This window comes from Schistocerca americana, chromosome 8 (assembly GCF_021461395.2).
Source record: "Schistocerca americana isolate TAMUIC-IGC-003095 chromosome 8, iqSchAmer2.1, whole genome shotgun sequence".
In the NCBI taxonomy this organism is placed as follows: Eukaryota; Metazoa; Arthropoda; class Insecta; order Orthoptera; family Acrididae; genus Schistocerca; species Schistocerca americana.
In genome coordinates, this window is record NC_060126.1 from 486,314,485 (window position 1) to 486,602,842 (window position 288,358).

The 288,358-nt window shown below is 41.2% G+C and overlaps 1 protein-coding gene and 1 pseudogene across 1 annotated transcript; one reads left to right on the forward strand and one right to left on the reverse strand.

Annotated features, from left to right (window-relative positions):
• Nucleotides 1-33,332: 33,332 nt before the first annotated feature.
• LOC124544999 (2-oxoglutarate dehydrogenase, mitochondrial-like) lies at nt 33,333-215,237 on the reverse strand. The gene is made up of 19 exons (XM_047123755.1): nt 215,065-215,237; nt 214,580-214,837; nt 182,299-182,514; nt 141,495-141,597; nt 132,549-132,804; nt 124,497-124,731; nt 106,148-106,327; nt 105,745-105,925; nt 105,531-105,658; nt 97,159-97,311; nt 95,931-96,159; nt 85,312-85,462; nt 80,077-80,204; nt 77,897-78,075; nt 60,174-60,296; nt 56,372-56,535; nt 42,737-42,884; nt 42,483-42,637; nt 33,333-34,814 (listed from the first exon to the last, which is right to left on the reverse strand). Exons 2-19 carry the CDS (start codon nt 214,826-214,828, stop codon nt 34,715-34,717), a joined length of 3,078 nt encoding a protein of 1,025 aa, XP_046979711.1. The 5' UTR covers nt 214,829-214,837; nt 215,065-215,237; the 3' UTR covers nt 33,333-34,714.
• Nucleotides 215,238-245,733: 30,496 nt separating this feature from the next.
• LOC124546185 lies at nt 245,734-245,851 on the forward strand (annotated as a pseudogene).
• Nucleotides 245,852-288,358: the final 42,507 nt, after the last annotated feature.

Consider the following 288,358-nt stretch of genomic DNA (forward strand, 5'->3'; position numbering starts at 1 on the left):
ACTGTTTCTTGTGAGTATATCTTTCAGAACATAATGTTCATTAAGAAAAATCTTAACGTGTACAACACAAACAGCCTAATACATGACCATGAAACAAGAGTTTGTCACCACATCCATCTAGATAGAAAGAACAAGACAAAGACACAAAAAAGTATATTTTACAATGGGATAAAACTGTACAACAAAGTACCACAAGAAATTAAAGAAATAAATGAGCCCCTCACTTTCAGACAAAAGCTTAAAACCTTTTTAGTAAGTAAAAGTTTTTATACTGTTAAAGAATATTTAACATAGATGTAGATTATTAGCAACATATGACATTATCACCAAAATATTATGTAAATCATAAATATGTGTATGACTAGTTATAAAAACAACACAAAATATGAGAAACCTGTTTAATTGTAAATGTAAATGTGTGCTCATGTTTTGTAATCTGACGACATCCATACAATATTTATTGTTCCACGGATGAATAAATAAATAAATAAATAAATAAAATAAACATGGGGTTAGTATCACTTTATTGATGCGATGTTTACCATGTCTTACACATTTTAACACCTTTTTTTCAGGATGTAATTGAGGAGCGTGGACATTTACAACTGTGTCAACAAACACTATGATTTTATAGCTCCAGTATACTAATATTTGCAAATAAATAAAAAGTAATATGATCTAGTATTGCTAGATTTTTTGTTTTACAATTGTCAGTATTCAAGGCTCAGAGACCAACAAGGGTTTAGGTTATTGAATACACCGCAATGAAAACTGTTGGGCAGTACCGAAGTATTTCAAACATACTGCTTTAATTTCTACGGTATCAATGTAACATGCAAGTTACCTCAAGTACTATTCTCTCCCGCGGGCACTGTCTCTTCTACAGGAACTACAAGGCTGGTTTGTTTGTTTTGTTTTAGAGCGCAAAAACAACTGTGGTCATACGCACCCATGTCAAACTGTAGAACACAAATACAAAGCGAGGAGTTAAAGACGACTATCGTTAGTCCCAATCGACGGAAGAGATGGCTGCTAAAAGCAGTGATATGGAGAAAAGTCTATAAAATACGCCATAAAGAACCGGAGGTCCTGAATTAAAAATTATATGACCTCCGCCATATCGCTACGTCGCATAAAAAGTAAAATGCGATCGACAGCTTGCACGTCGTTTGCTATAACGGCTGATAACTCACACGGCAAACATAAACGAGAACTGAAGTCGCTAAAAAAAAAAAAAAAAAGGGGGCATTCCGTCAGGAAATGTCGGAGCGTCAAAAGTTGAGCGCCATGAGCACAAAGTGGTAGGGGAGCACCACTTAACAAATGGCGATAGCTAGAAAGACAGTACCCGATATGCAACCTAGCTAAAATGATCTCACGGCGAGATGGCTGAGAGGAGGTCGTCCAAGCCACTGGGAGAGGCTTAATAACGTGGAGCTTGTCCCCTTGAAGGGAGCATCAGTGGCGATGCCAAAGTAACACCAACTGCTGACAGACGCAATACAAATATCATTGGAGGGAATGTAAGAACTAGTGGGCTGAAGTGTGAGGACTGCAGCCTTCACAGCACAGTCAGCGGCCTCGTTTCCTGTCAGACTGATGTGAACAAGAATCCACATAAATATCACAGTGGCTCCTTTAAGAGTGCGCAAGTGACTGTTTTCTTGGACCCATTGCACTAAGGGATGGACAGTGTACAGCACACAGGGGTTTTCAGGGACACTGAGAGACTTGGAGCAGATGACAAAATTGAAAAGCCTGTGTTACCAGATGTACTGCATGGCCTGATATAGAGCGAAGAGCTCTGCTGTAAATACTGGGCAGTATTCCACAAGCTGATACCGAAAAACATCGGTGCCAATGACAAAGGCACAACTCAACATCACAGTCAATCTGAGCGCCATCAGTATCAAGGTATTATCGCGAAGTTGCATGCAAAGATCATGAACCTGAAGGTGTTGGAACGAGGCTGGAGTAGTGTCCTCAGGAAGTGAATGAGGCCAAGGTGAACAAGAGCCACCACATGAAGCCAAAATGGTTCACACCCACTGGAAAAGTTGCAGGTAGCGTGAAGTTAACTTGCTGGAGCAAGAGCCGAAAGCGAACTCCAGGAGATAACAGAGAAGAGGGACTTGCCCCATAGTGGCGTTCAAAGGAGTCATTGAAGAAGGAACCATATGATGGAAGGCCACACATGGTAGACAAAAAGCGTGCATATCTACTGAGGAGAAAGTCATGGTGGTAGGACAGCGGTAGTTTGGCAGCTTCTGCATGCAGACTTGCAAGTGGGCTAGTGTAAAAGGCGCCAGTGGCCAAATGGATGCCACAGTGGTGGATAGTATTGAGACAGCATAAGAGGGACAGATGGTCAGATGCATAAATAAAACACCCATAGTCTAATTTCGAACGGAGCAGTGTAGTTTGAGCTGCTGCCCAGGAAATACCACTGAGGACACCTAGGACATTGATGGACCACTTACAGCAGGCTGCCTGGTAAGACATGTGGGAGGATCACGAAAGTTTCCCATCGAGATGAGCCCCAGGAATTTTGTAGTTTCAATGAATGGAAGAGCAACAGGCCCAAGATGTGAAGATGGTGGAAGAAACCAGCTGCACTGCCAGAAATTCATACAAACTGTTTTGTCAGTGGAAAAATGAAAGCCACTGTTGATGCTCCATGAGTGATGACAATGGAGACATCACTGAAGATGGAAGGAGACAAGTCCATGGAGAACTGTAATAGATGGCAAAATAGTCAACAAAAAGGGAGTTGGAGATGCCTCATGGGAGACAAGGTTAATGGCGATAGCAAAAAGGACGACTCTCAGGACGGAACACTGAGGCACACCGTTTTCGTGGATAAAGGTGTCTGGCAAGGCAGAACCCACACTTACCTTGGAAACTCGGTCTTTTAAAAAGTCCTGAAGGAAATGGGACATGCGGCCATGGAAGCCCCAGGGGTAGAGAGTATGGAGGATTCCATTCCTCTAGCAGGTGTCATAGGCTATCTCTAAATCGAAAAACACCGCCAGTCTGGGATTTCCGCAGAAAACCATTCAAGACATGGGTGGACAAAGTGACGTGATGGTCAACTGCAGAACACTGTGCTCGAAATCCACATTGTGCAGTGATTAGTAAACTGCGAGGCTCGATCCACCATACCAGTTGGACATGAATCATGCATTCTGTCAACTTGTAAACACAGCTGATGAGAGAAATGGGGTGGTAGCTAGAAGTAAGATGTTTGTGATTACCAGGCTTTGGTATGGGTATGACAGTGGCTTCATATCAGTGTCTGGTAAATGTGCCATCCGCCCAGATGCGGTTGTATGTATGAAGCAGATAGTGCTTATCCGCAAGAGTAAGGTGGTGCAACATCTAAATACACTCCTGGAAATTGAAATAAGAACACCGTGAATTCATTGTCCCAGGAAGGGGAAACTTTATTGACACATTCCTGGGGTCAGATACATCACATGATCACACTGACAGAACCACAGGCACATAGACACAGGCAACAGAGCATGCACAATGTCGGCACTAGTACAGTGTATATCCACCTTTCGCAGCAATGCAGGCTGCTATTCTCCCATGGAGACGATCGTAGAGATGCTGGATGTAGTCCTGTGGAACGGCTTGCCATGCCATTTCCACCTGGCGCCTCAGTTGGACCAGCGTTCGTGCTGGACGTGCAGACCGCGTGAGACGACGCTTCATCCAGTCCCAAACATGCTCAATGGGGGACAGATCCGGAGATCTTGCTGGCCAGGGTAGTTGACTTACACCTTCTAGAGCACGTTGGGTGGCACGGGATACATGCGGACGTGCATTGTCCTGTTGGAACAGCAAGTTCCCTTGCCGGTCTAGGAATGGTAGAACGATGGGTTCGATGACGGTTTGGATGTACCGTGCACTATTCAGTGTCCCCTCGACAATCACCAGTGGTGTACGACCAGTGTAGGAGATCGCTCCCCACACCATGATGCCAGGTGTTGGCCCTGTGTGCCTCGGTCGTATGCAGTCCTGATTGTGGCGCTCACCTGCACGGCGCCAAACACGCATACGACCATCATTGGCACCAAGGCAGAAGCGACTCTCATCGCTGAAGACGACACGTCTCCATTCGTCCCTCCATTCACGCCTGTCGTGACACCACTGGAGGCGGGCTGCACGATGTTGGGGCGTGAGCGGAAGACGGCCTAACGGTGTGCGGGACCGTAGCCCAGCTTCATGGAGACGGTTGCGAATGGTCCTCGCCGATACCCCAGGAGCAACAGTGTCCCTAATTTGCTGGGAAGTGGCGGTGCGGTCCCCTACGGCACTGCGTAGGATCCTACGGTCTTGGCGTGCATCCGTGTGTCGCTGCGGTCCGGTCCCAGGTCGACGGGCACGTGCACCTTCCGCCGACCACTGGCGACAACATCGATGTACTGTGGAGACCTCACGCCCCACGTGTTGAGCAATTCGGCGGTACGTCCACCCGGCCTCCCACATGCCCACTATACGCCCTCGCTCAAAGTCCATCAACTGCACATACGGTTCACGTCGACGCTGTCGCGGCATGCTACCAGTGTTAAAGACTGCGATGGAGCTCCGTATGCCACGGCAAACTGGCTGACACACGGCGGCGGTGCACAAATGCTGCGCAGCTAGCGCCATTCGATGGCCAACACCGCGGTTCCTGGTGTGTCCGCTGTGCCGTGCGTGTGATCATTGCTTGTACAGCCCTCTCGCAGTGTCCGGAGCAAGTATGGTGGGTCTGACACACCGGTGTCAATGTGTTCTTTTTTCCATTTCCAGGAGTGTATGAAGATCGTCTGGCCCTGGAGTGGAGGATTGGGATTAAGTGAGAGCATGATCTAGCTCCCTCATAGTAAAGGCGGCATTGTGACACTCACAATTCTGAGAAGAGAAGGGTATCACCTGAGCCTCCTCCACTCGTTTCTGATGGAGGAAGGCAGTGTGATAATGGGAGGAGCTCAAAATCTCTGCAAAATGGGTGGCCAAGGTGTTGAAGCAATAGGGTCCACTATGACATTGTCTGCTACTGTCAGGCCAGAAATTGGGGAATGGATCTTGGTCCCAAAGAGCCATTGGAGGTTGCCCCACATGACGGAAGTGGGACTGGAACTGTTAAAAGAACTAGTGAAGGAAATCCAGCTAGCTTTTTTGCTATCCCAAAGAACGCGATGACACTGTGGACACAACTGTTTATAATGAATGCAGTTTTTCACTGTAGAATGATGGTTAAAAATGTGGAGAGCACATCTTCACATGTGAATTACATCACAGCATGCCTTAGTCTACAAAGTGACTGGGACATGGGGTGGTATAGAGGAAGTGCAAGGGATGGAACTTTCTGCAGCAATAAGGATAACGTTTGCAAGATATTCTACCTGGTCATCACAAATGGGGAAATGTTTGTCGAAGATCATCAGGGAGACGTAAAGCCTCCAGTCAGCCTTAGTAAGCTGCCGTTTGGGTGAGCACGTACGTGGGGTAGGAATCAGCAAATGGATAGCACCAGGGAAATGGTCACTCGAGTATGTGCCAGAGAGAATGGATCATTCAAGACGATGGGCAAACTGGGCTGTGCAGAAGGATAGGTCCAGATGGGAATAGGTGTGCGTGGATTCTGAAAGGAACATGGGTTCTCCCATCCTGTGCTGTTTCTTCGAACACTTGCATAAAAATGTCTGCTGTGGCAGGTGAAAGAGGGGAACTCATAGCTATACCGTCTGTCTGCTTTGGGAGCTAATGGCTACAACATGAGGATGATACGAAAACTATGTAGCCGAAGGAGGAGGGCAACAGGGAAATCCAGAACGAAGCTCAGAACACCATCTTCCTACCATATGTACAAGATGTTACTGAATGTCTGTGCAAAACTCTCCATCGAGCAGGTATTAAGCCAATTTTGTGTAGCAACAACAAAATAAAAGACATTCTCGGCTCAATGAAAGATACAATTGACAAATTTCATGCCGCCGGAGTTAATGAAATTGAGTGTGAATGTGGACTGGTGTATGTAGGTGAGACTGGGCATCCATTAAGCACAAGGCATGTGGTAGGCCACAGCGGCGGGGGGTACACAGAGTGCTGATGCGCCCTAGTCGATACTAGGCAGTTAGTAAACAATGCAATGTTGCAGTTGCTGCTCAGTTTCCTATTCACCAATTTCCACCAATGGCAAGCAATAAAGGAAACTCCAATGGAAAATGCCGGTTTCCACCAATGACAACACACAATGCAAAGACCAATAAATTGAACTCCTAATATCCTTCCTCCTCACCTTCACATCCAATGACAGCACTCCTCCATAGTATATAAGTAACCAAACTAGTGCTCATTCAGCAGTTAGCAATACACCCTGAGGTGTAGGTCTCTAGAAGAGCGTAGCATTCCAAAGGATTGGAAAAGGGCACAGGTCATCCCCGTTTTCAAAAAGAGGCGTCGAACAGATGTGCAGAACTATAGACCTATATCTCTAACGTCGAGCAGTTGCAGAATTTTGTAACACATATTATGTTCGAGTATAATGACTTTTCTGGAGACTAGAAATCTACTCTGTAGGAATCAGCATGGGTTTCGAAAAAGGCGGTCGTGTGAAGCCCAGCTCGCGCTATTCGTCCATGAGACTCAGAGGGCCATAAACACGGGTTCACGGGTAGATGCCGTGTTTCTTGACTTCCGCAAGGCATTCGATACAGTTCCCCACAGTCATTTAATGAACAAAGTAAGGGCATATGGACTATCAGACCAACTGTGTGATTGGATTGAAGAGTTCCTAGATAACAGAACGCACCATGTCATTCTCAATAGAGAGAAGTCTTCCGAAGTAAGAGTGATTTCAGGTGTGCCGCAGGGGAGTGTCATAGGACCGTTGCTGTTCACAATATACATAAATGACCTTGTGGATGACATCGGAAGTTCACTGAGGCTTTTTGCAGATGATGCTGTGGTGTATCGAGAGGTCGTAACAATGGAAAATTGTACTGAAATGCAAGAGGATCTGCAGCGAATTGACGCATGGTGCAGGGAATGGCAATTGAATCTCAATGTAGACAAGTGTAAAGTGCTGTGAATACATAGAAAGATAGATCCCTTATCATTTAGCTACAAAATAGCAGGGCAGCATCTGGAAGCAGTTAATTCCATAAATTATCTGGGAGTACACATTAGGAGTGATTTAAAATGGAATGATCATATAAAGTTGATCATTGGTAAAGTAGATGCCAGACTGAGACTCATTGGAAGAATCCTAAGGAAATGCAATCCGAAAACAAAGGAAGTAGGTTACAGTACGCTTGTTCGCCCACTGCTTGAATACTGCTCAGCAGTGTGGGATCTGTACCAGATAGGGTTGATAGAAGAGATAGAGAAGATCCAATGGAGAGCAGTGCACTTCATTACAGGATCATTTAGTAATCGCGAAAGCATTACAGAGATGATAGGTAAACTCCAGTGGAAGACTCTGCAGGAGAGACGCTCAGTAGCTCGGTATGGGCTTTTGTTAAAGTTTCAAGAACATACCTTCACCGAAGAGTCAAGCAGTATATTGCTCCCTCCTACGTATATCTCGCAAAGAGACCATGAGGATAAAATCAGAGAGATAAGAGCCCACACAGAAGCATACCGACAATCCTTCTTTCCACGAACAATACGAGACTGGAATAGAAGGGAAAACCGATAGAGGTACTCAGGGTACCCTCCACCACACACCGTCAGGTGGCTTGTGGAGTATGGATGTAGATGTAGATGTAGGAAGGTGCCTTGCAACAGTCACCGAAAAGTCAGAATTTTATAGTTGACAATTTGGTCTCAAACCCAGAATTATACTGACTGTGACAACGGCAGTGGTAGCCTACGTTTACAGAAAATGGGAAACTTAATTATTTCCTAAAAATATTCTTACAGCATTATGAAGCCAGCTTTGCTTTACAAAGGTCAGGGGCATTTACAATGGAAACAGAAAAAAATGTCGGCTAACATCTGGGATCAAAATATCTTGTACGAGGAAGCGAGAGTGGTTTGTATAATGCAAAGGACTAGTCCTAACCAAGACTTAAAAAGGAACAATGCACAATATTGGAAAATTTGTCAATGTGTTATCAAAAAAAGTAAAAATCATATAGGTACTACGGACAAAAATTCAAAATTCCAGGAACAAGTCATGACTATTTTAGATATTATTAAACATGAAACAAAAAAAAAGGTCAAGGCAAATGATATTCATCTTCCAGATGAGCATAACAGCAAGTTAGATTATATGAAACTCAAATGATTTCTTCCTAACAGTGGCTGTGAACATGGGAACAAAAAATGGTCTATTTACAGCCAATCCAACAAACTTACTTAGACAGGCATTTGCATAGTCCACCACTAGACATCAGTTTTGCCATCTCATCTATTAGTAAGATCACAATAACCATAAAGTCACCAAAAAATAGTAATGCTTCTGGCTATACTGGCATCCCAGCCAAAGTAATTATATCTTGTCCTGCCTTTGTGCCCCCCTCCCCTTGTGTTACCTCCATAACCAATGAATGAGACATGACATGTTGCCTGAAACACTCACATATGCTGTAGTAACACCAATATGCAGCCGGCCGGAGTGGCCGAGCGGTTCTGGGTGCTACAATCTGGAACCGCACGACCGCTACGGTCGCAGGTTCGAATCCAGCCTTGGGCATGGATGTGTGTGATGTTCTTAGGTTAGTTAGGTTTAAGTAGTTCTAAGTTCTAGGGGACTAATGACCTCAGAAGTTAAGTCCCATAGTGCTCAGAGCCATTTGAACCAATCTGCAAAATTGGAACTAAGCAACTGACCTCTAATTACAGACCATATTCCCTCTGCCCTGTGTTCTCAAAATTGACATGGTAGCTTACAACAGAATACTGAACCATATTTCTGAGAAAATAGTTTAACAACAGCTCAGTTCAGCTTCCATAATAATTTTTCCACCGAGAAGACAATATATGATTTCACAAACTCCATTCTAGTATAATCAAACAATAAAAATTCAACCTGTTAGCATTGTCTGTGATCTTACCAAGTTGTTGATTGTGTAAGGAAACTAAAACTATGTAGCATTAAAGGTCTTCCCCTTGCTTGGATAGGGTCTGTTTGAACAATAGGAAATGCAGTATCACATTAGCAAATGATACATTGGGAATAAGATTAAATTCAGAATGGGAAGCATTAAATATGGTGTGGCACAAGGTTCGGTTCTTGTTGAATCAAGTATATTGATAAAGGGTCCAAACATATCTCTACCAGAAACAACCTGGAGCATAATGGAACTGGCTTATAACTGGTCAACAGCGAACAATTTAACCTTTTATTTCAAAACACTCATATTATACAGTTGCACACAAATAAAGACAACCTATACACAAGATCAAACTACATAGGTGATGTTTCTGGGCATCCAGATGTATAATAAATTGAAGTGACACTAGTTAACCAAAAAGCTAAATTCTGACTGCTTTACACTGAGAAATCTCTCTCAGTGTGTTGATTAGCAGAAAAGATTGCTAACATGGTTTGCTTACTTTCACTCAGTTCTGTTATATGGCTTGATATTCTGGTGGATTGCAGTGAAGGTGAAATGGGTATTTATTCTACAGTAGCATGCAGTTAGAACACTGTAAGGTTGATAACCAAACATCTTGCAGAAACCTCTTCAGGGATCTAGGGAGTCCTACATTTACATGCCAATCCACATACTTCTTAATGGTATTTTTAGTTAACAACAAGAGAGAACTGAAGATCGATCTGACAATTCACAACCTCTATATTAGAAGTAGAAATAATTTCCATATGGACTATACATCCATCTCATTGTTTCAGAATGGTGTTTTATATTCTGGTGCAAAAGTCTATAACATAACAGGTTGCCTTTGGGCATGTGGCAGGAAACTTAAAATCCCCAAATATTTAAAGAAAATGAAAAAGAATACCTTATTAGATTCAATGCAATGCAGAAAGGAATTATGGATGAACACTAAATTTTTAAAGTTTTTTTTTTTTTTTTTTTTTTCCTGGCAAGTGCAGAGCTGAGCCAAGACAGGACTGAGTGCAACCAGGAAGGAAAGCCAATGTAGCAAATAGTGAGGCACACAACGGGGGCATTTCTACACCACACTTAGGCAGAGAGTACAGAATGTGACTGCAGCAGAATCATAGCATTACAACGTTATTCTGGCAGTACTACAAAGTACTGTACTATGTCAGTCATATGCAAGAATGGCTTCCACCCCATTGGCATGGCAGAAAGTGCCATGCTGAAGAGCTGAATGTCACAGTTGGGACACCACAGTATGGTGTAAAGTGCTGACAAACTTAGCAAATGGGGCCACATTTGCTCATTGCTACAGCTTGATAACAAAGCCAACCAGTTTAAATACTGGGACTTCTGAAGAACACATTCTATTCTATCCAGTTGCCAGCAATCAGTCGTAAGGAGTGTGAAATGAAAGTCTTGTAAGTTCCATGATGTGCTGCCTAATATTTGTCTAATGACTTCAACTACAAGACACCAGCCAGCCTGATGCACTCCACAGTTGTGGAATGCTGTGACTGCCACTGATTTGAAGATGTGAGTGTCTTCGACCAGCATCCACTGGGGGTCAATCGAGGGTGACCTGCTAACTGTCGGCCACACACTCTGGGAGAGGCATATTCCTGCTGCTCCCCTGACTGTACATGTGAGCAGCTACTGGACTCTTGGCTGTCTTTTGTTGGGAGGCCAGGGCATAATTCTGCATGGCTATTGCCATTCTGAGCAAAACGGTTGGCTGCTGAACTGGGCACGAACTCTGATATCTATGAGAGCATGTTGGCAAAGCAGTGCACCATGCCGCTGGAATCCTGGCTGGGTTGGCAGCACCTGGAGACCTCCAGATCTGCATCCTGCATGACACTGACCCTTCTGAGGGGGCTGTTTCTGACCTCCAACGTACAACACAGATGCTGCTGAACTGGAAGCAACTTGTGTCCACATGAGCCACTCTGCCCCCTTCAGTCAGTGCCACAGAGAAGCTATTTGCATGATATAAAGCCTGAAAATAAATGTATTTACAACGAACACTGTATCACTTGTATCACTCAGTATCACTCATGCCCTCGGGTGTGTCACTGAACCACAGTCCCACACTCTGAGCTCAGCATCTTGCACCTGTAGAGATTGGTTTCCTGGGTCTCCACAGCTGCCACTCCTACAATTTATCAGAATACTGGGACTCTGGAATACAAATTCTGTGTAACTAATATTTTTCTTTTAGGAAGAGCCTAACATTGTCAGTATATGGACAGCTGACAGTGGTCTGCATCAAGTTACATAAATGCTTTGTTTAAAGCAAAGCATTAAACAAGAACAGAAGCTGAGCAGTATAGCAGGGGCAGCTGCTTTTTTCTGAGTAGCTATTTTTCTTCTAATGGATACTTGTAGTGGTGCTAAAATTAAAGTACAGAGAGAAATAAATTTACAATAAATAAATATTTCAGATTCATTTCTTTACAATAAATAACAATGTAGGATTATAATATACAACTATTCATCTTTTTATTGTATTTTGTCAACAGGAAAAATATGGACATTCTTCAGGGCAAATGACTTTATTCAATTTCAGACAAAGCTGAAAGGTCATTCTTTGGAGAATAAATTGCTTATCTACAAGAGTTAAATGTTGTTGAGTTCACATGAATATCATGTGTCCATAGTTCCACTTTCTTGTATGTGTGTTAGCTTGTACATTTCATGTGGTCAAATATGTGCATTGCACAGAAGTCTAGTGACAAATTTAGCTGCAGGCGCACCACAGCTTAGTCCAGTTACAACTGTTGGACGCAGCACACTGTGTTTATGTGATGTGGAATGTTTTCAGTGAGGATTGTTGTTGCAGATGCATTTTGAGTTCCTGTGCATGGGAATCCACTGACACTCTTTTGGTAGTACACCTTCTAGCATAGGTGGAAGTGGCTTCATTTTATTCCTGAGATAAGGGTACACTTTATATCTGACAGGAATACTGTTTACTAGTCCTAATGTTTATTTAACACCCCACCAGGGATCGAGATTACCCGTGATGCACTCACTCTCTACTCCAACACATGATTGGTCACTGTTTATCAGTCACACAACTCTAGTACATTTTTCACAATGAACAAAATAATTTCATATTTACTGTGGGATTTTATATTTACAGTTTTCATGTCCACATAATTTTTATATTATATTATTATTTTAACAATTAGTCACACATTTTTACAAAGTTGTAACATATTTTCAGCCTTTTAAAGTATACTTTAGAATCTGAGTTTAGTATTCAAATATCATGAAATTAGTAATTCAAGTAATTATAGCCACATAAAAGGCAGGTAAGAAAAAAGTCATTGCCGCACACCAGCACCCAAAGCACGTGAGTGCAAAATAGCACAGTACCTGCTATGAAAAACAATTCAATTACAAGACAAATAAAGCTCATAAAGAAAGAAGCTGATGAAGGAATAAGTTTTGCACCAGCAGTGCTCAGCTGTGTTTTGTGTAAGTGTACTACCAACATTTACTTTGTGTATAGTCCAATACATTATGTATGCATGTGTGATTGTGTTGTGTTTAGATGATTCATGTCACGGTGCAGTGTCTCTGCATAAAGGTTTTCATTTATTGACAGGACGACATTCTCAGGCTTTTTTCTGTTTGCGCAGTTTTATATCAGTTCATGACCATTCTTTACGCTCTCCACAAAATGACTGTTTGAGCATTAAAAGGGGGTGCATTAAGCATATGAAGTATGCAGCAATTTGTAAGTCTGAGGTGCACTTTTGCTCACAGAGAGAACAATCTTACACCTATACAGGTGAAAAATACTTAACATGACAACAAACATAGGAAATCATAGATAAATGTGAGTTGGTGCTACAGCATATCTTTTTCAAGTCACTATATGCATCACGAACAGATAAATACAGTACCAATTAATGTAGCTTTCGCATTACTGATACGTAAGCGTTGCAAATTTAGTGCAAGTCAGGATATGTGTCATTTCATGCTTTTCAGTTTATTCAACATTCAGCACAATGAATATTATTATAGCTAGTATTTATCTTTTATATTGTTTGTTTACTGGATTTGTTTACATTGAAATTTCTTCAAATCTTTGTGTGTAGATCTCTCCAGTCTTTTCCTTCACCCCTCTTCTTTCCCCTTCAGCCCTTCTGTTTGAAGGAGCCACTGGCTCCAAAAGCTTGCCAATTACAACCATCTTTTATGTGCGTGTTCTGCCGCCGTAGCTTTTTATACATCCAATTAAATTATTTTGTCAGTAATTGATTCTTTTCATAATATTGTCAGTATTTCATTCTAGATTTTTCCAATGTAGCACATTACTTATTCTCTTGGGCTCAATTTTTCTATGTATATTTTGTATAATTATTGGCATGAGATTGTTGTTTTATATATTCCTTTATTTTTTGACACCAGATGTCTGTAACAGATTTCTTTATTATTCAATTAACATCTGTAACAACAGAGAGATACAGAGAGTAGACACCTTACCAGTTTCACACCCAGTTACATTATATCAGATGGCTTAGTGTAAGCCTTGTTGACAGTCCCGTCACACATAATTTTTTTATTCCCCTACTAAAATATAAATTCAAAATTAAAAGATAAGATAGTGAATCTTAAACTGTTGCCAAATGATGGTAGGAGGGTAACAACTGGAACAAAATCATTTTAATAATTATTTTGTAAATAAACTATTGCATGAACACCGCAAAGAACATGTCCAAATCTCCACACAGTGCTTGTTGGGGGAATGAAGTATCTAGGTGACTGATGTGAATGTGGTGGAGGCATGGAACAATGATATGAGAACAAAGGGAACTACATAAACCACCTGTAGATGTTTCTGAGAGGCAGCTATTAATACTGAACCATAATGTAGACAGTTTTTGTATTGTATTCTTTCTGGACTAACCTGTTTACAATTTCAACAGGCAGAGTGATTTAACTATCACTGACTATTATTCAAGTCATTGGGGCAGTAAGTTCTATGTGGCCCAGTGCTTGTAGTGTTATTGCAAGAATGTATTGCATTTCAAATTAGTGATGGATGGCTTAATTTACCAGGTGAATTAATATGAAAGTGTGCCCTTTTATTTTTGGTAGTTCTGTGTAGTGTGCAGTTTCTAAACCACTGTTTTAAGCTTTTAACTTTTTAGAAAGTGTATTGGGCCAGAGTGTATATGCATACAGGGAAAAAACTTCTGAGTTTCTGGTTAAAAATACACTTTTTCCTTGATTAAAATACAGTGAACCCCAAGTGAAAGCACATTTTTCCATGTTAAGCAACAATATACTTTCCCTTTGAGCTGTAAAACTTATCAACCCTTTGAATGCTAAAGGTTTTATACACTGTCTTAGAATTTCCCAACACACGTGAAACAAAAACCAGCAAAAAACAATGCATTTTGGAAAGATCTTTGATATGCAGTAACACATTCTTCGTGTATTTTCGTATTATGAAAGTATAAATATGAATTCAACCAAATATTACATGGTAGCTCCTGAAGCACTGAAATCAAGATTGGGATGCACTTTTATTAGTCAATCGTAGCTCATGTCATGTGATCTCACCAGCCAATGATACCAGATATTCATAGCGTGGGACATTTGATGCAGTCAGCCAATAGCAACATCACTGTTAAGTATCATGAACACCGACGTAGGAAAAGTTAATGGTTTAAGTTAATATATGCACACTACAGCAACAAGAAAAGCTAAGCTTTCACATATAATATTGGTCATCAGAAATGTTTTGCTGTTTTTTCTGAGGGTGTGGTTAGGCAGGATTCTGAGGGCACAGCTTAAGTTGCAGCAGCTGAATATGTCTGACAATTATTAATTTTAGTGCTATGTACCAAAAATTTCATAGGTTATCTGGCTGAATAAATGTTCTGTCGAGCATTTCAACTTTTCCACAGAAAAATTAATTATGTCTGAAATTGCCCAATAACTCACCTCACACTTTTTTTCAAGGATAATTATACTTCTTGCTATCATTATTGCATAACTTGTATTCTATGAAAGAACTAAAATAAATATGAAAAACTAACCTTGACACTTGGTCTCTTTTAGTCTATATTTCCCTTTAAGCTATATCATCAACACATATGTGCCTGTAAAATTTAAAAAAAAATGGCCTAAATGGTTGGTCTTCAGGGCCCAAAATTTTTCTATGCGGCTGGTCCTCAAAGTGTTTAGTTTTGAATTAGATTAAAATGATTTGTGATGTAAGAAATTCATCACATATTCTCACACATAACATCATTCATATTGGATAAAATGAAATTTACCTTGAAAGTAAGATTAGATGGGTAGATCATATAACTAATGAGGAGGTATTGAATAGGATTGGGGAGAATGGAAGTTTGTGGCACAACTTGACTAGAAGAAGGGACTGGTTGGTAGGACATGTTCTGAGGCATCAAGGGATCACCAGTTTAGTATTGGAGGGAAGCATGGAGGGTAAAAATCGTAGAGGGAGACCAAGAGATGAATACACTAAACAGATTCAGAAGGTTGTAGGTTGCAGTAGGTACTGGGAGATGTAGAAGCTTGCACAGGATAGAGTAGCATGGAGAGCTGCATCAAACCAGTCTCAGGACTGAAGACCACAACAACAACAACAACACCAAAAACAACAACAGTCTATTAGAAATGTAAACAGTTGTGATGTCATGCTCACTGAAAGTAGTTTGTTGTTACGAAGTATTGCATGGTTTTCATTGTAAAGCCTTTGACAGATTTTGCTGTTCATAGACACCTGTATGAGTGCTGTGTTTTGTTGTTGTAAATGGTGCATTGTCTTTGCAACTGAAGTTTTATTTTAGTGTTAATCTCTCTTTTATGTTTTATTGCTGCAGTAGTAATCTGCAGTAGTGGACTAAAGTAAAAGTCTTTGTTAGAGTATCAGTTCTTACCAGTCAAAATGACAAAAATTCATGGAATTCTAAAAAAATTCCCAGGATTTTTTCCAAATTTCCCAGGTTGTGTACACTCTGTGGGCACTTTAATACTGAATCAAGTTGTGTATCAAATAGTTCAACACCTTTTGCTGTGGATCAGAGTCTTCACTAAAAGTTTGCAAACACAGTTGTTGACATATAAAGCCTATAAATTACATAATGTACATTGGGATACAATCTTGTATTAAAAATATAGATAATACTTAATTTGCTCTGATCATTTCCAAAACTTGTGTAAGAAATCAAAAAACCATCTAATCTCTAAGTTATTATTTAATGCAGATTGCTACATAATCTAATGAACTGTTTAACTCTGAGTGCAGACAGCCTTCAGGGTAAGTGGTGGGGAGATGGAGAGGGGGGCACCAGTGACACATTGCTGATTGAGAGAAATGTTTAATTCAACTTCAAATACATGTCACACATCATTAGCAATGTGAGGCAGACATGCCACCCTCAGAAAATGTTGGCCAGTGTCAGCTTGCAGGCAGCTGACTTGTATCCTGGTGAGGAGAGGCACACATAGGCACTCTGTGTTGAAAACATCAGGCTGAGCAATGGCCAGCTGCTTGGTAGTAGGTCATGGCCTTGACATCACAGGCACTCTGCTACTTTTGCTGTGACGCTGTTACTCTGTGGAATGGCTGCTGACATTGACTCAGACCAGTGCGCATTCACTGTAGAGGCGGGTGGAGATTGCCACGCACAAGACACAACCTGCTGCCCTCTGACAGGAGTTTGGTGATGGCATTTGCAGTTGGCTGGTCAGTGGCACTGCAGCATCAAGTCCTGCAAGGAGACTCAGTGCTGATGGTGACAGAGTAGGTCTAGCTCATCTTGTAATCCTTTTGCGGATGTGTTATTCTAACCCACACGTCACCACACTGCGTTTACCAGCCCGCAGTTGCTACTGCAATTCTTCATGGCAGCTTACTTACATCTTCTTACTAATCTCACTAAAAACTACGAAGCAACAATACAGTGCTCCCCTGCACAGGGAAGGCCAAACTTCTCATGTCTTGCTCAGGGCTCCTTCTCCACTGTTACTACTTCTGCCCTTGATCTATAAAATTAATATACACTCCCATGCCTATACTAGGTGGCAATTCTTAAATGCCACACACTTTCTACATTAAACTTCATGGCTATTTCTCATTATCTTTAAGCCCAACATATTCAGTTTTCTCTGATTCTTACAGTACAATATTCCTCACACACTTTCTATGGCTGTCATCCCCTTGGTACCTCTCCATGTATTGCTTAATCTCACAAAATCTCTCATTGCCCTACTCATTATCTCCAGTACTACAAAACACATTTCACTGCTAGGCCCCTTGCCGCACTTCTGCACAAACAACTTCTAACTCTCCATTCCGTACTTACAAACTAAAACTGCACTCTTTCTTTCTTGATACATTAGCATATCAACTTGAACAAGACATAGTCTTGCTCCATTTAGCTCTTATGCTTGGCATCTCATCTGTCTATCCAGCGATTTTTAACCCTTTGTTTTGGAACAATTCTTGGAACTTTGTCTTTGCAACAACAGTTCCCCCTGCACTTTACAAGAAAACATACTCCCAAAACTACCCTCATGAGAGAATCACATCCACACTACCATTCACAACACTTCGACAGGTAGCCCCAGTTATTCCTCCCACCGATGTGCTCATTACAGATTGAATTCCCCTTAAAATGCTTGGTTTTCCAGAACTCCTGCTCACCCAAAACAGTTTCTTGAAGGCTTGTTGTTGTGGCACTACACCAAGTGAATTACACCTTAGTGTATTTGTACACCATTTAACTGGTTTGTCTTGTACAACGGACACTTCTCATGACAGCTCCACACTTGCCACAGCTTTCTGTCACTGAAGGTTTACATTGCCATGATATTCAGTTACAACATTTACTATCATGCTCCTACTGTATCCTTCACCCACTTCATAATCATCATATACATCAGACTGTGGCTGCGCTGTAAACAGTTTGCTGCGCACATTAGCTGCTTGCCATGCAAGGCTGTGTCCCAGTACTTGCACTTGTGCTACATTCTGAACCTCTGATGCACACTCTTCAAACATATTCAACCCTATTGACTTGATCATCCACTCAACAGCTCCGTCTCCTCTTCCTTTACCTCTGTTCTCTGCTTCTGAGAAAGTATATGTGTTTGTACAGTTTCTACCTTAACATCTACAACACAAGGTTCAACAACTTCTTGTGTACTCCATGCAGTATCCTTAACTTCAACAATGTTTTTATTCTGTGCGTTGCTTACAGTCTCAGGAACTTGTATTATGCCACCATTTACAATTACTTTGGTCTCCCTAGTCAAATGATTGTCCACCACCCAGTGATGTTCTTCCCTACTCTTCACAGGATCGACAGGTTTATCTAAGGGGTGGTTATAATTAAACTGACAGTGTTCTGAGTGCTGCAATGCAGGCTGTATACACCAGCAAGATGCTGAAAAATGGTAGATATATTCATTAATTGGTGTGCTCTCAGAGTATGCTGGAAAAAAAAAAAACTGTTCCACTTTTTGCCACCAGGGAAAATATGGCGCTGTGAGCAGTCAGAATGTAATGTGGGTGCAGGAAATGGGGAGGAATGATCAAATACATGCTAACAGCGGTTCTGGTACATTTATTAGGACATGATCACAAGTTATGTGTTCAGTATGGTTTCAGCAGCATGCTGCAACCATAACATGCCATTGTTAACAGTTTCTCACAGCATATGTTGTGTAGTCACAGTGATATGTTGCCATATGCTGTCCTTCAGATCAGGAAGAGTCCAGATACATTCCTGATAGACACAAAATTTCAGATGTCCCCACAACCAGAAGTCACATGGATTTAGCTTGGGGGTCTGGAAGGCCACTCATCTTGAAATTGCCTAGAGATGATGCAGTTGTAACTGAAGGTTCCTTGAAGCAATTCTTTCACCTGGCAAGTGATATGTGGTGTTGTCCCATCTCGCATGAAAATAGTGATGTGGATACAGCTGTGTTCTAACAAAGCTGCATTCATGTGTTGAACAAATGTTGCTGTACACATGACAAATCTGGGAGGTGTCATCTCCTCAAAGAGAAACTGATCGAGAATGAAGGAGCTTGAGAAATCACACCACCAGTCACATAAGCTAAGTGCCTTGGATGTTCCTGCACAATATGTGGCAGAGTAGAACCCCATATGTGACAGTTCTGAGCATTCATAGTGCCCTGAAGAGTAAAATGTGCCTCATCCGTCCAAAGAATATTCTCTGGCTATACATCATCCATTTCTGTGCGTCCCAGTATCAAAGGTCAAAGTCACGGCATTGTAGCTTACCCTGGGGCTTCATTTTGTGCATGTTCGTAATACTTTAGGGATATCAGTGTAAAATGTGTCACAAAATTTTTGAATTGTTGACCAGGGAAGAGGGAATTCCCATTACACAGCTCTAGCACTGGCTACAGAATCTGAGATGTGCACTGCATCATCAGCTATAGCTACAACAATTTCATGAACAACTGCAATGAAAATGGGCCACCTCCCTCTCCCTACTGCATCACCATTCACCTGCTTCTTTGAATTTCTTGATCATACTCTTTATCCCATTTATTTATACGGGGACTCTTTGCAGCTCTTTCTGTCAGCAATATTCCCGCAACAAAGTGCTGCTATTGCTGGTGCTCTGATAGAATATCTTTATCAGTTGTATAAGGTCTTTAGTCTTAATAGCCATACAGGAAACTTTAACCTTCTTATATTGATATCAAAAGAAACATTTCACATTCTAACTGCTTACAGTGCCATATTTTCACCTGGTGGCAGAAAGTGGAACTATTATTTTTTCAGTATACACTTTGAGCACACTGATTAATGAGATTACATACAATGTTTCTGCACCTTATGATGTATACAATCAGCACTGCAACACTCAGAACACTGTCAGTAGAATTTTAGCCTCCTGGTACATTAAAGGTAGTCAGACAGCCTGCAAGAAGGGGTGAACTATCCACAAGCTTGCTCCTCTCCCTTTCCATTTCCCTTTCCTGTCAGCTTCCTCCTCTTCTCTCCTCTCTGCTGAATCCCTTTCCCTCCTTTCCATCCTCCATATGATCACCATATTTCTCACATTTCAAAAGCTACTGTTACCTTCTTTTCAATTTGAATCACTTCACATCTCTTGGACAGCTTTGCATTGTCTGCTTGCTCCTTACCTACTTCATCTCTCAAAATTCTCGATATATCCTCCGTGGTAGCCCCTTGTGGTATTGAAAACCCTATTCCCAGCGACACTGACAATGACCTGATTACTTCTTATCAATTACACATGTTCAAATGTAAAACATTTAAACATACAACTATCCTAAAACTTCTCACTGCTTAAATACTGAGCCAAATTCCTTGCTCAGCATGAAACAAAATCAAATTAAGAAAACATCTTAGCCACAACACTATCATATTAGTTCTTATTTTAACTTACTTACTCTCAATAAATTGCTGCTCATAATTACTACTATGCATCAAAACAATGACTAAACTTAGCTTCATCTCCCGACTTACTGCTCATGGTTCACAGCTTATGACATCCATATTTCCCATACCACTGAGGTGAAAATTAATGCTTATGTTTACACCTCAAGATACTCTATGCATTCACCTGTCACATACTGAACTTACCAGCACAACTTAACCTCTGACTTGCCATGACCACATAGTCAAACAAAAATGATACAAGAAACTACACTCACCCCACCACATGTTGATGAAACTGCACCCTTGCAGTAGTTAAGTCATCTTCTCCATCCATGGATTGTGGTTGTAAGCGCTATCTGCTGTTACGAGCCCATGTGTATAAGATCCCCTGATGACGCAACCTGTTCAGTTCAGGTGGCACTTGGTGAGTAAGTGGTGGAGTGATGGGCCAGTGGGGTCCAGTGGCACACTGGGGATCAAGATAAATGTTTCATTCAACTTTAAATACACCTCACATTGTTAGCAATGTGAGGCAGAAATGCCCCACTCCTGCAGCCCTGGACAGTGTCAGCTCTAGGGTCAACTGTGGAGGCATGTGAAGGCTGCCGTGCATGGGGCACAACCTGCTGCTCTCTGGCAGGAGTCTGGTGATGGCTGGTATTGATGGCCAATCAGCAACAACGTGGCACCAACTCCTCAAGGACACTCAGTGCAGACAAATACTGGCCCAAAGCATTCTTGAATCCATCTGTATAAGGGCCGCAACGTTGTTGGCTTGGGGTCAATTCACTTTGCGACTTCAGCAGTTAAGGATATTCACTGGTGAGCAGTGTGTTTGTCATGACTAAAGTGTTTAAAAATTTTCAGGCAATAAGTCTAAAAACTTGTAGAATTTCTGCAAGAATACAGGAATGCAGAGAACTTTTCAATAACTGCACTAGTGGACTTTAACTCTGAACAGCAGAGCAGTATTAGACCCATATAATTTCTAAATATGTTTGTGAACTTTGAAAAGTTATTCACAACCAATTGTTTGAACTTTTAAACCAGGCAATGGAAAACCCGGGATGGAATAAGGACATTATTATAAAAAAGGGTAGATTGCTACCCACCATATAGAGATGTCACAGACAGGCACAACAAAAAGACTTAACCACAATGTGTGCCTCAAGGCACCAATCCTGTTTGCATTATACATAAATGACTTACCCATACATATAAATTTCACATCAGTTCTGTTTGTAAATAATACTTCTGTTTTAATTGAAGATGACAATGCAGAAAAACATTCAGAGCTACATTGTAAGCACACTGGATACCCTAGAAAGCTGATTCTAGTTAAACAATTTGAAACTGAGCATTGTAAAAACCCATATGGTACATTTCAAAACCAAACATTTGAAATGTGTGGAACTTACAATACAACATAACAATCAACCTATGAAAGCAGCTGACATGATAAAATTCCTAGGACTACATGTGGACAAGAACTTAAACTGGAATAAATATATTGATTTCCTATCATAAACTAAGCAGTTTTGCATTTGCAGTGCAAATACTAGCAAATTCCACTGACTTGAATACACAAAAAATTGCATATCATTGTTATTTTGAACTAGTCATTAGATATGGTATAATTTTCAAATAGTGTATCTCAAATACTGAAACTGCAGAAGAAAATTGTCAGACATGTGCACTGCACAGCAAAACAGAGTCTTGTTGCCCATTATTTCAGAAACTACAAATCCTAACTATTCCCTCCATATACATTTATGAAATTACAATTTTCCTACATAACGGACAAAAATTATTTGAGGAGAATCATTTTAACCACACGTCTAACATGAGAAATAAAAATTTTATGTTACCTACACACCATTGAAATTATATGCACAGACTCCACAGTATATGGGGATGACAATATGAGACCTTAATGGGCAAAAACATATTTAATATGAAGTCAGAGATCTTAAAAACAAGGCTACAGCAAATTCTGTTGGAGAAATGCAACAATTCAATAGAAGAATTCATAGAGGATGAAATGATAACTTGAGCAAGGGGAAATTAAGTGTTAATTTTATTTTTTATTATAGGTTATCTGTCTTGAACTGACTGCAATCTAATTAAAAATTAATTATTTACATTGCAGTCAGCTCAAGACAGATAACCTATAATAAATTATATTATCAGCTGCTGCGGAAGGTGACCACACAAACAAATGTTAATTTTATTGTAAGTATATATAACAAAACTGTGTTGTTATGCTGCTGTTTGTTAACATCGGCTGTTATATTTTTACACTGAAATTTCACCACAATTTTGACACATCTCCTGTACCTGAATCAAATGATTTAGATTATGTATGTTACAAGACTAATAAACCACAATTCACTAAACATGTGAGCTTGTGGTCAAAAGGCCTTCTTCTTAAATAGACAGAGAGAGTGAGTGAGAGAGAGAGAGAGAGAGAGAGAGAGAGAGAGAGAGAGAGAGAGAGTGAGAGTGAGAGAGTGAGAGAGTGAGGGGGGGAGGGGTGTCCACTTCAGGAGGCCTTTTGCCCAAAGACTCCCATGCTCACATGGGTTGGTTTGGGTTGTTTGGGAGAAGAGACCAAACTGCGAGGTCATCAGTCTCATGGGGTTAGGGAAGGACGGGGAAGGAAGTCGGCCATGCCCTTTCAAAGGAACCATCCTGATGCTCACATGTTTAGCAGTCTTTTTGTTGTGCCGGTCAGCAGTTCAACATCTCTATAAGGTGAGTACCAATCTATCCTTTTCATAATATTTTTGAACTTTAACTTTGAACAGCAATGTGGTATGCCAGTTTTTGTACATTCTTTGTTGAGTTCACAAACTGATCTGTCACACTCCAGTATTAAATAAGGGTTGCAAAACATTTTCATTGCTGAACAGTGCCCAGCTAGTGTTAAGAACAGTTATTCATTTCATCTCACCAACCATAATCCTGGCAGCAATTTATTACTTTATTACTATATCTTCGTCGTTTACCAGCCATGGCTGGACAGACTGCATCACAAGTACAATGTTCATCAACTAACATTTATACAACACCATATACAAACTTTATATTACAAATAAAAGAAAATATTTATGCAGTGCACAAAAACACATGAACATAGAGAAAATGAAATATAACTAACAGGAAAGTAAAACTTGATAGCAGCAAATGAAAATACCATAAAGCAAAATGTTTACAAAACCATGTAGATCACACACATAAAGTTTTGTTTTGGCAAAATATGTACTTTAAGTAAAATACAAAATTAAATGTGCAGTTAACTGAGAACATAAAAAGAAGATTAAATTTATGCAAAATTATATTTAAAACATAACAATATTTATTATTTTGTCCATTCACTAGAACCACTGTTGAAAAACTCTTCCAAAGAATATACTGGATGTTGTTTCAAGTCCTGAGCAATTTTTTTCCGAAATAATTCAGGTGGCAGGGATTTCACTTCTGGGGGCAGTTGATTGCACATTTTTAGGGCGACTGTGAGAAAGCTATCTGGTGTGCTTGATAGGTGACACCTTGGCACTTCAATGTTCCTCTTACAGCGAGTGTCATGATTATGTATTTCTTGTCTTATGCCAAATTTCCTTTGATTTTATTTTATATAAATGAGGCAGAAAAACACATACTGGCTAAAAACAGTCATTATGCCTAGCCTGGTGAAAATAGGCTTACAGTGGTCCAGTCTTTTGCTATAGAATATGATCCTGATGGCTTTTTTTTTTTTTTTTTTTTTTTTTTTTTTGTAATAGCAACACATCTTTGCAGCCTGAGGAGTGTCCCCACAACAACAGTCCATAGCTAATGTGGCTGTGGAAGAGTGCATGGTAGACTAATGTGAGAAACTGGTCAGTTATTACCCTCTTCAGCTTCCTCAGGAGGTATATCACATGAGAAAGTTTGGTGCATATCATAATCACATGATTTGTAATAATTCACAATGTATGTATGTAGAAGATGACCACAAACCTGACACATTACCTTGACAGCATTCTGTCAGCTTTCTATAACTTCTCTTGAACAAAAACTGGAACATGGAGTGCCCCAAGGATCAGTCTTAGGACCTCTCCTATTCCTCATATATGTCAATGATACGAGCTGTAATAGTCAAATGTTGCAGTTTGCAGATGACACTACCCTTGTTGCCAAAGGACATACAGCCACAGAAGCTCTTGGTGCATCAAATTTGATGTTTGAAGAAATAAAAGAATGGTTCATCATAAATAAAATGAAGATCAATGAAGAAAAAACCCAACATTTGATATGCAGTCTAACCAACATTGAAGAGCAAGAAAACATGGAGACTGTCAGACTACTGGGCTTCAAGATTGACAGCAAACTCTCCATGAATGATCACACTGTGTGCCCGATCGAGACTCGAACTCTGGACCTTTGCCTTTCGTGGGCAAGTGCTCTACCAACTGAGCTACTGAAGCACGACTCACGCCCGGTACTCACAGCTTTACTTCTGCCAGTACCTCGTCTCCTACCTTCCAAAGTTTTAATCTGCCAGGAAGTTTCATATCAGCACACACTCCGCTGCAGAGTGAAAATCTCATTCTGGAAACATCCCCCAGGCTGTGGCTAAGCCATGTCTCCACAATATCCTTTCTTTCAGGGGTGCTAGTTCTGCAAGGTTTGCAGGAGAGCTTCTGTAAAGTTTGGAAGGTAGGAGACGAGGTACTGGCAGAAGTAAAGCTGTGAGTACCGGGCGTGAGTCGTGCTTCGGTAGCTCAGTTGGTAGAGCACTTGCCCGCGAAAGGCAAAGGTCCCGAGTTCAAGTCTCGGTCGGGCACACAGTTTTAATCTGCCAGGAAGTTTCATATCAGCGCACACTCCACTGCAGAGTGAAAATCTCATTCTGGAAACATCCCCCAGGCTGTGGCTAAGCCATGTCTCCACAATATCCTTTCTTTCAGGGGTGCTAGTTCTGCAAGGTTCGCAGGAGAGCTTCTGTAAAGTTTGGAAGGTAGGAGACGAGGTACTGGCAGAAGTAAAGCTGTGAGTACCGGGCGTGAGTCGTGCTTCGGTAGCTCAGTTGGTAGAGCACTTGCCCGCGAAAGGCAAAGGTCCCGAGTTCAAGTCTTGGTCGGGCACACAGTTTTAATCTGCCAGGAAGTTTCATATCAGCGCACACTCCACTGCAGAGTGAAAATCTCATTCTGAAAACATCCCCCAGGCTGTGGCTTAGCCATGTCTCCGCTATATCCTTTCTTTCAGGAGTGCTAGTTCTGCAAGGTTCGCAGGAGAGCTTCTGTAAAGTTTGGAAGGTAGGAGACGAGGTACCGGCAGAAGTAAAGCTGTGAGTACCGGGCGTGAGTTGTGCTTCGGTAGCTCAGTTGGTAGAGCACTTGCCCGCGAAAGTCAAAGGTACCGAGTTCGAGTCTCAGTCGGGCACACAGTTTTAATCTGCCAGGAAGTTTCATATCAGCGCACACTCCGCTGCAGAGTGAAAATCTCATTCTGGAAGCATAAAATTATCTTTATTCCTTGTACTGTATGGATGATCAAATTGGTTTCTAATGAACAATTCCGGTTTGTTGTGTAAAAATACCATTAGCTCGTATATGTATAGGGAGGGGACAGTCAAACTTTTTAGTTTGTGTAATAATGGATGACATGATTCTCTTCGCTGTGCAGTGCACATATTTCTGATAATTTTCTTCTGGAGCTTCAGTACACAAGATATATTATTGGAGCTCCCCCAGAAAATAATGCCATATGTTATCACTGATTCAAAGTAACTTATATATGCTACTTTGCGGATGGACATATTAGTAGCACTTGATAAAACTACCCAGTTTGCTGCACAGGTACTCAATATGTGTGTTCCAGTTTAAATTCTTATCGAGGTGTAGACCTAGAAATTTGGCAGAATGCACTTCTGTTAATTTCTCACTTTTATGATTTATACTAATTTCCTGGTCTCTTGACTGTTTGGTTCTGAATTCAATCAAGTTTGTTTTTGATATGTTAAGCTTCATTCCATTTAACTGGAACCATGACTCTAGCCTATCTAATGTACCAGTGACTCTATAAGGAATCATTTCTGTTTCTTCGCTTTCTATCAAGACAGACGTGTCATCAGCAAACAGAACAGATGGTGAATTTATGTTTAATGGTAAGTCGTTGATATACAATAGAAAGAGAGTTGGACAGAGGATCAAACCTTGCGGGACACCCCGTGTTGTTGTTTTCCAGTCTGAATGGTAATTTACACCATCTGAAGAGATGATTGTTCTTTGTTTTCTATTAGATATGTAAGAAGTAAGCCATTGAAATACTGCACCCTTAAGCCCATATTTTTCTAGTTTGTGGATTAGCAAGGAATGATTTAAGGAATCGAAAGCCTTTGTCAGGTCGCAGAAAATTCCGGCTACTTTACTTTTTTGTCTAGAGCTGCACTAATTTTTTCTTTGAAATTATTTATGGCATCTGTTATTTTTTCCCTTGTTGGAAGCCAAACTGATTGCACAAAATAATCCCCTGTGATACAATAAAGTTTTGGATTTGGATAGCAACCACTTTCTCGAAAATTTTTGACAGCACTGGAAGGAGGCAGATAGGACAATAATTCCCCATATCTTCTCTTGACCCTTTCTTGAACTTTCAAACCAGTTACACACTTAGTAATCCTATTTGACACACAAGATACAGTGTGAGGAAAGACTTTAGTATGTTACATCTTCGTCAGCGAAGCGTGTAGGTATATATAGTGTTACTACAGCTGTTGGCCTCAGCTTAGTGTCTGTCTTGGCTATGATATTTTCACTATGTTGTTCATAGTAGTTCACTTGCATGCATATTTCCAGAGTCCTTATTACATCTACTCCTACACTCCCCTTATTTTGATTTTTATTGTTGACCCTGTTTTCAGTTAAACATAAATCTTTTTTTTTTTTTGCTGCAGTATAATTAAATCTCACTATATTTAACTCCAGCCTATTGATTTCTGTTTTTGAGTTCCCTGACCTACTTAACTGCTTAATGGATCTAATATTCCATGCACCAACTGTGACATCTCCTGGAAAGCCCAATAAAAACTAAACTAAACCTATACCAGACTTGTAAATTTGAAGTATAATAAAAAAAGTACAAAACTAAATATATTTCTGTTGATAAAAACCATAGCTGATACAACTGATAGGTATACAACCTACAACTCATCAATATGATATATTTTTGTGTTAAATATGTAATGAAATATGTATTTTAGTATCAGAGAACAAGTACACAATGTAAAGACATTCTTTGTAACAATGGACATCTTATCTCATAGAGGTTAAAAAAAACTTGGTTGAAAGACCGAGGACTGCTTTTGTCTCTGCTGTTGAAGAATTAAGTCACTTAGCTGTTCTGATGCACTAGTATTCATTTTATAATTTGCAGTAAAAAGTGAATTTCCCTGTTCTTATTCAAAACCTCTCCCTCCCTGTGGAAATACTTAAGTGAAGGATAATTATTTAAAATGAGTTATGTAGAAGATTGCCCACCCAGCTTTCTTTTGCCACAATGGCACACAGGTGGCCATAATGTTGAGCCTCACCCTCAACTTAGCATTATAAATACTTTCAATATTGATATAACAATGAAAATAATCAATTACTGAAATGTAAATGGACAGATAAAAAAATCTACTCACCACGTGGTGGCAAGGGAACACACACATAAAGAATTTAACTTTTATAAGCTTTTGTAGCAAGTGGCTCCTCCTTCTGGTGGAAGAGTTGAAGGGGAATGAAGAGGGGTAGAAAGAAGGACTGGAGAGATTTAGGGAACGGTGTGCAGTTTAGAAAAGTCACCGAGAACCCCGGGTCAGGGAAGACTTTCCGGATGGGACAATAAGGAAAGGAAATAACTGATTATTTTCATTGTTATATCAGTATTCAAAGTATTTATAATGTTAACTTGAGGGCGAAATCCAACATTTAGTATTTAATTAAATGTTAAGTAATGGCCACCTGTGTGCCATAATGACAAAAGAAAGCCGGGTGGGCAGTCTTCTACATAACTCACCTTAAATACATTCCTGCAGGAAACTCCTCCAAGAGCTCACAACAGTATCTCAGTACATTTTCTCTTTCATTTGATTCTTCTGTAAAAACCATTCCCTTTTTGGAATGAACAGCATGTATCATAACTATGACACTAGGGTAAAAAATTGTCTACATCTTGAACAAAAGAATCTAAGTATAGTACAAAAAGGAGTACACTACTCTTGCATAAAAATATTTAATGCTCTCCCTCAGGCAATAAAAATGTCAGTTACTGATCCACCTACTTTTAAAGATAAACTTAAACAATATCTTCTAAGTAAAACCATTTACTCATTGGACGAATTTATGTATGAGAATATGTGAATTGACTTTGATCTATTGTAAGTCTGTTCAATGTAATTTTTTTTACAAAAACAATTCTTGTAAACATTTTTTCTATGTAATATATTATTCATTGTACAACCTATTATTATAAACAAATGTCTATAAATCTATGTAAATGACACCTTCTACACCCAAGCAATTAATCGCTAATGGGTCTACAGAGCACGAATGAAATAAATAAATAAATAAATAAAATAAATAAGACTTCAAATTTACAAGTCTGGTGTAGGTTTAATTTAATTTTTATTGGGTTTTCCAGGAGATGTCACAGTTGGTGCATGGAATATTAGATCCATTAAGCAGTTTCCTTCACATCCCGTCTGGTAAGTCTCCCCTGACCTGGGGTTTGTAAAAGTTAAATCCTTTTGTGTGTGTGTGTGTGTGTGTTTTCCCCTGGCACTGCTTGGTGAGTAGGATTTTTTAATCCATCCATTTATATTATATTTGGATATTGATAGTAATTTAGAAGTATTAATATTTTCAAGTTGATTTTATCAGAATTTTTACAGAATTGCATATGTAGATTTAACTGCAATAGACAACAAGCCTTATGCTTGCCTTACAATACCTTTGAGTTTGCAATTAAATTTATTTCTGTCATGGAAATGCTTATCCTAAAGTGGAGCCAACTTGAAACTTCCTGGCAGATTAAAACTGTGTGCCCGATCGAGATTCGAACTCGGGACCTATGCCTTTTGCGGGCAAGTGCTCTACCATCTGAGCTACCGAAGCACGACTCACGCCCGGTACACAGCCCAGGCTGTGGCTAAGCCATGTCTCCGCAATATCCTTTCTTTCAGGAGTGCTGGTTCTTCAAGGTTCGCAGGAGAGCTTCTGTAAAGTTTGGAAGGTAGGAGATGAGGTACTGGCAGAAGTAAAGCTGTGAGTACCGGGCGTGAGTTGTGCTTCTGTAGCTCAGATGGTAGAGTACTTGCCCGCGAAAGGCAAAGGTCCCGAGTTCGAATCTCGGTTGGGCACACAGTTTTAATCTGCCAGGAAGTTTCATATCGGCGCACACTCCACTGCAGAGTGAAAATCTCGTTCTGGAGCCAACTTATTCTCAATGAAAATTATGTATCACAAGTAAAAATCGTTATGCTACATAGGTGGTTACATCGTCTCTCTCTTCAGAACAATTAATTTGATGGGCAAAAGCAGTAACAGTTGCATGCTACTTCTGACTATCTTTGAGCTAAATGCGAGTTTAAATAGTATAATTCAACCATTAAAAACAAAACTGTACCCACTTCTATCAACATTTGTGCCTGTGTTCCAACCTTGATTATCATTGGCGTATATGTAAGCAGCAGTTACGAGCTTGCAGAATATATGCGACACCAACAATATATTAAATATATTCCTGACCACATCTTACATTTAAAAAATCAAAGAATTTTCATGCCGGAGAGAGAGAGAGAGAGAGAGAGAGAGAGAGAGAGAGAGAGAGAGAGAGAGAGAGAGAGAGACAACCCATAGGATGGTGGGTTTTGTTTCTCTGATGGTAATATCCTCCTAGGTATTCCCCATTCAGAAATACATATGGGGTACTATTCTATCTCCAGAATATTTAATCCAAGAGGATGCCATAAAGTAGAGTTTCATGTCCTCAGGAAATATAATGGCTGTAGTCTCCCCTTTCTTTCAGCTGTGCACAGAACCTAACTGCAGGCCACACCAGTGCTTTGCGAGCATCAGCTGGCACCAGAAAAAGCACCGGTGCTCTGCTGTAGCAACTGTGGTGAGGGGGAAGGTGAGGGAGGCAGACACACTGTTGTGGCAGTGGTAGGAGAGGAACATAATGTGGCAGTGCTTAGCGAGGCAAGAATCTTCTTCTTGTTTGATGAATGGGCGCACATCAGGTGGAGTACCGGTATTTAAAAATAAATAATAAATAAAAAAATAAATATAATAATTGTAATAATAATAATAATAACAATAATAATGCCAATTTTGTGTACAGACTAAAAGAATAGTTTTATTGTGCTCCTTATTTTTCAAATTTACAACATTCTTTGTTTATCTTTGACATTGCTTTGAAGCCACTAATTTTAAGATATTTGGAACAATTGTTCTGGCAGTTGCATTTTGAAGGATAGCTTCCAACAAAGCATCAGACAAACTAAAGCTTTTTTTTTTTTTTTTTTTTTTTTTTTTTTTTTTTGTTAAATTCATAGTTGCAAACATTTCTTCAGAAACTAACATAGTTCCAAACATAGTAACACATTTCAGGGCAAGGGCATGCATCCTCGGTAATTGTTGATCAATGCCTTTATAAAATGAAATCAGATCACCATTGTAATGGTAATAGCAGTCTATCAAAATTGAATCACACTGTAATTTTATCAGCTCAACTTTGAGACTCAGTGCGGCACCCTCTGGGCGCACCGAAAAAGGAATCATAAAAACTTTGAGTGCAGGTTTTACTTGCTTTAATTCTTCAAATTCTTCATACAATGACTAACGCTTTTGTGTACTCACTGATATGCTCATAGGTACCTAAATTCAAAGATTTTAGAGAGGGCAAATTGTCCAAATTTCCTCCCTGAAGCTGACTTTTAAAAAGCAAAAGCTGCAATTTGAAACTTTCAATATAGTCACAAATAGTACCAATTAATTTATTTTTACCTTACAACGAGATATTTAAATCACATAAACGCACCGTGATGTCTTTCCTGAAAGCTAGGTCAGAGATCCGTTGTTCATCATCCAAGTCTGACTGTGGAGAACCTTTCATATATGTGAATAGAGCTATTTCTTGTCTCAAATCGAAAAATATTGAGAATACTCTTGAGCAACTTAACCATCATGTGGCATAATAAAAAGGAGTGTCTTTGTGAATTGATTCAAGAGCCTTCAAAAACTCCTTTAAATTCACAAGGATTCAAGCCTTGCTTTCTACAAAAATTCACAATTTTTGTAACTTTATCCATGATGGACCTAAACTTGTGGAAAATTTTTGCACCTAGATGTTCTTGATGTAAAAGGAATAGTATTGCCAAGATTGAAGGAAGCCCAGCTTCACACACTTTTTTTTTTCATACTCCCTACAAAATCTACCCATTCTGACAACTCTGCAGGGCCCCCATCAGTTGCAACATTGTACAGGCAATGCTTAAGTAACAGCTGCATATTGTTCAAAACCACCTCTACAGCCAGGAAAATATCTTCCCTGGTTTTGATACTTTTCAGAGAAATAACATCCACAAGTCCCTTAGTAACAGTGAACTCTTTTTTTGACACCTCTTATAAAAATTGCAAGTTGAGCTATGCTGTAACTGCCAGTGCTTTCATCAAGGGAAATTGAGTACTCTAGGGAGTTACATTTATCACGCAACTGCTCCTTTCATTCTGCGCCAATTTATTGTATGTTCAGACAAGCTTTACAGCTCAAATTTGGCCACTACAGATGGGCATATTACCTCTGAATACACTACAGAACACTCTTTTTACAAACTGGTCATCTGTAAAAGGTCTTCCACTTTTCACAATTTTAAGGGTAACAGTGTAGTTTGCCTCAAATGCACTTTCCAATGTGCAGTTCAGCTCAGATGTCTGCGGGACAGCAACAGCAATTTAACTTTAAAATCTTACCACACAAAACAATCTCTTAATTTAGTTATCTAAAGAGAAATAGCACAAGTTTCTACAGATATGAGTACAATTACAAAAGGGTATATTTTTGTTTTCCTTTTAAAATGAACAGTATAAAGAGTCTCACCTCTTCAGATTGTGGCAATTCTGTTTTTAATTTAGTAATCAGTTCACTCCTCTTCAGTCCAACAATACCCTCATGTGTTGAGGAATGTTTTATCTTTGTAGTGACGGCGCACTGTCACTGCTTTGATACTTACGACAGAGTGGCATATTAAGCACAATTTCCCATCAGACTTTACAAGCAAATACGAATCTTCCCATTGGGCATTAAAAAATGGCACACCTACATCTGAACGTTTTCTGCTCATGCTGAATGCTCGCAAGACAGATTAACAGTGTCCCATTTGATAATATTCTGAAAATATACTTCTGTGCACCAAAGACGACACCAGAGAGAGCGTTATGTGTCACACTCATGCTGCTACAGCCACTATACAGGAGGGAAGATGGGAGGGAGGGAAAAAGCACTGGTCCTGCTCGACGTGGCACAGGGGCACGCAAGCACTAAGTCCTCGAGGTCTAGCACCTACAGAAAAACCTGTCACCCCTCTTCAGGAACTGTGTGTTAGTCTGGCCCCTCCACAGAGACCCCTTCCATGTGGCTACACCGATATTATAGCTATCTGCATCATTGAGATACACAAGCCACTCCACCATGGCAAGACTCATGGTTCATGAGGGAGGGGTTGGGGGAAGAGGCAAGTGTGTGACATGTTGTATTCATAAAATTACTGGATGAATAAATGCAGTACATTTCACACTTCAAAACAGTAATTTATTCATTTATTTAAAAACTAAATTAATCACGAGCTTACATTTATCAACAGTCACAACAATCTGGCACTGAAACAAATCCTCATCAATGATCTGCAGTTCACAAATTAATATTGTGGTTCATATTGTGTCATACAATCCATATAAAACAACAAAATAAATATCTGACAACGCATGTGTATTATTGGTCCTTTCTAAGAAGTTTCAACAATTAACAGCAGTTTTTATTTAAGTAGAACTAAAGCAGGTGAAACTATGAGTTGCAAACCAAATTTCTACAGAAACAGTCCAGTTACATGCAAAGCATATTGCAGAACATAACAGATCAGCTTTGACATGATATTTCTTTATAGATGTATGTTAATTAGCTACACTATTATGGTAAGATGCACTTAAGATGGACTGTGCAGTGCAATGACATATCACATCAAAACATGCAACATTTATTAAACTGTAGGAAAATATGAAATCCATACATAATAATATTTTACAGAGTTCCATGGAAAATCAACAGCAGTACCTTGGGAACTTTTACATTAAAGACATCTGGCAAACATATGAAACTGCAAAATATATTTTAAACAAAGCTAAAGCTAATCAATATAGTTGATTAAGTCACTTCAACATCAAGCACTCAACATCAGACAAATTATCTGCCGGATAGTTAATTTCTTATAATGGAAAATGTTTCTGGCTGTTGCATGCAGAACCTCAATCCAAAAAGGTGACAATTTTGATTGCCAACATATTTATAGAAATATGCCAGAAAGTAACACAGACTTTAAGACATAAGTAAAAGCGAAAAGCACAGCATGTACTTTAAAACACTAACTCATGGACAGAATTAAACAAATATTTAGAGCACATAATGGAAAAAGAAAAAGTATCAACTATTTCTCAGCACACATTACTTCTGCAACAAAATACACAGTCAATAAGAAGTTTTAATTCTTACATGCATAAAACACTGTACACACAATGCACATATCAGTTCATTTCACATGGCACAACCACTACTGGGTGGAATTCTCTCTCTCTCTCTCTCTCTCTCTCTCTCTCTCTCTCTCTCTCTCTCACACACACACACACACACACACACACACACACACACACACACACACACAAAGCTGACAAAGTCAGTCACATGAAACACACTGGTTAACAACTGGGCAAATATGATTAATTGCACACTGCTAAAACTAAGACAATAGCTCCAGTCTAATGAGATAGTGCATGTGCTTAACATCTGGTGGAAATCTTCAAACATTTGCTGGTAAAAAAGTGTACAGGTGATACGAGCCTTCTAACCATTGGCATGTGCAATATGAAATGCCAATAACTGAAATGGAAACATGAACTAGGATGACTGTTCAAATTGACATCGCCTCATCAAGAAAAGCAGCAAGTTCCCTAAGGTGAAGGACTCTACTACCAGTTGCTGAAGATGCAGAAGGAGGCCGCCCAGCATAACTGAAACAGACATATCAAACACATTGTTTTAAATACATAAAAACCAATGCATAATGGCCAGTTCCTGCAATATGTGGGAAGAGGACACACAGAAACCAGTAAAGGGAAGGCAATTGCAAAAAGTTAAAACTGTTAATTCAAACATCTTTTAATACCAAAACACTTACTAATTTCAATATAACCTTTTATCTATTTTTTTCCAAATATTTTAAATGCTACAGGAAAATTGAACCTTTTATCACTTTTAATCACATTTTTCTAACAAGTGTTTAGTGCAGGTAGTAGACACATCACTGCAACAGTATCACCAATATATCGAGTAAAATAGAGAAAGGGAACCACTAACATATAGCTGAGTGTGGGGGAACAGAAACATACAACAGGTGTTTATACTAGCTTTAGAGCTCTTGTTCTTTCTCTAGCAGAAGTACACAAATCTGCATACACAGCCACACAGACACCCAGATACCCAAATGTACACACCTGCAGTTGTAGCAGGTAAAATAAAGTATGCCACTTATTTGCAAATAAGACTAAAGTCCCTAACTGTATTAATCTGCACTTTTGAGATGAAGATTAAACCTAACTTTCCACTGCACCTCTTTGCCAAGGAAATTCTGAGACTGATAACACCATTTATGTGCTCTGACTCATCACATCACTAAAATAGTTGACATAAATCACACATTCAGGTTCAAAATGCATTAAATATCAACAGCAACCACAAATACAGTTGTTCTCAGGACAGATGTAACAGCTTTGCCAATTCATAATTAAACTGTCACCTTCATCACAGGGAACTATTTGTCACATCTGTGCAAAAGGTCTCTGATTATTGCCTTTCAGTGAAGCTCAAGAACATGTCTGCTCATGCGTTCCCATTTAGTAGATCAGTTGTAATGAAACTTACACATATAACAAGAAACTCTGTAAAACACACACCATCAGAATGCAAGCTGGCTCATTTCATTGCTGTCTGGTCTGACATGTCACTGCATCAGAAATTACAGACATTACCCATGTAATCCCTGGTAAGTTTACAACAAATTACTTCTATGAACACCTACACCTACATAATACTCTGTGCACTATATAGTGCTTGGTGTATGGTACCTAGTACCACCACTAGTCATTTCCTTTCCTGTTCCATACACAAATAGAGCTATGGGCAAATGCCTGTCTATATGAGTCCTATTTTTTCTTAACGTCTGGTCCATATGCAAAAAGTATGTTAGCATTAGTGGAACTGTTCTGCAATCAGCTTCAAATGCCAGTTCTCCAAATTTTTTCAATAGTGTTTCACAAACTTTACATTGTCTTTCATCCAGGGATTGACTTTACAAAGCATCCCCTAAATACTCACACATTGATCAAACTAATTGGTAACAAATCTAGCTCCCCGCCTCTGTATTGCTTTGATATCTTCCTTCAATCTGACCTGTTGCAGATCCCAAACACTCAAGCAGTACTCAAGACCAGGTTTTATTAGTGTTCTGTACGCATTCACCTCCTCATATGAACCACACTTTCATCAAATTCTCCCACTAAATCAAAGTTGAACATTCACCTTCCCTACAACCATCCTTATGTACTCATTCCATTTCGTATCTTTTGCAATGTTAATTGACCTGACTGCATGAAGCATCACACTATTAAAGCTATATTCAAATATTATGGGAATGTTTTTTCCTACTCATATGCATTACCTCGAATTTTTCTACAGTTAGAGCAAGCCGCCATTCATGATACCAACCAGAAATTAAGTCTAAGTCATTGTGTGTGCTCCTACAGTCACTCCCAATGACACCTTCCAGCTGCAGATTGCTGCACACACTATCTGCCAAATCATTTATGTAGAGAGGTAACAACAACAGTCTTATTACAGTTCCCTGGGACACTCCTGATGATACCCTTGCCTCTGATGAACACTTGTCTCCGATGAATACTTGATGTCAAGGGCAATGTAATGGTTTCTATTACTTATGAAGTCTTCTAGTCATTAACAGCTCTGAGAACCTACTCTGTAAGCTTGTACCTTCCTTCACAGTTTGCAGTGGGGCTCTGTGTTGAACAATTTTTGTAAATCCAGGAATATGGAATCTGCCTGTTGACCTTCACGTAAGTTTCACAGGATATTGCGCGAGAAGAGAGCAAGCCAAGCTCTGCATGACCAAAGCTTTGTAAAACCGTGTTCATATGTGGACAGAATCTATTCCACTGGAAGGAAATTTATTATATTCAAACTCATAATATGTTAAAGAATTCTGCAACAAGTACATGTTAGGGGTACAGGTCTGTAATTTTGTTGGTCCTTTCTTTTACCCTTCTTATAAACAAGAGTGACCTGCACATTTTTTTCCAGTGGCTTGTGACTTTAGGATGGGTGAGACTCTCATGATAAATGCAAGGGAAGTAAGGGGCCAATGCTGCACAGTACTCTCTGTAAAACTGAACTGAGATTCCATTTGGACCTGGCTCTTTTGTTTTAAACTCTTTCAGTTGCTTCTAAATGGCAGGGATCCTATTACTTTGTCGTCCCCATGGGAGTTGGTGTGATGGTCAAGCAATGGTATGTTTGTACAATCGTACTGTGCATGAATGATTTCTTAAACATGAAATTTAAAACTTCAGCTTTCCTTTTGCTGTCTTCTACTGCCACACCAGACTCGTCAATGAGTGGCTTGATTGAAGCCTTCAACCTACTTAGCAGTTCAACATAGGTCTAGAATTTTCTTGGGTTCCTGGCAAGATATTTTGCTAAGTTATGATGCTGGTAGTTCTAAGCTTCACTCCAATAGCTGAAAATATTCCTTCTTCTCCCCCTTTTGATACTTTCTACATTATATTGTGGTATTTGGATGGGGATTTTAAAGGTTTTTCCACAAATGAGGTAAGTGATGCACCATAGAAGCAAATATTGCAGAGTAGTTTTGTGTGTGCATGGAGAAACTATGTGCACAGAGAAAACATGAGTTGGATTGATCTGTTCTTGTGTTACTTTGTTTTGCACATTGTTTGAGTTTCTAACAGTGTAAGTAATAAATAATTTACATGAACTCAAACCTAGTTTTTCCAACAAATTTTAGTGACTTGGTTGCAATCAAATGAATGAGTGACAATGCAGTTTTGGCTGTCTATTTATATTAAGATGGACTATTCTGAGTGTTGCTTTGCTGCCAGTGGTACTGTGATGTCTGACTGAGTGGATTTTGAATCTATGTCAAGAATTCACATTTTAAAATTGATTAGCAGTAGCAAAAAACACAAAAAGAAATTTTATATGTTGTAATGAAAGGAGAAGTATCCAGTGTAATGAAGACTACTAGACAAAACAGGTTTGAATGTGGGGTACTGAGCTTTAATTCACAATGGATGGTTTATCTATGCATCAATTCTGATACATTATAACAGATTTGTTTGGTCTATTTTGGAATCCTGTGAAAAGCAAAACAAGGTGATAAAATATCTAGAAATGACAGCTTTAGATAAAATCAAAGTAGCAAGTAAAAATATAACCACTGCACCATTTAAAGCCATTAAATTTTTACACAAGATAATTTTGAAATCAGCTCCAAATGACAAAAAGAAAATGGAAACATTTGAGGGAATTTCTGGCTTTACTTTTCAATGAACAGCTGTCAAAATTGGATCTAGGAAGTCATTTATTGAAGCATCATTTTCAAAAGCGAGTTGGGAGCGATCTAATATATTATGTATTGATAACAGGATGTAAAATGGAATGGCTACATAAATTCATTATTATGCAATGGAAAGTGCAAGTTAGAATATCAACAATATTATGAAAAGGATAGATTGCAATTCACTGTTAAGATGACATACAGAGTTGCAGACAAGCACAACAAAAAGATTGTTATACAATGAGCTGTGCTAATGCTAATAACAACTCACAATTCCAGTATGTGGCTGACAGGATAAAAGACAAATTGGGCACAAAACTTCTACTTTATGGTACTGGAAATGTAACAGGGTTTATGGAAAAAAAGGAAGCTTTACAAAAGAGCTGTGAAGTCACTGCCATTAAGAGTAACAAACATTACAGCAACGAAAAATCCAGAAACCCCATAACAAAGTAGCTGAAGACTCAAATAACAAAAACATGAAGTGCAGCTTGGGATCTAAACAGAACATATTTCAACTGTGGTTCCAGCAGCCCCATATCAACTGATAATTACAAAAGCGAGGGAAGGAGATGCTTTAACTGCACCAAGTTTGGCCATATCTCATCTGAATGCCCGAAGGAGAAGAATAGTCTAAAGATGGCAATGAAGGCATACACTGCTAAGTAGGGCAGCCTATTAATAACTTAAATTAAAAAATGTCTGAGGAAGTAACTAAAAGCTGACAGCATTAATTGACTGTACTATTCAATTTCTTACACAGTGTTTCTCACAAAAAGGATGCTCCAAGATTGCTAGATACAGAATTGTTTTTGATATGATTTGGGAAAAGCTCCCTTTCCACAAGGTTATTTTACAAATCCTGTTGAGATTGATGATGTGAAAATTGAAACATGGATTTATGTTTTCTCTAGAGACATTGTGAATTTAGAAATGGTAGCTGGTGAAGATTTTCTAGACCAAACTGAAATTTCAATAAACAAGGATGGAGTTACTATTAGGAAGTCAGAAGGCAAATCTCATCTCATGTGTATCAATACAGGAGATAAACCAGAATTTTATAACAAAAGCTCCTTTAGTGATGATGTGAAGGAACATACTGCAGATTTAATGAGTAATTACACTCAACAATGACCAGGTCTACTGCTGTTAGAATGATGACTGTTAAGAGAGAAAAGTAACCAATACATAGTGTATTTAAAAAAGAATGACCTGATTTTGGATTGTGGTAATTATGAAACATGGGACCTGCCGGAAAGGAAATGTGTGTTGTTTGAATGGTCATGCCCTAGAATTTCAGAAAATAAATGTTAGATGTCAGTCAATGTATCTTCTCAGTTTGCAGTCAATCAGAAGTAATATGAGGTCTGCTCAACAGAAGGCATTTTGTGTGACACAGTTTGCAAAGAGTGAGTTAGTGATTTTGGTGCAGGGTACTTTTCATTGGCAGTTTGGCACTAATCTACCTGCACCCAAAAACATTCGTTGTTGGTGTCATCAATTTGGAGAGACAGGATATTTGTGCAAAGGTAAATGTCCACAGTGACCTTGAACTTCTGATGACTTGGTGGAAAGAAATCAGCAAACATTTAGTTTTTACCACAACTTCAGGAGTGCTCCAGTGATGTCATTTTCCAACAGGACCAAGCTGCATCTCACTCACAGAATAACATATGTCAGTTTCTAAATTACACTCTGTGTCAATTTTGGGTAGGGAACACGGGACACCAAGACACTGCCCTGCATTCCTGGTCCCCAACATTACCAGGCACAACCCCATGCAATATTTCTTTTTCTTGTGGACATATTGAAGGAAAGTGTGTTCATCTCCCCTTTATCTTGTGACAAAAAAAGTGAAGAACAGAACAGAACAACAGCCACCATAACTTCTGTAAAGGCAGATACACTGTGTAAAGTTTATGACAAATTTAGCTATTGTGCTGCTACTGCTGCTGCTGCTGCAGGACCAACAGAGCATTTGTAAAAGCATAACTAAAATTAAGATTTTCTGAGTATATTTCAATGTATTCCATGTTTGTAGTATGTTTTTCTCAATAAACATGGAATTTTGAAATCGGGCCTTTCTTTTTAAAACACACTGTATAATAGACTGAGCAGATTGCCACCAGGACCAAGAGACCCTTTTGATAACTACCCCCAGGTGTGGCTTGATCAAGGAACAATAGAACCTAGTTCATCTGAATATGATAGCCAGGTCATTGCTGTAAAAAAGAAAAATGCAGAGTATTTCCTCTGTATAGATCATAGTAAATTAAATAAAATTACAGTGAATGATTGTTACCCATTGCCTCTTATAGAAGAACCGCAGATGAAGTACAAGATGCCTGCGTATTTTGCACACTGGACTCAATTTTTATGTTTATGATGAAGTGGAAGGCAACAGTATACTTCATTTGAGACAGTCAAAGCAAATCCAGTTCAAGAAAGTTCCATCTGTATTATCAATTATCACATTCACCTGCAGTTATCCATCTTTTTTTTTTTTTACATGGACGATATTCTAATACCAGGAAAGAATGAGGATGAGGCACTGTGGGGGCTTGGTGTAGTGTCAAAAATTGCAGCAGATATGGCTTGGAAATTAATTTTTCAAAATGCCAATTCTTGTATGTGTTTATACAGTATGAACAAATCTGACCTTCTCCTGAAAAGACAAAAGCTCTCTACAGCTTTCCAGCACTGAAATCTATTGCAGCAGTACAAAGTTTCCTGAGGCTAACAGGATCTTTTAAGAAGTTTCTCTCTAATTACTCTACAACTGCCAAATCTCTGAATGATTTACTGAGCAATGTTCAGTAATATAAGTTTGAAGAAAAACAGAGACATCCTTTCATTGGATCCAGTTTTAAAAGTCTGGAAACTAAAATATGAAACTGAACAACACACATGCAAGCAAAGAACATTTTGGAGCTGCGTTATTACAAAAATCTCCAGATGATAAGTTCCATCCAGTCTGTTACATGGGTAAAAAAACACCTCAAGAGGAAATATATATTTATGAACTTAAAACCTTAGCTACTGTTAATATCTCAAGGGAATTTTGATGTTTTTACTAGGAATACATTTTAAAATTTAACAGACTGTGTCGCATTCTGAAATATCATGGATGAGGACAACTTGTCACCAAGAATAGCAAGATGGACTTCAGTGTTAGAAAAGTATTCCTAACACCATGGAATCTGGGTCTAGCATGACACATTTAAAAAATCTTAGAAATGTTCTAAATGTAACCACATGTACAAATTAATTTGTGATGTGAATGTAAAATGACTTGTTCCACATCATCACGATCTATCGTGCAGAATGATCCATGGAACATATAACTAGCTAAATCACTGTGTAAATGCACTGTTTGGTTTTGCAGATAGGTTAGTAGCTAGAATCCAGAAAGTTCAAGAGAAGAATGACGGTTTGGCAATGATCATGGACAGTCTCGGAGAATACCTTGTAAAAACTTTATTGAGAGAGGGAATTCTTTTCAAGTTCAGTGAGGGAAGAGAGACTTAGAGACTCTAATACACAACATGAAATAATCAAGATTGCACCTGAGAAAGGACATTATGCTGTTAAACTGGAGAGGAAATAAAACATGATTATTATACACCAAAATTGAACGACAAGGTGAAGAGCGACTTCTGATTGTGTAAAATGTTTAATTGTGAATAAGAAATCAAAAAGCAGAAGAGTTTCCTTTAACTCTTGTTCATAGAGATTGAGCCATTACATACTTATCATATGGATCATACTCCACCACTTCAGTTGACTAATGAAAGAGCCAAGCACTTTTTAAGTATTATTGATGGACGAGAGCTATTGAAAAAGTAACTTACATTTTGCCGCTATACTGTGAGATGAGGTGTTGGAGTGGTGTTGGAGTGCCTACTGAATAATTATGCAATGGGTTGTGATAATTTGCAGTGCATGTTGCCTCTGCTTTGTTCACTGCAAATGTTTAAGACGTCTGCTGCAATAGACAGTGTAACAGTATCTGGCACGGGAATTCACTTACACAATATTCCTGGTTCCATTTATTGCTGTGTTGAATCTTGGCTGAACATATGTCCATGGACCTTGGTTCTTGTGTTCCTCTTGAGCCCAGCACAAAAGTGCATTTGGATACTTCACACACTCATTCTTCACCAAGTCATAGGGGAAAGGGCATATCTGTAATTACAATACAAATAAATATTTTGTGATCTGAACTAGCTGTAAAAGTAATAGCCTAAAATACAATTATGTGTAGTATTTATACAATTAAAATACCTGTTCAATCCTTGTAATGGCTATGTCATTGGTCAAAACTCTCTCGTCACGAGCTTTTCGCAAGTCATAGAACACCTTGCCTGTGCAGAATATTAATTTCTTGACAGCATCTGCATTCTTGCTAGGGGCCCCGTTCTCTGGAATGACCCTGAAAATAAAAATAGTTTCAAAAAAGAGGATGAAGAAACAAATGTTAAACTATAATAAATGAAAACCATCTTCCTTGAATTTATAATTAGAGATCAGACTGAGGGAAATGGTTATTCGAAAAATCAGATAGGTAAATATGTAAGTAACACAAAATCTGAACAGCCTGAGTCTCACAGATTGGTGATTGTACGTACTTAACTGACAGTAGTATTCGTTACTTGAATGACAGTGTTATCCCCTCCCTATTTTATATTCTGAGAGGGAAATGATCTAGACACAAGGACAACTTAAATTGTCATTTGAATCACATAAAACCCTTTAATAAATATTAAATGCAGAGCATTTACAGTAATTCTTCACTTAAGTGATTATTCCTAAATTTTAAAACACCTGTGGGTAGATAATATTCTCCAAATGGCCAAATTCATTCAATTTCATCCCTGCTGCCATTTTGCTTCCACCCACCCACCTGCCCATTGAGGCCTAGCAAATGTTCTCAAGGGTGCATGACATCCACAATTATCTACAGTGAAAAGCAGTGGCTGATACAGAAGAACCTCAAGGAGGGGGTGCTAAAGACATCTTGAGCTGCCTTTAATTTTATCATAATAATCAAGTCACATGCAAAGTTTAAGAAAGTATTATTTAAACTGAATATACACATATACAAGACAATGTAATCATATGATATAAAAAAGTTACAAATGTGGTTCTCTTCCTTAAATGATGAATTCTATGCATCTATTCTTCTTGGCAAATTGGTTAATTACATCGTCAATAGGACAATCAAAGTCAGGGTGGGTGTTCAACAGAACTAAGTCATTAAGTCAATCCTCCTCAATCGTCAACCTCAGCCATGTCTTTGTATGCCGCACCGTTAAAAACTTCTTTCTACTGTAGCAATAGATGCAGGTAGACAAGCAAATATTTTGTACAGCGTGTGCAAAGTAGGAAAGTCAGATCTAGGATGAACAGTCAATGCTTGCATAGCAGAATCATGATCATTAAGGGTGTTTATGCTCATTTGCTTGTATTGAAGAATCTCTCCCATTAGTCTCTTTTTAATCACAAAGAGTGATTTTTCTTCAAAGAATAGTAGTTCAATTAAGGACTGATTCAATTCATGTGGCAGATCATTACCATCATGTTTCAGCAGTTATGAGGGCAAAAGTATGTCAAATTTAAATGATAAATATTTTCTTCAACAAAATGTTCTCTCATGTCAGTCGTCCCACGGTCCAGTGTTGGAAGGAAATTCTTCAGTCCTAATATTTCTGCTTCTGAATGTAAATTAGCCTCCTATTCAGCAAATAGTCCTTATTTATAACGCTATGTATCGAAGGTTTTCTGTACAAGAAAACAGTAGAATATTTGTGACTTTTCTTGAACAAGTGCCAGACAGAACAACATACCGAGATCACTAGAATGGCCACGACTTTTCTTGTAAGTATGTATTAGCTATCTATGTGCCAGAAAGAAATGTATAAATATTACGACGTGGATGTGCGTGCTACATAGGAAAGTACAAGTATTCAGTAACTTGATTCAGTTGAGTCAACTGATGAAAGAAGTGAATGAATAGCGTGCGGACTGACTGGTGGGGGCAGCGTGGGTGGCAATGCGGGCGGCCCCACAAGGGGGTCGTGGTGACGACAACTGTAAATATGGAGGGAAGCAACAATGTGGTTGTTAGTCCCTCCGTGTATCTGAATATGCAGGTATGACCCCCTGCCATCCTCCCTCCTTCACCTTCTTCCTCTCTCTGTTAGAGTAAAAAAACTTCTATGTCTTGTACTAGATACATAAATGGATAACTAGCCTAGTAAAAGTCAACTGTCAAAAATTAAACTAAGTACACAGCATAAAAGTTCAAATCACTACCTAACATACATAATTAGTAACATATGTTAGGAGATAGTGATGTCCTAGGTTCATTTGACACTGCAGATATTGGGTAGCTGTACAATCTTCAAGGAAGTGATGAACCACTGTTGTTCCTCCACAGACACACTGAGGATATTTACTGGCATAGTGGAAATTCATGAGTTACTTTGCGATGTGCTATTCTGCTACAGCACAAGGCAATACCTTCTCCCCTTGAGCTTTGTAGCCAAGTCTGCCAGACCTTAGAGGTTTGTTTGATGGTTTCTTCAGGATGTGGCATCTGATGTGAGTCCATAAGTCAGCACTTAGAATATCTATTTCAAGCATTTCTATTCCCATTGCTTCTTTGGCTAGCTTGTCAATCAGCTGATTACTTGGAATGCTGATGTGACTTGGCAGCTAGAGAAAAATAGCTGACATACCTGTACTGCTGAGGGCATACAGTTTGTCATGGATGCAGGGACTAATGGGTGTTCTGGACAGCAACTGTCTATTGTTTGCAGAACACTCAAAGAGTCACTGGATATAATGAAGTTCTGTTGAGGGAAAGTCAATATGTTTTGTGGTGCTCCAAGTATGACTATTAACTTGGCGTATAAATACTGCACTTTCTTTGGTAGAGAATGTTGTTTTAGATTTCAGTTGTGTATTCGTGAATAACCGATTCTTTCATTATCTTTGGTGTCATCTGTGTAAAGAAGATTAAAATGAGTATACTCTTGGATGACTGAATAAAATGCACAACGATAAAAACTGGCAGTTTTTTTGTCTTTGGCATTGACCTTTATGTCCACCCTTCCTACTAGTTGGGAAACATACTGGGGATGCGTTCACGGTCAAGAGTGTTATGTATGGGTACTCAGAGCAAGCTGAAGTTCTGGTCAGAGGTCTTCCAGTCTTACTGCTGTGGCTTACCCTTTTGTAAGACAGTTATTGAGTAATTGGGTCTTTGTATTGTGAAATTTGATTAATTGGGACTGCATAGTTAAATACATTTTTTTGGTGTCATATTTTCAGTGTTGGTACTCCAACATCAACAAAAAGACAATCAGGTGAACTTGTCTGAAAAGCTCCAGTTGCCAACCCGATCTGATTATGATGACCAGGATCTAGTACTGATGGTGCTGCTGATCCATAAACAATACTTCCATAGTCCAAAAGGGATAAAATTAGCACTTTATAAAATGATAATGAAACTGTTAGATATGGCACCCCAGGATCCATCAGCAAGGAAATGAGTACCAAATTTTTCCATGCAGGAAGTCTTGAGTTGGCGCATATGTAGAACCATGTTAAGTATATAACCAAAAAGAAGTTACTTCCAGTAACTGGGTTTCAAGGTATTGTCTGGATGATAATAGGCAGGCCATATTCTACAAAAGTCACAAATATTGATTTAGTTGGTTAGAAACAGGGAAACAGTCTCCACGATTTTGCATTCATTTTTGTGCCTTCTGCATAGCTATCTGTAGCTGGCACTCTGTTGTACATAACACTACTTGCTATAATATAAACAAAGATGACCAACATATAATACCAGTGTGATTATATGTCCCACTGCATTTACTATACCATTTACTGCAGCTGTAAAAAGTGTGGCACTTAAAAGTGATCCTTACTAAAACTGCACCTTCTTGCATGTATTGGTTACTAAGTGTGGAACCAACCTTGATTCTAAACAGTCTAAGAAATAAAAAAAAGCTTTGGATGAAGACTGGTAAATTTCCAAATGCAGAATAAAATGTGACACTATCATGTACATCTTGTGCAAATAAAAAAAAACTCTGTGATCATTTGTTGGTAGTTCACAAAGACCTTTTGCATCGCAACTCCAATCATATGAGATGATCTGTGGTAGTGTAAAATCTTTGGAATCTGCACTGGAATTGAAAAAGAAGATTTCCAGATTCCACACACACCAATGAAGCCACTCATTAACCATTCTTCCTAATAATTTTCCCAAGTTACTTGTTAGGTTGATCAGTTATGTAACTATTTTTAGTTTTGGGGTCTTGTCCTGGTAGGGGTATTGATGTGCCCTCTCCCCATTGCAGGGGAAATTTGCTGCCTTGTCATATCTTGTGAAAAACTCTGTGGGACAGATGTTGAGACATTTAACTATGGATGTTGTCTGCTCCTGGGAACTTATCTCTACATTGCTTTAAAACATTATGTAGTTCCCAGACTGTAAAGTGTGCACTGCAGGTTGTCGAGTTTGTTAACATAAAAGATATAGTATTAAGTTCAGTTGAAAGTTGATGTTGAGTAAAATTAGTACGGTAATAGATGCCAACATTTCTGCATAATATATTGCTAAAATTTCAGGAATTTCACAGAACTTGCATTAATTTGTCCTTCATCAAGGAGTCCGTTAGTGGACATCATGACATTAACCCACTGTAATTGGAACATCATCTGCAAAGCTGTGGTTTGTGCTTCCACAGAAGAAACATATCAATCCCAATATTCTTTCTTCTTTTGCTTTTGCCCTTGACCTTTTAAAATTAAGTTTTAGGTAGAGTGGTGATGCCTATGTCGTCATACAGCCCTTAATCATTCTATGATGGCATCTGCAATCTTCTTCCACCACCATGGAAAAGGTTTCCGTTTTGGAGGATAAGAATAGAATAGTATTATTGTGTTCACAGATTGATTGAATGTGTCTATTGCATCTTGTACTGTTTCTTTGAACCTTTTCTCTGTATTTGTTGTGGTGAAACCAGGGTTGCTAGCTGAAAGAAAAAAAATTGTCTGAAAATAAAAGTTAATACTGTAGTCCATGAAAGTACTGCTTCAAATCTGTGTTTAAAATTTAACTTTAATAGGTGATACTGACATGTAGAAGAACAAATCTAATCTCAATGCTAATTATTTCATGTTGTGCAGGTGGGGTATCAAAACATACTTTCATGCAAATCATAAACAAATATTAATATTTTCTACAGAAAAATTATTGTGTGACGGAGTTACATTCTTGCAAGAAAATATTGACTTCATTCTTCTCTTAGCCTCTTTTTAACAAACAAATTTAAGTGCCTCATGTTCTATTACATATATTTAGGTGCTACTAAACATTGTTCCTGTGTGAGAAATTCTGATTTGATTTGATTGTTTATTGGTCCAGTTTTATCATACAGCACAGATTGTACAATTGATATTGGACAGGTCAAAGATAAGTTACAATAATAAATAGTATTATCAAAATAGTAGACAAATTAAAAATAGGTGCCTATTACAATTAATTTTGTTATGTATTCAGAAATTCTCTGACAGAATAGAAACAGTGCTTTATTAGAAATGCCTTTAGTTTAACTTTAAATATTGGATGAGTAGCATTTATGTTTCCTCTGGTATCTTATTGTGTAGTATTACACCAATGTTAATTATGCTCCTCTGATAGGTGGTTGTTCTGTGATATTTTTGATGTATATTTGATTTCCCTCTGGTACTATAGTTGTGTACATTTTTGTTCTGTAGCAGTTTGCCTGTTTTCAGGAGGTAGTCCCTAGTGAACACGATAGTTTCATAAATGAATAAACTTGGAATATTTAGAACATCAAGCTCAGTAAAATGGGATTTACAGGACTCCATCTTTTTAAGGCCACAAATTATTCTTAGAGATCTTTTTTGCATTCTAAAAACCTTTACACTGTGAGTTGAGTACCCCCAGAAAACGATCCCATATCGGACTAGTGAGTGGAACTGTGTGCAGTATGCCTGCAGTACTGTTGTTTTGCTTGTTGTAGCCTTTAAAATTCTTAGGCCATAGCACACAGATGATAGTTTTCTAGACAAGTTATTTATACGTGTGTCCCATTTTAAGTCTTGCTGAACCCATAGACCCAAAAATTTTGTGACTCTTACATTTTCTAGGGGATCATTTTTTAATTGTGCTTGAATAGACATTTGATTAGGTGGTGGAATTAAATGAAAATCGACACACATAGTTTTTTCAGTATTTATAATGAGTTTGTTTTTTTGTGAATCACTCAGAAAGTCTTTTCATATAACTTTCTGCTGTGGACTGCAAAGTTTCTGGACTGGGTCCAGTGAGCAATATGATGATGTTGAAGGAGATATCAAGGTGGTAAGGTAATGACCACGGTTCTCTCTTCTAATCACCAATACTTTTATTACTTGAACAAACGTACAGGTAGAAGACTAGGCGAGAACTGAGGTCCCGGAAGTATACAAAACAAAGATCAACTTGAAGACATAATACACATATGATGGTCTGGCCTATCAATCCGTGGATCGACGCCACATAGCCCCCAGCCCCCCCCCCCCCCCCCCCCACCCCCCGCTGCAGTATGGAGTACGTACCTGAAGGTGGTGGTTGGGGGGGGGGGGGGTTTGGCGAGAGTTTAAGTGGTTACAGTGAGTTCCTCCGCGTCTTAACAGCACGGGCCGTGTGGGTGTGGGAGGAGAGCGTGGAGAAAATCCTGTAATGCTGATGCTGAAGTCTTGAAGCGACATCAACGGTCGTAGTCGTCGGCAGGTGTGGGAGCGCTTGTGTGGAAGGGTGTCATCGGCAGGGAACCTAATGATCACCTTTCCACTTGGCCTAACGTAAGCACGTAGGTTGCCACAAGTAGCACTTCGAGAGATTTTGAAATGCTTCACTACACATTTTGACACACCACCTAACAAGTCACACGAATCGTCACATGCAAGTAGCACTAATGCGGTATCACCATTAATGACAACAGATAAACCACAGATGTCATTAGGACAAATGTGGGTAGAGAGCTCATAAGTGGCACCTGCTAATGGAGAGGTATCCTGAGCCAGTGGGGTGGGGGAACCATAGCACGGTGAGGACGGTGTGCTGCGAGTAGAGAGGTGAGTGTCAGATGGTGAGGTCTGAGTGGGCATGGCCGGAACCTGCAGGCTGCACCGGTTAGAAGAGCAGCGTGGTGTGCTGTTGCACGAATATGGAACTGTTATATTAGAGCCCTGGGAGCTGGGGCCTCTGCTATGGGAGCCGGGAGGCGGAAAACCCCAGAATGAGTGTGGGCTCGTTGACGGGACCGGTGTAGGCATGAGTTTACGTGAATCATGAGTAGAGAAAGAAGGCCGAGGGTGGCCAGAGAGCATGGTCTCTTCAGCGGTGGGTGAGGTAAGGGAAAACTCGACATGGGCAGGTTTAACCCTGTTGAGGGAGACAGTAGTTACTGAGCCCTTAATTACGATGTCCATTGTGTTACTGGTTCGTTTGACAACTCTGTACAGGCCTGTGTAAGGGAGCTGTAATGGTGCTTTTACAGCGTCGTCGCAAAGGAACACAAATTCGCAAGTGTCGAGTGCCTTGGAAACATACGTGTACGGCAAAGTGTGGCTAGAAGGGGACGGGGTTTGAAGCTTGTTACAGTGTAACCTAACCCGTTCTACCAAGGATGGCAGTTCGGACAGTTTGGCGACTGGAGTAGAAGCAACAAGTTCGCCTGGCAGTGTAAGGGATTGGCCATAGACGAACTTGGCCACTGAGCCTTTAAGGTCTTCCTTGAAAGTGGTCCCCAAACTGAGTAAGGTGAATGGCAGGGCTTCTGTCCAAAGGAGGCCATGGCAATGTAGGGCCATCTTAAGTGTCCTATGCCAACGTTCCATGAGGCTTTGCTTTAGGGGTGGTATGCTGTTGAATGAATGTTCTTGATGTCTTGGAGACACGTTTCAGCATTGCTTGTTTAGCTGTAGCGTACTTCTTGTTCAGAGGAGGTGACTTAACCAGGTCATAAATTAAGTCGACACGGTCGTGGAGGTGGTTCATGAGGCATGTGTTAACGGATGTTGTCATCAAGTGCACAGACACTGAAAGTTTGCTCGACCAGGTTGAACCAGAATTCTGGGTGAGCAGGTTTGAATGCCGGAAGTTTCGGTAGATTCAACGAACTGGCGGTCGAAGAATGCGGGCAGCCACTCGCGGATGCAGGAGTAGGCAAGTCAAAGTTAACTCTGTGTCATGAGGGCAGTAGAGAGGAAGCAGGCGTGCCAGCTGTGTTCATAGTAGCTGGAGGGGAAGCAAAATCCATTAGCAGGAAGCCCAGCGTGGAGTGAAGCGGGACCGGTTGTTGCAGCGGAAGGTCAAAGTGGTCACAACTGTTGCTCGACAGGTTATTATTATTATGCAATTGGTCCTCCACATCTGCAGCGAAATTGTCCATCACAGAGTAAATGATGAGCTTGGTGGAACCTGACGCACTCAAATTACTGCACTGATGAACACTCGGAGTAACAGGCTGGCGAATGCCATTCACATAGTGTGCAACCGGCACGGAGTGATACGCACGTCGAGCTTGCACATTCAAAAAGGCGTCCTGTTAAGGCACGTTATGAAAACTATGCTTCCCACTATTTACAGTACTTGCATTAAAGTTCGGTATCAGTGTGTAGTGGTTTCTTGTACTGCTGTGTGGCGAAAATTGAAGCGCTTCGGGGCTAACAAAGCCGGAGTCAGAGACCGCTGGCGACATGTTCAAGACCACTGCACCTGACGAGGTCCCTGGGTTCTCGAGGCTATATGACTGTGGAAATTCACGTCAGGCACTGACTACAGCTGGCATGCTTGAATTTAGGTGCTGTTGCAGGTGAAAACCGGGCAGCGGTGGCATGTTGTAGAAGGCCATTGTGTAGTAGACAAAGGCCCACGCGGAACGCGGAAGCCGGCGCGGTAGTCACTTTGTACTCAGTTCGACGGATTATTCGAACTTCGGGGTCACCACTGAAGGAGATATCAAGGTGGTAAGTTAATGACCACAGTTCTCTCTTCTAATCATTAATACTTTTATTACATGAAAAAATGTACAGGTCGAAGACTAGGCAGGAACAGAGGTCCCGGAAGTATACAAAACAAAGATCAACTCGAAGACATATTACACATATGATGTTCTGGCCTATCGATCCATGGATCGACGTCACAGTTTCATCGGCAAACAGGATAGTTTTTGTGGGACTCATATATTCAACTATGTCGTCCACATAAATCAAGAAGAGTAGTGAACCTAAGATTGAGCCCTGCGCTACACCATATTTTATTGGTAATTCACTAGAAAAAAAAGGAGTTGTTTCTTGTTTTATTCATTTTGTTGAATTCATACTAAAGTGATACTTTCTGCCTGCAGTTTTTTAGGTGTGAACACAACCAGCTATGTGCTACACCTCTTAATCCTCGTCTTTCTACTTTTTCGAGGAGAATGTTATGGTCCACGACATCAAAGGTTTTTGATAGATGTAGAAAAGTACCTGCAACTAATTTATGTTGATCAAGAGATTTTAAAATTCAGTCTAAGAATTCGAAAATTGCTGTCTGTGTAGATTTAGACTTTCTAAAACCATTTCGTTGTACTGTAAGAGGTGCATATTTATTTATGAAACTTAAAAGCCTGTCATAGAAGAGTTTTTCTAGAATTTTTGAGAAGGAACTTAACTGTGACATGGGTCAGTAGTTTGATATTTTTTCAGAAGAACTTTTTTTGACAGTGGTGAAACTTTTGCTATTTTAAAAATATCTGGAAATACACCAGTTTTTAAAGATAGGTTGAAAATTTATGCCAAGGGGTTTGCTATGTGGTGAGCACATGCTTTTAATATGAAATCAGGTACTTCATCAAGACCACTTGACATTTTATTGCTTAATGATTTAATTTTACTTATAATTTCATTGGGGTTTGTTTCATAAACATACATAGAAGCATTCAAGATCACTGACTTGCTGGAGAAACTTTGTACTGGTCCTTGACAGTGTACTTGAGTGAGGTCTTCAGCTAGTGAAGTGAAGTATTCATTGAATTTTTCCACAACTGAATTTGGGTCTGTGACTTTTGAGCCTTCTAATGTTAATGATACATTCTTATTCTTTGGAGCTGGACTACAAGTTTCTTTCTTTATAACTCTCCATGTGTATCTCATTTTGTTAGATGAGTTTCTTATCAAATTGTCATTCCACGTAATTTTTGCCTCTTTGACTACTCTACCACAGATTCTTGTGAAGGCTTTTGAATAACCTGCGAATTCTCAGGTTACTCTATATTTCTTACAACAGTACTGCAGAAATCTGTTTCTCCCACTGGAAATTTTTATGCCTTTAGTTACCCATTGCTTATTATTGTTAGGTTTTACTGTTTATACTACTTTTGGAAATGCTACATTAAAATAGTGAAGAAAGATGCTCTGAAAACTCATATACATGCTATCAACATTGTTCTGAGTGGCGATGCTTTCCCAGGTTTCCTTCGCCAGTTGTTGTTGTTGTGGTCTTCAGTCCTGAGACTGGTTTGATGCAGCTCTCCATGCTACTCTATCCTGTGCAAGCTTTTTCATCTCCCAGTACCTACTGCAACCTACATCCTTCTGAATCTGCTTAGTGTATTCATCTCTTGGTCTCCCTCTACGATTTTTACCCTCCACGCTGCCCTCCAATACTAAATTGGTGATCCCTTGATGCCTCAGAACATGTCCTACCAACCGATCCCTTCTTCTGGTCAAGTTGTGCCACAAACTTCTCTTCTCCCCAATCCTATTCAATACTTCCTCATTAGTTATGTGATCTACCCATCTAATCTTCAGCATTCTTCTGTAGCACCACATTTCGAAAGCTTCTATTCTCTTCTTGTCCAAACTATTTATCGTCCATGTTTCACTTCCATACATGGCTACACTCCATACGAATACTTTCAGAAATGACTTCCTGACACTTAAATCAATACTGGATGTTAACAAATTTCTCTTCTTCAGAAACGCTTTCCTTGCCATTGCCAGCCTACATTTTATATCCTCTCTACTTCGACCATCATCAGTTATTTTGCTCCCCAAATAGCAAAACTCCTTTACTACTTTAAGTGCCTCATTTCCTAATCTAATTCCCTCAGCATCACCCGACTTAATGAGACTACATTCCATTATCCCCTTCGCCAGTAAGAGATTAAAAATTCTAATGTTATCTTCAGAAAAGGTTCTTTTTTCAACTACTTTTTCGGAACTACTACTACTACTTGTTGGCATTTCTATACACAGCAGCTGCGCCTCATGATCACTATAACACATGCTCAGTACTCTGCTTGTGAAACTGTAATTTGTATCTGATATGAATATTTGCTCAATAATGGAATTTGTGCATTCTGTTAATCTTGTTGGGCAGTGTATTGTGGGGATCATATTGAATGTGTTGGTCATATTTACCAAAGCATCTCTGCTGCTGAGGTCTTTTGAAAAATCAGTATTGAAATCGTCAAAAAGCACTATTTTCATATTTAGTGTACTGATCCTGTTCAGCAGAACCTCTAGTTTATTCATGAAGACTGGCAGGTTTCCATTTGGTGCTCTATATATGGTAATAACTATGAAATTAAGCTCTGACAGTTTAGTAATGGAAAGTTCAAAGTCTTTTTCAATAGGGTCAATATAACTTTTACTGACATCACAGAACTTTATTTGTTCTTTCACAAAGATAGCAAAGCCACCATGTTTGTAAAAATCTCAGCTAAAATGACTTGCTAATCTAAATCCTGAGATTGAGGTTACTTTTACTTTGTCATTTCATAGCCAATGTTCAGTAATGCAAATTATGTCTACATTTACTGCATACTGGAGTGGTGCTTCCAACATGGAAATTTTATTTGTGAGTGACTGAACATTATGGTGTAGTATAGAAAAATCTGGGTATTTAGCAACTTTAGTTGAAACGGTTTCTGATTCTTTATCGAATGGCATTTCTAATACAGCACTTACCCTAAAAAATTTTCAGTATCTTTCATGTGTGTGGCTTCTGTTTGCTGGTGGCAATCAGCAGGCGAGTTAACTTCTGGAGCTTGTATGAGTTTTGCTTCATCCACATCTGTCCTCTTCGGTTTAAACCATTTTGTAATTTTCGTTTGGCTGACAACTTTATTATTTGTTTCTCCCCTAATCGGTTTAAACCACTTGGTAATTTGCGTTTGGTCGATGGAACAGCTTGTAACTCTTCTAAAGCAGTTCGTAATCTCCATGTGTTTGTCACTTATACTTTTTCCTTCACTCTTCTTCGAGATGTGAGTACATATTTTTTCGAAGCGTAATTTCTTTCCCGGCATATTTAAATGAAGTCCATGGACTGTATGGAACCTTCGCTGCAATATGTTTATATCTACAATATCGACATTCTTAAAGTTAGTGCATATTTCAGTGATACACTCGTTTGCAACATTAATTTCGCAGTTCACACACAACCAGGGTGGTAAATCATGACGATGAGGGATGTTCACCACGAGTACATTTGTGTGGGTTAAATTATTTAAACATTTTCTCATTTCTGTAATAACCTTGTATGTCTCGTTTCTATAGATGTCGTATGATGCTCCTATTAAAATAGTGAAATCATCTTTATCAAACTAGCTACGTCAGTTGATGTTGTTAGGTCCATTATTTCACTCAATGGAGCCCCTGGCTTCATGAAACCAGATGCCTTGAAACTACCTGTTCTCGTCAACATTGCAGAAATTTCACAGTCGTGACTATCACCTAACACACAGATTGTTTTGTGTTTCACACTTTTTGTAACCAGAGGATTTAAGGTTCTTCTTCTCACCTGACTAGTGTTGTCTTTTTGCCACACGTGTTCTAAAGGTTCTTCAGTTTGCAGTTTCACTCGAGATACATTTTTCAACGTAGTTTCCTTTGTTGCATTGAAGTCTGTGTTAGTGTAAGTGTTCGCACTTATTTTCGGAGTTTTTACAATATCTCCTGATGCAGTATTTTCACTGTTTGACCTACTTAAAACAAGCAACGGTTTGCATACTTTGTTTTCCAACTTTTCAACCCTTTCCGACATGTTCACTGAATCCATGGCAGAAAGCACTTCAAAAGTGTTTTTTTGCACTAAATTTTCACTGTCTTTCAAATCTTTTACCTTCTGAGTACACCTTCCTTCAGTCATTATCTTCCATTTTTCTGAGACCGAGTCTTCTTTTTTCATTAGCGTCTCACATTTTTCAGATTGTAGTTCACTTATTGCCACCTTTTGAGCATCGACTGTAAACTGTAGACTGGATATCCGTTCGTTCAACTTCAGTACTTCATTCATACAACTTGCACACATTTTCCTTTTACTACCGAAATTTACGTTCGACTTGGCTGCCATCTTTCCTTTCCTTTCCTTTGTTTATTCAAAAATTGTGTGTAATGCAGTAAACTACTGTCATCTTGATGTCCGAACTTCCCCAGAAAATTTCCAAGAAGGAGAAAAAAATTTAAAACACTTTAACAGGTGTTATCATCCAACAGAGCTGTAAATAAATTTAACATCATACTAATTCAGAGCCCTTTCCTGAACACACACTGATTGGCTTTTGATAAATGTGACACACGTTTCTAAAATATAACAAGTAACAAATTTTCAGTTAAAATGTGTATGCCACTTCATTTAAAAAGATGTAAAGTTATCAAATTTTACAAATAACAAAGGTAAACTATTATGAAATTATCTCCCCGCAGCAACAAGGAATACGACATTTTTTTGATCAGCATAAACAATGGATTCAATTACAAAATTCCCTTGCATACTTTTTGTTTATTACAATCAAGAAACTTATTTCCCCTTTTCTAGACCAATAAAATATGTATTTAATATACCTGAGAAATTGCGTTTCTTCAGTCATTTCATCAAAACTTGATCTGGCCTCAGGATGACGCAAAAGTGACTTTGGAGTCATCAAAATGAGGGGCTTGCGAAATGGAAGGGCTATCTGCCGACGGAGAATGTGGAAGTAGTTGGCTGGTGTTGAGCAGTTTGCAACCTGTTATAGGTGAAACAATATCCAGCTTTATATTTAAGGTCTGACACCATATATATAGAGGGAAACATTCCACGTGGGAAAAATATATATAAAAAACAAAGATGCTGTGACTTACCAAACGAGAAAGCGCTGGTAGATAGGCACAATAAAAAATACACAAACACACACACAAATTTCAAGCTTTTGCAACCCACAGTTGCTTCATCAGGAAAGGGGGACAGAGAGAGAAAGATGAAAGGATGTGGGTTTTAAGGGAGAGGGTAAGGAGTCATTCCAATCCCGGGAGCGGAAAGACTTACCTTAGGGGGAAAAAGGGACACACACACACACACACACACACACACACACACACACACACACACACACATGGATGGATATGTGTGTGTGTGTGTGTGTGTGTGTGTGTGTGTGTGTGTGTGTGTGTGTATACCTGTCCCTTTTTCCCCCTTTCCAAAGAAACCACCCCCACACTCACACACAAATTTGAAATAAGGTGAAGCAATGACTATGTGACAAGTTAGCATTGTGTGCTGGTGTGCTGAACTGTGGTCCAAACAAGGATCTTTAACTTTGACAGATAATGTACTATGAACTCTGCAATCCATGTGTTCCTTACAGACAGAATCAAGGTTTTAGCTTGTCATTCATTTATTTATTACGATATGGCACCGAGTCCAGAGTAGCAGGTATTTTTAACTTGTCATGAAATGTTCATCACAACATGTATTACACTAAAGTTAATAAAAATGTCATCTTTGAGGAAGTTAATTTATCTTTGTTAGTCTTGCACACTGGAGCATAAATACGAGGGCTATCCACAAAGTACATTACGTTTTGGAATTGAAAATAAATAAAGTATTTGAATTTTTTTTTTTATTATATACAGATGAAAGCCACACTTAAATACTACTTTTCTACATAGTTGCCATTTAAATTAAGGCACTTATCGTAGCGATGGACGAGCTTGGAAATTCCTTCGTCGTAAAATTCGGCCGCCTGCGCCTTCAACCACGTAATGACTGTCTTTTGGGACAGAAAAGGTGTGATTTTTGTGGATTTCCTGGAAAGAGGCAGTACAATAAACTCTCAAAGGTATTGCCAAACTCTGCACAACCTCAGAAGAGCAATACAAAACAAGCGCAGGGGAAGTTGGGCTCAAAGATCTTGGTGATTCACGACAACGCCCGGGCCCACACGGCAAATTCCACTTGTGAAGTTCTTGAATCTTTTAAGTGGTAGTTGTTTCCTCATCTGCCGTACAGTCCTGACCTGGCACTGAGCGACTTCCACTTATTCCCAGCAATGAAGATGTGGTTGGCTATGCAGCGTTTTGATGACGACGCACAGCTTTAAGAAGAGGTAACCACGTGGTTGAAGGCGCAGGCGGCCGAATTTTACGATGAAGGAATTTCCAAGCTCGTTCATCGCTACGATAAGTGCTTTAATTTAAATGGCAACCATGTAGAAAAGTAGTATTTAAGTGTGGCTTTCATCTGTACATAATAAAAAAAAATTTCAAATACTTTATTTATTTTTAATTCCAAAACGTAATGTACTTTGTGGATAGCCTTCGTAGCAAGAAAGAAAATTAGCAAAATTTTTGCATACTGATCATTGAAAGTGTTTGTTTCATGGTAGCAGCACTGAAGCAGAACGAAGATTACCATTCCTGGACATCATGGTGAAGAGAAGAGCTGATGGTACCCTGAGCCACGGTGTGTACAGGAAGAAAACACACACTGACCTGTACCTGCATGCAGACAGCTGCCACCACCCTTCTCAGAGGAATGGAGTACTAAAAACACTAGAACACAGGGCACGCAGCATCTCATATGCAGAGAATCTGCCCCAGGAATTGGAACACTTCAAAACTGTGTTCCGAAAAAACGGGTACTTGGAATGGCAGATTAGATGCGCTCTCTGTCCCACCACCACAACACAACCTGTGGAGACGCGTGAAGTCACGGAAGAAGAGGTAGCCACTGCCTTTATTCCGTACAATGGCGCACTATTGTGAAAATCGGCCGTATATTAAAGAAACACAGAGTTAAAACGATTTTCGGCTCGTCCAATAAAACACGGGCATTACTGAGAAGTGTGAAAGATGACCTCAAGGAAGGCTGGCATATACCAAATTCCCTGTGAGTGTGGGAAGACTTATATCGGACAAACAGTACGCACCATCGAAGATCGTTTCTGAGAACATCAAAGGCATACTCGACTGAAATATCCAAATAAGTCGGTGGTAGCAGAGCACTGTTTGTCCAAGAAACACGACATGGATTATGAGCGTTCAAGATCCTGGCTCAAATCTCTAAATATTGGGACGGTGTTATAAGGGAGGCTATTGAAATTTGCACCAGGGAAGATCTTATCAACCGAGATTGCGGCCACAATCTCAGCAAGGCTTGGGACCTGGCATTGAATGTAATTAAGAAGACTCTCAGGAAGAAGTATGAACTGGTGACCAGGGCGGACGTAGCAAGCACATCGGCACTATGACAGATTCCGACGCTCATGTCTTTGCGACTGCCGGCGCGTGGGCTTGGACGGTGAAGAGAGCGGCCCGCAGGGGGAGGGGATTTAAATCGGCACCTGCCCTCAGGAGCTCAGTTCATCAGCGCATGTGACGATGGCAACATGCCTGACCGCTGAAATATTGTGCCCGTTGGACACTATGAACCGGCAGTATACCTGTGGACTGTTCGAGCAAGTCTTTAGTTCTCTGTTAGAAAGCTAACAAATCCAAATAAGGTTTTATTCTAGAGAAAATGCGTGATTTTTCATAATTTCAGAAGGAGAAGTTGGTAAGACATTCACATGACTGGAATTTATAAAAGTTACTTTTTCAACCTACTGCTTTGATTTTTCTCTCGAACTGATCATCCCCATATTTTCTACTCCATTTAAGAAACAATTATCTAACTTTGCTGCTACCTGTCACTGATCACCTACAGCTCTTCCACTTAAATCAATAGTGATGTTATGTTCTGTGGCCTGTTGTCCTGTCTACATCCCATACAGACTTAAGTTTTGTGGGCATTACTCATTTCTGATACAGTGTACATTCCTTGATTTTTAATAGCTTTTCTTAGTGATTTTGAGTAGTTTTTGTAGTCCATGCCTACTGTAGGATCTTTATTTGTTCTCACCAACAAATACATCTCTCTTTTCTTTTCTGATTAGCTTATGTGAAAATTATTTTCAAATGATGATATGAATTTATCATGGAACAGATTAAATTTTACATGTGGCTCATTATAAATTTCATCTCAGGTCATCTCTTACAAAATATTCTTAGAAACATCTGCCCTGGAGTCAATTATTATCTCTGATTTCCACTGAGGAGTAGCTATACTGAAAAGCACTAACTTGTTCATCCAAACTAACTGCACCTCATGAGCAGAGACACCAGCTGTTACTGGGTATACATTTATTTTCTTCCTTTGAGCATCATCAAAGGAAACATCATCAACTAGTGTTCTATGGTCTTTATCCACTTGTGTTGGAAAATTAACTACTGAGATCACATTATAGGATGCAAATAAGGTTTCCAGACAATTTTTCATCTCAGAATCCTGTAGAAAATATACATTGAATTCACCGGGAGAATTTATTTTAATTCAGGTTTTACTCACAATCCAGTTGATATCATGTAACTGTCTAACACCAAACTCTTCACTTTCTGGTGGGAAATAATCCGGATCATCAGAAGACATCTGCAGGAACCTCTCAAGGCGAGCACTGGAATGCTCAGGCCCCTGAAACAAATGCAATACATTTAATCAAATAGGATAAATTCCAATGAGTCATATTAAAATTAAAATAACATTTTTTTATCTTCTATGTGACATTCAGCAATAATAATAATAATAATAATAATAATAATTTATTAATAAGGTTAAAATATTCATTACACAGAAATTAATGACACATACAACACAGAACAAAATTATAAATGAAGAACAAAAAGGCTGCTGCAGAGGAGCATGAGGATGTAAAGAGCAACTGATAATAGTTGCAGAGGTGACATATCAAGCTAAAACTAAACAAAGGTCGCTACACTATGCATACATTGTTTACCAAAAAGTTTTTGATAGTGTACCCCCACTCATGGTTACTACAAATATTGGAAATATCCAAAGTAGATCCTAAACTGATACAGTTCCTAAACATAGTAATGAAAAATTGGAAAACCACACTTAATATCCAAACAAATTCAAATAATATCACATCACAGCCAATACAGATTAAGTGTGGAATATATCAAGGAGACTCATGAAGTCCATTCTGGTTCTGCCTTGCTCTGAACCCACTATCCAACATGCTAAATAATACAAATTATGGATATATATGAATATAATAGAGAGAAACATTCCATGTGGGAAAAATATATCTAAAAACACAGATGATGTGACTTACCGAACGAAAGTGCTGGCAGGTCGATAGACACACAAACAAACACAAACATACACATGAAATTCAAGCTTTCGCAACAAACTGTTGCCTCATCAGGAAAGAGGGAAGGAGAGGGAAAGACGAAAGGATGTGGGTTTTAAGGGAGAGGGTAAGGAGTCATTCCAGTCCCGGGAGCGGAAAGACTTACCTTAGGGGGAAAAAAGGGGTATACACTTGCACTCGCACACACACACACATATCCATCCGCACATACACAGACACTTGTAAAGGCAAAGAGTTTGGGCCCAAACTCTTTGCCTTTACAAATGTCTGCTTGTGTCTGTGTATGTGCGGATGGATATGTGTGTGTGTGTGCGAGTGCAAGTGTATACCCCTTTTTTCCCCCTAAGGTAAGTCTTTCCGCTCCCGGGACTGGAATGACTCCTTACCCTCTCCCTTAAAACCCACATCCTTTCGTCTTTCCCTCTCCTTCCCTCTTTCCTGATGAGGCAACAGTTTGTTGCGAAAGCTTGAATTTCATGTGTATGTTTGTGTTTGTTTGTTTGTCTATCGACCTGCCAGCACTTTCGTTCGGTAAGTCACAATATCTGTGTTTTTAGATATAAATTATGGATATAATATTACTGGAACATACCAACACAAAATCACACATTTGCTATACATGGATGATCTAAAACTACTGGCAGCAACAAATCAACAACTCAACCAATTACTAAAGATAATAGAAGTATTCAGTAATGATATAAATACGGCTTTTGGAACAGACAAATGTAAGAAAAATAGCATAGTTAAGGGAAAACATACTAAACAAGAAGATTACATATTGGATAACCACAGCGACTGCATAGAAGCGATGGAAAAAACAGATGCCTATAAATATCTAGGATACAGACAAAAAATAGGAATAGATAATACAAATATTAAAGAAGAACTATAAGAAAAATATAGACAAAGACTAACAAAAATACTGAAAACAGAATTGACAGCAAGAAACAAGACAAAAGTTATAAATACTTATGCTATACCAATATTGACCTACTCATTTGGAGTAGTGAAATGGAATAACACTGACCTAGAAGCACTCAATACACTTACACGATCACAATGCCACAAATATTGAATACATCACATACATTCAGCAACAGAAAGATTCACATTAAGCAGAAAGGAAGGAGGAAGGGGATTTATCGACATAAAAAACCTACATTATGGACAGGTAGACAATTTAAGATAATTATTTATAGAATGAGCAGAAACTAGCAAAATACACAAAGCAATCACTCATATACATCAGCTACACCATTGCAATTTCATAACCACTTCTACAACCCTTTACATCACATAGCATCAACAAATATGAAGAAAGTACATTGGAAAAAGAAAACACTACATGGCAAGCACCTGTATCATCTAACACAGCCACACATCGATCAAGACGCATCCAACACATGGCTAAGAAAAGGCAATATATACAGTGAGTTGGAAGGATTCATGATTGCAATACAGGATCAAACAATAAACACCAGATATTACAGCAAGCATATTATTAAAGATCCCAATACCACAACAGATAAATGCAGACTTTGCAAACAACAAACAGAAACAGCAGATCACATCACAAGTGGATGTACAATACTAGCAAATACAGAATACACCAGAAGACATGACAATGTAGCAAAAATAATACATCAACAACTTGCCATACAACATAAACTAATAAAACAACACGTTCCCACATACAAGCATGCACCACAAAATGTACTGGAGAGTGATGAATACAAATTATACTGGAACAGAACCATTATAACAGATAAAACAACACCACATAACAAACCTGACATCATACTCACCAATAAAAAGAAGAAATTAACACAACTAATCGAAATATCCATACCCAATACAACAAATATACAGAAGAAAACAGGAGAAAAAATTGAAAAATACATCCAACTAGCTGAGGAAGTTAAGGACATGTGGCACCAGGATAAAGTTGACATTATACCAATTATACTATCAAGTACAGGAGTCATACCACACAGTACCACCAATACATCAACGCAATACAGCTACATCCAAACGTATATACAGGATGAGTCACCTAACGTTACCGCTGGATATATTTCATAAACAACATCAAATACTGACGAACTGATTCCACAGACCGAACGGGAGGAGAGGGGGTAGTGTAATTGTTTAATACAAACCATACAAAAATGCACGGAAGTATGTTTTTTAACACAAACCTACATTTTTTTAAATGGAACCCCATTAGTTTTGTTAGCACATCTGAACATATAAACAAATATGCAATCAGCGCCATTTGTTGCATTGTAAAATGTTAATTACATCCGGAGATATTGTAACCTAAAGTCGCCGCTTGAAACCTCCGACGTTCAGTTGCGTGTTGTAACAAACACGGGCCACGGTCGGCGAGCAGCTGCAACATACATCGCATTTCTACAGAATGATCTGCCAATGTTGCTCGAAAATGTCCCACTGGAAACGCGTCGACGTATGTGGTATCAGCATGATGGTGCACCTGCACATTCCACAATTAACATTAGGCTGACCTTTGACAGGATGTTCGACGGGCGTTTCATAGGACGTGGAGGACGCATAAATTGGCCAGCCCATTCTCCTGATCTTACACCTCTGGACTTCTTTCTGTGGGGTACGTTAAAGGAGAATGTGTACCGTGATGTGCCTACAACCCCAGAGGATATGAAACAATGTACTGTGGCAGCCTGCGGCGACATTACACCAGATGTACTGCGGCGTGTATGATGTTCATTACGCCAGAGATTGCAATTGTGTGCAGCAAATGATGGCCACCACATTGAACATCTATTGGCCTGACATGTCGGGACACACTCTATTCCACTCCGTAATTGAAAACAGAAACCACGTGTGTACGTGTACCTCACCCCTCATGGTAATGTACATGTGCGTCAGTGAAAAAGACCAATAAAAAGGTGTTAGCATGTGGTCATAATGTTCTGTTCCAGTCTCTTCTGTACCTAAGGTCCATCACTGTTCCCTTCGGATCCCTACGTAATTCGGTGCTCCCCGATACACACGATCGAACAGCGGAGGAGTGGTACTCAAGCGTCAACTTTAGGTTACAATATCTCCGGATGTAATTAACATTTTACAATGCAACAAACGGCACTGATTACGTATTTGTTTATATGTTCAGATGTGCTAACAAAACTAATGGGGTTCCATTTAAAAAAACGTAGGTTTGTGTTAAAAAACATACTTCTGTGCATCTTTTTATGGTTTGTATTAACCAATTACACTAGCCCCTCTCCTCACATTCGGTCTGTGGAATCGATTCGTCAGTATTTGATGTGGTTTACGAAATATATCCAGCAGTAATGTTAGGTGACTCACCCTGTATACAACTACAGAAATCTGTAATTATTGATACATGTTCAATTACCCGAAAGTTCCTAAATGCAATGTAACATATACCAACAGTTAAAAGGAAGTCACGCTTGATCAAGGTCTGCATCACTTTCCATTTTTAACCAGACATAACGTCTGAGAAAGGAAAGAAGTAATAATAATAATAATATATTTTCAAGCTCAGTCCAGTGACGGAATAAATTTCTACAACAGTTATTAGCAAAGCCCACATTGTTATATAATATGACACAATACAAGTAGACAGGCACACTCAGTGCTGCTTTTAGCCATTTTTGTGCACTTTTCAATAAACATTAATTTTAAGGCTATCAGAAGCAGCCATATTATCTCTGGCACTGTATCTACAGTTAATCTGCCAAATAAATTTACAGTTTCCCATGCAAAGTACTATGTGAAGTTTAAAGAAGTGGTGTTAGAGATAAGTAATGGAGGCAGAACCTTTAAATATGTTCACATTCTCCTAGCCCCTTCAGAGTACTTGGAAAATGTATGTAACAACAAATGAGTTCAAAAAATCCAGATAATCTTCTTGTTATGGTATCAAGAAATATGTACTTTTAATATGGGCATCAGGGCATGGGAGATTTCATGACTATGAACAAGCATATAGTGCACCCAGACACATCACTGAAGTACACATAATGATATTGTGTGGCATTTCATCACACATTATTGCCGCCCTCCTTTGAAGAGCCAAATCTCACTGCAAAATTAGAGAACCAAAAGTTGGACCACACAAAACAAGAATCTACACCAGGTGATGCATAAAAAAAACGCCACTGTGGGCATTATTCAAGTAAAACTGGAGGAAAGAGACTGCACTAACAAGAATAATGAATAGTACACTTCCCTATAGCAGAGGATCACAGCCACACGCTATGGCACAGTGCAGAGATGAAGGTACTTCATATCAATTTATAAACTTTGCACCATTCCATTGACACACGGAGTGAAGGAAAAATTACTTCTGTATGGCTCAGTACACATACTAATCTCTTATCTTATTCTCATGGCCCTTATTAGAGAGATATTGTGGGGCGGCAGGTGGTATAATTGTTAAATGTTCCTATTATTTATTTAATGCTGTTGTTTGCCGTTCTTAACACTGGCTCTCTAACTACAATATTGGCAACCAGAAAGTGAGTAGCAAAACGTGAAGCCTGTAATTAGAATTCCTAGTGCCCACTTCATCTGAGAAATACATTTATAGCTACAGCTTATAGCTCTGAGGAATTAGGAGATTGTCTGGGATTCATAATCTAAAACCATTCCCTCTAAATGTTCACTATATTCTGAAAGGCACAGACCAAAAAGAATCCACACAATCCAACTACCAGAGCAGTTCAGAGTCTAATGCGCTAATGCAACTATAACTGTTCAAATTAAATGTTTAAGTGAATGCTTGCCATAATTTGATCATAATGTTCATCAAACGCCAAGCTAATAATGGTAGAATGTCTGTCCTGTGGCGGCAAGTGAAAGTATGACATACGCAAACTAAAGTTAGATCATTAACGTCATCCCAAAATTAACACTTCACTCGAAAACGATTTCATGGTTATGCGTATCCCGAGTAACTTATTACTGCATCCGAGGCTGTTTATATCAACGATACCAACGCGGCGCGACTCCCGGCACAATATGATGGATGAACAGAACTCTTGCAAGCTGCCTTCTCTGAATTTACTCAAAAAGAGTTCATGAGATCCATGTTAGTTCCCTTCGCATTTCCATTATATTTTTATATGGGCTGTACTGACATATTGTTGTTGTTGTTGACATTATGGTCTTCAGACCAAAGACTGAGTTGCAGGTTCAGTGGTCAAACCTGGGACTCCAGAGAGCGTCAAGGGGCAGTGCACAGTGATACAGCGGTATTCAGTAGCATTACTTTATTTGGATGATTTACAGTATTCGATGAGTGCAGCGTAATGTTGGCGTGTCACACGCAGCTGTGCCTCGAGTCCAGCCAGCTAAGCAGATGCTTGGGATGCCAATGCTGCTGCTCTGTCATCAAGGCTGCTCAGCTGGAAGTCAGCCACGCTCTCCCCGGTCACCACCTGCCAATGCATCGCGTCTAGTGCTGCACTGCTTCCCACAACTCCAGAGACTGCTACAGTCCCTGGTCCTTGCCGCCCTCCGCCCCGTTTGGCCTGGTCTGTCCAACCAGGGGACAAAGATGGATGTTCTGGTCACCCGTGGCCCTCAAGCCGCTGCTGCTCCCAGGACAGAACCAGACTCGAACCCACGCACTCCTGGATGCGGTGCCACAACTTGCCGCTAGTGGTGCTTGCCACATGGCAACACCCGCCACCATCCCTGGCGCTGCTGCAGTGCTGCCGCACCTACCGCAGCATACACCTCACCCGGACCCCGGTACGCCAGGTGGAAAGCGAGCATGGCCCATAGACTGGAGTGAAACTGAGTCCTTCCTGGACCTGCTGAAGACCACTGTCACTGCCCTCTTTCAAGCAGACCACGTTATCTCAAAGTTCCAGGCTGCCGTTCCGTCCCATCCCGGTGTTGTGTCCCCAGAGGCGGAATATAGCCCGAACAAGTACATAGAATCAAAGAACAAGTTTGTGTAGAATACTTATAACATTACTGCCAGACTGGCCCCTATAAGCGTAGACCACCACAGGTCCATCCCAACACTCAACTGACCTGGCACACTATCTCAAGCTAAAATTGCCCATCTATTTATACTGATTTTCTCCTCACTTCCAACATAGTGTCAGAGAGAGACAGAAACTATGACAGGGATAAATTCCCACATATTGGCCACTTATAAATGCCATGTTTACCTTGCCTGGCCTGCTGGCTGTCGTCTGTTACCACATTCTGCCAGCTGCCCCAGATTTCATCGCCCAACTGCATCTTCATTGAACTTTGATAAAATTTCCCTTTCCCTCAACTAGAACTGACACTAGCTCAGCACACCCACCTCCTTTCAACAAGTTTCGTCCCAAATCGAGATAAAACGTATGTGGCCTGTGGCTGCATAAACATACCTTGTCCACAAAACTTACATTCTACAGACTAAAACTAATGAGAACATCAAAACATTAACTCTATACCTATACACTATTTACACTGGTTACCCAAGCCGTAGGTAACTGATGTGTTGGTGCCTCCTCCACTGCTGTATGTTTCCACATTCTCCACAAAGTTATACCCGAGAAAAATAGAAAAATGGCACACGCTGTGGCTGAAATGCTCACTGTCATCATCCTGTTGCTCCGATGCTGTTGTAACGTTTGAACATGTACCAATACTTTATTAAACATAACTGATCCTTCCTGTGCATTAATAAAGGAATGTAATGTTTCCAAAAACTCTGGGTTTAATGTGGAGTTCAAATATGTCAGATTCTGCACTAGTGATATCTCCAGAGCCCCTTCCAGGTAAAACAACATTCCCTGTGACAAGGTTAAAGCTGTTTCACCTGTACATGACACTGGAAGACTGAAATCCTTCCCCACACAATGACAAAACTAAAACAACAAACAAGAAAAACTATTATCAGACCCACCAAAACGTGAGAAAAAGAGAGAGAGAGAAAAGAAAACACACACACAAAAACAAAATGCAAATTATCACTTGATACAAAAACACAAAATGTAAACATGCCATACAATATTACACGTACAATAATTTACTCCCTCCGTGACCATAATGCATACGGAACGTTATGCGCCCACTGTTGTTCTTCCGTCAAGACCTCCTTCTTCCGTTTGCTGTTTGCTTGCCTAGCCACTGCAATCAGGTCACTTCCTTGTAATTGAGGTAATCCATCCACCATTGTTTTAAAAGGCTTTACCCTACTCATGCAGATAATGTATGTTTTTATTGGCAACTGCACTTTAACATTCGCAGGCGAAGTAGTCTCCACGACCTGGTACGGTCTGTGGTACTTTGTCAAGAATTTTTTTCATCTTTCCCTTAGATGTATATGGATTCATGATTAATACCCACTGACCTACCTTGTACTGTGGTAAAGGTCCCAACTGCTTATTCGGTTCTTCCTGCCTCTCTAATGCTTTTGTATTGGCCTTCTGTACCCCCTTCCAGATTTCCCATATCGTTTATGCAAATTCCCTCACTGCATCCCCTTTAGCTCCCGATTTCGGACATAGAATGTCAAATGGCAATGGGATCTTTCTTCCACAGACCACCTCGAATGGTGACATTCCAACACTCGAATGTATTTTAGTGTTATAACTCGATACCACGTATCATTCAACACTGCATGATCTGTCGTGACCTTAAACTTCCTACCATAAAGGTAACAATGAAAATACATTACTCCATGTATTACAGTCAACATCTCCTTTTCTGTTGTGGAATAAATTCGCTCTGCCCTATTTAAATGTCTAGAAGCATACGCCACCGGATGCTCCTGTCCATTCACCATTTGCCCCGAAACACATCCTACCACACCATTTGAAGCATCACATGATAAGATGAAGTCTTCTTCAAATTTTGGAAACATCACCACTGGACCAGAAACTAATCTCATCTTTAATTTATCGATAGCTTCCCGACATTCCTCCATCCACTGAAATTTAACCCCTTTCTTTAAAAGCTTTGTTAATGGCTCGGCTATTTTAGCAAAATCTTTTACAAATTTATGATAATATGAACATAACCTAATATACGATTGTAATTGCTTCATTGTACTTGGTGTCAGAAAATTTTGAACTGCCTCTGTTAACCAAGGATCGGGTTGAACCGCTTGTTCACTGATTACATGACCTAAATATTTGACCTGCGTTTGCGCAAAATCACATTTTTCTAAACTTAATGTCAACTGAGCTGACTGCAATCTTCTAAAGACTTATCTTAAACATGATACATGTTCTGTTATATATTTCAAAAATACTATAATGTCGTCAAGATAAACCATACACAACGTGAACGGCATACATATATACTGATAGTGTCCCCCTGGAACAGTAAAAGCTGCCTTTGCCCTATCCTCTGGCACTACTTTCAACTAATGATATCCACTCCATAAATCCATCATTGTAAAATACTTACATTGTCCCATGTGATCGTGATATTCGGAATTGGATATGCTTTCAAAATATTTTTTGCATTCAGAAACCTATAATCACAGCAAAACCTATATTCTTGTACCATGCACTAACTTCTTAGATACAAGAACTACATTGCTTGAATATGGACTATCGCTATGCTCTATGATTCTATCCTGTAGTAGTTGTTCTATAAACTCCTGTAGCAGCAGTTCCATATGACGTACTATCCTATATGGTTTCCTAAACACTGGTGTATTATCCTCCATTGGTATGTGATGCTTTGTAATCGGTGTTGCCGGTAACCTACCATCTGTTCCAAATAAATCGCTAAATGTCAATAACAATTCCTCCAACGCGACCCTGTCGTCTCCCTGCAAATTCTGTAATTTTCCCCTCAATTGCACTACATCGATGTTTTGCTTATGGCTCACCTCTAAATCCTCCCTATTGAGGTCATCTTCATCAAACACCCCCAACGTGGCCAATAACAACCCTTTCCACAAGCTAAAATACGCTCTGCCAATGTTATCTATACTTACAGGAACCCTATAATCTCCTTCCACACAACATGCGTGAGCTAAACTCCGACGCACAAAACAGTTCACAATTTCCAACTCCTCATTACTCAAGGGTGACTTCACCATGTACGACGTCTCCTTTGGCAACTCCATATTTATCGAAACCCAAACCATCATCCCTGTACTTACCAGTACGTTATCCTTTTGATTGACCTTTAATGAATCCATTTGCAGTTTAGCTGGCATCACCTTCATGTTAAGTGCATCTCACAACATTCATCCATTTCCAACCATTTCCCCCATGTAAAACATTGTTCCACCGAGTTCCACTGTTTGTTCCCAAAGATCTATCTTTGACCGATGTTCGTTAAGGAAGTCCAGTCTGAGTATCACCAAATACCCCTCACCTACACATAGTAACACCTCTGCCTGCTCACTTAACTTAGTTCCTGCAGTCACGAATTGAAGTACTGTCATACCCAATGACCTCACTTTATCACCTCCAACCCCATGTAACCTTTAAAGTGGTGGCTCAAGCCTTCTCCTGCTAACCAGGTCTAGATAATACCAGACACGTGTGCCCCCATGTCAACCAGAAACCTTTGTCCCCTTCTGTTCACCAAGCCTAATAAGCAGCATTCCATCTCTGCACCTACAAGCGCATTACCTAATGTCACTGGGACTGCTCTCCGATGGTTGCAGCAATCCCGTTCTCGTTTAACGGCTGCTGTCACTGAGGTTCCCCCCTACTTTTACTCCTGTAGTTCACTGCTCGGTGACCTGTTTTCCCACATGAGTAACACCACAACTGACACTGACATTGCCGCCTAATGTGCCCTACCTGGCCACAACCAAAACACTTAATTTCCGCTGCCAAGACACTATGCTCCACCCTTTGCTTCGTCACATAATCTACCTCCTCTAAGTATGTGGCAATCCTTAGAGCCGCCGCAAGATCACTGGAATTCTCCATTCTCACCCGATGTGATATCTCCAGCGGTACTCCCCACAAAAACACATCAATGCCCTGCTCTCGACCTCTTGTAACAGCACCCTATTAGTCTCCCCATTCTGTGACAGTTTGAACGTTTGTGCATTCAGTTTTCCAATCCTGTCTGAGAAAACCTCCACAGTCTCATTTCTCCTCATAACTAACACACTTAACTTTTCACAAAAGAACCTGGTACTATTCTGTTTTTGGTACCTCTGGCATAACCCAGCCTCAAGCTCTGAGTATGTCCCCACATTGTTCAACGTTTCATGGTACAATATGTATGACTTGGCATCCCCTATTAAGTGTAACTTCACCACCTTCAACATTACAACATGCGACCAACCATTAGCCTCGGCCATTGTGATAATGTCATTAAGGTATACTGACACATCCTCCATTGATTTACTCGGAAAGGGGTTAATCAATGCCGCGTCAAATGGTCTATGACACTCCACGACCTGTAATTTACTTTCACCCAACATCCCTTCCCCTATTCGCAATGCCTCAAATCTCCCTGCTAATTTCTCATAATTTTCTTTGTCACTTATCCTCATCTTTGACAATACCCGAATTTGCTCAGTTAGAATGGCTACAACTTCCACTGTAGTTACTGCTGCAGCCTCTGCTGCTTGCCATGTTTCCACCATTTTTGCTTATAGCTCCACTGTTTCCATTAATTTCACTCTGCTACTCCTCAACTTAGTTTTTGCGGCGAATCATCGTCCATCTACATTCTGAACAGCTGTGTGCCAAATGACTAAATCTCTTACAAATAAAACAATTCTTTGGCACCCACTTTGTACACGGTGATCTGTGGCCTGACAGGTTACAAATATTACAATGCTTAGGCGCTATGTCATCATGTCTCCCATTTCCCCTGAATCCACATAAATCTACAGGCTCCTCCGGCATTACAAAAGACACCTTTAAAAAGTCCATCCTAATTCATACTTAACCATTCAAAACTCAAAAGAATTACACAAACAATAAATCAAGTGTCACTCACCCATCCACATCGTGCTTGTGTGCAGGTGAACAGTCCTACTTTCCTCCCTATACTGGTATGGACGAACACCTCCCGAATGACAAGACGTAACAAGAAGTGCATGACTACCCATCATGAATGCAACCAAACACCTCATCTACCCCTCTACACAGGCACACCTCAATGCTACTTGCTTGACATAAGATGTGGGAGGGAAAATCCGGTACAAGTGTTCTAACCGGCACCATTTCTGACACCACTGTTGCGGGTTCGGTGGTCGAACCCGGGACTCCAGATGGCTGAGCTGAAGCCGGGACCCATCATGCCGTATTTTGTGAGGAGGCTGAGCCAGTTCAAGAGCATCGAGGGGCAGTGCAGAGTGATACAGCGGTATTCGGTAACGTTACTTTATTCAGATAATTTACAGTATTCGATGGGTGCAGTGTACTGTTGGTGTGCCGCCTGCAGCTGTGCAGTGAGTCCAGCCAGCTCAGAAGACTCCTGGTATGAAGACACTGCTGCTCTGTCATCAAGGCCTCTCAGCTGGAAGTCAACCGCACTCTCCCAAGTTGCTGCCCACCAATTAGTCGTGTCTTGTGCTGCGCTGCTGCCTTGATTCCGGAGACTGCTACAGTCCCTAGTCCTTGCCGCCCTCCACCCCGTTTGGCCTGCTCTGTCTGACCATGGGATGATGGTGGATGTACTGGTCACCCGTGGCCCTCAGGCCCCCACTGCTCCCAGGACAGGACCGGACTTGAACCCGCGCCCTCCTGGATGCGGTGCCACAACTTGCCGCTAGTGGTGCTTGCCACATGGCAACACCCGCCATCGTCCCTGGCGCTGCTGTGCCTCCCACAGCGTATGCTGCACCCGGACTCCAGTACGCCAGGTGGAATGCGAATGTGGCCCATAGACTGGAGTGGAACTGAGCCCCTCCTGGACCCGCTGCACTCTGCTGTCACTGCTCTCTTTCAGGCAGACCGTGTGTTCTCAAAGTTCCAGGCTGCCATTCCATCCCACCCCGTTGTTGTGTGTCCCCAGAGGCAGAACATAGACCGAAAAAGTACATAGAAGCAAAGCACAACTTTATGTAGAATACTTATAACATTGCTGCCAGACTGGCCCTTATAAGCGTAGACCAGCACAGGCCCGGCCCAACACTCAACTGATCTGGCACACACTATCTCAAGCTAAAATTGCTCATCTATTTATACTGGTTTTCCCCTCACTTCTGACAGAGTATCAGAGAGAGACAGAAATTTTGGCAGGGATAAATTCCCACACGTCAGCCACTTACAAACAGCCCTCCTGGCTCTGGCCTATTGCCCCATCTTATACATCGCAATATTTCAAGCAATGCTGTGGTTTCCTGCCTCATTGTTGCACCACTCAAAACAAATCGTGCATGCAATACCGCCGTCGCAGCCCCGCGCCCACGAGTGCCATGTTTACTTTGCCTGACCTGCTGGCTGTCATGTGTTACCACACTCTGCAGTGGCCCCAGATTTCATCGCCCAACCGTGCTTTCATTGAATTCTGATAAAATTTCCCTTTCCCTCGACTAGGTCTGACACTAGTGCAGCAACTGGTTTGATGTACCTCTCCATGCTACTCTGTCCTGCGCAAACTTCTTCATCTCCAAATAACTACTGCAACCTACATTCATATGAATCTCCATATTGTATTCATCTCTCTGTCTCTCTCTACAATTTTTACTCCCAACACTTTCCTCCACCATCAATTGATGATCCCTCAATGTTGCAGCATGTGTCCTGTCAAGGTATCACTTCTTTTAGTCAAGCTATGAAGCTGTGCCACAAATTTCTTTTTCCCCCATTATATTCAATACCACCTCATTAGTTACACAATCTACCAACCTAAATCTTCAGGATTCTTCTGTTGCAAGGCATTTCAAAAGCTATTCCCTTCTTGAATTAGATTTTCACTCTGCAGAGGAGTTTGCGCTGATATGAAACTTCCTGGCAGATTAAAACTGTGTGCTGGACCGAGACTCGAACTCGGGACCTTTGCCCTTCACGGTCTCGAGTTCGAGTCTCGGTCTGGCACACAGTTTTAATCTGCCAGGAAGTTTCATATCAGCACACACTCTACTGCAGAGTGAAAATATCATTCTGGAAACATCCCCTAGGCTGTGGCATAGCCATGTCTCTGCAATATCCTTTCTTTCAGGAGTGCTAGTCCTGCATGGTTCACAGGAGAGCTTCTGTAAAGTTTGGAAGGTAGGAGATGAGGTACTGGTGGAAGTAAGGCTGTGAGGATGAGACGTGAGTCATGCTTGGGTAGCTCAGTTGGTAGAGCACTTGCTCGTGAAAGGCAAAGGTCCCGAATTCAAGTCTCGGCCCAGCACACAGTTTTAATTTGCCAGGAAGTTTCTTATTCCCTTCTTGTCTGAATTGTTTATCATCCACATTTAACTTCCCTACAATGCTACACTCTTGGCAAATACCTTCAGAATACACTTTGTAATAAATCTCTAGCTAAAAATCTGATACAATTAATTAATTTCTTCAGCTGCTTTGTTGTTAATCTCCATTTGCTATTAACAAATTTCTCTTCTTAGAAATACTTTATTTTTCCATTGCTAGTCTACATTTTATATCCTCCCTACTTTTTCCATTATCAGTTATTTTACTACCCAAATAGTACAACCCATCTATTACTTTTAGTGTCTCATTTCCTACTCTAATTCCAATAGCAATATCTTCTGGTAAACCTTCCGGGATGTAAGGTCGTGGTCCATGAAACTCTTCAGCTCCTTCATGGACCACGACCTTACATCCCGGAAGGTTTACCAGAAGATATGTCATCCAGTCGTGAAAGCCTTCATACAATGCCTGATTTAATTCAATCACATTCCAGTACCTTTGTTTGGCTTTTCTTGGTGTCCATCTCTTATCCTGCTTTCAAGACACAGCCTATTCTTTTCAACCGCTCTTACATTCACTTTGCTGTCTCTGACAGAATTGTGTCATTGGCAAACCCTAATGTTTTTATTTCTTCCCCCTTTGTCTTTAATTCATTCTACAACATTTTCTTTGATTTCCTTTAATGCTTGTGCTATGAACAGATTGAACAACATTGGAGACAGGCTAAAACCCTGTCTCACTCTTCTCAACCAGTGCTTCCCTTTAATTTCTCCTGACTATTCTAACTGCCGTCTGGTCTTGCACCCTGTATTTTACCCCTACCACCTTCAGACTGTCAACTTTGTCAAAAGCTTTCAACTAGTCTACAAAACCTCCTTTCCTTAACCTATATTAAGAGAACTCATATCATCAGTACTGCCTCATGTTTTTCTACATTTCTCCAGAATCCAAACTGATCTTCCCTGATGTCAGCTTCAAGTTTATCCGTCTTCCATACATAACTCATGTCAGCTTTCTACAATCATGACTTGTTAAACTGATGGTTCAGTAATATTCATTCCCACCAGCACCTGCTTTTTTTGAATTGGGTTACTGCATTCTTGTTGAAGTTGAGGGAATTTCGCCTGTCTCATACATCTTGCACACCAGATGGAATAGTTTTATCATGCTGACTCTCTAAAAGATACCAGTAGCTCTGTTAGAATGTTGGGTACTCCCTTTACTAGGAACTATCACTAGGAACCTAAAAATTGGCATTTGTGATAAAATTAACTGAAGCTTGTATTCTGTCTCAAAATGTGAAAAAGCAAATTTACGTAATAAATGCTGAAACTTCCTGGCAGATTAAAACTGTGTTCCGGGCCGAGACTCGAACTCGCGACCTTCGCCTTTCACAGGCAAGTGCTCTACCATTTGAGCTGCCCAAGCTCAACTCATGACCTTTTCTCACAGCTTCTGTGAAGTTTGGAAGGTAGGAGATGAGGTACTGGGAGAATTAAGGCTGTGAGGACGGGTTGTAAGTCGTGCTTGGGCAGCTCAGATGGTAGATCTGCCAGGAAGTTTTATATCAGCGTACACTCTGCTGCAGAGTCACAATTTCATTCTGGAAACATCCCCCAGGCTGTGGCAAAGCCATGTCTTCACATATCCTTTCTTCCAGGAGTGCTAGTTCTGCAAGATTCGCAGGAGAGCTTCTGTGAAGTTTGGAAGGTAGGAGATGAGGTACTAGCAGAATTAACGCCATGAGGATGGCTCATTAGTTGTGCTTGGGTGGCTCAGATAGTAGAGCACTTGCCCGCGAAAGGCAAAGGTTCCGAGTTCGAGTCTCGGTCCGGCACACAATTTTAATCTGCCAGGAAGTTTCAAATCAGCATACACTCCACTGCAGAGTGAAAATTTCATTCTGGTAATAAATGCATTTCACAGTTAATTGTATCCATCTGAACTATTTTACCACTGATAGGTTGAAACAACTTTATCTTCTGCATATAAGTATCAAAACAGTAACCAATTTTTGGTTTGGTGAAGCCCCATCAGATAAGATAATATGTGTAAAAATGCATTTGCAAAATAAACAGCATGTCTCTATACAAACAAAGTGATGTACCAGTGCCCTCATAAGTTACTCTCTGAAGCCAAGTCAAGCAGTGTGTAGTTGATGATCTCTACGAGATACACACCGAGTATGGCTATGTACGACTCGTACAACAAAGAAATGCTTTAGTCTGTCTCCTAGGTAAAATTTATATTATGTGCAATTGCAGACACTTTAACGAGGAAATTTTGGATGTTACAGTTGTGTAACATACTGCAGAAGTTGGCCTGAACTACCTTGTCTACAATACTACCAACTTTGGCAAGCAATCATGCAATAGCTATTACCAAATGCATTATATATACTCAATTTTGATTTGCATTTGCACAGCTTCTTGCTTCTTTTCTTACTTTAAAATGAGTGAAGAGATTAATCCCCTCTTCATCACAGAGTTCAACTCTCATAACACCAGAAAGGACTGGCAATCCACATGACCATGTGGAACACAGAATGTGGGTGAAGGCTGGCAGCCCTGTGAGACGGAGGTGGGAACTGTTCCCCCACACTACTCCACACCCTTTGAGCATTCCAAGTTGTCATCGTTCATGCTCGTGGCCACCTGTCACCTGTTTGTAGTTTCTACACTACAGTGACCAGAAAACAAAACCAGTCAATATATTTCGACCACACAGTCATCCTGAAGAACACAAGTAGAGTGACTTTCGGTTCTATTTCCCCTTTAGTTACCCTGTCAATTCTATCCATTTCATTGTCAATTGTGGTAATATGGGTCATGAAAGGGCATTGTAATTACATGCTACATGTTTCAAATAAGTGTTTGGCATGTTCTGCATTTACTGATCTGGGTGGCAAAATAAAAATAATGGCAAAAAAAGTTTAAATCAGAGTAGCACTCGGTTTACTAGTGATAAAATGTTGCTGTCTCTCAACAGAAAAGCCTCTTGTTGAAAGCTTAAGTAGAGCCAAAAGAAGAAAACAAAAGACTACTCAAGAAAAAATACTGAAAGTTTTTGCAAAAGATATATTCCACTGAAAAGCTGTTTTCACAGAGAATAAAATCTATTTATTCCTTTTATTATTAATTTATTTTTAACGACTGTTTTTTAAATTTTTTTCATATCACTACTGAGGGGGACTAGCAATCCCGCACATCTATTTCTAAGGAGTATAAATGCTAATGGCTAAAACACCTGTGATGCACCTAAAACCATAACATCATTCATGCAAATGTTCTGAATTCCCAAACATTGGTATACAGGAATATTTATCTCTAAAATTCTACTTCGCGGACTGTTAATCCAACTATAGGAATATTTTTGTTTAGTCATTAACCATTTTAAGCATTTATTGCAACAATGAAATGAGTTTTATTCTGAATGTAATAGTTGTCTTTAAAAAAGAACCACACTGATTGAAACAAAACTTTAGTAAGCAAAATGTGTTCTTCACACAATAAGTAGGTTTCTACACTTTGTTTAATTAACTTAGAGCATTTCAGTATTTCATCAAGAAACATAAAATAACTAAAACCTACCATCCCTTCAAAACCGTGAGGTAGCAACATCACTAGTCCAGACTGTCGCACCCATTTTGCCTGACCCGATGATATAAACTGGTCTATGATGCACTGTGCAGTATTGTTGAAATCTCCAAACTGAGCTTCCCAACAAACTAAGGCATTCGGATTTGTCATAGAATATCCCAGTTCAAAGCCTGAAAGTACATTGTTTTAAAGATAAACAGAACAATGACAATTGATAAATTAGGACACAAATTATATTGCCAGCTCTAAGGGGTGATGGGGAAGGGAAGAGGCACAGAGGTGAGGGGTGGGGAGGGAGAGGTGAGGGGTGGGGAGGGAAGGGTGGGGTGTGGGGAGGGTGAGGTGGGGTGTGGGGAGGGAGAGGTGGGGTGTGGGGAGGGAGAGGTGGGGTGTGGGGAAAGAGAGTTGGGGGTGGGGAGGGAGGGGTGGGGGTGGGGGGGCAGGTGGGGGGTTAGGAGGGAGAGGTGGGGGGTTGGGAGGGAGAGGTGGGGGTTGAGAGGGAGAGGTGGGGGTTGGGAGGGAGGGGTGGGGGTTGGGAGGGAGGGGTGGGGGTTGGGAGGGAGAGGTGGGGGTTGGGAGGGAGAGGTGGGGGTTGGGAGGGGTCAGGGAGAAGCAGAGTGGGGGTGGGCAGGGTGCAGGGAGAGGCGGAGGTGGAGAGTGGGGGGGAGGGAGAGGCAGAGGCGACGGCGGAGAGTAGGGGGAGGGAGAGGCAGAGGCGGAGAGGCGGGGGGAGGGAGAGGCAGAGGCGGAGAGGCGGGGGAGGGAGAGGCGGAGGCAGAGAGGCGGGAGGAGGGCGAGGCGGAGAGGTGGGGGGAGGGAGAGGAGGGCGGGAGAGGCGGAGGCGGAGAGGTGGGGGGAGGGAGAGGTGGGAGGGAGAGGCGGAGGCGGAGAGGCGGGAGGGAGAGGCGGGAGGGAGAGGCGGAGAGGCGGGAGGGAGAGGCGGGAGGGAGAGGTGGAGGTGGAGAGGCGGGAGGGAGAGGCAGAGGCTGAGAGGCGGGAGGGAGAGGCGGGAGGGAGAGGTGGAGGCGGAGAGGCGGGAGGGAGAGGCAGAGGCGGAGAGGCGGGAGGGAGAGGTGGAGGCGCGGGAGGGACAGGCATAGTCGGAGAGGTGGGAGGGACAGGCAGAGGCGGAGAGGCGGGAGGGACAGGCGGAGGCGGAGAGGCGGGAGGGACAGGCGGAGGCGGAGAGGCGGGAGGGACAGGCGGATCGGAGAGGCGGGAGGGAGAGGCGGGGAGTGGGGGGTGGGAGAGGTGGGGGAGGGAGAGGCGGGGAGTGGGGGGTGGGAGAGGCGGGGGGAGGGAGAGGCGGAGGTGTAGAGGCAGGGGGAGGGAGAGGTGGAGGCGGGGAGGTGGAGGCGTAGAGGGGGAGGCGGAGAGGGGGAGGGGGAGAGGGGAAGGGAGAGGTGGAGAGGCGGGAGGGACAGGCGGTGGCGGAGAGGCGGGAGGGAGAGGCGGAGTTGGAAGGGAGAGGTGGAGAGTGGGGAGGGAGAGGCGGGAGGGAGAGACAGAGAGTGGGGAGGGAGAGGCGGGAGGGAGAGGCGGAGAGTGGGGAGGGAGAGGCGGAGAGGTAGGAGGGAGAGGCGGGGGGGAGGGGGAGGCGGAGGTGGAGAGGCGGGGGGAGGGAGAGGCGGGGGGAGGGAAAGGCGGGGGGAGGGAGAGGCGGGGGGAAGGAAGAGGCGGGGGGAGGGAGAGGTGGAGGTGGAGAAGCGGTGGCAGAGAGGTGGGGGGAGGGAGAGGCGGGAGGGAGAGGCGGAAGCGGAGAGGCGGAGGCGGAGAGGCGGAGAGGCAGAGAGGTGGAGGCGGAGAGGCAGAGGCGCAGAGGCGGGAGGGAGAGGTGGAGAGTGGGGAGGTAGAGGTGGAGAGTGGGGAGGGAGAGGCAGAGAGTGGGGAGGGAGAGGCGGAGAGAGAGTAGTGAAACAAAAAAATATATAATTAATTATATTTGTTAACTATAGTGTTGCTGAGGGTAAGACTGGTCTACATAGGAGCTTGACACAAAATTTTGTCATGCGTGATAATGTTCACTATGTGTGCTGCACAAATCTTGGTGGAGTTTTCTTTTACTAGAGAGCAGAGTCAGGATTACTGATCCTCTCAAGATTATCATTCACAATTCTATGTGCTAAGAAGATTGATGATGTAACATAAATTTTGAGAAAATTTTAACTTACCTAATACTGCAAACTCTGACAAAGAGCTATTACAAACAACATAAGAACCCTGGTCAGGGTAAAGGTAACATAGAGGCCTGTATGTAGCCTTATCTACTTTCCGGTGATGAAGTACATGGTGCCTGTGACTAAAAATAAAATAAAAAAGAAAAAAAATTAAAAGTACATAGCAATTTTTTAGTATATTTGGTACTACTACTACTGCTACTACTAACAACAACATATCACACACAGCATCCCATAAATACCATTATGAAGGAGAGTTTTTAGGTATGTGGAACAAGAAAAGTTGAGCTGCTATACATTAATAGCCAGAAACAGCCACTGAGAGCAACTTAAATACACTATGAACAAACAACAACTAGTATTGACCTACTAATATTTTAGGAAAAAAGCAGTTGCTCTGAAAATACCATTGATTTTCTGTTATATTATTTCACTATTGTTTTGATGTGCTACATAAAACCATCTGCTACTTCGTATGTCATAGTTAATATGCACACTGTAAAATGGAACTTACTCACAAATGTCCTGATAAATTATAGAAAGCTAATAACGTGCTCTTTTAATTTGTATTTTGATATCTTGTGTTTTTCAATTTCCTGTTGGATATCTATTCGCAATTTGTTAAAGGCTTTTGCATCAGAATATACGAATTCTTTCTGAACCCTAAAAGGGACAAACAGGTTAAATGGAAATTATTTTTATTGCTTGTTTATGGCTGTAAATTATACAGCACATACTAATTTCACTTTTATTATAAGACACACATACTGTTATGAGTAAATGTACTGGCCCACAAGGGTTAAAATCTCTAAATTCCTGGAAGGGCTTCTGCAACATTTTCGGTTATCACCTTTACATGACGTTCTTAGAGCATGTGTTTGTTGCATAAATAATTTTTTTGTCTTAGCTAATTGTTCTGAACGTTAAGCCATGGAAATGAGGCAAGTGAAAGTATTCCAAGTAAGCTAGAAGTCCCATCTGTAGGTCAACTCAGCCACAGATTACTTTGTGCAAAGTAGGTAGGACTGAGCTATTTGATTAGCTTATTTATGTGCTTATGCCATCTCAGTATGTCTAGGTGGCCAGTGCAAAGACCTTGTGTTCTCGCTTCCTGCATTGGCATGTTTCCTACATTGTGCTCTATTTTAAATTGGACAACCAACCTCTTAAAAGTTAAACAGTTTTATCACAAATGGACAAATAATGTGGGTCATCTACTGTTTATCTTCTGGTATAAATTATAAATTTGTACCCCTCATGAAGTGGCTCTAATGCTGCAAAGGTAGATCACAAATAAAGATTTATCACACAGCTGAAGCATCCTTATTCATAATGGGTCAGTTCTACACCTGGTTGCCCACAAAATTTGCTACACTTCAATCTGTTACCCAACTTAATTCCTAGGAACTTCACCCATGGAATTTCATTTATGTATACCCACCAATCTCCCCACTTCTCGTACCTACAAGTCATCTTCTCTTGTCTAAAATTTTGTAGTGTGATTTTGTGTGTTTAAGAGCAAGGCTGCTTGCTGTAAACCACATGCATACCTGTTCCACTAACCTCCCAGCTGTCTGATAAGAATATGTTTGAATCAGTCATCAGAACATTTTTTTCATCACAGCATTTGAAGACGCCTCCGGCAGCTTCCTGTTTTACGAAACATTCTTGAGAAGATTGTCCACAACATTGGGCTGTGTGTCACAAATGCAAAAAAAAAAGGTTCATGTGTCATCCGTTTGCAAACCTGACCGCATACGTGATGTTCATGACCATGATGCTGATTCTAATTCTGTGTTGTCTGTCAACTGTACTTCTTCCCTTTCAGGGAAGTTATTCCTCACTGTCCAAATACTTGGTCGAGATGTTCGCATGCAGGTGGATACTGGTCCTGCTGCCACTATAATCAATTCTCAGAGGTATCTTCAGTTGGGTTCTCCAATCCTGTCACCTGTCACTAGGCAATTACGGACTTAACAATAAACAGAAGGTTTCTCTCTTGGGACAATTTGATGCCAAGGTATCTTACAAATCTGTCGTTCACACTGTTCCCATATTTGTGGTCGACCATAGTAATGCGGAGAATCTTTTTGGTTTCGATGCCTTTCGCGTGTTTGTGTTCTCCATTGATGACTCTGTCAATATCGTCTCTGATGCTATTCCTTATGCTCAACTGGATTCCTTGTCAACGACATTTTTGTTCCCATTTTCTCCTGGGTTAGGCCGTGCAAACGACTCTGAAGCTCATATCACGCTCAAACCCACTGCTTGGCCTAAGTTTTTTAGGGCTCAGCCCATTCCTGTGGCCCTTCATGATCTGGTCAAATGGGAGCTGGATCGCCTCACTGCTTCAGGGGTCTTGCTTCCTGTCACTTACAGTGAGTGGTCCTGTCCTGTCGTTGTCGTTGCTAAGCCAAATGGTGATATTCATGTCTGTGGCGATTTCAAAGCCACTGTAAATGCTCAATGCCTTATCGACACTTACCCTATGCCTCGACCTGAAGAATTGTTCACTAAACTTGCTGGAGGCCAGTATTTTTCTAAACTTGACCTGTCAGCAGCTTATCAACAACTTCCTCTTGATGCTGCTTCCCAGCAGTTTCTGGTCCTTAACATGCCTTTCGGCCCCTATCAATGCCAACGATTGCCATTCAGGGTTGCCAGCGGCCCTGCTCTCTTTCAGCGATTCTTGGAACAATTATTGCTCACTGTCTCTGGGTGTATAAATTACCAGGACGACTTGTTGTCACTGGCTCCACCACTGACAAACATCTTCAAAATCTCCGCACACTTTTTCATGTCTTACAGACTGACGGTATTAAGAGTAATATTCAGAAATCAAAATTTTTGCAGGCATCTATCACATAATTGGGGTTTCAACTCTCTCGGGATGGTATTCGTCCGCTTCAGCAAACTGTCGCTGCGATCGATGCCCTTCCTTGCCCTACATGTGTTAAGGAACTGCAGGCCTTCTTGGGGAAAATAGCATACTATCACAAGTTTTTACCGTATGCTGCCTTGATGGCTCAGCCGTTGCATCGCCTATTGCCTCAAAATGTGCCTTTTCACTGGTCCACGTCATGCGATGCGGCTTTCCAGAAATTAAAGACTATGCTGAAACAGGCCCCATGCCTGGCTACTTATTGACCTGGCCAACATCTTGTTCTTGCCATGGACGCCTCTCAATACGGGGTCGGTGCAGTCCTTGCGCACCATTTTTCTGATGGTTCTGAACAACCCATTGCTTATGCCTCCAAAACGCTCACGGATGCCCAACAAAAGTATTCTCAAACTGAAAAAGAAACTTTGGCCATTATTTATGCTCTTCATAAGTTTGTTGTTTTTCTCTATGAATCCAAATTTCATCTTGTTACGGATCACAAACCACTTGTTTCCTTGTATCATCCATCAACGTCACTTCCCAACAAGGCTACACACCACCTCCAGTGTTGGGCTCTTTACTTGTCTCGTTCCAATTATGAGATTCATGCAAATGCTGATGCACTGTCTTGCCTTCCCATGGGTCCTGATCTGGCATTCGATAGGGACGAACTTTTGTGTTTCCACCTGGATGTTGCCGAGCAGCAGATTGTGGACGGGTTCCCCATCACCGGGGACCGGCTGGCGGCTGCTACGGGTTCTGACCCTACCCTCTCCCGGGTTTTACACTGTATTCAGAAGGGTTGGCCAGATCGTCCGTCCGCTACGATGGAACTACTACGCTTTGCCTCACGGCTAGGGATGGTGTTATCCTCCTTTCCACCGAAAACGCTTTGCCGCATGTTATGGTACCTGTGTCTTTGCGTGCTTCGGTCTTGTGCCTCCTTCACCAAGGGCACTGGGGTGTCTCTCGCACGAAGTTGTCTTTGTCACTGTGACCTTCGCCTTAGAAGCCCTGGGAGCGTTTCCATGCTGACTTCGCGGGACCTTTTTTAGGTACTTATTGGCTTCTCGTTATTGACGCCTACTCTAAGTTTCCTTTCATTGTCCGTTGCACACCACCTACTACTGCGGCAACCACCAATGCTCTAGCTCGCATTTTCTCTTTGGAAGGCCTTCCCTCTACTCTTCTTACTGATAATGGTCCGCAATTTGCCTCTTCCGATTTTGCGGATTTTTGTGCCCGTCACGGCATCATGCATGTCACGGCCCCTCTGTTCCATCCCCAGTCAAATGGTGAGGCTGAATGACTGGTCCACACATTTAAGGCTCAAATGAGGAAACTCCTGACTTCTTCTGCTGCTGATGACGCACTTCTCCAATTTCTGGCTTCTTACCGTTTCACCCCCATGGGCAACCACAGCCCGGCTGAGGTTTTACATGGCCAACAGCCCCGCACGCTACTTCATCTTCTGCGGCCTTCCACCTCACGGCTGCAAGTGCCTTCGCATGGCCGGTTCCTTGCCGGCGACCTTGTATGGGTACGGGGATATGGCAGGCAGCCAAAATGGAGTCCTGGCCACATCTTACGACACCGTGGCCGACTCCTGTATGAAATCCAGACGGACACAGGTGTTGTGTGCGTCATTCGGACCAGCTTCGGCCTCGCTTGTTCCGGATGCCGCTACACCACCTTCGGCTCTACCTGACACTCGGAATACTGGAATCTCTCATTACTCACAATGCAGTCCTCTCACCATCATATCGGTGCCAGCACAAGAACTGACACCACCAGGAGACGTGCCCATGCAGGAACCAGGTGACCATCATCTGTCGGAGCAACTCTACTCGTCTCCTCCTCCTACAGACACGGACACATTGCCCATGTCTCCTGTTATAACAACTGGACTTGCCGCAATGGGCAGATTGGTGCACGGGGCCCCAGCAGATTCGACCCCCAAGTGTCCTGACATCTCGACCCGCTATCATCGGGGACACTTCCATCCGTACGGGAAGCCTCCTCCTCGAGACTTTATGGCCAGTCAAACAACACCTATGGACGTTAGCAATCTACAGGCCACCTCCATCAAGACCTGTGCAAAAAATTCAAAGGAGGGAAAAGTGTTGTGACTCGCCAATCTTTCAAAGTGCCGCCACGCAGTTACGCACGTCCTCTACATGCGGCGCTGTCTGCCAGCCAGCCAACGGCTGCTAGACTTAGACTCAGTTATGATTTGACTGTTAAAGTGTACACACGTCTTACTCTGTATACTTGATCTGTGACTTTCATGTACTGCGTCTTCCTTGAAATATATTTGTTCAACTTGAAGTTATTACAAACTCACATACCTGAATGTGCCCCTCTCTACATCTTGTCCACTTAGGCGCACATGGATTCCTTCCTTCAACAGAGAACCAAAAGCCATTGCTTCACCAAGAGCCCAATCAGCTTTTCTCGCCTTTACCATTTCCATTCGTGCTCTCAATATGCGTTCTAAACCTACAGCAAAAGAACATTAATGCAAAGATTGTGCTGTTTGATGTTTTCCTGATGATGTTTGTCTGCAACAAAAAGTAAAAAATAAAGAAAGAAAGGTAAAAAACTTTACAACAGAATACTGAATATGAAAGGACATAAGCTTCTTGTGCATTATATATGGGAAAAAGTTACTACTACATAACAAAGCCATGGCATAAATATAATAAAATTATTGCACTCTCTCTTTCATGATAAATGTCGACAGTAATATTATATTCCACATAAATGTGTATGAGGAGTGACCTGAATTCATTATATTCTAACAATATTTGTCCATGCAAATAAAAACTGGCTGTATTGAACTAGAGGACGACATACAAAATCAGCACTAATGCCAAGAAACAGAGATTTTTGAAATGCAGAACTGAATGTTATACATAAACATTTTACTGTACCACTGGCTTATATATCTAAAGAGATAACTAAGTACACAACAGCCACAACAGATACAGTCATATGTCATCTACATGGCATCGAGCAGGTTTTGCATCTAGGTCTATTACAATTTTGTAGGCTCCGTGGGTCTTATTATAACACATTTGAATGACTTAATCATTTAATTTTGTATGTTCTGTGACATGTGTATTGGCAATGAGGCATCAGAAAATAGGCAAAAGTCCTAAACTCATCAGGTTAAGTGAATTTAACAAATAAAATGCTTAAAACAAACATATATTTGTTATAAGTGAGCTTTTGCCAGAATGCCTTCTTCTAACACACACACACACACACACACACACACACATGTACACCCACTGTCTCTGGCCACCGAGGCTGGACTTTGAGCAACTACACGTGACGGGAGAAGCAGTCTGGGTGGTAGGGGTTAGGACGAAGCTGCTGTGCAGATGGCGAGGGGGAGCAGGGTAGGGGTGTAATATGGTAAAGTGCTGCTTGTGGGAGCATAAAGGGACAAACACAGATCTCCCATGCCTTCTCTCTCCAGTCACCGTCCACCTCCCAAAGTCCCAACATCCGACCACAAAGGAGCATTTGCCTCATGATTCAGTATCACCCAGGACTGGAGCAACTGAATCATATTCTCCACCAGGGTTTTGACTACCGCTTGTCGTGCCCTAAAATGAGGACCATCCTACCCACTATCCTTCCCAACCCTCCCACAGTGGTATTCTGCTGTCAAATGTGTGAAATCTTATGGGACTTAACTGATAAGGTCATCAGTCCCTAAGCTTACACACTACTTAACCTAAATTATTCTAAGGACAAACACACACGCCCATGGCCGAGGGAGGATTCGAACCTCCGCTGGGACCAGCTGCACAGTCCATGATTGCAGCGCCTTAGACCACTCGGCTAATCCCGCACAGCGGTATTCTGCTGTCCACTGAACCTACATAATATACTCGTCCATCTTTACACAACCCCTGCTCCCAATCCCTTACCTCATGGCTCATACCCCTGTAATAGACCTAGCTGCAACCACTGAGCTGCATTCAATGTAGGCTTGACAACCAACAAGCTGACTGTGCACATTAATGACCACCGACAAACTGGGTCCAATAAACAAGTGGACCACCCTGTTGCTGAACACTCTGCCAAACATGATATCCTTAAAGTCAATGACTGCTTCACAGTCTGTGCCATATGGATCCTTCCCACCAACACCAGCTTTTCTGAATTGTGCAGGTGAGAACTTTCCCTGCAATACATCCTATGTTCACATAACCCTACTGGCCTCAAACTTTGGTAGTCATTGTCCTCACCCATCCAGCCCCTTCCATGTTCCCATTACAGCACTATACAGCCATCATCCCACCACCACCACCACCACCACTGCCGCCACCCACCCAGTCTTTTAATTTCTCTCCTTTTCCGCTCTATGACTTATAGCACGTCAAAACGCTGCTCAGTCTTGCACACTTCTCGCTGAGTACGGGGCTCATTATCGCTGGCACAGGCGCGTGAGGTGGGGATGACTGATGTCAAACTACAAAAATGAGCTTAGGCGAGGATTGTCGAATAGGACATGTGCTGGCCCGAGAGACTCGCTTTATTGTAACATATCGTTAGGCAGTAAGTTGTCATGGGACTAAACTCAGTACGAGTGGTTGCGGAACCAGGACCAGTGCAATAACTACCATCACAAAAGATGTGTTGGAGAAACTTGCTGATGGGACGTACATTCTGATAAATAAAGTGGGAGTAAGGAGTGGTAGTTCCAGCTGGGAAAAATTTAAGGTAATCCCTTCAATTATTACTAAGTAATTACAGAATAGAGCTTCTGAATTCGAGACATGATAGTATTTGATTAATCGAATCACTTCGTTTGTGTAGTATTTTTTAATGAATTGATACATTTGTTGTGTCTGTAAACAAAAAGAAAAATGGTCTTCATGAAACATACATGAAGGTGGTTATTAAGACTGTTTCAAATGGTTGTTGAAAGAGATACACAGCTTCCAGTTGGTTATGTTAAGTGCCAAAATGGAAATTGTGGAGCATTGCTTGCTTACAAAGGAAGCACAACTGGAAGGAACATACATAAATGTAAGGATAATTGATGCTTGTCAAGCATTGCAGCTGCCAGTGCTGATAAAATATCTATTAGGGACAAATGTGTTTTAATGTGTGCAGCAGACCTCCGACCATTTCATATGGTAAGTGATGAAGGTTTCATAAGCTTAGCTCAAGAACTGATAAATACAGGAGCAAAATACGGACAAATCACCACCCAAGACGTGCTACCTTCCCCAAGGTCTGTAGCACGACATATTAAGAAATTGGCTGATCAAGTCAAGAGTGAACTTATTCCAGTAGTGAAAGACACAATTGGTAAAAACCAGTGTTCAATGACATGCAATCTGTGGACACAGCTATCATAAAACCCATTACCTGACTATCACATCCAACTGTATTGATAAGTCGACGGACAAATGGAAACTAGAAAACAGTGTACTCTTAAGTATGAGGTTTCCTGATGTTGCCAAGACTGGTGAACATATCATTACAGAAATATATGAACAAATGTCAGAGTTGCAGAAAACGTCCTTGGAACTAAGACAGGTTACTTTTGTTACAGATCTGGGAGCTAACATCAAGAAAGCATGCAAACGACTCCCATGTGTGATGCACTGTATTAATACAGGATTGAGGCACACATTCAATGAAGGTTTCTTAATGGATGAGATTCCTGCAGTGTATGACTCCATCCTAACTGTACGTAAACTAGTAGGCTTTATGAAACGATCTGGCTTAGTCGTGAGATTAGATAAACCTTACACTATGATGTAGAAACCAGGTGGAACAGTGTGTACATGATGTTAGACTCATTCCATTCACAGAAAGACCAAATAGAGATTGTTTTGAGTGATTAAAACAAATGCAAGATGAAGACATCATATCAGAATGTGACTATGGAAAGCGTTATTCAATTTTTGAAGGTTTTCAAAGAGGCTACGGACGATTTGGAAGGAGACAATGAGCCAACACTACCATTTGTAGTGCCATGGATTTTGAAACTGATAGGTCTCTGCGAAACTGGAGCTGACAATGTGACAGTGTGTAAGCTAAATGAAAGGGCAGAACTGTTTATAAAACAGAAAGTTCTAGATGAACTACATGACATTCATCATGTGGCAACGTTCTTGCATCCCTGTTTCAAGGAACTATTAGTTTTTCCTGAAGAAAGAAGAGAAAAAATTCATCAAGAAGTGCGAAAAATGTTAAATAATGTTGTTGACACAAACATAACCAAAGATGTCGTGCCTTCTCCCACAAAAAAATTTCAAAAGTGGCGAACATCCACCTCAAAGTCGAAAGATGAGGTTGAGAAATATACGAATATGGAGAGTCCAAACGATGAGTTCACAGACCTTCTTTCATGGTGGAAAACAAATTCATGTGCCCTCTCGAAACTCAGCAAAGAGGTTTTCTGCATACCTGCCAGTAGTACCTCGAGTGAAAGATATTTTAGTAAGGCAGGGATGGTACTGGCTCAGAAAAGAAGTTTTCTAGATTCTGATCATGTTAATGATATTATCATCATCCATAACAATAAGAGAACCAAATAAGCTAAATTTGAGGCACCGAAACAAAGGCAACTGACAACTGGTTTTCTGAGGTGTGTATGTAATCAAATATAATATTGAGGGGTGATAAGTAATGACTGCACAATTATGCAGTGGATATTACACACTTCATGCTAAGTAATGTAAATTATTGTATAACTATGGTACTAACAGGAGAACAGACTCAACTGCAGTGCAATATCTTCAGAAATGGGACTGCTGAATTAAGGTTTCAGATTAATTTGCAAAACTATATTGTACATCATTTGTTTTGACTATGTACACTTTCTTTTAATTACATGAATTTGTAATTGTGTACTACGGTCATTTACATAGCTTGAGTAGAAGAAAATTGGTTGTGTATAAGAAACGACTTCTTCACTAAATAACAGATTAATTTCAACGTACTGTTTAGCAGGTGGATCAAATCCTCAGCTGCTGCTTTAAATCATTTTTCTTTTGGGTGCTACTGTACGACTGTCAGTACAACAGTCTTTGGTTGGTCAGTTAGTTAGTTAAATGTTTGATAAATCATTTGAATGTTTCTTTTATGGAAATGATGTGGAAAGAACATCTTTTTTCTCTGGCTACCACCTTTCCAATATACATTCATCAATGGAACAGAAGTTGTCCAGAAGAAGTGATTTTTAAGTTCAATTTAAAACTTACTTTGCTACCTGCTAGACATTTTATGTTATTGGGCAAGTGACCAAAGATATTTGTTGCTGCATACTGAACTCCTTTCTGAGCCACTGACAGCTTTAATAATGGGTAAGATCTTTTTTCCTTCTAGTGTCCTTCTCAAACTGTGATGGGCTGTTTATGACGAATGTCATTAACAAATATATGTATTTGACAGCGCAGTTAAAATGCCAACCCCCTTGAAGATTATTGTGCCTACATGATTTCTGTGAGTGAACATCACATATTATTTTTACTGCTCTCTTTTGTGGAATCAATACTTTCTTTCTAAGTGACGAGTTACCTCAGAACATCATTCCATAACGCATTTCTCTTTGTTGAGTTCAAGCACTGTAATCTTGAGTTTCTTTCAGCTTTAGCAACAGGTGGATCTGGCTTTTTGTAGTTTTTCTTATGTCTGTTGCTGTGATTTGTATATTTTCAGTTAGAAAACACAGCATATAAAAATAAAATTGCAAGGCAGTGATGGTTAACAGAAGGGTATCAAATGATAACAAATGGTAATTACATACTGCAATTAATACATTAAGCACCTATGACCTGAAAAGTGGAACACTTCAAAAGGTGGTCGTTTTCATCAAGTGTTCCAAGTATGTATTTACAGAGCCTGCGAAAAACTGTATATTTTCAGTTAGAAAACACAGCATATAAAAATTAAATTGCAAGGCAGTGATGGTTAACAGAAGGGTATCAAATGATAACAAATGGTAATTACATACAGCGATTAATACATTAAGCACCTATGACCTGAAGAATGGAACACCTCAAAAGGTGGTCGTTTCCTTCAAGCGTTCCAAGCATGTATCTACAGAGCCTGCGAAAGACTGTTCGTAAGTCCAAAGCACTTACTTTCTCGAATATTCTACCTGTACAGCATTGTTGCAAAAGTGGAATATCTTTTATAGAACTAGGGCCTACAATAAAATAAAAATAAAACATAAAAGTTACACAATTAGTTTTGATAGAAAAGTTACAAAATTAACTCAAACAGATAATACGTTAACCACCTTTCCCTAGTTGATGGCAATCTTTAATACTAACTGAGGTCGTAATAAATACAATGAACCTTATTAAGTCATCAAAGAGTGAAGAAACAGTGGAGTAATGAACCTGTAGCTAAGTAAAGAGGAAGAAATAAACACAACCATAAAGGCAATAAACTTCAAAACTAATTCCACGAAAGGAAATCTTGCATACGCGCAGTTACACACAAAATAGGAAACATTTGTAAAATGAAATGTCACTTTAAAAACAACCACAAGTACAAAACACACACACACAAAATTCAACATTAATATCTATGGCAGGCAGGAAAGTGGGTGGCTAGTTTTCCTTGCTATTGCAAGAAATGACTTCGTGTTAATGCTTAGCTTAAACCCCACGATAATCTTATCTTCATGCAGAAAATATTTTACAGTCATCATCTCTTGCTTTATGATAAGGTTTAACAATTTCCCTTGTCGCCATTACATGACAGTTTCTGAGTAACCAGAATGCCGCCACTGATAGCACTTTTACAGGAAACTTTGGCAGCTTTACATTTATAATTACGTGGACTGGATTTGTTCGAATGTCTGTTTAGATTCATTTGACTAAAATTTGTCTTAAATCTCCCAAAATGCATTCATACATACCAGCACAACTGTGACATGTTACACACACATGTTCCTTATTAGTATACTTGTAACTCGGATTGCCGCACACGGTATGACCCACGTTTGGAACAGCCCCATGCGACTGGCGGCACTGCAGGTGGCCAGCCAAGAGTGTCAGGTTGCATCATTATCAAGACTGCACTCCCGGAACATGATAATCTTGCAGGCAGCATTCTCACTGCTCAGTCCCGCTTACAAGAACAAGCGGGAATATGGCGACATCTGACGGCCTCTACTATGACTCAGCATCTCCACTGTATGGCAACAACTTTCCTTCTCATCGTATCATTACATTACATCCTGGATTTTCCATTGTTTTATTTAAATTTTAAGAAGTCTGACTTCAGAAGTCTAATTTCAGAAGCACCCCTCCCACTTCCTGGAAGGTCACTGTACCAGAACTACTACTTTTACAAATCAAGCACTGGCCTTAGGTAATAAGCTTGCTATATATGAACTGTTTTATTCCACAATCTGTCAGCTGGTGTCCAACTGTTATGTTTGATATATTTTAACATTTAATTTCCCATTCATAAATGTCTCAGTTTGCCATGAAAATTCATTATACCTATCTCACTGTCTTAATTTATTTTGAAGCACTCCAACATTCCATTCATATCCATCATTCCTCTATATTAACTATAATCTTCAACTTCTTGTTTATTTCCTTATCTGGTGTCACAAAAAATTCTGTGATGTGATAAGTTGTCTTTTTATTCACAGCATTGCAAAGCAAGGAAGAAGGAAGATTTTGGTTTAACATCCTATCAACAGGGTTAAAAAGACAAAGAAAAAGATCACATTGGAAGGAAATTGGCTATGTCCTTTATGAAGGATCAGTTCTAGCGCTGACTAGGCTCCCATACATTTATCACAATGAAGATGATTGTTGTTTTATAGGAACTAAACTTTGAGATCATCAGGACCTCTATCCTAAGAAAACTCAGCTCTTTTCAATGTTCGAGGTCTGTTTACTATGGCCTGTTGCTGTGGTAAATTACTGGAATAAGGTGATAAAAAGAATGGGAGGTGTCAGTTTATGGAGGCTAAAACAGAAATAGTTTGGGGAGGGAGGATAATCACTGCAGGGAGGTGGAAAACTCGAGGAACAGTGAATTAGTACTTCACAGGTGATAAGTATCACGTCATTTATTTCCGAGTCAGTTCCACAAATTCCCTTCTGATGGTTAATCTTAAACATTACTTTTGCACTGAAGGCTGCCCAGTTAACTTTTCTGTTGAGTGGTGGTTAAGAAAAGAGAGAGAGGGATCAAAGCTGCACAGAGCATTAGGGCTGCTCCAATGGCAAAAGGAGTGGTGGCTGTACTACATATTATAATGTCTATGATGGAATACACCGTGTAGGCTATGTTGAATTGCATTGGAGGTCCAATTTTAAGTAGCCCTAGAGCAAGCTTTGCAATTAATTTTCCAGTCAATAGACCAGTTCTGGACTTGTTTGTAAGGCCACAGAGTGGGTTCTTAGCATTATGATACACCCTGCAATAACGAGGCTAGGAGGAAATTGTTCTACTAGACCAGCTATATGATGGAATGCTAGTTCCCTGTTTTGGGGATTGTAGATATGTATATTATACATACAGGTACCTGAAAGCCAACAACTGCTTGGGTGGTGCTTTACTAAGAGCCTTGTTTTCTTATTCATCACCAAGGCAGACAGGTAGGTCGTTAGCAATTAGAGACAAAATCAGTGTTCATGACAGCCATCAAAATTCCTTTGTAATAATGCCGTGGATGGAATTTTAGTATAATCTTCTGACAACAGTACGAAGAGAGGAAGAGCACAACCTGCAATAGGGATCAGTTTGTCTTGTCTTTCAATGGTATCTTTTAAGGTATGTAATCTCTTTTTCAATGCATCAAATGTAACATTACACACACTTTGAAATGACACTAACTTCTCATTAAATTCAGACTCTATATTGGTACACTTGTCCTCAATATCAAATTCTAATTTCTTGGTCAACCTCTGAAATTGATCATTCTGCTTTTTGTTAAAGTCTGTAAACATTTGATTCATCTGTACAGTTAAAGAATTACTTAATTCATTCATTAAATGTACTTGTAAATTTTCCACTTTATCATTTAACTTCTCAAATTTAGAATTTAAAGCTTCACCCTGTGCTTCTAGTTTCTTAAAAGCTTCACTCTGTGCTTCTATTGAACAGTTGAAATCACACTCTGTGCTTCTAACTTTAAATGAAAAGTAGTACTTACTTCATTTCTCAAAGAGTCAATCTGAGGAGTGGCGGCTACACTTTGCCCACCTATTTTTTCACTTAACGAAGAATTCTGAGCATCTAATTTGGTATTTAACTTAGTATTCACTGAGTCTAACTTCAGATTCAGTCCCTTAATTAAATTTGCTACTTCAGCCCAGTCTGGCATGAACTTAGTCACTGTCATCGTCATAGCTGGTTCTACAGTTTCTGTAGGTTGTTGTTCCTTCTCCATAGTCCTAATTTTCTTTGATCTTGTGATCATTAAAAAAATCACCTCTGTGAATAATGACCACCCTAATTTACATTCAAATAGTTATTATCTTGAGCTCACCCGGCATAGGTTTGTAGGCTGCGTCGGTGAGGTATAGAAACGGCACCAGTGAAACACACGGGCACCGGCAGCATCATATGTTGCTTGCAGCTTTGGTGGGCATGAAGTCAGCAACTCAAACAGCAACCAGCAATGATGGTGGGTTACTGTGACTACGTCAGCTGGTTACTGTGTGTGTGAGGATTGCTTCCTCCCCACAACCAAATCTTCTTAATCGAACCTTGCAGACCAATTTTTTCATCTCATTATTATATGTTGCTATGGCAACTCTCTACTTTTGGTCATCTCAATCTTCTTAAAAAAAAAATTCCTCCTTTTCATATCCTGCTCACTTTGGTCACCATGTTCTGGCGGTTTTAACATGAGGATTTACTTTAGCAGTAAACTGATCAATTACACAACAGCTATTGTACACTTCAAGTGGACAAAAGCAACTATACACACTGAAATTCTCTCAATCCTTTGACACATGAATATTGACATTTAGTAAGTTCCCATATGTCTTCTTAATGCTGGAAACAATAAATTACTTTTTAAATAAATACAGTTTCAAAATTATCTCCAGATTTCACAAGACAACTGTCTGGAACTTACGAAAGTAAGAGAATGAATAAGTAATTGTCTCTTCCGTTCTTTCAACAACATTCAAATGTTCACACAATAATGTCTGACGTTACACAGAGTACGGCGTGTTTATTCTTTGAGTTGGGCATATAACTTCTTAGGCGGGCTCGACGTCTACCTGCTCGCGCCGGTCATCCATCCAATACATGTCTGTCCTGCACACACACATAATTGTGGTGCTGTAGACACAGTTCTACTTTACCACACTCATCTCTAAAATAACATGTGTTCAAGATGGTGGAAATACGAGGGTCTCTAGAATTTACCCCAAAATTCTCATGGCACTACAATATGTCCCCAAGCTTATAAGAAGATTGATGCATCTCTGACTAAGCAGCATTTAACATACTGATCAAAAGGATGAACCTCATCTCTTCTAAGGCCACAACTTCACAAAAGTTTTTCAATGTGTTCAGTGAAGAAAATGGCTTTGTCAAAAAGAATTCTTCTTTGATCACACCAGATACTGGGAAGATTGCTTTTCTTCACCTGTTATCTGTCAACAAGGACAGGATCACCACAGGGACATAATTATCTATATCAAAACTTTTCTGCCTTCTCCTTGCACATATTTCAGCGCTGCCACCACTCTGTGCAAGTCTGAACCACTTCATTCCAGGTCATCTGGTTTGATGTAACTTACTCTTGTCAGAGGCTCTCCCCATCATCGATACCCCATCAAAACAATATCTACTTAACATACTAGCTGTTGAAGAGGACCACATATTATTTAAGTGAAAGTTGGGGGTTTGATGTATGATCTCAGGAATTCTTTGAAGATGCTTAATTGAACAGTCAGATTCAGAGACAAAATATCTTACAAATTAATTTTACTTAACTACAGACCTGGATGAATTTCAAATTCTGCAGCATTTGGTGGTGGAGATGACATTTTCTTGCCAATGTGAATGAGTGTGTCTTCTTTGACACCTGTAGGAGATACTCTCATTGGATCTTTGCCCTCAAAGAACCCAGACCATGGAGAATCAAGCCAGTCCTTAAACTTGATGTGAGTCTCCTTTCTTGCATTTTCCAATGCTTCCTCACATATTTTTTCATACTTGTCATGAACATCCTGAAAGTAGGATTTACCACATTCCAAGTAAATACAACAAAACTAGGTTTATTTTTCAAAGCTACTGGTTATCACATGCTGGATCTTCATTATGTAATTTCACTACTACATTTGTGTAGCAACTCAGTACACATGTTATAAGCAACTTACAAATATAAATTACAAATATAGTGAGAGGAAAATCAACACTGAAATGTTAGCAATAAATGAGATTGTAGACCTTTCAAATTAGACATGGAAAGGGCAGTCAACACAACACAGATTTAAAATGATTATCAATTGTTGCATATCACTGGTATATGACTTGGATCATTTCATACACAGCTGCAAAATGACTGAGATTTAATAACTCACTGATGACAATCATTAGAAATAAAGTACAAGCTTGTATTGTAAAAATATGACTGGATGGGGATTTGAGCCTCTCTCATCCAAAATGAGAGTCTGGTGGCCTATCCACAAGAGCACATCTCTTTGAGACCTTTTACAGAGAGTATTGAAGCTGTCAAGGGTAGTGATACGAGTCTCACAATTTCTTATTCTCAGACTTCAATCTCTCTAACATCATCTTGGCCCTTATTGTCACTGGGGCACAGATGATGGGTGTAAGAAACAATACAGTATTCAAGGTACCTTTCCTAAAACTGCACTGCAAGTTTAGATGAATTCACAAGGAGACTGGAATGTAATTTTATCCAGAGTCTGCTGTACTCACCATCTCATTCAGCATTCTCTTATGTTAAAGTATATTTATTTCATAGTCACCTGCATTCTGCACTTTGTTTCAGCTTTTGTGTGCAGCTCTTATTAGATTTCCAACACATATACCTTATGCTCTCCCTTCCAATATCCGTTAGTTTTTATACATATTGTATTTTTCCACATCTCCTTGAATTCTCACCATAAACCCGAGACATTAGGTTAATTCCTGCTTGTTGCTATTAGCATTTCACTCACCTGGCAGTATTATAACTAATACAGTTTAGAGAAAACACCTACCTTGACCTCTTCTGCTGTAACAACACCTTCATTTATTAGTTTATTTGCATATTTATCCAACACTGGTTTTGTTTTCTTGATCTTCTGGTACATTAGAGGTTGAGTGAACATTGGTTCATCAGCTTCATTGTGACCATTACGTCGGTAGCACACCTATCGCAGAAATGGTAGAACCACACAAGCCCAATAAACAGTTTGATAGAATTAAGGTATTACTAAGACAGAAGTAAAACAAGATTAATGGAATGCAGTCAAATTAAATCAGATAGTAATGAGGGAATTAGCAAATGAGAAACTAAAAGTAGTAGGAGAGTTTTCCTACTTGGGCAACAAAATAAATGATGATGGTTGAAGCAGAGAGGACATAAAATGCAGACTGGCAATAACAAGAAAATATTTTCTTAAGAGGAGACATTTGTTAAAATTTAATATAGATTTAAATGTCAGGATGTCTTTTCTGAAGGTATTTGTCTAAAATGTAGCCTTGCTTGGAAGTGAAATCTGAACAACAAACAGCTCACACAAAAAGAAAATAGAAGCTTCTAAAATGTGATGCTACAGAAGTTTAGATGAGAAGATCAAACAACTAATGAGGAGGTATTGGACTGGATTGGGGAAGAAAAAAATTTATGGTGCAGTTTGACTTAAAGAAGGGATTGGTTAACGGGACACATCCTGAGGCATAAAGAGTTCATCTTTTTGGTAATTTTTTTCTCTTTTATAAAAAGGCCAATAAGCAGGTTCAAATGAATGCAAGTTGTGATTATGACACAAAATAATTAAGGACATTAGCTTCCAGAGGGCAATGACTTGTCTCAATGGGGCGAATTGACAATTTGTGCTGGACTGGAATTTGAATCTGGGTCTCACAATTACTAGACAGATGCACTGACCACTACAACATCTGGACACACTGCAACTGCATGGACATATCTGAAAGAACAGACATAACATATACAAGTTGCAGTAGTTACACAGAGATGAAGAGGCTTTCACTGGATAGACTATGGAATGCAGCATGCTTAATTCAAGTATTTAACAAGCTATAGCTAACTGTCATTACCTTATTATCATGACTGCACCTTAGGTGTACCTGTATTTATCAACTTTTCTGTCTGGCATTCTTATTATTGTAGATATAATTTCTCCAACCCTGAACATTGTGGGGAAATTGTTTTCACTTAAAGTTAAATATTTCAGGAGGTATCATGACTTGAAGACAACAAATTCATTATGATGCTCATGTGTTGAAACCAACAGCCTAGTCAGTTTTTCTGACCAATTGTTTCCGATTCAGAGAAAGTAATTGTTTTATCTTAAATATCCATATTTCAAAAGTTGTTAATGAGAGATGATTTCAAAACACCACCATTCTTATACCCCGTCATGTTTCTAAAATCTGTTTTGATAATACTGAAACCCAAAATTTTATGAACATAGATATGTTCTTAGATGTCCCTTATTTTGGATTTCAAGGTAAATAGTTGAAATGTAAACATCTCTGAAATAATTTTACATGGCATCTCAATTGGAAGCCAGGAAAAGTTTCTCGTGCATTAGTTAATGATATTAAAAAAGTAGCATCTTGTGTTTTTGTAGAACACAAAAGATATAAATAGTCTGAGACGTGAAATCATTAGTTTTAAACATCCACACCACTATGATATTTTCTCTTTCATATTATTAATTGATATATCATTTTCTTGTAATTGACAAAAAACCATGAAGTTATGAGTTGCTACTAAAGGGTAGTCATAAACAGCTGGAATTGAGAGCAGGCAACAGGCATTCACAAAGTGTATTCATGAGAACTACATCTACCTCTATACTCTACAAACCATCATGAGATGCACAGCAGAGGGTACATCCCACTGCACCAGTTATTAGTGTTTCTTCTTATTTAATTTACATATGAAGTGCAGGAAGAATGATTGTTTGAATGCCTCTGTGCATGCAGTAATTATTCCAATCTTATCTTCCCGGTCCCTATGTGAGTGATAAATAGGGGAGTGTAGTATAGTCCTGGAATCATCATTTAAAGCCAGTTCTTGAAACTTTGTTAACAGAATTTCTCAGGACAGTTTATGTCTATCTTCAGGAGTCTTCCTGTCCAGTTCCTTCAGTATCTCTGACATCTCCCACAGATCAAACAAACCTGTGACCATCCGTGCTGCCCTTCTCTGTATATGTTCAATATCCCCCGTTATTCCTATCTCGTACGGTTCCCCCACACTTGATCAATATTCTAAAACCAGTTGCACATTTGATTTGTAAGCAATCTCTTTTGTAGGCTGGCTGTACTTCCCCAGTAATCTACCAAAAAACAAGGTCTACAACCTGCTTTACCCACAATAGAGACTATGTGATCATTCCATTTCATATGCCCACAATGTGTTACACCCAGATATTTGTATAAGCTGGCTAATTCCAGCAGTGACTCATTGCTATCATAGTCATAGGATATTACCATTTTCATTTTGTGAAACGCACAATTTTAGATTTCTGAACATTTATAGCAAGTTGCCAATCTTTGCACCACTTTGAAATCTTATCAACATCCGATAATATTTATGCAGCTTCTTTCAGATAGTATTTCATTATAAGTCACTGCATCACCAGCAAAAAATCTGAGGTTACTATTAATATTAACATGGGCAAGGCCAATTATAAGGGTGAACTTTTATGTGAACATTGTAAAGTGTATTGTGTAGAGATATTATAGAAGTTATTGATGGCTGTGTTAATGTAAAGACAACAGTGGGTGAGAATTAAATACTTTCCAGCATTATTTTATGTGCATGTATCAACCAGGGAACAATTACCATATTTGGCTATTCAATATTATATATGTTGTGGGAATAAACTGCAAATAAATAGCAATGTTGTATGTCAGAGTTTTCAATTGACATACCTACAATCCCATACCCCACTGCCCCACCACTGTTGAGATTTCAGATTTTCAGTCTAGATCACATAAGAAACAAATTGACCATCCACTTGCTCTGGCAGGCAACCCTCAACAGGGAGCAGTCACCAGACAGTGACAGCCATCACACCCTTACCTCTGGCACTAATGACTAGATGGCACTTCATTCAAGACATTCGCAGCAACCTTGCTCCAACACAAATAGCTCCAAATTGCTTGCCAGTATCTGGCATCTGTGAAGGACAGTTGTGTCTGAGATAGACTCATTAGTGGATCGAGTTCTCATACCAAGTGATCACAAGTACATCAACTGTGGAGCAAGCAGACAGGAAAGCCCTGGATTAAGAATGTTCAGTTTTGTTGACACAGATAAAGAATTACAGAAGTGGAGTTTGAATTCAGGTGATGAATCCATTATGGGTAGAATCCTAAGCAGTCTATCCTCCCAAAATGTTGTTGGTCTTAGATGTCAATACGAGTATAATGCAGCAACTGCACTTCCTGTACAGAAACCATATGATATTTTTAAATGAAATCATTGCTCCCACTTGACTAAGTTTTCATTATTTATTTAGCTCATTGTCATGATTTCAGCTGTAGAGCCATTTTCAAGTGTGAGATGAAAACTGAAAACAATAAAACATTTGGGTAACATTTGATAAACACAATTTAAGGAACATTACTTCAGTCTTCACTTTGCACTTGCAAATGGCTCTATAGACGAAATAACAATCGTGAAATAAACAATAAAAACTTACATTCAAATGTTACCAATTATTTCATTTAAAAAATATGACCAAGGTTGCCAACCAAGGAGTAATCACATATATCATATCATGTCACATTTCCCTGTTCTAAAGCCTGCTGTGTACTAAAGCAAATGGAAGTGAACATGAGAGAAGAAGTGTAAAGCCTCATTTACACTGCAGCAAATGGAAGGAAACAAGCAAATATGCATTCACAGACAATTCACCAGAATTCATTTGTATCTGGCAACAAGCATTCACATTGGTGGGATTGGAGGTGAACATGAGAAAATGAACATTGCATGCCAATCCCATAAAGGTTTCACTTGACAACACAATTTATAGCTGTGATGTAAATCTTTGTTATTGAGATAGCGTCATTTTGTGCAATGCTTTTAACAAATCAAGAAAAGCCGAGTGTGAAAATAAGTATGTAGGTGTCTGAATTTGTATGTAAGCATGAAACGCAAGGAGGTAATGCATTCAACAGTGAATTGCACCCCCAGCATTCTTTAGTATTATTAAAAAACTTTATGCATGTGTCTGTTGATGCCTTCACTGGCTCCTCATTACCAATGAGGAGAAAATTAAAAAGCTGCTGTTTGTTCACACTCACCCACAGTTTACACCAGGGAGAATTCCCATTTGCTTGTGTTCACTCTGGTGTAAACCAGGTTTAAGAGAGCAATTCATTAGTGCTCTCTGCCATTTGTTTCAATTATCAGCTGCCTTTTCCACAAGCATTTTAATGTTTTTGAATGGAAAGGAACACAACAGAACAAGCATTTAATCAAACACTTCCAAAAATTGAGATTATGCATTTGGTACTAAATTGTTTCTCATTGCACTAAAGGGTAAAAAACATTACAGACAGGATTTGTTTCACTTATGAAGCAAATAATGTTACATACTAGAAAAGATTAGGAATCATGTGACTAAACTATTGCAGAAAAATCAGACATGGTTGACAGCAAATGGACTATGGGCCAAACACATCCAAATGTCATTTTCTCACACCTGCCTACCAATTACATGTGAGGGAATACAGTTTTCACAGGTGTTCCTTTGCTCAATGTTAACTAGGCTTAAAATACCCTTGCAGTAAAGACATCATTCACAGAATTCAAAGACTGAAATGTAATGCAGAATAATCTCTTAAATGTGATCAGTAACCTAAGTGTGGTCAAGTATTAACACATTACTCATGAAAGACATTATTTCAGTATAAATTGATGAAGAGTTTGCTATTAATGATGTCCCACAGATATTCAAAAGCATACGGGACAATCTGCTTCATGGCAACTTCACTTTCAACAGTGCTTTTGTTTCATTTGAAGAGTGAAAGACATAAGACAATGATAAGAAGAACAAATAAATGCAAACGATGTTAAACCACACTGACAGTCATTTGCAAGAAAATTCATTTCAGAAAATGAATGTGAAAATGGCAGTCCTGGTCCTCAATCACTCTGTTATGTGGCTTTCAGATCTTATCAATTTGATGTTTTGAATAGCAGGGCAGCATTTTCCTGTAACTCATACAGATGAGCATTACCAGACCACACAACTTGGAGCACAACGACTGTGTAAACTATGAGAATGCATGAATCTAGCAGTTTAGTAGAAAGCTTAAAGCTTTTATTGCAATACAGTCACCATTCAAATGTTAACTTGTAAGAACTGTTTGTAAGTGTACTTTTAATTAATTTCATGTTTTTTTCCACAGATAACTGTAAGGAGTATCACTGCAGTAGAAACAAATTTTGTTTGTAAAATTACAAGAGCTAATCTGCATTTATCAATTGAAAACCTGAGAAAAATTGCTCAGGAGAAACCACAGTCAATCTTCAGCTACATTCTTCTGCAGAATGAATGCAGCACTCAGCCTGAGCTGAGTTCTGCTAATCAGCTACAAACCTACCCTCATGAGACTGCACCAAAGAAATTGCAATGTCAGTTCCTTGACACATATAGGTCAATGAGCATTGTAGCATCACCTACAATATCTGTCACCTGGTTGACACAAGCACTCAGGTGATTAGTTTTTGGTGATATGCAGGCATTTAAGCTGCCTCACTGTCATATTAGTAGATTGGGGATGGGATTAATAAAGTCTATGGGAACTTACCCTGTTGAACTAATGATCAATGGAAAAAAAAATATGAGCTTGAGATAGAAGCAGTGAAGAAATGTGGACAGGATTTTCATGTCATCTCAGGTAGCTATTTTCTGCACCATTTTCAGGGTGCTGATGATCAATCGTGAACTGTTGAACTCCATGAAGTAATTCATCATTTGAAAACACACGACAGGAGCAAGGTACCCTGAGGAAATGCCCTATTCACTGAGATTCTAGTGAACCCTAGATCTGTGTGCTAAAAGCCAATGCCCCTGTAACCATGTGTGGGGGTAGGATGACAGTCAAAATACGAGAGCCTAACAGAACTATCTTTCTGATTGACCCGCTCAACCAGAATGAAGTCTTATCAATTTCAGGTTCATGTGAATCATTGCCTCTGTAAACCTGAGACTGAATAGTAAACTATGTGCCCCAGCTTGCACAGATAATTTCAGTACGAGAGATGATGTACCATGCGAGACTGTACTGGGCAGCATACAGATGATAGTTAATGATGAACTACCTTTGACAGGAGGAAAACAAATTCAAAAGAGTAGAAAACAGAAGTCATTTCCCCATGAGAGAAGTTTACAGTCATGCAACCCATTAGAAATCACTTACAGGAGAAATTGACACACCTGCCAGTATCTGATCAAAGCCTTATCCAGTACTAGAAGAGTTTCCTGACCACAGACCTAACATACTGCAAAATTGCAACTTGGAGCATTAGACAGGTAGTGCAAAAACCCTATTAACCCATAGCATTTGCATTTAGTTGTAGAAGAGTATTCAGCAACAGCTCAATAGTGGAATTATTTAACTTTTCTCAAATCTATGGGCTTCACCTATAGCAATTGTGGCCAAGAAGTCTTAATGGTGAAAAATCCTGCTGCTTACACATTGATATGTGAATGGTGAATGAAGTCACAATATCTGACACATACCCACTGCCTCGTATAGGTGAAACCCAGGATATGTCACAGAACTGCAGATATGCAGGTTGGGGCAAAAGCCATAGCAACTTTTTTTTGTTCTTGCCGATATGTTAGTGGATTGCAACCTGGTATTTGTTGCATGGGCGTTATGCAGGCATATTATGTATTCACAACAACAGATGGCACTGTGATTGCTGACAGTAGCACAGAGAGCATTGTGAAATCAGATGTGTGGTGAGTGTTGTGTGAGATGGAAGTAACTTGTGTTGAGCAATGTTCATACAGCAAAACAGCCTTTCACTGAGGGAGAAATGCGAGATAATGTCACAGTGAATTGGTGGAAGACCTTGGGAATAATGCCTTCCCATACCATGCAGTGGAATGGTGGGTACAAATGTTTCAGCAAGGACATGTGGCAACCAGTGATCAGCAATGCTCTTGACGACCTCTCATTGGCTGGATTGAAGTGGTGTGACTTGGGTTTTCAGTTCGCAGTGATAAACAGAGAAACTTCACACGGTAAGGACAGAAAAGTTTCAGTTAGTGTGCAGGGCTGTATTCTACCAGTCTTCAGACAGAGAACAACAACAACAACAACAAATACAAATACCCTACATGTAGTGAACTGATTACAACTGTTCAGAAATTAGTGTTAGAAGTTCAAACATTCTTCTACTTCTTCTTCTTCTTCTTCTTCTTCTTCGCCTTTTCCTGTCTGTCTATGGGATCAATGTTGTTTTATGGGCTATGGTAATGATAGTGACACTGTGTGGCCAGACACCATTCCTGGCACCACCACTTCCAGGGGATGGAAAGTTACACTCCAACTGCCTGCATCTACAGTACATTTCTTGCTAAAGTGTGGGAATGTCTTCTAAGTGTTTGCATAGTATCTGACAGGGCATGGGTACAAGCTCAGTATTTACCTAGTTATGTTTGAGAAACTGCCTAGAAACCACATCCAGATTGCCTGGCTTACCAGCCCTCATTGTTAATCTGTGAAATAGGTTCAGTCTGGGGAGGGGCTGCCTCCCCAAATCATGGACACTGTGCTTTAGTGCATGTAGCTATCTGCATGAGTTGTTACTTCAAACATTAAGTTCAATTAGCAATTAATTTACAAAGCAACTGCAAAAGCAACCGACATTGAATGTTTATGCTTATCAAAATTTGAGTCCCAATTAAATCTCAAATGTTGTGACATATATAAATGGATGAAGAGAGACATCTTCACACTTTATCAAGTAAAGCATTAGTACTAATGTGAGCTCTAAAGTTATATTCCTCTACCGCCAATGTACTTGGCTATAATGTTAATGAACAGAAATAAGTTGGGGTTGGGGAGGGGGGGGGGGGGGGAGACAAGCAAAAGTTGTATCTATTAAATCAATCGTGCAGATGCATACAATGAACTTTTGCTGCTACTGCTGAAACTTTATTAACATGTAATGCAAATTTCGCACTTGTATCAAATTTGTTGCAGTGGAATGCACTTTATTTCCTAGAGAGAAAGGTGACTATGTTCATCTGTATCATCACCATACACAAATCAATTAAATGTAACTTGTTGTTTACTGCAAACATATCAGCAAATATGGATTTTCCAATTTTTTTTAGAAATACGACAGATGATTCACACAACTTACAATATCAATAACAACATCTTTGTGGAATGTTGCTCTCCACTCTGCAGCAATTTTAGACACATGTATGACAGCTTCAGGGTCATCTGAGTTGACATGGAAGATAGGTGCATTCACCACTTTGGCAACATCTGTAACGTAATTTAACAGTTACACTTAGTATGCATTATACACACCACTAGTGCATACACATAACCAAAAGTAACAGAATACAAACCAGTGCAGTATGGGGATGAGCGTGAATGCCTTGGGTCAGTGGTGAAACCAATCTGATTGTTGAGTACAATATGAATGGTACCATGTGTTGTGTAATCAGGCAAATCAGACAAGTGGAAAGTCTCATACACTATGCCTTGACCACAGAATGCAGCATCCCCATGTAACAGTATGGACATAACCTATTACAGGAATGTAACACATATTTTCTCATTAATTTTTTTAATTAAAAGATATACAGTTATCTGCAGCAAAAGATAACAGTGATGAACCCTACAACTATTTAAAAACAGACAAAATCAAAAACAACATTATGTAAATCAACATCCAAGTATCTTCATAACCAAAGAGAATAGACATGAAATAACATTCCATAATACTTCAGCAATCAAAAGTTGTCTTACCTTCTTTCCTTCTCCATCACCACGGTAGAACTGTTCAGCACGAGTCTTCCCCTGAACAACAGGATCCACAGCCTCAAGATGGGATGGATTGGCTACCACAGCTAGTCGCATATTTTTGTTAGTCACACGATTCAAACGTTCAATGTAAGTACCCAAATGATATTTGACATCACCTGACCCCTAAAATCAGAAGCAGTCTCACTGCATGAGCTATGTACCATGTACTAAATTAGTCCACTTTTGCCATAAATGAAAGGCAACAAGCAGAATTTCAAAAAAGCTACTCAAAGCAATTACATATGCTTAATTAGTACTACAGATTAATTCTACATTTTCTGCTGGATACCAAGCTTGACATGTAAATTGCATTTTAGGGCAAATATCAACAACAGGTGAGAGGTAACACTAACAACCAGTCTCAAAAATTAGAGAAATATGAAAGTAGTACCAAAAAAAAAAAAAAAAAAAAAAAAAAAAAAAAAAAAAAAAAAAAAAAAAAAAAAAAACTAAAGTTACTTTAAAATGGTTTACTGTACAAAATAAATAAACTGTGAATCAACTAATATTGCCAGTAAAACTGAGCACTGGATGGGGGAGGGGGCGGAGGGGGGGGAGGGGCAGTGACAGTAGGGGGGGGGGGGGGGGGTAGGACAGTAGGGAAGCATTTGGGCGGAAGGAGAGGGGTGCACACCAGAGTTGCTGTGAAATATCAAGAGGGGAAAAAGGAAACAAAACAGAGTCTGAACATCAAAAGGAAAAGCATCCTTTGTAGCAAACAATGGGAATCTGACATGAAATATAATAATATGAAATGGACAGATTGCTACTCACCAGACAGGAGGCATTTAGTGGCAGAAGGGTACATTGAAAGAAGACTGCTCAATATTATCAGCTGTCAGACCAACAAGGTGAGGTCCCCAGTGGTAGGGTTGACTTTCTGAAATCATCTATATGGTGATGTAGATTAAGATACCAGGTATCATAACCTGCAGACATTCACCCTGGTGGGCTCTTGTTTGTAAGTAATCAACAGAAAAAAACTGAATTTTGTGCAACAGTAGTGTTGAAATAGTAATATTGTATGGACTGGTTGTGTGATGTAATGGACAGCGTAAGATCTTCACATGCAGAAGGTCAGGGGTTGACTATTGTTGGGTGCATGAAATTTTTTTATTTTTAAATCTTTATCAAATATACTTTGATTACTGGTATTAATTTAATTGGTTTAAAGGTTATTTTTATTTCTATTCCTTTGTTATCGTTTTAACCATCATAGCAAATTCTTCATTTCCTCTTATTTTTCCTTCCTGTCTTTCTTCCCACTTGAAATCTTTGTTCATGTGATTTTAATTAATCAAAAAACGGAAATACCAGGATGTAATGTAACAATATTATGAACAGGAAAGTTGCTACTTACCATACAGCAGAGATGCTGAGTCACAGAGAGGCACAATAAGATTTTCCAATTAAAGCTTTTGGCCATTAAGGCCTCCATCAACAATAGACGACAGATACAGATATGCTCACACAAATGCAGCTCACACACACAATACCAATCTCAGACAACTGAAACCACACTCAATCATGTTGTGTGCTTTTAGTTGCCCAAGACTGCAGTCGTGTGTGTGAGTTGCATTTGCATGAGTGTGTGTATGTGTGTCTGTCATCTATTGTTGACAGTGGTTTTAATTAACTTTATAAATTAATTTCAATTTAATCTCTTATTTTATCATCTCATTTTTCCACCCATGTTATTGCATTCACTATTTCTACTCCTTCCTCATTTTGCTCGATTTCATTTCACTTATAATCCTTTCTTTCATTTAAATCTTCATTCGCATTATTTTTTTCATAGTAAGTAGGCATTTAAGTTATTTTTGTAAGATGATTACCATCTACAAAAACGCACATTTGGTCAGAAAACACATATTTTTGACACCATTGCACAGTCAATAAAAACAGATCATTTCATATTTTGTTTTTCAAGCTGATGTGGCATTTTCAAATATTTAAATATTTTAAGGGATAAATATAATTAAATTCTGATTGGAAAAATAATGATATAAAGAAAAAATGAGAGCAAGTGAAAAAACTGATATGACAATTAAAACGATATAACAAAGGAATAGACATAATAAATTACATTCAAACCACTTAACTGATTACCAATAATGATCACAGTAATTTTGATAAAGATTTAAAAGACATAACAAGATTCAAGACCATGAACTTCTGCATGTGAAATTCTTACACTATCCATTACATCACCCAACAATACTACTACTTTAACACTATTGAAAGTCACACAAAACTCCGTCGATTACTTGCAAACAAGGGCCCACCAGGGTGAATGGCTGCAGGGTGTGATAGCTGGAATCTTAATCTTATCACTGTATGGATCATTTCAAAAAGTAGATCCCACTGTTGGGGACCTCTCTTTGCAAGTTGCTCTTCAGGTGTAGACAAAAGACTCTCACACGCATGCATGCATGCACGCACGCACGTACGTGCACCCACGCGCACACACACACACACACACACACACACACACACACACACATGCACAACCCACTGTTCTGGTTGCTGAGGCTGGACTGCAGACTGCGACTGCACCCAATGGGAGAAGCAATCTGTAGGTGATGGGGATAAGGAGGAGGCTGGGGTGGGAAGAAGAGGGGGAGAGTTAGCAGGGTAGGGGAGGGGGAAGGGGTAGTGCTGATGGGAGCAAGCACGGATGTGGTGGGGATAGGGTAGGGCTGCTAGGTGCAGTCAGGAGGTTTCAAAGCAGGGGGGGAGTAGAGAAGTGGAGGAAGACTGGGTGTACTGGTGGAAAGAAGGCTATTTAGTGGTGGAGAGGTATCCCCTTCCCTGTTCCCTTTCCAACATTACACAGCTGCCTATTCCACCAAACTACCAATTTTTCCCCTCTTCTCCAGCAGTTCTTTTCCACCCCCCACCCCCAACAATACCTCCTGACTATGACTGGCAGCCCTGCTCCATTCTCACTACATCCGTACACGCTCCCACAAGCAGCACTAAACCTCCCTCCACACCTACCATGCTATCCCTCCCCCTCCCTACCTCAGCCTCCTACTTACACCTGCCACTAGCAGGTGCAGTTAAAATCTGCACTCTGGCCTCAGCAGCCAGAGGCAGTGGTGGTTCTCTCTCTCTCTCTCTCTCTCTCTCTCTCTCTGTGTGTGTGTGTGTGTGTGTGTGTGTGTGTGTGTGTGTGTATCCTTTTCATAATATTGTCATTATTCTATCCTGGACTTTCCATTGTTTGATGTGCAGAACAAGCTAAAAACACCTCAACAATGGAAGATTGTACAATGTTAAGAAGTCATTGTTTTGTACCTTTCAGTTTGGCAACCTACTCAGCAGCCTATTTTCATCACCTCTGTATAAAGTGTCCAGTTTCTAAGGTGCTGGAGCTAAAGACCATTGTGTAGCACATCATAATTGTTAACATTCTACTGCACACCCCTATGGCTGGTGCCACTTCTCTGCTCCAATCGCCATCATCTGTCTTGATTTTCGTCAATATTCATATTTTTTCTTTCCATTGTCTCCTCCTCTTCATCGGGCCATTTTGGATTGATGGTGACCCCTTTTCTTGTGATAGGGTGGTATCCAACATAGTATCCTATTTGGTACCCTGTCTTCCTTTATCCTATTTACATGGGCAAATCAAACTGGCTGTTTTCTTGCATGTTGTTACAGATGTATCTATCCATTTTCATCCTTTAATGGATTAAGTCATATTTTTATCCAACCATCCTAATACAGCTTGAACTTCACCTTTAGTAATCCATATCAGTGGCCAGCAGTTCATTCTGATTTCTAGTTTGCTAATGTATCAGGCTTGTGTTCCATACAAAACTATGATCTGAATTACAGCCTTATACATTCTACTCTTTGTTGTTGTTCTTATCTTCCCATTCCATAGAACAGAATTCATTATGTTTGTACAGTTTGTCCTTTATTAATCCTGCTAGTGCTTTCATCATTACTTGTGCTCTGTTTATTAAATAATACCTCAAGGTATTTTGCCTTTCCAATGGCTAAGTACTCATATTACTTCATGTTCATCTTCCTGTCAGCCTTACTGAATTCCTCTTTAACACTAAACTGGCAGAGTTTCTGACATTCCTGAAAATGCAGAAAGGGGTCATTTTGAGACAGTGTAAAATAGTTTCCTATTCACCTTAACCAAGTAATTTACTTTAGTGTACATTAATCTGTAATCTTTTGTGAGTTATTATAATAATGTGGCAGAACTGCCAGAAAATATTAATATCTTTTGTTTCTGGTACTTCGTTTTACTTACTTTGGTTGTTGACTAGTTGGTGTGAGACATTCGTCATGATTGTTACCGTGATTGTTGAAAACTATTTCTGTGTGTTTTGATTTATCTTGTGCCAATAAAAATATTACATAGTGAAAGTAAATGGTGTTTTCTGTCTTATAAGAATAACACTCGCCATACTGGTGACCTCTGACACTCAACGTATGTCCGATTCGACAATGTGGCCGTTTACTTCAACATCTCCACATCGCTCACCTTCCGCTCCTGTCGGACTACAACATGATACTAAGATGCCTCTACACTGCCTTTCCACGGTTTCCTATGCACAACGCCACCAACAACTGGGATAAAATTGGAAGATAAGTACGCCGTGGAGTTTTCTCCGTCATCAACAATGCCATTGTGGACTTTTTCAACATCGTCAGTGATGTCACCTGCTATGAAATCTTTATCTACATTCATCTATAACAATCCAATCATGAGTGCTCTGCCTAAATTTGTGACTCACAGTGTGTCGAATGTACAACCTCCTGTGACATGTAGTGTGCAACAGTGCCCCAACACTATGAACCTCACAGACTTTTCGAGCCCACAGGTCACTTGGAGCTCCCCATATATTGCTGATAAATCGGTTTTGGACACATTTTCTCCACACCCACTACAAGACTCACTACAAAAACAGATGGGTACAAATTTCAGTGACAACAATTACTGGTTGGACAGTTGTCCCGCCCCGACTGTTTCCGCAGCCCCGGCTGCGCCTGCCGCGCCTCCCGCGCCAGCCGTGTTTAAACCAGCTGCCGCGAGTGACAGCTTCATAAACACTCCGCCACTCCCGTCCGCTTCATAAACACTCCGCCACTCCCGTCCACTGTGCTATCAAATCTATTACATCCATAACACAAGAGTGAGAAAATTCTTAAACTACCAAGGTTCACGATGGACAATCCGCATACGTGGTTTATTTTGGCAGAGACTATATTCACCACCCTAAACATTGATTCAGACAGTGCTAAATTTATTCTAAACATTGATTCAGACGGTGCTAAATTTATTGCGCTTATTAATGCTCTAGAGGACCACACTGAGTGGGTACAGGACTTTGTGCTGTCGGCGGCCCCCGCAAATCGTTATGCACTGGCAAAACAAAGTCTGTTTTATACATACTGCAAGATGTACATCTCGAAGACTCGACTCCTTCACAACTGTGGCGATGTATCAGAGCAGTCTTCAATAGCAAAACTATGCCAGATGAAGCTTTACTTTCTTTCTGGGTTGCAAAGCTGCCGCAAGCTATCCAACTACAGCTCCTATCACACGATCAGGAATGTCTACAAGCGAAATTATTGCTGGCCGACGTCGCATATAAGATAATCAACAAAAGAAAGTTATCTACGTGGGCCTCCCTCCATATTACACCTCCCCCATGTGGCAGAGGCCGATCTTTCCTAAAAAACAGACAGAGTACACTGGCTGAGCACCAGATTCCACACCGTCCTTCACCATCCCATACCACAGCTTCAAGTGACGTCCTTCACCTGGTAACAACACAGGATCAGCAAGTTTATCCTCTCTGCTGGTATCACTCCGTTTATGGTAATACAGCCAGGAATTGCCACTCACCCTGTGCAATGCGCCCAAACACGCACGGCGGGCCACTATAGGCGCACCGGTCCGCACTGTGACGTCAAGTTGCCTAACAGATCACAGGCTAGTACTTCCGAATTATTCTCTCGGACGTTTGTATATCCAAGATATAGCTTCTCAGAAATGGTTTTTAGTGGACACTGGTGCCGATGTGAGTGTCATTCCATGTTTAATGGTCACTTCTACAATCAGGCATTTGCCTCAACAAATCAGAGCAGCCAACAATTCCTCATTAAAGGTTTATGGTGTAATGCAACTTCGCATTTACTTTGATGATACACATAATTATGAATGGACATTTTCGGTAGTAGAAATCGACAAGCCAGTATTAGGATTGGACTTCTTAACTGCTCATAGCTTTTCTTTGGACTTAATTACACCTGCCCTCTGCTCAGTGGATTTTAAACAAAAATTTTCGGCGAGATTTTCCCCATCCACGCCGACAGAATGCAGTTCAAATACGTCCTGTCAACAAGACAAAGAGACATTTTCTATTCTATCTGAGGAGGTCAAAGCTGCCGTAGTGAACTTAGTTATGCAATGCCTTGAAATCGACCAACTGTTCGAAGACAATGCAAAGCTACTTCAATGTTGTGGTGTTCTGACTGATGAATTGCGTGGGCTTAGAGAGGAGATCGAGATTAAAAGTAATAACACACACGAAACTACATGGGACCTGCATACTGCACCGCTGTTTATATGCAGCCACAGCAGCACCTGCCACGACCTGGACAGCGAAGACGGCAACCCGGCCAGCAACCCCCCACCCTGCGCTTCACCATACGCCTTTCATCAAAACACAGAGGCGACAGCTGTTACAGGTGACACCGTGCATGCGCGCGCAACGATTCCTTCATGCAGTAACACCATAGTCAATGGAACCCCACCGACTGTCACACAGCGCAGCTCCATGGACAACACTGCAGCTTTCACTGAACTACCATTCAATGATAATGTATTTCAGGTTAGTTCCCTTTCATACTTACCACGCACCGACGATAACATCGCTCCTTCCTGCATCCCTCCACGTATTTTGGCCACATCTATTCACAAAATCAAGACCATTACTACGGGCGTCTGTCACAGGCTTAACACAACTGAGGAACCGCCTGTCCGTTCTCGCCCCCGACGCCTCAATGCAAAAAAAATTACCGTTGCCAAAGAATGTATTAATGAACTTTTACGCTCAGGTATTGTCCGCCCCTCAGACAGTGCATGGTCTTCCCCAATACATGTCATTCCCAAAAAGGACAATTCCTTTTGACTCTGTGGAGACTATAGGCGTTTGAACGCCAGAACAATACTTGATAATTACACTGTCCCACACCTCCACGATTTTTCACAATCCATGTACGGTGCCAATTTTTTCTCTGTGTTAGACTGCAAAAAGGCATACCATCAGATTCTGATGCACCCAGAAGATATCCCCAAAACCGCTATCATCACCCCATTTGGACTATACGAATATTTGTTTATGCCTTATGGATTGAAGAATGCCGCCCAGACCTGGCAAAGATTCATTGACACCATTCTACGTGGCCTTAATTTTTGCTGTGCCTACCTAGATGACATTATTATTTTCTCCACAACTGCCAAGGAACACAAACAACACTTCCAACAGGTTTTTGATAGATTGGCATGACACGGAGTTGAGATTAATCATGACAAATCCCAACTGGAGAAGCCAGAGGTTATTTTCCTGGGACATTTGGTCAATAATGAGGGCATTCGTCCCACCTGAGATATAGAGTACTACAAATACTTGACCTTCCCTTCCCTCAAACCTATAAAGAGTTACGTAGATACCTCGGAATGGTAAATTTTCTTAGACTCCACATTCCACATGTGGCATCTTTTCAAGCCCCTCTCACTGAGGCCTTAAAGGGAAAGAATACCACAGGTGACAGACACATAGAATGGGATCAGACCATGCAGCGAGCCTTCGACTCGCTTAACTACGCCTTGGTGAACGCTATTACCCTGTCTCAGTCTCACCCTGATGCTTCCTGACAATAACCACAGATGCTAGCGATAATGCCATTGGCGCAGTTTTGCATCAGACCCTACCAACAGGTACCACACCGCTGGGTTTCTTTTCAAAAAAGCTCACCGAAACGCAAGAAAGTGGTCCGCATTTGATCGTGAACTTTATGCCATTTATGAGGCCATAAAGTACTTTCCTACAGATATTGAAGCCTGACTTGTGACAGTTTACACAGATCACAAGCCCCTTGTTGAGGCTCTCCGTAAACCAGCATTAGAGGTACTACCCAGAAGGTTTCGCCATATGGATTTGGTATTACAATATGTTTCAGACTTTCAATATATGAGGGGTAATGACAATGTTGCAGCAGACTACCTGTCACGCATGTCCTCCCTGAAGACAGCTATTGATCCTCACCTTACGTTTTCCACAACCTCGATCGCATGCTACCCCTCCGGTTTTCATCCACCCACACCTCAGTTCTTGAAACTATGTGATGCTTAGAGAAGATGCCATGTGTCCACCCCTTGCTCCACCCTACACTGGCCCATACCGGGTCCTGTCACGCTCTGAAAATACTTATACGATCCTCTTTAAGAACAAACTATCTGTCGTGTCCATTGAGTGCTTGAAACCAGCATGGATCCTTAACGACACCGACATACACGATAATGAATTTGTTTTGCAGGAAACTTCAGAGGCCTGTCCTCTCCCTTCTCCACAAGCTAATCAAACACTCTCTGCAAGTCAAGGCCCCCCTCTTCTATACTTCACGCCTCTGAGTGCCAGCAGTAATGAACTAGTGTTTCAAGTGAACTTGAGTGGATATGATGTGGACTCTATAAAAATACAACTTGTGGACACTTTTCTTTTTTTATTTGAAATTCAAAACAATTCTGTGCCATCTGACCAGAAAGACATTAAGCTATTACAGTGCTTCAATGTGGCTCCGGTTACTTCACAAAATGACATTTCAGCCTATGTAGACTCCAATAATGTTTTATTTATAAGAGTAACCCCTCTTCTCCTTCATCTTCCCCGAATCCTCCTACCCCTATTGCTATCACCCGTGCTGGCCGCACTGTACGGCCACCTCTCAGACTTCAAGATTACGTCATGCCTTAAATGTTTACTTTCCCTTTACCACTTACTCCTCATCACTCCTCCTACGCACTCCGCGCTCCTTGAGGGGGGGGGGGGGGGGGCGGGGGCTCTGTGGCAGAACTGCCAGAAAATATTAATATCTTTGCTTTTTTGTACTTCATTTTACTTACTTTGGTTGTTGACTAGCTGGTGTGAGACATTCGTCATGACTGTTACTGTGATTGTTGAAAACTATTGCTTTGTGTTTTGATTTATCTAGTGCCAATAAAAATATTACATAGTGAAAGTATATGGTGTTTTCTGTGTTATAAGTATAGCTCTCGCTATAATAATTATGTTACACGCTAATTTATATATTACTTACTTATTTCAACAAATCTTACTTATTAATATTGCTCATGCTAACAAGCTTCCCGAACAGTAATAATTAACTATCTGTGTAAGATTCTAGGCATATTTAGTATATACAGTCCATATTATACTCACATGTGTTTTACACACAAATTTGTTGTTTTTTACTCAAGTCACTGGAATCTGCTACACACACCACAGGTGATTTCTGTTTTATGTGCACGGCTTTGTGACACTTTATGCAGTTGTCGCTAGTCTTGTTGCCTTCACAGAGGCCAGTTTGGCACTTCTTTCACTTCACAGATGATTTTAGTCCCATGGCCTTTCGTTCTATCTTTCTTTTGTTCCTTTGAGTTCATTCACCTGCTGAAATATGAAGTACTTCTCTTCCATGTTCTTGTTCATTGCTATTTTGTAGAAGACCCACGCATTTATTGGTGTGTGTGTGTGTGTGTGTGTGTGTGTGTGTGTGTGTGTGTGTGTGTGTGTGTGTCGGGGCTTATGGGCACTCAACGTCGAGGTCATCAGCACCCTGACACACATTAAAACAAACGAATGTGGACAAATTTAGTAAAATGGAAGCATACTTGCAAAGAAAGTGGGAAAAGATGAAAAATGATGTATAAGAAAATCAAACATAAGGAAAACGAGAAAGGAGCATCAAGGATGCCACAGGAAATTGTCACTGGCTGGCCACTTACATAAAATATGGGCGAGCCAGTCACCCTGTGAACACATTGAGACCCTCTCCCCCTAAAATTTTGGTAGAAACATTGGACAAGTCACAGAACCTAAAAACTTTAACCACATTGGTTTGAGTATTTCCTTAAAGAGATGTCAGATCTGCCGGCAAGTCAGCCACGGCACACTGGTCAGAAAATAAAATGCAATCCAATAAAATGTGGTGCATTGTGACCTCCATGCCACAAGTACGACACATTGCTTTATTGTATGATTATATGATAGCGGAACAAACACTGGTAGCAGTTACTTCTGTAAAATATCTGGGAGGATGCGTGCGGAACGATTTGAAGTGGAATGATCATATAAAATTAATTGTTGGTAAGGCGGGTACCAGGTTGAGATTCATTGGGAGAGTGCTTAGAAAATGTAGTCCATCAACAAAGGAGGTGGCTTACAAAACACTCGTTCGACCTATACTTGAGTATTGCTCATCAGTGTGGGATCCGTACCAGGTCGGGTTGACGGAAGAGATTGAGAAGATCCAAAGAAGAGCGGCACGTTTCGTTACCGGGTTATTTGGTAACCGTGATAGCGTTACGGAGATGTTTAATAAACTCAAGTGGCAGACTTTGCAAGAGAGGCGCTCTGCATCGCGGTGTAACTTGCTCGCCAGGTTTCGAGAGGGTGCGTTTCTGGATGAGGTATCGAATATATTGCTTCCCCCTACTTATACCTCCCAAGGAGATCACGAATGTAAAATTAGAGAGATTAGAGCGCGCACGGAGGCTTTCAGACAGTCGTACTTCCCGCGAACCACACGCGACTGGAACAGGAAAGGGAGGTAATGACAGTGGCACGTAAAGTGCCCTCCGCCACACACCGTTGGGTGGCTTGCGGAGTATCAATGTAGATGTAGATGTGGATGTAGACATTGGAGTGTCCTCTTGCTGGAGCGGGAAGCCATGCGTCATAGGACTGTGGCCTATCCGAAGCAGAGTGAGGAGAACCTCATCCCATCTACGTGGCTGGAAGGAAGTACAACACACATGCGTTGTGAGCTTGACTAAACGGAGCTTATTGTCAGTCATTTCCAGCACTCATCTTCCCACCGACGCATGACTCGTGAGCTCAACAGTGAGGTGAGTGCATGCAGGGGGATGGCACACTGAAATACTTGCAGACTGAGACACACCTCCTCGGCTGCGAGATCTGCCTTTTGTTCCCAGCAATGCCAATGTGCCCTGGAAACCAACAGAAAGCCACCTCAACCCCAGTCATTGTAGATGTAGGAGGGCATCCTGGATGGTCTGGGCTATTTTATCCGCTGGATACAAATGTTGCAAAGAGTGAAGGGCACTTGGTGAATCAGAACAGACAAGAAATTTAGGATGAGAGGAGTGTCTCATCTGCTCCAGTGCCCACAGGACCGCAGACAATTCTGCATCAAAGGCAGTAAAGGCTTCAGGCAGTTGGACCTTGAGGAGACAATCCGGAAAAACAACAGAGCAACCAATGCAATCCGCCTGTTTCAACCCATCCGTAAAAACAGCTACATATCCATGGTGCTGAGATAAAAATGGCAAAAAAATTTGCATTTTAAACAGAAGCAGGAGTGCAATCTCTCTTGTACCACGCCAAATCTAAAATCACTCTGGGCCTCTCCAGTAACCAGGGTGGCAGGCAGTTCAAACCCTGGATTTGGGGCCATACGGGCTCCACACCAAAGGACTCCAGCACATGCTGTACACGGATCCCAAACGGCATCATGGGCTCGGGGACTGTGGGAAAAAAGATGGTCCGGAAGTGGATGAGCAACAATATGGTGAGTGGCTGAGGTTGGATCTGCAAGAAACTTACACACCTGGTTCACCAGGAGGAGATGCCATTGGATGATAAGTGGCAGTTCCCAGGTCTCAGCACAGACGCTGGGTATGGGACTGATCTGATAAGCACCCGTGGCCAGTCGAATCCCTGCATGGTGGACAGTGTCAAGGACCCGCAAATAAGAGGGCCTCGCTGACTGATACACCGTGCACCCTTAGTCCAGCCGCAAGCACATAAAAGCCCAATAAAACTGGAGGAGATGGATGCACCCTGTCTGCTCCCCAGGACCTGTGGCTGGGGCACTTGAAGATGTTCAGTGCCTTGAGGGTTCTGGCTTTCAAGTCTCGCAGGTGTGGCAACCATGACAATCTGGAGTCAAAAATGAGGCCCAGAAACCACACTGTGTCTCTAAAATGAGGGGTAGTGTTCCCTATATGCCAGGCAGGCAAATTAAAAGGACAACGAGAATGATTAAAATGAACACACACACACACACACACACACACACACACACACACACACACACACACTCACTTATCGGCAGAGAACTGACAACCCGTCTTTGCAGCCCACCCCTCTAACCACTGCACTGTAAGTTGCAACTGATGGCTCACCATTGCAACACTGGAGGAGGAACAGAAAACAGCAAAGTCATCCACAAATAAGGAGCACTGTACTGGACTCCTTACTGTAGATGTTATACTGTTGATGGCTATGGCAAAGAGGCTAACACTTAAAACACTGCCCTGGGGGACACCATTCCCCTGCTCAAATCGATCAGACAGTGTGTAACCAACTCGGGTCCGAAAAAACTGCTGAGACAGAAAAAACTGAATGAAAATGGGGAGGTGGCCATGAACTCCCCATTGATGCAGTTGTGTGAGAATACAGTGTCTCCAAGCAGCATCATACACCTTACTGATATAAAAAAATATGCCAATACAGTGATGCTGATGGAGGAAAGCCTGCTGAATAGCTGCTTCTAGGAGAGTCAGGTTGTCGACCGTGGACCAAAATTTTCGAAATCCACACTGAGAGCGGCTAAGGAGTTGCCTGGTCTCTAAAAGCCAGAGCAGACAACAGTTAACCATCCTTTCCAGGGTCTTTCCTGGCTTGCATTGGCAGCAGTTTGTGCAAAATGCTCGGCCAGCATCTGAGCAATGTTTCTAAGTGTTGTTTGGAGGCACCCCTGGTTCAACACTGCAGCTATCGTCTGTGTTTACCGAAAATCCTCCGGATGGCTTCCCATACTTTTCAGAAACAAGTGGAATGATTGATGGAGTTCAGGAACTCATGCCATGGCCACTTTTTGCTCTCTTTAATGACACAGTGAGCCTTGGCTCTCGTGATTCGGAAGGATGGGAGATTGTCCACTGTTGGGCAGCATTTAAACCATCAAAGAGCCGCACGGATGGCTAAATGGCACTCTTCTGTCCACCAAGGGACAGGTCGCCTCTGAAGAGGACCGAAAAACATTGGCATGGATAGATCACTTGCGTGATGTGATCCATCGATTTCTGGACACTGTCACAGAGTTCAAACATGGCCAACTGGCCAACCAGTGTCCAGTTAGCCCTGCGAATCATACACGTTGGTGGCTTCTGTTCCAGCAGCACACCACTGAATAGCTGAAGGTGGATCGGGAAGTGGCCACTGGAATGAAGGTTGTCAATGACCGCCCAGTAACAGAGTTGGCGAGGGCTGGAGAGCAGAGAGATAGGTTGATGGCTGAGAATGATCCAGTAGCAGCACAGAAATGAGTTGGAGTACCAGCATTTAGGAGGCACAGCTCTCAAGATGTCAGGAGGCTCTCCAAAACTCAACCCCAACGGCAAGTAGACGTTGAGCCCCTCAGGACACGGTGGGGATTGAAGTCTCCCAGGAGGAGAAATGGTTGGGGGTGTTGCGCGATAAGACCTGTGAGAGCCTCAGAGTCTACTGTATCCAGTGGAGGTAAATAAAGAGAACACACTGTAAGCTGCTGACATGCTGCAATTTCAACCGCAACTGCTTGTAGGTTGGTATCCAGGGGAAAAGCAGAGGAGTGGTGCCCATTATTGACAAACACAGCAACCCCTCCTTTGGCTCTTTCCCCAGTCAGGTCATCTTTGCGATATAGGGAATAGCCCCATAGCGCAGGGGCATCAGATGCTTTAAAATGTGTTTACTGCAAACACAAGCACAGAGAGTGTTGCTGCATTAGGAGTCTCAGTTCCTCCATGTGCATACTGAATCCATTCATGTTCCACTGTAAAATGGAAGCCATCTACCAGTGGGGTAGTACTTTCATCCTGACTTTCTGATGGAGAGGGGAGCTCACAATGGATGGAGGCTCAGGTTTGGAGCAAGATGGTTGTCCCAATCTGACATTGAGCTCCATAGCCTTTAAAGAAGAATTGACAGATGTCAGAGAGGTCAATGTTGACATCATCAGGCTGTTTTCTGCCCAGTTTATTGGCAGCATGTCAAAAAATACTGTAGAAGACACACACTGACCATCTCTTACGTGTATCCTTTGTAGCGTATTTAGAAGCCATTTAATCAACTACATCCATCCCATACTTTGTTGCATTTTATAATGGTAAGGTGCCAGGTTTCTGCTTCAGGAGGCAATGGACTCAGAAGAACGATATTTTTATTTTTATTTGCATGGTATACAGACATGGTGCAGTCTATGTTGCCAATATGTCACAGAATATTGGGCAGAGTACTTCAGCATTTGCCTTTCTTACTTTCATGACAGTTCTTGTTCAGTGCATCAACTAATGAAGTTTTCTAATATTATCTATCTTAAGTTTTCTTTTAAACAATGGAAACTCCAGTTAGGAATATCAACAATGTAGGAAAATATAGATTTCTACTTACAATAAAGACAACATGCTAAGTAGCAATCTGTCTTTTCCTACATTGTTGTTAAGTTTTCTTTTCTTTGAGCTGCTTAGCAAGATGAAGGCACATGAAAAAAATGTTTGTCATCATGTTTCTTCCTTGATTTGGAAATGGTTCCAGGAGACTTAGAATGACTTACTCACTGAATGACTGCTTCTCTCTATGCATGTCTGCTTTCCTGAGATATGGCAAAGCATTACATATATATTCTGTTGGGACATAGGCAACAATCCAGAATTTGATATCATTGTCAGATGTGTTAGGCCTGAATTGAAAGAACCTGCATCTTGTTTTGCTCAGTAACAGCTGCTTGACAATGATTATTTTTCTCCTCTGCAGTAAGAATGAATACAGTTTTTAATTAATTTTCCGCACATTTCAGATACAAGAGCAAAATTGTTGGCCAACAGGCTTTCAACCTGTGTTGATTTTTCATGGAAATGAAGAAATCTGAGGAGCACCTGAAATCCATCCCTTGGTACAATGTCCTTGAAGAAAGTAGGGCCCTAAGAATGTGACTGAAGATCACCCGCAGACATACCTTTTGTACAAATGACACCCCAAGCCGAAATCAGGGCTATCAATTTTTCCAGTTCATCAAGTCATACTGTCCAATCATTGTTTGTAGTACTTTTTGAGCATTTATTACGTGTCTTTGTTAACAAGACATAGCATTATGCCAACAACAACAAGACAGAAAACAGTGATGACAGAGTTGTCTACTTCTTGTGAAGCATAACCAGTGGGGCCTCTCTCATCTTTAGAAAATCCACAGTCAGTCTCCTTCCACAAGATGAAAAATTGGTGATCTCCCACTCGGTTCCATCCCTAGTCAGCAAATTTTTAAAGGAATTCAACTGGGTATGCTGTGATGGTTGAGGTGAGGATCATCTAAATCCTCCTCCATTAATCCTTCCCCATTCACAATGTCTTCATCTTCAACCTCACTTGCATCTGGTATGAAATCCTTATCTTAACCACTGAAGACAGTTTCCAATTCAGTGTCAAAATTCTTTAAGAAATGGGAGACATGCTTGAAAAGCTCTTCAAAGTATTTTATGTGAATGTCATGAAGTAAACTGCGGCAGATTGGAAAGCACACATGCCAAGATGCACCAACGAGCAGCAACAGCTCTGCATGATAGCTGATAGCTGTCATTTCACATTTACATATTTTCAGAAGAGAAATTACATTTGTGTCAAACTGACCTCTTCTACAGTTCTAGGTACATCAAATGAAATGTCCAAGAAAATATAAATATTTTGTAAATTGCCATACATCATTGAACAGAGGAGATAAAATTAGGGAAAGCCATAGAATTTCATGAACGAAGTAAAAAAAACTGGATGTGACATTGAAGAAGAAAGTATGACAGGGGTCACTGTGACCCCTTCCACCATTCTAGTGTTAAGCTTTCTAGTCATATTGTTAAGATCTCCTTCATCTTATGTTAGTACAATCTGGTCATTCATTCACAAAACATAAGCTAAATAACTTGCTGACCTCTAACATAACTCTCATAACCTGGCATTTTATAAGCCAAGCTTCCCTGTAATGAAAAGCATGCAATCTGTTGCAGTTTTGTTGAGTTTTAATGAAATCATCCAATGTAATCTTTAACAGCCCCAGCGACATTTATTGTGTCAGAAACAACACAAGCATAACATTTTACATGATAATTTTAGGACGGAAACATACAGAAAAATTAGGGTTGGCAACTAAGTGGGAGATGAGTAATGAGTGATGCACAGATACACTTATTTCTCATTTAATTACACTAGCTTTCAAATTAATTTGAAATTTCTGTCATAATTCCCCCACCCCTCCCACTCCCAACTGACCACACCACTCCATATGTGCCTGTGCACAAACAAGTATACATTCGTGCACGTGTACACAGTGTCCCAGAAATGTTGAAATGAACTTTGAGGGATTTTAGAGGGTGTCTTGAGCAACAAATTAAGGATGGGAAGCCATGCCTGGAAAAGTCATCCAACAACACTATAGAGAATCTTAGTTATAGGCACCGGTGCCTGCGATAGGCCTCCCTTCGGCAGCAAATGTGAATTTTCGCTGATGGACTGTAGGCAGAACATCTCAAAATGTTTGTTATTCAGTGCTCGCAACTGAATGCAATGATTGCCAGTGGAGAGATTGGCCTTGTCTCTGATGAATGAAATGCTCTGTTGCCTTTGTGGATGATGGTTTTGGACACAACTTTCCATCTGCAGTTTGTTTTTCTCCTGTATACCAAAAAACACTGAAGATTTAGAGGGTTCCAGGAGCAAAATAACCTGTGGATCGAAACCTGTGTCCGAAACTGTCATCAACTGGGGTAACAATTATTGCACATAGGGGACAAGGCCTTTCTAAGCAGCAGCTAGCTCCATCACGGCAATCAGTTGCAAACACTGAAAAACTACAATCCGAGACATCTGCCTAAGGTACATCAGCATACAAAGTTATGTTTGTTGCTGAACGGGTGGCACAATGGCAGAGGGGAGCCTATAACTTTGACGCACTATAGCGTCGTTGGATAACACTTCCACAGCTGGGTTCCTGTCTGATTTGTTCCTCAAAATACCCCTCTCCAACCCTCTGGAGTTTGTCGAAATATTTCTGGGGCACCCTGCAAAACTAAAATAACTAATGCTTTTTTCTTGAAATATGAATAGCGCTCCCCTCACTTCCCAGAATATTAATGTCTACAACAGTCTACAGTCTCAGTATGGCAACACAATGTCAGAGGAATCTTTTTGACTACGTGCCTCATCTTTCTCTTTATTTTCTACAAAGCTAGAAGGTCCTGGGTGAAGTATAAACAATGGGAGAACTAAAAATAACCATCACTATAAATTTTTGACGTGTTGAGTGACAGACTGACAGTTAAACAAGATCAAGGTTATCCAAAAACTTAAACTATGAGTTTGAGTGCCCCCCCTCCCCCCCCCCCCCTCCCCTCCCCTGTGTGTGCGCTCAGACGCGCGCGCGCACACACACACACACACACACACACACACACACACACACACAAGAGGGAGTGAGGAGGGGGGGGGGGGAGTGGGAGCAGAGAGAGAGAGAGAGAGAGAGAGAGAGAGAGAGAGAGAGAGAGAGAGAGAGAGAGAGTCCTACTGCAAGTGAGACTCCAGCACTAGGACAACACAATAGGAAAACACATCTATTGTAGTGTCTGCCTCCACACTGAGTGGTCACTGCAGCAGACTGCCTTGCGAGGGGCCCAGGTTCGATTTCCGGCCTGGTCGAGATCTTCACCAATGTGTTGTATAGTCTACATCATCATTTCAGCCCCATCGATATGCAAGTCATGAAGTGGTATCACCTAAAAAGACTTGCACCTGGCGACTGGTCTACCTGACAGGAGGCCCTAGCCACACGAACATTTCATTTCATCTACTTTATGGTATATTAATTTGAGCTGCTTGCACAAACACAGCAACAACTGATTTACACCACAATTGGCGGACAAAAGACTGGCTAGCCCTACTTTAAAATACCTTATCCAATTCCAAGAAAATATGAAATAATAATTACTTACGTCATCTTCAGATTCCAGAGCAGCAAACTGGGTAAAAATATGTTCCAGTGGCTTCCGACAAACATTGGCCAAAACATTCAGACGACCTCTGTGAGACATGCCCATTACAACAGATTCTATACCATACTCTGTTGAGTGATCAATAATCTGCTTCATGGCTGGTACCAAGATTTCACAACCCTCCAAACCAAATCGTTTTTCACTTGACCATTTTCTTGCCAGAAATGCTTCAAGTCTGAGATAAAAACATAAAATGGCAATGATTTAATTTCCTCCAAATAATTCTTTTAAAAACAAAAGTATCACTTACAGATTATATTTAAAAACACAGCTCATATAAATGAAATCCTGGATATGTCACGGAACTGGAAATACGAGGTTTGCAGGAAAGTCATTGCAACTTTTTTTGCCTTGCTAATTAGTGAGTGGATCACAAACTGGTATTTGTTGCACGGAAGCTATGCAGGCATATTTATGTATTCACAACAGATGGCTCTGTGATTGCTGGCAAGAGCACAAAGTGCACTGCAAAATCCACTGTAGGGCGTGTGTCATGCAAAATGGAAGTAACCTGCCTTGAGCAGTGTGCATAGAGTAAGATAGCCATTTGCTGATGAAGAAATGTGAGAGAATGTCACAATGACTAGGTGGAAGGCCCTTGGGAATAATGTCTTTCCATACCATACAGTGGTATAGTGGGTACAAAAAGTTTCAGTAAGGATGTGTGGTTATCACTGATCAGCCATAGTTGGGATGACTGAAGTGATATATGCTGTCATAGAGCAGCTCCTGGAGGAAGACAAATGATGGATTCCAATGGCGTTAGAGAGGGCAAGTGGTATCGAGAAAGGCACCATCCATGGGATATTGTGGACAGAGCTTCAATTGTGCAAAATTACATTGTGGTGGGTATGAACTGACATAAGTCCAATAGTGAATGCAATACACAATATGCTCCAACCACCTCACAAGCTGGCAACAGGATGGTGACCATTCCTTGTCACGAATAATAGCCATCGATGAATGTTGGGGCAGGGCATACGAGCCAGAACTCAAACATCAGTCCACAGAGTGACAACATGTTGGATCATCAAGATGACAGAAGTTCTGTCAAAATCCTTGCGATGTGAAATTGATGTTGATCGCAACATTTGATGCCAGGAGAGTCATTGTGTGTCACTTTGTTTCACATGGCAGAACAGTGAGTGCAAAGTACTACAGGAACTTTGTGGTGTAACAGGTATGATGAGGCATTCAGGACAAACATCCAGATCTTATGGACAGTGCAGTAACACCGCATGACAATGCAAAACCACAGAAAGCAGAGTGTGTGCAGCGTCAACTGTGATGCTGTCAATGGGAAGAATTGGAGCACCTGTCATACTCTCCTGACCTTTCACCTTGTGACTTATCTTAAATGACTGATATATGAACCATTACCTGTCAGGCGGACTGCAACATGAGAGGACACTGAAAATGCTGTAGGACAACATATGACCCAATTCAGACATGCTGCAGAAATGTAGACACAGATGGTATTCATCATCTCCCCCTTATTGGCAGCATGTGGTGGACTTTGCAGGACACTACTTTTATGACCTTTAAATCCAGTCAACTGAATGTGTGCTGTGCTATAATCATTTTGCACCATGAAACCATTAACATCCTGTACACTACTGTAATACGTATGTCAGGCGCAACGTTTACATGTTCTTCACTTTCCACACATTAAGTTCCCACCTCAGCCTTTCATCTGTCAGTCACATTTTCCAACCATGATTGCATCTGCAAAAATGTTAATCCTCGTATTTTACTACTCTGGATACAAAATCAGGCTAGCATCAGATTCTTATTGTGCCCCAAGACAGACCGAAAACTGCTTTCTTTAGTATGCCTTTTGGCTTAAAGAATGTACCTGCTACATTTCAGCAGTTTGAAGATTTGTTAACAGGATTGAAACTAACTATGTGTTTGGTTTATTTACACAATATTATTGACTCTCATATACACTCTAAGAACACGCTGAACAGCTAAGAAGTCTGTTGTTACAATTACAAGGGTCACATTTGAGTCTGAAGTTGGAAAAATGTTCTTTTGCACAATCACAGATCAGTACCTAGGTCATGATATTAGCTCAACTGCGGTGAAACCAAATGTGTTGGCAGAAGTGCCAACACCTTGTTACTAGAGGAGGCTGAAATGTGCACGTTTTAGCTCACACAGCCTGACGTGAGGAGGAAAGAACTATACTGATGTGAGGTCTGGAACATGACAAGGAATTAGAATTCAGAAAGTGGACGTAATTAGTCTGATACTTAACTTTAATCCATTAATGATGAACGTCACTCTTGATGGTACACGATTCACAATATTATCAGTTCAGAATACATTCTTGAAGAATATGACGCCTTGCTAGGTTGTAGCAAATGACCTAGCTGAAGACTATGCTAAACTGTCGTCTCGGCAAATGAGAGCATATGTAGACAGTGAACCATCGCTGGCAAAGTCGGCTGTACAATTCTAGACTAGACCTGCCGTGTGGCGGCGCTCGGTCTGCAATTCACTGATAGTGGCGACACAAGGGTCCGACGTATACTAACGGACCGCGGCCGATTTAAAGACTACCACCTAGCAAGTGTGGTTTCTGGTGGTGACACCACACCAGACCTGTCACTTGCCAAAGTGGTAGACAATTTTTCTGCACTAACCTCAAGGAATTGCAGAGCTTTCTTAGTAGATTGTAAATTATTAATTACTATTGCTCTGTCAAGGATTACACTACAGTGACTAAACCTCTGACTAAATTTGGGGGGAGGAGGGGGGGGGGGAGGAAAAGAAGAATATCTTTAATATACTACAGAGTATGAGATAGCTACATGGCAGATTAAAGACGTTTCCACAAGTTCTCCCCTACTAATACACCCAGATTTTGAAAAGCCATTCATATCATCTTGTGATGCATCCAACTTTGCTGTGGGATGTGTTCTAAGTCAGAAACAGGGTACAGAAGAGAAATTCACTGGTTACACATCTCACCAACTTAATACAGCAGACATTAATTACAGCACAATGGAGGTGGAATTATTAGCCCTCATGTTTGGGATAAATTAGTTCAAAGCAATTGGTATTCAGGAAAATAAGTTGCTACAGACTGTGCATCCCTTCTGTGGCTGTTAAATCTGAAGGGCCCAAATAGATATTTGATGTGATAGATGTGTGAGTATGATTATGATATGCATCATAACACAGATGCGTTGAGCCAAAAGGTCCTTATGATGCAAGCAGATGAGATGCTTATTGCAGGAGCTGCAAGAAGCTCAATAGCAGGTTACAGACTGCTGGCAATATGATACTCTCCTGGATTTCAAAGAGTAACCAACTGTCTCCACATTCTCCATCCCACAGTTTCCAACCCTCTGTCCTATCATCTCCTCCCAATTCACATTCCCTCACCATCACTGCATGCTGCTCTGTGCCAATGCATCCACCAGTCTTTACCCCTTTTGCACTCTTTGCCCACTCCCTTCTCCCCCCTGCCCTCCCCCACCTCCCCACGTTACATCTGGCAGCCTTATCCTGCCACCATCTAGTAGCTGCACTCTCTGCCAAGCAATGCTGACTCCACCCCTCCCCCCCTGTTATCCCTCCCCTTTTTCTGACCCACTCCGAATTGCTGCTTCCATTTAACATGACACAGTTGCATTCTGGTTGGAGCAGTCAATGACTGCATTCATGTGAATGAGCTGTGTTTGCTTGTGTGAATGTGTATGTTTTGTTGCTTCCTGAAGAAGATTTCAGCTGAAAGCTCATGTGTAATAGTCTTTTAGTTGTGCCTGGCCACTACTCAACATGTCATGTTTACAGTGAGTAGCACTCTATCCTTTTTACAATATTGTTGATATTCCAACCTGGACATTCCATTGTTCAGTTTTAAATTCATTTTTTGTTCCTGCCAGACCCCCTTTGAAATGCATCACCATGGTAACTGGATGGTGCCATTAATGTCACTGATACTCATCCATCACAATCAAATTCAATCAATCTGTTTATAGCCCATGAGGAGGGACAAATTAACTTAGGTTGTGCTGTTACTCATGTTAATGTAAGGTATTGCCAGAGCTATACTAACCGAATGCCACCTAGCTCTGCTTCTCCTCTCCTACTTTGCTTTTGGTATAGTTATTGTGAGTGAAGCTGTGACTACAGGCTTACAGAAACTTCAACTTTGTTAGTAGTACACATTCTTTAAAAAATTGAAAAATAATAATTACCTATCAAGCACAGTTTTGCTTGTGACCTCTTGCAAAAAGAGGTAACTGGAATTGAAAGCTTGTGTGTACAGCGCAATTAACAGATCTTGCATCCGCAGATCATGGTCTAGCGGCTAGCATAGCTGCCTCTGGATCATGGGGTCTCAGGTTCGATTCCCGGCCAGGTTGGGGATTTTTCTCTGCCCGGGGCCTGGGTGTTTGTGTTGTCATCATCATCATCATCATCATCATCATCATCTGTGACCATGGCTAATTTGGATTGTGTAATAATTGGACTGTAGAAAAACTGGGACTTTACAGATGCTGATAACCATGCAGATGAGCATCCCACAAACCAAACACCATCATCCAACAGATCTTGCATACTTGAGCATCAATTGAGCAGGTATTACTGAGATTCCATAACCTCAATGGTATTTTGCACTTCCTCTAAAGGTACAACATGACAGATTGTACAAAAACTTTTTAAGTTATGTTCTTCTGTTGTAAATATACTGTTGTCAAAATTGAATGAAGTGTGTCAGTCTTCTTCTGTTCTTACTTACACAATAGTTGTCTTTCACCAGTGTTTTACTTGAACTCCAACTGGCCAGAACTTATGAATAAAAACCATCTGACAAGGACACGTAACATCACACTTAGACATAAGATTAAATTGTCTATTTGTGTGTTAATGTTTATTGTTACAATATGAATGTTTCCTGATAAATTTGGTAATTGAGTGGTATGTCTGCGGACAAAAACTTCGATTTCTTCTCTGTTTAGTGATTGTAGACTACCAAGTGCCAAGTACAATGTGAGAATTCCCCTACTCACTAATAGGTACAGCATTATGTTGCTGCCCAGGTAGCCTAGGACAATATTCTAGAGTTTACTGTGTGAGCTTTGAGATTGTATGTTTTCTATACAAAGAGTTGCAAGTGATAACTGAAGCTGACATTCATTTCTTGTCTGTCACTTGGTTTGCAGTCTTGTGCTATACAATTTAACTATGTATTTTGAGAGCCTTGGCTAAAACTTGTCACGGAACACTGGTACAGTAACAGGAGAGAAGACGTTTTAATTTCAAGGGATAATCCACAACCACAGGTAGAGAGCAAAACTGAAAGTTTATTGTATCAGTATTGCTAGAAGTAGCCAGTATAATATGTAAGTCTATTAACTGAAATTTAAAAGTTAAAAAGTCAAAAACTGAAATGTTAATTGCTGATGAAATAATGTCATTTCCAAAATAAACTCTCTCACTATATGGTGCAGCCCCCATAGCTTGAAGTCCTCTATCAGGGCAACCCACCTTTCCGAGCAGGTGTCTGGTGTTCTTTTGCAGACACTGTGAGCCACCAGACCTGTGAAATTAATGACTGTACAGGCATCCACCCCTTTGGAGGGGTTGGTAACTATTTATTACTGACACTGAATTGTAAAATGTTTTTCCTTCTCTCATGTTAGAAGTTGTGTCTATTTACGGGACGGTGTCACTCAAGAGGATGCAAGCAGAGCACAGATTCCAGTCTTAACTCTCTCTCTGCCTTTAGACTCTGTTGTGACAACATGCAACATTCTTCTGCTCCTAAAATTCTGCTACAACCCAAGCTGATGGTAGGCTGTTCACCTTCTTCAAGCACATCCTTCATACCCAAGTACTGAATTATAGTGAGCTTTTACCTAAATCATTGCCTATCATTCATAAAAGCTACCCTCCTTAGATGCCAACTCCTCAGTCCTACCTTTGGTCTCTGTAGTACATCTTGGAAGAAAGATGTCAGTTTATGTGAAACCCTGTTGGTAAATTTGGAGCATCTGTTTTCGGAGAAGACTGAGCAACCATCAGATATCTTGTGTAGGGCTAAAGAGAATAATATAGGAGACCTTCAGGAACATACAGAAGTATATAAATGGGCTTTTCCCTTGCTCAGTATGAAAGTGGAATACGAAAGGAAATCTGTAATACTCATACGATTCAGTCATGTATTGTCCAACGGCCTGCAGAGAATGCATGTAAATATGGATAGACAGGTATTATCCCCAATACATCATGTGGGATTGAACTACCAATGAGCTCTCAACTCATGTGAATCAACACGACTACCGTATTTACTCGAATCTAAGCCGCACTTTTTTTCCGGTTTTTGTAATCCAAAAACCCGCCTGCGGCTTAGAATCGAGTGCAATGCAAGCGGAAGTTCTGAAAAATGTTGATAGGTGCCGCCACAACTAACTTCTGCCATCGAATATATGTAGCGCTACACAATCATGCTTTGTAGGCACAAAGATAAATACTGGCGCCAAAACCTCTGCTTCAGTAAATAAATTTTAAAAAAAAGGTAGAAGGCGAGCTTTTTTTTTTCTCCGCCCCGAGTTTCGACCACTGCATTTTCATACATTATCCAACGAAGTAAATACAAATTCCGTATTGTTCATCTTTGAATGTAGCAGAATTTCAATGTACTACGAAAATCCGACTGGCAAGACTGTTGGGGATGTTTGTCAATATGGCCAACTCTACGTTCCGAGTTTTTTCCTACCTGTGAGAAGAGATGGTTGCTAATAGGAACCTGATGAAATGTGAATCACATGCAGTATTCTCTTCACCATAAGAATAATACGAATATAAACATTTTGCCATGTATTCTTTCGTGTTTGCTGCTATCTCATTTAAATCCTGTCTGCGTAATAAACTACGAAACTAGAGTGAGACAACAGCAAACGCGGAAGAATATATGTATCGTGTCATGTTTATATTCGTATTATTCTTATGCCTAATAGTGATACAGTCAGAAATGAAGCATGGCAACTGACTAGATTTTAAATGTAAGATGACTAATTTCTGTGCAGAATTTGATGTACTAAAGAAGCGGCCGCAAAGATTTTCAAACGGAGGAAAATTCTCGTTCAGAACATGTTCTATCATACGCATTTGGTTCTTTTTGATCATTATCAAAGAAAGCAGCAGTGTGAGTAACAACAAATAGCAGTCTCTTGCCATTGTTTCGCTAATGAGACGATTCCTCTTTTTTTTTTTTTTAAACGGCGGTAGCGCGCACAAAAGCAAGTCATGCCGCGAGCGGCGACAGGCCGTAAACACGCACTATCAAAATGCGACAAACAATGCATTACACAGTACAGTAATGCATTTTCATCTTAGAGTGACATAAACACCCATAACAAAGAAAACGGCACTTATCAGATCAAAGCAAAATAAGCAATCGATTCAAACCAGATGAAGCATGTGAAAAAGGAAGGGTACCCGTATAAATACGGACGGAGCGCCTGACGAATTGCAATGGCTACCTGGTAAAGCTTAACTGCTAAGCTTACGACTCGAACCAAACTACTGTAGCTGTATCGTCTTTCATTCGACCTAAATTGTGTCTCATATTACAATGGAGCAACTTTGTTTCGATTTGGAGGTGCGGCCTAAAACTTTTCTCTCCCCTTGAATTTTGAGTCTCAAATTTCAGGTGCGGCTTAGATTCGGGAAATTTTTTTTTTCCTTTATTTCGAGTCTCATTTTTCAGGTGCGGCTTAGATTCGAGTGCGGCTTAGATTCGAGTAAATACGGTAAATGCTGTCCTGTTTCAGATCCTGCAACAGCAGCTGCTGCTGTTGCCACTGTTGCTCCTCCTCCTCCTCTTTCTGTTGTTATATTATTCCCTTCTTCAGTTACAGGTGACCTTTCAATTGCACAACATTTCAGTTTTAATATGCGAATTGGCAGTTTGTAAATGAAAGTTCCTATTTCTATAAAAAAGATAAAAAAAATTGTAAACTGTTTACTAACCCAGTTGCTCGTGTCAGTCTTGCAAGTATAAGCCTCTTTTCATCATTTGTTATTTCCATCACTCCAGGTGTTTCCAATTTTTGACGTATCCAGTTGCACTGCTCCAAGGAATTTATGAACATGAATTCCGCACCTATGTGGTGGCAGTAAGTGTTTTCAAGTCTCCTCAGAATTTCCCGCAAAGGAAGAGCTTTCTCCTTGCCACCTATGAATGTAGTTGCTGGCAACTTGAAAATGCGGTCCATGTCAGCCTCCTCTGCACAAAATCAGTCACTTTGATGATTGGTGTTACAAAGAAACAAATTCAGTGTTATCTTGAGTCTACACTTAAATTTAATATTCACAGTGTTCATTATCACATATTTAATGTTCACCACTTTCAACCTCACCATCATATTTCATGGCTCTCATACAACTTTTTTAATCTGTTTTACACTTATCACAAGATGTAGCAACTGTTATTTGATGGTTAAAAAAGTCTAAACAACTAAACAACTAAATAAAATGTTGTTTGTATGTACTGGAAAGTGTATTTTGAAGCAGAACTGTACCATATCCAACAGCAAGATAAAGTCTGAAACTTATAACATGATATCATCCATGTGTTTGCAAACCCAAGCCATGCCAGTTCCATAATAACCTTCATGCTACATTTCTGAGCTACTTTCACACAATATTAAAAGCAACTGAACACCAATGATTTCATCAAGATTTTATAACAGTACTGCACAAGTATGTATTTAAATTATCTAGTTATTGAGAAAATTGCTACAAGCAAGACGTGTAGTGATGGAAGGAAATGATGTACGGAGGAGTCATTCTTAATTGATGGCTCAAATGGCTCTGAGCACTATGCGACTAAACTTCTGAGGTCATGAGTCGCCTAGAATTTAGAACTAATTAAACCTAACTAACCTAAGGACATCACACACATCCATGCCCAAGGCAGGATTCGAACCTGCGACCGTAGCGGTCGTTCGACTCCAGACTGTAGTGCCTAGAACCGCACGGCCACTCTGGCCTGCATTTCTTAATTGACCTTTGTAAATGCTTTCTTTCATTGACACCACACTGCAGATCTTGAGATTAAGCAGTTCTTTCTTTCTTCCCTAAACAACACATTACAATACAAAAATTTCAAAATCAAAGACAAAAGAACTGCTGGAAGCAACTGGTAATGAAAGTCAGCTGCAGATTACCATGATTTAAAAATTGCAAGTCAATATTAACCCATATATCCCCAAAACAAGGAAAATGTGCTCCATAATTATCTGGTGAGGGGGCGGGGCAGAGAGAGAGAGAGAGAGAGAGAGTCGGGGGGGGGGGCAAGAGAGAGAGAGAGAGAGAAAGAGAGAGAGAGAGAGAGGGGGGGGGCAAGAGAGAGAGAGAGGGGGGGCAAGAGAGATGGGGGGCAAGTGAGAGAGAGATAGGGGGCAAGAGAGAGAGGGGGGGGCAAGAGAGAGAGAGGGGGGGCAAGAGAGAGAGAGAGGGGGGGCAGGACAGAGAGGGGGGCAGGAGAGAGAGGGGGGGCAGGAGAGAGAAAAGGTGGGCAGGAGAGAGAGTGAGGGGGGGCAGGAGAGAGAGTGAGGGGGGCAGGAGAGAGAGTGAGGGGGGCAGGAGAGAGAGTGAGGGGAGGCAGGAGAGAGAGTGAGGGGGGGCAGGAGAGAGAGAGTGAGGGGGGGCAGGAGTGAGAGAGTGAGGGGGGCAGGAGTGAGAGAGTGAGGGGGGCAGGAGAGAGAGGGGGGGCAGAAGAGAGAGGGGGGGCAGGAGAGAGAGAGGGGGGGCAGGAGAGAGAGAGGGGGGGCAGGAGAGAGAGAGGGGGGCAGGAGAGAGAGGGGGACAGGAGAGAGGGAGGGGGGCAGGAGAGAGAGAGGGGGGCAGGAGAGAGAGAGGGGAGCAGGAGAGAGAGAGGGGAGCAGGAGAGAGGGGGGGCAGGAGAGAGGGGGGGCAGGAGAGAGATGGGGCAGGAGAGAGAGAGGGGGGGCAGGAGAGAGAGAGGGTGGCAGGAGAGAGAGGGGGCAGGATAGAGAGAGAGGGGGGGCAGGAGAAAGAGGGGGCAGGAGAGAGAGTGAGGCGGGGCAGGAGAGAGAGTGAGGGGGGGGCAAGAGAGTGAGTGAGGGGGGGCAGGAGGGAGAGTGAGGGGGGGCAGGAGGGAGAGTGAGGGGGGGCAGGAGAGAGAGTGAGGGGGCGCAGGAGAGAGAGAGGGGGCAGGAGAGAGAAGGGGCAGGAGAGAGAGGGGGCAGGAGAGAGAGAGAAGGGGCAGGAGAGAGAGAGAAGGGGCAGGAGAGAGAGAGAAGGGGCAGGAGAGAGAGAGGGGGGCAGGAGAGAGAGAGGGGGGGCAGGAGAGAGAGACAGGGGGCCAGGAGAGAGAGAGAGGGATGCAGGAAAGGGGGGAGGGGGGGAGATAGAGAGAAAGAGAGAGAGAGAGAGAGAGAGAGAGAGAGAGAGAGAGAGAGAGATTTAAATTGAGGTGACAGTTTTGAACCACAATTTAATGTACTACATATAGGTTTCCCATGGACTACAGCAAATTATGACTGTTTTCCTAAGGCATCAATTGCTTTCAACATTAATTAGTGATAAATAGATGATGTCCAATTTATTAGTGTGCAACACTGAAGTCATTAATATGGTTCATGCAAAGCTATATAAAATTTTTAAATTACAATAAATCCCTTTAATACAAATTTGTACAAATATAATAAACACAGAAATTGGTATAAACACACATAATAATCTTACAGTATATTACATGCCTACATCTAAATGTGATTCATACTATTACTCACCATATAGCAGAGATGCTGAGTTGCAGATAGTCACAACAAAAAGATTTTCACACACACACACACACACATGCACACTCACACCACGCACACGCACACGCACACGTGCGCGCGTGCGCGCAAACGTAAACGCAACTCACACACACAACTGCAGTCTCAGGCAACTGAAACCACACTGTGAGCAGTAGTACCAGTGCATGACAAGAGTGGCAACTGGGGTGGGGGAAAGGAGGAGGCTGGGGCGGGGAGGGGTAGGGATAGTATGGTGAGGATGGCTGACAGTGAAGTGCTGCAGGTTGGGCAGCAGGCAGGGGAGAAATATTTATTTCTCTCCTTGCCCCCACCAAGTTGCCACTCCATCATGTACTGGTGCTGTTGCTTGCAGTGTGGTTTCAGTCGCCTGAGAATGCAGTCGGTTGTGAGAGTTGTGTTTGCGTGAGTGTGAGTGTGTGTGTGCGTGTGCGTGTGTATGTGTTTACTGTTGACAAAGGTCATTGGCTGAAAGCTTTAAGTGTGAAAATATTTTTGTTGTGGCTATCTGTGACTCAGCATTGGCTCTATAATATATTAACATTCCATCCTGGATTTTTCATTGTTCAATTCATACTATTTACGTAGGTATCTAAAATAGGGTAAGGGCCACAATTTGCCTTATCATCAAGATATGCAATAACACAAAAAATCAAAAAGTCTAACACAATCAAAGTGAACCTTTGAACTTGCATAAAATAATGTTACTGAATTCCAGGAAACAGTCCTCATTTCACAACCATGTGATTAAAGGTTGTAAGAATTATTTTCATTAAGCAAAAAAAAACTTGCAAGATTTGCTTCATATATGCGTGCTCTACTGAAAAATACGTCTGAGTTCTATTCAGAACTGCCTCCAACATACACTACCCATGAAATGGGGCTATGTCTAACACATCAACAGAATGTAGTGGTGAACCATTCACATAAGTAAATCCCTTGCAGCATGAAATAAAATGTCACCGAGCCCATCAGTTGATGAAGTATGATGTCAATGCAGCAAGCATTCATTATGTGAGCAAAACTCTCCCAACAGAATTAACTATTTCTTCTACAAAGTTCAACCATCTAACAAACAGTGTTTAAAGAACCTCTTTTTACTATTGTTAAGGCATTAAACTTAGATTACAGCTAATCAGTAGATTCTAATGTACTGGGAAGTAAATCTGTTATTTGTACTGAAGCCTTTGAATGATTGTTGGCAGGAATTTGGGTGAATTTATTTGTTGCCCAAACAATGCATTAGCTTGTCCTTAAGATGTTTGAGGAGGACCAATTTTCTTCAAAATTTTTGTCATAACGTAAGAATAGGCTATTGCCTAAAATGTTTTCATCAAGATATTTTCTTATTTTTCCACTGATCATAACCTAATGGTCTGAGCCACTAAATAGGAAAAATAACTCCTACACAGAACCCCAAATCCAAGAAATTTGACTTTTCCCACAACATTCAAGCAGATATGACTAGCCAGGTAACCCACGGGCCACAAAAGTCTATTTCAGAGTTAGAACACACCGAGAAGTGCCCTTCCACTGCTCACAAACTAATGACTTTATTTGCATCACTTCTTTTATGTGCTTCTGAAGTAGCACGGCCACATTAAATCCTGTTGTTTCCATCAAGACGAGTCTCACAGGAAGTTGTCTGCATCAGTTGACAATGAAGTCCCGTGGCTGGTTCAATAAGAATTCTTAAAGAATGCAGCAATCATTCTTATCAGTTATTTTCATCATACAAATTATCTCAAGCATCTTGTAGTTAGCATTACTGTCTGCTAATGCTTGGATCCTAGATTTTCTTCCCATTAACAACTTCAGATATTTCTATGGTGGAAAAGTCTGGAGTGGGGTCCACTCAGCCTCATATGGCTGAGTAAGAAGCTGCTTGAGTAAATAAGCAATAAAACTGACAACTGACCTTCCAAAATGACATCAAATCAGAAAACCTTTACCTTACTGGAAGCCAAAAAATATTTATTTATTTAACTTATATTACAATTCAGTGTTTCTACAACAACATCAACCCAAGGATCTGCAACTCCTCTGAAATGTGTGATGGAATGCTCAAAATGGTGGGATAGTGCCCTGTTCAAACCTAACCTCATTTCAAACTTCCTGGTAGATTAAAACTGTGTGCTGGATTGGGACAAACGTGGGACCTATACCTATTCCAGGCACAAAAGATAAAGTTCCTGAGATCAAGTCTTGGTCCAGCACACAGTTTTAATCTGCCAGGAAATTTCATATGAGCACACACTCTGTTGCAGAGTAAAAGTTTCATTCTCATCATCCTTATTTTGTTCCTCATTTACTTATTCTGGCAGAAAAAAACTTGTATGATACTGGCTGACTGACACACACACGCACACACACACACACACACACACACACACACACACACACACACACACGAATAATGTATATCACATAATTCTATTAATGTAGTGGCTTGATGATCATGAATGCTTATCTCGTTTTTTAAAAAGAAAAGAGAGTTTGTATGCACTTCTGCAGTTACACAGCATATTCTGTCCATTTAATTTTTTGAACAAAAAGACTGTCACAAATATTTATACAGGGTGTTACAAAAAGGTACGGGCAAACTTTCAGGAAACATTCCTCACACACAAAGAAAGAAAATATGTTATGTGGACATGTGTCCGGAAACGCTTACTTTCCATGTTAGAGCTCATTTTATTACTTCTCTTCAAATCACATTAATCATGGAATGGAAACACACAGCAACAGAACGTACCAGCGTGACTTCAAACACTTTGTTACAGGAAATGTTCAAAATGTCCTCTGTTAGTGAGGATACATGCATCCACCCTCCATCGCATGAATCCCTGATGCTCTGATGCAGCCCTGGAGAATGGCGTATTGTATCACAGCCGTCCACAATACGAGCACGAAGAGTCTCTACATTTGGTACCGGGGTTGCGTAGACAAGAGCTTTCAAATGCCCCCATAAATGAAAGTCAAGAGGGTTGAGGTCAGGAGAGCATGGAGGCCATGGAATTGGTCCACCTCTACCAATCCATCGGTCACCGAATCTGTTGTTGAGAAGCATACGAACACTTCGACTGAAATGTGCAGGAGCTCCAGCGTGCATGAACCACGTGTTGTGTCGTACTTGTAAAAGCACATGTTCTAACAGCACAGGTGGAGTATCCCATATGAAATCATGATAACGTGCTCCATTGAGAGTAGGTGGAAGAACATGGGGCACAATCAAGACATCACCAACAATGCCAGCCAAAACATTCACAGAAAATCTGTGTTGATGCGTGATTGCACAATTGCGTGCAGTTTCTCGTCAGCCGATAGATGTTATTGTGACAATTTACAATTTGATCACGTTGGAATGAAGCCTCATCTGTAAAGAGAACATTTGCACTGAAATGAGGATTGACACATTGTTGGATGAACCATTCACAGAAGTGTACCCGTGGAGGCCAATCAGCTGCTGATAGTGCCTGCACACGCTGTACATGGTACGGAAACAACTAGTTCTCCCGTAGCACTCTCCATACAGTGACGTGGTCAACGTTACCTTGTACAGCAGCAACTTCTCTGACGCTGACATTAGGGTTATCGTCAACTGCACGAAGAATTGCCTTGTCCATTGCAGGTGTCCTCATCGTTCTAGGTCTTCCCCAGTCACGAGTCATAGGCTGGAATGTCCCGTGCTCCCTAAGACGCCGATCAACTGCTTCAAACGTCCTCCTGTCGGGACACCTTCATTCTGGAAATCTGTCTCAATACAAACGTACCACGCCATGGCTATTGCCCCATGCTAATCCATACATCAAATGGGCATCTGCCAACTCCGCATTTGCAAACATTGCACTGACTGCAAAACCACGTTCGTGATGAACACTAACCTACTAATGCTACGTACTGATGTGCTTGATGCCAGTACTGTAGAGCAATGAGTCGCATGTCAACGCAAGCACCGAAGTCAACATTACCTTCCTTCAATTGGGCCAACTGGCAGTGAATCGAGGAAGTACAGTACATACTGATGAAACTAAAATGAGCTCTAACATGGAAATTAAGCATTTCCGGACACATGTCCACATAACATCTTTTCTTTATTTGTATGTGAGGAATGTTTCCTGAAAGTTTGGCCGTACCTTTTTGTAACATCCTGTATTTCTGGGAACTGCTTACATGGATCATCTGCCTTCCTCTTTGAAGGTCATGTACATTTAATTACTCAGTGACTAATTTTTAACAACAGTGGGAAAAAACCTTGTTTTGATAGTCAGTCTGGTGCAAAAAGCCACATCATACAAAATACACGGCCAATTTTAAAAACTCAAATTTTCAACACAACAAAAAATAACTCTTTTATATGGCTCACAGTACTTGACTATGGCACAAAGTGGCCAGTCAAGACTGTTGATTAAATGGGAGTGCATAACATTGAGAAAAAGTTTGTGCAACACAATGGTTTATGGACAAGAGTGCCTACGATGTAATGAATAACTGTACAGAAACAAATTCAAGAATATCACCAGTTTGAAACAGAAGATCTATTTCCTAAGGACATATATGTGGAACAAACTAATCAATTAAAGGCCCTCACAAGCTCCATAACTCCACAGAAAAAATGAAATATTTTTAAAAATGCCCAAAGGACCTACAGCAAGTTGTATCCTACAGCTCAGATTGTACACTAATACCATGGATTCAGAATGAAACAATAACCTATGACGGTTGAATGAAAGGTAATGCCTCCACCTTCGGTAATTGGGTTGCGTGGGAACATTTTAATAAATCAAATGCAGACATAATTACTTAGAATGTGATCTTTAGTTACCAATATTCACTTTTCCACAATCATCAGCAAATTGGATACATTTCTGCCAACGATGAACGAGTTTTCTGAATCTGTCACACAAGAAGTCAACACTCTGTTTCCGCAACCACAGTCTCACAGTTCCCTCAATGTCATCATCAGCAGCATAATGATGTCCCTGTAGATCGTCTTTCATTATCGGGAACAGATGAAAGTCAGACAGTGCTAAATCTGGACTGTATGGAGGATGCTGTACAGTGGTGAGATTCAGTCTCTGAAGTTCTGCTGTGGTGACACATGAAGTGTGTGGTTTGACATTGTCATGCTGCAGGAAAACATTTCTCTTTTCCTTTCGGACCCTTGTTAGTCGTTGTTTTAGAGTTCGCAGCATTGTGATACAACACGCTGAATTTATTGTTGTTCCACAATCAAGGAAATCAACATGGATAACACCATCTGCATCCCAGAATACTGTGGCCATTACTTTTCCAGCTGAGGGCTGTGTCTTGAATTTCTTTTTCTGGGGCGAGTCTTTGTGTCGAATCTCCATAGACTGGCGTTTCGTCTCTGGGTCATAATTTCAGGAGTTAGCATCCGGGGTACCCATCGTGCACAGATCTTCCAACAGCCAAGCAAAGCAATAATTTGACACACACATTCTTGTGAAATGCCGATTGTGCTTGCAGTTTCTCTCTGAGTGATACGATGATCATCCTGAATCAATCTGTCAACATTTTGCTTGTGAAACTCAGTTGTTGCTGTCACACGACATCCAAGTCTTTGTCTGTCACACGGGTCAGATGTTCCCACCTCAACGTCTTTAAACTGCAGCTTTAAACGCACAGTACTCACATCAACACAATCACCATAAACTGCTTTCTTTCTCTGATGAATCTCCTTTGGGGTGACACCTTCTGCTGTCAAGAATTCAATGAGTGCACATTGAATGACCGTCTGCGCAGGGTTCCATACTTTACACTGTAATAACACAACCGTTCAATGCTAAAGCTTCCTGAAAACTGGAGCTATAGAGAAGAGGCTACAAAACAAGCCAGTACTGCTGCATACCAATTCTGCCAACTGTTGAAGAGTTACGGAGGTGGAGGTGTTGCTTTTCAGTCAACCCTCATAGAAGATAGGGAGAGTGTCTGCTAGAGGAAAGAAAGAAATACTGTCAAAACGTAGCTCATATAGGTTTAATTCAGATGTACAATAGCCTATTTTTATGGAAGAATGTTAGCAATTACAATAAAATACAAATATATATTAGAGAACAATATTTTGCTGAAGCAAAATCCTAAACTCCATAACATTCCATTATCTTACCAAAGCTGTAGTGGCTGTACAGCAATTCTGGAGGAGTTTTGTCATCCAGGTCTGCACTTGAGATTTCCAGGGGATCCAGCTTGGCGATGTGATGACCTCGAATCTGGTAACACAATGTGGAGGGCAGCAAACTACTGAAGACATTACTTATCAAATACTTAAAATTGGCCATCAAATCACCCCATCTAGTAAGAAATTTTGAGAATGACTACATACTTCAGTCTTAATGCTTAAAAATCAGCACTTAGAATTTTCAGATCCTATAAACAACAAATAATTGTAAATACTTGAAAAAATTAAATTAATATAGCAATCTTTAACAAAATGTCAACCCTAACAAACTCAAAGCATGAAAATCTACAGAAATGATCTGTCACCAATATCAGCAGGTTTCGCAAAACTGTGGGTACGCATGATCACAAGCTTCAAGTTTTCTGTAAGCTTCCATGCAGAAATTTTATGCAACTGTTGACTATTGTAATCACCCAATAGACTTGGCAGCAGAAGTTTCTTTGTAATTGACGACAGAAGTGGAGTGTTCATGTATCAGCTGCTTAGTGAATGTATCAGATTAATGCACTTGTAGTGCCGATGAGGTCGACACCAGCATCGATCTGAGTATCATCTTTGAACTAAGCTAAATATTATCTTTGTGCAGTTCCGCCGTGTCAGTTCGCTGTAAGCCTTTTATGTGTTTAGGTGAATAAATGAACTACTGCAAAATGGGAGTGTTGTTTGGTGTAACTGACCCGAACTTCCTCCTCACTGGTGACCCCAAGTTGTAACGTCTTCCGTTTTCTGCCATTTTACTGTGTCCACGACCTCCACGTCAGTTATTTTCGCATGTATTACATCGACACAGCATTCAAACAATGACTTCGGCCCAGTGCCTAATGCCAGATTTTGTGATCGACATGCATCATGTTGCGGGCAATGTACACCTGCCAGGACTGCAACATGATGCCTCTCACTCGACGATTACGCCGATTTCGCCGGACGTTTTTGAGCCTGCAACAATTAGTGAGGTTAGGAGTGTGCATGACTCCGACTATCAAACGCCTTTGTTCCCATCACATGTGCCCTCCCTCATCAACTGTGCAGTTACCTCTTATGGATCTCCGTGCAGTGTGGGACCAATGCCACTTTCTGCAAATGCTTCATTGGACAACCTACCACCGCCAGGACAATGATTTGCTACACCGCAATCCATGCCGTGCCTCGCGGATACCTGCCACATGGCCAGAACTGCTTCGTTCACAGGTCAACCTCCTCAGCATCCGGCCACACCCGCGCCTGCCTCGGTTCAGCATCAGCACATGCCTTCCTACTTCGATACCTCGGCCTGCAACACGAACAATAACTTGTTATCTGTGCCTGACCTCCACCTCCGTCCCACTGCTATGCCTGTGTTTTTTGGCACGATATTCACCTTATCTGCACACCGTTTTGAGTGGAGTGACTATGAACAGAGAACATTCACACATTCCGTCCCACGTTCGACATCATTTCCCACACTGTGCTTCTGGACAACCCACACCTCTGCAGCCTCCCTGCAATACAGGTGGCCCTGGCCCTGATCATACGTTGAGCTTTCTGCGGACTAACAGGTGTTCTCACCCGAACAACCGTCGTTGCCACATCCCCTGGAGGCACACTCTCCTGGAATACTACAGCAACAACAGCTCATTTCAGGCAGTGCCCCAACGAACTCAACTCATCCTGTTCTTCCGAACATTCTACAATGTTTACCGATGCTGCCACTGTTTAATCCCGACAAAGCTACAACCTGGTTCAAAATTGCGGACTAAGTGTTCGACCATTAGAAACTCGATGAGTCAATCAGGTTTCCGTGTCTCTTCCATATACAATCTTCTTTCATGTTTCCTAAACCAAGTCATCATCATTGCCGTCCATTGTCATCCATCATGAACAGTTTCCAGGCCCAGGTTGAGTCTGTCTGGAACATAAGACTAACCATCTAGTCCTGTCTTTCCACCATTATTCTGTGTTCACTCTGGTCCAGTCCTCACCTCTTTTTCAATACACTCCTCCACACCTTTCAGCCATCCATCCCTTGGTCTTCCTCTTAGTGATTTCCTCTGCATCTTCATTTCATGTATCTTCTTGAAAAATCCTCTTTTTTATGTTCTCTTTAAGTGTCCGTATCATCTCATGCTTGATGTTCCTTAAACCAAGTGCAGCAATAATTAAATTATGTTCTGTGCAGAATTCTACCAGGTGGCTTTCTCTTTCATTCATTTCCCATACTATTCTTCCTTTTCCTACTACATAATTCCAGTCACCCATCACAATTAAATTTTCATCTGCTTGACTATTTGAATAATTTCATTTACCTCATCATACATTCTCTCTCTCTCGTGCTCATCTGTGCATCTAGTCGGCCTATAAACCTGTACTACTGAGAAAGGTGTTGGCTTCGTGTTTGTCTTGGCCCTTTTTTTAATTTTTTTTTCATGCACACCCATGTTATAACCTTAGAACACTAAGACAAAAAAGTGGTTAAAAGTGACTACACGTTAAGCCCAATCAACGGAAGGAAGGACAGCTAAAAACAAGGACTTCCTCTTTCAGAAAGGTCGACAAAACATACTGTAGAGACAATGGAGGTCCTGCACCATAGAGACAACAGAGGTGTCCTGAAATAAAGCTTAAATGCCCTCGCCATATTGTTATGACAGATGAAAAATAAAACGCAGTCGACAGCCTGCACATCTTTCACTAAAATGCCCGATAACTAAGACAGCAAACATAAATTACAACATAAGTGTTAAAAAAGGGCATTTGGTCAGGAACTGTCAAAAGTTAATGACAAGGGGCACAAAGTGGTGGGGGATCACCATTTAACAAATGGTGATGGTTGAAACGATGGTGCCCAATACATAACCTAGCTAAAACGATCTCCTCATGGTGAGAGGGTCAAGAGGTGGTCAGCGAAGCCACTGGGAGAGGCTTAATTTACCAGAGCATGTTCCCATGAAAGGAAGGCCAGTGGTGACACCACCTGCTGACAAATGGCAGCATGGAGATCATCAGAAGGAATGGAAGAAGTAGCGGGCTGAGGTAGGAGGACTGCAGCCTTGGCAGCAGTGACCAATGTGACCAGGAACCCAGTGGCTCCCTCAAGAGTGAGCAAGTGGAAGGTTTCTTCGACCCATTGCAGTAAGGGATGGACTGTGTACAGCACACAAAGGCTCTGAAGGGCACAGACAATCAAAGCAGACGACAACTGAAAAGCCTGTGTCATCGGATGTACTGCATGGCCTGATGCAGGGCAAAGAGCTCTGCTGTAAATACTGAGCAGTGTTCTGAGCCGATATGAAAAATGGTCAGTGCTAATGATGAAGGCACAATCAATATCATCATCAGTCTGAGAACCATTAGTGTACACAAAAGTAATATCCTGAAATTCTGTGTGAAGGTTGAGAAACTTACAGCAATAGATCAAATCTGGAGTAGTGTCCTTAGAAAGCAAGCAAAGTACAAGCTGAACACGGGCTGCCATATGAAGGCCAGGCGGTGAAGGGTTTACACCTACTGGGAAAGTGGCAATAGTGTGAAGTTAATCTGCTGTAGCAAAAGACGAAAGCAAACTCCAGGGGGTAACAGAGGAGAGGGACGCACCTCATACTGGTGGTCGAAGGGACTTGAAGAAGGAGGCATAGCATTGGTGGCTGGGCACAGCAGACAAATGGCGTGCATAACTGCTGAGGAGAACATCACATCAGTATGATTGTGGTAGTTCAGCAGCTTCTGCATAGACTCTCAACCAAGCTGGTGTTTTAGAGACACCAGTGCCCAAATGTATGCCATGATGGTAGACTGTATTTAGATAGTGTAAGATGGACATACATGTAGAGGCATAAACAAAAAACCTGTGGTCTAGTTTGAGGGACTGGGTACAGCGGGCTGCCAGGTAAGCATGTGGGAGGACCAAGGAAGTTTCCTATCAAGCATTTTTTTAGTTTCAGCAGATGTAAGAGCAAGAAGCCCAAGATGAAAATATGATTAAAGAAACCCATTGTGCCACCAGAAATTCATACAAACAGTTTTGTCAGTTGAAAAGTGAAGGCCATTGTTGACACTCCATGAGTAAAAATGATCGAGACATCGCTGAAGGCGCCGCTCAAGGACACAAGCCTGGAGAACTGCAATAGATTGCAAAATCATCAACAAAAAGGAAGCCGAAGACACCCAGTAGGAGTTGGGCCATAATGGGGTCAACGGCAGTAGCAAAGAGACGATGTTCAAGACAGAGCCCACCCTGTTTTCCTGGATAAAGGTGTCCAACAAGGCAGAACCCGCACATACCTTGAAAATTCCTGAAGGAAATGGTGGAGGTGGCCTTGGAAGCTCCACATGTAGAAGTATGGAGGATACCAGTCCTCCAGCAGGTGTCGTAGGCTTTCTCCAAATAAAAAAAACATGGCCACAGTCTGGCATTTCCACAGAAAACCATTCATAGTTTTGGTTGACAAAGTGACAAGATGGTCAACTGCATAAGGGCATGCTTTAAATCCACATTGTGCAGTGATTAGTAAACTGTGAGACTCTAGCCACCATACCAACTGGGCATGTTCCATCACTCTGCAAACACAGCTGATGAGAGAAAGGGGGCAGTAGCCAGAAGGAACCTGTTTGTCCTTACCAGGCCAAAGCATGGGTATGACAGTGGCTTCACACTGGCATCTGGGAAATGTGCCATCCATCCAGATGTATGAAGGAGAAAGTGCTTGCCCACAAGAGAAAAGTGCTGTAACATTTGAATGTTATCATCATCCGGCCCTTGGGCAGAAGATCAGGACATGAGAACATGATCTAGCTCTCACATAATAAAGATGGCATCATAGCATTCGTGATTCTGAGAGGAGAACGTTTTCAGCCGAGCCTCCTACACTCATTTCTGATTTGATTGATTGGTTGATAAATTGAGAGGGTTTATGGGACCAAACAGTGAGGTCATCAGTCCCGCAATTCCGGAGTTACTCACAGAACAAAGAGGGTCCACTAAAAGTGGACAAATCCAGTCAGGGGAGTCAAATTATAAAATAATAAAGTTAAAACACACACAGTAGAAGGCATAAAAGGTGAGACCAAATCTAAAAACTGGAAAAAAGGGCACCTTTCGTTGGGGGAGTTGGAGAAGACATGAAGAAAGGTCCCAACCACAACCACCCTGCCCCTGCTCCAGGAGTAAAGCAAAACCATATATCTGTAAATAAAAACCACTTGAACAGAGAAAACTGAGGACCAGTTAAACCATCTGTGAATCGTCTGCTAATATTACAATTAAGGAATCTGGAAGACTACTTAGTATAAAGAGCCAAAAGATGAGGACATTCCACCAATATGTGGGATACCATCAGTCTGGCTCCACTACCAGATTGTTGCAATGGTTCGTTACGAGGAGGAAACAATGGGTGAGCCTGGTATGACCAATGCGTAGGAGTCATAAAACACTGGACTCGTTCCAAGAGGAGTGGAAGGAAGTATGCCAAACTGCGATGGACTCCTAGAGTGTGCAGAGTTTATTACTATGAGCAGTAGCGTACCAGCTGTCATTCCACTTTTGACCAAAGAGAGATTTGACATAGATCCGCATATCCACAGATGGAATCATGAAAGGGAATGGGAGGGTAAGTATCTGCTTCTCCAGCCAAATGGTCAGCCAGTTCATTCCCTGGGAGGCCCACATTACTTGGGAACCAGAAAGACAACTGACCAGGCAGCACCAACTGATAGCCTGCAGGCTGCTCATTGAGTCAGGACAAATTAAAACACTGTGGAAAGAGGCCTGAGAAACAAAACAGAGGACTCTGTAAATGGCTAGGAGCTCTGCTGTAAACACACTACAAGATCCCGGCAATAAACGGTGTACTAAGCCAGTAGGAGACGTAAAAGTGTACCGTATTTACTCGAATCTAAGCCGCACTTTTTTTCCAGTTTTTGTAATCCAAAAACCTGCCTGCGGCTTAGAATTGAGTGCAAAGTAAGCGGAAGTTCTGAAAAATGTTGGTAGGTGCCACCACAACTAACTTCTGCCATTGAATTATGTAGCGCTACACAGGCATGCTTTGCAGGCACAAAGATAAATACTGGCAAAAAAACCTCTGCGTCAGTAAACAAAATAAATACATAAATAAAAGGTGGAAGACGAGTTTTTTTTCACTGCCCCGAGTGTCGACCACTGCATTTTCATACATTATCCAATGAAGTAAATACAAATTCCGTATTGTTCATCTTCGAATGTAGCAGCACTTCAATGTACTACGAAAATCCAACTGGCAAGATTGTTTGAGATGTTTGTCAATATGGCCAACTCTATGTTCTGAATTTTTTCCTACCTGTGACAAGAGATCGTTGCTAATAAGAACTTTTATGAATTGTGAATCACATGCAGTATTCTCTTCACCATAAGAATAATACTGTACGAACATAAACATTTTGCCATGTATTCTTTCATGTTTGCTGCTATCTCATTTAAATCCTGTCTGCCTAATAAACTACGAAACTAGAGTGAGACAACAGCAAACGCGGAATAATATACATATCATGTCATGTTTATATTCGTACTGTTCTTATGCCTAATATTGATACAGTCAGAAATGAAGCACGGCAATTGACAAGATTTTTAAATCTAAGATGACTAATTTCTGTACAGAATGCAATGTACTACAGAGGCGTCTGCAAAGATTTTCAACCAGAGAAAAATTTTCACTGAACTCTCGTTCAGAACATCATCTATCATATGCAGTCTATTATTTGGTTCTTGTTGATCATTATCAAAGAAAGCAGCAGTGTAAGTAACAGCAAATAGCAAGTAGAGGCTTGCCATTGTTTTGCTAATGAGACGATTCCCCCCCCCCCCCCCTTTTTTTTAAACTGTAAGCGGCGGTAGCACGCACAAAAGCAAGCCATGCCGTGAGCGGCAACAGGTCATAGAACTCATTATCAGAATGCGACAAACAATGCATGACACGGTACAGTAATGCATTTTCAGCTTAGAGTGACGTAAACACCTATAAGAAAGAGATCGGCACTTACCAGATCTAAGAAAAATAAGCAATCAATTCAAACCAGACGAAGCACATGATAAAGGAATGGTACCCGTATAAATACGGATGGAGCACCTGACACATAGCAATGGCTACATGGTAAAGCTTAACTGCTAAGCTTAAGACTCGAACTAAACTACTGTAGCTGTATTGTCAGTCATTCGACATAAATTGTGTCTCATATTACAGTGGACCATCTTTGTTTCGATTTGGATGTGCGGCCTAAAACTTTTTTCTCCATTGGAATTTCGAGTCTCAAATTTCAGGTGCGGCTTAGATTCGGGGAAAATTTTTTTCCTTGATTTTGAGTCTCATTTTTCAGGTGCGGCTTAGGTTTGAGTGCGACTTAGATTCGAGTAAATAGGTATCTCACCTTATTGATTGTCTTAGACCCATCAGTGTAGAAGTTGGTGGCACCCAAGAACTCTGTAAGGATGGCACGTACAAGACGCTGGAAAACCATAGGGGCGACAGAGACCTTAGGAACCTGGAATAGATCGATCTTAATCTGTGATTTAGGTACCATCCAAGGGGATGGAGGTGGGGTATTGGAGGAAAGACACAGGGTGCATTCCAGTGAGTGGAGATCCCAACAGAAGGAGACACATGCCCACCCATGGGCAGTTGTCAGGAGGAGACATCCCCCATTTGCAAAGAGGACAGGATACATGGGACGGCCAGGGAACTGGCGAATAGCAGTTGCATAAGAAACCAGAGTTGGCTCCATTGTATGTGTACAGGGGGAATCCCCGCTTCTGTGAGGAGATTGTCATCAGGACTAGCGCAAAAGGCACTAATAGCCAGACACACCCCACAATGGTGAACAGGATCAAGTAGTTGCAGAGTGGAAGGAGCTGCTGAGCCATAAACTTGACTATCACATTCTAGACTGGACAAGAGCAGAGCATGGTAAAGATGGAGAAGAGTGGTATGGTTTGCACTAGAAGATGTATGGGCTAGTAGTGGAGAGCATTAAGCTTCCGCATGCATGTAGTCTTCAGATGGCGAATATGGGGCAGCCATGTCAGGTTTTTATCAAAAATAAGGCCCAAGAAATGGGACTGTGCTGCAATATCGAGGAGCTGGTAACCTGAATAAAGTTCCAGATCAGGGTGTACTTTGGATCGCCAACAAAAATGCATAACCTGCCTTTTGGAGGGAGAAAACTGGAAGCCATGGGAGATGGTCCATGCAGAGCCCCATCAGATGGTGCTTTGGAGCCAGCATTCATTCAGCAGATGCTACCAAATGGGAGCTGCACCAGATGCAAAAGTCGTCGACATACAACGCCGGGGTAACGACAGTCCCAACAAAAGTTACCAGCCCATTGATGGCTATGAGGAAGAGTGTGACACACTTAGAACAGAACCCTGTGGGATATCATTCTCCTGAATCTGAGGGGCATGGAGTGAAGTGCCAACCTGAACACGAAAGAGAGACTGAGATAAAAACTCATACATAAAAATCGTAAGAGGGTCATGGAAGCCCCAGTCATGGAGGGTAGCTAAAATCTGATGGTGCCAAGCCATGTCGTAAGCCTTATATAGGTCAAAAAAGACCATGACAAGGTGTCGGCAGTTAGTGAAAGCCTGTCAGATTGCTGTTTCCAATCTGAGTAAATGGTCAGTTGGAGATCATCCTGCCCAGAACCCTCACTGACAATGGGAAAAAAGGCCCCAAGATTCAAGTACCCAATGTAATCTGAAGCAAACCATCCTCTCGAGCAGTTTACAAAGTACATTCCTCAGGCTAATTGGGGGGTAGTTGTCGAGAGAAATTGGGCTCATTTCCAGTGGAGGGAGGCAGTGTGATAGTGGGTGGAGCTCAAAATCTCCACAAAATAGCAGCCCAAGGTGTTGGGGATAGTAATAGAGTCCACAATGAATCATCTGCTGCGGTCAGGCCAGAAAGTGGGGAATGGACTTTGATCCCAGAGAGCCATCGGAGGTTGGCCCACATGACAGAAGAGGGAGTGGAACTGTTAAAAGAACTAGTAAGTGAAATACAGCTAACTTCCTTGTTATCCTGAAGAATGTGACAACACTACACACGCAACTGTTTATAACAAATGCAGTTTGCCATTGTACGATAACAGTTAAAAATGAAGACAGTGCATATCCATGCATGAATTGCACCTCAGTCCACCAAGGAACCAGGACATGGCACAGTAAAGGTGAAGTGCAAGAAATGGAACGTTCTGCAGCAGTGAGGACAACATCTGTAAGGTATTGTACCTATTCATCACAACTGGGGAAATGTTTGTTGAAGGTTGTCAGTGAGGAGTATAGACACCAGTCAACCTTAGAAAGGTGGCAATTGGGTTAACATGTAGGTAGGGTAGGAGTCAGCAAACAGATAGTGCAAAGGAAATTGTCACTTGAGTACGCGTCAGAGAGAATGGACCATTTGAGACAAGGGACAAACTGGGCTGTGCAGAACAAGAGGTTCATATGGGAATAGGTGTGTGTGGAGTCTGAAAGGAATGTTGGTGCTCCAGTGTTAAGGCAGATGAGGCTGAGTTTACTGAGAAGGTCAGCCAAGAGGACACCTCTCCAACAGGTTCTGGGAGAGCCCCAAAACAGATGGTGTGCATTAAACTCACTGAGCAGCAAAAAGGGGTGAAGGAGTTGCTCAATAAGCTGGAGAAACTCTGCCCTGGTGAGACCTAATGGTACAACGGAAAACGTGTAGCGAGGAAGGAAAATGTAGACTGCAACAGGTTGCAGTTGGGTGTTCAGTGCAATGGTTTGACTATGAACATCATCCAAGATGAGCAACATGACTCCCCAGGAGATGCAATGCCATCCTCAGGGGGAAGGTGAAAGCAGACTGGAAAGAAATGCAAGAGGTTAAAGCGGTTGTGAGGAAGCTATTTTGTTTCCTGGAGGCAAAAAACAGTTGATGCTGCAATTTCAAGAGCAGCCGTAGTTCTTCCTTGTTAGTTCTAATGCCATGAACATACCATTGGAGGACAGTCATGGTGGGAAAAGGGAGAAGGGAAAAAAATGAAGAGTTGTCATCTCAGCGGCTGCCAATGGCCAGCCTTCAAAGACTCACTGCTACGAAGCGCAGGGGCAGTAGGATCCTGCTCCTTGAGATCTAAAGAGGCATCAGCAATCTCCCTCAGTCAGTCTGTGGATTTCAGAGCATAAAAATGGATGGCAGTGCACATCTGCGAAATGGAGGTCAGCTTTGTTTGATTTCTTGGAGCCTCTGCAGTTGGCAGGTGAAGATTTAGATGTTTGCTGACAAAAGGGACATAAAAAGTCTTCACGGGACTATTCCTTCTGCCCTTTCTGGTCTGCTGGTTGAGCAGCAGGCGATTTCGCAGCCAGAGGTGAAAATTTGGTCACTTGTTGCACAGCTGTAGCAGAAGGAGATGGGAATGCTACCATGACAATGGGCGATTTTACAACAATGGTGCTGAATTTGAGATTGCAAGTCTGTATGGTCATGTCCTTTGTGGAGCGAGGCCTATCAAGAACAGTACTGTAAGTGCCAGCTGGTAAAACACAGGGCTTTCAACTAGCCAACAACTTGTGAGCAATAGGGTAAGGCACTTTTTCCTTCAATTGGGTTTCCTAGACAGTCCACTCATCAAGAGACAGGGGATATTCTCAGGATGAGGCTGCATGGTTGCCATTGCAATTGATACAACAGGGAGGAGGAGGCAGGCAATCACCACTGTGAGCATCCCTCCCACAAGTAACACATTTGACCACGTTTCAACAGGGCATTCAAGTGTGATGGTAATGTTGACACTGGAGGCAGCACATCGGGTTCAGTATGTGTGGTCAGACCATGATGACTTCATAGCCTGCTTTGATCCATGATGGAAGCACTACTCTATTGAACATGAGGAAAAAACTGCATGGAGGCACTAAGAAGGCATAAACCTTTTCCATCACCCAATGGACTGCAGTGACACCCTGATCAGAGAGGTAAGTTTGGATGTCTCCCTTGGTCAGAGCATCGAGCAGATACTACACAAAGAATTCAGCATTCGATGGGCCTCAACAAGAACAGGATGGACATGGAGGAGTGAAGCTGCAAGCAGTTGTTGTGCTTGAGAATCACAATTAGTCTCCAAAAGCAAAGTGTGCAAACAAGAGCAAGATTTTAAAGGGGCTGAATTGCATCAACACCTTTCTGAATTATAAATGGATTAACCATGGCAAAACACTGGCCGTCTTCAGTACGTGAAACCACAAAGAACTGAGCTGCAGCTGGGAGAGTCTGAATCTTTAGTCTCATTCTGTTTACGCTTAGTAGACATCTAATGAAGGGGCAATTGGCTCATTGTGAGAAAATGCCCCATGATTGTCAGCATCTCAGATGGCACGCTTCTTTCAACTGGGGGGGGGGGGGGGGGTGTCACTTGTCTTAGGTGATTGGTCACACCTCAAGTCACTTCTGACAGAGGGACCAATTGGCAATTTGAGAAAGTAACAGCTCAGGTAATCACCTCTCCCTGGGCCTGGCCTGTACCAGGGGGTACATGCAAACTCTACCTGTCAACCCAGGGCTGGCAATTACGTGTTACTCAGTTACTTGTTACACATCAGATGCATGGGCTGGCCTTCAGGAGTGCACAGGGATGAAGATGAAATAAAGAGGAACCTCAAACGTCAAAGCAGAGCACGAATAGGAGATGTAGAACAAATAAAAAACTGTGGAAAGGACTGTTCTGATATCAAGCTACTGAAAATTCAGAACACATTCTCAGAAATATCCCACACATGTTCCCCAAGGGAGGGGAAAGAGAATAGCAGGCGGGTAGACATATAGAACAGAAGGAAAAGGTGCTACAAAGTCTGGGGCCTCCATGGTAGCCAAGCACGAACTCACCGAAGGGTGGTGAGCCCCTGGGGGTCTGTGTTGGCTATGATAAGGTTTAAACTGTCCTGTTATATTAGTTTACATGCATTTCTATTTCATTATTCATTATTAAGGCCAACTATTTCATTTCCGTTATTTGACTTTGGGTTGATAACCATGTATTGGCCTGACCAGATGTCAGGTTCTTCCAGTTACCAAACTCCACTAATTCCCACCGTAGTAACTAAGTAATACACAAGACTGGTCCAAGTAACACAAATATGGCTTTATCACGAATCTCTGAACAATAACAGGAAACAGACACTTGTGGATCCCAACGTAACAAAACATAATACACTGATTTGAATAGTACGCAGTTACTGCTACTCTGCACCTATATATGCGTGAGCTGCTGACAGATGGCATGGCAGAGACCACACCAGCCTTCAGCAGCTGACCCATGCTGATACAGTTGGGCAATTCAAACAAATGCATGTGCGCACGCGCACGCTCGCACGCACGCACACACACACACACACACACACACACACACACACACACACACACTAGTCACAGGATACAGCACTCCTTGTGTGAAGTGGGTGCCCAGGTGACAGCAGAGATGCCAGCAGCCTGACAATACACACATCTATCAAATTTGGAGTGGCAGCAGCTGGTGTCGATGGAGGGGGCAGGACGATGTGCCTATCAGGCACTGCAGCATAGAGCCAGAATGCATGCACACCCAAGGGCAGTGAGCCCACGCAGCACCGATGACAGCACTGGAGAAGATGGTGCCATCACCAACTCCACATCGTCAGCAGCAGGCAGGTCCCAGTGTGGGGGAGAAGGGCGGGACTGACCAGTGACAATGGACATTGTGTTGATGGTGAGAGGACCAGAGAAGACACGCCAACCAGAACAGCAGGCTGCAGCAATGTACCTGAGGTCGGAGACAAACTGATACCTGGCAGTGGGAAGCAGGAACAACTGGATGCCACACAAATGGAAGGCAACCAAATGGACAAGGGTGCCTTCAGAGCAGATGACAAAAGACTCAAGGTGGAGGGCAGCGGGGTGGGCTGCCATTATAAGGACAGCACCTGCAGGCCAGTAGCAGCAAGCGGGGGTGCAACTGATCAAAGTGGTGCACCATTGGCCATACAGACATCACACAGACAGTGTCACTGGCAGCAGACAACAGTGGCCGGTATCCACTTGGGCCAGCAAACAAACACTCATTCTCACACCTCGCCACAAAGTGGCTGGATGAATCTGACCTTGGCAGGTGCAGCCCAGGCCGAAGGTGGAGGAGCATGTGTGGCTGCCAGCCACACATGCTCCCCCATAGGCAAGAAGCGATAGGTGCTCAGAAGACAGAAGGGCATAGTCTGGCAAAGAATCCACAAAAACTTTTTCATTTGGAACACATGCTCCCCCATAGGCAAGAAGCGATAGGTGCTCAGAAGACAGAAGGGCATAGTCTGGCAAAGAATCCACAAAAACTTTTTCATTTGGAACTTGAATATACGCACTAGAAGTTCCAGCTCATCACTTGACTGAGGGTGAAATGATTGAGCCATAGCATGATGAATGCCATGATGGAAACAAAACAACTGAAAGGTGTGAGAAACAAACAGAGGCCCATATTGGAAATTAAGGTACAAGGCAACCCCCTAAATAGAAAAAAGCCCTCAAAAGCAAACTAATTGTGACCTTAGCCAATGTCACCAGACACTGGAGAATTTAAGGATACTGGGAAAAGGCATCCACAACTAAACACCAATAGGAATTCAAGAAGCAACCAGAAAAGTCAATACGAATGCTTTTCCATGGCTGGCATGGAGTGGGCCATAGGGACAGGGACACCCTGCGAGCTGCCTATTGTCAGGCACACAGCTCAGTGTGTGTGTGTGTGTGTGTGTGTGTGTGTGTGTGTGTTTTGGGGCTTGCAGGTGCTCAGCGTCGAGGTCATCAGCGACCTGACACACATTTAAAGAAACAAATGTGGGCAAATTAAGTAAAATGGAAGCATACACGCAAAGAAAGTGGGAAAAGATAAAAAATGCTGTATAAGAAAGTAAAATGTAAGGAAAACGAGAAAGGAGCATTAAGAATGCCACAGGCAATTGTCACTGGCTGGCCATTTACGTAAAATATGGGCGAGCCAGACATTCGGTGAACAAATTAACACTCTCTCCCTAAAATCTTGGTAAAAACATTGGACAAGTCACAGAACTTTAACACTTTAACCACATTTCTTTGAGTATTTCCTAAAAGAGATGGCACATCCACCAGCAAGTCAGCTGCATTCCAATACAACATGGTGCACAGTGACCTGGACGCCACTAGTACCACACATTGGAGGGTCCTCTCACCAGAGCAGGAAGCCATGCGTCATAGGACCGTGGCCTATCCGAAGCCAAGTGAGGAGAACCTCATCCTGTCTACAGAGCTGGAAAGAAGTACAACACACACACACACACACACACACACACACACACACACACATTGTGGGCTTGACTAAAGGGAGCTTATTGTCAGTCATTTCCAGCCACTCGTCCTCCTACCGACACACAACACATGAGCTCAATAGCGAGGTGAATGCGTGCAGGGGGATGGCACACTGAAATACTTGCAGATTAAGGCACGCCTCCTTGGCTGCAAGATCTGCCCTTTTGTTCCCAGCTCACAAGCTGTGGCAAAATGTACAATTTCATCATGAATCCCTGGCCAAAAAACATGTTTACTAGTTAACAGTTTACTGCATGAAACTCCCCAATGGCCCTGGCAGAGAAGACATAGAACTTCGTGACTAATGCAGCAGGAATGACTACTCTGGGAGAGAGGTCTTCCGTGAACAACAGCAAAACACTATCAAAAACAGAGAGAAGATTTCATAAGGAAAAACAGCTGTGCAGGGGGCCCGAAGCCTGACCCAGCAGTTTAGCTAGCCAGCCCTGCTGAAAAAACCAAACCATCTGGGAGAGAACAGGGTCCGTGGCAAAGGTGCTGCTATACATGAGCTCATAATTGGGAAACAATCTACTGTGGCCTGTATTTCAATATCAAGATGGAAACAAAGCAATTCTTCATGATCAAAGTTGGGATTAGGCCACAGGAAGGAGGTACAAGGTATCCGCATTGCCATGTTTAGAGGTAGGTTGACGATGGATTTTGTAATTATAGTGGGACAAGAACAACACCCAGCATTGTAATGGTGTGCTGCCTTGTCAGGCAAGGAAGTGTGAGGTTTAAACAAGGAAACCAAGGGTTTATGATCAATAATAAGGTGAAACTTTGAGCCATACAAAAGACATGAAATTTCCGGAGAGCACAGACTACAGTGAGAGCCCCTTTTTGCACATGAGAGTCACACTGCTGGGCCAAGGTGAGAGACAGAGGCAAAAGCAACTGGTCGGTCAGAGTTGTTGGCATATCAGTGTGCTAGGACCATACCAAGGCTGTACTGAGAGGCGTCAGTCATAAAAACTATGTGATGATCTGGAGTGAATGTAGCATGTTTGCAGTCTGGGCTCCAACAAAAAGGTACATTCTTGCATAACAAGGCATGCAAAGGGCGGGACAATATTGCCAGCCCTGGCAGTAATTTATGGTAGCAGGCCATCTTTCCTAGGAAGGCCTAAAGCTCCTTCAAGGATGAAGGGCAAGACATAGATGTATCAGCAGAGATGTGACCTCCCAGAGAGTGAACCCCATCCTGCCAGACCTCAAACCACAAATAAACAATGGAAGGCTGAAAAAACAAATTTCGTGAAGTTACACTGTAAGCCTGCAGACTGTAAAACAGAAAACAAAGTGCACAAATTTTTCAAGTGATCAGCTGTGGAGGAGACCATGACAATTTCATCCAGATAATTAATGTTCCCAGGACAGACATAGTCAATGGCTCTAAAAATTGTCGGAAAATAGCAGGGGCACTAATCACACCAAAAGGAAGGTGAAAATATTGATAAAGCCCAAAAGGAGTATTCTAAACCAGAACTCACAGAGACTCTTCATCCACAGGAACCTGCAGATACACTTCAGACACCCAATATTTTTGCATACAGTTCCTCCCAGCATGGGAAATGATATGTATCCACAATTGAATGTGCATTGACAATAGTGCTGATGACACAAAAGAGGTGAAGTTTCCCTGATGGCTTCCAAACTACAACTAACAGAAATTCATATTCACTAGCCATAACAAGTTGCACTACTTCTGATATTGAATCTGTCAAATTCTGCTTTCAATTGATCTTTCAGGGTTACAGGAATAGGAAGCACAAGACAAAAATGAGGCCAAGCCGAGGATTTCTGAGAAATGTGAGTAGAAAGATAAGTAGCATAGCCTATACCTTCTGAAAACAAGTCAAAAACTCCTCACACAGTGTTTCCAACCAAGAACATGGTACCCAATTGAACACAAGGTGAACTGCACCAGTAAGAGAAAATACAACTGTGTGAATGTGTCCATCCTGAACAAGTTTACAACACCGGCATCAGCATTCACCAAAAATGTAATGGAACAAACCATGACTTGTAAGAGGCAGATGCTGTAAATTGTCCCAACAGTGCAAGATTCTTTTTGTTATAACTACCAGCTTCTGCATGACCAGTGTCAATGGTGGTGAGCCTAAACCCACACATGTATGAGAATTCAATAAAGTCACTGCAGCATCTGTGTCAACCTGTAGCAGGATCACTTGGCAAAAAACACTTAACTCGATAAACAACTTGGGAGAAATCACAAGCAGCATTGGAGTCTCACAGTTTATGTCCACGTCCCTACCCCATGCAACCTGTGGCGAATGACACATGGAGGTGATGTGGCCTTTCTTCTGGCAAGCATTACAAGTAGCCCAGTACTTAGGGTGTGCTGAACATTTGTGTTGGACAAAACAGAAGGGAAAAGATGGAAAACAGAGAACACTGACATTGGCATTGGCACTTTGGCTGTTGTGGCTGCTTGGGCCGGCCTTGCTCAGCTCAGCACTGGGCCCACATATTTACTGCTGCCACTGCCACTTCCTCATGTAAGCTATCTGTCATCGTAGAGGGCACAGCTTTTGTCACTACTGTTACATTGCTCCATGCTTCAATTTGGTCACCAGCTGCCCAAGAAATTTCAAATTATTGTGCTATTTTCAAAACTTCTCCCAATTGGGAGTTTTCACAGAGTAAAGCCTTCTGGCACCCTTCCTTGTCCAGAGCTAAACAGATAATTGCTTCATGCACCATAGAGTCTGCATAAGAGTCATTATGGGTATCAGTTATGGCTAAGACTGTGAAGTTCAGCTGCCTAGGCCCTGTACGACTGGTTTGGTTTCTTGTGGCGGAATTCAACTGATGCTGCAATCAATGCATTCGTTTGCAATGGTAGTTGGACAAACTGCAAATGTGATCAATAGTAGGAGCTGCCAATTTTTGTAAAGGGGCAAGCCGACACAATAATTGAAACACCTTGGCTGGAACACACGAGAGGAAAACAGCTTTGCACAAATTCGAGTCTGTAATCGAAATATGCTGTTTGAGTCTTTTTTCATAAGTGTTCCAATCCTCAGCTGAATCATCGTATGCAGGAAAAGTGGGTGGATGGACCAGGGAAATGGTATCCTGTTTGTTAATGGAAGCTGAAAAGGTGGTGACAGCCAAAGTAAGCTGTTTAATCAGGGTTGCTAGCACAGCATCCATAAGCAATAAACCTAATGAAACTAAACTTAAAGATTGCACACACTCCAAATTTGTCACCAATTGTGTAGTAACCAAGTAGTACATGAGACTGGACCAAGTAACACAAATATGACATTATTCATTAACCTTTGAACATTGGTGGAGAACAGATTCTTGTGGATCTCCATGTAACAAGACATGATACACTGATGTCAATGGTACACTGGAAGGACATAAAAGAGAAACAGCTCACACTGCTCTGCACATATATATGCGCATGAGTCGCTGGCAGACGGCATGATACCTCGCCGTTCACATGCCTTATCATCATTCAGTGAAAGTGCATTTCCAAGACTCAAATATGTGGTACAAACATCCATTTATAACAGTGGAGATAAATAACTTTCCTCAAATTATTGAGCTATCTCCCTCCTTCCCATGTCCAAGAATTTTTGAGAAGTCCCCTTACAACAGAATACTCAACCATCTTTATGAGAATAACCTTTAACATTTTGGTTTGGGTTCCATGAAGGCATTTACATGGAAAAAGCAACATACAATCTCACAAACTCAATTCCAGTGTAACTAAACAAGTACAATTACACTGTTGCCAAGGCTTTTGATTGTGTAGAATTGTAGATCATAAAATTGTACTAAGGAAATCAAATGGTGGGTCATTAAAGGCAATTAAATGTGAGGTGTGTCAAGACTTGGTGCTTGGCCCATTCCTGTTTTTGGTCTACATAAACGATTTACGTCAGACACTGGAGGACTCTTCAAAAGATATAATTTTTGCTGGTGAAAAGTATATTGAAAAGGGGTTCAAAGCACATTGCTAACACACCCAGTCTAGTGAATAGTGGAATAGTCTTGCAACTTGTTCACAGCTTAACACCTCATCTTACAAAACTCTCATTATATAATGTAATCGTATAGGTAAAAATCTACTCACCAAGTGGTGGCAGGAAAACACACACAAAAGAGAAGGTTACACTATTGCAAGCTTTCAGGGCCAGTGGCTCCTTCTTCTGGTGGAAGGGTTGAAGGGAAAGGAAGAGGGGTGAAGGAAAAGGATTGGAGAGGTTTAGCAAAACGGGTAGATTTCAGAAAAGTCACCCACAACTATGGGTCAGGGGAAACTTACTGGACAAGATGAGATGGAAAAACTGACTGTTGGGGACTGCACTGGACAAGATTTGAATACCTGAGACAGATCAGAAAATGAAATATGTAGAAAACTAAAACTTAGTAAAGAAAGGATTAGTGACTGAAGAATGCTGAGACAGAAGAAAGTAACATAAATTAAGGCCAGATCGGTGGCAAGAACCAAGCACATTTGTAATGCTAGTTCCCACCTACAGAGTTCTGAGAAACTGGTGTCTGGGGGAAGAATCCAGATGGTGCATGTTGTAAAACAGGTACTGATGTCACTACTATCATGTTGTAGAGTATATTATGCTTGGTGAGTAGATTTTTATCTACTCGATTACATTATATTGTCAAAAATTGATTATTTCCATTGTTATTAAACTCTCATTATGTAATTCCAAACAAATCAAAACTATTTACAGGTGCTGTACCAGAAGAAGAGATCAATGGACATTCAGTAGATGATGGTCCTTGTATGGATTTTCTGAGCAGCCCAATGTACAATAAACTGATGTAGCAACAGCTTGTGGATAAGTTAACAAGAAAATGTCCTTCCCTGGACCATACACAAGAGAGAGAGAGAGAGAGAGAGAGAGAGATAAGATTTCTCATTGTCTGCAGGAGAGGACACAGCTGCAAAGGTGAAGAGATGGCTCAACAATTTTATTATGTAAGTCACAGAGCAAAAGGTGAGTATTAGTGATGGGGAACAATTTCACACATGGAAGTGAATGCATTTCTAACAACAATGATGAATTCTACATCTATGTGGATACTCTGCAAATCACATTTAAGTGCCTGGGAGAGGGTTTATTGAACCACCTTCACAATTCTCTATTATTCCAATCTTGCATAGCATGCAGAAAGAAAGAACACTTATGTCTTTCTGAACGAGATCTGATTTCCCTTATTTTATTGTGGTGATCATTCCTCCCTATGTAGGTCAGTGTCAACAAAATATTTCCGCATTCAGAGCAGAAAGTTGGTGATTGTAATTTCGTGAGAAGATTCCGTCGCAACGAAAAACGCCTTTCTTTTAATGATGTCCAGCCCAAATACTGTATCATTTCTGTGACACTCTCTCCCCTATTTCGCGATAATACAAAACAAGCTGCCTTTCCTTGAACTTTTTCAATGTACTCCATCAGTCCTATTTCATAAGGATCCCACACTGTGCAGCAATATTCTAAAAGAGGACAGACAAGCATAGTGTAGGCAGTCTCCTTTTTTTAGTAGGCCTGTTACATTTTCTAAGTGTCCTGCCAATAAAACACAGTCTTTGGTTAGCCTTCCCCACAACATTTTCTATATGTTCCTTCCAATTTAAGTTGTTCATAATTGTAATACCTAGGTATTTAGTTGAATTTACAGCTTTTAGATTAGACAGATTTACCATGTAACCAAAGTTTAACGAGTTCCTTTTAGCACTCATGCGGATGACCTCACACTTTTCGTTATTTAGGGTCAACTGCCATTTTTCGCACCATTCAGATATCTTTTCTAAATTGTTTTGCAGTTTGTTTTGATCTTCTGATGACTTTATTAGTCGATAAACGACAGCGTTATCTGCAAACAACTGAAGACGGCTGCTCAGATTGTCTCCCAAATCATTTATATAGATAAGGAACAGCAAAGGCCCTATAACACTACCTTGGGGAACATTAGAAATCACTTCTGTTTTACTCAATGACTTTCCATCAATTACTATGAACTGTGACCTCTGACAAGAAATCACAAATTGAATCACATAACTGAGATGATATTCCATAAGCACGCAATTTCACTACAAGCCGCTTGTGTAGTTCAGTGTCAAAAGCCTTCTGGAAATCCAGAAATACAGAATTGATCTGAAATCCCTTGTCAATAGCACTCGACACTTCATGTGAATAAAGAGCTAGTTGTGTTTCACAGGAGTGATGTTTTCTAAACCCATGATGACTGTGTGTCAACAGATCGTTTTCTTCGAGATAACTGTAAATGTCGTGTGACTAGGGCCTCCCATGGGGTAGACAATTCGCCGGGTGCAAGTCTTTCGCTTTGATGCCACTTCAGTGACTTGCGCGTCGATGGGGATGAAATGATGATGAATAGGACAACACAATACCCAGTCCCAGAGTGGAGAAAATCTCTGACCCAGCCAGGAAGCGAACCTGGGCCCTGAGGATTGATATTCTGTCGCGCTGACCACTCAGATACCGGGGGCAGACTTCTACGAGGTAATTCAAAATGTTCGAACACAATATATGTTCCAAAATCCTGTTGCACATCAACGTTAATGATATGGGCCTGTGATTTAGTGGATTACTCCTACTACCTTTCTTGAATATTGGTGTGACCTGTGCAACTTTCCAGTCTATGGGTACGGATCTTTCATCGAGCGAACGGTTGTATGTGATTGTTAAGTATAGAGCTAATACATCTGCATACTCCAAAAAGGAACGTAATTGGTATACAGTCTGGACCAGAAGACTTGCTTTTATTAAGTGATTTAAGTTGCTTCACTACTCTGAGGAGACAGGTTTTGAGACATAGTTTCATTGTGGAAACTGTTATAAGCATCTTGCATTGACGTCCGTGCTACATTTCAAGCTTCTGTAAAAGATTGCCAATCTTGGGGATTTTGCGTCTGTTTAAATCTGGCATATTTGTTTCGTTGTTTCTGCAACAGTGTTCTAACCCGTTTTATGTACCAAGAAGGATCAGCTCCGTCATTTGTTAATTTATTTGGTATAAATCTCTCAATTGCTGCTGATACTATTTCTTTGAATTTAAGCCACATCTAGTCTACACTTATATTATTAATTTTTAATGAGTGGAGATTGTCTCTCAGGAAGGTGTCAAGTGAATTTTTATCTGCTTTTTTTAATAGGTATATTTTTTGAGGATTTGGGGATAATATTCCATCTCGCTATGACATCCCTGTGTTCACTAATCCCTGAAAAGGTTTTGATGCTTGTTATTAACTCAGGATTATTTGTTGCTATGAGGTCAAGTGTGTTTTCACAACCGTTTACTATTCGCGTGGGTTCATGAACTAACTGCTCGAAATAGTTTTCAGAGATGCATTTAGCACAATTCCGGATGATATTTTATGTGTACATCTGGAATTAAACAAGTATTTTTGCCAACATATCAAGGCTAAATTAAAGTCACCACCAACTATTATCATATGAGTCAGGTACGTGTTTGAAATCAAACTCAAGTTTTCTTTGAGCCTTTCAGCAACTGTATCATCTGAATTAGAAGGTTGGTAAAAGGATCCAATTATTATTTTATTCCGGTTGCCAACAATGACCTCTGCCCATACTGACTCACAGGAAGTATCTACTTCAATTTCACGACAAGATAAAGTACTTCTGACAGCAACAAACACACCACCGCCAACCATGTTTAGCCTATCCTTTTGGAACACCATTAGGTTCTTCGCAAAAACTTCAGCTGAGCTTATATCTGGCTTTAGCCAGTTTTCAGTGCCTATAATGATTTGAGCATCAGTGCTTTCTATTAGCGCTTGGAGCTCTGGTACTTTCCCAACACAGCTACGACAATTTACAACTGTTATACCAATGGTTCCTGTATCTACGTTCTTCCTGTGTTCAGCCTGCACCCTTTGTGACTGAAGCCCTTCTTGTGTTTTACCGAGACCCTCTAACCTAAAAAACCACCCAGTCCATGCCTCACAGCCCCTGCTATCCATGTAGCCACCTCCTGCATATGGTGGACACCTGACCTATTCAGCGGAACCCGAAACCCAACCACCCTTTGGCACAAGTCAAGGAATCTGCAGCCTACACGGTCACAGAAACGTCTGAGCCTCTGATTCCGACCCTCTACTCGGCTCTGTACCAGAGGTCCGCCATCGGTCCTGTCGACTATGCTGCAAATGGCCAAGTCTGCTTTCATCTTACAAGTAAGACTGGCAGCCTTTACCACTTCTGTTAGCTGCTTGAAACCAAAGATAATCTCTTCTGATCAAAAGTGGCACACATCATTGATACCGATTTGAGCAACCACCTGCAGTTGGCTGCACCCTGTGCTCTTCATGGCATCCGGGAGGACCCTTTGCACATCTGGAATGACTACACCCGGTATGCACACAGAGTGCACATTGGTTTTCTTACCCTCCTTGTCAGCCAAGTCCCTAAGTGGGGGAGGGGTTAGGGGGGGGGGACATAACACGCCTAACATTGGAGCTCCCAACTACCAACAATCCCACCCTCTGTGATTGCCTGGATCTTGCAGGCTGAGTGGTTTCCTCTGAAACAGAACAGGCGACAGCATCTGGCTCGGCTACAGTGTCAGCCACAGACAGCATCTGGAGCTTGTATGTCAGACAAACTGGGGATGCCTTACGTGCAGCCACCTGGGAAGTCTTTCACCTCCTGCTTCACCCTGGGGTGACCTCCCACTTGGCCACAGGTGAGGGGTCAGCCTCAGTGTGAGCAGTAACTGGGCTGGACACTGGTGAGGACCAATCGGAAAACTCTGACATGCTGGACGTCCGTTGGACCCCCATGGCCAGCCCACAGCAGTCGTGCCCATCTACTGCAGCCCCAAGCTGTGTAACCAAAGCCATCACAGCCTGAAGCTGAGAGCAAAGTGTCACAAACTCGGCTTGCATTCGCACACAACAATCACAGTCCCTGTCCATACTAAAGACCATGGAAAACTAAACTATGCAGATAAACAGACTATTGGCATGTGCTTCGCAACTCTACTGTAGACCCCGATGAAAATGCATGAACAGTGTCTAGTAATATGCAAATACTCAAAAACCTAACTACCAAAGCACTCAAGTGAAACTAAATAATTTGCCACTGATTAGGAACTTGTAATATGTCACAAAAACAGTTTACTTTCTGATGCAAACAAAAATGCAAGAACTGTGGCTATTAGATATTAAATTTACATGCAGAAACTCAACAAACTAAACTATTAAAGCACACAGATGATATAATAAAATTCTTAATAGAATGAGGTAATGTGTTCAAAACTGAGGAGGAAATAATGAACTGTCAATTAACAAGAATATCATATTTCAAATAATAAAGTAAACAGCCAATCAGCTGCCAGAAGTTTATTTATTTAAACATGTTAGCTGAATCACAAGCTAACTATATCAAGTCACATGCAGTAAATATAATTAAAATGTCCATTGAAACTACAAGAGTCTAATACTTGTGGCTGCTGAACAAAGACAAAAGTCAAACATCGACTCTTACAGTTGGAATGGACATTTTAATTATAGTTACTGCACACAATTTCAGCTGATTAGCTAATGATTCATGTAACATGTTTTAATTAATGTACTCAAGTAACACTGCGTACTCCTGAAGAAGATACACGCAGTAGTGTTTCAAGCTAGGTCATATCCAAACAAACTTCCAGCAAGTGATTGGCTTTTACCTTCTTAATTGAAAGTTACTCGTGGTTGCTGTTAATAGCCATGTTCAAGCTTGTGAATGTCATTTTCTTTATGTGAGCGTGTGTTGAGTGTTTTCTGTTCTTTCATGTTTGTCTACACTACATAAAGTAACATCAACATGCTTAATATATGACACCCACAAAATGATGTGACTGGCTAAACATATTCCAGTACAGAGCATAAGGCTGGACATTAATGAGCACAAATGATCAGTAATTCAGAATATTTGAAAGCAAGCTGCTGTGCAAGATTTACAGAACATTTCAGGATAACAATGGGACACTGAGATTTGGAACAAATGCTGAGTTCTACCATCTCATACAATAAGCTGAAATTGTAAGATCAGTAAATAATAGAAAAATACCCTGGCTAGAAATTGTTCTTAGGACAGTTTAAGGAAAGGTGATAAAAATAGTTTACGAACTGAGGCCAGCTGCAAGAAAATGAAGAGGAAGACCAAGAAAGCAGTGGATAAATGATTTGGAAAAGATATAAAACCTCTGAAGACTGTAATAACTCCGTATATTCATTGCAACTGCAATTTTGGCATCATCACACTATCCTCAAAAATCACAAAGTCTACTCCACAATGTTAAGTCATGACATGCTAAAACCTAGTTCCCAGCAGTCCGAATCCAGACATATGTGACAGTATAAGAATACTTGCTCTTCCACACACAAAGAGAGTACAAGCCATTTGGCAACCACAATAACAGCACTCATCTTCCATAAAAGTGAAAGCACATCCACAATGTACACCAAAAAGAAACATTTAGGGAGCTACAACAATGTTTGGCTATTGTAATTCAACCCCCACATTTACCATATGAGCAATTCATTTCAATGTATATTGTGGATTATGTTTTTATATTTATGTAATTTGATCTCTGTTCTTGTGCTTAACAAATGGCTTCTGCTCACACGTGTGTGGAAGAGTAGCTATACCACCATACATATTTTGATTCAGGCACCTTGGAGCTATGATCCAATAGGTCGTGGCTTAACACTGTAAGTAGGCTTTAACAGCCCACTATGCTTGAAAAATGATAACATTTGAAATTGTAATCACAATAAATATTTTTGATAGCTATATGCAGGATTACTACAATCAATAGTTACATTAAGGCTTGTAAGGTACCCCTTATATTCAATCCACATTTTATTTCCTTATTTTCCAGTTTTACAATTTTGTATCATGTCTGCAGATATGCAGCATTCGTTGAGTAAAGAGGTACTGCAGAACACACAGAGTCAGAAGTAAGATTTTAGTTGCCATGCTGGCTGAAGGAGCCACTGAACCATATGACCCTGCCACTGGACGTTAGTATGATGTGCTGTGACTAGACATGAGAACACTCATTACAGCAGCAGATAAGTATGCAGGGAAAACACGGTCATCCTGGTGTGAAGCTAGTAATCTTGTTTCATAAATATTTGCTAAAAAACATCACTTTTTCCATTGCTGACATTAGGAGAAGCCTACAGGTAATAAGTACTTTCTTACAATAATATTACAACAGAATAAGTCAGTCATCTTAATAAGCAAATGAATAATGTTTAAGTTAACAAAAAATGTATGAATGACTACAAAATATCCATGGATGTAAGTATGAGATAAAGACTGTGCACCACAATAGTCAGTCACTGATAGGATGCCTTCCAATCTACTTCTGTCATAAGGCCATGCTCTCAGGAAATTGTTAGTTTTCAGCCAAATCAACATCAATTGTTTTGATATTATCAGTTTATGGTGTTGAGTAAATAAATACATCATAATGGCACCACTCTGAATGTTATTTCAAATAATGTAGCTTCCTGCTTCATTATTTAGAATCCCAGGAGATAGAATTGCACTTCACAGAGAACCCAACGGTGCTGATACTGCTTCTGTAAGGGACCTAAACTTAGAGAGCTACTCAGCAAAACAGTTAGCAAAAACCCTACATTCCCTAAGATAGTCCAAGGACAGATCGTCTTAATCTCCACAAAACTTGGATGGAAAGGCACGGCCAGTCATACTGTGCACCTCTTATACCATCCTATACAGACTCACTGGCTAAACTGGCTTTGTACAAGCAGGCAGTTCTTGCAGGCTGTGGATACAGTTGTCATCATCAAGAGTCTACATCTCTTAAAAGTTACAAGATGATGGGAAACCACAATGGAAAGAACAGAATGGAGCAAACTTGTTGAAGAACACACAGTTCTAATGCCAAAAAAAAGTAAATAAATAAATAAAATAAAATATGGTCTTGGAAATTCCAAGACTTGAGACAACATGTTAATTTTTAGTTTTAAGTTTCAATTTTTTGTGCACTTTCACTATTGCTATGGCAAGTCCTCAGAAAAAGGGTATGGGAACGGGATACGATTATCGGTCAAATGCGATAACTATCCCATTAAATTCCAAATAGAGATATATTTTGTATTTAGTCATACAGGAAAGAACTAGAAACTAACATGGAGGCTCGGCAGAGCAATAAGAGCCCAAAGATGGTGTTAATCACGGTTGACTCGACCTATCAAAGCCACACAGCCCCCCCCCCCCTCCCCCGCAGTACGGAGTACCACCTGTGAGGGGTGAGTGGACGTCATTCAAGGCGGCAGGTACAAGATCGGAATTTCCATCTCAGTCAAGGCGGAGTGCGGAGGTGGAGTGATTGGCGGCAGGTCCACCTCGTAGTCAGTCAACCAGTGGGGGCAGACGATGCATCGGCTGGCCCAAGAGCAAGCGTTTGGAATGGCCTGCGGCATGGTGCAGGTGTGCCCGCCCCAAATACAGATCAAGCCGTCCAAGGAAATGAATGCGCGAATTTCTGATGGGTTGCACTTGCAGGGAAGGGACAGGCTAGCACTACACTGACATTTAACTGCCCGTTGGAGGGCGAGGTTGCGGTGTCTGTTAGGAGAACGAGCACACGGTCATCAATGGTGATCAACATGTCGTCCATGAGGTGTGGTGGCACGTTGCAGCACAGGTTGAATGTGGGAGAGCGAGTCTCCACAGTCAGTGAAGTGGTGGTGAAACCCGCACATGGGGTGGATGGCGGCATGCCTGAAAAACCTGCGAATGGCAACAATGAATCATGGGTTGGAGAAAACAGCGCCGTGGCATGAGACAAAGTATTTTCAGGCTCCACGGCAGAAAAGTCATCAGGAGGGTCCGACTGAGATGGCAGAGGGGCATCAGAGTCCACAAAAGCAGGTTTGAGCCTGTGCAATGAAACAGTTTGAGGATGATCTTTAACCATAATGTTGAACAGTCTCACCCCGCCGGAGTACTTTAAAGGATCTGAGGTAGGGTGATTGCAGGGGTTGTCTAACAGAATCAGCCCTGAGCATAACATGAGAGCAAGTGTTGAGTGCGGTTGACAAGTAAGTGTCCGGCAGGGAATGGCTGATAGGCAGGTGTAGCCGTGCATGTTTGAAGTGAGTGCGCATGCAACTAATGAAATCTGGGGAGGGGGGAAAACCCTCGGGTGCTTGAGGCAGGATAATTTCTCCTGGTAGAACTGGGTTCTCATCGAAAATGAATTCGGAGATGGTTCCCTGTAAGTCTGCTTTAAACCTAGACACCGAGTAACACCCATGGAAGTGCCTCAGACCAGAGGCAGTCATGGCACCTGAGGGCAATTTTGAGGGTGCGGTGCCACGGTTCAACTATCCAGTTGCTTTGTGGGTGGTAGGCTGTTGTATGAATTTTTTTCATGCCGCAGATGTTATATAAAATGGTGAACAGGGCAGACTCAAACTGCCGACCTTTGTCGGTGGTGATGGTGGTCAGGCAACCGAATCTGGCAATCCATGAAGAGACGAAACCCTTCTTCCACCCAGCCAGACATGCGGTCGATTGTGGAGAGAATAAATCTGTGGCCCTCTGATGGTGGTAGTGGACCGATAAGGTTGATATGTACATGATGAAATCTTCGTTGTGGAATGTCGAACTTGCCTAGTGGAGGGGAGGTGTGGTTGCCGATTTTGTTGCATTGACAGGAGACGCAAATGCGTGCCCAGGTCTGAAGGTCCCGTTTAATATTTTTCCAAATGAAACACTCAGATATGAGCCATGTGGTGGCACGGACACCAGGGTGAGTGAGGTTATGCAAGGCGTCGAAGGCTTGCCGGCGCAATGTGGGCAGGAGCAACAGCCACAGGGTGCCGGCAGAAGAATCACTCATCCAAAACACCGGGGAACTTGGCTTTATTAGACACAAGAGATGTTTGAGGATCTGCAAGGAGAGCTTGAGATTCCTTGTCAGAGGCCTGGAGAGCAGCCAGGTTGGATAAGTCGATGTGTGAGACAGTACTCATCCACGACAAAATATCAGTGGGGATGTTTTCTGCGCCTGTGATGTAGGAAACATATGTTGTGAATTGTGAGACTAAATCAAAGTGGCGGAAATGTGGAGGGGGTGGGTCCTCGGGAGGGTTGTAGAAAGCATCTGCTAGTGGTTTGTGATCAGTAAGGATGAAGAAAGAATGGCTCTCGATGTCAGGGCGAAAGTGTTCGATGGCTTCATCGACTGCCAGATGTTCTCTATCAAAAGCGTAATATTTCTTCTGAGCTGTAGACAGTTGTTTAGAGAAGAAATGAAGGGGAGAAACCATGTCACCTTTGCGTTGCTGTAGTACTGCCCCCACCCCAATGTCACTGGTGTCCGTAGTGATGAACAATTCGGCCGACGGGTCAGGATGGGCAAGTGTCATGACATGAGCTAAGGAAGTTTTTAGAGCCTTGGAGGCCTCCAGCATAGGTTCAGTCCAGCATTTAAGGCCTGAAGTCTCTTTGTCTGACCGCGAGCCTGTCAGCAGGGCCTGCAAGGCGGCGGCAGAAGGCAGATGCCGACAGCAGTAATTTATTGTACCCCTGAAATGCCAGAGTTCTTTGTAAGATGCCAGAGGCGGCAGTGACATAATGGCCTGCACATGGGATTTGGGAGGCTGTATTCCATGCGTGGAGATGGTGTAAACCAAAAATGTAACAGAAGACTGGCGCAGTTGGAATCTGTCCTTGTTGACCTCGACACCGTTGGAGTTCAAGGTCTGGAGGACCTTGGATAAATGATTTTCGTGTTCTCGTGTTCCTCAGCTGAGTTGCTGAAAATGAGTATGTCATCCATATATGCAAAGCAAAACTCGAACTATCATAAGATTGAGTTGATGATACGTTGCCATGTTTGTGCCATGCTTTTCACGCTGAATGGCATGAAGTTATATTGGAACAAACTGAGCAGTGTGATAAAAATAGCTGTCTTTGGAATGACTTCTGGTGCTACAGGAATCTGGGGATAGGCACGTTTATAGTCAATAACACTGAAGATTGTGGCGCCTGATAACATATGAGTGAAGTCGTTTATGTTTGGCACTGGCTAATTGTCCATGACAGTACGAGTGTTTAAGCGTCTGTAGTCACCACACATTCAGAAAGAACTGTCACATTTGGTGACAGGATGAAACAGTGAAGACCAGTTGCTGTCCAATGGTTGCACGATACCTGCCTCCAAAATTTCATTAATTTGCTGCCAGGCCAAGTGCACCTTAATGGGGTTGAGCAGTCTAACCTTGTGCCTAATAGGAGGGCCACCAGTAGTAACTATCTTGTGTGCCATTCCGTCAGTGACGGAAGAAACTGAGCAACATCCTAGAATGAAGTTTTTGGACGAGTGGGGCGCGACGAGGCACAACCGTTAGCGCTAGTAGAAAAAGGCAGCACGAAAGTCACATGCGTATTATGTGAGTGCCGCGTGTTCTGGTTTGGAGAGGTCAGCTGTGCACACAGCGCAGAGCAGGTCAGGACACACAGCGACTGTCTGTTGTCAGCCTTGCCTTGGGTAACCGGCGCAGGCGAGAGAGGCGTTGGCGTCGTGCGGGGAACAGCGATGGCCGCCGACTAACGTGGGTGGCATGTGAGAGAGGGGGAATGTTTATCAACACGCAGGGTGGCTGCCTGTGTGGTGGGTGTGGTTGTACCGTGCACTTGACTGTCATTAGAAGCACTGTTTGAAACACTTGGCACTGAACATGGCGAGCGCGTCGGGGGTGCGGTGTCTACCAGATGCGAATCGTCACATGCAATTAATGTTTTTGGACAAACCTGATGAGTGTCCGAGCTGGTGTCTGCTGAAGAAACACTATTAGGTGGTGGCACTGTGGACTGCAGTTTCAACACAGAGGTACGAGTCGCGACAAGCTCGTTGTAAGTGTGTGCTATTCATTGTTTCAGCTTGTCATTTTCCTGGAGGGGTTGTGCTGTCGAGTCACTTTCTGACAGCAGGTTAGTGACGCAAGTCACAATGTCACCCATGAGGGTGGACTCTCACGTACTAACTCACATGTTGCAAGAGAAACAGAACGTGGAACATAAGTGCAGGAGCATGATATCTGAGTGTTAGTGGGATGATGTAGCACTGAGCTCTGAACCACGTTCGGAGAGTGTTTGTAATGTGAAAAAAATCCATACCAAGAATTGGCTCATCGATGTCGGCAATGTAGAAAGTCCATGGAAAACACAGAGAAGGAGATAGGTGCACCGTAACTTTGACAGAGTCTGAGGTTTGTAATGTTGATGCGTTGACATCTCGTAGAAGTAACCTTGTTGGTGAAAAGGCAGGAGGAGCCAACAATGTGGGTATGATAGACACATCTGCACCTGTGTGATTAGGAAGATGAGCTGTGATGAAATGTCGGTCATGTACAAATGACCGCTCAGCCGTGTGGACGAGTGGATGGAGTGCAATGTGTTAGGACACCTGTGAAGTTCCCCGCAGGACTCGCCATCTTCTAGATCCTGCGGTCAGCATTTGGGTGCTGGCAAGGTAATCGACACTTCCTGGCATCATCACCGAAAAACTTGTGGTACCAACAATACGGATAAGCCAGATGTGGTGGTGGTGATGACTGTGGCAGCGGAGGAGGCTTGTCCTCATTGATTTGTTCCGGGATGTATACTGGCAGGTATGGTGCGTGAGTGATTCTTGAGTGCTCGGATGGAGGAGAGAGCAAGCGGATACTGCCAGGCAGTGTAGACGGAGGTGGAGTGGGCTCTGCCTCTGCCTGCAGACGGCCGGTAAACAGCAGCAGTTGTGCCAACCAGTGGTGGGTGGTGTGCTGGTTGGTGTTGTCGTAGCAGTGCATACAGCTTGTTTGCGATGCAAAGACGAGAGCCGATTGACTCGAAGAAGTGCAATAGCAGGTGAACCTGTAGGTTGGTAGGTAACTTGGTGGGCCATACCGCCCATCATATGTTCACTCACAAGTAATCGAAGGTGGCGCCAGAGTTATGATGGAGTTCGGTCCCCCAGGTGCTCCTCGTACAAGATCTTGGTGATTAATTCTTGTGGTGAGCAGGTGAGTTGGTTCAATATTGTTTTCTTTGTGAACTCATACTTTGGTAGAGGCAGTGGCGAGACAAGTAGATCACAAATTAAATCCTAGTGATTATGGAGGTGCATGACGAGACATAGGAATTTAGAGTTGTCGTCTGACAACTATCCCCATTAAATTCCACTTAGAGATATATTTCATAGTCAGTCATAAAAATGTACAGGACAGAACTAAAAACTAACATGGAGGCTCGGCAGAGCAATAAGAGTCCGAAGATGGTGTTAATTGTGGTCGATACGACCTATTGACGCCACAAGGGGTCTAAACAGATGGAGACATAGGCAGCCTGATATCAAAATATGTGACATAAATGGGTGTATCTTTTGAGTGCACTGACTTAGAAGCTTAAATTTTTCACACTGCCAAGGGATCACACACATTAGTATGTGACCAATTTCAATGTGATATGTCTTCCTATTCCTGAGAAAAAGAGGTCTTAACAGTCAGACAGACGGATGGCAAAGTGATCCAATAATTGTTCCGTTTTTACCAACTGAGGTACAGAACCCTATAAAGGAGCATAAAGTTAGAAAGAATAGACATAATAAGACAGAACCACAACATAATACCACAACCAAATACAATTTAAAAACGAATTGAGTGTACAACATACGACAAAATTTTACTATCACATTTTTTCCAAAAATGCTCCATAGTCCAAGAGGTTACTGGGGTACTGGTGTACAGGGTAAAAAAGACTAGAACCAGATATGACACAACTGCAAGAAATTTCAGTAAAACTGCACACTGTTACCTATCCCGTTCTGCCAAATGACGACCTGTGTTGGGGCACAAGGTAATCTTCATACTTGTTGTGAAGATCTGTATGCATTATTCCTAGAGAATGTAATTCTGCCACCAAGTGGCTTCATGCATAAATGTTACAGAATGAAGACACCAAAATTACTAGAAATCAGTAAGAATTTTGTTCCACATTTCGACCATATTAACTGTGCAATTTCATTAATTTCAAACTAGAATGGCCTGCAATGTTCAAATAGAGACTGGCATTGAGTGATTCTTTACACATCATGAAAGTATTACTCTTTCAAAATTTTACTTTAAATCTTGTATTTGAAGCTGATGAAATCTGCAGCCCACTGAAAAGCATGATTATTTTAATGCAAAATGAAAGAAATTGCTTACAATATACTTAATATAGGACAAAAATATGAAAAATTAGAAATTTAACACTTGCACAGTGCACAGACTTATTCTTCACATTTTTGTGTGCACACTTAAGCAAAACTTTATACAAGCTGTGCTGTTATAGTATTTTTCTTGTTAACCTTGAACGCACAGCAATGCAATCATTAGCAGTGCTCAAAACAGACAACACAAATGCAGAAGCCCCACTCAATCAATAGCAATAGCTTCTAGCAAGCACAAATTAAGTGCCCCATTGTCACCCAACACTCAAAACAATGTTCCAAAATAAAAAATAAGAAAACTTGGGTAAATTACAGCTTGCTTACACACACACACACACACACACACACACACACACACACACACACACACATTCACACACACACACACATGAATTTACTACATAATACAACAGATCCATGACACTGTAACACAGAAAGCAACACACAGTTAAAAATGTTGCTGTTATTTTGAGCAAACAACTGGATAAACACGAGGGTATGACTCACCACGAAGTAGTTGTAGCAATAATGATTATCGAAGTACAAAAGGCAACTAAACAAGTCCAAGGATTTAAATGTTCAGCACAATATATAAAGAGGCAGTCATGCTATACCCCACTAAGGAACTAGAAACATGTAGCCCTGGAGAGTAGCATTTGTAAGAACTGTGGCTCTGGTTTAGAAGAATAGTTGACCATACACTTGACAAATATTTATCTAGGAGAACAGTTCATGATAGGATGGTTCCCTCAATGGTATATAGTGTAATGTAACAGACTAACATTTGCCTACTGTAACACACTGTACATCTCATTACTTAATGTCATGATACACTGTTGTGTTATTACATGGTCATATATTTATGGTCATGTCTTGATTTTCAACTTAGGCTAATTATTGTTGAAGAACATTTGAGGCAATATAGAAAATACTTTAATAGGATTTTTGCTCAAGCATTATAAAATGATGAAAAATTTATCCATTATGTACATGTGTTAATTCCTAGGTTTAAATACAAGGTGGAGTAGTATTTTGTGTAAAATAATCTGAACTGATGAATGGAGTAACCCATGTTGTAGTGAAATAAAAAAAAAATAATTCTAATGAAAATATAATACAGTAATATTAATTGTCACAAACAGTCATCACATAATATTCAACACTCCAAGCCTCTATATTTTATGAAATTACTCATGAAAATTATGTTTATGTTTTATGCTGAGTGTAACGTCACACCCAAATAATTTTGTTTAAGTTTTTCTCTATTGTAAATTATACAAATTACTAAAACCAAAACTTAAGTACCAAGCATGGTTGAGATGTCATTCAAGTGATGGCAGCTCCAGCCACATGACAGTAGTCAGTGTTAACAAATGGAGTTCAGGGAGTAACAGAGGTTTTGCAATGCAGTGCCAGTAGTCAGTATTATGGAAAGGAATTCAGGGTGATGTATGGATCAGTCCAAGTTTGATCAAATTGCAGTTCAGAAGATGGACTGAATAAATGAACAAATTATCTGGTACAAAGTGTTGCACTTTTTATTTTAAAAAGCTATCCTCCACCTAATTGTACGTTAAATACTAACATTGTTAGCAGCAAAGAACAAGATTTTCTGCAGTGAATAGATTTGGAAAATATATTTCAACAACTAATTCTAACAGCTTAGTATGAACCTCAACTGTAGCATTTGTTGTTCTAAGAACTACATGATTTGCAATACACCACAATTAGTATCCGAGGCTCGACACGTAAGTCACTGAAGCGGCATCAAATAAAAATACTTGCACTAGGCAGCCCAAAAACCTCAGATGAGGTCTCCCGGCCAAAAATTCGATATGATTATTTCAGTATCTGAGGCACACTCAATCTAAATTGTATACTTTTTCTGGTACCGCGCAACATGGAATTTGAATCCCCGCCAGTTGTCATGGACGTCGAAGACCCCTAGAGGTCTCTGCACCATCGCGCCGTAAGCTGTGGCGGGGCGCGCTTCCTGGCCCGCATTTAGTGTGAGGGTGCCACAGTGGAACACGTGGTTCCAGAGGCTAATAGCGGTGTCCCCGATAGAGTATTTAAGCGCTTGCCTCTCCCTCAGCCAGTGAGTCTAATCATTGTGTGAGTCTCAACACATCGCCTCGACAACAGACAGCGTGTTTATCGTTCTTTGTTTTCATTCCTAGTGGACGTCTTTGATTCCTTTGGTTGTCTCTGTCACACTGTTGCTTCTTGCATGTTGTCGTCGTAAGGTCTCTCTCCATTGTCCATCGTTGTTTTGTGTCCGTTCTTTCTGTTTGTTTGTTTGTTTGTTTGTTTGTTTGTTTGCAGGCCGCTCTCTGTTTGGTCCCGCTGCGCTTTCTCGACCACCCCGCGACCATTCTGGTTGCAGTCACAACAGGTTACGACATTTTTATTATTTAATTCAACTGCATGAGGACAGGAATGTTAGAACGGTCACTGTAATGAAAAAAACACTACTGCATAATTGGTGAGAACGAAGCATAGTGCTACAGATAGGAACACGCTAATGAAATTTGTTTGGCTCTCTAAAGGGCAGCAGATTATTATTGAAGTATTAGCAGAACATTATCGAAGGATCTCTCATGAAACCCAAAGATATCCTAGTCTTATGTAAAGGCTGGTCGTGGTACCAAAGATAATGTCCAGACACTCGTGGATGAGACAGGAACTAAAATTGAAGGTACCAAAGCAAAATCATAAGCCCTGAACTCAGTTTACAAGTGAAATCCAAAGGTATTACACCAGTTTAATTGTCTCACCACTGCAAAGATGGGCATCAGTCATGTTACGAAACAACTGAAATTGCTAAAACTGTACAAAGCTCCAGGAGCTGGTGGAATCAGATTCTATACCAAATTTGTGGCCACATTAGCCCTCTTAACCATAGTCTGCCACAGAACCCTCGAATAGCAAACTGTGCCCAGTAATTGGAAGAAAGCACAGATAACACCCGTTTACAAAATGGAGAGAAGCAGTGATCCACAAAACTACCATCCAATAGCCTCAACATCCATTTGTTGTAGAATCTTAGAATATAATGAGCTATCTCTACAATTTCCTCTAGCTCACAGTAAACAACATGCAGATCCTCTTCAAACGTGAGGAACAGAGCATCAATGCCTTTTAAACAGCAAATGATTGGGGCCAACGAACATGAAATTCATCACTAATGGAAGTATGACACTGACAAAATTCTGCAAACACATTGTTAACAGTTTTTGTCTGAAGGTGAGCAATTACCCAGTTTTCATTTTTCCACAGCAATCTTTTTAAAAAGTTCTCACTATAAATTCACTACTCAGTCAACTTCTGAGCTGCCATTGTTTTAACAATAACAAATGACATATTTCAAAACTGTGTGCACTCTGGTATGCCATATGTGCAGATGGATACAAAGGAGTCAGCTCAGAACATTGACAATGTCTGATGATAAGTGTGAGTCTCCACCTGCTGTGGAGACCCACTTCTACTTTGGCGTCAAGGCTTGTTGGTGTCTTGAAAGTCACAGTGCAAAGGGTACAGACGATAATGTTGACACCAGAACAATTGAAGAATACATAATAACTGACATTCTGAAAAGTAAAATCAGTACAGTGTATATACATGTTTTGATCTGCCTTTAAGCTACAAGTTGAGCAAGATCTTTATCACGTGCAATTGTTAATGAAATTGTATAGAGGAAACATTGTGATTATAATACAGAAGAGTTATTGAAAAAGTGATTACATCATTGTAGTAGCTTAAATAGATGGGAGCTCAGTTTCAGCATCCACCCACTGCAAAAAGTCATGTCACACATCACGGTCTAGTGGCACTGCATATTGCATCCACTACAGCAAATAACTTGAATGGTGACAGCAAAATACTTGTATGGTAAAAGGTGGGCAACAGATCATGCATGGGGTGTAACATCATAATCAAAACCTCGTCCACCTATTACATTGCAGTTCATACCTTTAAGACCTTAGCACTGAACGTTGACTAGAGTAGGGGTTTGGTATCTTGGGTGGCTAGGAAGGCTTCCTCTGGATGGCGCATGAAAAGACTGGTATATGGGGTGTGGCACCCAAATGTCAGTGACTGTGCTACAGATTTTTGTTGTGTATCTTGCCCTCAAAGAAGTAGTAGTGATGGCAAAGGACATACTTAGTCAGATGTATAAGGAAAGATCTTGTGGGTTTGGTGTTGGCATGACAATGGGAGAACTAATGTCTGACAGCAGCAAACCCAGTGGCACGAGTGTATGTTGATGTTGTAAAATAATAGACTGCAACTCAAATCTTTAGGTATAAGATACAGTTCATTGTCAAGATAAATAACTGTTAACGTATTTTGCAATATACAGCCTGTAATGTATTAATAGATACAGTGTATCTTGTATTATTAAACTCTTGATTATACACAAGTGGATTATCTGTGACCTATTACTTGCACTTTTTTCCACTCCAAAGTTAACTGTTACTTGAAAACCTATTCACACTATGTCAACCTTGATGTCACATGTGAAATTATTCTTATTAATCTTTTTCATTGCAATTAATGCACAATGTGCAGTCCAGTAATAATTACAGTTGTTTACATTGTCATAATATTATTTAAGTGACTGAGGTTGTGTTTGCACAGGTCAGATAAAACAAATTTCAGTTTTCAGAGTGTCCAGATTCAGTCAGGATTTTGTGATAATACTTGTTAATGAAAAATTATGAAGTTACAAATAAATTGCTATACTTTCTGCAGCACTGGAATACAATATGTAAAATCAGTTATCAGTAATGGGCACCTGGAACTGATCAAGTTCAGTATAAATTTTCAATGAAATATTTTCTGCTCTAAAAGATTAAATAATTACTTGAAAATGTTCATATTTAATGTTGAGTTTAATGCAAAACATAAAATCTGAAATGAGTAATGTTTGACAGTTGGATATCATTTCAATGCAAAAGATTGGTTGCGTCAACAGGGGCTACTAGGGATCCTGGTGGTAATGTGTGTCCACAGATGAGAGGCAATGAGGAAGTGGTTTACACCTCAATTTAGAAACAGTGAAATGAGTTGGGGTGTTGATCAACAACAACCAAGATTCCCTCTGTGGGAGCCCAGTACCAGCTAAACTACAATTGGGCATTCAGGGTGGTTAGTTTTGTGGATTTTGGGAAGCATGTAGAAGATGAGAGAGCTGGAGGTATTTGGGGTGCAGACATTTTATCTCCCAGTTCATACTTCCATCCAGCTGTCCTCTTCCCCCAATCCTCCAAACCACCCCCCAGGTAGCTTACAAAAATTACTCACCTCTAACCTGACCTCATTCTCCTACTCTATGTTCATCATGACCTTGAAGGAGCCTAAGTTTGCAGGAAGAATGATCAAATTCCAGTCCATTTTACAGGTGTAAGTAACTGTTCTTTCCAGGAGTTCTTTCTAGGAGTGGGGGAGGGTCAATGTGTATGGTGTTAAGAACTGGCACAGGCAATGTCCATTGTTGGCCAGTGGTTAGTTCCCCCAACGTGGGGAAGGGCCTAGATATTTCAGAAGGGATTGGCTGTTAAGCTGAAATAGGATCACTACAGCAGCACATAAAAGTACAACAATCATGCAGTTGGAAGATCCTGATCAAAGCTTTACTAGTCTTCACCTGAGTCTTTAACTAGTTATGCTTTTTTGCCACCAACCCCTCTGCCTGAAACTAACCACTAACCAACGTTGAATGTTGCCTGTGTCAGTTTATGCCTCCGTACACATGTGAGCCTCCCCAACTCCTATTAAACCAGTCCATGATTACCTTATAAAAATTTGTTTTCACCAACTTGCCCTCACTCTCCTTCCTTAGGACCCTGTCCATGAAAACAAAACCTTCAGTAATGGAAAGAACAGATATTTACACCCTTAAAACAAAAAGTAATTTGATCATTCTTCATGCACACACAGGCCCCACCAGTGTCATGATGAACCTAGGCTAGGAGGTTAAGGTCAGATTGGAGGTAAGTAGTTTTTGTAAGGTAAGTATGGGGCACTTTGGGAAGTAGGGAAGGTCACAATTGGATAGAAATATGAACTGGTGCATACAATGTCTGTAATGAATGCTATTCAATAGTGTGTCTTCTTTTTTAAAATATATTTCCAGTGAGTTTCTCTGACATTTCCTAACAGCATAACAAACTTTTATTTATCATTAGATGCCAGTGACTAAACAGAAGTGTAACTTGTGGATGACAAAAGGTGAAAGTACCTCATAGAAAGCAAAACCATTCAGTTACAGTAAAAGGTTATGACTACCATTAAGTGAGATAATCATGAAATCATACTGACAGACTAATCCCAAATGGGTGAAACCATCAGCAGGGATGCTTTTGCTTCACTAATGAACAAACTGAAAGGTGTTAGTCATGTAAAATGTTGACATCTAGCTAAGAAGAAAGTTCTCTTACACCAAGAAGCAAAAATGTCTCTTACAGCTGCTGCTAAACTGAAACCTATTTGTTTGGAAAGAATGAAGATTATGGTTTAATGTCCTGTCAATAATGAAGTCATAAGAGATAGAGCACAAGCTGACACTGGAGAAGGTATGAGCCCATGTGCTTTTCAAAGGACACTGCCTTAACCAATTTAGGAAAACCACAGAAAACCTAAGCCAGGAGGATGGTCAGATGGCAATTTGATCAGTTGTGTCCCTGAATGCAAGTCCAATGTCTTATTACTAGATCATCTTGTTTGGCAGTTTCCTTTAACTGCTTCCACATCTATTCTATTGATTGGGTTTGGCTCCCTGTGATTATTTTTTTCCTCTCAAACCTGAAGAAACACTTGGGTTTACAAAGATTTACGTAAAATAATGAAGCTGAACTTGTAAGAGACTTACTATGCATAGTTGGACAAATTTTATTTTACTGGATTATTAAAAAGTTGTCATCTATGGAGTAAGTACATTGGTTTATAAGATGATAACGTTGCAAAGCTTCAAAAAATGTCACAGTAAGTAAATAAAATCTCACATTTTGTACTTTGTCACGTACAGTGACAACAGAAACCGGAGACACTGAGTGTGGTAATCAAAATTCAGCTCAAGGCTAAATAAAGACTCACTGAAGACAACTGAGTTGATCAAGAACAGATGCAAAAGAACAGATGATGAGATGGAATGCACAATAAAGGGTAAACAATGGCACCATTATTGTTCCTACTTTTTAGTGTTTATTAATTTTTCCCTATTATTCAAGTTGTAATTCTTTATTTTTCATTTAAAGGCTGTGACTCAGTTATTTATATTGGCAGCTGCTTAAAAAAGTCTTCAATTAGTGAGATCTCCACCTCTAAATAAACAAAATCTGAATTTCAGCAGTTAGATTGCTATGCTGCTTTTATTAATTTCACGTATAGTGGCAGTCAGTCATGAGCACACACAAAGGAGAACTTTGACAGTGCTGTGGAGGAACAAGGCCCACCTCTCTATCACAGGTATAGCATTCCTAGACCTGGTTTTTGTGCTTCTGCAGATGCAGGACTTAGACATAGTGAAAGCTATTGCCAAAACTTCTTGAGATTGCAGGAGCCAAATTCTAACCATATAATGGACCCAGAGTAGCTTCTTCACTCTTTCCAAAATAGGAAAATCAGCAAAGTGTGACACAAAGCAAAGTGGAGTGCACAAAAGTATTTTGTAATGACTACCGTAAATGTTTGCTGAAGTTGGCAGTGCCATAAACAAAGTAGTACTGGTACAACCTCTACCAATATCTTACTTAATAATAGCTCAAATTACACCCCCCTCCCCTCCAACCTAAAACTGCCACTTTAAAAGTGTTTGCACTGTATTAGTTTCTGTTTTGACTAAGACTCCCAGAAAGTATACTATTTGTTATTTACACTATTTGTGTTTTTATTGTTAGGTAGTCTGCATCGCAACAGTACAATACACACATTTATAAACATGGTTTCTTATTACACTATCCAACTGGCCAGCTGCCAGTTAGAGGACAAGTCTTAACACTACAGCAATGATTACTTTGGATAAGTGAATTTCTTCTTTCCCAGCACAATGATCACAAGAACTAACTAATAAAAAAATACATGTGCAATTCTTCCAAAGCAGCTGTTGCTGAAGCCTAGTGGCATACCTGGTATGAACGGATGATTGCCTGCACAGCCAAGTGGTCATCAATTATCTTTTCATTGAGTTGTCCATCAAGAGCAGGTACTGATGCTCCTAAATAAGGAGTGAGGCTCATTATAGGAACCTGGTTCTTGGCTAGAGGTGCTAGTGAAGGTGGAGGATGGTATGCTTCACCTGGTGCAGCACCTGCTGAGGTGCTTCGAAAAAATGTATCCCATGACTGGAAATATTAAACATATCACATCTCAGTAAACAGATATATGAAGATTTTTAACAATTATTTACAGCCAGAAGTATTAATTAAATCTGAGAAATAAATATGTGTAAAGACACCTGGATAAAGAGAAACATTATTTTATAAGTTGCTAATACATGCAAGTGCAATGGTGATTTACTTCAGTAGTATAATGTTCAAAACTTGTGACATAAAAATTTTCAAAGCCAGAATTTCACTTGCAAGCAAAATACCTTTAGTGAAATTCACTTCCTAATCACCAGGCTGTGAGCCAATAAAATAATACTATCCTCAATCTGGAGTTTGGTTGGAACACCAGAGTGTTTTACCAGGCAAGGTCCAACTGGAATTACTATGCCTTTCCCTTACTCCAACATTTGAACTGACTTACCAAGTGAAATGTGACAGACCAGAAAACACTATAGGAAAATGATTGATGCTGGGACCAATGTGGATTCCATTACACAGGTTGTGGTTATAATTAATGTTTTGTAAATTAATTTCAAGATTAGCATACTTAACTTCACTAGAATATATGTTTACAACTGTCATTATTATTAGAACAGGCTTTCTGACAAACATCAAATTATCATTGCTCTTAAGTGACTATACTTTCAAAGAAAATTCCAGATTGATTTCACATCAGTTCCTCAAACCACACAAACTGTTTATCCTGAAGCAATGACTGCTTAATGTCAATTACCAAAACAAGACTCTGAAAATAGCAATATTAAAGATCTTCAAACTTTTTTAAGTCTAATGGTTCAAATATTTACTAAATTATGTATTAAAAATATGTATCTGCATTAATGTTATTTACATGAAACATAGCAATACTTTTCAATAACGAAACTGTGTATCAAAATTCTTACAGAATTCTAATTGTTGCCAGAAAATACATTTACTGCCATGTCAATAATGTCACATGAAATTATCACTGTCACCTATCACATGTAGCTGTATGCCTAAGCCCACATGGCTAAATTGGCTCAGTATCTATCAGTCTGTCTCGCTAGGGAACTGTTGTACAAGTCTGTCAAAAGTGAGCAATATGTAAAACAGGGGGAAGGCAACCTCTCACCAACAGCAGACTGATGCCTGGAGCATAGAAAACATTACAGAAAACAGCATACACACTAGCTTCTGAGCACTAGCTCTTTTTCTAGCAGTAGCGCACACATTTACATAAACAATCACAGAAACCCAAACACACATTCCAGTGGCCACAGCAAGATTTATTAGACAGACTAGTCTTGCTGGCCATAGGAGGGTGACTCTGTGTGTGTGTGTGTGTGTGTGTGTGTGTGTGTGTGTGTGTGTGTGTGTGTCGGGGGGTTCCTCTTTCTCCATGAGGTTGGTGTTGTATTATCAGTTGTGGAAAGTGGATGGCTGATGCTCTTCCTGATCCCCCCGTGACAAAATCTGTATACACCATCTGTCTGCGTCTAGAGTAATTCTCATATTCAAATGTCAGAAAATTTTGTTAAATGTTTGCATAAAATGTTTCTGAGGTAGGAGGTGGATACTAGCTTGGTATTTACCTAGTGGATGTAGAAAACCATCTAAAATCCACATACAGGTTGGTCAGCTTACCAGCCCTTGTTAAACCATGAGGTGGATTGATACAGAATTGTCATTTTTCCCCTGTATCCTGTGAGCAGCTCCTTAACACATGTGGTTATCCAAGTGGGTCGAACATCCTACTTGCATTATTACAAAATTTACTGAAGCACACAGCGCACTTTCTCAGTTCTATATTATGTGAAAATCGTCACCTTTCTTCCCTCCACTATATTTTGTGTATGTTTTACAGTTTTGTAGTTCATCGCTGGTAATGCAGAAACTTAGCAATTTACAAGTATTTTGAACAGCTCAGGATGTCTCAATGTTCATAGGAAACAATACAAAAAATGGATGGCCAATGTTTTCTAAAACACTTCCTCAAATTCCTACCATTTAATTCCACAATACATACTTTAGTGCCCCCAGAATTTTATGAAAGTCTGGAGACACTTGTGTTCCAGACGTTTCGAACACGCATTATTTTAAAGCAGGGCATAAGGATGAGCATGGGCTACTGCACCCATTTATTGTTTGTGCAGGTGAAACTGGAAGGGAGATAATTCGTCGGCGCTGGCAGGTGTTCAGCGCGACCTGCCAAGAATAAGCAAATACGGCCCGGAAGATCCATGGCAGGCTGCAAAGAGTAATGTAGCATTGTATTGTTAAAAAACTAATGGAGGGACTCGAAATAGTGACTGTTTATTAGACGTTGAACTGCTGTTGAGAGTACGTGGACTGGACGTGGATAGTCAGCCACGATAAAAGCTTATGTATTAATTGTGTTCAAAAAATGTGTAATTAACTGATTCTGGGTGCCCAGTAATGTGTGGGCTTACATCATAAAGTTTAGTTGTTTTTTTGTACAAAGTGGAAATAAATATGTTCTGGTGCAATTAATGATATTCCAAGAGTAGCGTATTTTTTAAATAAGAATAGAGAGAGCGAGAGAGTGAAAATTTCCCCTTCCTAGCAATGAAATCTTTGGAGAAGCGTCTGGTGCTAGCAGAAGGCATCGGTGCTGCAAGAAAGCAGAACCAGCATTCTTCAACAAGTAAGTCCACGAAATGCTTAAGCTGTATAGAGAGAGCTTACATTACACCAGGCCACCGCAAGAACGTGGTGACTGTGACAGGACCTGAGAAAGAAGGGGAAATATTAAAGAAGAAGCTTTAAAAAAAAAAAAAAAAAAAAAAGTTGTGAGTTGCCATAGCAACCGATAACAGTGAGGCTGAAGAGCGATTCCACGATACTTATCCACTTATCTAGAAATATCGTGTTGATAAATGGTGAAATGATTAAGGGAATCAAGAAAATCGCACAAAGCTGCAATTACTCTCAAATTGCAGACATCACCATCTACAAACGCTGACGCCGTCGCACACTAACGCCGACGCAGCCATACACCAAAGCTGATGCCGCCGTACACCAATGCTGACGTCACATCACACCAATGCCGCCAACACAGCTGTCTACAAAAACCAATGCCGCCGTCTACCTACGCCAACGCCGCCGTACACCAACGCTGACATCGCAACACACCAACGCCGACACAGCCATCCACAAAAGCCGACAATGTCATCCACCTACGCCGGGTGAGCTACTATTGACCTTTGATTGTTTGTGAAGTGTGGGGAGTTGCGGAAATAAGCGAGTGTACCTTTAAGGATAACTAGATTAAAGGCAAAACAAAACACAATGGAAAAAGAACATCAATCCGTAGAGTCTGTTGTGGCTATGGGAATTGAAGAACAGGGGCCAGATTTAGGCAAATTAATGAGTTTTATCAAAGCACAGTTTGAAGCACAGAACACAAAACAGGACGAACTGAAGGCAGAATTAAACTCTAAGTTAGATTTGCAAAACACAAAACTAGAGGCTCAAGTTAATATCCTAAGTAATCAGATACAAGAACTGAAATAAGAATTGAAAAAAGAATTGTCCGATTCCCTTAGTGAACAGACAAATTTTATTTAAGGATTTAGAACAAAGAAATGAAGCTCATCTAAAAGTGTTAGTTCAAAAATTAGAATATGATGTAGACTGTAAATGTAGTAATTTGGAAACACAATTTAACGAAAAATATGACTCTTTGAAAAATGTATGTAATGTTACATTTCATGTGGTCAAACAAGAATTTACTACGCTAGAAACCAAAGTCCAGAAACAAGATAAGTTGCTCCCCCTAGTACAGGCACAAATTTCAGGGGTCAAATCACGGGTGGAACTTCAAAGAAAAGTTAATGACTGCAGAGCTTATAAATTTGAAAGGCTTAGAAGAATTAATAGGATGAAAGGTTGAAGAGAAACTAAGTGTTGATATCTCTTCGCCTATAGTAACTTCCGATTTAGATAACACCACCAAGAAAGACTTAGAAACGTTGAGGAAAGAATTCAAGCTTATGCAGGAGAAACTAGAGAAAGGCACAGTTTCCCAAAATATTATATTAAATAAGGACATGATAACTGATTTGCAATGGGGATCAAATTCAGGCTTGTCAAGACAGTTTCCTAAATTCAAACCAGATGGGGAGGTACACCCCACCCATTTCTTAAAACGGTTTAACCAAGCCATACCACTGAAAAAAGAAACACAATTTTTTTATGAAATACGTAGGACCTTATCATATTCAATCAATAGTACACCAAAAAACCCTATGTTTAGTAGATCCTGTTACAGGAGAGGAAAAGGGAATGTATAATGCTAAGGATGTAAAACCATATGTACAAAACCCCCAGGGATATTGACGTTCTGTGTCAACGGGCGGAGTGATGTCCGCTGGTTCCCGAGTTGGGTTCGGTGTCACTTCCACATTAGTTTTCCTACACCGAACTCCCTTAAAATCTTCGACTATCCTGTAATCTATTCTCAAGCCTCAAGCTATCCTATCATATTAGTATTAAAAGAGACCAATTATGACTACACAATTATGACTAATTGAAGGAGTCACAATAAATAGTAACCTCTAAGCATGAGATAAAACCAACAGGGTAACATTCTAACAGGAGATATAATATGATGATACTGTTTAGGAAGAATGATACCTAGATGACATAAACTGAACATGTGTATGAAATATAGAGTGAAGTGACTAACTCAATAACTATTTGATTATAGTGTATATAATTTCTATCTTTATAGAATGTTTTATATATTTTGTAAAGTGTGATGTGATTGGGGAGGGTTTATATCTAATTTTGAAAGGGGTGGGTAGCATAGGCACAGACACGACCTACACACCACACCCTTCATACAAACCTCGCAAACAAGTGTGACTCGTTCTTCATCATTTGCCGTTCCACAGGAGTCTTTTCTTCGGGGACTTCAAAGGTGACGGTGAAAATGTCTGTTCTGCAGGAGACGCCGAACATCATACCTCCTCTGGCTTCTCATGTAAGTACCGGCGAAGTGGGGATCCAGGGGAAGGGGGGTAGGAGGGTTTCATGTCTTTGGGGCTGTCTTCTTTCTTTCTTCGATCTTAGCAATCAATTCTTTTATTTCCTTTCTTACTTCTCTTTATAGTACCAATCTATCTTTCCCTCTGTCCACATTCATATACTTCTATCGCTGAAGTCCTTCTCTTTTCCATGATTTCTATAAATCTTCAACTAAGAACCTTAGTTGGCCGAAGAATCAGAACGCACGATCACACTTCCACACTCAAACAATTAAATACAAAGACGCAGACAAGTAATACACAGGGAGATGTAATAACTGTCACAGATAAGGGGGGAAGTAGTTCTCAGGACGGGCTTGAGCACATGTGCTAAGTAATGCACATCTCAAGTGAAATGGTATGTAAGCTTAAACCAAAGGAACAAGGGGGGACGAAGTGTATATCCACCTGTGTTCATAGCTATAGTAGTACAAAGTAATATGAATGGAGATAAAAAGAAATAGATATTAAGTCAGAGGTATCAAGTCAAATGAGTTGCTGATGAATAATAGGATTGTACAGACCGAATAGCCCAATGAAAAGAAATAAAGTTACAACCATGGACGAAACATATTTAGTTATTAAGGCTAAATAAGTGAGCTGCAAGCAATGAACAAGCAAAGAATTTAAGCAGGTAGGCTGAAGGACTCAGGAGGAGTGCCCTCCGCCACACACCGTTGGGTGGCTTGCGGAGTATCAATGTAGAATGTAGATGTAGATAGTTGACCACTCCATTCGTCGCTTATAGGAAATTTTAGAAATGATTAGTTAGTTGGAGAGGTAGATAGAAATTTTACCAGGAAATTTTAAATAAAATAGTGTGCAGAGGAGTGCGAAAGAGGCAAGACTATGAATCATTGTTAGAGAAGATAAGGAGGACGCATCCGACATAGATGAAATGAGAGAAAGAGAGGCAGGTAGGCAGACCCAGAGGAGGTTGACCTATACTGTGCGGGCAGGGGCACCAAAAAGGGGATTGACCTGTACCATAGTTTAGTATAAATGGAAGGGGTGTACCTACCCAAGGATGAGGAAGAAGATGTTTTCATAGTATCAACCCTTACATAGATTGGAACCCAAAGGGAAAGGGTGGTATAGTGACCTGAGGTTGTAGTGGAAAGTTTCTCCTGGTAAATTTGAATTCTAAAATTTTTTAAATAGAAAAGATGAGTCCTGCGCAAGGAGATAGAAAAAAGAGAAAATCCCCAGTACAACTAATTTTTTTCAGACCCGGAAAACCGGTAGTTATCATTGCAACAGCTTCTCAAAAAAAAGTAAAGACTCTACTCAGAATAATGCCTGAACTTTGAAACTGGCTAAGGGGATGGATTTATTTTGGCTCAATCCTGGAAGCAGGAGTAGATAAATCTATTGGAAATAGCTAATACTTGTTGTACTATTAGTTTATCATACTACTATGTCTATGAAAGATATTACCAACAGCTTAATGAAATACCGGAGATGGAAGAGTGTTTTTGCACCTAATGTTTTTATGTAGTACAAAGTAACAAGATAAGTGATTAGAAAAAAAAATTATTAAAATATATGTTGTGTGCAAAATAACGAGTGTTCGAGCTAAGGGGAGGGATATGTAGTGCCCCCAGAATTTTACGAAAGTCTGGAGACACTTGTGTTCCAGACGTTTCAAACACGCATTATTTTAAAGCAGGACATAAGGATGAGCATGGGCTACTGCACCCATTTATTGTTTGTGCAGGCAAAACTGGAAGGGAGATAATTTGTCGGCGCTGGCAGGTGTTCAACGCGACCTGCCAAGAATAAGCAAATACGGCCCAGAAGATCCATGGCAGGCTGCAAAGAGTAATGTAGCATTGTATTGTTAAAAAACTAATGGAGGGACTCGAAATAGTGACTGTTTATTAGACGTTGAACTGCTGTTGAGAGTACGTGGACTGGACGTGGATAGTCAGCCACGATAAAAGCTTATGTATTAATTGTGTTCAAAAAATGTGTAATTAACTGATTCTGGGTGCCCAGTAATGTGTGGGCTTACATCATAAAGTTTAGTTGTTTTTTTGTACAAAGTGGAAATAAATATGTTCTGGTGCAATTAATGATATTCCAAGAGTAGCGTATTTTTTAAATAAGAATAGAGAGAGCGAGAGAGTGAAAATTTCCCCTTCCTAGCAATGAAATCTTTGGAGAAGCGTCTGGTGCTAGCAGAAGACATCGGTGCTGCAAGAAAGCAGAACCAGCATTCTTCAACAAGTAAGTCCACAAAATGCTTAAGCTGTATAGAGAGAGCTTAACATTACACCGGGCCACCGCAATACACGAAGGACACCAAATTTTTACCATATATGTGTGTCTGCACCTACACTCCAACCAGACAACAACCACAGAACACCTGCATCTCTCAGGTGGCCAGCCTTAAGTACAGTTCATTTCTTTCACAGACATCTCAAAATCAGCTTAACAATAACAGTTCTGGGTAGTAAACCAGCACAACCACAACAACAACAACAACAATGGTTTTTTATCGCCAAGAACTCAGGACACCACCATCCCAGGAGTTTACTCTTGCTGTCGGGTGGTGTTCCAACTGACAACAGGAGACACAGCCAGCATGTGACTATGTACCTCAGTAAGTCACAGGCCTGAAAATAATCCACACTGTATACCTTCATACCTTCACCTTGGTGCTACTCAGGCCAGTGCATGGAACTTGAGAGAAGCCGGTACCACCAGGAGGTATGCTGGGCAATTGTGCCAACTGCTCCACAATTTCTCATTTGGAGTAACTCCTGACCAGACCCACAATGCTGATCCTTGATGGATCTTTACATCAAGGCAAAATCAGCTTACAGGTTTAGGCTTCCTGCTATGCCTTACTGCTTAGCCTTAAGCACCTTCCAACAAACTCGCTTGACAGTGTTCTCTCTCCCCGTAACTCATATCAGCAATGTTATCTCTTCTTTTAATGGCATGCAGAATAAACAAGTTGTTATTTCCATCCCACTTGACTTTTGTTAAGGTTTCTTTCCCAAGGGAGGCACTCCTTTGAGAATTGGACTTAACTCTTCTTCGCAACATCCATTTTCTGACATCGGTGATGCCATTCCACATTTTTCAGTGTCTCGTTTCCATGTTGATCTGTCCATTGTCATTATTGGCACTAATGGTAACAGAATTCTTTGTACTATTTCTACATCCACATACATACTCTGCCAGCCACCATATGGTGTGTTGCGGACGGGACCTTCTACCACTGCTTGTCATTTCCTGTCCTGCTCCACTCACAAATAGAGCAAGGGAAAAATGACTGTCTCTATGCCTCTGTACAAGCCTTAATTTCTTTTACATTATCTTCGTGGTCCTTGCGGAAAATGTATGCTGGCAGCAGTAGAATCGTTCTGCAGCTAGCTTCAAATGCCAATTTTCTAAATTTTCTCAATAGTGTTCTGCAAAACAAACACTGCCTTCCCTACAGGGATTTCCATGTCAGTTCAGAAAGCATCTCTGTAACCCTCGCATGATGACTGACTCAGATGGTAACAAATCTAGCAGCCCGCGGCCGAACAGTTTTGATATCTTCTTTTAATCCAACCTGTTGGGAACCCTAAACACTCCAACTGAACTCAAGAATGGGTTGCACTAGTGCTTTATATATGGTCATGCACATAAACCACACTTTCTTAAAAGTCTCCCAATAAAATGAAGTTGACCATTTGCATTCATTACAATCCTTACATGCTTGTACCATTTCATATCACTTTGTAATGTTACGCCTAGATATTTAATCGACCTGACTGTCAAGTAGCACATTACTAATGCTGTATTTGAACATCACATGACTGTTTTTCCTATTTGCCTGCATTAACTGACATGTTCCTACATAGCTACCTGCCTTTCATCACAACAACTAGATATTTAGTCAAAGTCGTACTGTATCCTCCTACAGCCACTCAATAACAACACCTCCCCATTCACCACAGTGTCATTATCAAACAGCCACAGTTTGCTGCTCACCCTGTCCATCAGGTCATTTATGTACACAGAGAGTAATAGCAGTCCCATCACAATTCCGTGGGGCACTCCTGATGATACCCTTGTCTCTGATGAACACTCATCGTCAAGAACATGCTGTGTTCTATTACTTGTGAAGGCTTTGAGCCAATCACATATCTGGGAACTTATTCCATATTTATTTATTTATTTCCTGTTCCAGTGATCCATGTTGTGACAGTATCACAGGATATGGAACGTGTCAGAAATCTGTGGTAGCACATAAAAACAAAACGATTTCACATTACAGTGAACAGTAACTTAGGTTCTATTACAGAAAATCAATTTTCGGAGATAAATAAATATTACAAAATAATAAGTGTTACAGAAAATAAATATTGCAAAATATGTATTTACAATAAACAATAGTCAAGATTACAAATGTAGATTTGGGCACGTATTTGCATTTAACAATACAAGAAATGCTAAACATTGTAGTTCATGATCCTTGTAATAGGAACTGCCTTAAAGGTTTTTTCAACAAGAGCTCATCTTCTAACAAACAATTCTTGAAGGCATACTCATACCTTCATTCAGAGCCTGCAATGGGGCACAGTATCAAACACTTTTTGGAAAACTAGAATACAGAATCTGCCTCTTGCCCTTAATCCATAGTTTGCAACACACCATGTGAGAAAAGGGCAAATGTGTTTTGCACGAGTGATGCTTTCTAAAACCACGCTGATTTGTGGACAATCTTTTCTGACTCACAGTATATTCAAACTGTGAATATGTTCAAGAATTCTGCAACAAACCGATTTTAAGGATATTTGTCTGTAATTTTGCAGGTCCAGGCTTTTGCCGTTTTTATATACAGGAGTCATCTGCACCCTTTTCCAGTGGCTTGGGGCTCTGTCCTGGGTGAGAAATTTGAGATAAATGCATACTAAGGGGCAATGCCCTGCAGAGTGCTCTTTGTAAAGCTGAATTGGGATAGCATACAGATCTGGCAATTTATATGCTTTCAACGCATTCAGAAGTTTCTCTAAACCAGGTATGCTTATTACTATGTCCTCCATACAGGAATGTGATGGTCACTTGACAGTACATTTGTACAATCCTCCTGTGTGAATGGTTTCTTAAATGAGAAATTTAAAACTTCAGCTTTTCTTTTGCTATCTCCTGTTACCACACTACATTGGTCGACAAGTGACTGGACAGAAGCTTTTGACCCACTTAGCAGTTCTACATAGGACCAGAATCTTCTTGGGTTCTTGGCAAGATCTTTTGCTAAGGTATTACAGTGGTAGTTGATATACAGGGTTATTACAAATGATTGAAGCGATTTCACAGCTCTACAATAACTTTATTATTTGAGATATTTTCACAATGCTTTGCACAGACATACAAAAACTCAAAAAGTTTTTTTAGGCATTCACAAATGTTTGATATGTGCCCCTTTAGTGATTCGGCAGACATCAAGCCAATAATCAAGTTCCTCCCACACTCGGCACAGCATGTCCCCATCAATGAGTTCGAAAGCATCGTTGATGCGAGCTCGCAGTTCTGGCACGTTTCTTGGTAGAGGAGGTTTAAACACTGAATCTTTCACATAACCCCACAGAAAGAAATCGCATGGGGTTAAGTCAGGAGATCGTGGAGGCCATGACATGAATTGCTGATCATGATCTCCACCACGACCGATCCATCGGTTTTCCAATCTCCCGTTTAAGAAATGCCGAACATCATGATGGAAGTGCGGTGCAGCACCAACCTGTTGAAAGATGAAGTTGGCGCTGTCGGTCTCCAGTTGTGGCATGAGCCAATTTTCCTGCATGTTCAGATACACGTGTCCTGTAACGTTTTTTTCGCAGAAGAAAAAGGGGCCGTAAACTTTAAACCGTGAGATTGTACAAAACACGTTAACTTTTGGTTAATTGCGAATTTGCTGCAGGAATGCGTGAGGATTCTCTACCGCCCTGATTCAGACATTGTGTCTGTTCACTTCACCATTAAGAAAAAAATGTTGCTTCATCACTGAAAACAAGTTTCGCACTGAACGCATCCTCTTCCATGAGCTGTTGCAACCGCGCCGAAAATTCAAAGCGTTTGACTTTGCCATTGGGTGTCAGGGCTTGTAGCAATTGTAAATGGTGAGGTTTCTGCTTTAGCCTTTTCCGTAAGATTTTCCAAACCGTTGGCTGTGGTACGTTTAGCTCTCTGCTTGCTTTATTCGTCGACTTCCGCGGGCTACGCGTGAAACTTGCCCGCACGCGTACAACCGTTTCTTTGCTCACTGCAGGCCGACCCGTTGATTTCCCCTTACAGAGGCATCCAGAAGCTTTAAACTGCGCATACCATCGCCGAATGGAGTTATCAGTTGGTGGATCTTTGTTGAACTTCGTCCTGAAGTGTGGTTGCACTGTTATGACTGACTGATGTGAATGCATTTCAAGCACGACATACGCTTTCTCGGCTCCTGTCGCCATTTTGTTTCACTGCGCTCTCGAGCGCTCTGACGGCAGAAACCTGAAGTGCGGCTTCAGCCGAACAAAACTTTGAGTTTTTCTACGTATCTGTAGTGTGTCGTGACCATATGTCAATGAATGGAGCTACAGTGAATTAATGAAATTGCTTCAATCATTTGTAATAGCCCTGTATATGCTCCACACACCCCCCCCCCATGAACCATGGACCTTGCCGTTGGTGGGGAGGCTTGCGTGCCTCAGCGATACAGATAGCCGTACCGTAGGTGCAACCACAACGGAGGGGTATCTGTTGAGAGGCCAGACAAACGTGTGGTTCCTGAAGAGGGGCAGCAGCCTTTTCAGTAGTTGCAAGGGCAACAGTCTGGATGATTGACTGATCTGGCCTTGTAACAATAACCAAAACGGCCTTGCTGTGCTGGTACTGCGAACGGCTGAAAGCAAGGGGAAACTACGGCCGTAATTTTTCCCGAGGGCATGCAGCTTTACTGTATGATTACATGATGATGGCGTCCTCTTGGGTAAAATATTCCGGAGGTAAAATAGTCCCCCATTCGGATCTCCGGGCGGGGACTACTCAAGAGGATGTCGTTATCAGGAGAAAGAAAACTGGCGTTCTACGGATCGGAGCGTGGAATGTCAGATCCCTTAATCGGGCAGGTAGGTTAGATAATTTAAAAAGGGAAATGGATAGGTTGAAGTTAGATATAATGGGAATTAGTGAAGTTCGGTGGCAGGAGGAACAAGACTTCTGGTCAGGTGACTACAGGGTTATAAACACAAAATCAAATAGGGGTAATGCAGGAGTAGGTTTAATAATGAATAGGAAAATAGGAATGCGGGTAAGCTACTACAAACAGCATAGTGAACGCATTATTGTGGCCAAGATAGATACGAAGCCCACGCCTACTACAGTAGTACAAGTTTATATGCCAACTAGCTCTGCAGATGACAAAGAAATTGAAGAAATGTATGATGAAATAAAAGAAATTATTCAGGTAGTGAAGGGAGACGAAAATTTAATAGTCATGGGTGACTGGAATTCGAGTGTAGGAAAAGGGAGAGAAGGAAACATAGTAGGTGAATATGGATTGGGGGACAGAAATGAAAGAGGAAGCCGCCTGGTCGAATTTTGCACAGAGCACAACATAATCATAACTAACACTTGGTTTAAGAATCATGAAAGAAGGTTGTATACATGGAAGAACCCTGGAGATACTAAAAGGTATCAGATAGATTATATAATGGTAAGACAGAGATTTAGGAACCAGGTTTTAAATTGTAAGACATTTCCAGGGGCAGATGTGGACTCTGACCACAATCTATTGGTTATGACCTGTAGATTAAAACTGAAGAAACTGAAAAAGGTGGGAATTTAAGGAGATGGGACCTGGATAAACTAAAAGAACCAGAGGTTGTACAGAGATTCAGGGAGAGCATAAGGGAGCAATTGACAGGAATGGGGGAAATAAATACAGTAGAAGAAGAATGGGTAGCTTTGAGGGATGAAGTAGTGAAGGCAGCAGAGGATCAAGTAGGTAAAAAGACGAGGGCTAGTAGAAATCCTTGGGTAACAGAAGAAATATTGAATTTAATTGATGAAAGGAGAAAATATAAAAATGCAGTAAGTGAAACAGGCAAAAAGGAATACAAACGTCTCAAAAATGAGATAGACAGGAAGTGCAAAATGGCTAAGCAGGGATGGCTAGAGGACAAATGTAAGGATGTAGAGGCCTATCTCACTAGAGGTAAGATAGATACTGCCTACAGGAAAATTAAAGAGACCTTTGGAGATAAGAGAACGACTTGTATGAATATCAAGAGCTCAGATGGAAACCCAGTTCTAAGCAAAGAAGGGAAAGCAGAAAGGTGGAAGGAGTATATAGAGGGTCTATACAAGAGCGATGTACTTGAGGACAATATTATGGAAATGGAAGAGGATGTAGATGACGATGAAATGGGAGATATGGTACTGCGTGAAGAGTTTGACAGAGCACTGAAAGACCTGAGTCGAAACAAGGCCCCAGGAGTAGACAATATTCCATTGGAACTACTGACGGCCATGGGAGAGCCAGTCCTGACAAAACTCTTCCATCTGGTGAGCAAGATGTATGAAACAGGCGAAATACCCTCAGACTTCAAGAAGAATATAATAATTCCAATCCCAAAGAAAGCAGGTGTTGACAGATGTGAAAATTACCGAACTATCAGCTTAATAAGTCACAGCTGCAAAATACTAACACGAATTCTTTACAGACGAATGGAAAAACTAGTAGAAGCCAACCTCGGGGAAGATCAGTTTGGATTCCGTAGAAACACTGGAACACGTGAGGCAATACTGACCTTACGACTTATCTTAGAAGAAAGATTAAGGAAAGGCAAACCTACGTTTCTAGCATTTGTGGACTTAGAGAAAGCTTTTGACAATGTTGACTGGAATACTCTCTTTCAAATTCTAAAGGTGGCAGGGGTAAAATACAGGGAGCGAAAGGCTATTTACAATTTGTACAGAAACCAGATGGCAGTTATAAGAGTCGAGGGACATGAAAGGGAAGCAGTGGTTGGGAAGGGAGTAAGACAGGGTTGTAGCCTCTCCCCGATGTTGTTCAATCTGTATATTGAGCAAGCAGTAAAGGAAACAAAAGAAAAATTCGGAGTAGGTATTAAAATTCATGGAGAAGAAATAAAAACTTTGAGGTTCGCCGATGACATTGTAATTCTGTCAGAGACAGCAAAGGACTTGGAAGAGCAGTTGAATGGAATGGACAGTGTCTTGAAAGGAGGATATAAGATGAACATCAACAAAAGCAAAACAAGGATAATGGAATGTAGTCTAATTAAGTCGGGGGATGCTGAGGGAATTAGATTAGGAAATGAGGCACTTACAGTAGTAAAGGAGTTTTGCTATTTGGGGAGCAAAATAACTGATGATGGTCGAAGTAGAGAGGATATAAAATGTAGGCTGGCAATGGCAAGGAAAGCGTTTCTGAAGCAGAGAAATTTGTTAACATCCAGTATTGATTTAAGTGTCAGGAAGTCATTTCTGAAAGTATTTGTATGGAGTGTAGCCATGTATGGAAGTGAAACATGGACGATAACTAGTTTGGACAAGAAGAGAATAGAAGCTTTCGAAATGTGGTGCTACAGAAGAATGCTGAAGATTAGATGGGTAGATCACATAACTAATGAGGAAGTATTGAATAGGATTGGGGAGAAGAGAAGTTTGTGGCACAACCTGACCAGAAGAAGGGATCGGTTGGTAGGACATGTTCTGAGGCATCAAGGGATCACCAATTTAGTATTGGAGGGCAGCGTGGAGGGTAAAAATCGTAGAGGGAGACCAAGAGATGAATACACTAAGCAGATTCAGAAGGATGTAGGTTGCAGTAGGTACTGGGAGATGAAAAAGCTTGCACAGGATAGAGTAGCATGGAGAGTTGCATCAAACCAGTCTCAGGACTGAAGACCACAACAACAACAACATGCTCCACACATTATCCTCTTCACAGACTAATGAAACCCTGCAAACTTTTGCCTATCATCATTTGCGCATCCTCTTTTGAACCAAGAGGGGAAGAGTCTTAGCTCCCTCAGAATTTTCCAGATTTTGTTATTAAACCACATTGCATCTTTTCTGTTCTTAATCCACTTACTCCATATTTCTCCAGAGCACAATTTACAATCTGTGTAAACTTTGCCCATAATTACTGTATTCACTATATTGGAACCCATTTAAATCCCATCATTATCTAAGTGAGATCCCAACAACTCTATCTGTTCTTTCTAACAAAAATACCCTTATAACACTCTTGGTTCATTTATTAACTTCAGTAATCACTGTCGCTATGATGACATCATAATCACTAATACTTGCCTCTATACTGACACCATCAATAAAGTCAGGTCTGTTTGTAGCTACAAGGTCTAAAATATTTTCATTGTGTGTAGGCTATCTAAATAGCTGCTGAAGATAGTTTTCAGACAACTGTGTTCAAAAGTCCTTCACAAGACTGCCTGCCTGTGCCCCCTGCAATGAATCCACAGACATCTCAGTCTATACTTGTTAGGTTAAAGTTGCCTCCACTTAGTATTATATGATCAGAGTGTAGACCTTCTTGGAATGGCACAAACTATGGCAGCAGTGCATAAAACATTGAACACTTAACTTGATTTCACCCAGACATGTTACAAGTCTCCAGATAACTTCACAGCCACACTCAAATTCAACTTCAAAACAGAGAATATTTTTGTCGACTGCAATGAACACAATCCCTTTGACTGTATCTCATCTCTCTTTTCAATATATGTTCCATGACTCGTTAAATATTTCTTAACCCTCTTAACAGAATGGGTGACGATCACAGCATTCCAGTCTCATCTGCCATCTGGCTACTTGATACTGTTTCCTGTTGCATCTGCAAACTGCATCCATGGCAGACCCTCTACTTGAAGGTAGCACACTGCTACAGACTTCATTTGCCATGGGACTCCAGCTCAATTCTGTTGTATCGGCTCCTGTGCAGCTGGCCTCCAGGGTTGATTGTCTCTGGGGCTCCGAGGGTCAACAGCAGCCTGCAGAGCCCCAATGGCCCACAGTGGCTCGCACTCAGTGAACTACTTCAACCTGCCACCTTTCTCAACCCACACTAAGTATGTGAAGGAGATCAAATTTTTTACCATATGTGTGTGCCTACACTGACTGGGCAACAACTGCAGCACACCACCTCTCGCAGGTGACAGCGAGGTGGCACAGCGGTAAACATACTGGACTCCCACCCAGAAGGACAATGGTTCAAACCCGTGTCCGGCCACCCTGATTTAGGATTTCCACGATTTCCCCTAAATCGCTTTAGGCAAATGCCAGGATGGTTCCTTTGAAAGGGCACAGGTGACTTTCTTCCCCATCCTTCCCTAATCCAATGGGACCGATGACCTCGCTGTTTGGTCCCCTTCACTAAATCGACCAACCAACCTCCCAGATGACCTAGCTGCAGGCGTAGTACATTTCTGGCACAGACATCTGCAAGCCAGCACAACAATGAGAACAACGACAACAACAACAAACACAATGTGGCTTGTTGTTGTTGTTGTTGTTGTTGTTGTGGTCTTCAGTCCTGAGACTGGTTTGATGCAGCTCTCCATGCTACTCTATCCCGTGCAAGCTTCTTCATCTTGCAGTACTTACTGCAACCTACATCCTTCTGAATCTGCTTTGTGTATTCATCTCTTGGTCTCTCTTGTAATGGTACTTGAATTACACAACCATTATGGCACCTCACCTGAAGCTCTCGATACCAGCAATATTGTACTGTGTTTCTGTAGAAGTAGTTAACATATTTATGAGACAACATTCAGATTTGATTTCATTTGTGGTACATCGATATGTTTATATTACAATGATATTATTCTTATGTGTATTCTTTCTTTTGTCACTATGATCTTTGACGTACTTGTAACTCAGATTTTTGGGCATGTAAGTGATTGTTAGTTAGTTGTTAAGTTGTTAGAGAGTCGGACATGGAAAAAGTCAAGTGTTGGACGTCATGTCGGAAAAACGCATAACGTAGTCCGCTTATAAAATGTGAACTTTAACAGTGACTGTGACAGAGATGTTTTCAAGTACGTTTTGTATTGTGAAGTGATGTTTTGTGTTTACGTGATATTGCAATAAAAGCAATTAAAAGGAAGTGTAACTTAATTTTGGAGTGCTGATTAATTTTTTACATCACCATTGTCCAGCAAAAGTGTAATCCTCAAGGATGGTTTGTGAAGCGCATCTACATAACTTTTGAATATAGCAGAATAAAATCTAGGCCCCTTTGCATCCGAGCTTGGAATCATAACCACATAGATTTTCAATGATTTAGCCATGATTTTACGACGAGACCTGTGTGGGAAACACAAAAAGATGAGTGCCTAGTTTTTCTATTATTACATGAAATGACTATTAACTGTGCTCTAATGACACCTGCCACATAATATGACTGATGTTGCCCAAAAATTTGTTTAGTAGCATGAGCAACACCACAATTGTTATTAAAATTTTGACCTTTGTTGTGGTAGGGTTGTTATACCCTCTATGATTTTTACCCTCCACGCTGCCCTCCAGTGCTAAATTTGTGATCCCTTGATGCCTCAGAACATGTCCTACCAAACAGTCCCTTCTTCTAGTCAAGTTGTGCCACAAACTCCTCTTCTCCCCAATTCTAATCAAGACCTCCTCATTAGTTATGTGATCTACCCATATAATCTTCAGCATTCTTCTTTAGCACCACATTTTGAAAGCTTCTATTCTCTCCTTGTCCAAACTATTTATCATCCATGTTTCACTTCCATACATGGCTACACTCCACACAAATACTTTCAGAAACGACTTCCTGACTCTTAAATCTATACTCGATGTTAACAAATTTCTCTTCTTCAGAAAGGCTTTCCTCACCATTGCCAGTCTACATTTTATATCCTCTCTACTTCGACCATCATCAGTTATTTTGCTCCCTAAATAGCAAATTTCCTTTACTACTTTAAGTGTCTCATTTCCTGATCTAATTCCCTCAGCATCACCCGGCTTAATTTGACTACATTCCAATATCCTCATTTTGCTTTTGTTGATGTTCATCTTATACCCTCCTTTCAAGACACTGTCCATTCCATTCCACTGTTCTTCGAAGTCCTTTGCTGTCTACGACAGAATTACAATGTCGTCGGCAAACCTCAAAGTTTTTATTTCTTCTCCATGGATTTTAATACCTAGTCCAAATTATTCTTTTGTTTCCTTTACTGCTTGCTCAATATACAGATTGAATAACATTGGGGAGAGGCTACAACCCTGTCTCACTCCCTTCCCAACCACTGCTTCCCTTTCATGCCCCTCGACTCTAGTAACTGCCATGTGGTTTCTGTACAAATTGTAAATAGCCTTTCGCTCCCTGTATTTTACCCCTGCCACCTTTAGAACTTTAAAGAGAATATTCCAGTCAACATTGTCAAAAGTTTTACCGCTGGGAATTCAGCATGTTACCACTGTAGGAACTACTCTTATCGCACATGGGTCTATTTCCCTCAGCACTATATACCTCTGCCTCAGCAGTACTTAGGCTGGAACACGACCTCCGAGAAGCCGGTCACTGTCGAGAGACCACTCTGCAGTTCCTCATTTGGAACAGCTCCCGACCAGTGTGCCGATCCTGGATGGACCTTCACATCCAGGTGAACCTGACTTGAAGAGATAGGCTTCATGCTATGGCTCACTGTGTTAGGGTTTCATTACGCACCTTCCAATGAAGTTACTTGATAGTATTACCTTTCCTTGTAACTCCAATCAGAGTTGTGCAGTAATAGGTAATGTTACCTCTTCTTGTAATGGTATCCCAAATAACAAGGTATAATTTCCAATCCACTTGATTGCTGTTATTTTCGGAGTGCACCACACATGCTGGACAGTTTGTAGTTGTAGAAAAGCACAACACGAAGAGGATGTCTGATCACAGTGTAGGTGCATACACTGCAGTATGTGTGCCATGAACTGCAGCACTAGATCTATCATTTCTACACATTATGAAGCAGAAAAATATTATTACATTCTGTAGTTTAATTTTAGAATTTTTTCTTAGTTAAAAATTTAATTCCTCTATAATTTAGTTGAAACTGCATTTAAGTTTAGACCTACACTACTAGATAGGTATAGAATAGGGGCAGCCAAGATTCCAGCTCACAGGCCGTGCCATAGCACTTAGCCTCGTTGCACATTTCCCTCATCACCATGCTGCACTATCTGAACAGGAGGAGGGGAAAGAGATGGGAAACTGTGAACATGCCACATTTAAATGCCAGTACAGTCACACTGTGTGTTTTATATTTAAATTCTCAACAATGTAGATAAAAAAACAAATTTCAAGTATTAGTTAATTATTTTTGGTGTACTGAAGCCTAATTTTTATCTGGTACAAACTGTTGGCATACAGACGGATGCAGAGAATTACACAGATTTTTGCACTCGAGCTGCCATGTCATCACAACTTACAGAGTTTCACAATCGAAAAGAGGTCTTTCACACAAATATGTCAATTGAAACAATGTAGCACTTTTGCAACTGCATTATGGACATGGGCCAACAGCCTTGCCACATCTGGTGATGCCTAAGGGATGAGGATAACACTGCAGCCGGGCAGTACCATTGGGCTTTCAAGGACTATTCGGACAGTGTTTGATTTCATTTTTAAGTATGGACACATGAAAACTCTTATCTGAGAAAAGCAATCTAGACATCCTGGACAGTTTTGAAGTAAAAGTATTGGTCATTAAAATGGGAATTGCCTTACAGAACAATCAGTTACATCTGCACATGCACAGGCAGCAAATTGTCTCAAAAACTGATGTAAGACTGACAGAGTCCTCAAAATGTTTATGAAGCTGTCCTTGTAATTTTTTCAAAACAGTAGTGAGCTTTAGGGAACTGGCTTGTGTCTGTCAAACTGTGTCTCTTCTATAATGCAATATTCTTCTTAAATGCATACCCATCAAATCTGAAAGAAGTTCTTTCTCACCTTGCAGTGTCTTACTGTGGGCAGTGTGTAGTGAAGTCCACTCAAAAGGCGAGGTCTGCCATCCATTCCAAATGTTCTAATTTTCATCCAGCACTCCTTTTTCCTTCATAAACTCAACAACAGTGAGTTTTATATCAAAAAACCATTCCAGTAATGTCTGCTGAATTAACCAATATAAAACTTCCTGGCAGATTAAAACTGCATGCTGGACTGAGATTCTAACTTGGGACCTTTGCCTTTCGCAGGCAAGTGCTCTACCAACTGAGCTACCCAAGCACGACTCACGCCCCGTCCCCACAGCTTTACTTCTGCCAGTACCTTGTCTCCTACCTTCCAAACTTAACAGAAGCTCTCCTGCGAACCTTGCAGAACTAGCACTCCTGAAAGAAAGGATATTGCAGAGACATGGCTTAGCCACAGCCTGGGGGATGTTTCCAGAATGAGATTTTCACTCTGCAGTGGAGTGCGCACTGATATGAAACTTCCTGGCCAAGTTCAAGTCTCGGTCCGGCACACAGTTTTAATCTGCCAGGAAGTTTCATATCAGCGCACACTCCGCTGCAGAGTGAAAATCTCATTCTGTTAACCAATATACTTTCCAACATATATAAAGTCTCCGTACTCTTCATTCAGTTCCAATGAAAACTGTTTCACTGACATCATAATAATGCATGTGACTCCATACATTCTACTATTCATAACATCAATGCCACATGCCTGCAAATCTACCTTCATCTTCTTGATGTACTGAACAATAAATCCCATCTGTCAATCACTGCAATGTTTTACTCTTTCATTGTCAACTAAATCTTTAAATTCTTTGTGCGTTGTACAGTAATATCATTTTGAAACAAACTGCATAATGTTTACTGAGAATTCTCATCCCTCTCCTCTGTGATCCTGTGAATGAGCTGTGTGTGCTTGATACTGCCTGTTGGGTAGATATTACATATATGGTTTAGGATTCTTATCTAAAAGAATTTTCCCCATAGTCAGTCATTCCTTCTCATCCCATTTGGTAAGTCTCCCCAGCATGGGGTTCTGGATGACTTTTCCGTTAACTCAGCTCATTTCCTAAGCATTACCAGCCCTTTTCCTTCATCCCTCTTTCTTTCCCTTCAGCCCTTCCAGCAGAAGTACGTAGTCACTGGCTTCTAAAGCTAGCACATTTCCACAACTTATGCACCTTTTCTCATGCCACCACATGGCGAATAGACCTTTTTAACAACTGAATTATATTAGATTTTCAAAAAATGATTTTTCATTAAAATATGAAAAGCATAGATTGCTACTCACCACATAGAGCATGCATTGATTGGCAGACAAGCACATTCAAAAGGACTCTCAGATATTATTCACTATTGGTCTCAGCCCATCATAGATGTAGACACAACAAAACACATACACACCTGCACAAAATGGTCACTGTTGTCTCCAGTGCTAACACCCAACTGTCACTGTATCCAAGGAGAGCAGTGATCTTTGCTGGGGTGGGTAGTGAGGGTGCACAAGAGACTTGGGGCAGGGAGGGTGAGAGGCGTCAGACTACAGGTAAGGGAAGATGCTAGTCCTGCCTGTGGGAGTATACTGGGACATGGTGTGGATAAGCTAGTGGACTGTTAGGTGCACCAATGGGAGGCCGTAAGATGTGCTGTGAGGGCCAAAAGGGGGAGAGGAAAGAAGCAGAAAAGGGAAAAGGACTATTGATGTGCACTGGGCATATAGAAGGGTGAATGAGACTGGAATTGGAATAGGGAAGAAGAAGGCAGGGAGAGGATAGGGACTGATGAAGTTTGAGGCAGGGGAGGGATTATAGGAACAAACAATATACTGCTGGGAGAGTTCCCGTCAGTGCAGTTCAGAAAGTTTCAACACTCATACAGAATGATAAGTACATTAACAAATTCAATTTTCAAACATAAATCAGTAATAAGATAACTCTGAGAAGCCAGCTGAGATTTAGAGAGACACATCTTAAAAGAAGAAGCAGCAGAAACAAATGTGTTCAAAAACAAAGTATATGCAGTAACAGAACAAGTATGAAGTGGTTCAAGGAAACAAACAGGGGGAACAGATGAAAGACTATTGAAGGAAACCAAAAATGAGGCTTTGAAAATGCCACCTGGTCCTTAACTGGCCATAATGAAAGGGGAGAGAGAAAAAAAATTACTTAAAGTATTAAAAAATATATAAAAAAACTTACAAGATTAAATAACTTTAAAAGTCTGGTACCACAGCTACCCAGAGGAGAATACTAAATTCTCAGATGCGTTCAATACCACTTCATCAACTCACAACCAAACTATTACCGTCCAATCCAACCTAGACCTCAGACTACGTTACAGATCAGTCTTTCACCACAACTTACATTCCAAGAATTGATACAGACTAAAAAAAATATTGTCAGTGTTCTGTTCTCCTTCTGCTGCCCACTTGTGGCATCACATGCTACATCATCATCATGTTATGAGATGATGATGACGATAGCTGATATTGGTAGGTTGCATACAGATGTACAGGGTGGTTATAATGAAACTTTCGCTACTTGGGACCATTCCCACTACAAACAAGTTATTGTAGGACAATGGAACATTTTTAAGGGGATACAGAAGAGAAATAATAAATAAACCACTGAAGAAACACATTAAAAATTTCCACAAGAGGGTGACATTCGTTAATTGCCTATCATGTTTACGTTCCAGTTTACAAATACTGCTCAATGTGATGACCATCTGCATCGAGAACAGTCTGGAACTGCACTAGAAATACCATTTCACAATTGTTCACTGCATATTTAAGATATTAAGTATCATTTGCTATTTAATGAGAGTGCTTGAAAACTTGTTATAAGGATTGTCTAATGAATATTTATTATGCTAATATATATTCTATTCTGAAGTATGGGATCACTTTCTGGGGTAACTCACCATCCTGCCTAAAACCCTTCAGGATGCAAGAAAGGATAGTGAGAATCATGGCTGGAATAAAAAGGAACACACCCAAAGACCACTATTTAAAAGGACGGGGATTCCTCTTCTCCCATGTACTTAAATCTTTGTAGGTGCAATGTTTACTAAGAAATATGCAATAGCAGATCCTACTGCTCTCCTCAAAAATGAAGATCTGCATCGATGTAACACATGACAGAACACTGACTTTCACATGCTTAAAATAAAAACCAGTTTGTGCCAAAAGGGAACATTACACTATGGTAAAATTATTTACAGTCAGTAAGTTGCCAAAAGCAATTACAGTAATAAGTAACCTAAAAAATTTAAAACAGTATTAAAAGAATATCTATTAATGCATGCTTCTATAGTCTGGAAGAGTTTCTCCAAAATCTTTGAGAGTTCAAGAAAGTCAACGTTATGTGTATAAGCCACATTCTTTATAACTTACAAAAATATCATGTAAATATGAGTACTATGTGTAGCATGTAAAGACTTAAATTGTGTGTTTTGGGATCATGGAGCATTTTTTTTTTTTTTTTTACTGTTATATTTAGCTTGTCCCCTCCCTAAAACCCCAAATTTCCCATGGTTGTCCCATTAGTTTGATTGTATTTTAGGAGGGAGATGTTATTGTCTTATTTTATACGTATTCTCATGTTTGTTGCTATGTGCATGTAGTGACATCATAGGTACCATATTGGAGACACTTAGAATAGCCATTTCCACCACATTGATGACGTCATGGGTCAAAGCAGACGGGTGGAATTGCACACTTCCATAATACTGTCACCATAACAGTACCAGTTCTTAAATGGCAAGTCATGACACTAACACTATGCACTAACAATACAAATCCGGCAGTGCAAAGCCTGAACATCATTCCTACAAAGTTGGCTAAAACACATGGTAAATAGTTTTCTATCTACAATGGTTCAAATAGCACAAGTTTAATTATAACCACCCTGTATATATGCTACAGGCAATACATATTTTTAGGCTTCATCACTGAAGACAGTACTGACTAGAAACAATCCCCAATGCATAGGTGTGTTAATAGGTCATCAATTTACCTCAGTGGTTGGCAGGAACCCGCTCATGATCAGCGCACTGGCTTCATGAAACACTGCTCGTATCTCATGTTCAGCCACTCTTTCTCCCAATGCCACCACATCCTTTACCTCAACAGGAAGGCTATTGCATATAGGAATACAGGGCAGTGTGCCACTGATGGAATGATGCTGGCCTTTTGGCAGCTAACTGGTAACATCCTTCAACAGCTACGACATTCAGTAAGATCCAGCACAGAAAGGAGGTCAGCATTGGTCATAATGTCACCTGTCTTTCATTGCATTTCCATCACAGTCGTGGGGCACAATCATTCCTATGGAACCGAACATGATTCTGTAAGATGTTTCTTACACTTCAGTAAATGGAAAGGATTGTCAAAAAATGCACACTCCCCAGTGGACAAATTCAAAAGTTGGAAGATATAACGAAAGTAAAATCTACGCAAAGAACTAAGAGTGCTGCAGATGTCTACAAATTCGAAATTCATGTAAAATCAAATGGAAATATTGCTAAGAAATAAAAAGTGATGTACTAATATCATTATATTTGCAGAAATGTAATGACAAGAGATCCACAAAATTTTAGCAACAACATTCATTAATTTATGGAAAGGGAAACAATATTAAACACGGACATGAAAATGGCGCTAACAGCATACAAAAACAGAATTAGTGCATTTAAAAAAACTGTGGTGACTTATAGCTATTCCAAATAAAATGTCTTTCAACAATTTCAAATCAAATAACAGTTTGAGAATAAAATAAAAAAAGAAGAGAAGATTCAAGTTCAGAGCAACAATATCACTACTATGAAAAGACTATATATATCAACAGTACAATGCATTGGTTAATGTACATACCAGGCACTATAATAGTAAGCATATGCTAAAGAATATTAGTTGAACATTTTTTATGTTTTTCCCCCTCTTAATGAACAAGATACAAAATGCAAAAAAACTGTTGGGAGTAAGACAGAGACAAAATGAGAGGCCCAGTTAATGCTAGAAGGAGAGAGCATTGGATGAACTTTAAGACAATATAATTGACATAACGCAATATCCTTCACTGGCATATTAACAATTTGTATCATTTCAAAATACAAACATAACAGAACTATAAATTAGTTATGATCAAAATGAGGTGGTGCTGACCTAAGATTCTGGAGACTGAAGTTTAAGCTCTTTCCAGCATCCTGATTTAGATTTCCCCAAATAACTCCAGACAAATGTCACACTGGTTCCTTCAACAAGGCCACAAACAACAACTGTCCTTTCCTCGATAAACACATATGAGTATGTTTTCAATGTAAAATGATCCTTGAATGAGTATATTACTAATATGAAAATATGACAAAATTTGTACATATAATACAGAAAATAAAAGCTAAGTAGTATAGGACATTATAAAACATGAAACTGGAAAATGCATACACAAGGCTAGTCAGTTTTTCAAACAGACCAGAGTTAGGACAAGGAATATAGCAACACATTCATGGTCCATAAATCACCAGTAGCTGTCCTTGGAGTGAATAGCAAAGAAAAACAAGCAGTGTTCTACATTGTAAGTTATCTGGAGTAAATTGTGTTTAAATCAAAGAAAATTATACATTAGGGACCAACCGAATGAGGTAGTGCGGTTAAGACACTTGTCTCATATGAGAGAGCTCTGTTCGGCCATCGTCATTTAGGTTTTCTGAGGGTTTCCTAATTCATTTCAGGGTAAATGCCAGGATGATTCCCTCAAGGCCACGGCCAACCATGTGTCCTATCCTCACAAAAGTATACTCATATATTCTGTATGTAAGTATATTTTGAGCTATTTATTTTCATTCTGTTATGAAGACAATTCCTATTTCAGTGTAAGAGAGCTCTGGATGGATGAACAAATAAAATATAATAATGCACAAATGAAATATAGTGTAGGAGTAGAACGACTGAAAACCTTCAGGAATTGGCAAATTATGTAAATGACTATTTTTCTGGTATTGTGGAGAAGGTGCAACAATATCTTTCTAAAACAGAGCAACACTGACAATCACTTACACAGCAAACAAAGTGATAATGAGACAGTACCCTCACTGTAACAGATAAACACCAGAATTCCTATTAGACAAAGAAAATGAAACCCTCAAAGATGTTTATGGTTAAGCACTATGTAGTAAATTAACATTCAACATAAAGAAAATAAACAGTATGCACTTCAACAAAAAGAGGGAAAAACAACTCTGTCACATTATGCGTAGATGAGAAATCTATAGATTGTGCTTGTTATCCAAAATTTTCAGGGATGAATACCGATTGTTAGTGAACACTGAAAGAACACACAAAGCTACTAGGGAAAAAACCAGCATGTAGTGTTCATGGGGTGCTATGTAACAGACAATCTCTTGTGGTGACATACTATTTCAACAAACTCACTATGAAATTCTTTTATGGGGACTGAAGACATGAAATATGGTCACAATTTTTAGACTGCAGAAAAGAGCTTAAGTTACATATTGCCCACCCCCATGAAATCTCGCTTGTGGTGACAGAATGATCTGTACGACACCTAAAGTCTACATTAGGAAATTTGAAATGTGTTTTATTCATCTCATAATGTACACAATTCCAGAACATATGTCTGATGTACAGGAGACATGTCAAGGTTACAAATGGCTTATTTAAAATTTTGTCACACTTACAATAATACTTTGTGGAGAGTTTACTTACTTGAAATTCGTCAAATTTACAAGATTTACATCTACTATAACTATCATAAATTTTTATTCCATTTTAGGGATCAAGCTCAAAGTATCACTTTGTCCTTCATGAAATCTTCCACAGAGTAGTAGCATCGTTCAATAAGAAAATCATGTAACTTGCTTTTTAAAATATTTATCTCCATATTCATTATGTCTCACCCTTTTATTGTGTTGTGTATTTTCATGGCTATATACTGAGGAGTTTGAGCACACAGTTTTAAGCGATAAGAGACGAGCATAAAGTTCTCTTTATGTCTTGAGGTATGTTGTTGTTGTGGTCTTCAGTCCTGAGACTGGTTTGATGCAGCTCTCCACGTTACTCTATCCTGTGCAAGTTTCTTCATCTCCCAGTACCTACTGCAACCTACATCCTTCTGAATCTGCTTGGTGTATTCATCTCTTGGTCTCCCTCTATGATTTCTACCCTCCACGCTGCCCTCCAATACTAAATTGGAGATCCCTTGATGCCTCAGAACATGTCCTACCAACCGATCCCTTCTTCTAGTCAAGTTGTGCCACAAACTTCTCTTCTCCCCAATCCTATTCAACACCTTCTCATTAGTTACGTGATCTATCCATCTAATCTTCAGCATTCTTCTGTAGCACCACATTTCGAAAGCTTCTATTCTCTTCTTGTCTAAACTGCTTGTTGTCCACGTTTCACTTCCATACATGGCTACACTCCATACAAATACTTTCAGAAACGACTTCCTAACACTTAAATCAATACTCGATGTTATTAAATTTCTCTTCTTCAGAAACGCTTTCCTTCCCATTGCCAGTCTACATTTTATATCCTCTCTACTTCAACCATCATCAGTTATTTTGCTCCCCAAATAGCAAAACTCCTTTACTACTTTAAGTGTCTCATTTCCGAATCTAATTCCCTCAGCATCACCCGACTTAATTCGTCTACATTCCATTATCCTCATTTTGCTTTTGTTGATGTTCATCTTATATCCTCCCTTCAAGACACCATCCATTCCGTTCAACCGGTGTTCCAAGTCCTTTCCTGTGTCTGACAGAATTATAATGTCATGGGCGAACCTCAAAGTTTTTATTTCTTCTCCATGGATTTTAATACCTACTCCGAATTTTTCTTTTGTTTCCTTTATTGCTTGCTCAATATACAGATTGAATAACATCGGGGAGAGGCTACAACCCTGTCTCACTCCCTTCCCAACCACTGCTTCCCTTTCATGCCCCTCAACTCTTATAACTGCCATTTGGTTTCTATACAAATTGTAAATAGCCTTTCGTTCCCTATATTTTACCCCTGCCACCTTGAAAGAGAGTATTCCAGTGAACATTGTCAAAAGCTTTCTCTAAGTCTACAAATGCTAGAAACGTAGGTTTGCCTTTCCTTAATCTAGCTTCTAAGATAAGCCGTAGGGCCAGTATTGCCTCACGTGTTCCAATATTTCTACGGAATCCAAACTGATCTTCCCCAAGGTCGGCTTCTACTAATTTTTCCATTCATCTGTAAAGAATTTGCGTTAGTATTTTGCAGCCGTGACTTATTAAACTGATAGTTCAGTAATTTTCACATCTGTCAGCACCTGCTTTCTTTGGGATTGGGATTATTATATTCCTCTTGAAGTCTGAGGGTATTTCGCCTGTCTCATACATCTTGCTCACCAGATGGTAGAGTTTTGTCAGGACTGGCTCTCCCAAGCCTGTCAGTAGTTCTAATGGAATGTTGTCTACTCCCGGGGCCTTGTTTCGCCTCAGGTCTTTCAGTGCTCTGTCGAACTCTTCACACAGTATCATATCTCCCATTTCATCTTCATCTTCTTCCATTTCCATAATATTGTCCTCAAGTACATTGCCCTTGTATAGACGCTCTATATACTCCTTCCACCTTTCTGCTTTCCCTTCTTTGCTTAGAACTGGGTTTCCATGTGAGCTCTTGATATTCATACAAGTGGTTCTCTTTTCTCCAAAGGTCTCTTTAATTTTCCTGTAGGCAGTATCTATCTTACCCCTAGTGATATATGCCTCTACATCCTTACATTTGTCCTCTAGCCATCCCTGCTTAGCCATTTTGCACTTCCTGTCGATCTCATTTTTGAGATGTTTGTATTCCTTTTTGCCTGCTTCATTTACTGCATTTTTATATTTTCTCCTTTCATCAATTAAATTCAATATTTCTTCTGTTACCCAAGGATTTCTACAAGCCCTCGTCTTTTTACCTACTAGGTCCTCTGCTGCCTTCACTACTTCATCTCTCAAAGCTACTCATTCTTCGTCTACTGTATTTCTTTCCGCCATTCCTGCCATTTGTTCCCTTACGTTCTCCCTGAAACTCTGTACAACCTCTGGTTTAGTGAGTTTATCCAGGTCCCATCTCCTTAAATTCCCACCTTTTTGCAGTTTCTTCAGTTTTAATCTACAGTTCATAACCAATAGATTGTGGTCAGAGTCCACATCTGCCCCTGGAAATGGTTTACAATTTAAAGCCTGGTTCCTAAATCTCTGTCTTACCATTATATAATCTATCTGATATCTTTTAGTATCTCCAGGGTTCTTCCATGTACACAACCTTCTTTCATGATTCTTGAACCAAGTGTTAGCTATGATTAAGTTATGCTCTGCACAAAATTCTACCAGGCGGCTTCCTCTTTCATTTCTTACCCCCAATCCATATTCACCTACTACGTTTCCTTCTCTCCCTTTTCCTACTACCGAATTTCAGTCATCCATGACTATTAAATTTTCGTCTCCCTTCACTACCTGAATAATTTCTTTTATTTCATCATACATTTCTTCAATTTCTTCGTCATCTGCAGAGCTAGTTGGCATATAAACTTGTACTACTGTAGTACGCGTGGGCTTCGTATCTATCTTGGCCACAATAATGCGTTCACTATGCTGTTTGTAGTAGCTTACCCGCATTCCTATTTTCCTATTCATTATTAAACCTACTCCTGCATTACCCCTATTTGATTTTGTGTTTATAACCCTGTAGTCACCTGACCAGAAGTCTTGTTCCTCCTGCCACCGAACTTCACTAATTCCCACTATATCTAACTTTAACCTATCCATTTCCCTTTTTAAATTATCTAACCTACCTGCCCGATTAAGGGATCTGACATTCCACACTCCGATCCATAGAACGCCAGTTTTCTTTCTCCTGATAACGACATCCTCCTGAGTAGTCCCCGCCCGGAGATCCGAATGGGGGACTATTTTACCTCCGGAATATTTTACCCAAGAGGACGCCATCATCATTTAATCATACAGTAAAGCTGCATGCCCTCGGGAAAAATTACGGCCGTAGTTTCCCCTTGCTTTCAGCCGTTCGCAGTACCAGCACAGCAAGGCCGTTTTGGTTATTGTTACAAGGCCAGATCAGTCAATCATCCAGACTGTTGCCCTTGCAACTACTGAAAAGGCTGCTGGCCCTCTTCAGGAGCCATGCATTTGTCTGGCCTCTCAACAGATACCCCTCCGTTGTGGTTGCACCTACGGTACGGCTATCTGTATCGCTGAGGCACGCAAGCCTCCCCACCAATGGCAAGGTCCATGGTTCATGGGGGGAGGGGGGGGGGGGGGTCTTGTGTCATATGAGTGTTCAAAATGAGTTTTTTTTAATAGATCAGCTCTGCTGCATAGGAAAAGAACCACCTCAAAGATGTATAAAGAGGGGACAGTTAATATTTTTAGGTCTTTAAATAATGGTCGACATGATGCCCTCGGCTGTACTGAGCACATGTTGCGAATGATTCTTTTTCAAAACTTTAAAATTCGTGTGAAGGGGCAATTTGGGTGTGAGTGTGCGAAGCCAACAAATGTGAAAGCAGAAATCTGGATGTGGTAACAAATTGACCAACAGTGAAGCCTTATGTTTATGTCCACACCATATTGAAAAATGTAAAATGGGAGGGCGGGTGCTGGCTCCAAGTTACATTTACCAAAAAAGAGCCCATAGAATTATAGTTCAAAGTAGTAATCAGGCCCACTGTAAAGAACTATTTAAAAACTGGTTTCCCTGCTGCAACAAGTGAGTGCATCTACCAAACTTTTTTGGAAATCAGAGAAAATATTACTAAGTATTTCACTATTAGTTCAATATATAATCATGGAACAAGAGCCAGTCTACTGGGCATATACTTGTCATGGAAAAACAAGCAAAAAATCTCAAAACAGCATTTTCTATAAGAGAATAAAATTGATAAATTGTCCAAGGAAATGTAAAAGTTTACTAGTATACATCTGTTCAGAAACGCAGCTAAAACAGTCTTCATAAGTAACATATACCACAAACAGATTACTTAGAGTGTTCTGAGCAGTGATTAATAAAGAAAGGAGACAACTACAACAACATTGTCACATTATAGTACATGATCACTATGCAATGCTTTTACAAGAATATCATGTGACAATACCTACAGTGATGATATTAAGTCTTGTTATTATCCTGCACTCAACATCTCACTCATTATTGGGGGAGGGGGGGGGGGGAGGGGAGTGCTGAGTTTTTCAAGCAAACTGATGGGAGGAAGACAAGCATTGGTGTATGTTTCTGCATCTGGAGACAGTTTCCCGAACAGACTGGAGGGAGTGCAAAGGGCAGTGCAGTGTTTTCATAGTCCAGGAGTCATCAGCAGGTGTTGTCAGTATGCACCTTGATGCATGCAAACTGTGTTTTATATTATAAGTTATCTGACAAAAACTGCATGTAAATCATAGTACAATGTACAACAGGAGCCAAATGAATGAGGCAGTTCAGTTGTTATGACACTGACCGACCTCATATTTGGAAGGTTGGAGTTTGCTCTGGCCAGTCATCCTGGTTTAGGGTTTCGTAACTCATTTCCAGAATATGCCAGGATGAGTCCTTCATAAAGGCATCTGTCATACCCTCACAAAAAAATTTATTTATGTATTCTATGTTTAAGACATTTTCATTGTATTAGGATAACAAACCAACCACTGAGAGATGGTCCCTGGAGAATAAATAAGTCAGCCGGCCGAAGTGGCCGTGCGGTTAAAGGCGCTGCCATCTGGAATCGCAAGACCGCTACGATCGCAGGTTCGAATCCTGCCTCGGGCATGGATGTTTGTGATTTCCTTAGGTTAGTTAGGTTTAACTAGTTCTAAGTTCTAGGGGACTGATGACCTCAGCAGTTGAGTCCCATAGTGCTCAGAGCCATTTAAATAAGTCAAATGTATGACATTTCTTACTATATACCTACATTTGCTTCCCCACTAAATTAGATGAACAGCAGAAATGCAAGATACAGCAAATAAGTAGAACTCGTAAAGCCTACAAATGGGACAGCAATACTTACCACATGAACACTTTTCGGGTCAGCTAACCAAGCATTGTACATTTCTTCCACATATACTGATGAAGTTCCATTGAGAAATGGTTCTGGTGCAACAGATGCACTGTAATTTCGGATGCTGGTAACTGACAGTGAGCTTGTAGCACTTCCTGAACGCAACAGCCACGCTGCATATCTTTCAGGTCCTGCAGCCCGTGGAATTAGTGGTGTGAGAGGTAACAGATTTATTAATACTGATCTCGCACGATGCATCTTGTTTGCCTGAAAAATGGAAGTAAAAAGAGAAATATTGCCTCTCGGATACGGCAAACGAATATGAAACATTGACTTATTCGTGTACGAGTAGTTTGTCCCAATAGCACATGGCAGTTGCAGCCGCGAGGGGTTGTAAGCAGTAAGAAAGAGGGTGTGCTTTCTACTTCTAAACAGACACGAATCGTATTCGGCACAGCGCACAAGTCAGGATATTTCATGAATGAAACACTCACAGAAAAACAAATGACACTGACATATGACAGTCGCGAAATACTAATTCTTTGATTAGTATTTTCTTGTTTACGTTACAGTCTATGACACTCTGTCACGTATTAGTCACTAAACGTCGGCTGCACTTCAATTCCGGCAGTTCACACAGTGCGCTAAGCGCGATAAGGAGCACCGGCGTTGCATCACCTCGTCATTGTCAGGTTGGAGGCAGCCAATGGCTGGATGGCACCAGGTAGCCAATGACAACCTGTTAACGGCATGACGTCTAAATGCCGGAAAATACGAATAGCCCGCATCGTGTGAACAGTCTTTTCATCATTTCCTGCTTTATGACTAGTTTTTGACGAAGTTACCTTCATACGCGGGAAAGTGCGAAGTGCTAGCTTTGTTTCGGTTGCCCTTCCTTCACTCTCTGTGTTATTGTCATCACATCTATCATCATTATCGCTCAGCTGCCATCCACTGCTAAAGACAAGCCTCCTCTCGAATTTTCCACGTTTTACAGTCGTCAACGATGCACATTCTCGCTGCTCCTGCATAGTTTCTAGTATCATCTATTGTTTCCACACTGCTTTAGACCGTTTTGTCGGTCCTGGAAGCCAGCAAAGAACTTTCTTGGCCTATCCACCACGCACGCATTCGCGAGGCTAGTAGTAGTAGTAGTAGTAGTAGTATTAGTGGTCGTAGTTTTATTTACCGGTAGATCTCTTTTATGAAGATACTGGTCATGCCTTGGTATTATAATTTAAGAAACAATAAAAATTAAGTAATTCACATATACAGACTTACAGGTCTAGAAACACAAGGGTGGGACAGGTAGTTGGAACAATCCTTGCATTTACTGAAATAATTTAGGGAAACAACGGAAAACCTAAATCAGGATGGCTGGATGAAGACTGGAGCCTCCACTCTCCCAGGTACAGGGCCACTCTGTTTAAAGTAGTGCTACCTCATTCGTTTTACCCCTAGTGTACAATACTGTTTTACAAATTAGTTATTTAATAATAATAAAAGGTAAACACTACACTTAATTCAAAAAATGTTCAAATGTGTGTGAAATCTTATGGGAATTAACTTCTAAGGTCATCAGTCCCTAAACTTACTCACTACTTAACCTAAATTAGCCTAAGCACAAACACACACACCCATGCCCGAGGGAGGACTCGAATCTCCGTCGGGACCAGCCGCACTTAATTCATTTCTCAGTCCCAATAACTTCAGATTCTACACACACTATACACACATTGTTTCGTACCATTACACATACTATCAGCTGATGCCAGGACCATTTTGCACACCGCAACTTCTCATTTGCTAGCCTGAAAAAAGTGTCCCTCTATAACGAGTCAGATATTGGACTCAAAAAGAGGATAAGGTGTTAGTATTATGCACTGCATAGCTCTAGGAGTAAGTTTTTCAAGAAAAGGAAAAAAAATATAGTGTGAAAGTGTTACGTGGAATGTTGGATGTTTTATTGTCGTTATGATTATTTGTGTTACATTTTTTATAAAAACCCCACTCTGCGTTATCGAAGTAATGCTTCAGTGTATAGAATGTTTGGATTAACAGATACTTCTTAACTGACTTTTTAAAATAGGTTTGTTTTAGCAGTTTCTTTCAACTCCCTTGGAAATTTATTGTGCAGATTTATTCCTTGGCAGTAAATGCTGTTTTGAGTGAGTCGCTTGAGTGAGTTGCTTAGTTGGTAGAGCACTTGCCCGCGAAATGCAAAGGTCCCGACGTCTTGTCTTTGTCCGGCACACAGTTTTAATCTGGCAGAGTGAAAGTTTCAGTCTCGAAATATGCCCCAGGCTATGGCTACACCATGTCGCCGCGCAACATCAGTTATTCGAGGGTTGCTAGTTCTGCATGTTTCACAGGGGAACTTCTGTGAAGTTTGGAGGGTAGGAGACAAGGTCCCGGCGAAAGTAAAATTGTTGGGAGGAGTCGTAAGTCCTGTTTGGGTAGCTCAGTTGGTAGAGCACTTGCCAACGAAAGGCAAAGGTCCCGACGTCGTCTCTCTGTCCGCACACATTTTTAATCTGTCTGGAAATGTCATGACCAAAGATATCCCTAAACGTTTTCCTTTATCACTTTAATGTGATTTCTCTTACTGTTTGTTGGTATGCAGTAGAATAATAATGGAACACACAGACCTCCAAAAATGGTTCTGACAAGACTTTCTCCATTGCAACACTTTTAAATTTCAATAGAGTACTTGTTTCTATGCACATGATCATATTTACCATGGAACATATTTTTCACTTTGGTAAACCTTACTTTTCCAGAGTAATTTTTGTTATTTAAGAAAAAGCCTTCAGCACACAAAAATTGAGTGTTATAATTTAAAAATGGAATATGAAAAAAACTTGTATTATTGGGCTAGGTAGAGGAGAAAATCAGAGAAGTTTTCCAAGCTACAAGGCTCCGCCCTCCTTTCTTGGAGTGAAGATGCCATCGCAGCTAAAAACTTAGATATTATCTTTGCTTAAATATTACTCTAAGAAGCGATTAAAACTGTTTGCATGGTTGCCATCTAACACATCAAAAATTACAATTCCCTGCATTAGGTATATTGCCTTCACTATCTAATTATTGATTGCTGCCTCGCGATGTGTTTCTTTGTTGATTTTCGCATCGGGGTTCGCAGAATTTTGCAAGTGAAGCTCTACACGATGAACATTACCTTTCTGGTAACGTCTCGCGTTGTCGAGCTTTTCGCAGACACTCACGCGCTGACTATACACTTGGCGAATTGTGCAGTTCTTCCTCCAGTCTTTTATATGTCTTCCAGTAACCAAAGCTGCTAAGTGATCCAGACTGACGAAAAAGCGCGACAAGTCGTCGAATGTGGGTTGTGTGAACGGTCTCTTCCGAGCGTGAATTGAGGTTGTGACTTTTCAGGAACTGATCGCCGCCCGTGTAACGTAGGCAAATGATATTTGATCTTCTCATCTTTTTAAGCACATTTCATTACATTTCTTTATGTTTAGCGTCGGCAGCCAATCATTGTACCAGGCACTGATCAACTCTCTGAGTTTCATAATTTTTTTCTAAAGATGTCACTTCTCTGTACAGCTGTGTCGTCTGGGAACAGTTTCATAAGGTTTTAGACGATATCTATCGGGTGCTTTGTACGAGGTGTTAGAAAAAAAAGTGGCACATGTTCCTCCAGGAGCACTGGTCACAACTAGGGGAAAAGTTCCTGTAATTATATGCCCAGAAATCAATACCTGTTGAGATACAGACCGTTTTACTTTGGACGAGTAATGTGTAGAATTCGGTGGTGTAGGTCGTCTTATTACTGCAGTTCTTTGCGCATTTCTGAATGGTTGTAACATGTTGTAGTCTGCAGGACACTAATGGTGGCGCTGATATCACTTACAGGAGAGCAAACGATCTTGTTTTAAGTTCTAGGGGACTGATGACAGAAGTCCCGTAGTGCTCAGAGCCATTTGAACATTTTTTTTCTATTTTTTTCTGCCCTTGCACTACCTTAACAGGACAAGGTTCTGATTTATCCGATTGCAGTCTTTCTCGGCGTATTCCACTGGTGAATTCTTCTCGAGTAATCAACCGAGTGGTGGCGTCGTCTTGTTGCAACGTTTCAATGAGTTTCGTATCCATCATCTTCGCCATTGAAACGTTGCGACAAGACTACGTCACCACTCGGCTGATAACCCGAGAAGAATTCATCAAGGTTCTGATTTGGTGCAGCGTGAACAAACTGTACTGTAGACAGTGCAATGAAGGCCTGCTATTCCACGAGGAAACTGACAGATATGATGCTCTGTTATGATTTAGCCGACGGCAGTAATCACCTGTTCCGTGAACTACAGTGGGCGGACAAAAATATCGACACACCAAAAACACAACACATTACCAGGCCTAATACGGTGTAGGAAGCCCGTTGGCATTCAAAATAGCTTCCAGTCGTCTCGGTATGGGTAAATACAGATCCTGCATGGTTTGCAAGGGAATCTCATACCATTCTTTCTGCAAAATAGTGGCAAGCTTAGGTATCGATGAGGAAGGTGGATAGCGATCGTGCTATCTTCCCTCCACAGTAGACCACAATGGCTCAATAATACTGAGGTTTGGTGACTGTGGTGCCTAGGGAAGATGCGATAATTTGTCTTCGACCTCACAAAACAAGTCCTGGATGATGCGAGCTGTGTGAATAGGGGCTCTGCCGTTCTGGAAAACTGTATAACCACTGAAGAACAAACGTTTTATCATGAGATGGTCGTGATTGGCCAAAATGGTTGCGTAATGCTTGGCAGTAATGAGACGTTGCAGTGCGACCACGGGGCTCACAAAACACTACAATATGGCTACCCAGATCATCGCCGAATCCCCGCCATGTTTCGTTCTTGGAACGTAAACTCGACCAGAAGTTGGAAATACCGTGAAAAAAAGACTAATCCAACCAGATAACTTTCTTCCGTTGCTCCATAGCCCAGGATTTGTGGCTTCCTGTTACGGGCATCTACATCTAGATCTATATCTATAGTCTGCAAACCACCGTGAGCTGCATGGCAGAGGGTACATCTCATTGTACCAGTTATTAGGGTTTCTCCCCGTTGCATACTCGTATGAAGCGCAAGAAGAATTATTGTTTGAACGCCTCTGTGCGTGCAGTAATTATTCTAATCTTATCTTCGTGATCTCTATGTGAGCGATACGTAGAGGGTTGTAGTCTATCCCTTGAGTAATCATTTAAAGCCGGTTCTGGAAACTTTGTTAATAGACTTTCTCAGAATAGTTTACGTCTATCTTCAAGACTCTTCCAGTTCAGCTCCCTCAATATCTCTGTGACACTCTCTCACAGATTAAATAAACCTGCCCTTCTCTGTATACGTTCGATATCCCTGTTAGTCCTATCTGGTACGGATCCCACACACTTGAACAACATTCTATAACCTGTCGCACGAGTGATTTGTAACCATTTGCATCACTCATGAATGGTTTTCAAATTCCAGTTCGCCTAGCAATTTCCCACTTCTGGACATCATTTCGTATTATTTTGGTGCTGAGAGAGTTCGCGGATGAGATTTTCAGCTCGGCCGTAACTTTTGCTGCTGTCATCCACTCTATTTTTCGTTGCAATCCTCTTCAATGACCGTCTGTCGCGATCGCTCAACACAGACTTCCGTTCGCGTTGTGACTTAGAGGGTGTTGTTTCTTCGTTTTTCCCTGTTTACGGCATAAATATTCGATACATTACCTGTTCATGTACCATTACTTAGTGTCTCTTGGTTACGGAAGCACAAACCATACGAGCACCAACAATTTGCCCACGTTCGAATTCACTTACCCCGAAATACACTCCTGGAAATGGAAAAAAGAACACATTGACACCGGTGTGTCAGACCCACCATACTTGCTCCGGACACTGCGGGAGGGATGTACAAGCAATGATCACACGCACGGCACAGCGGACACACCAGGAACCGCGGTGTTGACCGTCGAATGGCGCTAGCTGCGCAGCATTTGTGCACCGCCGCCGTCAGTGTCAGCCAGTTTGCCGTGGCATACGGAGCTCCATCGCAGTCTTTAACACTGGTAGCATGCCGCGACAGCGTGGACGTGAACCGTATGTGCAGTTGACGGACTTTGAGCGAGGGCGTATAGTGGGCATGCGGGAGGCCGGGTGGACGTACCGCCGAATTGCTCAACACGTGGGGCGTGAGGTCTCCACAGTACATCGATGTTGTCGCCAGTGGTCGGCGGAAGGTGCACGGGCCCGTCGACCTGGGACCGGACCGCAGCGACGCACGGATGCACGCCAAGACCGTAGGATTTTACGCAGTGCCGTAGGGGACCGCACCGCCACTTCCCAGCAAATTAGGGACACTGTTGCTCCTGGGGTATCGGCGAGGACCATTCGCAACCGTCTCCATGAAGCTGGGCTACGGTCCCGCACACCGTTAGGTCGTCTTCCGCTCACGCCCCAACATCGCGCAGCCCGCCTCCAGTGGTGTCGCGACAGGCGTGAATGGAGGGACGAATGGAGACGTGTCGTCTTCAGCGATGAGAGTCGTTTCTGCCTTGGTGCCAATGATGGTCGTATGCGTGTTTGGCGCCGTGCAGGTGAGCGCCACAATCAGGACTGCATACGACCGAGGCACACAGGGCCAACACCCGGCATCATGGTGCTCGGAGCGATCTCCTACACTGGCCGTACACCACTGGTGATCGTCGAGGGGACACTGAATAGTGCACGGTACATCCAAACCGTCATCGAACCCATCGTTCTACCATTCCTAGACCGGCAAGGGAACTTGCTGTTCCAACAGGACAATGCACGTCCGCATGTATCCCGTGCCACCCAACGTGCTCTAGAAGGTGCAAGTCAACTACCCTGGCCAGCAAGATCTCCGGATCTGTCCCCCATTGAGCATGTTTGGGACTGGATGAAGCGTCGTCTCACGCGGTCTGCACGTCCAGCACGAACGCTGGTCCAACTGAGGCGCCAGGTGGAAACGGCATGGCAAGCCGTTCCACAGGACTACATCCAGCATCTCTACGATCGTCTCCATGGGAGAATAGCAGCCTGCATTGCTGCGAAAGGTGGATATACACTGTACTAGTGCCGACATTGTGCATGCTCTGTTGCCTGTGTCTATGTGCCTGTGGTTCTGTCAGTGTGATCATGTGATGTATCTGACCCCAGGAATGTGTCAATAAAGTTTCCCCTTCCTGGGACAATGAATCCACGGTGTTCTTATTTCAATTTCCAGGAGTGTAATTCACTGCACTCGCAGCTACACAAAACATTATTCTGATCACGACTGCGCTTGAAACGTATTGAGGACACTGAAGTGGTGCCGTTCGTAGCCAATCCTGTAGAACAGTGTAGCCTGCAGACTTGTGTAGCATCTGCATTTACATTCGAGCATGCATTTCTCGCGGGGTTCCCATCTTTTCGTCCAACCTCCGTACACGCAGAGCATCATTCACAAAGCGCCATTGGATCTGCAAGCATGTTCAGTAGGCTGTTCCAGCACCTCGCAGATTGTGGATCGTTCGTAGCACGGACAAATGACCTCAGTAGGTATCACACAATACGCACGCCGGAGATGGATGAACAGGTACGAGGCCTGCCCAAGAAATTCCAGAACTTTGTCCACAAAATTTTTCTACACTTACCTTTTCTTATTGTGCATGGTGTCCTTCAAAATAATCTCCTCCACCGTTTGTACACCGCTCCCAACCCTGTTTCCACTTCCGGAACAGTCTTGGTACGCCTGTTGATAAATAGCGCGAAGCGCCCTCTGCGAATTTTATTTTACCTCGTCTGTCGTTGCAGAACTTAATCCTTTGAACGGAATTTTCAACTCTGTAAATAAAAAAAAACGTCCGCACGGATCAGGTCTGAAGGGATCGGAAGGTGAGGCAGTACAGTGATTTCGTTTTTTGTGCAATAATCACGCACCAACAGGGTTGAATGTGCGGGGGCGTTATCGTGATGCAAGAGATATGAATTACCTCGACACATTTCCACCCGTTTCCTTCTCACATTTTCTCGCAGGCGTCGCAACACGTCCCGATAGTAACATCGATTAACAGTTTGTCCATTTGTCACGGATTCATGATGAACTTATCCTCCAAACTCAAAGAAAACTATCAGCATGGCCTTGACATTTGACCTGACCCGACGAACATTTTTTGGTCTTCGATAATCTTCCCCGACCAATTGTGAACACTGAACCTCGGTCTCAGCATCATAGCCTAGGACCCACATCTCATCACCAGTTATGATTCTCTTAAGGCACATCTCGTTCTCATTTGCGCGATCCAAGAGCTCTTCACAGATTGCGAGGCGAAGGTCTTTCTGGTCTTGACTTATGAGTCGCGGCGCGAACCCGACGGCAACACAGTGCATTCCAAGACGCTCTGTCAGGATTCCATGAGACGATCCAACAAATATGTTACGTTCTTCTGCAATCTCTCGGACAGTCAGTGTCCGATTGGCACGCAAAATTTCTTTGACGCTCCTGACATGAGCGTCGTCGGTAGACGTCGAAGGGCGTCCTGAACGAGGGTCATCTTTAACATCCGTTCGACCATTTTTAAACCGTGTGAACAATTCGGCTTAAGCACTCATCATCGTAGGCTTCCTGCATCATTTGATGTGTCTCTGTAAAGGTTTACTTGAGTTTCACGCAAAACTTAATGCTGTTGCTTTGCTCCTCTAAGTCTGCCACCTCCAAATTTGCAAAATGTGCGACACAACCATCTACTCGATACATCACTGAACAATAACTAACAGACATACAACAATGAAACTTCCGGCAAGTACGTATTAATCTCAGGCGTGTGCAGGGATGCCAATCGCATTTCGCCTCGACACACAATTGGCGCGAAATTACGAATGCCTCGGAAACAAGTATTCGAAGAACTGGAGTTGCTGTAGGTATCAATCATACCCTTGCATGGTCAGTTCTGCACTAGCACTTGCAAGCATGTAAGGTCTTCGACCAAAAGAGCATTTTGCCCGGTCACAGTTCTGCCAATTTCACTCGTGCACCCCAAATGCTACGAAATTTTTAATTTATTCTAAACCGAATTTTGGAGCTACGGTTCGTACAAGTGCCTAAAAGACATTGTAATATAGTTGTTTTTTAAATTTTATCCGTATTTTGCAGCTTAAAATGTGACTGTATTCAAAACATTGGAGGTATGAATTAAACAACGCCTTCAGTCACAACTTTTTCGTGTTTTATTAACTACACGATGCATGTCGGACCCTGTGGTTCCATCGTCAGGTGTAATTCGTCTTAATACATGTTTTATTTCTTCTCCTGAATGAGGTGAAATGGATATTCCTGTCACGAAAAGGTTTAATGTTAGGTTATGAATTTAGTAAGTCGAACGCGGAAAATATGTGCAAAATAGTGGAAAATGAACAGTATAAACTTACCACATCATCAAAGGAAATCATTTTTAACGTTCTGGTACCGGCAAACATTCTTTTCTCCGTCGTTTTAGTACACGTCACTTCATTCTGGATGTACATATGCACACACATGTTTATAAACACTTCACAGATGTTTTTGTACATCTTTGACAACACCATGTACAGAAACATCTGTGAAGTATTTATAAAAATGTGTGCGCAAATGTACACCCTGAATTTAGTGACATGTACTAAAACGACGGAAAAAAGAATGTTTGCCGGTACTAAAACGTTAAAAATGATTTCCTTGGATTATGTGGTAAGTTTATGCTGTTCATTTTCCACTATTTTGCACAAATTTCCCGCGTTCGACTTACGAAATTCATAACATAACGTTAAACCTTTTCGTGACAGGAATATGCATTTCACCTCATTCAGGAGAAGAAATAAAACATGTATTAAGACAAATTACACCTGACGATGGACCCACAGGGTCCGAAATGCATCGTGTAGTTAATAAAAAGTTGTGACTGAAGGCGTTGTTTAATTCATACCTCCAATAGTTGATTTTCTTTATTAAAAGCTACAATGAATCTGAAATAATACTGTCACCAGTAAGTAATTTTGTTACATCCTTTCTCAATTCCACTGGGCAAGTGTTCAAAGAGCGTCGAAGTTTCCAGTATTGGAATTTGATTATCTGAATATGTATACTGCCAGCATTGCATTAATATCAACCTTTTTTAGGATAAAGTGAGCTGCTGTGAACCACAAATCTACTTTTAATTAATTAAATAATTCTTATTTACTCTCACATACATTTTATCCTTCCCCATATAATAGAAACATCTAACGTAAATAACCAATATGTGCTCATAACATCATGAGCAAAATCTTTATACACCGATTTCGCCACTGTAGCAGAATAAACCATACTCCGAACAACGTGTTTTGGAGACATCCTTCAGTGCAGTGCGCCATTGACGCTACATATTTTCGTAATACATGGATATTTCGTAAGACTTGCCTGAGGCGTTCATAATTTCCTAGGTGATCACTGTAGGCGATTTCAGTTAAAGGGTAGTTACCAATTTCTGTTGCCACCTGCTAGCAGAGACTCCGCTGGAAACGACAGGAAAGAGTATCCGAATAAATGGTTTGTTTCATTAAAGGCTTTTCATAGGTTTTCAGAAACAGTCCTCGGACTTTACACTCAGAAAACCGCATTAGTGTTGTAACAGTCCAGTTACATACGTCTGTTCTTTATGCGCAAAAATACCAATTTCAAATGGAAAAGAGAGGATAATAAATCTTGCACTGTTGCTGAGTGATGGGAGAAGGGCGACAAGCGGAAAAAATCCTTTCACAAGAATGAAAAATGTTCCTGTCAAGGTACAAAAAAAGGCTAGTATGTCCTTAGCAGAGTTTGGGATGTTAATGGCGGGAAGTAACTTTTCGCCTTATCATGCAGCTTCAAAGAAGTGTAAATCAAAACTTCTTGACATATTCACGCTTTTTTACTTGTTAGTATTAGTACCGATGTCATGTTATATAATACATAGCATAAAGTAAAGTAACATGATACATGATGTCACATCGTACCACTGAAAATTAATTATAACAGTCTAGATCGTAAGGAACATTTATTCAAAGGTGACCGGTACCGATCGTTACATGATCATCTTCAGATATAGCCATTTTTATGGACAATGGCTGTCTATGGAGCAGGAACCGCCGAACGACAATAGCCAACTGTTCGATTATTACATGATCGTCTTCAGACTTTTTTATGGACAGTGGCTGTGTATGGACAGGGACCGCTGAACGACAATAGTCAACTGCAGTTGACGACCGTCATTCAGAGGTTCCTGCTCCATCCGTCATTCAGAGGTTCCTGCTCCATCCGCAGCCATTGTCCATCAAAATGGCTACGTCTGAAGATGATCAAGTAATGATCGAAAACGGTCACCTTTCAATAAATGTGTCTTGCGATCCAGACTGTTATAATTATTTTCAAAGGTTATAGTTGGATCGCTGATATGTCCAATACTGTTTTCAAAAATTATAGTGTCATATAACATGACACATGCCATCATGGCACCCAGTGCGACATTTGTCATTTGGTGCAATATGACACAATGTGTCATTAAAGTTTAGGAGGCATTCATCCCCAGGCGGGGATACTTCCTATTTTAGTTGCATCCCCACTCTCTGGTGCTTCCTATTGCAGATGCATCCCACGATCTAGAAACACATAAATTTGCATTTATTATATTTCTTACACCCCTCACCACATATGTAACAGGGGTGAGTTTGGGAAAGAAATGGTCCTTTCGGGGGGAAAAAAATTAAATCCTACACCCAAAATCAAAAAAGTGTTCTAGTGTCCTTCCCAGGAACAGTCCACCCCCAGAAATTTTATCAGCCCCACAAAAACATTTTTAGCTATTACATGTACACTCTTCAATCATATGATATTATATATTGTGAATCATCTGTATTTTGGGCACTGGATTGGGAACCTTAGCCTATAAATTTCAAGATGCAGTGTGCCGACACCTTGCATCCAGTGGAGTTCACTGCGCTGGGGTAGTAGGGCTAAAATTTGTAAAAAAGCGCAAGTATGGCAAGATGATTTGATTTAAATGTCTTTGAAGCTGTCAGATAAATGGAAAAGCTTGTTCTCTTCTTTCATATCCCTAACTCTACCCAGGATATAATTCGCCTTTATAGTGCTATGATAGGAGCATTTTCATTCTGGTTCCCAACTTTTACTCTACCATAATTTTGACATTAGACCGTGAAAGGTCGGCAACCGACATACATGTTAGTTGACTACAGTGACGACTTCTCCGAATTACGTAGCTTGAGTTGGGCATCCTCTACAGTTACATGCCTGATATGGATGAACCTGTCTAGTAGAGCCAACTGTCTCCTCAAAGGTCACAAACCTCATCACTAAGTCAAGGTCACATGCCCGCAGGAGATTTTCGTTTTATTTTTTAAATATTTATTATTATTGTTATTTTGTTAGCATGTTATATATTTTTTAATTTTTTAAAATTTTGTTCAGTTTTTAATTTTTTTGTTCTATAGTCACACACATTTTATTCATACATGCATGAGACAATACACAGATACATAAAAACTAATCATAAATACTTCATATAGTGCACAAAATAATAGCAAACATAAATACGATACCGCACGAAATATTAAATACTGTGCACAGTTTATGATAATAATGTATGCATTTAGTTTGTTTCACTTAGATAAGCTCGCGATAAGAGCATACTACATAGATGAACTTACTTAAAAGCTTACTATATCACAAATTAAACGATTCCCACAACGTATAACAAACTATGGAAAACCATACTTCTTATTCTTATCTTAAAATTGTTGTCACTGTTTGAAGTACGCAATAATTTTTCTACGTAACTACAAGCGCCGGAAAGAAGATGAAGAACGCAAGAGAAGAGCAGGCGGTGAAACGACGTCGACCAATGGTGTGCTGATTAGGACCGCACCACGACAGGAGCGACCTCTACAAGAGGATAATATTAGCTCTGCGCCTACCAGCCTCCGCCGGACGTTATTGGACAGTATTCGCAGAGTTTTAGCGCGGCCTAGCAGAGAACGCTACGCTAGCAGTTATTAGTGATCCACAAACTGTGTGTCAAACTTGCATGAACATTATATATAACAAAGTACTCGGATTTATGTCGCATGTCGCCCATCGCTAGCGACACCATTGTTATTTCAAAGTTAAGTATTGTCAATCTGCTTTATTGAAATAAAACTGCTAATGTTATTTTCTTGAATTGTTGTGTAGCGTTCCGAGAACGCAGCATCCGTTAGGCACCCTATAAGAGGCGAGTGAGCAGGACCCTGTACTTATAAAAACTGAAAATAAGCAACCGCCCCTAGAAAAACTCAGGTAAATAATTTTGGTGCAAAATGTTGCAACAACCAGTCCAAATAAAGTATGAGTGTGACTGGCTAGAATAAGCAGAAAAACAGTGTACAGTATGCTGGATAAAATATCAGTTTTTCAATCCTGTACGAAAACACAAAGTTAAGCTTGTTTTATCCGAAAATAGTTGTTTTTTAAGAAAATCAGTAAAACATTTTGTATTCGTTAGAAATAAGGTGACCTTTTTTCTAAAAATTACTTTTATAGCAATTTTCGGGTTGGTTTAATTTCCTGTGTGGTCATCGATAAAGCTATCAATATTCGACCAAGCGGTATACCATTTTGTACAGGGCTGTGCATAATTCTGGCTTGGCAGATGCATTTTTTTGCACGTTCGAATATTTTTCGATGAACAAATTTTTAACGTATAAACAAGTAAACGACAATCAACTGTAATAACCAGTTATTTAAAGTACATATCGGAAGGCAAGCACTGGCAGAGAAGTTTCTACTTAATAGGATATCCTTCTCACATCTTCCTTTGCAATTACAAAGGAATTTATTCACTGGAATACTATTCATAGCGCCTCCGTCCCTGTACTGTTGATTAGTCGTAGAACATGTAGTCATGTGTCAGCAAAAATCCTCAGTACATGTTCGCTCTCTGTCTACATGCCCAACTGTTCTGTTGTCTCCCATGACGTGCGCCTACATTTAGACGGCGCATCACTAACGGACAATCCATACATCTATTGCGATATAATGTGCACACTATACCAAAAATGGTAGGACTGTTTGCGCGTATATAACGATGGTTCCAAATTAAGAGAAGAAGAAAACGCGGGATGCATCTTTCTGTGTCCACAAATACACGTCACAAAAATGTTTCAACTGACGGAAGAAACTATCATTTTTTGTCAGGAAGCTGTCGCTGTACTACGAGTGCGCACTGAAAAGTAATATCTCCGAATTTTTGCGTGAAAATTCTTAAAACTTTTTAAATAAAACAAACGTTATTTACATTCGACATATTTATTCTCCGTGTCTACATATTTGCAGTCCTCTGCCTCTAGAGGGCTCCGAAATTGTAGGTGTAACATGGCAGTGCGTGACGTAACAATTTCAATGCGTGAAAAAAAAATGCTGTATTCGAGTTGCACATTCAATGAGTTCGTCCACTTACGGAGCACCCCTCTTTGAGCACGACAATGCCAGACTGGACTCGAGCGTTTCGACAGCTACAACAAGCCGACGCCTTGGGTTCACCGTCACTGGTCGTCTTGCATATAGTCCCGATTTAGCCCCATCCAATTTTCGTCTATTTCTAAAACTTAAATAACACCTTCGAGGGCTTCACTTTTATAGTGATGAAGCGACGCAAGCAGAGGTAAGGTTGTGCTTCCGTTGACAAAGTCCAACATTCTACAGTGATGGTATCAAAGGTCTCTCGTTGAGAGAAATGTGTTCGTCAGCGTGACTATACTGAGAAATAAATGTATAGACATGAAGAATAAAGATGTAGAATGTTAACAAGGCATTTTTTAAAAAATAAAGCCTAAAGAGTTTCCACATTAAAAATTCGAAGGCGTTACTTTTCAGCACGCTTTCGTAGAAACCTTAATATATGTCAGTTCCATTCATGTTTCCAAGGTTCTAATTTTATCTGATTTTAGTCAATTTTATAGTGTCTAAGGCACAAAAAGTGGTATCGAGAAACCAACAACCTCACCTTTTCAATGATTTGGCAGAGCATCCAGTGCGAAACCGGAAAATAGACGGTAGAATTCGTATGGGTTAAATCTGACTGCGGCATGATTCATAAGGAAGAAGACGATATTGATGCTAAAGAAGCCACAAATCCGGAACTTCCGCCGACCTCAAACTTTCGCCGTCTGGCCGCACAGAGCACCTTCGACGAGTGTCAAGAGGACTGGAATCTGTCTCGGTCGTCTGGGGAAACTACTACGCCTGTATGTAGCCTAATATCCCACGTACATCCCATGCTTTCGTGATGTCCGCATAACCAGATGGCTGTATCTACAGTCTGCCTATGTCATTCACCCAAGGAAGTTTACCGACGCACCTTCACCGCGTTGGAATTACTTCAAGCCCGTTATGAGACTACACTAACACTACAGAAGTTAATTAGTTGCATGCTCCATAGATCATTTTGCACGACAGATCGTAACGAGTGGAATAAGTCATTTTATATTCACAATGCAAATTAAGTTTGTACACATGGCTACATTCTGAACATTTCTATAGTGAAAAATGGAAGTGGCACAAACAATCGATTTTTTAACAATTACGTCGTCTGACATTAGAGCCAGCGAGAGTCGCCGTTTTTATTTCTCTGAATAACCGCACGTACTAATGAGCTTTTTAAATTTTTACAAGCAGTCAAGATATCTCTGTAGTAATAGTGCAGTACTGGGAACAATGTTAATCGTTGTTTCACGTTAATGTGTATTTTATATGTACAGTTATTTCAATTTAGTCTCTGAACATTTGTTTCTCCAGTGCTCCTCTTCATTTCCTTGAGGTGCCAGAACAATTAATTGTGTCAACCTACCACCTTTTACACAATATGTCCAACACCTTTGTTAAACTTGTACTTGTATCTTTAGTTACATTTGTGCCACTATACCGTCGTTAATCGTTAATGTCGTTATACTGTACTTCCATCTTTTCCTTTAAAGTACTAAACCCTATTGTAAAATATCTTACATGCATGTCAATCAACAGCAGGCTTCTAAAGCTCTTGGTTATTTTTGTATCACTTAACCCTCATATTATCTCTTCAGTTTATGTTTTGTATTGTATGTCAGTAATTTACCTTTTAGCTGGCTATCTGGTGTGAACTCAAGAACATCCTGCAGAAGCCTGTTTAGGGAACTAGGGATACTAACTACTGCTTCCCAATATATTTATTCCTTAATGAAATTTGTCATTAAAAATATATCACTTTTTCAAACCAACAGCTCAATTCATGGAATCAATACTAGAAATAAGAATAATCTTCACAAGGATTTAAAGTCACTTAGTCTTGTACAAAAAGGTGTGCATTATTCAGGAACACACATTTTCAATAACTTGCCAGCAGCCATAAAAAGCTTAACTACCAATGAAATTCAGTTTAAGAGAAGCCTAAAGGATTTATTGGTGGCCAACTCCTTCTACTCCATTGATGAATTTCTTAGTAAAACCAACTGATTTGTATATAAGTACAACATAACTTCTGCACAATTTCAGTGCAGTAATGTGTTCATTGAAAATTTGTGTGTCTGTGTGTGTGTGTGTGTTTTAGTATAATCTAACTTCTGCACCATTTCAGTGCAGTAATGTGTTCATTGTAAATAAGTATTACAGTAGTTGTATTACCTTATAATTAAATAAAAAACTTTTTTATTTTAAATTCAGTGCATTAGTATTTGTAAAATGACTCATAGTGTTCATTAAAAAATGACGATCATTCCACTTGGGACCTGTGGAATGGTACATTAGCTTATTTGTTTTAGTTGTAAATATTTGTCATGTATTGTTGTTTTTCTGACATGTTCCACATCCTGGAGGACCTCCTCACTACGGATCAATTGGAATGAAAGTAAATCTAATCTAATCTAAAATCTAATCTAGCTGCCCAAGGCCAGATAAAAAACTAAATAAATAAATAAGACAAATATTTACTCCTTAGAGTATCATTTTAAGTTCAGTTGTTTCGTTAGCGGCGCCCGTAGCGGCGGAACAGATGTTAATTTTATGTCCCAGTTGCGGTTTTTATTTTGGTAGTTTAACTTTTTCAAGGTTTTTTATTGAGGCCCCTTAGCGCGGCGGTTCACCCGAGACGAAGTATAAGTAGTACACTATTACTCAACTGCGCTCAAGAATGGATCCAGTCTTAAATAACATTTAAAAAAATCAATCTTCATTTTAAGAAAAGGGAGATGCCACAGTATTTCTTTGACCCAGTTAGCACAGTATGTCTCTGGTACTTCTACAACCACTTCATACCTTTCCTGTCTGTCCCCAAAATGTTTCACAGATTCGGTCTACAGTACAGAGCGCATCACGGCGGTGAACTTCGGCTAGAAGGGCAGATGTAAACACCGTTATCAAAGGCCCGGTAAATGGTCTGATTAAACTGATTTACCAGCGTAGTCTCTCTTATCTGTACAAGGCCACACACGTGGAGTACTAATCTTATATCATCTGATTTGTTGTTGCACTTCTAAGAATTTTCTCTCGGTCAGTCGGTTGACTGTATGGATTGCGTTGTTGTGTTTATGTTGCGTTATTTCGGTCATCAACCTTACGGCCAGTCTGATACAATCGTTCGTTACTGTTGTCTGCCAGCTTCTTCTTCATTTTATCATAACTGCTGAAAATTTCATCATACATTATGTAGTCATATCTAGACTCGTCAGTGAGATTCTTTCCTTCCACTGTCCCTTCAACTTCGGTTCACAGCAACGACTTACGCACATTGATGAATCAAAACATTATGCTTACCTGTATAATACCGTGTTAGTCCACTTTCGGAACGCAGTACGATACTGAACGAGATGGTGGAGTGATTAGCACGCTGGAATCGCATTCCGGAGGACGACGGTTCAAAATCCGCGTCCGGGAATCCTGAATTATGCTTTCCGTGATTTCCCTAAACCGCTTCAGGCAAATGCCGGGATGGTTCGTTTGAAAGGACATGGCCGAGTTCCTTCCCTAATACGATGGGACCGATGACTTAGCTGTTTGGTCGCCTCCCCCAAATCAACCAATTTCAATACGGCAGCAATTCTGGGTGGCGTGGATCTCGTAAGTCCGTAGTAAGTCTCCGGATTGTATGTGGCACCAGTTGCCTATACACGGATCACGTAGTTACCGTTAACTACGGGTAGGAGGTTTGTGGACGCGAAGCTGTTGCCCTCTAGTGTCCCATATGTGTTCCATCGGGTTAAAAGCAGGCGAATCTGATGGCCAAGACATCAACGAAAGTTAACTATCAAACTCTTCAAACTACTGTAGCAGATTTTTGTCTAGTGAAACAGACAGTTATCCCGTTGGAAGATGCCATAGCTGTTAGGTAAGACATAAAGTATGAAGGTACATACGCTGTCCAGTCACATTAATGTGTCCATCTGTCAAAAGCCTGAATAACCAACTTTTGCACCGCAGACCATTGTGAGATGTCCAGAAAGAGAGTTAATGAGGTTGTGGAAAGTGCTGACAGGTATGTGGAGCCACACCGACTCCACTGCCATGGCCAGCTATGCTAGGTTTCTTGGTAGTGGATCGACAGTGAGAATAGCCTTATGGAGATGGTCCCACAAATTCTCGACTGGGGTGAAATCCGAGGAGTTCGGGGGCCAGAAGAGTACAGTAGACTTAGCCTGGTGCTCTTTGAACCACGCACATACACTGTAAACTGTGGAACGTTTTGAATAGTACTGCTGGTAAATGCCATTGTGGCGAGGAAAATCAAACTACATGTAGCAGTAGACATGATCTGGAAGGATAGATGTGTACTTGTATTGATCCATGGTTCCTTCCACCCAGGGAACGCCACAAAAATATTTCCCAGACTACAACATTCCCTCCTCCAGTCTGGACCTTTCTGATGATTGTTGCAGGGTGTTTGCTTTCTGACATTTCAAGTCATACACACCAATAGACATCTTTCTGATGGAGCATAAAACGTGATTCATCAGAAAAGGCCAGCTGTTGCCACTTGGTGGACGTCCAGTTGAGTTATTGGGAAGCAAATACCAGTCTTCATTACTGATGAAAAGCACCCAGCATAGGTGTATGAATCAGGCACCTACTGCAGAGGCCCATATGCAGCAAACATTTGACGAACAGTCATTGAGGAGACACTGTTGGTAGCCACTTGGTTCATCTGGGCGGTCCGTTGCTCAACAGCTGCACATGTATTCTCCCAAACACTTCCCTGCAGCCATCATTTCACCACTGTCATCTATGGCCCATGGTGAAGCAAAGTTGCCTCAGTGTTGGGTTTCGGATAGCGCAGTTTTTCCATGCATGGTATACTTTAACAGTTGCAGCATGCGAACAGTTTACAAACTGCGTTGTTTCGGAAATGTTTTCATCCTTGGCCCAAAGCCAAATATCATGGCCTTTTGCATGTCAGATAAATCGCTTCATTTCTGCAGTATGACAACTGCACTGTTTCTGCATCCCTGCAACAACTTTCACTGCTGGTACTGCCACCTGCTGTCAGTGAGTGGTTATTGCATGTCGACGTCGAATACAGGAGGTGGTCACATTAATGTGACTGGACCATGTAGATGATCTTGAATAATTTTCATGTAATCCACATTTGATATGATACCCTTGAAGGTTGATTGATTGATTGATTTTTATTGCCCAAAAACAAAACATTTTCAGGGATGTAAAGCTTGTATAAGCAATGTCAATAAATGTACAAACAACAATGACAATAAATACACAAATAATCTATGTTAGAAATTATGCTCACAGAAATCTTCCATTGTATAAAAACAATTTTGAATTAATAAAGTTCTTACAAATATCTTAAATGTTTCAGCTCCAGACTCTTAACTGACTCTGATAGTTTATTAAATAGCTTTACAGACGTGTATTTGAAGCTGTTTAGAATTTTGGTATATGAGTAGTAGTCTTTTCTTACATCATTACAGTGTCGTGTGTTATAACTATGTACATCAGAATTCAGATCAAAACTAGACAAGTTCTTTTTAATGTACAGGAGACATTGAAAGATGTATATACATGGCAAGGTCATAATACGAAGTTTAATAAATAATTCTCTACAGTGAGTTCTAGGTGTACTTTAATATCAGTCTGACAGCTTTTTTCTGGGCTGTAAATAAACATTTTGAGTAGCAATTATTTCCCCACAAGATTGTCCCATACGTCAAATGAGAGCCATGGAAGCTCAGGTGAATTTCTTCCAGCATGTTTCGAGCAGCTGTTTGCCTGAACAAGAGCATATCTGGACACAGCCATTGACCTGGTTTACCAAGATACATGTTTCCAATGATCCTCGACCCAATCTCGCATCTCGTGCCCCCTATAGCCATAACTAATGACGTTGTTGGGTCAAAATTGGAACAAGTATGTGTTGTCTGCTGTGGAATTCCATGTTCCGTCAATGTGTGCTGAACGGTACAACCTGAAACACTTGTGCCAGCACTAACACTGTATTAACATAACGAGGCATCTTGAGTAGGATGACCTCCTCACTGCCAATCAACATGGATTTCGAAAACATCGATCATGTGAGACACAACTCGCACTTTTCTCGCATGATGTAGTGAAAGCTTTGGATCAAGGCAACCAAATAGACGCAGTGTTTCTTGATTTACGAAAAGCATTTGAATCAGTACCGCACCTATGCTTATTATCAAAAGTATGATGATATGGGATATCAAGTGAAATTTGTGACTGTATTGAGGACTTTTTGGTATGGAGGACACACATGTTATTTTCGATGGAGAGTCTTCGTCAGATGTAGTCGCGGGTGTGCCCACAGGAAGTATGTTGAGACCCTTGCTGCTCATGTTGTATATTAATGATCTTGCAGTCAATATTAATAGCAAAATCAGGCTATTTGCAGATGATGCAGTTATCTGTAATGAAGTATATCTGAGAGAAGCTGCATAAATATTCAGTCAGATCTTGTTAAGATTTCAAAGTGGTGCTGAGATTGGCAACTTGCTCTGAATGTTCAGAAATGTAAAATTTTGCACTTCACAAAACGAAAATAACGTAGTATCGTAGGACTACGTAGTATCTTAGGACTACAACAGCAATGAGTCACTGTCGGGATCAGCCAAATCATACAAATAACTGTGTGTAACACTTTGTAGGGATATGAAACGGAATGATCACATAGGTTCAGTCGTGGGTAAAGCAGGTGGCAGACTTCGGTTTCTTGGTGGAATACTGGGGAAGTGCAAAAAGCCTACAAAAGAGATGCTTACAGATCACTCGTGCAACCAGTTCTAGAATAATACTCAAGTGTGAGGGACCCGTACGAGATAGGAGTAACAGGGAATATTGAACGTATACAGAGAAGAACAGTACGAATGGTCACAGCTTTGTTTGATCCGTGGGAGAGTGTCAAAGAGATACTGAAGAAACTGAAATAGCATACTCTTCAAGACAGACGTAAACTATCTCTAGAAAAGTATATTAACAAACTTTCAGGAACTGGGTTTAAAAGATTTCTCTACGGATGTACTACAACGCTCTATGTATCGCTGACAGAGGGATCATGAGGATAAGAGCAGAATAATTACTGCATGCACAGAGGCATTCAATCATTCTTCTCGCGCTCCATACGCGAATGGAACACGAAGGAACCCTAATAACCAGAACAATGGCATGTGTCCTCTGCCATGGGCGACACGGTGGTTTGCAGAGTGTAGATGCAGATGCAGATGTAGATATTCCGTTGTTAGATCCGCCAGAGATCACCACCCATCTCGCTTTACAGGACGGGTACACCACCAAACTCCACGTTGTGTGATGAGGCCTACTCGTATTTTCACTGTCCTTCAAACACTACATAGTTCCTCACGACAGTAGCACAGGAACAGCAGTCTAACTTTGCCGTTTCTGAGACACCCGTTCCCAGGCACCAAACTGTAACAATTCGCTTACGTCAGTGGATTTGAGTTTACTTTACAAACACCATTCGTATAACAGTTTGAAGCTACACAAAATATTCAAATCGCAGTTCTACCTTTCACACAAATTATTCCTTTTCTGGAGACACAAATTTGATTGATTTTTAAGATTGATTGATAACATATTCGGTTTTCGAGTAATTTGGTCGCAGTCTCAAAATTCAGCTGTTGTTGTTGTGGTCTTCAGTCCTAAGACTGGTTTGATGCAGCTCTCCATGCTAATCTATCTTGTGCAAGCTTCTTCATCTCCCAGTACCTACTGCAACCTACACCCTTCTTAATCTACTTAGTGTATTCATCTCTTGGTCTCCCTCTACGATTATTTCCCTCCACGCTGCCCTCCAACAATACTAGATTGGTGATCCATTGATGCCTCAGAACATGTCCTACCAACCGATCCCTTCTTCTGAATATGTTAAAATTACGCTGAAAGATCAAGTCCGTTACCGGTACTGGAATGTTTTTAAAAAAAATAATGTAGTATTATATTTATCGCTTTTGCTGGCGGGAAAGTGTCTAAAATGATAAAATGGTACACAGAAAATTGTTACTTGTTGATAGTGAAATTATATTCCTCCAACCAGCATCAGGATTCCCATCCGACTGACGAGAACGTTGACCGACAGCATTGGTTAGAGGACAGCGACCGATCTTAAAATTACGCAGCTTGCGTAATTACTTTGCCCGGATACTGATAGAAAAGACCGGTTAAAGAGATCTCAAGGTCGCTGAAATAGAAGTTTGATAAATCAAATGTCGATTGAACACTAGTAGCGTTCGGCTGTGGCCACCAAACAATCCGTCGGTAACTCTCCTTCGCCGCAGCCTGAAAAAGTTCTAAAATGTAACATAATAAACTGAGATTGGCATTAATGGAAGAGAAAAGTAGGTTCTTAATTCAAACACGGCTATTGTAATTACATTAGAGTAATTATTTAGCCGAAAGTTACAGACACGAGAGCGACACTTACATTTTGTGTAACAGCCATCAAAAACAAACGAGAGAGAGAGAGAGCGAGAGAGAGAGAGAGAGAGAGAGAGAGCTCACAGCTCCTGCTTTTATATAATCCAAAAACAAATTACGGCGACTGCCTTCAACTTGCTTTACAGTTTCGATGTATAAACATTTCTCTGGAACATTGTTTTTCGGAACAGCAAAAAAATACATTCCTTGCACTAAATCGAGACTTTTCTCCTTACTTTTCAGATTTATTTACACAGAGAAAATGTATTCTTAATATATTTTAGCCTTAATTAAACGATGGGGGCATGTTCCACCAATTATTCAAAAAGCAACGATTCAATATATCTAAGCGAAATTTTAAATCATTCAAATTATTCTCTCTGCCCACAATATCTTGCTATACTTTTCCCATCTCTAAACAAATCAGTTAAATCTTATTAAATGTAAGCTTCTACAGAAAACGAGAGGTGATAATTTATTTTTAAATATCTCACCAAATAATACAGTTACGAATTAATTCTTTTGTTGTTTGCAGCTACACGTCTCACAACAAATCCCCATGCAACGGTACTCAAGCAAAGTGAATGCGGAAATTTGAGAATTAATACAGGTGTTGTAATTGTTGAAAATGTTCCAACAAAAATGATTTAGCCTACCGATAAAGCGTATGGTACTTCTTACTGTGCAATGCATGGAGGTAAGAATAAGGGGAGATGGCGCTACGTATCCCAGCCGTACTACGTTTTGAAGCCATGGGGGCGTGGCTCGCTGCCATGACACTCTGACCAAAACATTGCCAGTGTGCTATAGCGCTGCGTGTATTACAGTCGTTAATTGCACCATATACGCATGTAACGTCATCAGATTGGTTGTTTCAAAGTTTTTGTTTAAAATAAAATCTCGTAAAGGCGAAATTCCGCGTTTCTTCTGATTAAAAATAGTTTTTAATGTAATATTACGAATAGCTAGCCTTCAATGTAATTTTGTTAATTCAGTAATAAACGTGTATCACAAACTAAATAATAGAAACTGAAAACTAAGTTAGCTATACCCTCCCTCCAAAGCCCCATAAATACATCTTGTTTGTAATACGTACTGGGACATTTCAGTTGCGTTACACTACTGGGAAACACTGTTCATTACCACCAATATTTACTGAAATAGGGTACATAGAATGGCTAATCTACACAGTGTCCTGTTTAGGCCTATACTTTACGCCAGTTAATGTAGTGTTAGCTTTTAATTTGGTACATGATGAAGACAAAGTGAGTTACTCAACACTCCGATTATCGACGATACGTATGTATTATACTGAAACGTGAACTTGAAAACTAAGAATTTAATTCTTTGAATTAACATACCTTTTGCAAATGTTTTGGGTGTGTAGGAAAAACTGATGGTACAGCATTTTCTCGGAGCCTTACTGTTGAAAGGGAAGTTCGGTCTATGTCCTCTTCTCGGAAATGCTGAGAACATATAGTGCTCCATTTAGATGCACGCCAATTCTTCCTCCTCACGGCATTCTCCCACAGAGCTTTCCGACTTTCATTTTTAGGAAATCTAAAATCATACAGGAGAAAAACACCCTATAGTACAAGTACCGATGTAGCACACGTTCATTCACAATGAAGTTGTAAAATCACATTTAACGAGACAACTTACACATGAAATGTTATTCCCTTCGATTTCGCATCACAATCAGAACGATTCGTACATCCGAACACCACACACGTCACCATAATAGCGCAAAATCCTTCCAAAAGCGAGCGACAAGCCTATGCACACAAGCTTACAGCAGCAATGTCTTGGTCGGATTGAGATGGCTACCCTCGGCTTCACATACCTTCACAGCTGTGACGTCACGGCGTCTCCCTCTATTCTTACCTCCATGGTGCAATGGAAGGAGAACGGCGCTCTAAGAGTCTGTGACGTGTCTGACATGAAGCGACAGTTCTTTGACTATGCTCTTTGGTTTGTCTTCTTGTCTTTGTTTGTTGTTCTAGCGCTATATTCGACAGTCATCTTTCTGTATTCGCTCTATCAAGTGACGAAATAAATGTCGTTTCGATCCTAAAAGTGTGTTATTACAGTTCGATGCCATGTAAAACCCACAGTGGTGACCCCAACTTCAACGTCGTGCGTTCGGAAATTATTTTGTGCTTATTTTCATCGTTAACAAACTTCGTGTGCCAGTCCACATTATATTCGGAACAATGGATTTACCAGTGTCGTTTTGTGCTGATGCCATGCACCCTTTTAACTGTGCTTGCGTATATACAAGTGTTCCAAATGTAAATTTAGTTAAAAGTGAACAATTACGTTGCCCCTGCCATGCCAGAGTCCACTTAACCGTTACCGGCCCAACATGGCCACCATCAAATGCTACTACACAGCAGTGTCTGCTGCCTGTCAACATCGCTTAGCAACATTGTGAACTATAATCGTGTCAAGGATGTTGTGTTTCACCTGTCATCAACTCACTCGCATTCAGGTTGGGCTGATGTGCTGACGAAGTTTGAGAACTATACTTCGAATGTTCGTGCTCACGGGATTGCACGTTCTTATTACATGCCTGACATCACTGTGCCCCCCCCCCCCCCCGTTCCCCTGCACGCTGCCCCCGACATCGGTTGCCTCGTCTGTACTGGATTCTGCGACCATCGCTCCGTGGTCACATCAAGTTCACCTACTGCCTGCTCTTGTAATGGCACCTGCCGTTTCTTCCATGCCGGTTTTGGGATCAGTTCCCCCTTGGCTGCATTGCGACCACCTTCCGCCCACTGTTGCAACGGCACCATCATTACACCCACACCTGCCTCCAGGCCTGCAGGTGGGACACATCGTGCCGTCGGTTGCACCGGCTCACTCCACATTGTGTGCTGATTGTGGCCGCCCTCCTATGCAGACCTTGGGCGCTGCATCGTCCACTGCTACTGCACTCCCGGTGTTGGGGGCTCCCTCAACTGCCGCCAATGACCTACACCTGCCTGTGCTTCATCAACATGTGTTACCTGGCAGATTTCCTAATCTGCCTACACGGCACAAGGACAACCCTAAGACTTGGTTCGCACTGGTGGACCATCTACTGGATATCAATGGGATCTTAGACGATGATACATGTTTCACCTGCCTGGTGAGCCACCTCCACGCCCATCCTGACCTAATCAGTGATCTGCTACTCTTGCCGCCTGCCTCGCCCAAGTGTGTGACGGTAAAAACTTTACTTATCAGATGCCTCCAGCAGAGGCTATCCACCACATCATCCATGACACGCACCTCAACAAGTGCACACCTCTGCAGCTTTGGTGGCATTTTCATGCATTAATTGATGATCAAACACTACCAGACTCTGTGGTTTGGTCTTTGTGGTTGGTCAAACTACCATTGGACCTACAACTCCTCCTGCTATTTCACATCACTGACCCTCTCGAGGTTCACCTACACATGGCCGATTGGGCATACGCAATCATTTGTCACTTACACCAACTATCACAGACGACATCCCCATCGCCACCAGTTGGTATACCTGTACCTTCAGTTCCGTGCTCTGCCGACAGAGATCAGTGTGCTCACCTCAGCATCTTAGGTGCCTGTCAAGAGTTTTACGTGGCACTGAGCCGTAATAACACACTTTTAGGATCGAAACGATATGTATTTCATTACTTGACAGAGTGAATACATAAAGATGCTTTTCAAACATAGCACTAGAACAACAAAGACGAGAAGACAATACCAAAGAGCTTACTTAGTCAAAGAACTGTCGTTTTGCATCAGAGACTCCACAGAGCCACCGCCCCACCGTGCACCACACTTCTTGGGGGGAGGGGAGGGGGGTGGGCTTCTGTGGTGTCTCTGAAGTGAAGCGGAAGTTCTTTAAGTTCTTTGACTCTGCAATGTTTCAGCTGGGCATGTGCCAGTCATCTTCAGGTGAGCCATCAAACACTGACAAAGATGCTATTTTTTCCTTTATTGCACATATGGGCAGGGGAGGGCTGGCAGCGGCGCAATCCGCCATTCTTCAACTGAGTGACATTTTTAATAAAAAAATGAAAACAAGACACACAAAAGGTGATAAAGGGGTACATAAGAACATAGTAAGGGGAGACAGTGGGGGTTAATATACACGTACACCAACACATTCGTGTGGGACAGTTAAAAAAGTCCACATAACTTTAAAAAAAAAAAACACAGTTGGCGATTTGTGAAGCATGTATAAAACACTGAAGTCTCAAGCACAAGTTAAAGGTCGGCCACAGTGTTAAGATATACCACAACGACAACACTTAAAAGCCACTGCACAAGATGGAGCATACATGACAAGGAGTGAAACCTGCCAGGAAGGACTCACTGAGGGAGGGAAGGCCTGAGAGGAGGGAAAAGAAGAGACAGGGCGGGGCAGAGGGGGAGGAGGGCTGGAGAGAGTGGGAGGAGAAACAAAGGGGTCAGAGGGCACACCAAGGGGCAGGAGACGGGTGGGGTGGGAGATGGAGAGGGAAGGCAGGTCACAAGGGAGTGAAGAGACACAGAAGGGATGCACTGGGAAAGGGAGGGCGTGGAGGAGGGAGGAAAAAACCTCTCAGGGGAAGAGAAAAGGAGATGAGAGGGATCCCTGAGGAGGGGGAGGGGGAAGGCGGTGTTAGAGTTGCTAGGAGGGGTAGATATCAGGCCGAAGCTCACCATCACAAAGATGTTCTCCGCTCCATCTTATACAGCATGCTGATAGAATTGCCATGCATGCGTCAGAGTCATGGTGACAGGACGACCACATTGCCTGGCAGTGTCCTCGCTGGTGGAACTACAAGGATCAGCTGTCTTTGACATTGCCACTCATTACAGTCATCAGAGTATTCTGGCACCTTCGTCTGGAGAAAATCTCAGAGACGACGGGATACCAACCATTATCCACATGGTAGCCAGTGTCATGCTTCATTAGATTTTCCGTGAAAGGGTATTTCAATGGAGTCTTTTATACTGGAGTCCCAAAAAGATGTTGCTGTGGCCAAAATTGAAGTTTTGTCATACTCCGTTGAATGTCTGTTGGAGATATAATGTTGCACAACTTCAGACTTGTTGGGTTGCAGAAGGAGAGTGCGACGTTTGTGTTCTGTGCAATGTTCCTCCACTGTGCATGTTGTTTGCCCTACACAGGCCATACCACACTGGCAAAGTATTTTGTAAGTTCCTGCCTTTCGCAATAACATGTCGTCCTTCACTGGTTCCAGCATGCTCAAAATCTTAGATGGTGGGTGGAAAATCACTTTCACCTCAAAATTATTAAAGATTCTTTTTTATTTGAAGGAAATATTTCCACCAGGGAGGGCACTGCCGCTGGGTGGTGTGGTCCTTCCGTTACTGTGACTCTGATGCATGCACAGAAATTCTATCAGCTCACTACATAAAGAGGAGGGGAGAACGTCTTCATCAGTAGTGCGAGTTACGGATGCTGATGCGAAGAGTGCTATGTCGCTGCACGCGGCTTCTGTCATGCATGCAGATGACACAGTCCGTATTACAGTCCCCCATGTGGGCGGGGGCTTACTCCCAAAAATCGTAGCACACACTTTAGATGTAGGGAGAGGTCACTGATGTACCCAGGCTATTTTTGGTGCTACCTGTACTCCCCCCCTCCCCCCCCCCCCTGCAACGCCAGTGTGAGCAAAAGCCTTGTCACGGATGAGACACCTGTCTCGAACGTGCGAATGGTGCATTTACTAGCTGCACTGGTGTCTCAGAGGCTTCTGAAACCACAGCTGTGGTCAGTGAAAGTCTGGTGTTCCTGAAGAGGTTAATCCTGGCTGGGAAGCAGACAGAGATGGATGTGGAATGACCATGAGGGGACAACATGATGCGGATGCATCCTCGAGGAAGCACCCTGTGGTGTCTTCTCAGGATATCTCCGCTAAGAAGCCTGCCACCTCGAAAAGCAATGTGGCTAAGATGTACACAAAGAAGAAGTCCTCTGCTGTGGGCTCGATGGCTGTCATGGTCGACCTCCCACCCAGGAGGCCTTCCAACTGCCGAACAGGAAGCACACTGCCAGGGCAGCTGCACCCACGCAGGCACAGTTGTTACCAACTGATGACAACAATGCACAACCAAATAGACATGATGGCCCCACCTCCTCCCATTGTTATACAATGTTCGAGCAATCTTAAGAGTTTTCAACAGCTCTTAAATAGTTCAGTCCTGTCTAAGTCATCTGCCACAATCAAAACAGCGGGCCACCACTCCCCACAAACTCAAAATGGCAAAAGTCACTGTGGACGAACTGTCACGTGCTGGTATTGTATGGCCATCTGACAGTGCCTGGGCCTCTACTATCAAGCTCATCCTCAGAAACTGTGTAGCGATTATCGTTACCTCATCGCCTGGACTATAGTACACAGCTACCCTGTACCGAACTTAAAAGACAGCACACACAAACTTGCGGCACACGGCGTCGTAATTAATAACGATAAATCCCAGCTATGGTAACCATGAGTCATTTTCATTGGACATTTGGTTGATGCTTTAGGGATATGCCTCACGCTAGAGAAAAGGGAACAAATCTGCCTCTTCCCTCCCCCTTCATACTATCAAGAACTACGACGTTCCTCAGTCACCAAGTTTTACAGGTGTCTTCTCCCACACACTGCTGAAACACTCTCCTTCAGACAGAGCCACTGTGTGGCAAGAACACCACCAGCAAACGATACCTGACATGGACGTCCAAAATGCAAACGGCCTTCAACAATATTAAATCCGACCTCATACAGTCTGTCACCCTCACCCTTCCCTGCTGCGTTTCTTCTCTCGAAGGTTGACTGATACTCAGAAGAAGTGGTCGACTTTCGATAGAGAGCTCTTGGTCATCTATGAGGCGGTCAACTATTTCCATGATGACGTTGAAGGACGCCCTGTAACCATTCACAACGACCACAAGCCTCTTGCAGATATGATCAAAAACCCCTCTGTTAACACCACATCAAGGAGCTTTCGCCACCTCGACCTGGTCTCACAATTTACCACCAGTACCAGACACATCTGAGGTGCCGAAAATATAGTCACAAACCACCTGTCTCGCTTGGCAGCCATTCTGCTCAGTTGAACTTTCTACGCACTGGCATACAGGCCACAGATTCTGAACTACGACAACTACTCATTGGACAAGACAGTGTGTTAGAACCACAACAGTGCACACTCCCAGGAGCCACCAACCCTGTTTGGTGTGATGCGTGAGAGAATACGACCAAAAAACCTGCAATCCTATCATAAAACTGTGTTGGCTTGCTGCACAATCTCGCACATCCCTGCACAATCTCGCACATCCTGGCGTACATCCCATACTCAAATTAGTCACAGAACATTTCCCTTGGCCCAACGTCAAGCGTTATTGCACAGCATGGATCAGGGCTTGCTTTTCTTGTCAGCAGGCAAAGGCAGGATGCCACACTCAGCCCCTCCACCTTTGGGAAATTTCCTATCCAAAAGGAGCATTTTCAACACATTCATACTGATTAGTTAGGCCACTCCGTTAGTCATCTTATTCATGACTGACTGTATGACATCTTGGTTTGAGGACTCCCCGTTACCAGACATTCCAGCTGACACAGCTGCCAAGGCCTTTGTTTGCAACTGGTTTGCCAGGTTAGGCTGTCCTGCATCGCTGACAACAGACCAAGAATGGCAATTTGAATCTGCCTTGTTCAATGATCTGTGCCGACATTGTGGGTGCCATTGTTCCCACACAACTGCTTACCACCCACAGTCAAAGGGTCTAGTGAAACGATGGCATTGCACACTCAAAGCAGCATTAATCTTCCACTCAGTCATGGACTGATGCTCTTCCCTGGATGCTTTTCAGAATTAGGACAGCTCATAAAGAGGATTTGAAAGCCTCACTTTCTGAGGTCCTACATGGTGACTAGCTCTGCCACTGTCCAAAATTTGTCACACAAGATGTAGCTACAGCAATCTATGATCTGCTGGAACTAGTGCATATATGCAATGTATGTGTGTCCCCGCCTGCCCATCACGTAAAGCCTCCAACATTTGTTCACAAGGATTTAAGCACCTGTTTCCACACATTATGCTGTACACAGATGCCATTAAGCTGGCTTTGCCCTCCCCACCTCCCCCCATACTGCGGCTGATACCACACAGTCAAGCAGGACATCAAAGACCACTACAGTGTCTTTAAACACAAACTCACCATATGTGAATTGCAACGGCCTTGCTGCAGTGGATACACCGGTTGCCGTCAGATCACCGAAGTTAAGCACTGTCGGGCGTGGCCAGCACTTGGATGGGTGACCATCCGGGCTGCCATGTGCTGTTGACATTTTTCGGGGTGCACTCAGCCTCGTGATGCTAATTGAGGAGCTACTTGACCGAATAGTAGCGGGTCCGGTCGAAGAAAACCATTGTAACGACCGGGAGAGCGGTGTGCTGACCACACGCCCCTCCTATCCGCATCCTCAACTGAGGATGACATGGCAGTCGGATGGTCCCAATGGGCCACTTGTGGCCTGAAGACGGAGTGCTATGTGAATTACTGTTAGTCATCTCCACCAGTTCTGCAAACAGGCTGGCAGGCTCCAGTGTAAACTCCAGGTCAATTGATCATGCCATGCCCCTGCCCTCCTTTGTTGATACAGTGGGTTTAACATCTTACTTCATGAGCACTGGAGCCCTCATTGACACCACCCCTGTATACACTGCTCCTGCTGCTTGCACCACCTCTAATCATCACGCCAGGTACACTGCCCCTCCTCCGTCACCAAGGACAATGTCACACCTCCTGCTGCCCTGGTGGTCTCGGACTATCATGCTGCCTGCACTGCACTGCTATCCCCCTCTCTTCTGCCTCCGGAAATTCCTCCCACTTCGTGCTTTGGGCGTGCACTGCATCCTCCACCGTACCTCGCCCTTTATGACATTTTAGTGATTAACACCTCCACTGCACCGACATCCCACCGGTACACACCACTTTCTCCCACGTGCTCCACACTATTGGGGGGGGGGGGGGGGGGGGGGCTCTGCGGATTTCACTGTATCAGAGTGTTAGTGAGATGGTGTAGCACTGAGCCCTGAACTACATTCGGAGAGAGTTTGTAATGGGACAAAAAATCCATACTGAGAATTGGTTCACTGATGTCGGCAATGTAGAAAGTCCACAGAAAACTAAGAGAATGAGATAGGTGCACTGTAACTTTAACAGAGCCTAAGGTTTGTAATGTTGAGGCATAGACAGCTCATATAAGTGACCTCATGGGTGAAAAGACGGGGGGGCACCATCGATGTAGGTATGATGGACACGTGAGCACCGGTGTCGACTAGGAAAATGAACTGTGAAGAAATGTCAGTCACATACAAACGACCGCTCGGCCAGGCGGATGAGTGGACGGAGTGCAGTGTATGAGGATGCCTGTGAGGTTCCCTGCAGGACTAGGTGTCTTTTACGTCCTGCGGTCAGCTTGGGTGCTTCTTAGCATTATCGCCGAAAACCTTGTGGTACAGCAGTATGGATGAGCCGGATGTGGTGGTGGTGGTGGTGACTGCAGCAGTGGAGGAGGCTTGTCCATGTCGATTTGTTCTGGCATGTATACCGGCCAATATGGTGCGTGGGTGATCCTGGAGTGCTCGGACAGTAGAGAGAGTGAGCGGATGCTGCCAGGCGATGTAGTAGGTGCGGAAGTGGAGCGAGCCCTACCTCTGTCAGCAGATGGCTAGTAAGTAGGAGCAGTTATGCCAACTAGCAGTGAGTGGTGAGCTGGCTTGCGTTGTCGTAGCAGTGAATACAGGTGGTCTGTGATGCAAAGACGAGAGCCGATTGACTCAAAGAAGTGCGGTAGCAGGTGGATCTGTAGGTCAGTAGGCAGCTGGGCAGACCACACTGCCGACAGTGTGACGTGCTACATGGTATGCTCATTCACAAGTAACCAAAGGCGGCACCAGAGTTGTGATGGGTTCGGTCCCCCAGGTGTTCCTCATACAAGATCTTGATTATTAATTCTTATGGTGAGCAGGCAAGGCATTCTATGATCATCTTCTTTGTGAACTCGTATTTCAGTGGAGGCAGTGGCGAGAGGAGTAGATCGCAAATTAAGTCCGAATGATCATGGAGGTGTGTGACTAGGCACAGGAATTTTGAGTTGTCATTGGATGCAACTCAAAAAGATGCTTGACAAGCACAATCCGTGACACTGGGTTGTTCTCGTATAAAGGTGGCAGCTTCGGAAGACGACCTGGGGCAGGGGACAAAGGCAGCTTCAGTGTATCTTGGAAAACTGGCTGGTCTGTGATGGGAGAGGCTATACAGCAGGCCGGCGCAGTAGGCGCGGGTGTGTTTCTGGCGAAAACATCCATAGCAATGACAGGTTGCATTGTCCTTAATGTGTCGCGAAAACATGATGCGGCTGACACAATCGGTAGGCATTGGGGTCCTGTAAACTGGGCCATAGGCTACAGGCGCTGATTTGAATTGATCCACCCCAGAAATAATGTGGAAGGCCAGCGCGGCAGACACAGGTAGTGCTGTAGGAGAGGCGAGCAGCTGAGCGGCCGGAACAACCAGGGCCCGGGGCCCCCTGCGAGTGTTTGTGGACGGGGGGGGGGGGGGGGGGGCGGCAGCGGGGGTCGGCAACTCGTATGACCAAAGTTTAAGTTCTTCTTAAATGAGCATGGAGAATTGTGTGCACTAAAATCTTCTTGATTAGTTGTATGATTCATTGTCATTTGTATTTGACCACTATTAAATTATGATACTTACAGCACCATCTATTGCTACATTTTGAAACTATTTATATTTCTTTTGCCATACGTTTTCCCCCTTCTCTGAGTATATTCCGTTGTAATTTGATGTCATTCTGACCAGTGGTTTTATTTCTACAGTGGTTTGAAAGTTTAACTTTAATTATAATCACCCTGTATTTCTGCTAATAAGACAATCTATCTGCTCATAAGAAAATGGCGAAAGAGTTTGCAAGACAAAAAATCATTCTACACAATCTGAAAGTTGAGTACTCAGCTTTCAAAGAAAAATATTCTCAAATGAAATTGGTTTTACAAAGTTTTGTGAATTTCATCCAAAAGCCTGTGTTACTGTACACAGCTGGGGAATGTGTAAGTATGTGCATGCATTTATTATGAAAATGTAAAACTGATGATACACACTGCAATTGTGAAAGAACCATACACAGAATTTCTGCAGAAACACGTTTGCAGTCTAGAAAATGAGGAATGCTTGCTGCAGCACTGTTCTCAATGTGCTAAAGAATGTGAAGTGCATATTTTTTACTGGAGCTGGCTTCCTTGCAAGATAGTGAAAATGCTATTTTCAGGTAATGAAACTGATCAACCAACAATGGACACATTGACGAAGACAGTTGATGAATTTTTTAAAGATCCCATCCAAAAGTTTCAAAACTTGACACTTCATCACATAACAAAATCTCAGAGTAGCTACTTACAATCAAGAATGAAAACACTTCCTGATACTTCATGTATCAGTGCATTTTGCAGAAAACTATACATGTTTACTTCAGGATATTGCACAAAGATTTCACTGGCCAAACATTCAAGTTACCCTTCATCCTTTTGCTGTGTTAATTCAGTGTCATCGTGTTGTGCAAGTGACTGTTTGCATCATAACACACACATGCTCTATGTTTTCAAGAAAACTCTCTCACATATATACTGGAATAAATACCACATACCCAACATCTTCTATGATGGCAGTTCAGAACAATATAAAAACTTTAGGAACTTTGTAAATTTATGCCATCACAAGCAAGATCATGGGGTAACTGCAGAGTGGAAGTTCCCACTAGTTAAGGGAAAAATGTATGTGGTCAGAGCTGGCATTACTATTAATCATTTAGCCACAAGAGCAAATATACGGCACCCACATGACAATCATGTTAAGTACAAAAGATGTGTTTATGTTTGCCAAAAAATGTTCTGGAGATACAAAACTGACAAACATGTTAAAAAACTGATATGAAACTGGTTCGGACATTTCTCATTATATTTGTAGCCACTCCACACTGATGTTTGTGGTATCCCTTATGAAAATATTTGAATGACATCAACTGCTACTAGTACAACTACAAGGACTGTGCAGTTACATACTTTCTAATCATATTCAATATTCTCAAATGGTAACATGTTTAAAAGAATAAACACTTTTTAGAATTTTGGGATGTTTTTAACGTGAACTGATAGTCGTTTGTTGTGAACTAGCTAAGAGTCAGAAAATGAAATGAATGCCTATACTTTACTTATGTTTTTTTTTCAGATTTAAATGATTTAACAGAACAAACAGCATCCTGATTTTTTTGAACAAGTATGATAATAGGCATTATGTGAAGCAAAAATTGGGATGGCGAAATGTGATAAAAAATTTAAAAAAACACAAAAATTCCCAAAAAAACCTTTATACATTATTTTCATCACAAATCTATTAACATTTGTATGTATAATTGTGCATTTTAATAATTTTGTACCATACCTGATACTTTTATCTTTCCACTGACACCAAATTCAATAAAACTGATCCATAAATAAAAAAAATTATAGTGCCTATAAAATTTTAATACACATTTCTTACCAGTGCTAGTTTGTGAAAATGAAATGCATTTCAAAAATACAGCCTAACCACAATTTTGACCCAAAAATTGGTTAAAAATATTTAACCATCTTTCATTATGTATTTGTACTATAAATACAACAAATTTTCTTTATTTTGGGTGATTTAACATGAAATGAGCCTAAATGTAGAGTTACTTTTTCATGCTTTAGCAGTTCACAGTTGTATTTCTCAAAAACAGGCTTAAGTCTAGATCGGGGCCAGTCGCACTCACAGCAGTGCTTCTCCATTGCTCATAGGTTGGCAACACATCAGTTTCATGTATCGATGGTATGACATTACATGTAGCCAATGAGAGGCGAGAAAGAGGCAATGTGTTTCTAGTTCTGAAATTGAAACCATTCTCTTGTTCACAGTTCATTTGTGGTTCTGTTCAGATATTTCTTCTGATTATGGTTGCATATTCTATTAAGTGGAATACTATGAGAGATTTTGTGTTCCATAGCAGTGCAGTGTGCTAGTGTATGTCACAAGGATTAGTTGGAAAAGAACAAAAATATTTAAATATGATGGTGAAATGTGTTTAAAAGACTCTAACGTTGCTGTCAATGGTGTGCAGAAGTACAGCAAAGGCCGCCATTTTTCCAGGTGTTCCATCTGTAAGAAATCCTGGTTTGCTGGAAGCAAACTGAAATTGGCACAGTTTTGCGGTTCACATACTTGTGTGTGTTTAAGTGCAGATGTCACTTAATATCCCATGAACTGGACATGTCTAAACAAACTGTTGTTAATTTGAGTCAATTTTTTATGGACATGTGTATGTATGTGTGTAGAAATGTGCCTCAGATGAAATGAGAAACTTGGTGGTGAAATAGTGATTGGGGAACAAGGAGAAGGGTAGATGGGTAATGGAGGTGTACAGAGTGGTTCACACAAAACTGTTTTTCATGTTGTGCCCCGGAAATTGAAAACTGTTCTTCTGTGCCTTCTTAGAGAGACATTTTGCCAAGCACAACAATAATTTCTGACTTTCACCAAATCTGTAACTGCCTGAAGGGCTGTCGACCACAAACCGACTTTTAAGGATTCTATATGTAGCATTTCATCTTAACTTGCTCTCTTAAGGAGAACACCCTACTTCTCCTTGTTGGCTAAAAACAAACCAAGACTTAATATTGGCATTCCAATAAGGGAAGTGATGAATGACAATCCATATGCGACAATGGACCTGGGCCAACTTGACTGGCTGGTACAACAGGCAATAGCTTCACAGGGGTGTGTAGTAGGTCCTGTATGTGTCTTACCTGCACATTAGCAGTGTAGTCAGCCTCCGCACTTTCTTGACCTGTAACCTATCTGCAATTACCTGCAGAGCAGCACTCATGTGTTGTTCACCACCCTGCATATTCTGTACCTCTAAAAAAGTATACGAGTAATGCTTGGAAGTGAAGGTTTGCCACTACCAAAGAAAGTAACAAATTTCTAATAAAGATGAAATATATTCTTGAGACACATTGGCCTCTATAAATGTTTTTACAAAGTTCCATGAAAACCATAATGTCTGCATTGTGTGACTTTAAATCCAGTATGATGGCAGTCTTGAGGCTATGCCCCTGTGTGTGATGCTTACATTATTCATACAGCCGTCTGTCCAGTTCGAATCTATAATGAACCTTCTCACAATCAGGCTAATCCCAAATGTGTTCTACGAGTATAATGCTCTTTTTGCCACATGGTTCTTCCCTCCACAATCCCAGGATCTTTTTCAAAGGAACAATACATAACTACAGAGTCCTGCCCCACTGAAACTCCATAACACAAATTAGTAACAGTTGTAACCGACAGGTTATCATCGATCACTGCTTGACAACAAAAGAGAAGTACAGCAGTAGGAGCAAGCATAACAGCTGTCCAGTGGTGGCTAGGTTGTTGCACAGAGTAAGCTTTACTATGTGAACTACCTTCATCTATGCCTCTGTCATCACTGCAGTCCAAATCAAATTTTAATTTACTATAATAAAATTTCAAAACCTACATGAAAATTACTTCACACATTTTAGCTCTGTTTGAGCAAAACACAAAGCTTATTTCTGAGATTAGGGCCAGTGACACTAATGCCCATCTGTCCTGAGCTGTTTCTGTCTTACTTCTGGTGTGGAACAACTGTAGATTTATGCTCTTCGCACCTGTGTTCTGTAATGGAACCAAGTGAAATTCAGTCACCTCTATCTTGTAATTTTTCTCCTTTGGGCTAGCTGTTCCGTTCCAAAGTGCCATGTTACATCAAGCTTCTCCTTCTGACAGTTGAGGCTGTGATTTTAAGCTAATAGAAAAAGGCTTTTATCTTCTGCAACCTACTAAATGATGAAAGCCTTCCTCCAATAAACTGTCTATACATTTTTTTCTCAGCTCCTTATACAGGTGTAACTTATTTCACAAGGCAAGACCTCATCTTCTGCTACACAATTAATTAATGATAAGAGAATAATACAATTTCCATTGATTTTTATGATGTCTTGCAGATTTTTCAGGGCTGGCATTCCAGAGTCATAGCACATCTTTGGGCTGTACATTCTGAGAGTAGCCCACCCACAACAAGTGCAAATTACAGCATACCATTTCCTACACAGTGGGCTATTCTTGCCTTAATTCGAAAATAAAATGATGACTTAACTTCATGATCACCTTTCTTCATGTGGAAGGACATAGGTGTGTCCTATAATTCCCCCTGGAATGATGTGTCACATCTCATTCCAGTTTGCTGTCAAAACTCCAAGTTCCAACAATGGTGTACCTGCTGTGCTTCCCTCACTCTGTGCCACTGTGACGCCAACCACCAGCTTTTCTGTGAAACAACATGCTCATAAGTAACTCATTCTTACTGGCTCCCTAGCATTTGAATTATGGAAATATAATCATATATAATTTGTACTGCTGCTTCCTGCTTTACACTAATTGTTTACCAACATAACTATTTTATCTATGCTGGAGGGTGCTGATAGGACCAGTCCATCTTTCCAAATGTGGAGGGGTATCCACCTACAGCTACTGCATTTTACTCCCTGTTCCTGCAGGTCACTATACACCCACGGCAACACCTGATTTGGCTCAGTCCATAACTATTTGGCACTGACAACCCCACGATCTGCTGTGCCAATTCACCTCACACTTGGTGTCAAACTAAATTCTGATTTACCCCTTGCTATGACATCTGTTTTGTTGCTCGTTCAGCAAACCCCTTCAGCTCTCCAAAAAGCAATTGCTCTTATTTATATATGTTACAGATTAAAAGTAGTACTATGCTAGAGTGTGGGCACTCATGCTCATCTCATTGCCACATTTCATATGGCAGGTGCACAGGTTGATATCATATGGGGCACATGAGGTGCCATCAAACAGTTGCTGCATGGCTCAAGGCAGTGCAAGACATTTCTTGATAATTACTTATTTGAACGCGTGTGGAGAAAGCAGAACCAAAGAAATTAGATTTATTTTTGTGCTTCTTGAGGGCTGTTGCCTTGGTTACAATCCATATGAATAAAATTTCTTCCAGTTTCATTTGTGGTTTTTTTTTTTTTCATTTGTAGTTCTTATTGCTACCATGAACAGTAATTCTGTTAATAATATTGGCTGCCACAAATATCAAACTGTTTCTCCTGATTATGTCACAAAGTTGTGGTTAGACTGGAGCATGATAGTTTGGTTCAGTTACCAAAGCTAGCGAATGTGAAAGCTGAAAAAGCCTAGTTGCAGTGTCAGATTGAACTGTGACTTAGCCCAAGGTCTAGATTAGGTTGGCATGAGGCAGTTCAACTCACAAAAATTAGCTTAATCATCTTTGTTGCCACAAATACTTCACTGTGTCTTTCTGAATGTGTTATGAATTATGAGGTTGTGATTAGATTGAGGCCTAATAGCACATCTTAAATTACTGGAATGGAACAAGCAGCAATTAAATCTAAAATCTTGCTTGTCACAGATATTTCTCTCGTTCTTCCGAGTAAATGATGATTCCTGAGATTGTGGTATACTCATGTAAGAATGTGACAATATTCCTTCATCTCTTGCTTCCAAAAATATCCTCTGGTGCTCTTTCATTAGCTGCCTCGAACCACCGGCTGACACACCCTGTTTCATTTCCATCATGGCTCATGGCAAGCTCTGACAACACTGTTGCATGAAACTCATAGGCCAAGTATGCCACTAGCTGTATACTAGATGTATACTGAAATACCTCTTCAGAATGGTGTATAATATTAAAGATAGCCTCTGTTGGATGCATCAGTGCACATCAATTTACAGTTGAAGTCCACTCATGAGGAAGGTTTCACGGAGGTTGGAGGGAACAAATTGATCCAATGCATGTGTCACATGTAACTGACAGAGAGTCTTATAAGTTCATACACAACCCAATCTGACAAACAATAGTCCTGCTTGTCGAATAACGTTGATATTTATAAGATCCGAGTCTTGACGTTTCAACTCTCATTCTCGATTATTCAGATTTTGGCAAAAAAGAAATAAAAATAATAAACAATAATCCAGGTAGTATTTATCAACAACAATTTTCTTTACTTTTTATCTGTAAAGAGACAACAAAGCTTTATACAATATTCATTTGCATATAAATGATGTATTTACTAGAGCAGAGATCTGACATGAATTTTCTAAATAATTTCACTTTAAAATGACGGTCACATGAACCATCACCCCCGCCTTGAGCTTCTTGTTTTGCAACTGTAAATTTACAATAGCATGTGTTCAGTTCTGCTACGTGAATCTTTTTATGGTTAACATTTTTCTTCAGTAATGACTTCAGTGCCAGAAAATAAAGAGTTAAATTATTATTTAGTTCAGTTCAGTTCAGTTTATTAGCGTCCTTGTAGTGCATCATCGAAATGACAAAGGACTTGTCAATAAATATTACAATTTAAAATACATATACATGAAAATTTATAATTGAATTTACTTGTCACTTAGACATTACAATTTTAATAGAACTTTTAGAACATTAACATAAAAATATACAAGTAGGATAACAATGTAAAAAAAAAAAAAAAAAGTTTGTGATTCTCACATCAAAGATTATTTACATTCTTACATTAACACTGTTTCACACTTTCATAGAAACAGCAAGTATTTAAATGTGAGCAATTACACATATTTATTATGTCAGGGAAATATTAACTGCGCTTTTATTGTCAATGATTCATAAACTCTTCAATACTGTAAAAACTATTGCTCAATAACATGTTTTTTAATTCTCTTTTAAATATGCACAGTTTTGTTATTATTTTTAGTTCTTTGGGGAGAGCACTGTAGAGGATTTTGGGTTGGTATAGCACACTTTTGTGATACATAGCTGTTTTATGAATTTCTCTGTGGAAATCATTCCTGTTCCTTGTTTCGTAGTTGTGAAATTCTCTGTTTAATGTAGAAAATTCCTCGTGTTCTTTTAAGAAACATATGCTTTCATATATGTATAAAGATGGTAGTGTCATGATTTTTAATTCTTTGAAAGCTTGCGTACAAGAGTCTCTATATCCTATACCTTTTATTATTCTGACTGCCTTCTTTTGTAGTCTAAATGAGTGTTTTGTTAGACTGATGTTCCCCCAAAACTGTACGCCGTATCTTAATAAACTGTGCATGAATGAGAAATAAACACATAACACTGTTTTAATATTACATGAGCTTTTAAGCATTCTAAGTATATAACATGTTTGACTTAATTTTTTGTTCAATGATATTACATGCTTTTCCCATCTTCAGTGTTCATCAAACCATACTCCCAAGAATTTAGTGTATGATGCTTGTTCAATCTTACACTTACCCAGTTCTACTGTAAGGTTAGTTTTTATTTTATTTGTAATATGTCTGAAGTTGATCCACGTTGTTTTTTTGGCATTCACAATGAGTCTGTTTTCATTAAACCATCTGTCTGCTTCGTCTGTTGCTAATGTGACTTTTTCCTGTAAGTCAGCATCAAATGGAAGTTAAGCAGCTTTTCAGTAGGTATTTAATAACATTATGCAGGCTATAGCACATCTGTATATCAATTAACCTCACAATTTAAAGTAATATGACAATTTAAGCGAAGACTGAATGGGTTCATAAACACAAATGTGACTGTTTTTTCAGCTGCAAATCACCATGTCCTACCAAAATGGTCATATGCAAATGAAGTGCAAAAGGCAAACAAAGACGTTCAAAACATCTGCAGCCAATTTGAGAACACTACATTCGTGGATATAAGTGAACTTTTAAAAATATTTCACACAACTCACAGTCCCACCTGAACAGATTAGGAAATAAATTCATTACTTGCAGAATTTTAGAAATAGTAGGTAAAAGATTAAGCCTGAAGCCCATCATCTTGGAAGCCATAACTCTCAAGAAGAAAAGTGAAGTGATTAATTCTATAAATAAGAAGTTTGTGGTAACATAAGTGATATCTTTCAAGACCAGAAGTTAATCATTTGGCTCTATTGCAGATGAAATAGAAACTGAAAAAATTGAAGCAACCAATGATCCTCAACAAGTTAAGGAAATCTGTGGAAATGATGGGGTGTAAGAAGCCAACAACAGTGACATTAATGATGTAGGCACATGGATGGTTACCACAGAAGCAGAAAGCACTCAAAAGTCAACAAGATAAAAGAAGACCTCACGTACATAGATGATTTTTATAGGGACAGAATCACTCTAAACAAAGCTGACATAAGTGAAGTAATAAAATGCCCATAGGAAACCTGGTTGTTAATTTAAAATCCAGTACACAAATAAATTGCAGTGACAAGTATCTCTCTTTATATCACCAGAATGTCCAGTCAGCCACACACAAGGTTTTAGACACTAAGGTTTAGCTAAATACTGAATTGCATTATGCCAGTGTTCTGTGCCTCTCAGAACACTGCTTAAAGGTTGGTCAGATTGATTCATTTTCAACACTAGGCTACACACTTGCAAATTACTCCTGGAGAAGAAATCACAAAAATGGAAGCATTGCTGTTTTAATTAGAAGTAGACTGAAATACAGAACCATTGAGTTTTTAGTACCTCAATGCAAAAGGAACTTTGAAGCAACCATCATAGAAATCAGTGGTAACTTCATGCCCAATCTAAAACTGAACATGGATTATTCATATTATCACACTGATCGATTAACAATATTAAACAATATAGAATCCTACATCTCTTGGAATGCATAACTCATTCTTGAAAAAAAAAAAAAAAAGCAGAAAAAGCACATTCTTTTCCTGTACTCTTGAGCTGTCATGTGTAGTGGTCACTCTCCAAATGGTAACTTTGAGGCATTTCTCAATAAACTTGCAACATTACTAAATAGGCATGTAGGCCCAAAATCAATAGTACTATGTCGGGATTTCAACATTGACATTCTGGCACTAAGCAGGAGAAAATAACTGTTGCTCAACTTAACAGATACTTTCAATTCAAAACAAGCAGTAACAACCCCAACAAGGCTTACAAAAACTTCTGCCACTACTCTGGACTCTGGATTAAATATTTATTAATACAATCTACACTGCATACAAATTGTGAGGCATAAAAATCTCCAGCAACATGAAAAGAGAACTGCTCAGTTACAGAAAGAACCACAATGTATCCCTCTCCTTAACAGTTATATTACAAAAGATATTTAGATACACAGAAAAGTCACGTGTCAGGCAAAAATAATGGCCAATGATAAACTTACATCAGAGAGAGAAAATGAAAGCACAGCATCAGGGAATCTAACAAAACAGGAAGGAAACAGTAAAACTGAAAATAAAATACATTAACTATTGCTTGCTAGATTTTAAGTTATTCATAACTGATTCCACATTTTTAGTTTTCTGCAAGGCTTTTGACACCATTCCTCACAAGAGACTTCTAATCAAATTGTGTGCCTGTGTAAATGATTTTAGGTCTTTATGTAAATTGTCCTTATTCCTAGTAGTGATACTACATATTGTGCTATTGGCTGGAGACAGAGACAAATTATTTGCAACAAATTTCATTAAAGAATAAATATATTGAGCAGCAGTGGTTAGAATACCTAGTACTTGGAACAGGTTTCTACATGATGTTTAAACCACAAATGAGACTTATTACACGGTTTGACAGAAAATTTTGTTTGGTTTGATGAGTTACCCAAAATGTGATCCCACATGACATAATAGACTGAAAGTAAGCAAAGTGTGCAAGTTTTTTGTATTTACGTCTCCTACATCTGAAGGAAGACGAAAATTTAATAGTCATGGGTGATTGGTATTCGAGAGTAGGAAAAGGTAGAGAAGGAAACATAGTGGCTGAATATGGATTGGGGGAGAGAAATGAAAGATGAAGCCGTCTGGTGGAATTTTGCACAGAGCATAACTTAATCATAGCTAACACTTAGTTCAAGAATCATAAAAGAAGGTTGTATACATGGAAGAATCCTGGAGATACTAGAAGGTATCAGATAGATTATATAATGGTGAGACAGAGATTTACGAACCAGGTTTTAAACTGTAAGACATTTCCAGGGGCAGATGTGGACTCTGACCACAATCTATTGGTTATGAACTGTAGATTAAAACTGAAGAAACTGCAAAAAGTTGGGAGTTTAAGGAGATGGGACCTGGATAAACTGAAAGAACCAGAGGTTGTACAGAGTTTCAGGGAGAGTGTAAGGGAACAAATGGCAGGAATGGGGGAATGAAATACAGTAGAAGAAGAGTGGGTAGCTCTGAGGGATTAAGTAATGAAGGCAGCAGAGGATCAAGTAGGCAAAAAGACGAGGGCTAGTTGAAATCCTTGGGTAACAGAAGAGATGCTGAATTTAATTGGTGAAAGGAGAAAATATAAAAACGCAGTAAATGAAGCAGGCAAAAAGGAATACAAACGTCTCAAAAATGAGATCGACAGGAAGTGCAAAATGGCTAAGCAGGGATGGCTAGAGGACAAATGTAAGGATGTAGAGGCTTATCTCACTAGGGGTAAGAAAAATACTGCCTACAGGAATCTTAAAGAGACCTTTGGAGAAAAGAGAACCACTTGTATGAATATCAAGAGCTCAGATGGGAACCCAGTTCCAAGCAAAGAAGGGAAAGCAGAAAGGTGGAAGCAGTATATAGAGGGTCTATACAAGGGCGATGTACTTGAGGAGAATATTATGGAAATGGAAGAGGATGTAGATGAAGATGAAATGGGAGATATGATACTGCGTGAAGAGTTTGACAGAGCACTGAAAGACCTGAGTCGAAACAAGGCCCTGGGAGTAGACAACATTCCATTGGAACTACTGACGGCCTTGGGAGAGCCAGTCCTGACAAAACTCAACCATCTGGTGAGCAAGATGTATGAGAGAGGTGAAATACCCTCAGACGTCAAGAAGAATATAATAATTCCAATCCCAAAGAAAGCAGGTGTTGACAGATGTGAAAATTACCGAACTATCTGTTTAATAAGTCACAGCTGCAAAATACTAACACGAATTCTTTACAGACGAATGGAAAAACCGGTAGAAGCCGATCTCGGGGAGGATCAGTTCGGATTCCGCAGAAATGTTGGAACACGTTAGGCAATACTGACCTTACGACTTATCTCAGAAAATAGATTAAGGAAAGGCAAACCTCCATTTCTAGCATTTGTAGACTTGGAGAAAGCTTTCGACAATGTTGACTGGAATACTCTCTTTCACATTCTAAAATACAGGGGTAAAATACAGGGAGCGAAAGGCTATTTACAATTTGTACAGAAACCAGATGGCAGTTATAAGAGTCGAGGGGTATGAAAGCGAATCAGTGGTTGGGAAGGGAGTGAGACAGGATTGTAGCCTTTCCCCGATGTTATTCAATCTGTATATTGAGCAAGCAGTAAAGGAAACAAAAGAAAAATTCGGAGTAGGCATTAAAGTCCATGGAGAAGAAGTAAAAACATTGAGGTTCACCGATGACATTGTAATTCTGTCAGAGACAGCAAAGGACTTGGAAGACCTGTTGAATGGAATGGACAGTGTCTTGAAAGGAGGATATAAGATGAACATCAACAAAAGCAAAATGAGGATCATGGAATGTAGTCGAATTAAGTCAGGTGATGCTGAGGGAATTAGATTAGGAAATGAGACACTTAAAGTAGTAAAGGAGTTTTGCTATCTGGGGAGCAAAATAACTGATGATGGTCGACGTAGAGAGGAAATAAAATGTAGACTGGCAATGGGAAGGAAAGCGTTTCTGAAGAAGAGAAATTTGTTAACATCGAGTATAGATTTAAGTGTCAGGAAGTCATTTCTGAAAGTATTTGTATGGAGTGTAGCCATGTATGGAAGTGAAACATGGACGATAAATAGTTTGGACAAGAAGAGAATAGAAGCTTGTGAAATGTGGTGCTATAGAAGAATGCTGAAGATTAAATGGGTAGATCACATAACTAATGAGGAGGTATTGAATAGAATTGGGGAGAAGAGGAGTTTGTGGCACAACTTGACTAGAAGAAGGGACCAGTTGGTAGGACATGTTCTGAGGCATCAAGGGATCACAAATTTAGCATTGGAGGGTAAAAATCGTAGAGGGAGACCAAGAGATGAATACACTAAGCAGATTCAGAAGGATGTAGGTTGCAGTAAGTACTGGGAGATGAAGAAGCTTGCACAGGATAGAGTAGCATGGAGAGCTGCATCAAACCAGTCTCAGGACTGAAGACAACAACAACAACAACATCTTACATCATTCACATTGCAAATACGGACTTGTTCAGGTGTTTCAGCAATTCTGTGGTATGCCCATCCCAACTGAATTTATTATCAAGTTGTAATTCCAGAAATTTAACACTGTGAACCTCTTCTATCTGGATGTCTTCATATGTTATACAGGTACTGGAAGGAAATCTCTTACATGTTCTGAGCTGCATATAGTGGGTCTTTTCAAAGTTTAAGTGACAGTGAATTAACTTTAAACCACTTTGACTTTTGGCAAACGTCCCAAGTTCAAGTCTCGGTCCGGCACACAGTTTTAATCTCCCAGGAAGTTTCATATCAGTGCACAGTCTGCTGCAGAGTGAAAATTTCATTCAGGAAACACCCCCCAGGCTGTGGCTATACGCAATATCCTTGCTTCCAGGAGTGCTAGTTCTGCAAGGTTCACAGGAGAGCTTCTGTGAAATTTGGAAGGTAGGAGACAAGATAAGGACAGAATTGAAGCTGTGAGGATGGGGTGTTAGTCGTACTTGGGTAGCTCAGATGGTACACCACTTGCCCATGAAAGGCAAAGGACCCAAGTTTGAGTCTTAGTCCAGCACACAGTTTTAATCTGCCAGGATGTTCCAGGTCTAGTATGCACATCCCCAGATAAATAGGTTTTGTAAACTCTGCTGCACTCTTTGTCATCTCCACAGCAACAAAGTTCTTATTGAATGTTGTAACCCACTTAAAATTTGGTCTCGCAATGTATTTTCTTACACCTTAACGCCCATCCAATTCAGTTCTGATCAAAACTTCACGTTGTCTCCTCAAATTCTCCATTGTTTTGGGAAAATTGAATTATTCATTAATTTATAAAAATCTTTCTCAAACTCACACATTACCAAAACTCTACATCTCATATTCAGATCAATATACTCCCTCTACCAACAGGGCTGCTTGAAGGAGATAGCCCAGGTGATTCCAACAAGCTCCATCCCAAAGCTGAGACACTGCTGGAGATTATGATAATGAATAATATATCTCTGCTTATTCCCCAGCATTGTCATCAGTATTGGGGTAGAGTCCCCTCATGGAACTAGTTGCGCTCTGGAGACAGTGGCAAATCTAAGTGCACGTCATCCAAACTAATAAGGCATGTGACTTCTGCCACCACAACATACCGTATATCAGAACCAGCTGCCACACCCCCCATAATTTTTCCGCCTAATTCCTTGAATTCGTCTTCAGTCATACATCAAAACTCCACAATCAGCAGTGATTATTGCATGGCTTTCCCATATAGGTCATTTACTTCTAAGTACCTTATGTAACATCAGTCAAGGGATCCATTGAACCTGTCACCCATCCATGGGTTATTTGCCTTCGCATGCCTATGGACTCACTAACAAAGTCCCCCACAGATCCCTCACCCAAAAAAAAAAAAAAAAAAAGGTTAGACAGGGATTTCTTGAAAACAAGCAAGCGAGTGTCTGTGTCCATGTAGCACCATGTGTACTCTCCTAAAGAGGAGATGTTAAGCTCGAGTGATATGTATATCACCCTGAGGTAGAGTTTCAACAAGTTTCTGGAATGGCGCCTGCATAAAACGTGGCATGTTAAGGAAGCGGAGTGTAATTCTCGACGTCATTCGTTTGGAGGATGAAATGTATTTCTCAACGTTCTCAGGTAGGACACTGACCTGATTTTTCTCCCAGTCGAGGTCGGCCAAGTGCTCAGCTAGAAAGTGACCGTCACACCCACTTCAATTATGGAAGAACACGGGTATGTGCCTTGGTAGCTGGTACTTCAAACTGCACGTATTGTAAGCTGAGCAACAGAACTTCCTGTAAGATGGCAGTGGTCTCTAAGAGGAGTTTCCGCTTTTCTATCTAACAGCAGCCCACAAATAAGACAGTAAACTGCGTTATTGTACAAAGCGCGGAGCGGGAACTTTCTTATTTGAAACGCGTGGCACACATCGCCTGTTACTCATTGTTGCAATCAAAAGTGCGAGACTTAACTTTTTTAAAGGTTAGTTTAGTAGTGATCATGCAGTGGGCAAGAGAGGAGCGCGCGTTCGCCATTGCGGCCTACTTTTCGAATGGACGTTCGGTCATCAGAACTCAGCACGCATTCAAGAAACAGTTCAACATCGCGCCTGCCGTTAGTGGTCCTGACGGGAAATCAATTGTTATGTGGGTAGACACCTTTATGGATACTGGAAGTGTACATAAAAAGAAATCAGAACCTTCTAGAACCACCAGAACGACTGAAAACATCGAAAGGGTAAGGATGTCGATTTTGAATTTCCCCAAGCGATCTGCACGCAAACATGCAGCTGCCCTTGCAATTTCTGAACGCACAGCGTGACGAATTCTTCATGAAAAATGAAAATTTCATCCGTATAAACTGTCAGTGGTGAACACACTTCATCCACGTGATTTTGTTTCACGAAAAACTACGTGTGAAGCCCTGATCGATGAGCTGCCTCATGATGCCTTAGTGTTATTCAGCAACGAGGCATAAAATATGCGTTATTGGAGTTACTTGAGTCCCCGAGAACGTCATGAGCAGCCCCTGCATACAGAACATGTGTCTGGAGTGCACTATCTAAAGTTGGCATAACTGGGCAATGGTTTTTCGAAGAGAATGATTAGGAAGGCAGTGATGGTCACTTCTGAGCGTTATGTTCTGATGATTGAACAGTTTTTTCTTCCAGAACTTGAAGAAATGGATCTGGGTGACGTCCGGTACCAACAAAATAGCGCCACAGCTCACAAGGCATGAACATCGATGACCATGTTGCGTGAACACTTCCCCAATCGTCTCATGTTCTTGATGGGCGATCTCCAGTGGCCAGTATGCTCTCCAGATTTACCGCCATGTGACTTTTTCTTATGGGGCTATCTCAAACCCTTGGCATATACCAGTCGTCCACAGACCCTGGCTGAGGTACAAAACGATGTTCATGTTGGTATTGCCAACATCACCAGAGACATGTCGGTAAAAGTGGACCGAAACTTCCGATTTCGACTCTCCAAAGGCATTGAGCAGAACAGAGTCCACTTTCAATATATCATTTTCGAAACTTAATGGAACAAAACTTTAGATGTTACTCTTTGTAAAGAAAAAAGAATAAATTGAAAATAAAAGTTTCTCAAGTTTCTGGCTGCGTCAAGTGGTTTAAAAATCCACGAGCTTTCGGCCGAGCACTCCTTGGCCATTGCCAAATGGTAACTGTCTTCTGGTTGCTGCTGCCATCCTTTTGTAGCCGCGCTGCCTTCTGTGACGTCACTGGTACCCGCTCCAGCACCATATATGGTAATGTTTGCGTTGTGTGGCTGCTGCGCCTGCTTCAACCTTCCGATGGCCGGGTCCCACGCTGCGCTTAGCTGCAGGCCGCCATCTTTATTGAGCATGTTGTCACAAATTTCTATTTCGATCGCTTCTTTAATTACGCTATCCTAAAAACTGTTTGTCCTTGTGATGATAGATGTCTCATCAAATGCAACAAAATGACCGTTTTCTAATGCATGCTCTGCTACAGTTGATTTCTCTGGGTACCGTAGATGAAGACGCACAGTGTGTCCGATGTAGAACTGTCCACACCCACATGGTATTTTATATACTCCTGGCGTTCTGAGGCCTATGTCGTCTTTCAAAGGCCTCAAGAGTTGTCGAATTTTGGCTGGCGCATGAAGACCGAATCGATTTTATGCCCCTTTAGGAGCTGGCTTATCTTTCCTGTTATTGAGCCACAAACGGCAAGCATGCAAACTTCTCTTCCTCAGAATCTTTCGGCTTACGTATGTTTGGAAAGATAGCTTGCGAAATCTGGCGGTTGTTGTATCCATTTTCCTTGAATATTTTCCGTAAATGGCTCTGCATGTGGGTGTGGACAGTTCTACATCTCAAAATTTGCACAGTACACTCATTACCACTCCTCAGATTCAATATTAGAATCATGGCATTACCTTATTCACAGACGCCCTGTGCACACTTGAAGTTGAATAACTGAATGACGATGGATTGATAGTGATTATTCAGTTACATACAGCTGGTGCGCTGAAAGGGACAGACAGAAGTCTACTGTACGCTTGGAATAAAGCATTTTTTTGCATTCAATCATATAGCAGGTTTCTACATAATATGATATGCCTTTCTGAAAATTCAGCTTCCGCACACACGTTATAGGATCTAAACATGTCTGTATCATTAAGTCGTCGTTACTCGCACTTGTAACAAACAAAATCTTTGTATGATGCTCTAACAGACTCTTTTGTTTTTTCGCAACAAATTCATTTTTTGCCATCTGCAAGAACAGATCCGTCTCGTGGTGATCCTCCTCCTGCTCCAAAGTGTTAAACAGGTACGGTACTTAGCAACAGGAACGTAAAAATGTGCTTAGACTAGAACAGTTTTGCGGTTTCTCCACCCATCTGCTTGGCCCAATGGACGTAATCTAGTATATATTGAGCTCTCAATGATTCCTTAGTCAGAGGAAATTTGTACGATCTGATTGGCGGTAGGATGTGCATGGAATGCACTAACACAAACTCCGACCTGGCGGTCTGGAATATATAGACGTCACTATGTGTTGGCTAGATTTACAAGTATAAAAAATAGGAAAAGGTTTTGTGGAAGTGCTGAAATCGATAAAATAAAAAAAGACGGTAGGTCTTTTTAGATTGTAGTTACATCCTTTATTCATCGACAAATATGTGATGGCGGGAGGCTTTTTTGCTATTGGTGTGAGTGTGGATGTGTCATATATATTTTTTATACACCTATAAATGGTAGTCAGAAATGTTATGCTGCTTGAATGTAAAGGTACTGTGGCTTACGTTCCAACACATCGCCAGATGTTTGTGGGAAATAAAAAAAAAATACGTATGTCCAGTCGTATGGGGAGGATAGATTTGATTTGGTGAATTGTGATTTCAACGCATTGAAGAACATATCCAAATGCAAGGGGTAATAGATTCATTTCAAAAAGAGCTGCACAATGCGTGGGTTCAACTGGACCTGCTATAGTGTACAGACCGGATGGGCAATATGGCTGTAACAAGATGGATACACAGAATGTCCCCTCATCGACTCCCCTAAGCATATCCTCACGTTTTCCTCGCTGCACTACAGACTGCGACGTTGATTACGGTACGCCAACCCGTATCAGTGATGTCTTTCCAACTCTTTCATCCATGAGAGTGCTGTTGATTGTCACGTAGTGCCGGACACCTGTGCTTTTAGAATACTTGTTTGAAAGAGTCTTGGCATGATGCAGCACCTTCCAGAACTTCTGACTGGAAGACTTAAACGTCAAATAATTTCCAAGAACTAGAGAGAATTGAGATATGTGGCTGGTGTCACTATGGGCATACCATAATTTTCTCGGGTGCTGTACACATATAAATGATAACTACACTGCTTGTCTGCAATGTGTATATGTTGCAATGTAAAGCTACTATGGCTCATGTTCCGGCATGTGCAGAGAAAATGACTGTGTGTCGTATCGTGAGGGAGGTATAAATTCAGAACATCGATAGCCATAATACTACGAGAGAGATTTTACGTAGAAAGATATGTGCGCTATAGATATTGAAATTTCAATGTGGGATTCCTTCCAGAATCACAGACATTTCCAGTACATCGATTGGTGTCAGCCTGTAGCAGGAATCATAATATTTAATCGTAGTTACACCGATAAATATACGCCTGGTTTCCAATAATCTTGTGAGTCTGGATGTGGCTGCAGAAAGCATAGCAGCAAGCAAGCAGGTCAGGGCCAGAAACAGTGGACGCCATTGTTCCGGACTGGGGCCTGCCCATTTCTTGTTCACAGAGTTCAAGAAAGTTTCCGGTCTGCTGCAGCTTATGACGATTTGGCTCGCAGTTCCCCCTGGATGGATGAATAATGAACTAATACCCAGTTTGCATTGAGTCGCCTTCGGGACTGCATGGGTCGCATGAATACTCCGTGGACATTGGAGAAGATTCAATATGACGAGTGTTTGCACTGGGATCATTGATAGCATCCGATCTCCTACCACTCAGGTTTTCAGGGGGTACGGCCCTCCACAGGCGGTGGGCCTCTCTCTGGCTACGATAATGGGCTGCATTTACGGTGGTAGTTTCCTCCAGTATCTGAGTGTTGGCGCTGTAGTGCGGTTTGGTGTGTGGGGGTGTGCAGAAGGTGAGAACTTGGGATGTGGGAGTGTTTTCAATGATCTCAGTCATCTAGCCGTGGATGGATTGTGTTTCTCAATAAATTGCAGTGGTGTTGTGTTACTATCCTATCACACAGTAGACCCTTTCCTCCCTCCTCCTTCGTCCTGATGTAGCCCAGAGAACCAGTCAGCTTAGGAATTCTATAGTACTTTTAAAAAAGAAAGTAAACTTAGTGGAGCTGTAATGGTCGGGAACTCTATAACCGTGACGGTATAAATTCACGTTGAAATCTGAAATTCCAACTATCATTTCATACATCATCGCTTCCAGTCGTAGCGTTAGATAATAATAGGTTCGGATTATTTAATAAAATTTCTCATCAAAAACATAACACTGTTGTTTATGTAGGCAAACTACTGTGCAGTGCCGATATTTTTTAATTTCTGCTAGTTCTAAAATGTGTGAAGCAAATTGTTTTGACGCTGTTATTAATGATTTAATTAATATTTCCTGTGGCACATCTTCTGAAGTACCATTTTTGACATATTCAAAATGTAATATTCCGCACCAGATTTAATAACTCCTGAAGCAGAAGAAAAATGTACCAGAATCCATGGTAGAATGAAATATCTCTTGCAAGTTCCCATGTCATCTGCAAAGGAAACTACAGGTCTCTCTCTCTCTCTCTCTCTCTCTCTCTCTCTCTCTCTCTCTCTATTTGTATGAAACTATATTTTTTAAAGTGTATTTTGAATCGGCCTGCTACTAATTTTGTGACATCATCAATCTGTATGTGTGAAATAGCTACCATGTCGTCCTTATATCCCAAACATCACGATCATGTGATTGGAAATTAATTATTTATCAACTTCAGCTGTATTTCTGGATCAATTCCCTTTCAGGTATTTGCTTTGGAAGGAAGGCATCTCACGTGCACTGATTCAGGTTGATTCATGCATACAGACCACTTGAGATGGGTGTAGATGCTGACAGGATGTATGAAATGATATGCCCAAGCGTGTTGTTACTTCTCAGTTTCTCGGCGGTGTAGTACAACCCGGCAGCTGACAAGGTACTTGGACTGTGCGAGGGCAGCCTGCGTGAGTGGCGAGATGCAAGATTGTTTTTCAGTTATGTTTAAGTGGTCTGTGACGGTGTAATTATGTGTTTCACTATGTGATTGGAATGAAAAAAGCACCGCAATTGTTAAATATTCCATACACTGTAATTGGTTTCCTGATAAATTCTTCAAACAAACCATGTTCCATATACCAACTTTTATTCCATTAATTTTTGTAAATAAAAAATATTCCACACATTGTTTAAATGTTTAAACAATATTCCATACAATGCAATCGATCAATCGGTATTTCCAGAAGGGGGGAGGGAGACAAGGAAAAATGAGGGACATCGATGTAATTAATTAATTAATTAGGCAATGAGACAGATAGACAGGTAGGGGCTATTTGCATAATGTGAAGCAGCTCATGAATACGGAAAGTTACACAATTGAGTTATCTTGCCAATTTCTTTAGTCAATTAAATTAGTTAGTAAATTAATTTGATATCAGAAGTGTTGCTCGCTTTCCAAGAGGGTGGGAGGGTTAGGGGTGACATGGAAAACCACTTAATCAAACCGTAGGTTAAAGAACTGTCAATCAAAAGGATGGATTATCCCCAGGTAATCATAAACCATTTAGCTGAACAGTAGGTTAAACTCATAAATCAATCAAGTTTGCCCCTGGATGTAGGCAACGTGCACTAACAAATTGTCTTGATGGTGGTGTTGCCCTACTACTAGCGATGACTGAAAAATAAGAACATGGCCATGAACTTTCGTGTGATTCTGTCCAGCACAATTACACATCATAAACTGCAAGTTCGCCATGACACTGCACATTTCTGACTGTCTTCACTGTCCAACTGCAACTATCAATATCGCCCTCGCATAACACTTCACACTACAGTACTGCATGTTACATTTACTCCCAGTGTCAGCGTGTTACACGTACACAAAGACAATAAAAATATGGACTGAAACATTTGTGTAGCAATACAAGTAACATAAAACATAGCAACATTTCTTAATACAGAACAAAACGAAAAAATACTGTAAATCGTCACTTACAGAGCAAATGAAGGATAAGAAAAGAAAAAAAGAAAAAGAAAAAAAACTACTAGTGCAATATCTTCACAATAGGCTTGCGGGGTCTGGACCCTCCCATATGTGAACTTTCGAGGAAATTGTACAGTCTGTGACGTGTCACTGCACTGTATTTACAAAGTGGATGCCCCTGAAGAAACAGCTCGAAGTGTTCTAATGCAGAGCAGAAAATTTATATACAGGTGTAGCAGAGTAACTGTTCCTAATTCTCTGCTATCATAGAGGACAAAAATGTAAACATTACTTAAATACAGGGTCTGAAAATCCTTCGTTTTCTGTACAAAAGCCAGTGTACATCACTCCGAGTTTAGATGTTTTTGCTTCAGCTTTTATTCTTACCATAGAAACAATGATCTGCTGAAGTCAGGTTGTTACTATTAGTCACAAAATAACTTCTATGAAATTTGTTTACTTATTTACGGGTATTAAAATATATAACAATGTTTTTCTACGAATGTGGAGAAAGACAAGCTTTCTAGTTACAAAACTGATACAGAAAGTTAAATTTGTTCCCTCCAGTACGTATTTTCTTCCGAGCACATTTTCTGCATTCACATCTATGACTTCCACACAATGTTTCATTTAAATTAGAATAGATTATGGTAGCTACAAATTTAAATAACATTTATAAATATTCATGGAGGTATATTCTGTCTTTGCAGCTAAGTGAAAGGCAGAGTTTTTTTAGCGTTTCGCTTCTTTTATTTATGAAACATCTTCAGTTGCCTATAATACATGTTTGTCTTTATGTATGCAATACATGCATTATGTAGTAGTTACAAGTATGTTACTATGTTACGTTTCCTCATGTTTTTCCCTTGTTTTCCAAGTTAGAAAGAGGTTTTGCAGCACACGTTTCGTGAAGTTAAATTATCGTTTCGTGTTACTTACGAAATCCAATGTTGCTTGTCCATATTTGTCGTCGAGTTGCAAACACGGAACATGCCTCCATGAATTTTGAAGCAACTAAGGAACGACGGAAAACGGAGTTCTTAAAAATATATTTGCAATTTTGATTGTATTTAAGTATTGTATAATAATCTCACAGAAAGAAAACAATATCACACTTGAATTATGTACTCTGGTTCAGATCATGCTCTAATCTTCACACTCGTTTGCAATTAATTCCTTGCAGCACTTTTATTACAATACGCAGCTTCTTTCATCCCGGTGCAAATTCAAAACGACGCATTACTGGACGTTGTTTGTTAAGAAAAATATCTAATTTTATGTCCTCTGTTATTTCAGGGAACTTGAAACAGCTACTATGATAGACCTTGTACAATGTTCTATTACAATGAAAACTATTTGGCATGTAGAAAAACTGAAAATTGTCCTACACCATGCCTCCAGTTTCCCACTGCGCTTTTGAAAGTTCTAACACACCAGTCAGATGAATCATGAATGAGGATACAAGTGTTAAATATACTGAGAACGAATACTAGCGCCACGATGCTTTCACGGAGTAGGAAATCGAAAAAGTAGTAATAAACTGTTTTAAAAAGTAGTGATGAGGAGAGTTATAAGGAGCCCAAGACCACCATAGCTAGAGAACTGGATGATAGCTCAACCATGACCTACACAGCAAGGAAGAAAAATGATCCAACTGACAAACTTAGAAGTTCATCTGCAGACGCTACGCAATAGTGTATTATTTTAAAATATATGTTTGCTCTACTCAATTTTATTTTTTTCAGTGGTTTAGTTTACTTTCAGGTCAGTTTAAAACAAAAGGCCAAGTACGATTCGGATTTGTACATTAACGAAATTCTGGTGCCGGTAGTGGTGCGATATGGCATATTCTGTCCCCACTCGTTTCCTGGCGTGTCCACACATTTCAGTTAATAGGCATCAGTGCACTCGCATATAAACCTCCACCATCGTGCAACCTGTGGCATGTTATAACCTACTTGTCTAGAATACTATTAACAGTGCTTTGCGAACCTTTCGTTCAGGAAATGCTTGAAACACAGCATCAAAGCCCAGTTGCTTTGCCAAATTACACTAATGGCTATAAAATTGCTACACCAAGAAGAAATGCAGATGATAAACGGGTATGCAGTGGACAAATATATTATACTAGAACTGACATGTGATAACATTTTCACGCAATTTGGGTGCATAGATCCTGAGAAATCAGTATCCAGAACAACCACCTCTGGCCGTAATAACGGCCTTGATACGCCTGGGCATTGAGTCAAACAGAGCTCGGAAGGCGTGTACAGATACAGCTGCCCATGCAGCTTCAACACGATACTACAGTTCACCAAGAGTAGTGACTGGCGTACTGTGACGAGCCAGTTGCTCGGCCACCATTGACCAGACGTTTTCAATTGGTGAGAGATCTGGAGAATATGCTGGCCAGGGCAGCAGTCGAACATTTTCTGTATCCAGAAAGGACCGTACAGGACCTGCAACATGCGGTCGTGCATTATTCTGCTGAAATGTAGGGCTTCGAAGGGATCGAATGAAGGGTAGAGCCACGGGTCGTAACAAACCGAAATGTAACGTCCATTGTTCAAACTGCCGTCAATGCGAACGAGAGGTGACCGGGACGTGTAACAATGGCACCCCATACCATCACGCCGGGTGATACGCCAGTATGGTGATGACGAATACACGCATCCAATGTGCGTTCACCGCGGTGTCGCCAAACACGGATGCGACAATCATGATGCTGTAAACAGAACCTGGATTCATCCGGAAAAATGACGTTTTGCCATTCGTGCACCCAGGTTCGTCGTTGAGTACACCATCGAAGGCCCTCCTGTCTGTGATGCAGCGTCAAGAGTAACCGCAGCTATGGTCTCCGAGCTGATAGTCCATACTGTTGCAAACGTCGTCGAACTGTTCGTGCAGATGGTTGTTGTCTTGCAAACGTCACCATCTGTTGACTCAGGGATCGAGACGAGGCTGCACGATCCGTTACAGCCATGCGATAAGATGCCTGTCATCTCGATTGCTGGTGATACGAGGCCGTTGGGATCCAGCACGGCCTTCCGTATTGCCCTCCTGAACGCACCGATTCCATATTCTGCCAACAGTCATTGGATCTCAACCAACGCGAGCAACAATGTCGCGATACGATAAACCGCAATCACGATAGGCTACAATCCGACCGTTATCAAAGTCGGAAACGTGATGGTACGCATTTCTCCTCCTCACACGAGGCATCACAACAACATTTCACCAGACAACGCCGGTCAACTGCTGTTTGTGTATGAGAAATCGGTTGGAAACTTTCCTCATGTCAGCACGTTGTAGGTGTCGCCACCGGCGCCAACCTTCTGTGAATGCTCTGCAAAGCTAATCATTTGCATATCACAGCATCTACTTCCTGTCGGTAAAATTTCGCGTCTGTAGCACGTGATGTTCGTGGTGTAGCACTTTTAATGGCCAGTAGTGTATATTCAGCTGCAAAGGTTCCTAAATCTATGAGACACTGTTGATGCATAGCTGACCTGAAACAACTTTCAACATGAGCTAGGGTGCTCCATGACCTTTGTGCTTCAGCTACAGTCACTGGAAACGTGTAGAAGATGTGCATAGGTATACATACAGTCAGAAATAAGCTTAATATTTTAAGCTCGTGCATCTCATTCAATAGTGCTGATAATTCCAAAGTAATATTCAAAGTTTTAAGTATGAATTATTGCAAATATTCAGTCATTTCTTCTAAATCTGTTGTGACACCAATACAGTGTTCATTGATTAATAATTTTCATGCTTCAGCAACCAGATCGTTCGTCATCTTCGATTATTTCCATAAAACCCAAATGTTTCATCTAAAATCTTCACTATTTCATATAGGGTTTTCAAGTTAGACTCTAGATTGTCAAAAAACTTTTCAAATGGCTCTGAGCACTATGGGACTTAACTTCTGAGGTCATCAGTCCCCTAGAACTTAGAACTACTTAAACCTAACTAACCTAAGGACACCACACACATCAATGCCCGAGGCAGGATTTGAACCTGCCTAGAACCGCTCGGCCACCACGGCCGGCCTAGATTGTAAATAATGAAATAAAGTGCATTTAGCTCCAATAAATCTTCTGAATTCACACCTGTCACTTCACTCCTGATTTCATCATTAAATGATTTCCTCTGGAAATTCAGGGTTTATGTTAATTGCACTACCAGTAGAATTAGATCAGGGAGAACGGCGCCCCAATTTTCGCGAAGATACGAGGGCAGTTCAATAAGTAATGCAACACATTTTTTTTCTGAAACAGGGGTTGTTTTATTCAGCATTGAAATACACCAGGTTATTCCCCAATCTTTTAGCTACACAACTCTATTTTTCAACGTAATCTCCATTCAATGCTACGGCCTTACGCCACCTTGAAATGAGGGCCTGTATGCCTGCACGGTACCATTCCACTGGTTGATGTCGGAGCCAACGTCGTACTGCATCAATAACTTCTTCATCATCCGCGTAGTGCCTCCCACGGATTGCGTCCTTCATTGGGCCAAACATATGGATATCCGACGGTGCGAGATCGGGGCTGTAGGGTGCATGAGGAAGAACAGTCCACTGAAGTTTTGTGAGCTCCTCTCGGGTGCGAAGACTTGTTGTCATGAAGAAGGAGAAGTTCGTTCAGATTTTTGTGCCTACGAACACACTGAAGTCGTTTCTTCAATTTCTGAAGAGTAGCACAATACACTTCAGAGTTGATCGTTTGACCATGGGGAAGGACATCGAACAGAATAACCCCTTCAGCGTCCCAGAAGACTGTAACCATGACTTTACCGGCTGAGGGTATGGCTTTAAACTTTTTCTTGGTAGAGGAGTGGGTGTGGCACCACTCCATTGATTGCCGTTTGTTTCAGGTTCGAAGTGATGAACCCATGCTTCATCGCCTGTAACAATCTTTGACAAGAAATTGTCACCCTCAGCCACATGACGAGCAAGCAATTCCGCACAGATGGTTCTCCTTTGCTCTTTATGGTGTTCGGTTAGACAACAAGGGACCCAGCGGGAACAAACCTTTGAATATCCCAACTGGTGAACAATTGTGACAGCACTACCAACAGAGATGTCAAGTTGAGCACTGAGTTGTTTGATGGTGATCCGTCGATCATCTCGAACGAGTGTGTTCGCACGCTCCGCCATTGCAGGAGTCACAGCTGTGCACGGCCGGCCCGCACGCGGGAGATCAGACAGTCTTGCTTGACCTTGCGGCGATGATGACACGCGCTTTGCCCAACGACTCACCATGCTTTTGTCCACTGCCAGATCACCGTAGACATTCTGCAAGCGCCTATGAATATCTGAGATGCCCTGGTTTTCCGCCAAAAGAAACTCGATCACTACTCGTTGTTTGCAACGCACATCCGTTACAGACGCCATTTTAACAGCTCCGTACAGCGCTGCCACCTGTCGGAAGTCAATGAAACTATACGAGACGAAGCGGGAATGTTTGAAAATATTCCACAAGAAATTTCCGATTTTTTCAACCAAAATTGGCCGAGAAAAAAAATGTGTTGCATTACTTATTGAACTGCCCTCGTATTTTAAGTCAATCCATAAGCTCTCAAAGTGTCTTATCTCAACATCAATGGAAATATTTCGAGCTTGTCTAGTTTGCATCTGTAGTCACCTGGTACCAGCAACTTAAGCTAAATTGATACCATACTTAAACACGTGAATGATTGCACATAATCCAAAACACTTCGTGCCATAGCATGTGTTTCAGCTGACAAATTTAACTTACTAAGAGTTTCAACAGCAATGGCAACCTTATACAAATGAGTATCAGTTGCTACTGCAGCATCAACCCGAGCACTCCACTCAGACATGGAATATAAGACCTTTCAGCACACTGTTTCAGAACTTCTCATCGTTGTGAACTGCTGCTGAGAAGGTTGTAAGGTAGCTGAATCACTTCGAAAAGAGCATCTGGTTCATGAAACTCTCCGCTGTATGTACTCTACATGAGGTTGTGTCAAGCACATAGCGAAAATTTTGTAACATGATTTCACTGAAAAAAATGTGTCTGGGCTCCTTTACAAGAACGACTAATACTATCGGTACTTCCGTTATCGTAACCTTTTAAACAGTATTCACTAATAGGAGTGAGTGTTTCACAAGCGTTGATAGAAAAAAGTGTGCAATACCAACTCTAGTTTTCTAATTACAGTTCACAAACTTCAAAACGCATTCATTTATTTCAGATTCACCAATTTCGTTATTAAAGTAAATATAACGTAGGATGAATGTTGTTTGTTCAGGATGATTTGAAACAGGAGTTGCATCAACAATAATTCAATAATACTTAATATTTTCTCTCGGCTCCATGATGGCCTCCTGACATGATGGGCACAACTAGAAATAAATTTACTCTGAGTGTCACGCGACAGATAATGCGCTTCTAAACGCTTTCCAGCTTCTTGTCGAGCTCTGACCTTGCTAATGTGTTTTGCAAGAAATGGATCATTGTGCCACAAGAGCTCTAACATTCCGAGGAAATTTCCAGTATTTGTGCTTCCAGTTTTCTGAGCTGATCCTCTGGAGGCCAAGCCTCTCTAGCGAAGAAATACTGTCATGCCAAGTAACATTGGGGTGGCCGTGTAAGTTGGCTGTTCTACGGAAGAACGAAAGAACATTATCTCTTTATTTGCAAGCATCAGCACGGACAGTGTGCCTCTTCCATGTCGTTTAATTTCTTCACTTTTACGTTTCTGCCAGTGCAGCTGTATACAAATAGAAATATTTTATCTTGTGTTTACTCTTGAATGCAAAATACAGGGTGTCCGAATGACTTTCCCGGATTACATAAATTGATAACTCTGGCTAGAAGTAAGATACAAATATGAAACTTGTGTCGAATTGTTTACAACTATCAAAGTTTTTTTTCTGGTTTAGGTTCGCAGAACGTAAATAGTGGATGAGGTGCAGTGCCCAAGAAGCCATGTTAACCAATCAGGAGAAGGCACAGCGTGTCCTGTGGTACCATGAGACACGATCACCAACCACAGTGCAGAGACACTCCCAGGCAACATTTGGAAGGAATCCACCTGATGTCAAGAGCATTAAAGCCTGGTATGAGAAGTTCAAGAACACAGTATCGATTGCTGACCTTCCGATGTCTGGTCGACCAAGAACCTCAGCAGACAGGGTGGAAGCTGTAAGGCAGTGTTTTCTGCGAAGTCCGAAGAAATCGGTGCGCAGGGCCTCACGTGAATTACAGATGACAAAAAGCTCTCTCTATGACATTTTACACAAACATTTATTGTTTCGTGCATACAAAGTGCAAATCGTTCAGGCCTTGTTGCCTAATGACATTACACGTCGATGTGACTTTGAGGTCGAAATGCTATCACGTATTGAGGACGATGATGGTTATCTCAGACGAATTGCCTTTTCCGACGAAGCGACCTTTTTTTGTCAGTGGAATAGTGAATCGCCATAATGTGCGCATTTGGGGTTCACAACCCCCTGGCGAGGTCATCGAGTGCACCAGAGGCAGTCCAAAGGTGAATGTTTGGTGCGCGCTATTGCACGATCGAATTATCAAAATGGTTCAAATGGCTCTCAGCACTATGGCACTTAACTTCTGAGGTCATCAGTCCCCTAGAACTTAGAACTACTTAAACCTAGCTGACCTAAGGACATCACACACATCCATTCCCGAGGCAGGATTCGAACCTGCGACCGTAGCGGTCGTGCGGTTCCAGACTGTAGCGCCTAAAACCTCTCGGCCACCCCGGCCGGCGATCGAATTATCGGGCCATTCTTCTTCGCTGAGGCTACCATCACACTTGCAGAGTATCTGGACTTGTTGCAACTGTATGCTGTTCCTCAGCTGCTTCAGTATCACCTCGATGTCTTGTTTGAGCAAGACGGTGTACCGCCTCATTGGGGTTTGGACGTCTGTGCCCATTTCGATATGACCTTTCCTGGGCGATGGATTTGGTCGTGATGGGCCAACCGTTTGGCCTCCACGCTCTCCTGACATAACCCCATTAGACTTCTTTTTATGAGGTTATGTCAAGGATGAGGTCTACCGAACACGTGTACCAGATCTTGAAACCCTGCGGCAACGTATAACCACAGTCGTTGAATCGATCCCTCCAGTGATGTTGGCTAATGTGTGGACGGAAATTGAATATCGCCTAGATGTGCTACGTGCTACCGAGGGTGCTCATGTGGAAGTTTACTGATGCGTGAAAAAAACTTTGATAGTTTGTAAACAATTAGACACCAGTTTCATATTTGTATCTTACTTCTAGCCTGAGTTATAAATTTATGTAATCAGGGAAAGACTTTCAGACACCCTGCATATTCTGTATACTCGTTTTTAGTGAAAAACCACCTTGTGATGGAGTCAAAAGTGTCTTGTCTTTTATTGTTGCAGGAAATCCTACAAAATTATAACGGCTGTTGTGTACGTTTGTTGGGGAGTGTTTTGGTGGGATTTCCCACAACACTGAAAGAAAGCGAATTTTCGATCCCATCAAAAGATAGTTTTAGTGTACGATGTCTAAAGGAAATATTGGGAATGCAAGATTAAACGTGAAACAGAGTGGTGTGCAATTGGCCAGCTGAAGAACTGAAGTGAAAAAGAAGATTGGTTCTGCTGGTGCTGGAGTAATGTTCTTCCACTACGATGCAAAATTTATTTTACGATAGCAGACTGATACTTCCCACCAACTTAGCACCCCCATGGATGATTCTAACCGCGCGCGGAGAGACGTGCCGGTCCCCCCCCCCCCCCCTCCCCCTCTTGAGGCTTTGGGCCCTGGGGATTTTGTCCACTTCTCGCCGGCCTGCGTGAAAATATTGAGAAACTATTTTACAGATAGTGGAGGAAAAGCACGAAAGACTGCTTGCGCCACGAAACTGACCTTTGCGGAGAATAGCGTGTCGACAGAGAAGGAAAATCATTCCGGTTACACCTTGTGTCAGGTAGAAATCTACCATGTGCAAAGCGTTAACCTGTGTTGCCATTGCATAAAATTTAAAATCGCTGGCCAGTCTTAAAAATTCCGCTAGATATGAAAAATAACGTTCACTAAATATCCGCTAGACGTTGGTAACGTTACTTAATGGCAAAGATAATATCGAGGACGGGAAATTATATTAATTTTCAGTTCCTGGTTATTGCCAGACAATAATGTATTACTAGATATTTTTTAATCATTCTCTTTTGCTTTTATTCTAACGATATTTTACAAACTTGATACGAAAGACTAAAAATACATTTATTTATTGATATACAGTACAAAAAGTGCGTTATTATTTTTAACAACAAAATTAGTTTTAACGCATGCACAGTTACAAAAATATGAAAAAATTAAATTCATGAACTATGCCCATAAATGTTCCACTTAACGAAAATTGCAAATTTTTGTGTCTCGTACTTTCGATCTGTAGAGACAAAATAAAAAATATACTTTCAGCTATTAAAATTTTCTAGTTGAAATTATGTACACGAGGTTATTAATAAAATAAAATTATGCACTGTGACATTTTAAACATGGTATATTGAAAGCCCAGTTTTATTATAAGAAGAACCCTCAAACCGCGAAAAAAAATCGAGTGCTCCATATAAAAAGGTCAATTCCAACAAAAAGATGCACAGAATAGCTAATTTTTGCGATTACACGGCTAGTCCCATAGCATAAGTTGTTCGCGATGATGAGTACATTGACTGGACTTTCGATGTAACATGTGACGGTGTATAGATTACGCTACAATTCCATAAAAGAAAATATAATTATTAGCTAGATGCCTTTACCTAAATTTCAAAATCATAGAAGAAGTATCCAGGATCATCAGTTACGCTAACTGAAGAAGAAGTTGAAGCCTCTCCAGTTTTGTCAGTTTTCCTTTGCCGACTTGGTCAGTGACATCTTCTGGGAGATCATAAGGAGAGCAGTTCTTGTTTTTAATCTTGTGTGGGTTTCTGATGACAAGAGCATTTCTAATTTGTTCAGAGTCTGTTCTAAAATTTATTTTTCACAATATTCATTGAACTAAACACCCCTTTTTACATCAGCGTTAAAATATGGTAAGTGCAGAACAGCTATAGCGAAACCACTTAAATCCTGGAAGCTTTTTACTCCAATCGCTTTTTTATGTTCGGCTACTTTAGCTCAAAAGTTAATAGCGTCCCCCTTTAGCGGATTCCAAACAACCTGATGAATAGTTTGCCCTAATGCAAGATTTTGTCAATATTTTCATCAGAGTGTCCCATTTCCTGTATAAGGTTAAGTAAAGAAGTGTCTTTTGATTGTTTCAAAGTTTTTTCCTCACTCGAGAGTGTCATATTTTCTAAATCTTTGTAATTGTCTGGAAATTTTTTTGGCTTTTTTCCTCTAACTTCACATTAAAATGAATACACCATTTTTTTTTATTTCTGCAGTACTGACATTATGATTTACTGGAAGTTGCTGCACGTATGACTCAAAAAGATATCCGAAGTAGGGCACGGGTTTGAGGTGGTCTCTGATATTGAAATTTCTGTAGTCTTTGTAGGTTGTTGCTGCCGTCGGCAGCAGAATTCTCTGGCTGACTGAACGTAGGAAAGCTATCAAAAAACTTAACAGTTTTACGGGGCTTGCTTTTTCACTCTCACAGATTTTTATTATCTGTTGGACTTCATGAAGAATAGTTTTCAAAAAGTACATATAGAGGTAATTCTGCTCATTTGAGTACATATTATAACTCATCTCCTCTGTGTAACATCGATTTTTAGTGGTCATAAAATGCAATTTTAATTCACCCCACTGCGATAAAATTCTTGCTATAGCCTGTTCGATAGATAGCCATCGTGTGTCAATATTTTTAACGGTGCATCATCGCAACTGATTAGCTAAAAAACATTTTCATTCTCTACTAGCTATTAGCCGATGCTTCGCTCGCATATTAGTAGTTTTGTCGTGAAGGGTTGATAGTGACGAAATAAGCTGGTAATTTTACGAGATGTCGGCATACAGGGTGTTACAAAAAGGTACGGCCAAACTTTCAGGAAACATTCCTCACACACAAAGAAAGAAAATATGTTATGTGGACATGTGTCCGGAAGCGCTTACTTTCCATGCTACAGCTCATTTTATTACTTCTCTTCAAATCACATTAATCATGGAATGGAAACACACAGCAACAGAACGTACCAGCGTGACTTCAAACACTTTGTTACAGGAAATGTTCAAAATGTCCTCCGTTAGTGAGGATACATGCATCCATCCTCCGTCGCATGGAATCCCTGATGTGCTGATGCAGCCCTGGAGAATAGCGTATTGTATCACAGCCATCCACAATACGAGCACGAAGAGTCTCTACATTTGGTACCGGGGTTGCGTAGACAAGAGCTTTCAAATGCCCCCGTAAATGAAAGTCAAGAGGGTTGAGGTCAGGAGAGCGTGGAGGCCATGGAATTGGTCCGGTTCTACCAATCCATCGGTCACGGAATCTGTTGTTGAGAAGCGTACGAACACTTCGACTGAAATGTGCAGGAGCTCCATCGTGCATGAACCACATGTTGTGTCGTACTTGTAAAGGCACATGTTCTAGCAGCACAGGTAGAGTATCCCGTATGAAATCATGATAACGTGCTCCATTGAGCATAGGTGGACGAAACTAAAATGAGCTCTAACATGGAAATTAAGGGTTTCCGGACACATGTCCACATAACATCTTTTCTTTATTTGTGTGTGAGGAATGTTTCCTGAAAGTTTGGCCGTATCTTTTTGTAACACCCTGTATATAGTAGTGTAGCGAGGGCTTTGATAAAGGTCGGATTGTAGCCTATCGTGATTGCGGTTTATCGTATCGCGACATTGCTGCTCGCGTTGGTCGAGATCCAATGACTGTTAGCAGAATATGGAATCGGTGGGTTCAGGAGGGTAATACGGAACGCCGTGCTGGATCCCAACGGCCTCGTATCACTAACAATCGAGATGACAGGCATCTTATCCGCATGGCTGTAACGGATCGTGCAGCCACGTCTCGATCCCTGAGTCAACAGACGCGAATGTTTGCGAGACGACAACCATCTGCACGAACAGTTTGACGACGTTTGCAGCAGTATGGACTATCTGCTCGGAGACCGTGGCTGCGGTTACCCTTGACGCTGCATCACAGACAGGAGCTCCTGCGATGGTGTACTCAACGACGAACGTGGATGCACGTATGGCAAAATGTCATTTTTCCGGATGAAACCAGGTTCTGTTTACAGCATCATGATGGTCGCATCCGTGTTTGGCGACATCGCGGTGAACGCACATTGGAAACATGTATTCGTCATCGCCATACTGGCGTATCACCCGGCATGATGGTATGGGGTGCCATTGGTTACACGTCCCGGTCACCTCTCGTTCGCACTGACGGAACTTTGAACAGTGGACGTTACATTTCAGATGTTTTACGACCCGTGGCTGTACCCTTCATTCAATCCCTGCGAAACCCTACATTTCAGCAGGATAATGAACGACCGCATGTTGCAGGTCCTGTACGGGCCTTTCTGGATACAGAAAATGTTCGACTGCTGCCCTGGCCAGCATATTCTCCAGATCTCTCACCAACTGAAAACGTCTGGTCAATGGTGGCCGAGCAACTGGCTCATCACAATACGCCAGTCACTACTCTTGATGAACTGTGGTATCGTGTTGAAGCTACATGGACAGCTGTACCTGTACACGCCATCCAAGCTCTGACTCAATGCCCAGGCGTATCAAGGGCGTTATTACTGCCAGAGGTGGTTGTTCTGGGTACTGATTTCTCAGGATCTATATACCTAAATTGCGTGAAAATGTACTCACATGTCAGTTCTAGTATAATATATTTGTCCAATGGATACCCGTTTATCATCTGCATTTCTTCTTGGTGTAGCAGTTTTAATGGCCAGTAGTGTATGTTAGCGGCAAGAAACAATCAGTGCCTTCTCTGCGCGATAGCAATGGAAATAGTATCTATGACAGTACTGCCAAAGTAGAGTTACTGAGCACAGTCTTCCGAAATTCTTTCACCAAAGAAGAGAAGTAAATATTTCAGAATCCGAATCAAGAACAGCTGCCAACATGAGTAACGTAGAAGTAAATATCCTCGGAGTAGTGAAGCAACTTAAATCACTTAATAAAAGCAAGTCCTCTGGTCCAGACTGTATACCAATTAGGTTCTTTTCAGGGTATGCTGATGCAGTAGCTCGGTATTTAACAATCACACGCAACCGCTCGCTCGACGGAAGATCCGGTCCCAAAGACTGTAAAGTTGCACAGGTCACACCAATTTTCAAGAAAGTTACCGGAAATAATCCATTAAATTACAGGCCCATATCATTAACGTCGATACGCAGCAGGATTTTGGAATACATATTGTATTCTCACATATGAATTACCTCAAGAGAACGGTCTATTGACACGCAGTCAACACGGATTTAGAAAACAACGATCTTGAGAAACACAACTAGCTCTTTACTCTCAGAAAAGTTGAGTGCTATTGACAAGGGATTTCAAATTGGTTCCGTATTTATAGATTTCCAGAACGCTTTTTACACTATACCTCACAAGCGGCTTGTAGTCAAATTGCGTGCTTATGGAATACCGTCTCAGTTATGTGACTGGATTCGTGGTTTCCTGCCAGAGAGGTCACAGCTCGTAGTAACTGACGGAAAGTCATCGAGTAAAACAGAAGTGATTTCTGGCGCTCTCCAAGGTCTGCTGTTCCTTATCTATATAAAATATTTAGGAGACAATCTGAGTAGCTATCTAAGGTTGTTTGCAGGTGATGCTGTCGTTTATGACTAGTAAAGTCATCAGAAAATCTAAACGAACTGCAAAACGATTTAAAAAAGATTTCTGTATGGTGCGAAAATTGGAAATTGACCATAAATAATGAAAAGTGTGAGGTTATCAAATGGTTCAAATGGCTCTGAGCACTATGGGACTTAACATCTGTGGTCATCAGTCCCCTAGAACTTAGAACTACTTAAACCTAACTAACATAAGGACATCACACACATCCATGCCCGAGGCAGGATTCGAACCTGCGACCGTAGCAGTCGCGTGGTTCCGGACTGAGCGCCTTGAACCGCCAGACCACCGCGGCCGGCTGTGTGAGGTTATCCACATGAGTGCTAAAAGGAATCCTTTAAACTTCGGTTACACGCTAAAGCAGTCAAATCTAAAGGCCATAACTTCAACTAAATACCTAGGAATTAGATATTCTCGGAACAGTGATCCCTACATTTCAAAAGCTCCCTTCAACAGCAATAAATGTCACCAATATCTTAACTCCTGCCTCTGCCTCCGCTTCCCACGGCTTGGGAAGTAGCAAAACTTGTAAGCATTCCAAAATCTGGAAAAATCTCCTCTTCCCTCAAAATTACCGTCTGATATCCTGACTTAGTTTTTTAGGCGAACACTAGAGTGTATCAACTTACATCTTCTCCACTCCTTCCTCACAGTACACCACATACTGATTCCTGAGCAGTTCGGATTTCCTGCAGGTCATAGCACCATACACCGGGCAACCCGACTAGCGGACGAAGTTATGTCGCGCACGTTCCCTACGTCACAGGACTGGCGCATAGTTGCTAGACGTTGAGAAGACTTTTGACCGCTCCTGGCACAAAGTGTCTTCCACAAAACTCGCCGAGTATGAGGTGCCCAGACATCCAATATAGACCCTATACTCATTCCTCCGGGTAGGACCTTTTATGCAGCAACAGAAAAACCATCGAGGCCGGTGTATTCCAAGGCTCTGTCCTCGGGCCAGGTTCTGTACCTGCTGTTCACAAATGACATCCCCAAGCACCAGGGCAAATAGATTTCATTGTTCGCTGATGATACAGCAATCTACAAATCTGGCCCAAACTTTAATTACATGTGATGTCACTACAAATGCACATTGAGGAGATCACTCAGTAATGCAATCTTTGGAAAATTATTCGAACAAATGCCAAGCAATAATGTTCACTTCCAAAAGACGTCCACCACGCTGTCAGATAAACCTCGACGGAATGGACATTCCTTGTATGAACTCCATGAAATATTTATGGCTTGACATTGTCAATGAATTAATCTGGAATACGCACATAACAAACGCATAGTAAAAAGATAAGGGCAGAGGCGTATAGCTCCACCCCCTCCTCAAAGGCGATGATCACAAGACCAGCGCCAAACTCCTTTTACACAAAACCGTCATCCTCCCCGTCGTCCTCTAGGATCGGAAGATTGGAACATGACCTCAGATACACATCTTAAAAGGATCCTACGTTTGCAAGTCCAGATTCTGCAGATAACTGCGGACGCACCTCGGTACCTGCGTAACACCCACATACACTGCGATCTAAACATGCACAAAATTACTACCGTCATAAAAGACACAGCCACCAACTTCTTCGAAAAGCCTCAATTATCAGCACATGCACTCATATCTGCACTAGGGGAAATAAATCGAAATATTACTTACAGGAGACCAATGTACACACTGATTAGACACTTTCACTATTGATCAACACATCACACCAAATACTAGTGAAACATAATTCCGACATTCACCACACAAATTACAAACACAAAGTTGTACTCTCCAACAAACACAACACCATGACCCCATAACATCCTAATTTCAGATAGGAGGCGGAGAAAGTACTCCTGATACTTCAAATGTATTTGGGTGATCAAACACCCAATTCGAACAGACTGCTGGCAGCAGTGTGCGATTTGCAGGGAGGGATGGAGGGGGGGGGGATTTCCCCCCTCTGCATCAGACCATCCCCTCCTCTTGTTTTAGTTTATGCATCCCAACGTGGGATGTTTATTTCCCACGCACTGGACTAAAACTTTACATATAATTTAAATTTGTGGAGTCGAACACTGAAACTTTTTAATAAGTCTTACTATTAATATGTTTCAGTTTTCTATCATCAGAATAAGTACAACTTTTCACAAATGTGCCTCTACTTTTTGAATTCCCCTCGTATATCTGTACCCGTATGTAGATGATTTTCTAAATAAGCTTTACCTATAATGTACTTTTAAAGATATAACAAGGGATGGCTTTTCTGATAGTGCATACGCGTCAATAGTGAGTTTCGGCATTAACATCTATTTATAAATAGCTGTTTAACCATGCGTAACGCCACGGTCCAAGCTAGTAACATATATAATTCTACTAACCCCCTAAGACATTCCCCCCCCCCCCCCCCCCCACTAGTAAAAGCACAAATCACACCCTGGCTGGCAGAATAGATGAAGATGATATAAGTTCACATAAGGAATGTGAAGCAAGAACAAGGCCAGAAGGGCGTTTGGAGGAAGTAGTAGCAGCTAATCTCCATGAATATAAAAGGTGTGTTTCACTGTGAATGTTAAAATGAGTCTAAAGAATGTAAAAGGTGTGTTTCATTGTGAATGTTAAAATGAGTCTAAAATTAGCAAAGAAACTCGCGAAACGAATTACAATCGGCACAATGCTTAACGAAATACGTGCCAGGCAGGCGAATATACTCATAACCAGTTCCTTTTAAATTTAAATTTAAACAAGTAAGGCTACAATTCATTTCTCATCTAAGAGCATTTTCGATGACAGGACTACTGCTACTGTGAGCCGCACATGTTATATTGCTCTGAGATTTTATTATTACGTCTTGAAATTAATAGCAAACGGGATACAACTTTAAATATATTTTGCTATTAGTGCCAGCACTAATGTTAGAAAGCAGCCCTCCCTCACCCGCTTGGAGCGCTTTCATGGCTGCAGCTGTCGAAAGGTTGTATTTTTTTGCCCTAGAGCGATTTGTTTGTTGGATAGAATATTCCTGGTACCGGGGATTCCCGTTACATTTATTTCGATGTTAAAGTTACTCCTACCCAGCCGCTTGGAGCGCTAGCATCGCTGCAGCTGTCGAAGTCTTGTATTATTTTGTCCAATAGGGTTTCGTTAATATTTGGCAGAATAGTCATGGCAGCGGAGATCCAGTTGTATTTGATTCGATGTTAAAGTTATCAGCATTAGAGGCTGAAAGTCGGATAAACGCGGGCATGTAATAATAATATTGTAATTATTTAACTATGTTTGGTTAGTCGCACATTTTTAATTTCTGAACTAAGAAACCTTGCGTCTGTTTGTTCCATAAAAGGTCGCCAGAAGCCGCTAAAATTTTTTTGCCGCTAAAATCAAAATTTTGTGTGCTAAAAGTTTATAAAATCCTTCAGTTCTGGCGACTTTGCCGTCATCTGCTGAATGCCGGTCGACACAGTCCCAACGCTGTCCGCTGAGCGACAAAGCGACACGTGTGTGGCGAAACGTTGCGGCGTAGTGACGCTAGATGGTGTGGAAGTCTCGAACGCGGTAGGCAGAACGCGGATCCAGCTCCACTCAGTTTTAATTTTAGCGAAAGCCATTCGACGGAATCTGCTGGCGATTTGTATTCATAAATGAACCTTTCAAATCACCGTGTAAACTGCTCCCTACAGACACATTTTTACTTAAGATTCTGAATGTGCGATGCATGGCGCTGGAAATCAAACCTTTTTAAATGGTAATTTTTCGGAGGTCAGAACACACCAGTAAACCACGGTGGAGTCTCGGTGAAAACAGGACCGCAACAGCTGCTGTCTTCTTAAAGACGATGGGACTGTACAAATGTGAATTACACACCTCCTCATTTTCGAGTATGTGAACGTCAATTGTAAATTGTTGAAACCCGAAGCTTTTCTTACGAAACAGCCCTACTTCTCATCCTTCAAATTCTGAGGCACAAACTAATAATTTTCTATTTCTCATCAGAGTCGTACTTAGGTAATCCTGCCCCCTTGGTAAAACTGCCAAAAAATTCCCGCCCCTCCCGATCCCATAAAAAATTTAGCAAATTTTATGATTCCTGCAACTGAATTCACAAGATACTTCAGTCACGGGCATTTCCGTCCTTGTCATAAATATACTCATACCTATTTCGACAATTGTATAAGCATCTTTTTGTCCATACTTAGACAAAACCATCGAAATATTTAAATGGGAAGTTGCGTAAATGCTCTTCATCGACTCTTTCACTGAACCTGATACAAGCTATATTGGTAACTAGCTCTGATCTGTTAATCTCTTTACTATATTTCGCTCCAAAGTCAGCTGCATATTTGTCGAAGTGGGAAACAGAACTACTATTTAGGGCGTTTCCTTGCAGGAAATTAAAGTCAGGTGAAATAGTATGAGTATTTGAGATGTGTTTTCTATAACACTTGTTAATCTATCAAATAAGTTGGAGCACTCTAGCTCAAACAGTTTCCCCTTCGTGTCGCGTAGGATTGTGGACGTATATGCCGCAGACTCGCTGCTGGCACTTGATAAAATGTACCCGCTAATTACCGGGACATTTAACCTGCGACAGCTCTGAACACACCTCTGCAGTTCGCTCGGGCGCATGTGAACCATACCATCATAAGAGCACGAGTAGCAGACACAGGGAAAGAGTGTGTCTAGTGAGATTTGATACAAGAGCTACATAAGTTATATGTTTACCGTAGCACAGTTATTAACAAAGAAACTTAATATTTTGGAAGTCTAAGTGACTTTCATTCACGCAAGAATAACAACTTATCTCGAAAATAAGTAAGGCCTACTTCCAGCAGTCGCTGACAGATGCAAGAGCAGATATTTCGTTACAAGAGGATTCAGCTCAGATGGACGTAGTCAAAGACGCCCATAGCCGGGAGTGGGGTGGTGTGGGCGGGGGGAGGGTAGTTGCAGCCCCTCCCGCCTCTAGTAGTCAGCTGTTTTTCTTTCAAATGTCGAGTGCTATCGACAAAGGATTTCACACTGATTTCGTATTTCTAGATTTGGAAATCTAGGGCTTTCGACACCGTACCTCATAAGCGACTTGCAATTAAATTGCGTGCTTATGGAAAATTGTCTCAGTTATGCGACTGGATTCACTCGTCAGAGAGGCCACACTTCGTAGTAACTAACGGAAAGTCATGGAGTTTCTGGCGTTCTCGAAGGTAGTGTTACAGGCCCTCTGCTGTTCCTTACCTACACACATCAAATAAGTTTTGCGTCACCCCAGTTCCCAGAATTCCTGAAGACAGACGTTGACTGTGGATATTGTATCACAGACACAGTCCCGTTGACTGTTCAGTGGTGTCACTAAACCCTTCCAAAGATGTAAACAACCATGCATGAGCAGCGCCTATTAGACGGAGGGGGTCGAACAGCCGATCATTTCAAGTTATTCCACCAGGAAGGAGGGACACGGCTCGTGTTGTCTGTATTTCAACCATGCCTAGACGGTCAATACCGCAGTTTGATCGCGTCCGCATT

What these genes read in the sequence shown, in the direction of transcription:
- LOC124544999 (XM_047123755.1), bottom strand. Translation starts at nt 214,828, where the DNA reads ATGCATCGTGCGAGATCAGTATTAATAAATCTGTTACCTCTCACACCA. An exon ending in ACCCGAAAAGTGTTCATGTG is followed by an intron (nt 182,515 to 214,579) that starts GTAAGTATTGCT and finishes TAATATTTCCAG; the next exon opens with TCATGGGATACATTTTTTCG. An exon ending in TTACAGCAGAAGAGGTCAAG is followed by an intron (nt 96,160 to 97,158) that starts GTAGGTGTTTTC and finishes TCCTACTTTCAG; the next exon opens with GATGTTCATGACAAGTATGA.